Raw genomic sequence first — 262899 nt, 5'->3', positions numbered from 1 at the left:
CCATTCATCCACTGATGAACACAGTTGATTCCAAATCTTGGCTATTGTAACTAGTGCTGTAATAAACATGGAAGCACAGATACCTCTTTTGATATACCGATTTTCTTTGTTTTGGATATATACACCGCAGTGGGATTATTGGATCATGTGTTAGTTCTATTTTAAGTTTTTTGAGAAACCTCCATATTGTTTTCCATAGTGGCTGATCTACATTCCCATCAACAGTGTATAAGCGTTGCCCCTTTATCAACATTCTTACTGTCTTTTTGATAATAGCCTTTTTAACTGGGATGAGGTGATATCTCATTGTGGTTTTGATTTGTATTTCCCTAATAATTAGTGATGTTGAGTATTTTTCATATGTCTGTTGTCCATTTTTATCTCTTCTTTGAGAAATATCTATTCAGATCTTTTGCCAATTTTCAATCAGATGATTTGATTTTTATTTTATTTTATTTTTTTGCTATTCAATCATTTGAATCCCTTACATCTTCCCTTGTTGGATGGATAGCTTCCAAATATTTTTTCCATTCTGTAGATTTTCTTTTCACTTTGTTTAGTGTTTGTTTGTTTTGTTTTTGTTGTACAGAGCTTTTCAACTTGATATAGTCCTCTTTGTCAATTTTTGCTTTGGTTGCCTCTGCATTTGAGGTCTTACTAAAAAATCTGTATCAAACCAATGTCCTGAAGTATTTTACCAATGTTTTCTGGTAGTAGTTTCATAGTTTCAGATCTTACATGTAAGTCTATGATTCATTTTAATTTGATTTTCATATACAGTGAGAGATAGGGGTCTAATTTCATTATTCTGCATATGGTTATCAAGTTTTTCCAACATCATTTATTGAAGTGATCATCCTTCCCACAGTGTATGTTCTTGGCACCTTTATTGAAAATAAGTTAACTGTAAATACAAAAACTTATTTCTGGGTTCTCTATTCAGTTCCATTGGTCTATGTGTCTGTTTTTATGCCAGTATCATGCACTTTTTGTTACTATAGCTTTGTAGTATCTTTTGAAGTCAAGTAATGTGATGCTTCCATGTGTTCTTTTTGCTTTGTTCATTTTACTTAGGATAGCTTTGACTATGTGGAGTCTTTTGTAATTCTATATGAATTTTAGAATTTTTTTTTCTGTGAAGAATGTCACTGGTATTTTAACAGAGAGTGCATTTGTAGAATCATTTTGGGTAGTATGAACAATTTAACAATATTACTTTTCCAATTCATGAACATGCAATATATTTCCTTTTTTGTGTGTTTTTTTCATTTTCTTTCATTAGTATTTTATAGTTTTCATTGTAGAGATCCTTCACTTTTTTGGTTAAGTGTATTCCTAGGTGTTTGTTTATTGTAGCTGTTATAGATGGGATTGCCTTCTTGGTATCTTTTTTAGATTGTTCATTGCTGCCATATAGAAACGCTACTGATTTTTGTATGTTGATTTCATATTCTACACTTTACTGAATTTATCAATTCTAACCTTTTTTTTTTTTTGGAAGACTATTTAGGTTTTTCTAAATATGAGATCATGTCATCAGCAAACAAGAACAATCTGACTCCTTCCTTTGCAGTTTGGATGCCCTTTATTTCTTTCTCTTGTCTCATTGCCCCGGCTAGGACTTCCAGTACCATGTTGAATAAAAGCCACTGGACTGTTCTATAACTCCATATACTGACATATTTGACTTCTTTTACATTATTCAGAATATAATGGCTATATACCTAGGAATGGTTGCTTTCAAATAGTAGCTTATTTGCTCTGATTATTGAAGAATTCAATAGAAGATAAACTGAAAGAACAGAGACTGTGTTGTGCTAAGGATTTAACATTTAACAAATAAACCTTTTTCCAAGCTTTCTTTTCCTTTCTCTTTTTCTTTTTCTTTCTTTCTTTCTTTTTTTTTAGACAGTCTATCTCAGTTGCCCAGGCTGGAGTGCAGTGGCATGATCTGGACTCACTGCAACCTCCACCTTCCAGGTTCAAGCAATTCTCCTGCCTCACACTTCTGAGTAGCTGGAATGACAGGCATGCACCACCACACCCAACTACTTTTTGTATTTTTAATAGAGATGGAGTTTTACCATATTGGCTAGACTGGTCTCGAACTCCCTATCGTACGTGATCCACCCTCCTGGGCTTCCCAAAGTGCTGAGATTACAGGTGTGAGCCACCTCTCCTGGCTTTTTCCAAGCTTTCTAAACCTGGGAGCAATTTATGATTTTGCTGTGGCTTTTATCATACAAATGCATCTACAGTCTCATAAGGGAAAGATTATGACAGATTGACTCCTTACTCAAAGTTGTTACCTTTATTTATTAACTAAAGGCACTAATGGTAAAGAATTCATTATAAAGACCTGTTTAAAAAAAAAAAAAAGTAGTGAAATAAAAGAAACAAAGAGAAGTTGCTTTAGGAGATCCTGGCAGGATCTTCGCATGAGGCTGAATGTCTTGGCCTTGCTTTACAACAATTTTTCCTTTTTAACAAAATAGAAGGTGTTAATAAAGTTTTAACATTGTTTTGAGCAAAGTAAGCTAACTGAGGTTATGACATTATTTCTTGTAAGATATCCAAGGTTATGAAGCAACAAAAATTAAATAACATTCAAAGTACTTGCTGCCTGAAGTTCTCTCTTACCAAATTACAAAGAATAAAACAGTAATTGAATATCTCTGTAGTTGGAAATGAAATATAATTACACAATAAAAGGACCATTGGCCCACAGTCTCTCCCATAATAGGTAATGCTGGGCAAGGTGTCAGAACCCTGGCATTGGAAAGTGGTCAACTCAAGGATTGGCAAAAAGAATTTACAGATGATAGTATAGATTTAAAAAGAAAAGTTTTATTAGATAGAAAGAATTCTCCAGAAGAGTGCAGTGGGCACCTCACCAAGAGGACTGATTGTGCAGCAGTGAATTTTTCCTTAGGAGTATTTATGGTCCTTAAAGGAGGATCCTAAGGGTAATTTAGATCATATCAGCCACTTAGGTCACGATAAGTGATTACATTTGTAGACATTTTGGTGCCTTAATGTCAGCAAGGGTTGCACAATGAGTTTTGATTCACATGTATCCTGGAGATATATAGAAATTCTAGTTAGTTACAAATGTTTGGGAAAGAAACCTGCAACCAGATACCTGCTTTAGATAATAGGGAATACTTCCGGATTCCTCTGATGAAAGAGTTTTGCTTCTGCACAATTTGCTTGATGGTCACCAGGTGATCTTTGCTCTTCTCAGGAAGATCAGACAAACTGTTTTTGCTGAAGCAATGGTACAGACCCTCCCTAGGGGCTTACCTGTCTGTTCATGGGTACACATTTTATCATGCCTACCCTTACCAATCAACCAGCTAAGCCAGCTCCTGCCCAGGAAGGATGAGGATTCCAATCTTCAAGCAAGGGCTAAATGCAATATCAGTAACGGAATTTGATGGTGTGAAGAGGTGTGGGGGTAGGAAAAAATGAGTGAATTTTCTGTCTCTTGGTGATATGTAACTTTTATCTTATTGCATTTTAGAAAGTGTAGACTTGGCCGGGCATGGTGGCTGATGCCCATAATCCCAGCACTTTGAGACGCAGAGGTGGGCAGATCTGTTGAGCTCAGGAGTTCGAGACCAGCCTGGGCAACATGATGAAATCCCTTCTCTACTAAAAGTACAAAAATTAGTTGGGATGTGGTGGCACATGCCTGTAGTCCTAATTACTCAAGTGGCTGAGGCATTAGAATTTCTTGAACCCAGGAGGTGGAAGTTGCAGGGAGCTGACTGTGCCACTGCAGTCCAGCCTGAGCAATATAGACTAGGTCAGAGGGAGATATATCGCCAGGTATGGCATGCCCTTTGAAAGAAGCATTTTGGAGAAATGTCCTTCTCATTTCTCTACTATTTTCTGCAGTTTTTTCTCCTTTTACCTGCCATTATTTAAATATTCCATTCTTAGCCTGCTTCTAGATCTGACATAGTGACTGAGGAGAGAACTTTTTGTACATTCCAGGTTTATTATTAAAAAGTCCTGGGACCTTCCTTCTGCTCGGGTCACTCATATGCCACAACTCTGCCAAGAAAACTCTTCTCTCCAGCCTCCTGGTTAATTTCACTTTTAGGGTTTAGTTCAGTTAATATTTCCTCAAGGAAGACTGGGTCAAAACCCTATGGCTATGTCATCCTATGATTTCTTTTATGTATTACACATATATCATAATTTCTGTTACTTTTATAATCAGTCGTTTGGTATCTTTCTCCCACCTTAAGGACACAAGTTCCTTGAAACATCAATTTTATTCTGCATTGCACTCTATGACTATTGTCTAGCATAGTATCAAGTCCACTTGATATGTGCTCCACAAATGCCAAACATATGAATAAATATAGAAATATACAGAAAACCAGAAAGGGTCAAAAAATAAGAATTTAAACTAGAGTTCATATGATCTTTTCTAAGTTTTCAGCCAAACCTTTCTTCTCTTTGCAACATATATGATCCCCAAAGAAAGATATCTAAGCCTCTTCTTTAATCCTACCATGTTAATGTTTAAGAGGAAATTAAGGCTCACTGTTTTTATTTTTTTTTCTTTGAAATGAAAGCACACAGAATAGTTTTAGTAAGCGTTCAAATGCATGATGGATTTAATAATACAAGAGTAGGAGAGTTTTGTGCCATGCCATATGTGGAAGCCTGATGCCAATAAGTATGAATAGTAATTGTCCTTTCTATAGATCCTCTGGTCTGTTTACTATGGGTTATTATCACTTGTAAATCAATCAATTTTTTTTTTTTTTTGAGATGGAGTCTCCTCTGTCGCCCAGGCTGGAGTACAGTGGTGTGATCTCGGCTCACTGCAAGCTCTGCCTCCCAGGGTTCACGCTATTCTCCTGCCTCAGCCTCCCGAGTAGCTGGGACTACAGGTGCCCACCACCACGCTCGGCTAATTTTTTGTATTTTTAGTAGAGACGGGGTTTCACTGTGTTAGCCAGGATGGTCTTGATCTCCTGACCTCATGATCCGCCCTCCTCGGCCTCCCAAAGTGCTGGGATTACAGGCGTGAGCCACCTTGCCTGGCCAGATTTTTTTGTTCTTATATTCCTTGAAGATCTTTTTTGTTTACTGATCTCTGTTGATTACTCTGTACATTGAGTAATGATTACCAGGTAGGTAGCTATAAAAGGAAGTTACTAATCTGGGATCAGTTGAAGATTACAGAAACCACCGTAGCTATTTTTAACAGAAACAGGACAACATATAGGGAATTAGATGCTTACAAAACACTTGGAATAGTTGAAATAGCAAGTTTTAGACTGAGCTAAGCTTTCAGGAATACTCCCAGAACACCACCACATAAACTGACCTGCTAAGGCAACAGTTACCTCTATATAATTGGGAAGCTGGAAATCAGGAACCTGCTTTGCCACCTGCTGGCTCCCAAATATCCTGCTAGTTGTTGCCTAGAAATGAGAGCTTTGCTCAGAAATACTGATTCCGAAACCACACCATATGGGCTGCATCTCAACAGCAAATGTATGACTGTGTGCATTCTCTCTCACCACTTACTTACATTTTGAAATCTAGTCTTACACAAGAATATTGCATAAGTATATGCAATAGGCAAAACCTAAATCAAGTGTAAGTATAGGGAAGTTTGGAAATACTGTTTTACACTCTGCTGCTTCTGCAGAGCATAAATCAGGTAAGTCAATCTACCACACCCCATCCATCACACAAATAAATGAACATTTTTTAAATGTTTTGGTTAAAAGGAGAGAATAAAGTAAAGACAGAGATTGTATAGGTCTGAAAATATTCTATAGTAGTAGTATGTAAAACTGGAAGATCATTAGAATCATCTGGGAAGATTTATATTTATGGAAATTTCAAGTTTATCAAGATTTTGACATAGACAGTCTGGGGGTAAGGCTGAACTTTGTATTGAAAAACAAAATCTTAAGTTGAAATCCTATGTATGTAATGCATTTAATGTCTTATTAACTTGTAAACCAGTACATTCTGCTCAGTCTATTAATTTTCTATCCTTTTGGAAATATTTAATATCCTAAAAATAACATTTGTAGACATAAATAAATATGAGAGATTCTGTGTAAGTTAAGGTGTTTCTGAAACCAAATACATTTTCTGAATGCATTTATTTCTGCCTCTCCGGTACTTACAAGAAAGTGCTAATAATTGAAGGAAAGTAAAATAATGCTACATAAACATATAATAATGCATTTTGTATATTTATGTAATTTTAGAAATAGAGCTTAAGATAGGATTTAATTTTATAAATTATGTTATGATTTATGTTACATATATATCATTTATAACTTCTAGTCAGCAGCAATTTTTGAAGACTATTGAGTCTCGAGGAGTGCTGCTTTTATACATTGTATAATCTGTAATATATAAAAGGAAATTAAAAGTTGATAGAAAATATTATTGGGGAAAGCTTGGATTTCCCTTGAAAGTTCATGTCGTCATCATAATATCTTCAACACCCTGAGGTGAGTTTTCATGGGTCACTTCAAGATTCCTGCTGCTGCTACCAATGGAGAATGTCAGGGTATGGTTTGCTTTTCTGTCCTCATGTGCTCAAGCTGTTTTGAACTATGACAGGCAGATGTGGAACTCTATGTCATTCCTTTGTTTCCACAGAGAAACCAACGGACAGGAGGCATTTTTGAGTCTGGCACTTTTTCCTGAAGTTTTAGGAAGGCACAGTTAATATTGCAAAAACACAAAACCTGTTCAAATGCTGATATCCTCATTCCTTTCTCCTTGTTTTCAACAACAAAATCCCTATTCATTTCTAATCCAGAGTAATGTAGCCTTCTCTTTTATTTCCTGACACCTATTTAATTCCACTAATCAATTAGGTTTGTAACCTTCTAACATTGCTAAGCTGTCAATTTTCATAGCCTCATGGCAGTCCTAATAACCGGAAGAACAAGTCTCCCAATTTGTTACTCCTCTTTAGAAATATCCTATTTATGGCCCTTTAATATATTTATATATGGTACAATCATTTTATTATCATCCATAAAAAATTATGTTTTTTTACATTGGAATCATATCTATTTTATATATTGATCTGGAAGAATTGATACTTCTACGATATTGACTTCCTAGTCATGAAAATGATGTACTTTTTTACATACGTAGTCATTAATATTGCATAATGATATTTTATAATTTCCCCTGCAGGGTTTTTGTACATATTTTTTTAGATTTGTTCTTAGATAATTGAGGTTCCCTGAGACTACTGAAAATGTTGTCTTCCCTTCAATTTTCTAATAGTTTGTTATTGTTATATAGAAATACAACTGACTTTAGCAAACATATCTAGTCTGCTTGCTGCACTATTCTATTATTTGTAATAATTTGTAGAATATTTTTCAATGTAAATGATCATAAAATTTGCAATTAATGGTATTTTAATTTTCTCCTTTCCAGTTTAATATTTCTTACAATATATTGCACCGAGGACTTCAAGTTTAAATACCAGCTACCACACTGCATTGTTGTCTCATTCTTGATTTTTCGAGGAATGCTTCTGATGTTCACCTATTTATATCATCTCTAGATGTTAATTTTCTATAGAAAGTCTTTTTTAATAGTAAAACCTTTCCCCGAAATTCCTGATTCCCTAATCATTTTTCTTATGAATGTGTATGCTGGTGTGTTATATGCTCTTTATCATCTAATATTGTATGGACTCTAAGACCTAAAATAAAACAAGCAAGTCTTTGATCTACTCTACCATCTGCCTCCAGGATATGGGATGCTAGGTCTGTGCCAACCATAAATCTGGCAATATATCTTTCCTTGGATGTTGCACACAAAAACACTACATTTTAGGTAATTACAGCTCTGTTCCCTCTTTCCTGCACAGTCTTTCTTCTTTCTTCTTTCTTCAACCACTAGAAGTTAGAGAAGGACTGAAAGTAACATATTGTACCCTAAGAAATGTAGTACCTACATAAAAGTTGCTGTCATCTTGAACAAATACTTAAAAACCACTGAAGCAGCAACAAATGAATATGCATACAATATGTTAAAAAGCCTCAGGGAAGTAGGCAATAGGGGTAGAAAATATCCCAATTCATTTCGCAGCTGTTTTTAAACTGGTAGCTGATCCTGTAAACCTATTCTCTAGCTAAATATTTGAGAGCAGAACTCTTATCAGTTACCATATGACAGCATGTTGAGGGAAAGAAAAGAAAAGATCCAATCCTATTGTTTGTAACAAAATTTCAGGTCTTGATAAATATTTCTCTTTACTTGAAGAAGAGAAGCAGAAAATAATCAAATCCAGCATGAAATCTGTGGGCAGAGCTATAAAAACAGTAAAGTAGTAAAGGCCACATTATCTTGAAGACAGATAATAAGAGTATATTCTCAGAAAATTGTCAAAGCAAAAAGAAGCAAAAAACTCTCTTTGGCATATCAGTAGGTAGAAGTGGCTTCCATGACACAGGAGCAAGGATTCCTAAGAAGAGAACAGATTGAAATTTTAAAAATGAGCCAGATGAAAGGGAGGTGGGGAGGATAAAATTAAAAAATAAGCTGAGGTGATGAAAAGATATAAGAAAATTAATAATTAAATAGAAGGAATCAGATCAACTTAGGAGACAGTAATGAATAGAATGACATTGTTTGAAGAGAATTTTCAGAATGCAGAGACATTATGAATAGTGAAAATAAAAATATTAGACAAGACAGAATAGATAGCCTAAGAGGTACAGATTACCAAGAATGACATCAAAACAACTGGAATATAAAATATATGAAATAAACAAAAGCATTATTGAGGAAACCTTTCATTTGCTGAAAATAGGCTATATATGTAGATATATATCTATATTGATCTATCTTTATCTAAACTCTCTCTATATAGATAGGTAGAGATCAAAATGCCATGCCAGCTGATTTAGTTAATGAAAAAAGAAACTAAACTTTCTAATTCTAGCAGTATTATGGATCAAATATAATTCAGATCAATAAATAAAAAACATAAGGGGAAAAATCCAATAAACATTCAATCAGAGAAAAAGATACCTATCATGTCATAAGAAGTATGATTGCCCATAGTCTTTTTCATTGTAGAATTGAGATACCAAATGAACATACAGCAATGTTACAGATGTTTTGATAAAGCTGGGACTCATTTTTTTCCCATTACATGTGCCTGTAAAAAAAGATTTTTCTCTTTGAAGACCAATCAACTGGCATTCTCATTACAATGTTTTCATGTTACTTATCTGCAGGAAGAAACTGCATTAGGCAATGGAATTGGTAACACAATTTACTCTGCAATTATATTTCCCTTGCAAATTAGTAAAGCCTGATTGCATACAACAGTGTTGACAGTCTAGTTGACTTGAGTCTGCTGTCTGAGACAAGATCAAGTTTTGCTGTCAAATCATGTTTCAAAATCTTCAGGATTAAGTCTAGATTATGAACAATGACAAACACTTTAAGGCAATGATCGTCAGCTCATAGGAAAGACAAACATACACACATCCCTTTCCAAAGGGAAGGGTCTTGGGTGTCAGCAGGGAAGACGTATTCAGTTTCATAAACCATGTTCAAAATTGCCGTTGTTTTGACTTAAAACATCAAGGGAAGATACGCAGTTTTTAACAAAAAGGGAATAGGTCATAAATGAAACAGTTCATGATTTCCTTTGAACGTCTTTTTTTTTTTGTCTTGTTTGTTTTCTTTTTTTTTTTATTATTATACTTTAAGTTCTAGGGTGCATGTGCACAATGTGCAGGTTTGTTACATATGTATACATGTGACATGTTGGTGTGCTGCAACCACTAACTCATCATTTACATTAGGTATTTCTCCTAATGCTATCCACCCTCCCCATCCCACGACAGGACCCAGTGTGTGATGTTTCCCACCCTGTGTCCAAGTGTTCTCATTATTCAATTCCCACCTATGAGTGAGAACATGCAGTGTTTGGTTTTCTGTCCTTGCGATAGCTTGCTCAGAATGATGGTTTCCAGCTTCATCCATGTCCCTACAAAGGACATGAACTCACCCTTTTTTATGGCTGTATAGTATTCTATGGTGTATATGTGCCACATTTTCTGAATCCAGTCTATCATTGATGGACATTTGGGTTGGTTCCAAGTCTTTGCTATTGTGAATAATGCCACAGTAAACATATGTGTGCACGTGTCTTTATAGTAGCATAATTTATAATCCTTTGGGTACATACCCAGTAATGGGATCACTGGGTCAAATGGTATTTCTGGTTCTAGATCCTTAAGGAATCCCCTTTCTGTCTTCCACAATGGTTGAACTAGTTTACAGTCACACCAACAGTGTAAAAGTGTTCCTATTTCTCCACATCCTCTCCAGCACCTGTTGTTTCCTGACTTTTTAATGATTGCCATTCTAACTGGTGTGAAGTGGTATCTCATTGTAGTATGATTTGCATTTCTCTGATGACCAGTGATGATGAGCATTTTTTCATGTGTCCATTGGCTGCATAAATGTCTTCTTTTGAGAAGTGTCTGTTCATATCCTTCACCCACTTTTTGTGGGGTTGTTTCATTTTTTTCTTGACAATTTGTTTAAGTTCTTTTGTAGATTCTGGGTATTAGCCCTTTGTCAGATGGCTAGATTGCAAAAATTTTCTCACATTCTGTAGGTTGCCTGTTCACTCTGATGGTAGTTTCTTTTGCTGTGCAGAAGCTCTTTAGTTTATTTAGATTCCATTTGTCTATTTTGGCTTTTGTTGCCATTGCTTTTGCTATTTTAGTCATGAAGTCCTTACCCATGCCTACGTCCTGAATGGTGTTGCCTAAGTTTTCTTCTAGGGTTTTTATGGTTTTAGGTCTAACATTTAAGTCTTTAATCCATCTTGAATTGATTTTTGTACAAGGTGTAAGGAAGGGATCCAGCTTCAGCTTTCTACATATGGCTAGCCAGTTTTCCCAGCATCATTTATTAAATAGGGAATCCTTTTCCCATTTCTTGTTTTTGTCAGGTTTGTCAAAGATCAGATGGTTGTAGATGTGTGGAGTTATTTCTGAGGGCTCTGTTCTGTTCCATTGGTCTGTAACTCTGTTTTGGTACCAGTACCATGCTGTTTTGGTTACTGGAGGCTTGTAGCACAGTTTGAAGTCAGGTAGCGTGATATCTCCAGCTTTGTTCTTTTTGCTTAGGATTGTCTTGGCAATGTGGGCTCTTTTTTAGTTCCATATGAACTTTAAAGTAGTTTTTTCCAATCTGTGAAGAAAGTCATTGGTAGCTTGCTGGAGATGGCATTGAATCTGTAAATTACCTTGGGCAGTATGGCCATTTTCATGATACAGATTCTTCCTATCCATGAGCATGGAATATTCTTCCATTTTTGTCCTCTTTTACTTCGTTGAGCAGTGGTTTGTAGTTCTCCTTGAAGAGGTCCTTCATATTCCTTGTAAGTTGGATTCCTAGGTATTTTATTCTCTTTGAAGCAATTGTGAATGGGAGTTCACTCATGATTTGGCTCTCTGTTTGTCTATTATTGGTGTATAGAAATGCTTGTGATATTTGCACATTGATTTTGTATCCTGAGACTTTGCTGAAGTTGCTTATCAGCTTAAGGAGATTTTCGGCTGAGATGATGGGGTTTTCTAAATATACAATCATGTCATCTGCAAACAGGTACAATTTGACTTCCTCTTTTCCTAATTGAATACCCTTTATTTCTGTCTCCTGCCTGATTGCCCTGGCCAGAACTTCCAACACTATGGTGAATAGGAGCGGTGAGAGAGGGCATCCCTGTCTTGTACCAGTTTTCAGAGGCAGTGCTTCCAGTTTTTGCCCATTCAGTATGATATTGGCTGTGGGTTTGCCATAAATAACTCTTATTATTTTGAGATACATCCCATCAATACCTAGTTTATTGAGAGTTTTTAGCATGAAGGGCTGTTGAATTTTTATCAAAGGCCTTTTCTGCATCTATTGAAATAATCATGTAGTTTTTCTCTTTGGTTCTGTTTATATGATGGGTTATGTTTATTGATTTGCATATGTTGAACCAGTCTTGCATCCCAGGGATGAAGCCAACTTGATCGTGGTGGATAAGCTTTTTTATGTGCTGCTGGATTCAGTTTGCCAGTATTTTATTGAGGATTTTTGAACTGATGTTCATCAGAGATATTGGTCTAAAATTCTCTTTTATTGTTGTGTCTCTGCCAAACTTTAGTATCAGGAAGATGCGGGCTTCATAAAATGAGTTAGGGAGGATTCCCTCTTTTTCTGTTGATTGGAATGGTTTTAGAAGGAATGATACCAGCTCCTCTTTGTACCTCTGTTAGAATTCGGCTGTGAATCCATCTGGTCCTGGACATTTTTTGGTTGGTAGGCTATTAATTATTGCCTCAATTCAAACATCTTCTTTCTGAAGCTTCAAAAACACACCAGAATTGAGTTAAAATTGATTTCTTTTTCAGAAAGGATTGAATTATTATTATATGAAGTCTTCTCATTTAGAGACCATGAAGTTTTGACTTCATTTATTCCAAAATTTGATACTTCTTTGGCTAACATATTTATTTTCTACATTTAAGTATGTGTTATCAATTCTTTTACTCTCCTGAAGATAGCCGTGCGTTTCAAAATAATTAAAACAAAACCAAAATGAAGCAAACTCTACAATCCAGGGATTAGCATTTTTAATCATAAGTCTGTTTGGATCTAGTACTTAGATCAATTAATAAAATAATCTTTGAGTGCCCTATATTGAAATCCTATTAAGAGAAGATTTTTTTGTTTTGACTCTGAAAGATTACTGGCCAGGTTCAAAATACAGGGTACATCTTTACATAAATGATATAGCCTGGCCAGTTTCAAAACACAGGGTATATCTTTAGATAACCTAACTACTTTAGCATATAAGTAATGGTCTGAAAATCACAGTGTTACTGTTGATCATCTCTTAGGTTTCTTCTTTCTCTAATGTCCTAGAGTTCTTTGGTATTTCTACATTATTTGGCTCATTTTCAAATTTAACCTCATAGAAACGCTACCAGACAAGTTAAGAGGTCTTCCCCTGTGTATGTTAACAGCCACCTTGTAGGAAAACATTATCTCATACTTCAGGAAGCGGTCATCTAGATGCTGTCATGATTCAAGTTCAAAGCAATCAAAACAATTCTACCAAAATAAAACTTTGAGATAGAAAATAGTTTTAAACTTTTAAAAGACAGAATTGGGGAAGAGGGCCGGAACTAAATAGTTGTGTTTGAGTTCACAGACAAATAAAGCTAATTTTAACCTGAAAGTCTCATAAATCTTGCTTTGACATGAATTTTAATAAAAATGTGATTAATGAGGAACCATGTACTACTCTTTTACAAAGCTGCAAAGCCTTCATTTAAGTTATAATAGTGATATACCACTATTATACATTCATTTTCTCATTTCTAGCTTTTTGCAGTTTTTATTATATCAATTTTGGCCACTATTATATAACAACATTGTTTGATTTAAATGTCATTTAAATTTGATATAATATTACAGCAAATTAAGATATTTGCTGTTTGTAAAAAAAGAACCACTTATGAAAGACTAGTTTTACAATGTAAATCACTCCCCAGTCATATTTTTCATAGTCAAAATAAAATGAAAAAAAGTGTAGCTAATAAGCCAAAAGTGGCTATAAATTACTATGCTAAAGAAAATTCAATTACTCTAAAAGAATGCAGGAACAGAAGGAAAAAAAAAACAAAGAACAGATGGATAGGACAAAGAGAAATCAAAGAGCAAGATGGTAGAACTTAAAAAACAGGCCCCAAGCTATGCTGTCTGCAAGAAATTTACTATAAATATAAAGTCACATATGTTAAAAGTAAAAGGATGAAGAAAATGTATCATGCAAATGCTAATCATAAGGAAGCTGGAATGGTTATATTACGAGATAAAGTAGACTTCAGGACAATGAACCTTACTAGGGACAAAGAAGAACATTTTACAATGATTAAAATATCATTGATTCAATTATTTCTTAAAAGGGGCATGAGGGAATTTCTTAACAGTGATGGAAACATTCTCCATCTCGACTGCTCTTTGAATACTTGGGTGTGTACATTTGTCAAAACTATTAAACTGTACACTTTAAATGTGTACATTTATGGCATGGTAATTATATATATATATATTTTTGAATCAGAGTCTTGCTCTGTCACCCAGACTGGAGTGCAGTGGCAACTTCCGCCCCCCGGTTTCAAGTGATTCTCCTGCCGCAGCCTCCTGAGTAGCTGGGACAACAGGCTCCTGCCACCACACCTGGCTAATTTTTGTATTTTTAGTAGAGAAGGAGTTTCACCATATTGGCCAGGTTGGTCTCGAACTCCTGACCTTGTGATCTGACTCCTCAACCTCCCAAAGTGCTGGGATTACAGGCATAAGTCACTGCGCTTGGCCTGTAAATTATATCTTAATAAAGTTAAAACAAAGAAAAAATATCATTTCCAAATGAACTATAAGTGGGCTAGAGTAGTATTGTAGCATAGTTATTCAGAGCATCTTTTCTTGGCCAGACTGCCAGGGGCTAAATCCTGCCTCCTTATATTACTCACCATACATAAAATTAACTGACTAAGTTAACTTCTCTGTGCCTCAACTTAATTTTAAAATAAGCATTATTGTCACAGCTAAACAGTAGTTGTAAGGACTAAATGAGTTACTACAAATAAAGTGCTTAGAAGAATGTCACAGCAAGTACTAAATCCATGTTAGCTATTATTAAATTCTGTATCCTCTGATTAATCCTGATTAAGATTGGATGCTTGTAATGATTTGTAGCATTATTTTAATGCATCAAAAGGAGAAAAATAGAAAGAAAAGAAAGAGGAAGAAAAATAGCCCTTTGCTGGAAATCAGTTTTTAACCAAATTAACTAGAATTTATTTGGATGTCTAGATTTTTAGCTTGAGCATGACAGACCTCTTTCTGATGAATTTGCATAGCTGGCACACACCCTATGGGGGAAGTTTGTGGCCAAATACCGAGCAAAATTTAGAATTGTTTCCAAGAATTCTTGCTACCTCATTTGGAAACGCCCAGGAGGAACATCTAGGCTCCGTACTGTCATACTCTACAAAAAGGAAAGACTTCATAAGCATGTTTGAATACATTAATGAATGGGAGAATATGAAACTCATTCTAAGTATGTGAAAGCTAGTGGCCCTGCTTTATGCCTTTATAAAGGAAAAACTCAAGAAGAGAACAGAATATTGTGTTGGTCCCAAGGGAGCTTGTTTATTTAAGTAACTCTTTAGAGCATTGTGTAGCTCTCCCACTTTCCACTCTAAGATTTAGAAGCATTCATGCTAATTGCTGTCTTTTTGAGCAGTGGTCCCTAAATAATTTTTATGTTTTACCCCATCAAAAAAAGTTTGTCTACCTGATAGACGTATATTTATTTATTCATAACTTAATGCACATATTATCATACTGACATAGTGTGAACATTATAAAACATATAAAATAAATGTGGAGACAATGTGATGAACATGGCATAAGTAATATTTTTATATATTGCCTTCCTAATTGTAGATGGCTTCATAATACTGTTGGCTACAATTTCAAAGCCCAATATACACTTAGGGTAAGGATTATCTTCAGGAACAATGGACATAATTTCACATTTCAAGCTATCCTGTAATTATGAACTTTCTTAGCCTTTGTTTTCATTAAAACTATTTATATGGCCTAAATTTATACCTTAGAATTTGATTGACAAGAACTTGCACTAGGAATAGAACACCTATCAGCACTCATCTTTTATTGTTAGGCTGTACACATAGTATTAGCATTCTTTTATATCCTCAGTTGTTTTACAGACATCTCCCAGTCTTTTAGCCTCATTTTAATTAAAATTAGATAACACTGGGAGGCTGAGGTGAGTGGATCATCTGTGGTCAGGAGTTCAAGACCAGCCTGGCCAACATGGCGAAACCCCATCTCTACTAAAAATGCAAAAATTAACCAGGCATAGTGATGCATGCCTGCAATTCCAGCTACTTGGGAGGCTGAGACAGGAGAATCACTTGAACCCAGGAGGCGGAGGTTACTGGTTGTGCTACGGCACTCCAGCTTGGGAACAAAGTGAAACTGTGTTTAAAAAAATAAAAAAAAACTTGATAACATAATTTACAAATATACTTAATTCACTTTATTGCATTGCAGCGAAGTAAAGCCCAGTAAAGGGAAATGAAGAAAAGTGAGACTGCCCCTGTCCATTATTCACTCATCTGCAGGATACCTTGAAAAGTGACTGTCTGACACATGCCTAAGTAACAGACCAGAGTCAATTCACATGTAAATCTCAGTAAAGATCAAATTCTGTCTCATTTTATATAAAATTAAATATTAATGCGAATACTAACATTTTCTTCTTCTAGCACCTTAATATTTTATTCTGGCACCTTGACAGACACCTTGGAATGCATGCACATCCCCCAAAGGAACAAGCCAGTCATCAGAGAAAGCCTGCAATCCACACAAGTAAGAGAGAGCCTCAAGGATAGTGGGTAGAAATCTTCAGCCCAGATCTACATGTAATAATGTATGTATTTGTCTTGTTTTTATCTGAACTTCATTATTAACTCAACTTCTCATTTGTATCTAGTAGTAGAAAACTTTATTCAGTCACTTTTCTGCAAACTCAGTTTAATTTGTGATTACTGAGGGATTTGAACGTTTCACTAAAACAATTTAAGGATTCCCTCCTCCTTCTCTACGACATTTCATCTAATATCTGAGGACAGGGGATGACATGACAGGGTCAGGGGCCAAGGGCCAGAAGGGAATTTACAATCTTTATAGTAGTATCACATTTAGTCTTTAGTCATCTTCTTGGTGATTTGTACTCAGCCCCAGCGCATCTGATGCTGTCCCACATGTAAAAAGGTAGGTGTCAAGAAAGAGTACAAGACTTTTGGCTGGAGAACTGATTGAACTGTAATTCCACTTAGCATATTGTGGAGACTAAAAGAAAAAACTGGATTGGAAGGGGTAAATCAATATCTGTCTCTTAGAAATAAGTTTGAGATGTCTATTACACATTCAAGGCAGATATCAGATGGTAGACTTTGGAATATAGCAGTCTGGAGTTCACAAGAGAGGTTTATGGTTAAGACATACATTTACAAGAAACCAGAAGATAAGATTGATTTTTAAAGCCATGGGACCAAATTATTAATAGATCACTTAACCCTTAGTTTCCCATGAGTGAATGTGGACAGTGCAAAGAAGTGATTCAAAGGCTGAGACTTAGGAACTCTCCAGCCTTCATAAATCAGGAAGAATGGAAGGATCCAGACAAGGAAGCTCAGAAAGAGAGGCCAGTGAAGTGAGAGGAAAACAAGGATAGTGTCATATATCAGAAGCCAAAGGAAGAAGTGCTCTAAGGAGTGAGTGGTCACCCGTCACTCATGGAGGGGTGGGTGCGCGACCATGTTAATTACCCATAAGTGTAAGTGTGTTGACTCAAAGCCTTTGTCATTAAATCTGTGCTGTATAAATGCCCGCAGCACGGACTTGTCAGGGCCACGGCTGCTGTGACCCTTTACAGCATCCTCCTCGATGTCTTTAAGTGGCCCGGTCCCCTAACCCACTCTTTCACTGGATACCTGTGTCTGAGTGCAGTTTTTCATCTGTCATTTGGCTAGGGTCTGCTGGTCAGACCTGGCACCTCACAGAAAGTGGGAAGGAATTCATTCAAAAAACATACTGAGAGAAGTAGAAAATGCTGAATTCTCACTTAAGAATCATGATTATCAATAAAAATTCACACTTTATAATAAATATTGTATAATATAATAGTTCATACTATATTATAATGAGATGTAACAGAAATATAAATTAATAATAAAAGGAAGTACCTGGTTTTTAGTGTTCAAATGCAGCCCAGAGTAGGAAAAGAGATGAATTTTGCTAGGGTTGAGTTTCACTTGGTGAGGACAATGGAGAGACAAAGAGTCAAATGACTTTATGATATATGCAAGGAAGTACAGCAATCGATAATGACATATAAGCCAAGTATTGACAAGGTGAGGAAGTGAGAGAGAGGACACAGGGAAGAAATGGTAGAGTAAATTGCTTAGAAATCCCTGGTGGTTTAAAGCCTTTTGGAGTAGCACTATTGGAAGTAGTGAACTGGATAAAAAAAAAAAAAGTGATTGTTAGAGAATGAGACTCTGGGAGTGGTACGGTTATTGGTGATGTCAATACCTGGGAAATAACCAGTAGAAAAGTTGGTGAGTTTAGGTGGAGAACAGTGTAATTGAAAAGGACACCCAGGAACTGTAAGTCCTGGGAGTTGGATAGATCTTCTATATGGGTACGAGGGCTACAAAAATGATGCTGAGTTTAAGAGATAGGTGGTGAGCCAGGTAATTTAATTTTCATGAAATGAAGAGGTGTGAGGGGAAGTTCTTAGGCTAACAAGGAGGGACAGAAAAGAGGATAGTCTTAGCGCATGTGCTTCAAAGGAGGCTACACAGAGACAGAAGGAGACAAGGATCTCAATGAATTGGAGAAAACATCCATTGTTACCACTGAAAAGTGGGTGGGGGGTGGGAGGGTAGGGGAGCACAGGAGGAAGAAATTTCAAAGCGAATGTTTTTCAGTTTAAGAAGCCTGAACCTTTGACAAAAGTCGAGATTTTGAAGGTCTCAGGGCAAATGAAGAAAAGGTGGATCATTTCAGAAGAGAAGTCGTCCAAAAGTTGGAAGGGTCTGAGAGCTGCTGCACAGAGGAGGACTTGCCTCAGGCATGGAGACATTTCTTCCATTGAAATAGGGAGGAGGCGACTGGGTGCAGTGGCTCATGCCTGTAATCCCAGCACTTTGGGAGTACGTGGCAGGTGGATCACAAGTTCGGGAGATGGAGACCATCCTGGCTAAAACTGTGAAACCCCGTCTCTACTAAAAATACAAAAAATTAGCGTGGTGGCAGGTGCCTGTAGTCCCAGCTGCTCGGGCGGCTGAGGCAGGAGAATGGCTTGAACCCGGGAGGCGGAGCTTGCAGTGAGCCGAGATCGGGCCACTGCCCTCCAGCCTGGGTGACAGAGCGAGACTCTATCTAAAAACAAACAAACAAAAAAACATAGGAGGAAGGCAGAGCATGTGGACACTGAAGCAGGAAGCTGGTGGGTTTAGTGTGAAAGAAGACAAGAAGACGAGGAAATATTTGTGAGATTTTCTCTATGAAATATATATAACACATTCATCAACTGAAGACAATCCTTAAGTGAACTGAGCTTATCTAAATTGAAAAAGATTAGGCAGAAACCACTTTATGGAACTTTAAATAGGAGTATTTAAAACTAAGTTTAAATTTAGAAAAATAAAGTTATATTTCTTGTACAGCTGAGTCTTGGGAGCTGATAACGGTACCTGAGGCAGGAGAATAGGATCTGGAAGCAGGGAACCTAAGGCTGTTTCACGCTGACTTCCTATGACTAAACTGAAAGGAAAACCCTAACTTTCCATGCCTAAGTAATAAAAGGACCAGAGGCTACTCCCTTTGACCTTTTCTGCGTGGCAGATGGGAGACTGGTAACAAATCATCCTGAGTGCCCGTCTAGTCTTTGTTTGCAACTTTGTAAACTTCACTCTAGCCTCTGAATGGTTGTTGTCTGCAACCAATCAGACTGATTGCAGGCTACCACTTCAGTTACATGAAGTGAGCATGAAGTGGCCAATGGAAAACTTCTGTGGGGGGTGTTTGGACCCAAGAAGATTCTGTTTCCAGGCCCTTGAGTCGCTGCTCGAGTCCACTTCCACACTATTGAATGTACTTTCGTTTTCAATAAATCCCTGCTTTAATTCTTTTGTTGCTTCATTCCTTCTTTGTTTTGCTGGGCGTTTTATCCAATTATTTGTTCAAAATGCCAAGAACCTGGACAACCTGTAGTCATGACCCTCTACTAGTGACAGTACCCACTGTGTGTAGGAGGTCATCCATGACAAATATGTGCACCACAGCGAGTCATCTTGAGGTGACAGATGGGAGGAGGAGACTCCAAAGTCAATACGGTTCTAGATAAACCAGCGGACAGTGATGAGACTGAGTGTGAGCGAATTACTGAATGCTTTAAATTTTCTGAGTAGGTGCATGGAAGTCTATGTAAAGAAAGAAACAAGAGTCCGCAGAGCCTTGTAAATTGCCAAGATTCAATTTGCTAAATCAGTGGAGAACACTTAGGGAGGGGTGAAAATTATCTTTAGAGCCCATTCTTTAAGTTCTGAATTTCCAAAACAGATATCTACAAAAGCACAGCAAGACAGAGAGCCCTAGTTACCCTGCAGGGCTGCCAGAAAGCAGTGGCCTGGGCAAATGCTGGGAGACAGAGCTTGTTTTTGAAGAGGAGTTGGGATTTCATTATAAAACCAAAGAGAATCGGTTAGTCTCGCAGAGAGAATTTTTTCAGAGAGGTGCTAAGCATTTTTGTCTAGGGTAAGCATCATTCTTTTGCTTTGCCTTTATGAAAACAGCATTTTGTCTTTAGTTGGGACTCTTAAAGAAACCAGAGCAAAAAATCAATGGAAACAACACAGGCTTAATTAGTGGACTCAACAATATCAGAGAGCGACCACTAACCCTATACAAGCCTCAGCTTGGCTAATAACTTTCTTGAACTAAGCAGGTGATGGCAAAAGACTAGCCAATAACAAGGTGGAGGAGGTAGAGATGGCTAAAATTTTGGGTTGGGAAATAGACTACACTGTCTGTAAACTGTAAGTAGAGCCACAAGGCTTACTTTGCTGGGGACTATCCGAATTCACACATGGTGTCCAGGTATAATTATTAACGGTGTCCCCTTTCACTTTCAGAAGTGTAATAGCTTAGACAAAGGTCCAAGAGACTCTATCTATAAGAAAAACCAACTCTTCACCCCTTATGCAAGAGGTTTCCTCGGAGCTTATTCATGAAGGAGAAATTCAGCCAGCATCATGCCAATATCTCCAGGAGGGTAAGGTTGGGGGTGGGAATGGCTTAGGCCAGCATTTAGAGGAAAGAAAGCCCCTACATATAAAATGTTGACAATTCTAGCCAAGGGGATTGCAAATGTAACCCACTATTTAGGTTTAGCCCTGCAGAGGCCTTAGGAAATATTAACCATAGAACCACAGAGTGCATGCATGCATGATTGAGGGACTTACTATTTTTGTAAAATAGATTCTGTACAGAAAAGTAGTTCTCACCCTTTTAAAGATTGCAGGCAAGGATGAACACATCTAAATGAGTAGTCAATTTTCTTCCTCAGAACACAGAGTTACTAGAACAAAATAACATTTTGAAATATAAATCATTGATTTTTTATATTTGCTCCTTGGTCTTTTCCTCAATCAAATTAGTACATTAGAAAAGTTGCCAGGGGAGGTTTGCTAACAAAGAAAATCGGGAGATGGTGGTGGGGTTAGGGGTGGAAAGCTGGGGTGAGTGGTGGTTTTTCAGTTATGGAAGTCAAAGCATTTGGGTTTGGGGACCCAGGGATATAAACAATGGGCCTGAGAGAATGTCTGCTGACATAAGAGTCAGTCCTCCAGCTCAGGTTTTATAAGATCTGTAGGAAATAAAGATGACCTGAGTTGGGACAGAGGGATGAGAGGGAAGCGAGGAGGGAGATGGAGAGGAAGCAAGACAGCCTGGGAGCTAACAAGGCCCTGAGGAGCCCCAGAGTCCTTTGCCAGCTTCCCTTCCCCAGGCTGAGTACTGAAATAGGTTTACAAGGTAGAAATCCTTAAATTTGGAAGGATATGAGGGTTGAAGCATTTGTACCTCAGTTCCCAGGTGGAGTGGAAGGTGGAAATCTTTGCTGATTTTTGCAGTATAGCAGAGCATTATAATAGAATGTGCCATTTGCATTATTTAAATAGATGTCTCTGACACAGAATTTCCGAGCTAAATGTTTCTTATGTGCTCAAAAAAAGTGTGAAAATAACTAAGTGTAAAGTGAAACCAGAAGGGTCTTTTAGACAGGATGTGGTAGTAACTATGTGGAAACTCTAAAGGAAGGAGACTTTTCAGCATAGATGCCTGCATGCATAGATGGTGAAAATCAAGGACAAGATGCACCCACAGTACCTGGCTTCCTCACAACCCATCACCATCACCTGGAATGTAGGGACAACAGGAAGCATGAGGCAGTAAGAACAGAAGCACACATTTATATAGGGACCAGGCATGTAGTTTACATATTCTGTGTAGTTTACATATATTAATACACTTAATTCTCACAACCACCCTATGAGGTAAATACCACTATAGAACTCACTTTATGGATGAGAAAACAGTCGCACAGAGGTTAAGAATAAAAATTCTGAATTAATTTAGAGTAAGTGGAACTGATTGACATCAATTTTATGATATCTAGAAGGTATCATAAAATTCTTTGAGTTCTAGACTAGAGAACTCAAAGAAAAAATGTAAGCACACATACATATTTATTCATTCATAATACATATGAATGTATTACTTACCTAAATTTTCACACAGACATCTGAACCCACTAAAGATATCTATTGGGAATTATGAGGTGATATATACACCAGCTAATAAAGACTGAAAATAACAGCATAATTGGCATGAAAACACAGAAAAAGAGTAACTCAAACAGTCCAAAAGAACAGGCAAAGCTTCAAAATCCGACCTTTTCAGCATGGTCTCTCAACCTTCCCTTTTTCTTCCACTCATCAGCTAACTCCTGATTTCAGTTTTCTCTTTTCACTGGCTTTGCCCGAGACTAAAGGCTGCTTTTATCAAAACCTTAAATTATCACACAACATCCCAGTTTAGACCAAGTTTCTTGTCTTCTTTGTTTAGTTCTTCCTTTAACATCAGTGGGGCCCAAGGGAGGGTAAAAATGAGGCTCACATACCATTAAACATGTCTTACCTCCCTCGTATGTCTTATTTCCCTACTTTGACAAATACACTTTCCTAATGACAAAATCCAAAGACATGGGTAACACTGTGGTTTCATAAGGCTGAAAACTAGCAAGATATCAAAGACAAGTGAATTTAGTTGTTATTGCACATGTCTGGTTGTACTGTTGATGCATGATTAATGTATAAATCAGTAATAAAGACAAGCTTAATTTTTGATCTATTATTTATTACATAAAATGTGTTTTTCTTGCCTTCATTTTAGCAAAATGATTATAATAATTAATATTTTCACCTATTTTAAGATCTATTGGCAGCAATTATTCTAAAAGATGAAAAGATAATATGTAATCATATTCAATGTATGCAAAGCTTGAATATGATTTCATCAAAAAAGCAAATTAAAATTAATTAAAATAATTCAAAAATTAAAATTATTACATTTTCAAAAAATTATCTTATGAAATATTCAACATTAGTTATTAAAATTATAAAACAAATACAAATTTAAAATTGACTAAGATTTTTATTTAGTTTTTTAAAATTTACATAAATCTTATTGTGTATGTTAATACAATTAAAACTACTCATAATTCCCATATTCAATTTTCAGCTAGTTGAGCTGGTAGCACAATTCATGTTATGTCTAGAAGTAACATAAATGACTTAATTCTATAAAATGTCCCTCAGCCACGAGGTGCAACTGTTGTGAATGTCATTATGATTTGTGGTTAATACTGGAACCATAAACTGCAACATGAAATGAAGCAAGAAACAGTATGCTTGGTATTACAGGAAATGATCTTTTATAATGCAAGAATCTACTGCCTTCTTCTTGTGTGTGAGAAATCATTTGACAAGTTAATTTGTCTTTTATCTTAGCCAAATGTTTCCCCTGCTCAAATCTTCCAGGCACTCAAAGCATTATTTGTTTCACAGACTGGCAAGGAAACTGCCCACAAACATTTGTGGCATTTAAATACAGCTGCCTTCTCTTTCAAGGATATAGGATATTGGAAAAGATATGTAAGAAATGATTCCCTGGGTCTTGTCAGTCATGAGAGTAGATATTTAGGGTTATAAGTCACGTTATTCCATATTGGAGCACCGGACCTTAAGAAACAAAGACTCTTCTTTTTCCTAATAGGGAAATGTTCACACATAAAAACATATAGAGAGACTATTAATCATCTCTTAATTTTCACTATTATCATTATGGTCATGTGTTCTTTAATGAATGTGGGCAGAATCATAAAATGTTTTTAAAATTCAGAAAAATAAGGTGTTTGCCTCTTTTTGTTGATTTGATGTTTTGATAAATGTAGATCTCCACTCCTCCTTCAGTTGAATTCCACCAGGTTTAAGGGAGGAGACCACCCCTCATATTGTCTTATGCCCAATTTCTGCCTCCAAAAAAAAGAAGAAGTAAAAACTAAAACGCAGAAATGAAATCCACAAGCAGACAGGTTGACACCACTGCCTGGGACTGTAGTCTTGCCGATGCTCCCAGCCGAATAAACCACTTCCTTCTTTAACTTGGTGTCTGAGGGGTTTTGTTTGCGGCTTGTCCTGCTACATTTCTTGGTTCCCTGACCGGGAAGCGAGGTGTTAATGGATGGTTGAGGCAGCCCCTTAGGCGGCTTAGGCCTGTCCTGTGACACATCCCCACGGGGGACTCTGGTCAACTTGAGTGACGCAGATCCTGAGAGTGCTCCTGGGTAGGCAATTGCCCTGGTGGAACACTTCGCCAGAGCAGCGTGTGGCAGGCCCCCATGGAGGATCAACACAGTGGCTGAACACTGGGAAAGAACTGGTACTTGGAGTCTGGACATCTGAAACTTGGTGAGACTAGTCTTTGGAACTTGCCCACTCCATTTGAGTGGAAGCATGACCTGATCACCCATGGTGTGCCTGTACCAGCACTTTGGTTTTGTTGTTGACTTGACTTGAATTGCTTGATACTTTGGTTTTGGTTTTGACCTTCCTTGGATTTCTTGATACTCTGATTTTGGTTTTAATTCTGGTTTGGTGTAAACTGTAAAAGTGTGTCTGTGCCCTTTTAACCCATTCTTTGTTTTGTGGTGTGTGTGTGGTGTAAGCATGGTGTTTTGTCTCAAGGAAACATGGGTCAGGCACAAAGTAAGCCTACTCCACTAGGAACTATGTTGAAAATTTTCAAAAAGGAATTTAAGGGAGACTATGGAGTCACCATGCATGACACCAGGAAAACTTATAACTTTGTGTGACATAGACTGGCCAGCATTAGAGATGGATTGGCCATCAGAAGGAAGCCTGGACAGGTCTCTTTTCTCAAAAGTATGGCACAGGGTAACCTGTAACCCAGATCACTTCCCATATACAGATTCTTGGTTGCAGCTAGTTTTGGATCCCCCACAGTGGTTAAGAGGACAAGCAGCAGCAGTACTAGTAGTAGGAACAGTTAGTTAAGGAAGGTTCTCCCTCCACCTGCTGAGGGAAGATGGCACCAAAAGTCCTGTCCAACCCAGCACCAGAAGAATCATGGCAGGAATTAGTACCAGCAGTACCCCTTCTTTATCGAGAGGAAGGGCTCCCCACCCCTGAGCCCACAGGACCTACACCTCCAGCAGATAACCACACCTCTAAACCACCCAGAGTAGACAAAAGAGGAAGTGAAACTGCAGGAGAAACTCCTCCCTTGGCAGCTCGCTTACTGCCCCAGACTGGAATCCAAATGCCCCTGAGAGTGCAGTGATATACTGGGGTAGATGAGGACGGACACATGGTGGAAAGGAGTGTCTTTGTGTATCAACTTTTCACCTCTGCTGACCTCCTCAATTAGAAAAATAATACTCCATCTTACACTGAAAAGCCTCAAGCTTTAATTGACTTGCTCCAGACAAGTTTGGATCTTATATAGTATCAGGAGAACCCACTCTCGGTAGTTAACGTGGGTTCTTTTCTATTTCCTATGTGTCTTGGCTGGTTTGAGAAATAAAGGGAAAGAGCACAAGAGAGAGAAATTTAAAGCTGGGTGTCTAGGGGAGACATCACATGTCGGCAGGATCCATGATGTTCTCTGAGCCGTAAAACCAGCAAGTTTTTATAAGCAATTTTCAAAAGGGGAGGGAGTGCACGAATAGGGTGTGGGTCACAGAGATCACATACTTCACAAGGTAATAAAATATCACAAAGCAAATTGAGGGAGGGAGAGATCACAGGACCAGCAAATGGGGAGAAATTAAAATTGCTAATGAAGTTTCAGGCATGTATTGTCATTGATAACATCTTATCAGGAAACAGGGTTTGAGAGCAGATAACCTGTCTGACCAAAATTTATTAGGTGGGAATTTCCTTGTCCTAATAAGGTTGGGAGTGCTACAGGAGACCGGAGCTTATTTCATCGCTTTGGCTTTGACCATAAAAGACGGCACGCCTTAAGGGGGTCTTCTATAAACCTACCCTCAGGGCGCATTCTCTTTCTCAGGGATGTTCCTCGCTGAGAAAAAGAATTCAGCAATATTTCTCCTATTTGCTTTTGAAAGAGGAGAAATATGGCTCTGTTCCGTTCCACTCACTGGCCACCAGAAGCCTTATCTCTAGTGTTCCCTGAACATTGCTCTTATACTCTTCATTTTTCAAGATGCCCAGATTTCATGTTGTTCAAACACACATGCTCTACAAACAATTTGTGCAGTTGACGCAATCATCAAGATGTCCTGAGGCGACATTTATCTTCCTCAGTTTTTGAAGAAGATGATGGGATTAAGAGATTAAAGTAAAGACAGGCATAGGAAATCACAAGGGTATTGATTGAGGAAGTGATAAGTGTCCATGAAATCTTCACAGTCTATGTTCAGAGACTGCAGTAAAGATAGGTGTAAGAAATTATAAAAATTTAGGGAACTAATAAATGTCCATGAAATCTTCACAATTTATTTTCTTCTGCCGCAGCTTCAACCAGTCCCACTGTTTGGGGTCCCTGACTTCCTGCAACAATACAGACTCATAATCCTACCTGGGCTGATTGCCACCAGCTGCTCATGTATCTCTTTAATACAGATGAAAGACGAAGGGTGCTCCAGGCAGCAACTAAGTGGCTAGAAGAGCACATCCCAGCCGATTACCAAAACCCCCAAGAATACATAAGAATTCAGCTGCCAGGGACAGACCCCCAATGGGACACAAACGAGGGACCAGACATGGAGAGGCTAAGACGGTACCATGAGGCATTAATAAAAGATCTAAAGAAAGGGGCTCAAACAGCTACAAATGTAAATACAGTCTCTGAGGTCATCCAAGGAAAAGAGAAAAGTCCAGCGCAATTCTATGAAACACTGTGTGAGGCTTACCCTATGTACACTCTTTTTGATAACAGATAGCCCTGAAAATCAGCGCATGATTAACATGGCCTTAATTAGTCAAAACATGGAAGATATTAGGAGAAAACTGCAGAAACAGCTTGGGTTTTCGGGTATGAATACCTCACAGTTACTGGAAATAGCCAATGAAGCGTTTGTGAATAGAGACGCAACAAGCTGCAGAGAAAGCCCTAAGGAAGGCAAACGCCAGGCTAGGCAAAATGCCGACTTACTGGCCACCACCATTAGGGGAATTCCCCCAAAAGGAGAGGGAAAGGGGGATTCCGGGAAGAATACCCAGTCTAATTGCCCACGCTTGCAACGTAATCAATGCGCCTATTGCAAGGAAATAGGACATTGGAAAGATAAGTGTCCCCAACTGAAGGAAAAGCAAGGTGATTCAAACAAAAGACCTCAGATGAAGACCAGGGAGCTTTGTTCAATCTGGCTGAAGGGCTATTGGACTGAAGGGGACTGGGCTCAAGCCCCGCCGCAAGGAGGCGACAGTCAAGATTACAGCTGGGGGCAAGGACATTACGTTTTTGGTCAATAATGGTGCTGAACATTCAGCAGTGACCAACCCGGTTGCCCCCTTATCCAAGAAAACAATTGATATAATCGGAGCAATAGGGGTTTCCACTAAGCAGGCTTTCTGTCTACCACGGACCTGCTCAGTGGGGGGATATGAGATAGTTCACCAGTTCTTGTACATGCCTGACTGTCTCTTGCCCTTGCTGGGAAGAGACTTGCTTAGTAAGCTGAGAGCAACCATCTCCTTTACAAAACAGGGCTCTTTACAGCTAAAGTTACTGGGAACAGGAGGTATTATGGCCCTTATGGTCCCCAGAAGGAAGAATGGAGACATTTTCTAAACGAGCCAGGCCAAGAGATAAAACCACCTCTAGCTAAGTGATAGCCCTGAGTATGGGCAAAGGATAATCCTCTGGGACTGGTGGTCAACCAAGCCCCTGTACTCACAGAAGTGAAGCCTGGGGCCCCAACCAATTAGACAAAAGCAGTATCCGGTTCCCAGAGAAGATATCAAGGAATCCAAGTTCATCTCAAGTGCTTGAAAGCCTCTGGAATTATAGTCCCTTGCCAGTCTCCATGGAGCAGCCCCCTCCTGCCTGTCACTAAGCCAGGAACCAAGGACTACTGGCCAGTACAGGACTTGTGCTTGGTCAACCAAGCTACAGTGACTCTGCACCCAACAGTTCCTAACCCTTACACATTGTTAGGGCTGCTGCTGGCTGAGGACAGCTGGTTTACCTGTTTGGACTTAAAAGATGCCTTCTTTAGCATCAGACTAGCTCCTGAGAGCCAGAAGCTGTTTGCCGTTCAGTGGGAAGATCCGGAGTCAGGTGTCACTACTCAGTACACTTGGACCTGGCTTCCCTAAGGGTTCAAGAACGCCCCTACTATCTTCGGGGAGGCCCTGACTCAAGACCTGCAAAAGTTTCCTGCTAAAGAGCTAGGTTGTGTCTTGCTCCTGTATGTGGATGACCTCCTGCTGGGACACTCCACGGCAGTCGGGTGTGCAAAAGGAACGGATGCCCTGCTTTGGTACCTGGAGGACTGTGGGTATAAGGTGTCTGAGAAGAAAGCTCAGATCTGCAGACAGCAGGTACGCTACCTGGGATTCACTGTTTGGAAAGGGGAGCTCAGCCTAGGGTCAGAAAGAAAGTAGGTCATCTGCAGCCTACCGGAACCTAAAACCAAAAAGCAAGTAAGGGAATTCCTAGGAGCTGCGAGCTTTTGCAGATTATGTATTCCAAACTTTGCAGTACTAGCAAAACCTTTGTACAGGGTTACAAAAGGGGGTGACCAGGAGCCTTTTGAATGGGGGCCTCTACAGCAGCAAGCCTTTTGTAAGTTAAAGGAAAAACTTATGTTGGCCTCAGTCCTAGGACTGTAAGATTTGACAAAGCCCTTTACACTCCATGTGTCAGAAAGTGAAAAAATGGCAGTTGGAGTTTTAACCCAGACTGTGGGGCCCTGGCCAAAGCCAGTGGCCTATCTCTCATAACAACTAGATAGGGTTTCCAAAGGCTGGCCACCATGTCTAAGGGCCCTGACAGCAACAGCCCCGTTAGGACAAGAAGCAGATAAACTAACCCTTGGGCAAAAGCTGAATATAAAGGCCCCCCATGCTGTGGTAACTTTGATGAATACCAAAGGACATCATTGGCTAACAAATGCTAGAGTAACCAAGTACCAAAGCTTGCTATGTGAAAATAGTTATACAGCCCACATAACTATTGAAGTCTGTAACACCCTAAATCCCACCACCCTGCTCCCAGTATCAGAGAGTCTGGTTGAGCGTAACTGTGTAGAGGTGTTGGACTCAGTCTATTCTAGCAGACCTGACCTTCGGGACCAGCCATGGGCATCAGTAGACTTGGAGTTATACATGGACAGGAACAGCTTCATCAACCCACAAGGAGAAAGAGGTGCAGGATATGCGGTGGTGACTTTGGATGCTGTCATTGAAGCCAAACCGTTGCCACAGAGCACTTCAGCCCAGAAGGCTGAGCTCTTTGCTTTAACGTGGGCTCTAGAACTCAGTGAAGGTAAGATGGTAAACATCTACACTGACTCTCCATATGCCTTTCTAACCCTCCAAGTGCATGGAGCATTATATAAGGAAAAAGACCTGTTAAACTCTGGGGGAAAGGACATAAAATGCCAACAAGAAATTCTACAATTATTAGAGGCAGTGTGGAAACCTCAGAAGGTGGCAGTCATGCACTGCAGGGGACACCAGCGAGCCTCCACCTCAGTGGCCTTAGGAAACTCTTGAGCTGATTCAGAAGCTCGAAAAGCAGAATCTACCCCTTACCTGGCATCGGTAGCAGCCCCCTTACTCCCTCAAACACCTGACCTGAGGAAGAAAAAGACTTCTTCCATGCAGAAAGAGGACAAGTAATAAAAGGAGGATGGATCAGACTGCCAGATGGGAGGGTAGCTGTGCCGCAGTTGCTAGAAGCCACAATCATATTGACCATACGCGAAACCACTCATCTAGGACAAGAGTCACTTGAAAAATTGTTAGGCCGGTACTTCTACATCTCACACTTGCTAGCCCTTGCCAAAGCAGTAGCACAATGGTGCGTTACTTGCTGACAGCGCAATGCGAGGCAAGGCCCCACTGTTCTACCCAGCATACAAGCTTATGGAGCGACTCCTTTTGAGAATCTTCAGGTGGATTTCACAGAAATGCCAAAATGTGGAGGTAACAAGTATTTGCTGGTTCTTGTGTGTACTTACTCTAGGTGGGTAGAGGAGAGGCTTATCCAACACCAACTGAAAAGGCCAACGAGATAACTCGTGTGCTTCTCTGAGATCTTATTCCTAGGTTTGGATTGCCCTTATGAACCGGCTCAGATAATGGGCAGGCGTTTGTGGATGACTTGGTACAGAAGACAGGAAAGGCATTAGGAATCACTTGGAAGCTACATGCCGTCTACCCACCTCAGAGTTCCGGAAAGGTGGAGCGAATGAATCGGACAATCAAAAATAGTTTAAAGAAAGTATATCAGGAAACAGGATTAAAGTGGATACAGGCCCTTCCTATGGTATTGTTTAAAATTAGATGCACTCCTTCTAAGAAAACAGGACACTCCGCTTATGAAATACTGGATCATAGGCCTCCTCCTATACTACGGGAACTTCCAGGCACTCCCTCAGAGTTAGGTGAAATTGAATTACAGCGACAGCTACAGGCTTTAGGAAAAATTACACAGTCTCAACTTGGGTAAATGAGAAGTGTCCCATCAGCTTATTCTCCCCAGTTCACCGTTTCTCTCCAGGTGATCGCGTGTGGATCAAGGACTGGAACGTAGCCCCTTTGCGGCCACGGTGGAAAGGACCTCAGACCGTCATCCTGACCACCCCCACGGCGGTAAAGGTAGAAGGAATCCCAGCCTGGATCCACCACAGTCGTGTGAAACCTGCAGCAGCTGAAACCTAGGAGGCAAAACCGAGCCCGGACAACTGCAAAGTGACTCTGAGGAGGACTACAAGCCTTGCTCCGGTCACACCTGGAAGCTGACTGGTCTACGCACAGCCGAAGCATGAGGAGAATCCTCATAAGACTCATTTTCCTTATAATTTGGGCTTGAATAGTAAAAACTTCCACTGATTTTCCCCGCATGGAGGACTGCTCTCAGTGTATACATCAGGTTACTGAGGTAGGGCAACAAGTTAAAACAATCTTTCTGTTCTATAGTTACTATGAATGTCTAGGAACTTTAAAAGGAACATGTTTATATAATGACACTCAGTACAAGGTATGTAGCCCAGGAAACGACTGACCAGATGTGTGTTATGACCCCTCTGAGCCTCCCATGTCCACAGTTTTTGAAATAAGATTAAGGACTGAAGACTGGTGAGGACTCATACATGATACAAGTGAAGTATTAGCCAGAACAGAAGAAAAAGGGGTGCCCAAATGGGTAATCTTGAAATTTGATGCCTGTGCTGTCTTTAACAGCAATGAGTTAGGAAGCGAATGTGGCACTTTTAGTTAGGAAAAAGGCTACATGACCAAAAATAAGTACATTTGTCATGAATTAGGACTGCGTGGAAATGAATGTGGATACTAGTCTTGTGTCATTTGGGCCACTTGGATAAAAAATGAAAAGGATCCAGCCCACCTTCAGAAAGGAAAAAATGGCCCTTCCTGTACTTAGAGGTAGTAATAACCAATTCCCTTGATCCTCGCTGGAAAAAAGTGGAGCGTGTGACCTTAGGAATCAATGGGGCCAGACAGGATCCTCAAGTAAATATCTTGGTTTGAGGAGAAGTTTACAAACGCTCTCCTGAGCCAGTGTTTCACACTTTCTATGATGAACTAAATGTGCCAGTACCAGAAATTCCAGGAGAAACAAGAAATTTGTTTTTGCAATTAGCCGAGCATGTAGCCCAGTCTCTCAGTGTCACTTCATGTTATGTATGTGGAGGAACTGTAATGGGAGATCAATGGCCATGGGAAGCCTGGGAATTAGTACCTGTTACAGACCCAGTTTCTGATGAATTCCCTGCTCAAAAGAATCACCCTGATAATTTCTAGATCCTAAAAGCCTCAATTATTGGACAATATTGCATAGCTAGAGGAGGAAAAGAATTCACTCACCCCATAGGACGACTTAATTATCTGAGACAGAAACTGTATAATGTTACCACAAAAACAGTCACTTGGTGGAGTTCAAATCACACAGAGAGGAATCCATTTAGTAAATTCACAAAGTTGCAAACTGTGTGGACCCACCCGGAGTCCCACCGGGACTGGACAGCCCACACTGGATTATACTGGATATGTGGGCATAGAGCTTATACCAAATTACCTGACCAGTGTGCAGGTAGTTGTGTTATTGGCACTATTAAACCATCTTTCTTCCTACTGCCCATAAAAACAGATGAACTCCTGGGCTTCCTTATCTATGCTTCCCACGAAAAGAGAAGCATAGCTATAGGAAATTGGAAAGATGATGAATGGTCCCCTGAGATAATCACACAATATTATTGTCCTGCTACTTGGGCACAAGACGGCTCATGGAGATACCGGACCCCCATTTACCTGATCAACCGAATCATACAGTTCCAAGCTGTCTTAGAAATAATCACTAATAAAACCAGCAAAGCCTTGACTATTCTAGCCTGGCAAGAAACTCAGATGAGAAATGCTATCTATTAAAATAGATTGGCTCTCGACTACTTGCTAGCAACTGAAGGAGGGGTCTGTAGAAAATTTAACCTTACTGATTGCTGTCTACACACAGATGATCAAGGGCAAGTAGTTGAAGACATAGTTAGAGATATGACAAAACTGGCACATGTGCCCATGCAAGTGTGGCATGGATTTGATCCTGGGGCCATGTTTTGAAAATGGTTCCCAGCTCTAGGAGGATTTAAAACTCTTATAATAGGAGTTATAATAGTAATAGGAACCTGCTTACTGCTCCCTTGTTTGCTACCTGTACTTCTTCAAATAATAAAAAGCTTCATCGCTACCTTAGTTCACCAAAATGCTTCAGCACAGGTGTACTATATGAATCACTATCAGTCTGTCTTGCAAGAAGACACGGGTAGTGAGAAACAGAGAACTCCCACTATTGAGTGAGATTCTCAAAGGTGGGGGGAATAAGGGAGGAGACCACCCCTCATATTGTCTTATGCCCAATTTCTGCCTCCAAAGGAAGAAGAAGTAAAAACTAAAAGGCAGAAATGAAATCCACAAGCAGACAGCCCAGCACCACACCCTGGGCCTGGTAGATAAAGATCGACCCCGATCTAATCGGTTATGTTATCTACAGGTTACAGACATTGTATAGAAAAGCACTGTGAAAATCTCTGTCCTGTTCTGTTCCATTCTAATTACCGGTGCATGCAGCCTCCAGTCCCATACCCGCCGCTTGCTCAATCAATCACAACCCTCTCAAGTGGACCCCCTTAGAATTGTGAGGCCTTAAAAGGGACAGGAATTGTTCACTCGGGGAGCTCGGCTCTTAAGATAGGAGACTTATCGATGCTCCCGGCGGAATAAACCGCTTCCTTCTTTAACTCGGTGTGAGGGGTTTTGTCTGCAGCTTGTCCTTGTCTGCAGCCTGTCCTGCCACAGGTTCAGATGGGGCCAATTCTCCATTCCTTGCCACAGTGGGAAGAACAAGTCTCAGTCATGGCAAATCAATGCGTCTTCTTTCCACAGCTAGATGGTTCAGGGGCAGGAGCACGTCTCCCTGAACCAAATTATCCCAAAAATTATTTGCTGGGACTGCTGGGGGGCAACAGTCTCTTTCCCCTGTGGGATGGAATATTGAAGTTAGGAGTAAGAAGTCTGGGGTTACTGGCGACATCTTGCCTGTCACATACCTGGTCCTAATGTGACAAATTAAGCCAAGTAAAGACAAGTTGAGCAAAGGAAAAGAGTATGAACTCTGTCGACAAACCTGAGCTCCTGGAAATAGCCACAAATAAGGCCACACAGACACTGAGAGATAAGAAATATAGGAAGAGCACAACAGCATTATTGAAGCCCCTAAACTCCCTTTTTCTGAGGTTGATTACACCTCTGTACTTAGAGTTAGTTACATGAGTCAATAAATCCTCTCTTTTTGCTTAAATTCAATTGAGTATCTTCCTCTTCCAATAAAAAAAGCCCTGATGAATACTTTAAGGTGATTTATAATAGATGATTAAGTATGGATAACAGGCACTATCTAGATATGGCAAGTGGGATGGAGGAAGATGGAAAAGGAGCATATGCTTATATTTCTAGTGTTGATATAAGTGATTAAAAACTGCACCAGGGCAAACAGTGTGCTTGGCAGATGAGGGCAAACAGTGTGCTTGGCAGACCCTCTCAAGAGGCTTAGTAGTATTGAGTGAGGTATAGTGTAGTATAGTATAGAGTGAAGCAAAGGTGTGTTGGTCTAGTGTCCCTACATAATAGACTTTTAAGTTGTTATTAAATTGTTGAAAGTAAAAGTACATAGGACAGGAATGACATTGCATGACAGTAAGAATAAAGTCATCATCAGTACTTCCATCTCTGCTGCCTGCACTTCCTTACTGGTTCACACCACACTGGTTCTGTGGAGCAAATCTGAAATCTTGGATTTGCCAGACAAATTGCACTATTTCAATTATTTTGTTTTGAGAGATGGGTGTTTTTAAAAATTGCATCAACAATATTAAGGCAATTAACAATCTTTATGGAAAATAATAGAAAAATGCAGTACTTGGGAAAGTCTGTTTTATTTTTTTAAACTACTTTATTGAGGTATGATCTATATAAAAAGCTGTCCCTATTTAATGTATACTACTGGAGGAATTAGAAGATAAGTATACACTGTGAAACCAGCACCACAATATGTACCATAAATATATACATTCCCTCCAAAAGCTTTCTCCCGTCCTTTTATTTATTGTTATTGTTTTGTTTGATAAGAGCACTTAACATAAAATCTGCCCTCTTAGCACATTTTTAAGAAAAAAAAACATTTTAATTTAGCAATCTGTTAAGCATTAGCACATATGTAAGAAATAGTAAAATAGGCCAGGCGTGGTGGCTCACGCCTGTTATCTCAGCATTTTGGGAAGCCAAGGCTGGTGGATCACCTGCGGTCAGGAGTTCCATACCACCCTGGCCAACATGGCAAAACCCTGTCTCTACTAAAAATATGGAATTTAGCTGGGTGTGGTGACATGCACCTGTAGTCCCAGCTACTAGGGAGGCTGAGGCAGGAGAATCTCATAAACATGGGAGGCAGAGGTTGGGGTGAGCCAAGATCGTGCCACTTCGTTCCAGCCTGGCGACAGAGCGAGACTCAGTCTCAAAAAAAAAAAAAAAAGTAAAATGTAGGTAAGATTTCTCTGTTTTTACGTTTTGTTTTGAAATTTACTTGGCTACAAACAGCAAATTTTGAATAATGAATCATTAAATTTAAAAATCCTTATAATCATTTGCCTGAGACCATACCAACAATAAAGTTGAATCATTCCATTGCCAAAGAGCCACAGAAAAATACTAATTTAATAAATTAAAGTGTTTTCTTACAATACATTGGAAATCAAGATTTAAATCCTTTCACTGTTTTAATAGAAATTAAGAACTATCATAAGGAAAAGTTTTCATATATGACAAGTTTCATATTATGATAGCCCGTTTTTTATTTTTATTTTTTATTTATTTATCTTTTTTTGAGACAGAGTTTCACTCTTGTGCCAAGGTTGTAGTGCAATGGCGTGATCTCGGCTCATTGCAACCTTGGCCTCCTGGGTTCAAGCAATTCTCCTGCTTCAGCCTCCCAAGTAACTGGGATGACAGGCACCCACCACCACGCCTAGCTAATTTTTTGTATTTTTTGTGGTGACAGGGTTTCATCACCTTGGCCAGGCTCGTCTCGATCTCCTTACCTCAGGTGATACATCCACCTCGGCCTTTCAAAGTGCTGGGATTACAGGCGTGAGCCACCATGCCTGACCTATGATAGTCAGTTGAAAAAAAAACAAAAAAATAAACGCCATTATCCTCATCGAAAATTAAGAACTTATTATCTAACTTAGCCTTTGTAAATCTTATTTACTGGAAGTATTTTATTCAGAATATATTGTCAAAATATTCTACAAGATACTATATAATATACATAGAAAAATAATAGATTATATCAATATAAATATTACTTATATGAATATTTATTGTTACCTAGCAGGTTTGTTTTGCTGTGCATAATTCATCAAATGGAAAAGATGTTTCTTAGTTTAAAATATGTTTTATGCCTAATATCTTTGTATTTCGTAGAGATTAAGTAACTTAACTATCAGTAGCTATAGATGTGTTGTAAACATATTAAACAAACTAGAAGAATCTTTCAAGAATCTTGTAATCTAAACTGGTGATAACTTCATAGTCCTATAATATCATAGCACATGAAAATGAACAATATGAATCATTCAGTTATCTGACTAGTAGAAAATGTCAGTATATTTACAAATCAAGAAGTTTACTGAATTTAAGTATAAACTTGCAGATACTGAGTTTTTAAAAATATAAAACTTGAAATTTTGGAGACCTGTGGGCATTACCAAAAGTTGTTTAAAAATTAATATACCTCCAGAGAATATATGTGAAATAAATTTTTTAACTTCCATATACAGAATCTCATTTTCAAACTTTTAAAGTTAGATACAGAATTCACAACAGTAATAAAACATCTCCTTTGCCAGACATTGATGAGTTTTAATTGTTTAGTGTTTTGTTGTTGTTGCTGTTTTGCTTATACATACACATGTTCTTATAGAATAAGGTATTGAATCAAAACATCTTAAATATTGACAGCTGACTGGGCAGCTCACGCCTGTAATCCCAGCACTTTGGGAGGCTGAGGTGGGCAGATCACGAGGTCAAGAGACTGAGACCATCCTGGCCAACATGGTGGAACCCCCGTCTGTACTAAAAACACAAAAAATTAGCTGGGCGTGGTGGCACACACCTGTAGTCCTAGCTACTTGGGAGGCTGAGGCAGGAGAATCGCTCAAACCTGGGAGGCAGAGGTTGCAGTGAACCGAGATTGCACTTCTGCACTCTGGCCTGGCAACAGAGCAAGACTCTGTCTAAAATAAAAATAAAAATAAAAATAAATAAAAAGTTGACAGCCTTGGGTAAGGGATAATATAAGAACACTTAATTCATTGTGCTTCCCAAACTGTGATTGCTAGGTCCATTTTTCTGTTATTAAAAACTAGTTGAAGCATGTTAAAGACAACTTAATATTTCATCAATACATTTTCCAGATCCTTATTAAAATATTTGTACCATTTTACATTTCCACTTGCTTGATTGACAATAATTCATTAAAATCAGTCTCTTAATATATGGTAAGCACTGTGCTAAGCACATTACAGTCATCTCATTTAAATCTTCATTAATCACACTATGAGATAGGTGCTATTGTTATTTCCAATTTTTAGTAGGAAAATGGAGACTTGCCCTAGGCCCCACAATCTATAAAAGTTGAACGGCAATGCCAGTCAGGTTTGTCTGTCTCCCGAGTTCATCTTCTTAATCACTACACTGTTGGTTCATTTTGACTAATGCAATAGTTTAAACAACAAAACAGAAACAACTTGAATATGTTTGCACTTTTATTATTTTTTTAAACACATGTTTTTCTCCTTCGTGAACTTCTTTCTGGAATTGTCTTTTATTTATTTTAAAATTTGAATACTAATACTTTTCCTATTGTTTTATTTGTATTCATTTATACTATCTACATAATTATAAATATTTCCCCCATTTTATTTTTTCTTAATTTTTATATAAGGAATTTTTAAATAGAAAAAAACCTATAGACTTTTTTTCAGAACAGAATTTTCAAAAATCTCTGGGCCAGTTTTTTCATGTATTTGAGGAGAGTTAAGGACATACACTCAGCTAATTGCTAATCTCTGAGTATAGCTTGAGAGGCAGTAGATAAGACATATACTATACTAACATTGTAATATTAAATTTTTATTGGCACTTCTACAATTATGTGTTTTATGATAATCAGTGTTGTTGAATAAAATTGTTTTGCTTATTTGTGAAATTTACTTAGAATTAAGATATATAGCTGTCTTCCTCACTAAAACATAAGATCTAGAAGAAAATATATATATATACGTAAACTATATCTAGATGTTGTGAAATATGCAGAGATATGGTACGTATTATGCGTGACTGTTTTTTCCCCAGTACTTTTTTTAAACCAGGAAAATACATAAATACAACCAAAATAAAAACCCATCATAATTTTGTTGGCTTTCTCTGCCCCATGTTTGGAAACAATCTTGACCTAAATCCAGACAGATGGCCGAGGGTTGAATGTCACGTTTGCTTTGCTGTTGGTCTTGTTATGAACTAAGATTTTATTTTTTTCTATAATAAATGAAAGTGACAAGGTAATGCCAATACCAGGATGAGTAAATGTTTGACAAAATGAATTCCAAGGATACAATTCAAACATTTGTCAGGAGCCTGAGATAATTGCTTTTTGTTTTGTTATGCCTTTCCAATTTGCCCATAAATAAAAATATTTACAATTTAGGATTCACTCTGTCTCACAGGATAGGATATGTATGACCTTACAAATTTATAGAAAACTTATCTATGTTAATATGAAGAAAAAAGAAGATGAAATAACCATGGTCTATTTCCAACCAACAGCAAACGTTCTCACACTCTTAACTCCTGCTTTTGTTTAGGAAAAGGATAGTATGAGTCATTAGGAAAAGCAATCCCTCCCACACCTGTTTCCCCTACCCCCTCACAATTCTCTAAGTGCACATGTATGCGCACGTGTACACAAACACACGCACACGCTGAGAATTCAGCCCAATAAATCCAGGAGGGACAACTTTATAGAGATGGGTTTATTTAAGACAATGTATATAAACATTTTCTGCAAAATTCACTAAACTATAGAAAAGACAAACTCAAATGGGAGCAGTAAAGCATTTTTAATGCTTTTTGTTCTTTATTAGATTAAAAGCAAAAAAGTGATAATAAGATCCATAGGGGCCGTACACTAATGAAAGATGAAGAACTGCTTTGTAATGTGAAATTTTGCCTTCCCATTATGTGACTTTAAGTGCACTAAGTTCTTTATATGGAAAACTGGTTTTCAACGGGATATAGGGCAAGCTGTAAAGATGATCTCATATTGCTAAATGGGCCTTCAGCTGCTTTTCTAATTGACTTTTCCACGGTTTGTTGCTTAGTGTTACACATACTAATGTGTCATCCTAGACTAATCTGATTTTCAAGTCTCACCCTGCCTGTGTTTGTAGGTTTCAATCTTACAATTCCTCTGCTATTACCCTCCAAAATTGTTGAAACTGACTACTTCTGTTGTTAGAAGCATGATATAGAAAGTATGGTGCTCATAACTACTATGCCTGACACATAAGTTTCCCAGTTGATACCAGTAAAGCCAAGAGACCCTCAGTCCAGTGTGTTTCTCAACAATTATTCAGTACAGGGAGAAACACTCCTAGTTGTTTCCTAGGCAACCATTTCGTGGAAAATGTGCAGTTATATTTCATTTCATCCCATTTTCTATTTTTCTAGAGCTGGCTAAATTTTCCCCATATTTTCCAACATCCATTTCTCCTCACATTTCTCTTTATACATTATCTTTGGTATTTCTTCTTCTCTTGCCTTTCTCTTCTGTTCTTTCCTGCTATTAATTATCGAACTTTCTTTCCCTTAGGAATGAGATCAAAACAAATACTTGTCTTTAAAGTTGCCCTGTCAACTACCATCTGGTTACCGTTTTGTTCCTTTTTAGAAAATCAACAGTAGACCCTTCGTGAATGTGGAAATTCTATTCACTTTTGCTTCCAGGGCATGGTTGGGTCCCAGCTTATTAAGGTGTAGAAGTCTTCGTGCTTTGGAATCTAATTTACACATCTGCCTGCTTTCTTGGAAGGCTGAGGGAATTCGAAATGCTGTTTCTTAAACAACACCAAAAACAAACAAAGAGAAAGAGCCAGAGAAATTTTCATCTGGGTAGAGATTACTTTTGTCAGTAGATGGCCAGCAGAGTAAGTCAGATATTCAAGAAATACATCAAGTGTTCTGGGAGGGGAGTATTTGACTGCTAAGCAGCCATTTATGTGGATCCAGGCTTCTTACAGCTTCCAGGTCATGTTCTTTGATGTGGAGATCTTTTTGACAGAGTAGGTTAGTTTTTGTTAGTTGCCACTCAATCCCATTTATTGGCTAAGAGTAAAATAGAAAATAATTTCTTTTATATAACTTAAGAAAAATACCAAGGTTTAATAGCACCCATCCATTTGTTTACTACACACACACACACACATACACACACACAGCCTTTTAAGCTTCCCTGTTGCCTGCAGGATAAAGTCCAGGTGCCTTAGCCTGCTGTTCCTGTATCTCTAGAATCTACTCTGAGCCTCATTTCCAACCCTGTTTTTCTTGTCTCCCACCACTTTCTCTCTGCGCCTCAGTGCCAACCACCCCAGCCTGATTCTCTCGAAATACCCGTGTGCACTTCTGCCATCTCCGAGCTTCTTCTCATGTGAAGTACTCTCCCTTTCCCTGCCCATCTCTCTGTCCTGTTTTTCTGGACCCACGTCCATCTCCCCTCTGTGACCACACCTGTAAGTGGCCCTCACTCAGGCTCTTGCTCGGCATGGCTCACGCTCATCACGTGTTTCCATGCACCCTCTCCCCCGTCATCGTTGTGCATACCTGTACTCAGACAGGCAGCAGAAAGACAGCTACTGGTGGGTTCCCTTCTTCTCCTTTCTCTCTGGCCATCATTGCCAGAAGAACTCAGATGTGGAAACTCCAGAAGCATCTAAGAATAGGGACTCGTTGGTGTGAGGAGAAACAGAACGATTATTTCAAAGGGCAAAAATCTTAAGAAAAGGAGAACACCTTATGGTTCCCAGTTAGTCAGATGGGATGACTCATTACCCAGGATAATATGGTATAACACACATGTAACATAGTCAGACATGTGACAGTATGGGGCTGCCTATTTCTACACCTTGGAGAAGCAGTGAGGGGGAGTGAGGACAGCTTCAGGAAGGCATTCAATAGAAAATTATCAAAGTAATTGAGTAAATTAACACAGCATTACTTTCTTTAGGGGTTCTGATCATTTCTTTAATTAATACTGAGAAATGATATAACTCAGTTGTTGAATGTGCAATTGTAGATACTGTATGCACAATACAGACTGTTTAGTTTGAAAACTAAGCACAGAAAAAATAGAAAATAAAAAGTGTTTGGATGAACGGAGGCAAGATGGTGCACTTCCGGGTTCTTCATCCCCCCCCGCCTCCCCCCCCCAGCTTTTCCCGCCCGCGCAAAAATGCAGCCCACAACCCTGGAAGGTGCAGACCAACTAGGCATGCGCCAGGTGATGTCAATCCGAAGAGACCAAGATTTACCTGGTCGCACCTGTGGAACGGCCCCCGACACGCCCGTGCCCCGCCTATTGCCCTCCCACTCCTAGAAAAGCCACTCCGGAGGGACACCACGCGCGGCCTTCTCACAGCCCCACTCCTGTCGGGATGTCGGGACTGTGGGAACTCTGTCAGAGAGCCCCACCGGGGGTTCTTTTGTGCCCGCTCTGGTGGTCTTAGAAAAACAAATCAGTTGGTGCCGAAGACCCAGGAGGAGACCCCTCCTCAGGCCTCTAAGGGTTGAGGAACCTCCTCCTGCTCCCACACAGCAGACGGACCAGGACCTGAGACCTGCTTCCCTCACTCTCACGGCCTCTCTGGGGTAAGTGCCCTTGTCTCCTCTTTACCTCCCTCGGCCAGAAATCCTGTGCAGGTCCGAGGTCCATTTTGAGCCACCATGTGGCTCAGGAGACCCGTTCAGGACGGAGACGTCCGCCTGAAGGTAATCTCCACTTTGGCTCCATGAGCCTCCAGTTTGTCTCTGCTGGTTCCAAAGGACGCTTTGAAGCCAGGCAGAGATCCACTTCCATTTCTATTGTGTCCATTGTGTAAGTAAAGAGGAAACAAACGGGAAACCCCCCAGTCCAAATTTCCAAAGAGCACCCCCTTGGGGTGCCTCCTAGCCAATTTAAAAACCTTACAGCTCGAACAAGACCTTAGGAGGAAGCGGTTAATGTTCCTTTCCACTGTGGCGTGATCGACCTCAGCAATTTCTGCCAGTGGCTAGGCAAGTGGTCTGAAATTAATTACATACAAGGCTTTTGGGCCTTATGCTCTCGTCCCGACCTGCCCTATACTCCTCCTTCTCTCCCGGTTGTCTCCAACCCCTCCCTTCCTGCCCAGACTCCTCCTCCTCCCCCATCCAGACTCCTCCTTCCTCCTCCTTATCTACTAGTAATCCACTCGGTCCGTGCCTCCTTCCGGGCCCCCAACTGGCTGTCTTGAGTCCCCTATCTCTGCCCACACCCTCCTACAGTGTTAGCACCTTTGCGAGAGGTGGCTGGGGCGGAGGGGGTAGTCAGAGTACATGTCCCTTTTTCACTGGCCGATCTTTCCAAAATTGAGAAGCGTTTAGGTGATTTCTCAGCTAATCCCACCATCTACATAAAGGAATTTAGATACCTTTGTCAGGCCTATGACTTAACTTGGCATAACCTCCAGGTTATCCTAACCTCTACTCTAAACTGACTGAGTTTCTAACCCAGTATACCCAGTTAGATCCGGCCTCCCCCACAGGGGTCACCATTTTGGCGTCTTATTTCATTTCTCAATCAGCTCCTGACATTCGTAAGAAACTTCAAAGGTAGAGGATGGTCCTCAGACACCAATACAAGACCTGGTTAAATTAGCCTTTAAGGTCTATAACTCCAGAGAGGAGATGGCAAGCTCGCCTTGAACAGAAGTTACAGCTCCTAGCAGCGGCTTTACAGCCCAGTTGTAACCCCAGGCCAGAGAGTACACACTCCGCAGACTCCAAGGCTACTAAAGGAGCCTGCTATAAGTGCGGCAAAGCAGGACACTATGCCAACAGGTGTCCGCAAGGTCCCCGAGCCCCAACGCAGCCTTGCTATAAGTGCAAGGCATCAGGACATTGGGCCAGTGAATGTCCTAACCCTCATCCACCAGCAGCCCCCTGCCCTGCTTGCTAGCAGGGAGGACACTGGAAGTCTCATTGCCCCACCCTGAGAACAGGTGCCGCGTCTCCACGTGACCCCCTTTCCCAGGATCCTGGGAGCTCCTTCCAGCTCCTACATCTGGACGACGACTACAACTGAAGGTGCCGAGACTCGGGGACCCCCATCACCCTCGCCGAGCCGCGGGTAACTCTCCTGGTAGCGGGTAAGACAATCAATTATTTAATCAACAGCGAGGCTACCTATTCTGCTTTGCCGTCCTTCTCTGGACCTAGCCTTCCATCCAATAGCTCTGTAGTAGGAGTAAGCGGAAAGCCATCCACTCCACAAAAAAAAACTCCACTCCTTAATTGCTGCCTGGCCAACAACTACTCTGCGCACTCGTTCCTCATTCCCAGCTAAAAAGGGCCCCTACCGAAAGCAATCAGTGGAAATCAGTTTGGCTTTCCCCCACTCGCCTCAAACTTACTAAATTTTCTTAACTATCTCATACTCCTCAACCTTGCTGGGACCTTCCTTCTGGGTTTTGCCCCTATTCCAACAAATGCTTCCATTCCTCATTCCTATACTAATACTGTGCCTTATTTTATTTTTCATCCATGCGTCCAAATGCCAACCATGGGCCCCGACCTTAACGACGCCCCTTAACAGCAGGAAGTAGCCAGACAGACCACAGGGCCCCTTTATCCCTATTACCAATAAAAGGTTGGAATGTTTGGATGAACAGAGGCAAGATGGTGCACTTCCGGGTTCTTCATCCCCCGCCCCCAGCTTTTCCCGCGCGCGCGAAAATGCAGCCAGCGACCTGGGAAGGTGCAGACCAACTAGGCATGCGCCAGGTGATGTCAATCTGAAGAGACCAACATTTACCTGGTCGCACCTGTGGAACGCACCCCCCCCCCCCCACACGCCCGTGCCCCGCCTATTGCCCTCCCACTCCTAGAAAAGCCGCTCCGGAGGGACGCCACGCGCGGCCTTCTCACAGCCCCACTCCTGTCGGGATGTCGGGACTGTGGGAACTCCTTCCGAGAGCCCCACCGGGGGACTCTGTCAGCCTTCTTTGCCGGAGGCCGACAGACCTCTTCCCCACACCTTAGGTGACCAAAATAAACTTGCAGTTTTGCTCCTACACTTGCCTAGTCGCTGGTTCTTTTGTGCCCGCTCTGGTGGTCTTAGGAAAACAAATCAAAAAGAAATATTAATTTAGTTGCAAGTTAAAATACAAATATTATTACTGATAATCCATTTTATTGTCTCAAAATTTCTCTTAAAATGAGTCCAAAATTCAGGGACTATCAGAATTAGCTAGAATTTAGAGGACTTTTCAACAAATTCATTTTGCATATAAGAAAACTGAAGTTCCAAGAAATAAAGGAACACTTGTATTGAAAAGAACCTGTGAATGGAAGAGAACCACTCTTTCTTTTTCTTTTGGATTTTCTGTCACTCTTGGTGACACAATCATCCAGTCACCGGACCTCATTTTCTGCTAATAGGTAAAGTAATTAATAAGGTATCTCTTTGGGTCTACACATTCCCCCTCCTGGCCAACCGCCTAAACATCTATTGCTATAGGGCAGCAGATATTTTCATCAGAAGAGTGAAATCATTCATTTCGTTAATTACCAGTAGACAACAAGCACCTGGGGAGGAGACCCAAGCGCTTCTTGACTGTGGTGTCAAAGGGGAAGACTTAGGAAGATGGCGCCCACGGAGGGCAGGCTGGTGCAGGAGGTGTCTGTGAAGTTGCCTCAGAATCTTGTTGCTAAAGCAGCACTCATTCAAGGTGTAGAGCTCAGTGCAGAGGAAGTGTGTCCTGTTCTTCCTCTATATTTAGTGTCTTTTTTTAAAATCCCAACTATGACAAGAGGCACCAGGAACCAAAATTATCCCTGTGCTTAGACCAAAGATTTCAGAGGCTGTGCAGCATGGATCTACCCATGTAAGGGAAACCCCAGGGAAAAAAGGTGGTGGCGATCAGAGCTCAATTCTGCACCTGCTGAGTGCCCTTCAAACACTTTAAGAGGCCGTCTTGTCTTTAAGCACACCCTCAACGTTAATTATCATCTTAACCTTTTAACTAATCTGTGCTTCAGTTTCCTCAGCTGTAAAAGGAGAACAAGAATAAATCCTGTGTCATGGGGTTGCTGTGAAAATTAAGAGTTAATAAGGATAAAGCACTTAGAACAGTATTGCTGTGTGTTTGCTCTCATTTGGGGAGATGATGTAGGTTAGTGATTAAAAGCCTGGATTCTGGAACCAACTTGCTTTGGTTTGAAGCTTGGCTTTACCATTTACGCATGTGAGCTTGGACAGTACCTCTCTGGTCCTATTTTCTCATACGTTGGCCTATTGTGAGAATTAAATAATCTCTGAAAGCACTGAGAACAGTTTTAATACATACTAAGGGTTAGTTGTTACTATCTGTCCCTTCCCCCTGTTAACTACCCACATGTGGCCTGTCACTGAATGTACGTCTTGTTGTAGAGCGAAAGCACTCCAGAGATTTCAGAAGCTGCTCAGAATCTCTCACCCTAATAGAACCATGCCAAGACTACCTGGCCAGCATCCTCTTTGTGCACTCAACTTTCCCACATAACACACAGTGGGATTTGTGGAAAACTATCTCCCTATTTTCCTTCCTGCTCTTAGAAGTCCAGGAATAATAATCTTGTTAACCCCAATTCCTCCACTTCGGAGAAACCAATCTTTCTTCTAATTGGAAGGGAAACTATTAAGCAATAAGATGGTATTTTGAATTAAATCAAGAATAAAGCCACACATTCACATAGCATTTACTTGAGTTCAAACTGCCAGGGCTCTTCCAAGTCTAAAAGTCACAATTGAAAACAGTGCTTTAAACTTGAAAGACATCAAAGGTCTATTTTGAATTGAAGCTTGTAGAGAACTCAGGATTGTTCGTAATTTGATTTTAATGAATAGAATGTTTCTGTATTGCTATTTTACATTTTTTCAAAAACGATCCAGATGACCCTGTTACACAGAAAAAGGAACTCTTTGTTACACCTCAGAAAAAGTGATAGACTTTATGTTCTTTTTATTTATTTATTTATTTTTATCTTTTTTTAAAAATTATACTTTAAGTTCTGGGATACATGTGCAGAACATGCAGGTTTGTTACATAGGTATGCATGTGCCATAGTGGTTTGCTGCAGCCATCAACCCATCATCTAGGCTTTAAGCCTCACATGCTTTAGGTATTTGTCCTAATGCTATTCCTCCCCTTACTCCCCATATATTCTTAAGAAGTGTATTTTTTTTTTAATAGATTTAAGGGGTATGTATCATCTTGTTACATGAATATATTGCCTAGTCTGGGCTTTCAGTGTAGCCAACACCTGAATAGTGTACATTGTACCCAACAGGTAATTTCTCATCTCACTCCCATCCCCTTCCAAGTCTCCAATGTCTATGATTCCACTTTCTATGTCCGTGTGTATGCATTATTTAGTTCCCACTTATGAGTGAGAACATGCTGTACTTAAGTAAAATAGACACTTTCTGAAGGCCTCCAGTTCTATTCATGTTGCTGCAAAAGATATGATTTTATCCTTTTTAGGGCTAAGCAGTATTCCATTGTATTGTACCACATTTGTTTTATCTAGTCATCTATTGATAGACATAGGTTGATTCTTAATTTTTGCTAATATGAATAGTGCTATGATAAACTTACTGGTGCAGGTATCTTTTTAACATAATGATTTATTTTTCCTTTGGGAGAAGTGAATTTTTAAGGTATATTAGAGCACCTTCTTTTGGTATCTAAGAACATAGGGTATCCTAAAAAACCGGTAGCCACAGAATAGCAAACTGTTATAATTTTATTTTTCTTGTGTCTCTTGAAAAAATTGTGTTTGAAATACTGTAGTTTTGGTTGCTATTTTGTTTTGCAATACTCCTGACCAACACGTGTAGCAGAATTGGTAAAACAAATTGGAAACCTCAGGCATGCCTCAATTAATTTTTTTGTAGAACCAGTGGGAGCAGAGCACCACCTAGTGTCAATTTTGAATAATTCTCTCAGATAAGAAAGACTGCCTAGGGTGAAAATAATTTACCCAAAGGAACATAGTCAATATAGTTCAAATTTAGGTCAAAATCCTGGAACCAAATCCACATTTATTGACGATAGCCCCATGCTTTTTCTTCTATTGTTCTCCACAATTTTACATCACAGAAAGGCAATATGTAAAAAGCAAATCCCTTCCACTAATGGAAATTCAATTTAGGTGACAAATATGTTATAAAACAGGACTATTTGAATATCGGGTATGCCTAAAGCACTGTGAGAGCTCAATTCTAGAGTCAATTCCACAGACTCTAAGGTGAGGCAGGTTTTTTGTTTGTTTGTTTGCTTCAAATTTCTGGCTTTCTTATGTTTCCCTGAGGTCTCTGTAGCTACCCATCTGGCACTGCGGGCGCTTCTCTGCCATCAGCATTGCCAAAAATAACACAGCCTCTGAAATTTATCGCTGAGGAACAAATGAGACGATTTCACTTACCTATGTGGCTCTTCTCTAAAAATGTCCGCAGTTAGTTCATGCCAGATGCAGTTCGCATCTTAGAATGTCTGTGTGCCGTCTTCATAACCATGGTTAGCCCCAAGCTGAGTGTGAGCCGAGTCGAGGATGGGGAGCCTTTCTCCTCTGCCTCTCTTCCAGCTACTACTTCCCACCCCAAAGAACCTCAGGCTTCTCACCAACTCTGCACTCCTTCAGGGCCCTACAAGTTAATGACAAATAAAATGACAACAATACCAACAGCTTGCCATATCAGATCATTTCTGGAATGAGATAAAATATGAGTTAATGAAAGAGTAAAGCCAAATAAATAAATAAAATTGCTGTTTTGAGATATCAGTGCTCATGTTGGCTCATATGCTATTCTTCTTATACAACTTTTAAATTTCCCTAAGATTTTTGAGTAAATTCAGACAAATCTAATACACTCATGGATGAGCTGGTTTGGGGAGGAGGGGACATTTGGTGCAAGAGAGGCTGTACACATCCAAGCTCTGAGAGCCCTATCCTAAGTCACTGTTGCACTTTCTTGTGTGCAGTCTCAAAGATACTCTCTGAATCCATTTTCTTCATCTGTAAAATTGAGAAACATTAACAACTATTTTATATGATTTTTTTATGAAGATTCAAAAGGATCTCTATGTGCTAAGTAATCACCAGTCACGTGAAATTTGGCTATGATGATGATTTATTTTATTTTATTTTATTTTATTTTTGAGATAGAGTCTCGCTCTGTCGCCCAGGCTGGGTGCAGCGGAGTGATCTCGTCTCACTGCAAGCTCCGCCTCCCGGGTTCACGCCATCCCCTGCCTCAGCACCCGGAGTACCTGGGACTACAGGCGCCGCCACCACGCCTGGCTGATTTTTCTGTGTTTCTAGTAGAGACGGGGTTTCACCGTGTTAGCCAGGATGGTCTCGATCTGCTGACCTCACGACCCGTCCGCCTCAGCCTCCCCAAGTGCTGGGATTACAGGCGAGCGCCACTGCGCCCGGCCTGTGATGATGATTTCTATTGATATGTGCCCACTAAGAAATCCATTCCAGGATTTTAACAAGTAACAATACTGCCCCAGTCCTTTGTTTGAACCAATGCTTCCATTTTTCAACTGGCTGCAGATTTTTAATGTTCTGAAAGTTGCCATCAATAACTCTAAAAAAAAAAAAAAAAAAGGGACTCATTCGGATTAATCAATCCTGTTTTTAGCCACGGAGGTGTTGCCAAGGGAAAAAAAAAGAGAGCAGAAGAATAGAAGGAAATCTATTCTGGCAAATAACATAGAAAATAATCAACAGGTCTAGAACATTCAACTTAAAGTCTTTATCATACTTTATGTTCTGGCAAATAATAATAATATGAGCTTTTGCTAGTATGCCAGGCACTGCCCTTAATCAATTAGCAATATTCACTCACTTAATCCTCATAATAATTTATCATTTTACACATTGAAGAAATGGAAGCACAAGAAATAAACAAAATCATAAGAGGAAATGACAGATCTGTACTTTGAACTTGAGGGTTCAGGCTCCACAGACAGGGTAACAGATTAGCGAGCTTTGGTTACATCTTTTTTTAATTTTACTTTTTAATTAACAAATAATAATTATACATACTCATGGGGTACATAGTGATGTTTTGATACATACAATTTAGAGTGATCAGATCATGGTAATTTGCATATTCATCATCTCAAGCATTTGTCATTTCTTTGTGTTGAGAATGCTCAACATTCTCCTTCTAGCTATTTTATTTTATTTTGTTTTTGTTTTTGTTTTCTGAGACGGAGTCTTGCTCTATTGCCCAGGCTGGAGTGCAGTGGCACAATCTCGGCCCACTGCAAGCTCTGTCTCCTGGATTCAAGTGATTCTCCTGCCTTAGCCTCCTGAGTAGCTAGGACAACAGCACATACCACCACACCAAGTTAATTTTTTTTTTACACCCAGCTAATTTTTGTATTTTCAGTAGACACAGGGTTTCACCATGTTGGCCAGGCTGGTCTCGAACTCCTGACTTCGAGTGATCCACTCACCTTGCTCTCCCAAAGTACTGGGATTACAGGTGTGAGCCACTGTGCCCAGCCCCTTCTAGCTATTTTAACTTATATATTATTATTAACTATAGTCATTCTACAGTGGCATAGAACACCAGAATTTTCATTTTCCTCTTGCTCCTCTCTATCCCCCCGGTCCCTTGCCAAACATCTGCCCAAGTTGTCAAGTCACCTGAGGAAAACTAGTGGTTTATTTTCTAAGTAGGGCATCTCTCCTTATACTCACTAACGTTTTAAGAAGGTTCAAATCTTTTCTTCCCAGATCACAAAATATCTCTGGGTACATGACACAAAATAGATTCTTTTTGTTCTTTCTCCTTTATACAGAGTTAAGTTTTCAGACAGCTGCTTTCTAGCTTTATTGTCACCTTTTAGCCTGATTATCTGACAGTGTTAATTTAGACTTTATAGCTATTGACTAAAGCAAGTGCCTTGTACAAAGACAATGGCAAAATGGGCAAGGAGACTTTCTTTAATGAGTCCCAAATAAATAGCTTTGGTAAAAGTGTCTACTTGCTATGACAAACTACCATAGGTTCCTCAAAATAGCTTGATTTTTTTAAAAGTTGGTAGGCAAATTCAGTGTTGTCTTTAAACTGCTACTGACCTCTCTTTCTCCTTTGTCTGGACTCCTCAGTAAAAATAAACCATTTTTGTTGGCACATATTCTCAGTTAACAAGCCTGATACCTTGGGTAATACAAAATAGTGGATTATTTGTGTGTGCATTATAGTGAATAAGTGATTTAGAATATGTATCAGTAAGAATATATGTAACTAGTAGCAATAATGAGGGACACGGCTTTACTTTTGGTTTTCTAAATGAGAAAAACACTGTAGAAAACTATGACCCAAGAACGATGTCACTTTATTTCTTCTACATTTTCATGGAACAAATTACTCATTTAAATACTGACTCAAGATTCTATTTTTTTGAGTAACTGTCATAAAATACTAGTGAGTAGACTCATTGTTAAATGGTAATACTCATGGCCTGTCAGTCACTCATTAGCATGATGGAATTGGCATTCATGTGGTAATTACCATGAATTGTCTATTTCTACCATCCTGTTTTCTCCCAGCACCAAGCATTGGGGATATCACAGAGTTTGTGAAGTCACAAAGAAAGGCAGAAGACAGACAAATAAACAAATTGAGCTTCCTACCACCTCCACTACCACAGTATTGGCAAGAGCATCTTGAATAAATATGACAATGATGATGATGATAGCTAATATTTATTGAATAATTATTCTTTACCAGGCATTATTCAATTGTTTTACATATACTATCTCATTTACTGCCTCCACCCACTCTATAAAGTATGTACTATTATTAAAACTATTCCACAGAGGATAAAACAGACTTAGAGACATGATGTAAGTTGCCCAGGATAACGCAACTACTGAGTAGCAGAGCTAGAATTCAAACCCAGATAATCTGAATTTAAAATCCACATGCTTAACAGTTTAACTCTACTCCAGAGTGTCAGCATTGTTGACACACATGGCCGGGTAATCCTTGCTGTCAGGGCTGCCTGCAGGACAGTAAGATGCTTAGCAGTGTAATGGTATCCCTGGCCTCTGCCTACTACTTTACAGTAGCACCTTTTCTCCCTTGCTTTCCACCTCCAGTTGTGGCAGCCAAAAAGTCTCCAGACATTACCAAATGCCCTCTAGAGGTCAAAATTGCTTCCCCACACATGCTGAAAACCACTGTTCCACTCTAACTCCTCTTTATCTGATTATATAACCTCATGTCATTAAATAACGTTTAGAAATATAATTTTAATGTCTGTGAAAAATGTTACTGAATATTAAATTAGTGCTACACTTAAAATATTACTTTTGATTATTTAATAAGGAAAAAACTATATTTAAAAACTTAAAGCAATCAGGTTCTTTGAGATCTACCCCTTTGGTGTATATAAGATATAAAGGTAAGCTCTGTCAATAAAATAATAAGTCAGAGGTGATTTATATTGCAAAAACTATTAACTTCATTCTTTAAAATGTGTCACCATTTTTTACCCAGCCTACTTCTGAAGATAAAATGAAGGAGACTTGTGTCAGTAACAAATCTCTTTAGCAGCAAAAGAGTTTATTCGGTTACTGTATACAGACATGGCCTAAGTCAACAATCAAATAAAATATAACTGCATGCATATATTTCTAAAAATGAAAATAAATTAATCGCTGACATTTTTAAAACTTCAGAATTCTATTATTTTTCTAAAATGTCTAATAAATCAGAATTTACTAGCACTTTGGTTTTATTTTTGCTCCTTTTAAAATATATGTTTAGATATATATGTTTAAAGGATGTATTTTACTGTTTCTACCAGCATCATTGACTAAATGCTTAAGTGCCTACTGCTATGTTAGCTACTTTAAAAATATATAAAAATTAAGGTCTGCATTCCTGAGGAAGGTATTTAAAAACAAATCAGACATACACAAAAGCCCTAAGAATAAGAGAGTGTAAAACCACTAGTATTTAGTATAATTCATGTTAAAGTAAAACACACACACACATACACGTACCAAAGTTAAGGAAGATAGTAAAACTCATTTAATAGGCATGTTCCATATAACCATTTTGTTACAAATTTTGCATTTTCCACATGAAAAAAATCACAGTAGGCACATACTAGAAGCAAAATATGTCAGGCAAAAATATCCTAAAGATGTTTCTGTTATCAAACTTTTACAATTTTTCCAAATCGTTTTTGAGGTTTGGGAAAAAATCTGGAACATTTTTGGCTAAAAACAAACATTATCCATGTGATTTTGACTATTGTTCTTTCTCACCAAAAAAAAAAAAAGTCCATAATTTTCTACAAATTCCATGAAGTTTTAAATCAATGGTGTTTGATTTACGTTTACCAAGAAATGATTTGCTCATCACCATAAAAATTGAATTAAAAATACATCAGGAGGCCGAGACGGGCGGATCACGAGGTCAGGAGATCGAGACCATCCTGGCTAACACGGTGAAACCCCGTCTCTACTAAAATATACAAAAAATTAGCCGGGCGAGATGGCGGGCGCCTGTAGTCCCAGCTACTCGGGAGGCTGAGGCGAGAGAATGGCGTAAACCCGGGAGGCGGAGCTTGCAGTGAGCTGAGATCCGGCCACTGCACTCCAGCCTGGGCGACAGAGCGAGACTCCGTCTTAAAAAAAAAAAAAAATACATCAGGCTAAGTAAATCCAAAGCAGAACAGTGAATTTTGTTGGGCTTACAGACAATGGTATATATTTCTGTGATCATGTATTATTTTTAACCTTTTCCTTCGGTGTGATTTGGAAGTAACCTGCCTTTTAATAGCTTAGATTGGACATCATCATTGCAATCAAAGTGAGTAGCATCACAACACAATTATCTAATATACACATGCTGCTTAGGGCTGCAATGTTACCACAGTTACCACCAGATTAAACATCTCAGGAAAACAGAACCACTAAGTCTTTCAACATGCAGAAATTCAGCACTCTTGATAGATTATGAGCCTTCATTTTTCTTCATTTTGAGGCTTTTCCAATTGGTCTTGTGTTGTTTCTTCATCTTTCTCTTTTGCATCTGAAAAAAAAAATTCCATTCATATGTGGAATATATTGAAATTTATTTTATATTATATTGGAATAAAACCATTGGTTTTTCCTTTGTCCACTGTCCATATTTTGCCCTCAATTCAGATATGGCAACTATACAAAGAAGAGAGATATGAGTAGTTTGGGAATCTACCTTCTCCTGATCAACTTTCTCCTATTCTACAGAGTTATTAAGTGCCAGGCAGTTTTCTAGAGTATTCTCAGAGCCTCCATTTACAGATTACTAAAATGAAACACAACCAGGTTAAGCGACTTGTCCAAAGTCAGAGACTAGTGAGTGACAGTCACAACTTGAGCTTGGGTCAACTGACTCCGTGGTCCATGTCCTTAGCCATTTCCCTATGCAGGATTGTACTCTCCCCAGCTTCTTCACACTTTCTACTCTCTTTGCTCTTTCTTAGGAGATAACCTCACTTTCTATTTCATAGGAAAAATAAATTAAAGCTATCAGACAGGAGCTCCCTCAACTTCCTGCCATTAAATGTCTAAAACTCTCTGTGATCTGTGCTTATTCTTTCTGCCTTCCCTCTTTTTACAATGGAAGATGCACTCGTCAGCACTGGCTATGTAATTTGTTGGTGTCCAGTGCAAAATGAAAATGCAGTACCCTTGTTCAAAAATAATGAAAAATTTCAAGACAGCAACAATAGAACATTAAACCAAGTGCAAGTCTCCTCTAATCAAGCAGCCCTATGCAACCACCCTGGTTGCATAATTTTGGAGCTGGCTCCTGGTGTTACTCCTGCTATGCAGTCCAATACCTTCATGATCCCGCATCCTATCCATTTTTGCTTCATCAAGAGGTTGACTCTAATAATCATCTGCTGCTCTTCATTGTATCTGACTTTTCCTTTCTCCCGGCTCCTTTGTTCCCTCAATTCACTACCATCTTTAAACTAAAAAAGACCCTCTTTCAACTGTAAGTCTTCCACATCCTATCTTCTCTTTCATCCTTTAAGAAGTATCCCTCTTTTGTTGTCTCCATTTTTAAGTAAAACTATTTAGGTCTACTACTCCTACAAAACTGCTCCTACCAAGTCATCAATGGCATCTTTGAAATCTGATGGACTCTATTCAGTTCTTCAACTTTAATTCATTAAATATTTATTAAGCATGTATACGTACAAGGCAATGAACAAAACATAAATCCTGGCTCTCAGGGAAAATCTGATGAGAAATATGGACAATAAACAAAATAAATAAAATGTGTGGTCAATCAGAAGTAAAAAGGGCTAATGAAGACATTAAAGCAGGAGTGGAAAATAGAAATTTTCAAGAAGTCTTGGGGCCTGGAGGATGCAATTCTAGACAGAGTTAGCTGGGTATGCCTCACTGAGAAGGGGACATTTGAGTAAAGGCCTGAAAAGCTGAAGAAGAATTCTATATAGATAGCAGGGAGAAGAGCATTCCAAGCACAGAGAAAAGCAAGGCCAAAGACAATAATATGCAGGAAGGATTTGCAAATGGGACAGTGGTAGAGAAAATTAGAATGGAAAATGGAGTCACAGAGGTACCAAAAAAAACTATATCTTGTGAGTGAAAAATGGCAGATTTATGGATCAATTTTGAAAGTAGAGCTGACAGTATTCACTGATAGATGGGATGGAGAATACAAGAAAAAGAAGGGAGATAAGGATGATTCCAATATTTCTGGCAATAATTTGGTTACCTGAAAGTATGAATTGCCACTCAGAGATGGGAAAATGCAGAAAGAGCTGTTGTTGGGAGACTATCTGGAGTTCGCTTTTATATCCATTAAGTTTGAGATTCCCATTAGATATCCAAGCAGAGATGCCAATTAGGCAATTGGTATATGAGTGTGCAGTTCAGGAGAGCTCCAGGTTGGAGATACAAATTTGTAAGTCATCAAAATCACGATCATTATCCCAACGAGATCAGATTACATCACAAGTGAGAGAGTGTTGATAGAGATGATGTCCAAAGACCGAATTTTGATAACTTCCAATTTATTAAGAGTTAAGGGAGATGAGGAAAGAAAAGTTGAAGGAGGAGCAGCCAGGGAAGCAGGAAGAAAACCAGATGAGTGGAGTGTCTGGAAAGCCAAGGGAAGAGAAACGTTACAGGAAAGAGTGACAATCATCTATGACTAAGAGATCATGCAAGAGGAGGGCTAAGAATGAACCACTGATATTAGCAGAGACAATGTCATTTGTGATCTTGAAATAGCAGTGGGGTGATGTCATGAGGTGAAAATCTTATTAGGGTGAGAGAGAGAATGGGACATAGAAGATTTGGAGCCACAGAAGCAGATAACTCTGTCAAGAAGTTTTGTTACAAAACAGAAATGGAGAACTAGGACAGTAGCTGGAGGGAGAATTGGGATCAAGGGAGAATTTGTACCCTAGCAATCATAATTGGTTGCCTTCTAATTAACATGGCAGGTGTTTAATAAGTGTGTATTGAAAGAAATCCATTAGAAAAATAAGCTTGGTGGAAAATGGTACTCTATAACAGTATGAAATACAAAGAACTAAATTATTTGTATAGTAATTGAAGCTGCACTTGCCACCACAGATTCTAAGCAAGCTATACACAAAGCTTTATAGCTTTCAGAGAAGAGTTGTTAATCTGCTATCTCAAGTTTGTCTAATGAGCAGATAATAATATGAAGTCCCTTTAAGTTGTTATCTTTCTATGAAATGTACTAGGAAATCAAGATAATAATTAGATGGAAACTAACAGGATACCATTTGTTGTCAATCTAGTATCTTGCTTAGGATTATTAACTAAAATATAAAACATGATTTCAAATACCTCTTATAGTCTCATTTTTTGCTTTGTAATGTGAGTGTTTAGAAATACATTGAAAGATGATTGTAGATACAAAGAAATAATCTGCTCAAGAGGTTATGACTGCTGTCAACTTTGAATTGTGATGTTAATGAAAAGAAAACTTTTTGTATTGCGATGTTAATGAAAGGAAAATTATTTTTCATATATTATGAACTTCCTAGTTAACATTGTTATTCTTCAAGCTTCTGCACATGTCAAGTGCTTTCAATGTAATTGAATACATTTTCAATATATTCTTTCAACATAATTTCTCTGAGAGTGCAACATCAAACTTCCCTTTCAAGCCTGTTACTGTCATTTCAAATGTTAATAAGCTTTTTTGAACAGTTATTTATCTCACTTTTTTAATCATAATAAGAACTCTTGAGAAAGTAAGAAAATGTTGAGTTCTAGATTATCTGGCTTGATTCTGTTCTCTAGAAGCCTAGTTTGGAAAAACATCTCTCATATATATATGTAGTAACATGTTACTTAATATAAATATGACGTTCAGATCCTTATTATATATCTTTTAGGTAATAAACCACTTTAACTGTTTACTAAATTAGGCTTTTCATTAATATACGTTTAACATAAATCAGATTATAATAGTCTTTTTTTTTTTTTTGCATTTTCTATTTCCATCCTTGTGTTCTGCTCTTCTTTGTATCAACTGTCTTTTCTACTCCTTGTCACATTTTTAGAGTGCTTCACAGAACAATAATTCTGCAAGATGCTTCTTTAGAGATGGTCAAATAAATGAGAGGAAAAAAATGCTGTGTGTTCTATTTTTAGAAGGGTATAGACACACTATTACTTTAAAGTCTCTGTAAAAAAGGCTCTGAGAAGTCCTTGTCTAAAAAGGAAACATTCCGAGAAGTATAAAAAGCCAATTATGTTGAAACCAGCAATTCCAAACTTATTTGACCACAGCACCCTTTTTATCTGGGTGACACATTAATACCCAAAAGAATTTCCATGAAGCATTTATAGAGAAAAGTTGGTATAATGGGAAAGACGAAGGCTTTGGAACCAGAAATTCTATTATCACTTAATTTTTGTGAGCTTGGGCAAGTCACTTAACCTGTTTGGGGTTAGTTGTGGTAACATCTATATATCAAAAGAGTGGAGGCCTTCTAAGACTCCCTCTTTCTCATATTCTGTGTTTCCATTTGTACTGTAAAGGTAATCTACTTGTGTGGCTTGTGAGGTATGGGAGAATTTCCTTTGTACTATTTTCTCCTCAATCATATAAAATAAATTTTGAAAATACACACTCAAGGCCAGGCGCGGTGACTCATGCCTGTAACCCCAGTACTTTGGGAGACCAAGGCGGGCAGATCACCTGAAGTCAGGAGTTTGAGACCAGCCTGCCCAACGTGGTGAAACCCCATCTCTACTAAAAATACAAATATTAGTGGCGTGTGGTGGTGGGCGCCTGTAATCCCAGCTACTCAGAAGGCTGAGACAGGAGAATCACTTGAAACCGGGTGGCAGAGGTTACAGTGAGCTGAGATGACGCCATTGCACTCCAGCCTGGGAGACGAGAGTGAAACTCCATCTCAAAAAAAAAAAAAAAAAAAAACACTCAAATATTCAAAAATGTATATCTCTGAATCTTTTCCCCTCTGGTCCACCAGACCTATATATCAAATTGCTTCATTGACTTGTCCATTTAGATGTCTCATAGGTATCCTAAACACAAAAATTTTCACTCCTCCAACTCTCAAAATTGCCCATCCTCTAGGCTAACACTTCTCAGTGTATGGCATCAGCACCTGCCTGACTGCTCGAGGAGTTATCCTCCAATTCTCTTCCTCATCTCTGCCACATCCAATTTATCACAGCAAGTCCTAATGATTCTGCCTATAAAACACATCCCAAATCCACTGACCTTTCTCCATCCCAGGATGCCACCCTCTGTCACCTCTTGTTCATATGTCATCAAATATCATTGACATTTTTATCATGGTTATCAATTTAGAAGGGATAGATTAAGACAGATTATGAACTGGGCAAACCTCAGCATTCAGGACACTGGAAATCCTAGATTTCCTGCCACTTATGCATGTTTATTAAAAAAAATTAAAAATATAAACAAAAGAGGATAGACCTGAGGGAAATCTGCAGATCTTCCTCACCTCATAATTTGTATGTTTAAGTGAATAAATTATTGAAACCATAACATCTGAGAAAGACTCCTGCTTTCAGTTTTCATTATCAATTAGAAACCATTCATTTTAAAATTCATAATAATATCTATGCTTAGCTAATGAGAAAAAGATAAACCTTCAAACTGCTTACTTGTAACTTTGCTAATAAAATATCTATGTCATCTACCTATGTAAACCTATATCCTTTTGTGTATTTTTTCTACTCTTTAATTTTTCATTGACAAATAAAAATTATATATATTTATGTTGTTGTGCAACATGATGTTTTGATAGATGCATACATTGTAGAGTGACTAAATCCAGCTAATTAACATATTCATTACCTCACATACTTATATTGTTATTAACTATAGTCACCGTTTTGCTACAATAGATCCCCTGAACTTATTTCTCCTAATTGTAATTTTATGTATTTTGACCGTCATCTTCCTAATTTTCTTGGTAGCTACCATTCTACTCTCTGATTCTAGCTGTTTGTCTCTTTCAGATTCCATGAATAAGATCATGTGGTATTTGCCTTTCTGTGCCTGGCCTATTTCACTTTACAACATGCCTTCATCCTTTTGCGTAATCTTTAGCATCTGGTGTTATTTGTGAATTCATTTTTACCATTTTCAGTTTCTTAACTGCTGTCTTTGACTTTATTTCAAAATGATATGAAGAAAAATATAAAAACAGTAACATATTCTTTCAGATCCTAGTCTCTCTAGTGACCAAAATAAAATGGAGAACACTGCTGACTCTCCCATAGTGTATTTGCTCTCTTTTGCTTGATTAAGTAATGTCAGTTATGTTAAGGTTTTGTGTGTGTTGAAGGTGTATACAATTTAATTAGGGTTTTTACACTAACAAGTAATTGCCTTCTCTACCTCACTAGTTTAGAATGGACTCCAATAGCAACATCATGTTCCTATCGTCATATTACATTTTCAAACTCAAAAGGCCAAAAACATTACATATATGTTTATTTCTTTCTTCCCTTATCTTTTCCATCTTTTCATTCTTCTTCTTATATTTTACGTTGAAGTGTATGCTTTTTAATTCTCACCTATAGTGTCGCATATGAGAAATAGTGGCCTTTGGAAAACAATGAGGTAATCATGGAACTGCAGGATCTGGTCACAGCTCCTGGCCTACAAGGATATAACCATTTCATAGAGATTGAACCAGGAACATTTGAAACTTTACCAGGTAGTAAATAACCTCCTGAAGCAAAGAACCAAGAGCCTTCTTCTTGGGCTCCCAGGAATGGGCTAGATGTGAGCGGCTTCTGGTTCTCACTTGCTTTGTTGTCACCAAGAATAAATTCCCAAACATACACGAGAGTCCACCTGAGAGTCTAAGATGGGGCACAAAAAGGTGAGTATTTTGCTAATGACTTGGAACAAAAATGATCTTTAATCTCTCTGAGTGTAGTTTTTAACTTTGATTCAGGGTTTTGTTTTGTTTTAAATCTCCATAAGGGTTTTTAAATGAAAGGCACCTTTTAGCACTTTATTGAAAGTATCCTTGTATTCGTTTCAGGAGACTAAATGCTGGAAGCCATATAAACTGTATGTAAACAATGGAGAGAGAGACGTAAGATTTCCCTTCATGGGGTGACAGCTCTACCTTTCTCTTAATGTCAAGAATGATCGCCTTTTCTCCAAAAATTCTCTTGAAAGAATCTCATCCCTACTTGACAGTAAACTTCTTCCTAGAGTTGAGAATTAAAGGGCTTGTGGCACACTACAGTGAAGCAGAAGCTTCCAAAGTGATTTGTCAATGGATGGCAGAAGAAAAATTACTTTATTTATGAATACTTCTCAACAAAGTTGAAAGCTCATGGACAGAAAGATCATATTTGTTCACCTTTGTATTCCCAATTACTAGCTTTGTGCATGACTATAACTATACACATGCAATGAATAAATAAAACTTCAGTTTCTACATACACAGCACGAGACAAAAAGATGAAATATTTTACTTTGGAAAAGACTGAACATCCACTAAGCCTTCAACAAAAGCTGAGAGGTTTAAGTAAACAAATAAGGAAACTGAGCACTTTTAACTAGGTAAAAGAAAGACTGCCCAGAGAAAAGGACTGGTTAAGAAGGGACAAGTGCTATTAATTGTAAGAGGATTTTGAGTATTACCTTCCTTCACGGAGAGAGCCTCCAGTTTGAGGGGTAAATCTGAGGTTCCGTCTGTGGCAGCTGAACTCTGGATGTCTGGTAAGGCATTCCGGCGGCCTGCCCTTGCTGAAGATGCAAAATTGGCGACCCCAGACTCCACATCAGTCATTTTTGATGAATCTGTCCTCATAGCAACATCTACAAATAGAATGTGCATATGAAGAAGATGAGCCTATTCAGAACTAAATGTTCACCACAGTGGTTGAAAGGCATGGCTAGATCAAAAACACAACAGGCTTGAGAGTCTAATCATTGATCACAACCTTCATCAATGTCTACTGTTACGGTCCTGCAGCGTCCATTTGCACATTTGCTGAATAGAGCAGCAAGTCCTTAGTGTGAGCCAGATTGCTAAAAATAACCCCTGAGCCGAATGAGCCACTTGGATGCTTAAGGGTGCAGTAATCCCTTGCCTTTTGTTCTGCTTTTCTATGGATGGATCAGCCAAAATAGCGTTTGGAAGGAAATGAAAACTGACTTTTTTGACCACTCCTGTAGAGACTCGGCCTGCCAGTATTTGTTTGTGGTGGTTGTTCAGGCTGAAACCAAATAACTATTAATTTGTAGGGACCAAACAAAATACTCTTTTCCTACTTCTTAGAAATAAGAAATTCTACTTTATCTCAAAAGCTTTTTCCCTAGAGAGCACTGTATATTTTGATCTGTTCTGGTCTGAAACCTAATTTTTGACAAATTCATGTTAATGTTTGGAAGAGTAGGACCTATTTTAGGTTTTTCTTATCTTCAGGTCGACATGGTAATTATTAATTCTTTCCTAAGCACCCTTTGTCTCCCTAACAAGTGTCTCTCTCTAAGAAAGAATTCTCAAGAGATCATTCACTATAGAGGGAGGAAGGTAACAGCTATTGCTTACTCTAAAACTGACCTTCTTTTTATGATGTTTTCTAATAAATCTCTCCTGAGAAGTCAACTCTGTAGAGCATCTTGAATGCAGCAGCAGCAGCAAGCATTTTATTGAAAAGCTATTTAATGCTAGGCTCTCAGCTAGGCCTAAGTGTACAGACGTATGATATACTTTCCATCTTTAGGAAACTTGCACTCTCAAAAGAGAGAGAAAATATATGCATGCAAAGATAGATACCCTAACATAGAATGCACTATGATACCCCAATATAGAATGCACTGAGGGATGGAGATGCTCATTTGTGACATCTAAAAAGGGCAGAAATATGTAAACCTTGGGCTACACAGAACAAATCCAACTTTTCATGGTAGTTGGAGGGAGTAACTTCAATTCAGGAAATGCTAAAAACTAAATGACACAGTCACAAAACATGGTGCATTTGACAATAGAAACACAACATCTTTGGTTCATAGAATCCAAGAAATGCAAATTGAGCTTAGCATGGTCCTTAGGAGTCCAGGAATAGTTTGGAATTGCCCAGAAAAGAGTCATTCTATTAATTCCATAGATATTATTGTCTTTCCAGGAATCATGGGAAATTTGAGAACAGAACTGTATTTTGAGATACAATTTTGGAATCCATTAGACTTTTAACTGCTTGGTATTTGGCAACTGTGGAGAATGTATAGATAGCTTAGAGTACTGTAAAGCGCAAGAGACTATTGGTCAAAAAGAATATGCTCCATTATAGACTTGTAAGGTGATATTGTTCAATACATTTAATTTCTCTGAGTCACAGTTCCTCCCCTATATAATGGGCATAGCAATTAGCCGATGGATTCACAGGATGCTTGTGAAGCACTAATGACATAAATAATAAATAAACACTTTGTAACTATAAGGCATATGTTTGATTGTTGGTATCATTGTTCATATCTCACTAAATGTTCTTTATTCTACCACCTTCCTGTGTATCCCCTTTAATCCTGACAAGAAGTATTTTCCTCTGGGGAAGACCTCTAGCATTTTCTAAGAGGAAAACCAGCATTTTTACTCAATACTATGTGAACATTTTTATATTATATTATTTAAACCTCCCAATAACCCCATGAGGTACTGAAGTATGACCCTTGTTTCGTGGATGCGGAAACTGGGGGTCAGAGAGGTTAAGCGACTCATTTAAAGTTGCACAGCTGCTAAGCCAGCACTCAGGCTTGCAAACCCAGTTGCGGTTCACTCTGAAAGCAACACGATATGGATTATCACAAAATTATCTCTTTGAATCCCCATAATGCACATAGATAGCCATATAAAGCTACTTTATATTCTGCCTTTATTATTTTTATATGGAGAAAATGGGGGGGAAAATGTATCTGTGTGTATACATATATATATATCTAAAAGTTTGTTAAAGTATATATATAGATATATATACACACACACACACATATATATATATAAATACCTGGACGATGAAATAATCTCTCTCTCTCTGCATATATATATATATACAACTGATGCATATAATTGGTTCCCTGTCTTTTCACAGTGCTCCTCTCTAGTTTGAATGTTTGGTTATCTTGTGAGCTCTCCCATGATACATTAATTTTGGTCAGATCTCTTCTCAACAGCTTGTGAGAAGTGGCTAGTTTGGAAGTAGACCCCATTTGCTGGCCTCCACTCTGTCCTCCACCAATTCACATCACATCAGAAACCACTATGACTGCAAGTATCTCTTCCTGTGTAACTGCAAAGAAGTTAACTCTGCTGGTCTTAAAGGAACAGCTCCATGAATAACTGAATTCTTACTTGTCTGATAGTCTAAAACCTTAAAATTAAATATAATAATAGTTTTTAAAATGTTAAGATATGTGATCTTAAATATTTAAATAAATGCATATATTTTATATAAAATAAAATGGGTAAACTTCTTCAGCAAGATGGGACATTTAAAATGAATATTGAGTTGAAATTTGTATATTGAAAGAGAAATTCTTTTTTTTTAATAATTTTTTTGGCTCGGCATGGTGGCTTATGCCTGTAATCCCAGCACTTTGGAAGGCCAAGGTGAGCAGATCATGAGGCCAGAACTTTGAGATCAGCCTGGCCAACATGGTGAAACACTGTCTCTACTAAAAAATAAAAAATAAAAAAAATAGTCAGGCATGGTGGCTCACACCTGTGATCCCAGCTACTCAGGAGGCTAAGGCAGGAGAATCTTTTAAACCCAGTAGGCGGAGGCTGAAATGAGCCAAGGTTGCGCCACTGCACTCCAATCTGGGTGATGGAGCGAGACTTTGTCTCAAAAAACAATAATAACACTTTACTTAACTTTTATTTTAGGTTCAAGGGTACATATGAAAGTTTGTTACATAGGTAAACTTGCGTCATGGGGATTTGTTGTGCAGATTATTTCATCACCCAGGTATTAAGCCAAATACCCAATAGTTATCTTTCCTGCAGCTCTCCCTCCTCCCACCCTCCACCCTCAAGTGAACCCCCATGTCTGTTGCTAAAAAAGAATCTTCTAAAAAGTGGCCCTTGGAGTGGGTGATCAGCATGAAAAAGAAATTCTGGGTTTCACGTTTATTTCAAGATCATTTTGCTGCTAGCTGGCTGCTATTTTGGAAGTTTTTGCTTTTGCCTTTATATTATTATTTCAGACATAGGCTTTCTAATTAGTTCTTTGTAGATTGATGCTGGAAAATAAAATAATCACAAAACTATCTAAAAGTTCGCTAAAGTTGTATTCATTAACTACTATTTTAAGATTGAAAACAGAACTGGCCATATAGGGAGGCTAAGTAACAAAACTGTTTTACTTCGGGGCTGTACTTGGCCGTGGCAAACTCACATTTGGAACCATCTTCCTTTCAGAGTCTGCCAGTGATACTGACTGACCAAGATGTCATGCTCCACCACAGGTAGACCAAATAGCTAACCCCACCCAGCCTCACAGCGATGTGGGAAGATGGCACATTCTACAGAGAAAAGCTATTTTCCTGACCAAATGTGTCAATGGCCTAGAAATTGGTGGCAGGAACATTTGAATCCACAAGATGACTCTTAGTTGGGCTCTTTAAACTCCAAAGCAAAGAGATTTATTGTACCGCTGGAGATAATCTGAAAGCCCATCAAGAGAAAACATATGAATAAACTATGTAATTATGTTATGGAATGTTATACTACAATTTTAAAGAATGTACTAGATCCAATAACACACTGAAATAAAGCAAGTTTAAAAATTAATATTTATAGTGTGGGGGAAAAGGAGAGAATATTATGAATACAATGGAATCTCATCTTTATGCAAATAATAAAAATTCTAGTTGGGAATGGAAGGTAGAACAAGGAAAATATTAACCTTTTTTTCTCTACTTCTTTACATATTTTGACTTGTACTAATGAGCATAATGATACCCTTGTAATTTAAAAGAACTGAAACATCCACCTAGAAAAATTATGAATAAATAGACATTCTAGCACAGAAACGCTCTAAAAGTAACATTTTGAAAATTTAACCAAATAATAGCATATCCTTAAGAGAAAGCTTCTTCTTTCCCCAATAGCCATCTCTCATTTGTCTGTTGTTAGTTTTCTATACAACACCGATTGCATATGCTTGATTTTTTAAAAAGGGGTGATACACATATAGAAAAGAGACTATTGCCCTCTTCAAATGCCTTGTGACATTTAAAATATATAGCCCACACAAAGATGAGGAAATACTACAGAGAAAAATGACAGATTAACTTGAGGTTCTTTTAATTTTCTGGGCATAATTATGTTATGTTTGCTAACCAAGGCAGCTGACTCACTAGCAACTCTTCCTCTTTCTCTTCTATAGAATTAAGAAAGGACTTTAGATGAGTGCTGCTTTGTCAACTGTGGCTGCTTACAGAAGCTAGAACCATTTAGACATTTGGAGATTTCACAAAAGTCCTTGCAATCCCACAGCAAGGTAATGCAATTTACATTGCCTGAGACACACTTCTATCTCTATTGAAAATATACAATTTTCATAAACGTAATCCAGCATATAAACAGAACCAAAGACAAGAACCACATGATTATCTCAATAGATGCAGAAAAGGCTTTTGACAAAATTCAACAGCCCTTTATGCTAAAAACGCTCAATAAATTTGGTATTGATGGAACGTACCTCAAAATAATAAGAGCTATTTATGACAAACCCACAGCTAATATCATACTGAATGGGCAAAAACTGGAAAAATTCCCTTTGAAAACTGGCACAAGACAGGGATGCCCTCTCTCACCACTCCTATTCAACATAGTGTTGGAAGTTCTGGCTAGGGCAATCAGGCAAGAGAAAGAAATCAAGGGTATCCAGTTAGGAAAAGAAGAAGTCAAATTGTCCCTGTTTGCAGATGACATGATTGTATATTTAGAAAACCCCATTGTCTCAGCCCAAAATCTCCTTAAGCTGATAAGCAACTTCAGCAGAGTCTCAGGATACAAAATTAATGTGCAAAAATCACAAGCATTCTTATACACCAGTAACAGACAAGCAGAGAGCCAAATCAGGAATCAACTTCCATTCACAATTGCTTCAAAGAGAATCAAATACCTAGGAATCCAGCTCACAAGGGATGTAAAGGACCTCTTCAAGGAGAACTACAAACCACTGCTCAGTGAAATCAAAGAGGACACAAACAAAGGGAAGAACATACCATGCTCATGGATAGGAAGAATCAATATCGTGAAAATGGCCATACTGCCCAAGGTGATTTATAGATTCAATGCCATCCCCATCAAGCTACCAATGACTTTCTTCACAGAATTGGAAAAAACGGCTTTAAAGTTCATATGGAACCAAAAAAGAGCCCGCATTGCCAAGACAATCCTAAGTCAAAAGGACAAAGCTGGAGGCGTCACGCTACCTGACTTCAAACTATACTACAAGGCTACAGTAACCAAAACAGCATGGTACTGGTACCACAACAGAGATATAGACCAACGGAACAGAACAGAGTCCTCAGAAATAATACCACACATCTACAGCCATCTGATCTTTGACAAACCTGAGAGAAACAAGAAATGGGGAAAGGATTCCCTATTTAATAAATGGTGCTGGGAAAATTGGCTAGCCATAAGTAGAAAGCTGAAACTGGATCCTTTCCTTACCCCTTATACGAAGATTAATTCAAGATGGATTAGAGACTTAAATGTTAGACCTAATACCATAAAAACCTAGAAGAAAATCTAGGTAGTACCATTCAGGACATAGGCATGGGCAAGGACTTCATGTCTAAAACACCAAAAGCAACGGCAGCAAAAGCAAAAATTGACACATGGGATCTAATTAAACTAAAGAGCTTTTGCACAGCTAAAGAAACTACCATCAGAGTGAACAGGCAACCTACAGAATGGGAAAAAATTTTTGCAACCTACTCATCTGACAAAGGGCTAATATCCAGAATCTACCAAGAACTCAAACAAATATACAAGAAAAAAACAAACAACCCCATCAAAAAGTGGGGAAAGGATATGAACAGACATTTCTCAAGAAGACATCCATACAGCCAACAGACACATGAAAAAATGCTCATCATCACTGGCCATCAGAGAAATGCAAATCAAAACCACAATGAGATACCATCTCACACCAGTTAGAATGGCAATCATTAAGAAGTCAGGAAACAACAGGTGTTGGAGAGGATGTGGAGAAATAGGAACACTTTTACACTGTTGGTGGGATTGTAAACTAGTTCAACCATTATGGAAAACAGTATGGCGATTCCTCAAGGATCTAGAACTAGATGTACCATATGACCCAGCCATCCCACTACTGGGTATATACCCAAAGGATTATAAATTACTCTACTACAAAGATACATGCACACGTATGTTTATTGCGGCACTATTCACAATAGCAAAGACTTGGAATCAACCCAATGTCCATCTGTGACAGACTGGATTAAGAAAATGTGGCACATATACACCATGGAATACTATGCAGCCATCAAAAAGGATGAGTTTGCATCCTTTGTAGGGACATGGATGCAGCTGGAAACCATCATTCTTAGCAAACTATCACAAGAAGAGAAAACCAAACACCGCATGTTCTCACTCATAGGTGGGAACTGAACAATGAGATCACTTGGACTCGGGAAGGGGAACATCACACACTGGGGCCTACCATGGGGAGTGGGGAGGAGGGAGGGATTGCATTGGGGAGTTATACATGATATAAACGTCATGCACATGTACCCTAGAACTTAAAGTATAATAAAAAAAAAAAAAAAGAATATACAATTTTCAGACTGACAAAAGACTATTACACAGTATATATATATATATATATGTGTGTGTATATATATATATGTGTATATATATAATGTGTATATATATATATATATATATATACACACACACACATACACACACACACACACGCCAGCATCTTTACAGTCTCTGAAATACTGAAAGTGCAACACCAGCACAACTCAAGAGGACAAGATGTTCAAGATAAATGGAGCATTAAAGTCATATTAAAAAATCACCAGTCAGAACCCAGCGGGCCCCAAAGAGCCCGCTAAGAAGAAGAGGATGTTAGTATGTTAGAAGCATAATTATAAACAAATAGAAGTTTTTGCAAACTCTTTCCTCCCCACAACAGGTCCATTTTCTTAATTCACACACATTATTTTCTCAAGCTTCCTTACTTGAAGGCCAAGATTGCAAAATGGTAGATACCTTCTTTTCTCATCTCCGGATACATATCACTCATCCTATCTTCCACAGTGAAACCATTGCTCACTTTATACCTGAGACTTCAAATAAACTTCTTGCCCACTAAATTAGTTCCCTGGAGGTGTGAGTCAGACTTGCTGAAAAAACACAGAACAACAAAGAAGTAAAAACATGCATTTTGGAAAAAATGTCAGTGCTTTTCCTGGCCAAAGACTGAGAGAGGAGAGACTGACAAGTGGACAGACTGGATTCTGGTCTCCCCTGATAACCAAATGCCTTATCTGCCTCTCTCCAGCTCTCAGTATCCTAATACCTTATGCTAGATGTTTTCAGTTCTCTGCCTACAAATCATTAATTTCATATAATTTTCTGTTTTGAAACATACGAACCTCTTCCAAACAAGGTGAAAGAACTAGAATTACTTCTTTATGTGCCAACAAAAACATATCATTATTTATTCATCCAGTCATCTCTTAAGCTCCTACTAAATTATCAAGTGCAAAGCCTTGTTCTTGGCCCACAAGTTACAGAGAGGAACCCATAGTCTAGTGACATGAGACATAGTTTGATCTTTCCAGTTACCTTTCTTGACCTCAAATCCTATTATTTGGAAATAAAGTAAAATTACCCACTCCTAACATGTAAATGCTTTACATATCTCCTATTCACTTAAGTATCAAGATCATTTTAAGCTAAACAGAACTTACATGAAATGTAGACCCGTATAATTTTTTTAGCTTAGAAACATTCTTGTTTTTGAAATTTTTCCAAAGATGGTATTTCTGTGCCTCTAGCGTAAATCAAAGGGAACTCTATCTTTTGTCTGTTGACACGCACATTTTTTAATGCTTACATTCTTGCTTGTTAATTTCAGACAGATCATTCAATATACATTGGTAGGCACATGGAAGTTTACCACAGAGAATTTTTGACAGCTCAAACATATAAAATTCAAAATGCAAAGTCAAATTAATTTTTTCATAATTTTCCACATAAACTAATGCACAAAGCTGAATACCTTTCCAGCACAATGTTACTTCTTATACTAATAGGGCCACTTACAACACTAATACACATGAATGTTGTTAATGATATAAAAGATTAACTGCAATAAACTATGTAGCCCCCTTGAGTATGTGTCTGTGTTTGGGAGAGTCAGATTTAACTGGTCATCTAATTATTTTTAGTTTCATGCTAAAAAGACTTATTCAACATATACCCTCCATAAAGGTTTGCAGGGAGTTAGTCGGACTTCTCCCAATCACTTGCAGCTTCCCAAAAGGACTAATAAATTTCTCCCATGATTGCAGGATATTACATTTGAAATGATGATATAGTCCAAACTTCTAGATCCAGACACTTCAGTGAAGCATCAACGTAACATAGCTAATTTGTGTCAAAGTCTTTCCTAAGTTTAGACGGTACTCTTTCTTCCATTACTATGATTCCTCCTGCTGCTTTCCATAACAAAAAAACAAAAACAAACCAAGCTATCTACGGGGACAAAAATAAAAATGAGAATTCACTGTATACCAAAAAGTTTCTAAAAATTAAACAAGTTTCCTTTTTAATACATTAGCTTGAGTGGGGTGTGTGTGTCCCTGTGTGGTGTGTGTGTGTATGTATGTGTGTGTGTGTGGTGTGTGTGTGTGTGCTATGTATAGTGGATGGTATCCAGAATAAAGAGTGATATTTTCACTTCTCCTTTAGAGGAGTATAAGTCTAAGTGGTTATAACCATAGCAAAGCATCCCTCCTGCCTACATTTTAAATAGTTTGGCTTTTATTTCTAGCTTCAGAGTGTTCAGAATTGAGAGGACTTAGCATGGATTTGAAGAAATCCTTCTCATTCTTTTTTTCCCAGCTTACCTCAAACCCTACCTATACTCCTTCACTTTCATTTGTTTCACATTATTCTTTCTAACCAGTAACTCAAATATTGTTGGTTCTTATCTTATAAAGGTACTAGAGCCTGCTTAAAGAAGTTAGGATTCAATTCAGAAAGCATTTACCGACTCTGCAAAGCCCCACGCTAGACACTGGAATCTGGCACAATAAGGTCTTCCCATGCCTTAACTGGCAGTCTGTGAAAGCTGCGTGCAAGGTACCTTTACCACATGAGCAGGGCAGACAGTGCTTCATTCCAGAATAGAAAATGAAGCCAGGCTTCACAGGGAACATAGCATTTAATGGAACCCCAGAAAGTAAGTAAGCAAATTCCAGAGAAAGGCTGCCCTCAGACCACCCATTTCTCATTTAGTTGCTTTTCTGACTACTCTTGTACACAAAGCATTCTTAGATTTCAAAGGGGCACAAATATGCTCCAAGTACACAAAATCCCTAGCACTGAATTTGCCATAGTGGGAAAAAAATGTGATTTTGAAGTTCTCCTGTACAATGTGATTTTGAAGTTCTTATAGTCTACTTGTACTCTTCCCTATAAAGAGGGAATGCAGCCAGTCTGTGTTGGGGGTTTACATGCAAGGCCTAAAATGTCAGTTCCCTTTTCAATGAGATATATGGTTTTAAAATGTCAAATGACTGTTTATGACATCAGTAGGATGAACAAAGGGGAAGTTAATTCTTACCAATGTGGTCACAATAGAAATGGCTTTGTATCCCTCTACCTAGTAGAGGGACTGGAACATAGCTGCTTAATACACTCAATAAATCAATGTTGAATTAATAGCTGATACCTATTGATTATGAGCTGAAAATGAAGGTCCTTTTCATTATTAATATTCATAATAAAGACCAAAAGTAAATAAAGAATAAAATAAGACTGAAAGTTCGGTTATTCAGTATTAAAACAGATTTTGTTTTGTTAACATCAAAATAGGAGTCAGGCTGTAGAGTAATGACAAATACAATGGCTTTTAGATGTGAGCAGTAAACATGGATTGGTAGAGGCAGAGCAGTAGTTGCTGCAAAAACTCGTACGGCACCACTCTCACCTAGGACATCTGATGGTTATACTCATGGACACTTTAAATTTTGAGCTTTCATTTCAGGAAGCATTTATAATTAACAGATACTTATTTGCCTTTCAAAGGGAAAATGCAGTGTGATACCAAATAATAGAACTATTTTTACTAACACACCAAAATTTATAGATGGAAATGTATGTCATCTATCAAAGCAATTACTTCAAGTAGCCACATATTTATTCCACTTCTGAATCTGTTTTCGTGACTCCATCATTGCAACTCATTTTATACTCATACATCAAATAGTGGTAGCCTGTTCTATTTAAAATATAACATATTTTATAGTAAACTGTTATTAATTTAAAAAAAAAATCTCCCACTTGATCACCCATCTCTTTGTACGAAGAATGACTTCAGCTACTTTTCAAAACCTCTCTAGATAATTTAGATTTGCACATATTCAAAAGAAAACTATTTTAAATGACGACTTCAAAGCAGAGCTTTAAGCACTACTGAACTGCATTAACACACTCTCAAAGTGACTGCCCTGGTTTAGTGCTCTTGTTTGTTACACGGTCTATATGGAGCAATGGGAAGTTTGGTCTTCTGAAGTTGAATCCTGGACACTCTTGAAGTTGAATCCTGGACTTTCAACTTCTAGAAGACATCTAACTTCTTTGTTGATTAGTATTCTACATTTTTAAAAAGTAGGATTTATATTACCTATTTTACTACCCTTAATGCAAATGAAGTAATGCTATAAATGTGCTTAGTTAACAACTACACAAATGGAATCTATTTAGATATCAGTCATATAAATATATAGGCAATATGAAAGAGTATCATTATGAATATCAATTATTCTTTTAAGCAACAGTGTTGACGTGGCTCTAGAGACAGCCTCTGATGTTGGACTGTAGACAGAAAGAGATTAATGCAGCTGGGTGTGATGGCTCATGTCTGTAATCTCAGGGTTTTGGGAGGCTGTGGCAGGTGGATCACCTGAGGTCAGGAGTTTGAGACCAGCCTGGCCAACATGAAACCCAGTATCTACTTAAAATACAAAAATTAGCCAGGTGTGATGACGCATGCCTGTAATCCCAGTTACTCAGGAGGCTGAGGCAGGAGAATCACTTGAACCCGGGAGGAGAAGGTTGTAGTGACCCAAGATAAAGCCACTACACTCCAGCCTGGGCAACAGAGCAAGATTCTATGTCAAAAAAAAAAAAGACAGAGAGAGAGAGATTAACTCTGAGACATTTGGGACATTTCCAGAAAGTTGATATTGTTTAAAAAGGCATTCAAAAAATCATTTACAATCTGCTTCCCAACACACCCTCAAATTTGTCTACGTTTCTGCAACATCGGAACCGTACAAGTCACCAGTCACAGAAAATCATATCTCCACTACACTGTCCATAGGAAGATTTCTCCCTAAAGGTGAAATTCTCACGTACTTTCAAAAACAAACCATGTTTAAATGTTCTCTCTAGCGGTTAAAATGGAATTGAAATTCCTGATTTCTTCATGATGCCTAAAAAAGCATTCTTAATCTGAGTAATATGAAAATGAGATAATATGGCAGAGGAAAAAGGGTCACAAAAGATAATATTGAGAGAGTCCTGCTTTCTCAGTGGGGCTTGCTTTAACCACCTTGTTTAAAATTGCATCTCCTCCCTCCAGCTTTTGATTCCTCTTACTTTCTCTTAGCACTTACTAGCTTTGAACATGTATTCTCATTTACTTATGATTGCAGTTGTTGCTGATTGTGTCTCCCTTCACTAGAAGGTAAGTTCCACAAAGCAGAGCTTTTGTTTGTGTAGGTTGTTTCATTGATGTATTCATAGGACAAAAGCCACACCTGATGCTTATTCAGCAGGCACTCAATAAATAAAGTAATTGTCTTTCCACTTTTCTTTTCAACATGAAATTTTTTCTTTTTGCATATGACATTAATATATGCTTGTTGTTGGGAAAAGAACAATTTCGAAAGACATAATGAAAGAAAAAGAGATTGCCATCCTGCTATCCAGTCACAGTGCTGTTGTAATTCCGGTGCATATCCTCCCAGAATTTTTTCAGCAGCACATACACAAGAATATCACAACATATTTTACACACCATTTAGCTTGAAGCTGGATGATATTTATTTGATGTCATTTTATTATGTGTTAAAAATGCAATATTTCTCATATCAACATAATTCAAAATTTCTAAAGACAGTTTTGAAAACATAAAATTTTCTTGAATGTTAACATTACAGAGTATATACCAACAGTGTAAAATATGCATAGCCAAAAAGCAAGGAACATGGCTGAGTACTGAAATTATTCATAAATTTTTCTTTAATTGGATAAATAAAATGGGTATAAAATAGATAGGTATAATGTTTTTTTAAATGCACCCACAGTTTCAGTAGTGTCTTTTTCTTCTATTTCATCAATTTAAAGAAAAATTCTTAGGATGCCTCTTAGTCCCTATTTAAATGAATGTAATATTCACTTTTTGTTCCGACTAAAAAAGGAGAAAAATGATTAAGCTTTTCAAGCTCTGATTTGTTTTCTAATTCTCTTCGGTACTTTACAGAAGAAATCATTATAATGTTGCAACAAGCAAAAAATCCAATAAAAATTACAGTAACAAAAATTAAGAGTAGTTTTGAGTATTTTTCTGGGTCATAGAGGAAAACAAATCCCAATCAAAGGGCAAATAACTTTAGAAAGAAAAATCATCTCATGGAAATATTGTTTCATCAAATTATGCATGTTTATATTAACCTGCAATTAAGTTAATAGAAGTAACACTATTTAAATTGACACATTTAACTTTTATAAAAACTTTTTGTACAAAATTATGTTACGATAGTCCTTTAGTACTATATAAGTTAAATAGAAAAATGAGGCCACGAAAATATTTAAAATATTTAAAAACATAAATTTTCAAAACTTTAAAACCACTATGCATATAACAGTTTTAAAATACATGCACAGAGGCCGGGCGCGTTGGCTCAAGCCTGTAATCCCAGCACTTTGGGAGGCTGAGATGGGTGGATCACGAGGTCAGGAGATCGAGACCATCCTGGCCAAAACAGTGAAACCCCGTCTCTACTAAAAAAATACAAAACCTAGCTAGATGAGGTGGCGGGTGCCTGTAGTCCCAGCTACTCAGGAGGCTGAGGCAGGCGAATGGCCTGAATCCAGGAGGCGGAGCTTGCAGTGAGCTGAGATCTGGCCACTGCACTCCAGCCTGGGCGACAGAGCGAGACTCTGTCTCAAAAAAAATCATAAAAAATAAAAAATACATGCACAGAAAAACATTTTAAATGATATATACTAAAATTATAATATTCCCTTTGTGTATGGTATTATAAATGATTTCTATTTTCTTCTTTGAATTTTACTTTTTTCCAAATTTTCTATAATGAAGATTTTTATAATATGAAAAAGGCATACACATGTGTTAAGCATGCGTTGTTTTAAAGCACTTTAATGAGAATTTGTTCATGTGGATTCCATACCAGGGGTTAGTCACTACTATCTTCATTTAAAGGGTGAGGAAACTGAGGATGATAGAAATAAAATAGTTTGACTAAACCTAGCTAGCAAGTAACAGAGACAAGATTGAAACCTATTTCATCTGACAACTCATTATTTTCTCCTTCAATTACACCTCAGCAAACATTTATTGAGCACAGTCTCAATCTTCATTCAACCAATTATTGTTAAGCATCTACTATATCCTCCGCTCAGTGCAAGACTCTGGGAAAACAATGGCAAATAAAACTATACATTGTGATAGAAACAGTGGGGACACACGACGATGCTTAATATATGGTCCCCACCCTGAAAGGGTTGTGAACTCATTGTACAGATAGAATATGTGCATATTAAAGGAAAAGTAAAAATAGAAGTAAATATATGATATATTCAAATAAGTATTATAAATAAAAATACTGTAGAAATGTAAAAGATAAATGGTTATTGAGTTTTGGGGTGATTAAGGAATACTTCACAAAGGCTGTAGAACAGATACAGAGCCTTAAAATTGGGAGAAATCCACACAGGTAGAAAGGGAATGAAAGGCTTACTAAGCCAGAGAAGTTGTCTGTAAGCTAAAAGAGGGGAGTGTAAAAAGCAAGTCCCAAATAAGAGAAGAGGAAACATTTCACTGTCGTGGAGTGTTATGCCCACATGGAGTTGCAAAAATGAGTTGAAGCATAGTCATAACACAGTTGCAAAGAAAATGAATGCCATGAATAATATGTGAACATATCCTGTAAGCACCAGGGAATCATGAAAACTTCTAAATCACTTAGTAAAGGTGTGTATGAGATGCATTTTCTGGCCAGGCACAGTGGCTCATGCCTGTAATCCCAGCACTTTGGGAGGCCAAGGCAGGTGGATAATGAGGTCAGGAGATCAAGACCATCCTGGCCAACATGGTGAAACCCCATCTCTACTAAAAATACAAAAAATTAGTTGGACGTGGTGGCACGTGCCTGTAATCCCAGCTACTTGGGAGGCTGAGGCAGGAGAATTGCTTGAACCAGGGAGTTGGAGGTTGCAGTGAGTCGAAATTGTGCCATTGCACTCCAGTGTGGCCACAGAGTGAGACTCTGTCTCAAAAAAAAAAAAAAAAAAAATGCACTTTCTGAAGATAGAGACTGATGTCAAGGAGAACCATTAAAGCATATTAAAAGGTGAAGTTTTTTAATCAAATCTACCATAATAGGAGTAATAAGCTGATTCCAAAAATTTATATGAAAATACAACAGACCAAGAATAGCTTCTTATTTCAAACAGAAAGGGAAAGGTAAAGAACTTACAGTATCAGACTTGATGGCTCACAAAGTCTTACTGATTACTTCTGTTTGGTATTCCTCAAGGGTAGACCAATAGAATAAAAAGTAAAATAGACACTCTAGCAATAGACAAATACACTTATCGTCCATTGATTTCTGAAAACGGCTTTGATTATTAATGTGGTCGGTCATTGAACCATGATGATCTTGGAGGACTCACCAAAGCACCACAAAATTAGATATTGGTGGAGAAATTTTTGATCATGGAAACAACAGATCTTGTTTACAATAATTTGTGACAAAAATTCTAAGGATTATTAAATAGATGGCTTTCAGCTATAGTGTTTTTCTGGTAGATTTTATTTTTAGACAGGGTCTCCTTCTGTTTCCCAGACTGGAGTGCAGTGACATGATCACAATTCACTGCAGCCTCAATCGTCTGAGCTAAAAGCAGTGTCCTGTCTGCCTGTCGAATAGTTAGAACTACAGGTGGGCAGCACCACACTTGCCTAATTTTTAAACTCTTTGTAGAGTTGAAGGTTGGTCTTAAACTTCTGGCTTCAAGTGATCTTCCCTCCTCGGCCTCCAAAAGTATTGGGATTTCAAGCATGAGCCTCCCTACCTGATTCAACGATCAACACTTTGCTATATTTAATCTCTCTAAAGATACATACACACACACACACAAACACACAGTTTTTATTTCAGCAACTGAAAGCAAGCTGCCAATAACATGACACTGCATATCTAAATAACTTAGCATATATCTAAGTATTTAAGAATTGGTATTCTATGTATATTCATAATACCATTATATTTCCACAACATTGTTTTTTTCATGTTCCAATTCCGCTGAGATAATTCACCTTTTCCCCTGGAATTTAGCCTTTGAAATTATTTTGGGAACTATGGTTTCTTGATGCCTGAAAAGATCTATTTTTATCCTCATTCTTACAAATATACTATTTTAGGATGAAAGCACCTAACAATATTATTCTACATTATTCTATTTTTGCTGTTAAGAAGTTTGCTAATTGTGATGGTTAATTTTATATGACAACTTGACTGGGCTACAAAGCGCTCAGACACTTGGTTAACCATTTCTCGGGGTGTGTCTGTGAGGGAGTTTCCAGATAAAATTAACATCTGAATCACGGGCTGCATAAAGCACATTGTCCTTCTCAATATGGGTGGGTCACATCCCATGCATTGAAGTCCTGAATGGAATAAAAAGATAGAGAGAAGGAGAATTTGCTTTCTCCGCCTGACTGTCTTCAAGCTGTCTTCAGCCTTCAATCTTTTGCCTTAAACTCAGACTTGGACTGGAACTGACAAGAGTGGGTCTCCCGGTTATCAGACTTGAACACAAACTGGAACCATATCATTAGATCTTCTGAGTCTCCAGCTTGCCAAAGTCTTAGGACTTCTCAGCCTTCCTAATTGCATGAATCAATTTCTCTCTCTCTCTCTCCCTCTCTCTCTCTCTCTCTCTATATATATATATACATAAATAAATTATATATACACACATACATATACATATATAGTGTTTTTTATATAGAGAGAGCATTTTTGCCATTCTTACATAGAGCTTTACATATATATACGTATATATACACATAATACGTAAAAACAGCAAAACGCTCTACATAAGAATGGCAACTGCATCATAAGTGTATTAGATTCTTCAGAGAATTGCATCATAAGTGTATATAGTTCACTATTCTCTCTTCAGCTGTGCCTAATCAGCCGCATAATCCACACAGTTTTTATTTCCAATTATCATATTTTTATTTCTAGGCAATCGACTTTGTTCTTTTTCAAGTTTAGTTCATTATATTATGGTATCCTATTACTTATTTTTCAAGTCTAGTACAGTATCTTATTACTTATTTTTCAAGTCTAGTTCATTGTATTACAATATCTTATTAGTCATTTATACTTACATATTTTTCCTCATAGTAAAAATAATAAAGGAATGTTTTAATAATTGAAATAAAAACAATAGTCTTATCACACAAGAGCAGCTGTTTGCTTCCAGTCTTTTTTCTGTGGGGTTTTAAATAGTTTCCAAAATACTGTACTGTTTCCTGCTGTGTTTGCTTAACATATGACATAAGTATTTTCCCATTAAAATTCTGTAAGTTTAAAAGAAATAAAAATTTTAAAAATCCTCAATTCTTCTTTTCAAATATATTAAGGCTATAAAATTTTTCACAAATAGTAATAACAATAACATATACAATGTGTGTTCAGTAGATAGACAATATGCATGTGTACGTTATACACAATGCATTAAAACGTTATATTATCTTTTACTTAAACCACGTAGAGCTGATACAATGAAGCTTCTTTCATCAGAGAAGTCAATTGAATCTTTCTGTAGCACATTATTGCACGATTATGGCTTTAAACAAAAGTTACAAGTCACAAGTTCTTACATTTTTGGGTCACATTGTAGAAAGTATTCCAAATGAAAAATGGAGAAGAAAGTACATGACATCATGCTTCATGTTATGGCATATAAATATTAACTATTTTAACATATAACTGTATGATGAATGATACAGTTAAGACCTATACTACATCATATATAGTTATTATTATAAAAAGTTATACATTATGCCACAGTACTAAAAACAAAATATATTCTTCTCAAATAGTGCAAAAATTCTCTATGAAAAATTCTAATATCTAAACTCTTTATTCTCTGATCCTATTGTTTACTGTGTTTTTGTTGAATCTTTCTCATGGAAACTTATTTCTTTGGTTGCTGTGTGATTTGGGGTTCTGAGATTTTATATATATATGTGTGTGTGTGTGTGTGTGTGTGTGTATATATATATATTTTTTTTTTTTTGAGACGGAGTCTCGCTGTCTCCCAGGCTGGAGTGCAGTGGTCGATCTTGGCTCAATGCAAGCTCCGCCTCCTGGGTTCATGCCATTCTCCTGTCTCAGCCTCCCAAGTCGCTGGGACTATAGGCACCTGCCACCACGTCCAGCTATTTTTTTTTTTTTTTTGTATTTTTAGTAGAGATGGGGTTTCACCATGTTAGCCAGGATGGTCTCGATCTCCTGACCTCATGATCCACCTACCTCGACCTCCCAAAGTGCTGGGATTACAGGCGTGAGCCACCGAGCCTGGCCCTGAGATCATATTTTTAAAAACATTTTCCTTAAGGCCGGGTGCAGTGGCTCATGCCTGTAATCCCAGCACTTTGGGAGGCCAAGGTGGGCAGATCACCTGAGGTCAGGAGTTCAAGACCAACATGGTGAAAACTTGTCTCTACTAAAAATATAAGAATTAGCTTGGTGTGGTGCTGTGTGCCTGTATGCCAGACACCAAGGAGCATGAGGCAGGAGAATCACTTGAACTCAGGAGGTGGAGGTTGCAGTGAGCTGAGGTCACGCCACTGCACTCCAGCCTAGGCAACAGAGTGAGACTCCATCTCAAAAAAAAAAAAAAAAAAAAAAAATAGCCTTATGTTCTCAGCATGACTTTTGTTCAAATTACATAGACTACACAGTTGCAAATTTGCACACTTAATGTGAGGTTTCGTTTTTGTTCATAAGTTATTAAGAGAGCCTTTCCCCCATTTCCATCCAAGTCAAAGTCAAGACTGTCAAGTCTCCTTACTGTCTTCCTAGGAGGTTAGGGTTTTATCATATTACCCTTTTACTGAGCGTGTCACTCTTAGAAATCCAAGCCTTACTCTGGTTACCTAATATAACTAATAGTAACTCTTGTTACTATTACTCCCACAGCACCTGGTTGTTCATACTATTCCTGGTTACAACCCCAACATGCTCCTGCATGCCTGGCAATGTTCTTCTCTTTGGGTGGTAAGTATATGTGACCAGTAAACTGCTGTGGATCTCATCTGTCCAGTGTTGGGTGTTGGGTGTCTAGGCATCTGTGAATCTCCAAGGCAGGAATCTTTCCTTCACCCATAGGGTGAATAGAAAGCAATAAAATCCACGGGTGTTATGAACCATATGACATGCCCAACCATTTCAGAAGACACCTAGTCATTTAAATTAACTGTTCCTTGGTTATTTGGTTCTGAGTTATTTGGCAAGGCTACCTGAGACAGAACTGCTAACTGCTGATGGGCTTGATCTATGGCCTATGTGCCACTGTTATGCCATCTCTTTTAACTCTGCAATGCTCTTGTCCCCAAGAAGAAAATGGTTGTTAACTATACCCTGGTGTGACATGCTGTCAGGTTCAGCCTGTATTTGGCAGGTGATCTCTGAAGCTTCAGCCTGTAAATGCAATGAGAAAACATTGCCTTAACCAGTCAGTACTTTAGTCCTACTTACCAGAGCTCAGGCTAGAGCTCTCTGATCACCATGTCCAGCCTGGTGACTGTCACTGACTGCTTGGAGCAGCAATACGGACATTGCTTGTAACGGTGCACCTAGGGAACGGGCACAAAGGCAGCCCTGTGTGACATTTGTGGGAAGGAAGGTGACCACCCCATGGAGAGCTAAGCATGGTATCCTGATTGCCATTGTTGCTCATGCAAAGGTAGTGACCTTTCTGGTCTCCTCTGCTGCTGCTTCCTGAGCTGCTGTTGCTTGCGCTCTCATGACTCTGAAGGGCATTGAGGTGCAGATCCATGGTGGCCTGTGGCACAGGTGCCAATGAAAAAAGAAAAGGGTGGGGAGACGAAGGAGCATTTGGTACTCAAATGATCTCCCAATGCAAAACCCGTAGCCAGTAGGCCTGGGCTCAGCACTGCTGCCTACCAGCACACCAAACGCCCAATCTTGCAATCATGGGCTTGCTGGCCTTATCCAAGCCACAGACTAATGACTTTACAGGATATGGACCTCAACCCTAGAGAGACTGACTCGCACTCCCCAGAGGAAGAGGCAACCACTTCTGAGAAAGGCCACTAAGCTCCCTAATGTTTTCCCATCAGTACCCAGAAGGTCTGCACCACAGGTGACTGTACAGAAAGCTCCAATTTCACCTAGCTGCAAACTCAAAATATGCTCAAGGAATTTGTGCAGAGAAAGAAACAAAGAAACAAAGAAAGAAAGAAAGAGGGAAAAATTCCACAAGACAGAAAAAGTAGGGCAGTGGCAGCAGGAGATAATTTTGGTCTATTGAGTCTGGGTTATAAACCTAGCTTTCTTTCCCTGTACCACTCTGCTTACTATGTCTCTGTTGCAATAAAGATCTTAATCCTTGAGGTTATAGAGAAATACCTATGTTACCTTTATGGCACTGTGGTACCCCATGTCACCATTAATTCAAACTCAACTTAAGCCCAGGCTCTTTAAACCATATAAATCAACCATTGCTGTGGGGGAAACCCCCAACCTTGATGATATTAATTTGAAGCTCTCTAAGAGAAAAGACTTATAAATATCGTCAGGGTAAAAAGGATCTCTCACCACCACCAAATATGTCCAGTGACCACCACCACTTAAAAAAAAAAAAAAGAAAAGAAAGAAAGAAAAGAAATTTAAAAAAGCAAAGAAAAAATAATCCTGGATATGGAGGGAAACCAACAACAACAACAACAACAACAAAAACCCTAAAACAAAGATCTACAATTTGACCTAACTGGAAATTCAAAATATATTAAAAGCATTTATATAGCCAAGATAAAGGGGCACTGATTGGCTTTTGTGCCTCTACAGTATAGATTCTTAATTAACTTTAATACCTGCTGAAATGCAGCAATTGGCAAACCTTCACGGCTTTAACTGGCACTAGGGCTCAGATTACAGTTATGACTAGGGATCATACTAAATTTAAACATGGTATCCCCCATAATATTAGAGGAGTTATGGAATATTGAATAGAGGACAAAGAGATATGCCTTATCTTAACCATCATAATTACTGTCTTGCCTGAATTTCCCATCACGGTCATAGCAATCATTGCCCTAAAATATCCCATAATGGACATGGATGCTCTGACCCAATTAAAAATAAATGGAAATTAGATTAAATCTTGACACTTATAAATTGGCTTGACAAAATGGGAACTCATGACTCCTCTGCCTCCACCCCAAATTAAAATAATTATTAACATGGCTCAAAGTAATTTAAAATAGGGATTTTGAGGATTGAAATTTGTTATATGACAGCTATAGAGTGCAGGGGTGATTATCCCCACCGCTTCTCCATTTAACAACCCAATCTGGCCTATTTAGCCTGTTCTTAAACCTGGAACAAATAAATAGTGCAGCACACTAGACTGCTGCAACCTTAATGCCATGGTCCCATACAATTCAGGCCCCTATTCCCAACAAACTGAGTATTGAAACTTCTGACTCCATCCAATCAGCAACTGATAGATATTTTCCTACTACAAATTAGGCTAATATGATCCATTGGGTGCCAATGTCAACAGCTTAGCAGTCAGTTTGCTTTTACCTCCCACAAGATACAATGTATTTTTATCAGGCTACTCAAGGGCTACCTCAGCAGTCTTGCCACTGCACACAGCCTTTGCAGGCAAGATCTTAATGACATCCACCTTTCTCCAGAAGCACAGGTATATCACATTGATGGCATCCTTCTCCAGGAAGATTTGTTTGACATATTCATTGAGAACATACAAATACTCACAAAGGAACTCACACAAAAAGGGTGGATCATTATCTCTCACATAGTGCAAAGTCCTGTGACTTCTGTTAAATTCTTGAAAGTTATTTGGTAAACCAAAAGCTGCTCCATCCCTGATACTGTCAAAAAAATAGGTATTAACCCTCTCAATACCCACAAGGTTAATACAAGTCCAACATCTTTTAGTCTTTTTTGGGCTCTGGAGACAACATATTCTTTTGCAAATTTTCTTTAATCTCACTAATGCTGTTACTTACAGACTGCCCATCTTAAAGGGGAACCTCCTCAACAAAAGACTGTAGAAGCTGTCCAAAATGAAATCAACACGCACTCCAGTCAGTGCCCTCAGAGACTTCTGCAACCTCATCTCATGCCTCCTGGAGTCTCTGGGCCACCTGTGATGGTCATAAGTTGATCATGGGCTTTTGATGCCAGAAACTGCCTTTCCTGGCCTTGTACTATACACCATTACAGTGGCAATTACTGGCCACACACTGGGCTTTTCCAGAAATAGAGGGTCTCAAAGACTTTGAGGCTGTGACCCTCTGTACCCCTCTACCGTAATGCCTTGTAATGCATTTGAGCAGCCCCCCCATGAATTTGGCATGGCTATGAGACCTCTTTGCGACAGGATGGAGTCAAGCTTGGGCCTTCTGGCATATTCTATCTGTAGAAGGTGGTGGCCTCCTGTACCATCAGTCCTTTGCCAAAAACCATGGTGCTAGGGGAGGCATCCCTTTCCTAGAGTCCTTGGCTACCTGGAGAGACCCCAGGGATCAACTGAATGAACAGCAGTAGAAGGCCATACACTTTACCAGTGATGTTGCCACAATTATACATGATAGAGCTCAGTGGAGACTTGTTGCTTTTAGTTCCTTAACCAAGATGTCCCTGATAAAGAACAGAACCCAAGGGTCAGCACAATGGGCACACTCCAGGCATTCATCTTGGCAATGGAGGCCCTGGTCATTTGGCCTCATACGTATATTTTTACAGCTCTTAGGCCATTGCCTAAGAATTGCACTTCAAAGAACTCTGTGAATCTCTTGTTTCACAGATACCCAAATATAAATATATAAACCAAATTAACAGGTTTCTCTACATATCCTAAGGCCATAATACAAGGCCTCAACAGGACATTCCTCATCTCATTTGGAGTTCCAGACACTGGATTGTTACAAGGCACTCATCTTAGAATACGCAATGGAATCTTGAAGAAGGCTTTCCATTGAAATACAGACTCCCCAGAGGCCTCAGGTAGTCAGCCCCAGGCAGCTAGTTTAATTGATAAGCCTAATGGGTTTTCAAAGAACTATTTAAGTCACAAGGAGAAAAATGTCCCTCTGCTTCCTTGATGTCACCACTGCCACAAACATTATTAGCCTCAATTCACACCCCCTGGGAACACCCACTCTCTACATCAATATCACATAGGTCTCTCAATTGCCTTTACTGGTTATATATGGAGACATACCTAAAGTTCACGTTTTTGGCAACCACCTCAAGATGTGCCCCTCTCCCCTTGGTCAGGTGCCTACTTTGCTTCCTAGGAAGGCACTTCTCCTAATCCCTAAAAGTCTCAGTTATCATCAAGATTTAAACTGATGTCAAAGCATCAAGTGATCAATTGTAGCATAAAGCCAAAAATTAAGGCTTGATATCTAATAAAATAGGTCTCTAATGACCTAACTACAAGTTCTCCTCCCCACTCTACTCCCATTGATCAGGTACCCTAGACCAACCACCATCCTTACCAAGAGGACCAGGCACAGTTTCTGTTTATCCTTGAGTAGCAGGTTTTGTTCCCTGTTTGTCTGCCAAATCAAACAAGTGAATCACATCATTCCACAATAACTGGGAACACCCTACCCTCTTAATTCTCCAAAGCCTGCTTCCTACAGCCCTGGTTGTTCACTCTGCTCTTGAGTGCAACTCCTGTGTGGCCCAGCAAGGTGTTCTGTGTCCTCCTCCACCAGGCCATCAGTAGACGTGACTAATAACCTGCTGTTGATCTCATCTCTTCTGGGTCAGGTGGTGTTTAGCGCTCCCTCACCAACAGGGTAAATAGGAGGTGACTAAGACACCCTACCACTAATAGAATGTTGCTCTCTTTCATGAAAGGGAGCCTAAAGTGTAGAGAAAAGGCATCAGGTTCACACATATCCTGTGTCCATGCTGACCGTCACTGAGCTGCAATGTGCCCAGTTACATCAGTGTGCAAAGGGATCCACTGCTATTGTGTCAGGTATAACTATTGCCTCAGGTAGAGATATGTGCATCTGCATCCTCTTTGTTCCGTCTCTGGACTTTAAGGTTGATGGTCTATTTAAACCATTCTATGCCCTCCATGAGGTCCATGAAATTACTTTAGAGGCTCACTCCTCTGAGGGCCTGGGAACCCTGTCAGGTGGCAATCAGGCCCATCTGCCTGGGCACTTCTCTTGACCATTGCTTGTCTACCTTTCCAGGGTCAGAGAATATACAGAGAGAGTTTTATGATGCCTAAAGTTTCCCTGGGAAGTGAGGCATAGTCATCTCTACACTTGGATTTTCAGTAAAATTCTTATTGTTCAATCTCCCTTCTGTTCAGTCTAGTGAGCTGGAGTCCTGGCCACCTACGCAGAGACTTGAATAATGACTAGGGTCTCATTATATCCTGAATTCTTCTCCACTAGCTAGTCAATGACTCATTTCCCTTCCCAGAAACACAAAAACTTTTACATCACCATATAGTCATTCCCACTCTATGGGAATGTTCTCAGTTCTTCAGTTTCAGATAGCTCAAAAAATCTTTGCTTTCAAAAAGTCAGGCTATTGTCATACATATGCTGATTTTCAAGACCATGGCTCTTTGTTTGAATTTTAAAAAACAGAAACTTAAGTGATCATTTGTTCTAGATTAAGTGCATCATCCCTCAGTGAACAGCCTTTACAGAGTATTAAAGGAAGTATAAAGGAGTAAAGAAATCTCAGTTGATAATTAAAAATGTTATCAATCATACACAGGTAGAACAGCTACTCTTAATTGGGCCCTTAGCTGGGTAGTGGCTTTTTATTATTATATATATTGTACATGGCTTTATATACAATATTTTATTTAATCTTATCCACAGATGTCAGAGATAGAGGGAGAGAAGAGAGACGAAAGAGAGATTCCCTATAATTCAAAACAACCAACTGAAATAGAGTCTTTTAGATATTAAGAAACTTGCCCTAAGATAGGATTTAAGCTCTGTCACATAGGATTCCAAAATGGATTTTTAAAAATTTCACTATATTGCCTTTTTCTAGACTCATAGGCCCTTATAAATTTAGAAGAGATTAGACTAAAATAACTTTATAAAGTTATAAATAAGTCACCTAAAAGTCACCTAGTACAGCCATCTACAATATGCCTGAATCGTTTCAACAAGAATATTTTTCTTCTTTGAACCACATATTCACCCTAGTGTTTCAGCAAACCCAAAATATTATTTCAGTAATTGATCTGATGTGAAAACTTTAATCATTTCTGATCTTAAAAAAGATCATACAATTGAATAATGTGCATAATTTTGAAAAAAAATTTTTGTTCTCTATACCTATTATTATGTAATACATATACAATATACATATATAATATATGATATATGTAATCCATGAACACACACATTTAGATGTAATAAAATTCTTCCACAGAACAAAATAGAAACAAATACTTCTCTCATTGGTGGTATAACCCTATCTAATATAATTTAAATATTTTGTTGTTTTTAAAGTGTGTTAGTCTTGCCTCTTAGCTTATGTTTCATATCAGAACAATTGGCAGAATTCATTAAAAGTATTGAGGTCAATATAAATTTGTGTTCAATAACCCTACTTTTTTGGTTTAATTTTAGATCTTTTAATGCACTTAATCTTTGTAGCTTTTTTGTTAAAATATGAAAATAAGTTTGCATTTCATGGAAGGGTATTTTCTGGTTACAAAGGAGAGAAGGCCCCAAAGAATGCAGCAAAGGAACCCTCCACTGTATTAGATTCCCTCAGGGTAATTGACAGCTGACTGCACTCTATTTACCAGTCCTTTTAGTTATTTCTGTACAGTAAGGCAAATCAATATGAGTCTTACTGTCAAATCCAGGACTTTCCCCTTGAAAGCCTTAATTAAGATTTGTGACCTTCTCCCAGCTATGTACACCTCTACCTGAATATCCTTTTAGCTCAGTAGCTGTTCAATGATCAGGCACTCTGCTCCATCCATCTGCTCTAACAGTGACCTCCTTCAATTTTTTTTATGAGCTTTGGATATTTTCTTTTTATAGCTTTGTCAACATAATCATATTATATCCTGACACCAGGCAGTGTAAATTAATTCCCCTTTTTTCTTATGTACCATGCCACAAAGAACCAGATCTTTCACTTTAACACTTGATTAAACTGTGGAAAAGAGAAGAAAAAAAAATTGAGAAAACTTCATCTCACTTGTGTCAGCTTGGAGACTTAAAATGTGAATTTAAAGCAAATTAGCTCTTCCTAATATTTTTTACAAATCTTAACGTGGGAGATGGGGAGAAATACAGGAGAGATAAAGCAAGTTTGGATAAAATGCCTATTTACTGAAAATTAATCTTACGTCATTTAAACCAGGACACTGTTTCCCCAACTTGTCTGTTCATAAGACTCAGCTGCGAAGTTGATTAGCAATACAGATTCCAGGTACCTTCCCCAGAATTTTTGATTCAGTGTGTCTGACATCATATGCATTACAAGCACCCTAGGTAACTGTGGTCACACAGTTTGAGAATAACTGAATTGGAGTAAAGATTAGGTGACATTCTCCTCCATCTTTCTCCTCCATCTTTCTCCCTTGGGGGTGGGGGGAAGCCATATAAATCCATTGATTAAGTATCTTCAGGATCTAACAGCATATATACCCAAATGAACGGATTATTTACTGTGGTTTTAACAAAGTATAGAAATGCATACACATGACCTTGGAAGCCTACTCATCCAATTTCAGACCTTATTTAAAATTGCCTTATAGTAAATTAAAAATTTAAATCTCAAAATCAACTTTTTCAGTACCTGCCCTGTCAGGATATATGTGGATGGTCTTGGCTAGATCAGTCATCTCCTACAGTTTTTTTTACTTTTCACTCTGATAATCAACACTGAAGTTCACCACAAAATCAGTTTAATATGATGTTCACTAAACATTTTCTGTGGGTAATGTTTTTTCCCCAGAAGACTAAAATCTCCTGAGAGGCAAGAACAAACAGATTCTAATGGTGGACAGTAGATAGAAGATATTCATTGAGTGCTTTCCAAGTGAACTTAACATTAATCTGACACTGTGTAGTCCACATCAATTGCAGATTCTGTCTAAGGGGAGAGACAGTGTATGTTATCGAACTTCATAGAAGTGTTCTGTTGGCATTTTAAGCATTGTTACATTCATATCATAGGTAGCATGTCTGAACCAAGAAAAACCTTTCAAGTCACCCTGCCAGTTTGTTCATTTCACATCAGATCTTTCAAATATTACCCTTTCATATTTGTTAAGGATGCTGAAGAATTTTAGTATCAGAAAATTCCCACAAATCTATCATAATTCAAATAGCTGAAGAAAATACTAAAAAGCTGATTCAGCTTGTCATAATCTGAAAATTAGCATAATTAAAGATAATTTTAAATATCCTCACTAGCAGGGGGTGGTGGGTAGTAAAGGAAGCATGAATATATTGAAAGTCAACAGTTAGTTGACTCTAACTTCCAAGCTACGTACTCCACCCTAGAGTACTGAAGTTTCAGAAAACCTTGAAGCCTTGTGTTCTGGGGTCTGCTGGACCCTGATATTAATTATACATCACAGGGTACAGAAGATAGAATGTTCTGACATTTTCAGAAGCCCCAGTTACAGCTGCAGAAATTTTGAAAAACAATGCAGATATGCATTGGTTCTTGTCTTGTTTTTATGCACTTGCATGTAAATGCAAATCCTTTATCCTCAGCAAATCCTCTGTGGAACATGGAGAGAAAGCAGACGTGCCTACCTTCTCTTAACATGAATAGTCTTTATAATTTAAAATATTGTTAATCGCCAAGATTAAAATTCAAAAATTGTTTCCTAGTAACTTATAAATCAGGAGACTTTATGTAGTCTGAAACATAATGTTTCTTTGATGTATTTTTAATCTAAAATGAAGTAACCCAGATGAGGGATAGATCATGATGGCTGAAGAGAAACCTCTACCTATTGTACCCCTGACAGAAACAACAATTTAATTTAACAACTATCTACACCTTTTTAAGAACCAAAAATCAAGTACTAGCTCAACCACAGTGGGGTAGAGCACCAGGCAGCCTTGTGGGGTCCCTAGTTCTAGGCCTTGGCTCTTGCATGACATTTCTGGACCTGCCATGGGCCAGATGGGAGCCCACTGCCCTAAAGGGTGAATCCCAGGCCTGGAAGCATTCACCACAGGCAGACTGAAGAGCTCTTAGGCAAGTAGTGAAAATTAGCAATGGTCTGGAAGTACTCCCCATGGGGCTGTGGTGGTGGTGGCCACAGAGAGAGATTCCCCTGTCTGTGGAAAGGAGGGGAAGGTGGGAAGGACTTTGTCTCATGGTTTGAGTGCCAGCTTAGCTGCAGTAGAATAGAGCGACAGATAGATTCCTGAGGTTTTGACTCCAGTCCCTGGCTCCCATTTGACATCTCTGAATTCACTCAGTGTGCCAGGGAATTCACTGCCCTGAAGGAAGGACACAGATCTGACTGGCTTTGCTACCTGCTGTTCATAGAGCCCTAGGGTCTTGAGCAAACATAGGCTATAGACAGGGGGTGGTTACAGCGGGCCTTGGGCAAGACCCAATGAAATGCTGGCTTCAGATCTGACCCAGAGCAGTCCCAACAGTGGTGGTCACAGGGGTGCTTGTATCACCCTACTTCTAGCTCCAGGCAACTCATCACAGACAGGGAGACTCTGTTTGTTTGGGGGAAAGTAAAGCAAGAGAGCAAGAGTCTCTGCCTGGTCCAGAGTATTCTTCTGGATCTCACTGAACACCACAAACGTGGTACCTCTGCAAGCCTACAAGAACCACAGTGTTACTGGGCTTAGGGTACCCTGTAATGCGGATATGCCTTAGATCACAATACCCAAATCCTTTCAAACACCTGAAAAGGCTTACCAAGAACGACAAGTAAAAACAAGCCCAGACTGAGAAGACTACAGTAAATACCTAACTCTTCAAGGCCCCAACACCAATGAACATCCACAAGTATCAAAAACATTCAGGAAAACATGGCCTCACCAAATGAACTAAATAAAGCACCAGGGACCAATCCTGGGGCAACAGAGATATGTGATCTTTCAGACAGAGAATTCAAAATAGCTGCTTTGGGGAAAGTTAAAAAAAACAGATAAAAATTAAAAAAAAAAATCAAGATAACACAGGGAAAGAATTCAGCATTCTATCAGATAAATGTAACAAAGAGATTGAAATGATTAAGAAGAATCAAGCAGAAGTTCTGGAGGTGAAAAATAAAATTGACATATTGAAGAATGTATCAGAGTCTCTTAATAGCAGAACTGACAAAGCAGAGAAAGAATTAGTGACCTTGAAGACAGGTTATCTGAAAATACAGTCAGAGCAGACAAAAGAAAAAAGAATAAAAAGTAATAAAGCACTCATACAAGATCTAGAAAATACCCTCAAAAAGGCAAATCTAAGAGTTATTGGCCTTAAAGAGTAGGTAGAGAACGATATAGGAGTATATAATTTATTCAAAAAGATAATAACAGAAAATTTCTCAAACCTAGACAAAAATATCAATATCTAAGTACAGGAAGGTTATAGAATACCAAGATTATTTAACTGAAAGAAGACTACCTAAGGCATTTAATAATTAAGCTCCCAATGGTCAAGGATAAAGGAAGAACCCTAAAAGCAGCAAGAGAAAAGAAACAAATAACATATAATGGAGCTCCAATATGTCTGGCAGCAGAGTTTTCAGTGGAAAATTTAGGACTGGGAGAGAGTGGCATGACGTATTTAAAGTGCTAAAGGAAAAAAACCTTTTACCGCAGAATAATATATTTGGCAGAAAAAAAAAAAAAAGGTCCTTCAAGCCCGAAGGAGAAATAAGGACATTCCCAGACAAACAAAAGCTAAAGGATTTCATCAACACCAGACTTGCCTTACAAGAAATACTGAAGGGAGTTCTTCAATCAGAAAAAAATAAAATATTAATGAGCAAGAAGAAATCACCTGAAGGTACAAAACTCACTGGTACTAAAAAGCACACAGAAAAATACAGCATATTATAACACTGAAATTGTGGTGTGTAAATTACTGCTATATTAAGTAGAAAGGCTAAAAGGTGAACCAATCAAAAATAATAACTGAGACAACCTTTCAAGATATAGCGTATTAAGATATAAATAGAAACATCAAAAACTTAAAAAGCAGGGAGACGAAGTTAAAGTATAGAGTTTTTATTAGTTTTCTTTTTCCTTGTTTGTTTGTTTATGCAATTCATGTTAGGCTATCATCAGTTTAACATAATGGGTTATGAGATAGTATTTGCAATACTCATGGTAACCTGAAATCAAAAAACATACAACAAATACACAAAAAAAGTAAGAAATTAAATTATGCCACCAGAGAAAATCATCTTCACTAAAAGGAAGACAGGAAAGAAGAAAAGACCACAAAACAACTAGAAAACAGTTAAATGGCAAGAGTAGTCTTTACTTATCAATAGTAACATTTAATGTAAATGGACTAAATTCTTCAACAAAAAGACACAGAGTGGCTGAATGGATTTAAAAAAAAGAAAAGGAAAGAAAGACCCAATGATCTGTTGCCTATAAGAATCACACTTCACCTATAAAGACACAAATAGACAGAAAATAAAGGATGGAGAAAGATATTCCATGCTAATGGAAGCCAAAAAAGAGCAGGAGTAGCCATACTTATATCAAACAAAATGTAGTTCAAGACAAAAACTATAGAAAGAGACGAAGATCATTATATAATGATAAAGGGGTCTATTAAGCAAAAGGATATAACAATTGTAAGTATATATCCATCCAACACTAGAGCATCTAGATATGTAAAGCAAATATTATCAGAGCTAAAGAGAGAGATAGACTCCCAACATAATAATAGCTGGAGACTTCTTCAACACCCCACTTGCAGCATTGGACAGATCTGCCAGACAGAAAATCAACAAAGAAACATTAGACCTAATCTGCATTAAGTCAGGTGAACCTGATAAATATTTACAGAACATTTTATCCAACAGCTGCAGAAGACACATTCTTCTTCTCAACATCCTGCACATTCTTAAGAATAGACCATACGTTCGGCCACAGAACAAGTCTTAAAACATTTTAAAAACTGAAATAATATCAAGCATCTTCTCTGACTACCATGGAATAAAACTAGAAATCAGGAGGAATTTTGGAACCTATACAAACACATGAAAGTTAAACAATATGCTCCTAAATGACAGTAGATCAATGGAGAAAGTAAGAAAGAAACTGAAAAATTTCTGAAACAAATGATAATGGAAACACAACATACCAAAACCTATGGAATTCACGAAAGCAGTACTAAGAGGGAAGTTAATAGCAATAAGCACCTACATCAAAAAAGAATAAAATTTCAAGTAATCAACTTAATGATGCATATTAAAGAACTAGAAAAGCAAGAGAAAACTGAAAAAATTAGTAGAAGAAAAGAAATAATAAACATCAGAGCAGAAGGAAATGGAATTGAAATGAAAAAACGACACAAAAGATCAATAAAATGAAAATTTGGTTTTTAGAAAAACAACCGAAATTGACAAACCTTTAGCCAGACTAAGAAAAAAAGAGAGAAGACCCAAATAAATAGAATTAGAGATAAAAAAGGAGACATTACAACCAATACCACAGAAATTGAAAGGATCATTAGTGGCTTCTATAAGTAACTATATGTAATAAATTGGAAAATCTAGAAGAAATGGATAAATTTCTAGACATGCAATCTATCGTACAATCTATCAAGATTGAACCATGAGGAAATACAAAACCTGAACAGACCAATAACAAGTAACAAGACTGAAGCCATAACAAAATGTCTCCTAATAAAGTAAAGCCTGAGACCCAATGACTTCACTGCTAAATTCTACCAAACATTTGAAGAAGAACTAATACCAGTCCTACTCGAAGTATTCCAAAAAACAGAAGAAAAGAATACAATTGAATTCATGGAGACAGAGAGCAGATGGATGGTTAGCAGAGGCTGGGAAGAGGATCGTGGGGTAGTGGTAGGGTGGTGGTAGAGGATGGTTAATGGGTACAAAAAATATGGAAAGAATAAGATCCAGTATTTGATAGCACAACAGGATGACTACAGTCAATAATAATTTAATTTTATATTTTACACTAAAAGAGTGTAATCAGATTGTTTTTAACACAAAGGATAAACGTTTGAGGTGATGGATGCCCCATTTACCCTGATGTATGCCTGTATCAAAATATCTCATATTCTCCATAAATATATACACCTACTATGTACTCACAAAAATTAAAAATAAAAAGCCAATAAAAACTCATTAATTAATTAATTAATTAATTTTAAAAAGTTAGTCCAGTTACAGCAGAAATTTTCCTTGAGTGTTTCTTTTTTTTTCATAGGCAGTTGTCCAACTAAGGCCAAATAGAATGGGCATTTTGCGGCTGTGTTTATGCATGATGTAAACTCGTTTGAACTTAAGATTCTTCTCTTTCTTTTAATCCTTTTTCAAACTTGCCTCGAAATTTATCTGGGAAATATAAATTGGGTCATAATTATTTCTATTGTTCATATACACTGTAGTAATTATAAATGTCAATAGAATTTTTAGTCGCTTTAAAACTGCAGCTTTTTGGTATTACTTGTGCTTTGGTGCAATCTCCCCCTTTAATTCATGATGATCTCATTTCTTAAATTAGAGATAGTGATAGGATCCAGTTCCTAATTTTATCACTGTCTATGACTGGAGGCAAATAACTAACTCTTCAAAACACATTTTAAATAACCTGTGAAGTTGAGCAGCTGGAAGAAAATTAATAAATGTGTTTTCTGAATTAAAAAAATATAGAAATGTTTCAATAGACTAATTTTTAACATTGCAACATACATTTTGCATAAGGGATTCACATGTAGATCTGACCCTGACCAAAGCATACCTTATCCGGTTTCTTTTTCTCATTTTACAACTGAAGAGAATTGATGCAAAGCCAAATTAATCAATGCTATTAAAGGCAGTCAAGAGGGAAGCAAAACAAGTGGCAATCCATGTGTAATTTGTAGATATCTGAGAATTTTGGAGCTAAAAGGAACTTGAATCATCAGCTCATTAATAAACAAAACAACAATAAAAACAAAAAAGCAGCTCTATGTTCAAAGACGTGTATAGGAGACCAGATTGCTGGTATGACTGATCATCTGATCAACTTGAAAATCCAGTCTAAAGCTCATGTCATTGGACTTCTAGAGCAAACTTACAAGATAGTGGTGGTTTCTATAATTTTTTTCAAGAATAAACATCAGTTTCTAACATCAGATTACTAGTGGACATGGTGGTGTGATTTGTAAAGGTAAAAGGCCCAGCCTCTGTTTGGGGGAGACGTGGAAGAAAAAGGTAGATTTTCTGATATCCTTCTTTGAGGCCTAGGTTTTTATTGTGCTTAGGGGAAAGGGTGTTTTTTCTCCCAAATTTTATTTTATTGTGATAAAAATAATACTTAACATGAGATCTAGGTGATTAACAAATTTTTAAGTATAGAATACAGTACTGTTGACCAAGATCCAATGTTGTACAACAGATCTGTAAAGCTTACTCATCTTGGTTTACTGAAACTTTATGCCTATTGATTAGTAACTCCCCATTTCCTTGTTCTGCCATCTCCTGGCAACCATTATCATTCCACTCTTGGCTTCTACAAATTTGAATATTTAAAATGCTTCACGTAAGTGAGCTCATGCAGCATTTGTCTTTCTGTGACTGGCTTATTTCACTTCAAGGTTTATCCACATTGTCATACTTAATATAATTGCCTTCTTTTTAAAGGTATAAATATACCACATTTTCTTTTTCCAATCATCTATTGGTGAACAATTGGGTGTTTCCACATTTTGACAGCTGTGAATAGTGCTGTAATGAACAAGGGAGTGCTAATATCTCTTTAAAATCCTGATTTAAATTCTTTGGAATAAATACCCAGAAGTGTGATGGCTGGATCATATAATAGTCTTATTATTAGTTTAGGGGAAAGTTTCTGATTGTAAGGTCTATTAGGGAAAGACATGTACATTTCTTGCCCTTGAGTCCTACTTAGAAGTCAGTCTGTGTTCTTTTAAGGCTTTATGAAAAAACTTATTTACTACATTGGTAAAACTATCTTACTTGGGAGTAGATTGTTGGGGTAGAGGAGACTTGGTTAAATGAGAATTCTACTTTGGAACAATAATATTCTGAATGATAAAAGTTCCTTATTGATGTGATTTCAAAGTTGTACTCATTGAGTTCTGACATAATTTGGATATTTGTCCCCACCGAAATCTCATGTTGAATCCTCAATGCTAGAGGCAGGGCCTGGTGGAAGGTGTTTGGATCATGGGGGGTGAATTCCTTATGGCTTGGTTCTCTCTTCCTAATAGTGAGTTCCCTCAAGATCTGGTCATTTAGGAGTGTGGCACCTAGCCCCCCAACTCTCTCTCACTTGCTCCTCTTTTTGCCATGTGACATGACTGTTCCTCCTTTGCCTTCTACCATGATTGGAAGCTTCCTGAGGCCTCTTTAGAAGCCAAGCAGATGCCAGCACCATGCTTCCTGTATAGTCTGTAGAACCGTGAGCCAATTAAATCTCTTTTTTAAAAATAAATTATCCATTCTCAGGTATTTATATCAATGTAATAACAGCCCAATACAGGCTTTGAATTCCATAATTGCCAAATTTTAACAATCATAACGTGTACTGATTTATTTATGTGCGGAGAGAATTATTGACTCAATTCCAGGGAGGCAGGACATAATTAAGTCAACCTTGCCTGTGGGAGATGAGCAGACACCTGAAACAGGTTACAAAGCAAGAAAAGAGCCAATCAACTGAGGACCCCTGTGAATGGGCCCAACTAATGAACTCTAGTAATGATGTTGAATAACCAGTTCCAGGTTTCCCATTTCTGCACTATAATTCTCTCATGTTATCCTCAAGGCTTTGGTTAAGTTTACTATGAACCACAATCATCCAAGTGATGTCTCTGCTTTGGACAATAAAGTCAAATTGCTGAGAACAATCCCAGGAGGATGCAGACGAGAGAAAACTGTAGCAGGCTCAAGAAGCTTTGGAACACAGCAGAAGTCTCTCTTCGGAAGAGAGCAGAGAGACCAGAGCAGCAGACGAGAGGTGATGGGCAGCACCCAAGATAGATTCATAGAATCTGAGGATTGTCAGAAACACTCTGTATGGGTAATACTAAAAAATATGGTACATCCTGCAGTATAAAAGTTACAACTATGTTTATTGAGGTTTTATGGCAAAATAACCCCTCAAGTTTAAAAAACCTACAGATTTTAGATAATCTGCTGATTTAGAATATATGTAACAGACCAAAAAGCATTTTTGTGAATTAAATACTTTAAATAAATTATTCTTTATAAAAATAATCATGTACATTTAGATAATGGTAGCATTAATGTGACAGTATTTATTTAGACACAGACACATGGCTTTCTGGACTCCTCTAATAATTCGATAGAATCCTAGGAGACCAGGACCCCCATGTTGGCAAACATTGAATTGTATCATAAATCATGACCCTGCTGGCCAGCCCCCGACACAACCGTGTCCTGTAACAAGTATAATTTTACTGTCTAACTCATAAACCTTCCTCCACCTATCTTTAACTCCCCACTTCTTCCATTTAGAATTATAGACTATTTAACAAACAAACAAACAAAATAAACTTAGTGCTCTTCTAATCTATTTCTCTCAGGTGGTTCATAGATATTGAAAGGCTAGATAACTATGATTGTCTACATGCAGAAGACAATCCCAGAGGGCCTCAGCAATATATCTGGAAAATAGGATGTAGAAATTTCTCACGCTAGACTCTATCCCACAGTTCAATCAGTTGTTCAGTCCTGAGTTCAGGAGCGAATATTGGGCACTGATAGCACATCACCACTTGAGGGCCGTAGGCTGACACATTAGTGCATCCTTTCCTAAGCCATATCCAAGCCTCATTAGTTACATGGTGTATAGTCACATGGTAGAAAATCATTCTTGAGGGAACAATTAAATATCACCCCTGAAAATTCTAAATCATTTTCAATGTGACTGGGATGGAAAAGCATCATTTAATTAGCAAGTGCAATAAAGTTGTGACATTTAAAGTAAATTATGACATCCTTTTCTCTTTCCTTGGTACACTGAATGGTGATATATTGATCTTTATAGTTGCCATTTCCAAGTTTTAATTGTTTTTTCTTAGTTAGTTAATCCAAAAAATGTCAATTAGGTAATTATCCCTCTGCTGTTTGAATCATCTTCATTTACTGAGCAAAAGAAATTGACTTCAGAAGGAGAAATGCCATGACAATATAATACCAGGGGAAATATTATATCATTGGAGTGTTATAAAACAATATTGTATATGAGCAAAACTCAGTTTATTTTATAGGTGTAAAAGAAATGTTCTTTTTCTGAATTCTAAAAGTAATTTACCAAATGATCAAATACAAATTAGCTAATCCAAAGCCAATTTTATTCACTTATGAGTGTATTAATTCACTTGAAAAATATCTGTTGAGTGTCAATTATATGCCTGCCCAAACAGTTTTATAATTGTTTTAACGGACTCCAATGGATGAGAAAAAAATTATAAAAACTATTAACACAAATCCATATATAATTCCAAAATGTGGTAATTCTTAGATAAAAAAAAATTACAAGGTTTTATGTGAGTGTATCAGGACTTGGCTCATTGATAGTATGAACTGACATATAAAGGAAGAAATGTAGTTAACTGGTATTGAAGCAGGAAAAGAGTATTTCGTGCAGGAGAGACGAACACATTTTAGGAACTGAAGGAAGGTCCGTGTGGCCAGAGCAAAGGGATGAGGGAAAGACAGATGCAGGATGAAGCGGGTCAGTTAGTGGGGGCCACAGCATTTAGACATATTAAGAATCTATTCTATCCTAATAATGACAGGAGGTCATTGAAGGATTTTAAGTGATAGTATGACAATCAAAACTGAATTTTATAAAGTTCATTTTGGCTACAGCAAACGGAATAGAAGAAAAGTAGGTTCAAGAGATGAGTGAGGAGCAATTGCAGTATTTCAAGTGAGGGATGGTGGTAACTCAGACATGTTGGAGTTCAGAAAGCAATACCTCAAAGTGAAAACTTCAGAAGCAGCCTCAGAAGCAAAAGTTTTCCTTTGATCTTGGCCTGCCTTCCTGTCTGGCAGTCCCATTCTCCCCTGAGGCTTGCCATAAAAACTAAAATCCCTCTTCCCCAAGGCAGATCGCAGAAATCAGAATATCTATTTTTCCAAAGCCAGATCTAAAACCTAAAAATATGACTCTAATCTTCCCTCTCCCTTTCTGTGTAAAAACTGGCCATAAACAAATTATCCAACTCATTCAACCACAGGTCTGAAGAACCCCTCCATTTCAGAGAGGGTCCTGCCCCAAATCCAGAAGGAAAGAATGCATGCTCAGAGCAGCCCAGAAGAATCTAGACTGACAGACCTTGCTGGATTTCCCCAGTCAGACTATTAGCATGAGATCATACCAGTTTTGTCTAATCATATTTCTGTATGGGAGTCCATACTTTTTTGAACCTAAGCGTAAAAATGGAAAATTGCCCCTGTATTTTGGGGTCTTCATTCTGAAGGCTCCTGTGTATTCATGTTAAATACATTTGTATGCCTTTTCTCCAATTAATGAGCCTTTGTGAATTGATTTTTCAGCAAACCTTCTATAGAAAGTAGAGTTTATGTGTTCTATTTAACAATCCATAAAGTCCCAAGTTATTTGTGTTCCACAATTGACCTATTTTTACAGAATTATATGTGTCAAAGGAAAAAAGAAAGCAGAGCGATATAATAGAAGGTCCATGTGGTTTGGTTTAGAATCCGTTCTGAACTTTTGGCTCCTCTACCTATTATCTAAGGGACCTTGTACAAGGCACTTCAGCTCTTGAAGCCTCAGCTTCCACCTCTTTGGAGTTCACAAAAGAATACCTCTCACAACTGAGATGATGAGGTGTGACAATGTACGTGATTCTCTCAGCATGTGGAAGGCCAGTTAATATTGAAGAGCCCCAGGACAAATCAGCTAATCTCATCACCTTGGCTTAGAAATACCACCTTTCTTTTGAATCCTGTTCCTCCTACTGGATTTTCCTGCAAGTGAACACCGCTGTACATCCCCCAGAAACCCAGGAGACATGCTTTTCCCCCACCCTCCATGATCAAGTCATATAAACTCTAGTCTCTAAATAGGTCTTAAATCTGTGGATGGACTGCTTTTCTCATCCTCTTTCACTACCCAACACCACCAGCTCTCTAACTTAGATGATCCTCTTCACTGAGTTTCAGCCCCAGTTTTGCTGCCCTCTCATCCATTCTTGACACCAGCCAAGCAAATCTTACCATCTCAGTTCTTCAGTCGTTCCCTTACATCAGGAAAAGCTCACACAATGTCTTAATATGACCTGTAACACCCTTCACGAAATACACTCCGCTTACTTCCCAGGCTTCTCTCTTGTTGCTCCTCTGCTCCCCTCTGGTCCAGCACTTGAAAGAAACTACCCTCCATTCAGGACTTGTAACTCTCAGACACACTCCCTTTCACCTCCAAACACAGGCCACTGCACCTTTGTGCTTCCTCCTGGCTGGAATGCTCTTCATCCAAGGCTTCTCTTCACTTGGGCAACAACTACTGAAAACTGAAGTTTTCGCACAGATAATACCTTGTTTGGGATGCACTTTTTTTTTTCACTTGATGGTATCCCAAGTATGTAGGATTGCCTGTAGCCACAGGAGTCTAACTGGATCACCGAGAGTCACACAGGTTGGAGGCGGTTGTGTCAGAAGACACAGGCCTCCTGCCATGTGTTGCAGTGTCCCTCTTCCTCCATCATGCTGACACCAGCCTTATTTATCTGCATTGCATTTGCTGTCTTCATTAAGACTTAGATACATTATTTTCAAGTGGTTTCAAAATGTTGTACATTTATATTGTGGGTTATGGTTTTGCACCTAAAACAGACCAGTGTCACTTCCTCTCCAAAGCCTTCTTTGACTCTCCTAGTAAGTGGAAGTCATAGCTTCAGTGCTCTTGTGGCACTTGCAAACATTCCTGCAACAGTTTTCAGACTTATCTCCTTTCTCATGACGTTGTTAATGCTTTTGAAACTAGGACTATATTGGATTCATTTTACATCTCTGGTACCCAGGACTGCTCTTGGGACAGAGAAGCACTGAGTATTTGTTGAACTTAATTAAACTCTAGAGCTGAAAAAATGTCCAGATTAGGGCAAGTAAAGACATGCCACACACACACACACAAAAAGGGATGCAAGTATTAAAAAAAAGGCAGGGGGCGGGGAAGAAACTAAGATGATGGCTCTGCCTTCTGGAGATACAGAGTTTAAGATAAGGCCTGGCTCTGATTAACATAAAGACCAAGAAGGCAATAAAGAAAATGGTGCAACTATAGGAATAGATACTCCAGGTAAGTATCTATTAGGTACTCCAGGTGAGTACCAGCAATCCCTCAGTGGCCCTCCTGCCTTTTTTCACTCAGGACAGAGAACTGGAGTTGGGAAGGAAGACGCTCTTACTTTCACAAAGCTGGACACTTAAGAGCACTTTAAATGCCTGCTCTGGAAGCCTGAAGTCAGAGCTAGAAAAGCTGGTTTCACTCACGCCTGTAATCCCAGCACTTTGAGAGGCCGAGGTGGGTGGACCACGAGGTCAGGAAATCGAGACCACCCTGGCTAACACGGTGAAACCCCATCTCTACAAAAAATTAGCCGGGCGTGGTGGCGGGCACCTGTAGTCCCAGTCACTCGGGAGGCTGAGGCAGGAGAATGGCTTGAACGTGGGAGGCGGAGCTTGCAGTGAGCCAAATGAGGCCACTGCACTCCAGCCTGGGCGACAGAGCGAGACTCCATTTCAAAAAAAAGAAAGAAAGAAAGAAAGAGAGAGAGAGGGAGGGAGGGAGGAGGAAGGAAGGAAGGAAGGAAGGAAGGAAGGAAGGAAGGAAGGAAGGAAGGAAAGCTGATTTCACAAGTATTACAGGTTCCTGGCAGAATTAGAGTCATTCAATTGTGATAGAAATGAAACCAAGCTTGGGGCAAGAATTCAACTGTTAGTCCTGGTCTTCTCCTGGGGCCTTGGGCAAATCTCTGAGTTTAATTCCCTCCTTCGCAAAATAAGGGGTTTGAACTAGATGATCTCCAACAGCCTTTTCTGGTTCAGGAAATCTGCAATTTATAGGCTTGACATATGATTTACTTAAAGCAGCTACATAGCCAAGGTTGAGAAAACAGTCAATCTCAATGTATGCACTGCAGACACCCAAACTCATCCTTTTCATTCTTTACTTGATCTGCACTAGCAGAAGCACACAAGCCTGACTACATCCCCTCATCCACATATGGTAAGCAGCACAGCCAAAACCTTCTTCAACCAAAAGATAGTGATGCAGTGAGGCTGTAAAGCAGGAGTTTTCAAAGTATTATAATCAACTAGGCAGTTTTTTTAAAAAAACAAGTTCCTAGGCCTTGCTTCGGACGTGCTGCTAAATCAGGATCTCCAAGATAGAGCCCTAGAAATGTGTATTTTTTTACAAAGTTCCGCTTCAATTTTGATTTGGGGATCATTTTTAAAGGAAAAATTTGTATTTCCCAAAGATTAGCTTATGAATTACTTTCATAAGAATTATGAAAGATACTTGTTAATAGCTGGAAGTGTGGCCAACAATCTGCATTATAGTAATTCTTCCAGTGACTTTATAAATACCAATATCATCCATAACTTAGCATATACACTTACAAATGAAATCTTTACAAGGACAAAACCTCAGGATCTATAAAACAATGTAGTAAAGATAGGCAATCATGGTTATAGTATAGGTTAATGTCATCGTGAATATTTATATTGTATTTTTCATTTCCTTTAAGCTCCAAGACAATCCTGTGATATCAGAATTGTTACCCTCATTTTACTGACAAACTGAAGTGTTAGGAAGTTCAGGCAACTTACCTGGAATCACAAGATTAATAAATGTATGCAATGAAACTGAAAATTAATGCCACGCAGCTATGAAACAGCCTATATTGCTGCAAAATGTGTAATTAAACATTTAATACACCTTTTCATTAAACAATTGCTGAGGTCTTATCCAATGAAGCAAGATAGAAATATATTTCACATCCTGTTGGTCAGTTTTATTAACTACTACACAAATGTTAACGTCATATAATAATAGATTAACCAAGATAAAGTGACTGTTAACTACTAAGCAGCAATGTTTCAGTGATATCCTGGAATCATAAAATGATCTAAGGTAGTCATCATTTTAGTCAACAACCCTCAAACAAAAATATTTATAGTTGAGAAGCCCAGAATTATGCTGTCCAAGGTCTCACACAGCTAGTGAGGAGCCCACTCACCTCCAGACCTTAGTTGCATAACTTTGCTTTACTGATCTTCTTTACACTTGGGCCATGGGCTGGGTACCAATCCATGGCCTGTTAGGAAGTGGGCCACACAGCAGGAGGTGAGTGACAGGTGAGCAAGCAAAGCTTCATCTGTATTTCCAGCCACACCACATCACTCACATTACCACTTGAGCTCTGCCTCCTGTCAGACCAGTGGCGGCATTAGATTCTCATAGGAGCATGAGCCCTATTGTGAACTCTGCATGCGAGGGATCTCGGTTGTATACTCCTTATGAGAATCTAATACCTGATGATCTGTCACCGTTTTCCATCACCTGAGATGGGACCATCTAGTTGCAGGAAAACAAGCTCAGGGCTTCCACTGATACTACATACATTATGATGAATTGTACAATTTTTTCATTATATATTACAATGTAATAATAATATAAATAAAGTGTGCTTTACACTATCAACTCTGTGTTCTTAAATTCAATATGCTGGTGATTTGCTTTAGTGCCATAATAAAACTTCATTAGATATGATTTTTTTTTTCAGGGAATAAAACTTTTTTTTCACTTACTGGTTCTTCTAAATTTATTTAATAAAATATTTGTGAAAATGTGTGCTTGTCTTGAACTCTGGTAAATCAAAATAGAAAAAGTCTCCCAGATTCCTCATTCTTAAGTTGCTCAGTTTTGGTTATAGGACAATAATAGGTCTTTCATAACTATGATGAAACTGTAGGGACCTTAGTATTATGAGACCTAGCTTTGATTTTTTAAAAATTTCACCAAAAATCATCATAGAAAAGCTATATTAACTTCAACAGAATATTATTTCTTCCCTTTCCTGTGGACCTAACTTTTTCTCTTCCTTCTCATTGATGTGACAAACTCTCTAAAATATGTGGACACACATGTATTTTCACAAAAGGAAAAATGATAATAAAAAAGATATCATCAAAGAGAAATGTCCAAAGAATAAACCAAATATTTATGAGCTGTAGATAGACTTGGTGAAGGTTTTCTAATTAAGGCTTTGGTTTATTTATTTTGTTGTTTGAGGAGTGGTAAAATTTCGCATATGCATTACTCTCATTCAAATTTTACGTGACTCTTCAGACTAAATATCCATTTCCTGTCAAGTGTTTTATGGTAGGAGTCATTTCTTTCACAAAATCAATATATAATTTCCTAAATAAAGAAAAGGATACTTACAAATCTCTGATTAAAATATGTTGTTATTTCTGAGACAGGTTTAAAAAATTCTGATACACTTTCTTTCCTGCAAATTAAAAAAAAAAAAAAAAGATGAAAAGCCAGAAAAGGTGGCAATTCAGTTAATTAATCAAATTTTCATTACTTTCGACTTTTTAAAATATTTAGTTAAAACTGGTTAGCATCATGACTTGCCCGACTTTCTTGGGAAAAACCAAACCTCTAATTCAATCATAAAATTTTCTATTAAAAGTCAAAAGGACCTTATTTCAAATAACAGTTACTAGTTCCCAGGATTATCAGCTACAAAATCCAGTGGATGATTGCTGCATTGATGCTGTTAGGGATCACTGTCAAGTTGAGAAATCGTCATGTAAAAACAACTGATCATTACAGGAAACATTTGTAGCCACATAAAAATGATTGTAGGACAATATTTGACATGATACCACCTTTGGAAGTTTGTAGAAACACATCAAACTTTGAGAATATAATTGTAAAGAATCTTCTGCACCCTTCATAAGTGTTCTAAGGCATTGTACCAATATTCCCAGTACCCACATAAGGATCATGTTAAAGGAATCGAACCATATTGCTCTTGGAAATCAAAGTAAACTACCTATATATAATTCCTATTCACAGAATGGGCCTTATATTTCAGGACTTAGCATCTGGCATAAAAGAAGGGTGAAAAATAATGGGAGTATGAACCATTGGTACACACATTAGCCACTCACAGCAATAAGGCACTTTGCAAATTCCCTTCACCACACTCTTAGTGCCTTAGTTCAGCCTACCATTCACTCTTCCTGGACTGTGGCAACAACATCCTAATGATTTTCTTGTATGCATTCTTGCTTCCTGCAAATCCATTATTTACACAGGTGTCAGAATTATTTCAAAGCTAATATAGTCATGATTATTCTATAATTAACCCTTATTAGTCTGCCTATCACCTATAATATCAAGTCCAAATCCCTTCACATGGTACATGGTGCCCTCCAAGAACTAGCCCCACCCTACTTTTCCTTCCTTTTCACCCATGCTGAACCTGCACCAATCCTAAAGCTCCATAATCACACTCCACTTGTAGAATCCTGTGCTTTATTTATGTCACTCCTATGGCTGAGTTTCTTTGCCCTCAGTCTCTTCCCCATCCCCTTGCTAGTATACCTTCTTCATCTATTCTGGGTCAACTTGGGCAATCCTTTCCAGAGCCTTCTATGCCTTCCTCAGTCTAGGCAGGTTCCTTCCTACGTGCTCGAAAACACCCTGATATATATCTGTCTTTGTCCTTATCACAGGCATTACACATTTCGGTCTAGTATCTGCCTTCCTGCTGCAAACATATTTTTTTAAACCTTTTGAGGGCATGGACTGTGACTCATTTGTCTTGTCCCCAGCACAGTGTTTCACAGATGGTAGGAGGAGTGCAATAAATATCTGTTGAATGTCAAGGTGCATTAGGTGTTTTTCAGACTTGGAGCTGCCTGAATGCATATTTTATCACCTTGGAAGAATTTTAAAATTAAAAGCAGACATCATTTTAACCTTGTTCCCATACTCAGTTTCTCAAATGATATTTGCTCTTGCTCTCACTCTTTGTCTGGGACTTTTTCCTTCAATGAGTCCTATATGTCCAGACCAAATATAAGGAACTGAGAAGAGGAAGTGAGAAATAAATGAAGAAATGATGATACAGGAAGTAGTAAAAAGATAAAAATTTGTAAACTTCAAAATGTATATAATGTAATGTAAATATGTACCTCTAAAAGACATGATTAAGAAAACAAAATTTTGTAGTCTTAATATTTTCAACCATTTGGACACAGCCCTTGGCAAAGATCTAGTAGAAACTATAAATAGGAATCTGGTTTAAAGTCTGTTAGATAAAACTAAACATTGCTATTTGCATTTTTAAAATGCATGTTTAAAATATCCCTATAATTTTATAACCTTCTCATGATTAATTTTTTTTTTATTTTATGGAAATTCACTTATCCCTGTCTATTGCAATACAACCAAAATAAAAAAATGAGTGAAATAGTTATGTTTTTCCCTCTTCATTTCTTTCTAGTTTATTTTACATACAAATGTACCTATGTGGTGGACTTTGAAATATTTCATCCATATTTTTTATTACTAATGTCCATAAAAATTCAGATTTAATGAAGATCTGCTTAACACAAAAATACTAAATGTTAAGAGATGATGAGAGTCTCTACTCATCCTTTAAAATATCAATTATCAAACATTTTACTAACAAAAGTGCAGTAATTATTGGAAAGGTTTTAAGAAAGGTAGCATGCTCCTAACAAATACAAAAATAATTTTTGTGTGTACTTATCTCCTATATATGAATATTTATACTATGAATTATAAATATTACTATACTGTCTAATATAACTTATTTGCTTATATTATTATATATGTTAAATACAATAACAGACATTACAATAAAATATAAATAGATATAATTAGATGTTCTAATATGTTTTTCATGATCCTCAACATATGATGCAGAATTTGCATGATATTTCTACCACACAAGGTCTGATTCTTTCTGCATTCTCGCTCCTTAAACTACAACTAAATCAAGAGAAAACCTGGTGATATACATAGAAGCTAAGATATACCAACAGCCAAAAAAGCCAGTGGACTCATCAAGGTGTATTGATACCCTTTACAAAGGGAGCAGGTCAAAGTATGGGTGAATCAGCAGAAATTTATCACAGTAGAAACACATGCACATTCAGAATTAGCAGAGATCTTGAATATCATTTAGTCATTTTCAAACTATTATTTTTAGCTGAGGAATATTTTCTTTTTAAATGAACCCCTTAGCAGAAGGCCTACATTCAAGATAGATACAAGCAGTACTGCTCTGGGTACCTCGGGCTTCAAGGTCTCATGCTGTACTCACTACCTCTCCCTACTCTTCTCCTCATTCTCAGGGAAAACTACATGTCTACACTGCCACTTTAGAGATGAGGCTACCAGGCTGGAGATGGAACAAGAGCAGCCATTTTAAGAAAGATATAATACCGTAGCTAAAAAGATTAATCCTAGCGCTTGTCCATTCTCCTTTTTGATGGACAATCAACACTTGCTTGCAGGGACTCGTTTCTCTGCATGTTCCAAGCTGACCTCAGTTGTAAATATAAATACTTAAACAATTAACTAATAGGATTTAAGGTAATTTTTGGCACTAGGGTTTGGTAAAATAATAAACACTTATTTTTTCTTCCAAATATATATTTTCTAACTTGTGTTTTAATTACTCAAGCAGCTAGCCATGGTAACATGCAAATAATATGCATAAAGGAGAAGAATCTATTGGGTCTCAAGCACAAAATTTCAGGACGTGCCCAAAAGCTCAGAAATCAAGATGAATAACATGTAAATGCCATACATTTTAAAAATAAAAATTTCTGCAAAGATCTATGATGATCAAAATATAAAAATTTTAAATACAGCTTTAACCCTGAACTTGTATAACTCAGCCTCTTGTATCTCACCTGGTTCAGTGACTTCTCAGAAAAATGAAATGTAAATATAAAAATCATGTCAGGTTAGTTACATTATGCAAATTTCTGTCTCAAAACACCAAGGACTGTAGAGGGAGAAGGAAATGTGGTTTGGAGGACAAAGTCCAGTTAAAGGCATGTTCCGGTAAAGGCTTTTATGCTTCAGTCTGTAAGATTGGGGATCAGGTTAAGTTGCTTGGGAACAAATAAGCAACTAGACAACTGTAACACATGAGATAAGACCTAACCTATGCTTTCATCTGAACTATTTTACAATGTCAATGAGCTACTAAATCTAGTTATAGCTACTTCAATAAGTATTCTTTTTTTTTTTTTTGAGACAGAGTCTTGCTGTGTCATCAGGCGGGAGTGCAGTGGCGCGATCTTGGCTCACTGCAACCTCCGCCTCCTGGGTTCAAGCCATTCTCCTGCCTCAGCCTCCTGAGTAGCTGGGATTACAGGCGCCCACCACCACACCTAGCTAATTTTTTAATTTTTATTTTTAGTAGAGACAGGGTTTCACCATGTTGGCCAGAATGGTCTCGATCTCCTGACCTCGTGATCCACCCGCCTCGGCCTCCCAAAGTGCTGGGATTACAGGCATGAGCCACCACACCTGGCCCCTTCAATAAGTATTCTTTTAAATTTTTGTTTTGTTTTTAAAAGCAAGACATAGTTCTAAAATACTTAAAAACCTGAAAGCTAAAATGTGTCCAGTGAACATCATCTGACTATGTGAAGCAAATTAACCACTTCAACCGTAAGACCTACTTTTAAAAGTCTGCTCTTAAGAGGATGCATTTAACCTCTCAAGCATTACAATGGCGAACACAATCATCACAGAAATGGTGACATTAAAAAGGATGTGCATTCATGAGGATATTTTCTGTCCACCAATTCAAATGAACTAGCTTAGGAGAATGAATGACTCTGCCTGACACATAGTAAGTACTCAACATACATATACTAAATGAAAAAATTAATGAAATGATAAAAGTTGAGAGATGGCTGGAAACAGGTATACTAGGACCAGATTATAAAGAACATTGAAACAGAGACTTCATGCTGTGGGCCACTGAGGAAAGGTTTGATGAGGTTTAACAACCACCACCACCACCACCACTATCACCACCACCAAAAACACATGATTCCTTATAGAAAGAACAGGTGATGGGTGGATTGGTAGTGAGCAAATAGCAAATCTAGCAAAAGTTTTGGAAATAGCCTTGGCAATGGTCTATAAGGACCCACTAAAGGGTAAAGACTATAAAACTGGAAGAAGACGAGTGTGGCGAATACTGCTGACTGGTTTCCATTTGCTCCTCTGCCCCTTTCTATAGAAATAGAAAGTTTAGCTGGGTACATAGCCACAGATAGTATTACCAAGCCTTCCATGCTGCTAAGTCATGCAACTGAATTTCTTCATTAACTATGGCTAGGTGCAGAAGTGATACATTCCACTTCCAGGTTACATAGTGAAAGAGAAGGGAATGTGATCTCTCCTTCCTCTTTTGCCCTTTCTGAAAACTGGACTGCATCTGTGGTTGTGAGTCATGCTCGATGAGGTGGACAAACACAATACTTTGGAGATGACAAAGCAACTAGATAGAAGGGGCCTGCATCCCTAACCTGGTTAAGCCGCTATACCAGCCCTGTAGCACCTGCCTAGATTGCACATGAGATAGAACTAAACTTACATTGAGATTCATCCACTGTTATTTTTGGATTTTGCAATAACTGCCAAACTGATGTCTAAAACTAATATATATGGACATAAAAAGCATTTACAAAATGGAAAAATCCATGGAATGTGGAGATAAGCTACACTGAATGAGGGAGAATGATGAACTCAAACAATTCCAAGTTTTTATGCCCAGGGAACTAGGACAATAGTGGAACCACCAACAAAATAACAGGTGAGAGGAAGACAAGTGGAATTCAGATGGTGGAAAATAGCCAAGGCAGGAGCTGAAAGTATAGGCCTGGAAATCAGACAAAAGGAAAAATTTGAAAACAGAAATGTCAGCAAATTTGTATAGTTTATACAGATGAAAAATGTGAAAATTAATAGAATATAAGACTAAGATAGATCAGAGAATGCCAGAAGCTGAATGATGGGGTATTCTCACAGAAGGCAGGAGAGAGCAGCAGTAATCAGCAAAGGTTCAAAAAAAAAAAATGTTATTATCCTTTACAGGAAAGAGCTAATGATTAAAATCATGGAATAACAGAATTAGCCTTGATTCAAGCTGACAAACAAATTTAAAGGGAATCTAATGTGGGCTAAATGTCTTAAATCCATTTAAATCTCCCATGAAAAACTAAAGCGACCATTTCTTGAAATAGAAAGGCATTAATTACAGTTCTGAACAAGCCAGATCTCAATAATTCTTTTGTTTAAATTTCCAGAATTCCAAGAGAAAAAAAACTCCCAACAGGTACCTATGTCATTCTGTCCTTTGTAAATTCTCACAATAGAGGAAGAAAAGAGGTGACAGGAATGAAGGGAAAATGAAGCATACGTGCCTTGCTACTCACACATTCTTTCTAAGAGGCTTATTACTTTTGTTTTGTTTTGTATTTTAAATAGGGATGGGGTCTCACTATATTTTCCAGGCTGGTCTCAAACTCTTGGCCTTAAGCCATCCTCCCACCTTGGTCTCCCAAAGTTTTGGAATAACAGGAGTGAGCCAATGCACCCAGCCAGGGGCTGATTTCTGTAAGTAGAAATGGCAAACTGAAACAAATCCTCCTCCTCAATTTTTACTGTTTCATTGGAAGATACAGTGATTTAAATTTCACATTAAGCTTTGAAGTTAATAAAGTTGGCAACACAGAAGCCAACTGTTAGATATAAGAAGAAAGAGTTTGGGAATCTGTATCACTTGTGAGATGTGTTAATATTCCTGGAAGGTCAACAGCATTCCAGAATATTCAGGCAAAATTATACTAGGCCCTCCAACAGTCCTTCTTCCCCACCTGACCTGGTTTATCCAACCAGGAGGATATTTTTAAGGAAGAAGTCAGACCAAAGATTTCTGTTTTGTGTTCCATTGTCCACTTCATATTGACAAAACACGCCATTTTAGCTTTGTCTTAGAAGATTCTTTTCTCTCTAGTTTTAGTCTGCAAAATGTGTAGTATAGCTGCTTAAGGGACATCAGTAAAGATTTCAGTTTTCTTTACCAGCACATTTTCATAAAAATCAATCATACTAATTCACTTTGTATGAGAAATTGATATCCTTCTCTCTTCCTTTGAAGAGAAAATATGTTAGTAATCTCCTTTTTCTCTTCACATAGTGACTGCATTATCCACGGTCTTTCCAATTGTTTGGAAGATAGTTTTCATTGCTGTTTTTAGTGTTATCCTTGAATCCTATATACAGTATTCTTTTAAATTCTTAATACTGGCATGCATTTTGGGATTCTAAACCCTGTCATTTTTTTACTTAATGACCAGACAATACTTTTCCTTTATCTAAGTAGATCAGGGTGTGAAAACCTGCTCTAAAATGACCTTTCCTTTACATATGGTTGCAGAATACCTGAACAAAGGTTGCTGTACACCAAGAAATTAGCTTGAGGAGAAAGAAACTTTTTTTCTTATTTTGAGTTGGTTTAAGAGAAGAGTGTGTATATGTTAAGTGGGAGCAGGGTAGAGAGTGGGGGTTGCATTTCATGACACAGCGTTCGACATGCAAAATTGCCATTGCTTCACTCATATCTGTCTGTATATGTTTTCAGGTGAGGCCTGTGTGGTTCTAGAATTTCTGGCATTTAAATATAACCTGAAAGCCACTTAGATCAACCTGGAAAGAGCTTCTCTTTACTTTTTCACCATGTGCCACATAAAAACCACAGCACCAAAACAGCAGATTCACAGTTTTTTTTTTTTTTTTTTTTTTTTTTGGTAAACTAGTCGCTGCTTCTTAATGTTTGCTTGCAAAGCCTCAATAAAAGAAGTAACTTTTAATTTTTTCCATAACTATTAAACTTCTTAGCTTATATTACTTTCTTGCCTATATTATAATCCTCAAACACCAACAGAAAAGTTTATAAGCTTTATATATCTTTCATATGACTTACAGTTTGTTTTTTTGTTTGTTTTTGTTTGTTTGTTTGTTTGTTTTTTTTTGAGACAGAGTCTCACTCTGTTGCCCAAGCTGGAGTGGCGCCATCTTAGCTCACTGCCAGCTCCTCCTCCCAGGTTCACGCCATTCTCTTGCCTCAGCCTCCTGAGTAGTAGGGACTACAGGCGCCCACCACCACGCCCACCTAATTTTTTGTATTTTTAGTAGAGGCGGGGTTTCACCGTGTTAGCCAGGATGGTCTCGATTTCCTCGGCCTCCCAAAGTGCTGGAATTACAGGTGAGAGCCACCACGCCTGGCCAACTTACAACATTTTAATAGGTATATCTGAGGTTAAAGAGGAAATTGTTAGGCATCACAGTTAATTTTGATGTTAATCATAAAAAAATGGAAAAAAGTTAAGTCTAACCCCAGTATTGTTACATACATAGATGCATATTTCTATCTGACATCTATAAACATTTGTGCTCACAAAATAAAGCCAATGAAACTATGTTAAATATAAAAATGAGCATACCAACTCACTGGGAGGAAAGGGAGCAAACAATTGTGGAGTGCCCATGATTTTCCAGATGCTTTAAACATTCTCTCACTGAATCCTTTCAAAAACCGTCAGAAAAAAAAAATTAGTACCATTGGATGCCTAAGGAAGCTTGAGGTTATAATCGAGCCAGTGCCAAGCAAGGTCAAGTCATGAATCCAGGTCTGTCTGCCATACTGACTGAATACTAGTAGTAGTGGTTGACTAAGTTGATTCACAGGAGCAACAAAAAGAAATATACTTTTCAGACTTTGTCTGAAAGTAAAGTTGACGAATTCTACTTTAAAGGTCACTTTTGATACATCCCATATTTTTTCAAAATGGTTTCTATAAGTTGCCCTCTTAGCATTGTAGTTTAACACCAGATATTCCATCCCTGCCTTGATAAGATCAGTCACCTGCTCAAAGGAGTCTGGTCTGTTTCAAAAAGCACACACAGATGTGCCCATGAGGGCAGCTCAAGACTACTAATAAATGTGTTGTCATATTGCGTATCCACCAGAAAGTGATTTGATAGACTCCTAGAGATACAGAGGGGAAAGGTGGAAGAGAAGTACAAAAAAAAAAAAAAAAGCTAGCACATATCCCCAGTTTTAAAAAATGTTTTTGAAGTAAATATTATAATTTTGTGCCCTTTTGAGTCAGTCAAGATACTGCTATTAAATGGACATGATTTTGGTTAGTTAAATGACCCCTTACAAAGCAATAAGCCCTTTGAACTTTAGTTTCTTCTTCTGCATAGGTAACCTGTCGGAAATTAAAGGGCTTTTGCAAGGTCAACCTGCTTGAATCTGGCTGAGAGGCGGTGTCGATGGTGTGTGCACTGGGCACGGGAAGTTAGATGGTCATAAATGTTTGGTCATGGAAGGCTAAGGCTGGCAAAGACTAACATTAAAGACAGTATAATGCTATGCACATGAGCTTTGGAGACAGACTGGCCCTAGAACATAATAGCTATATGACTTGGGCAAACTCAGCTCACATTTCTTTATTTGTACTGTGCAAATAAAACTTCCACCTCACAGGAAGTTGTGAAGATTAAATGAGACAATGTCTGAAAAGTACTTAAGGTAATTCCTAACACTTAGTAAGTGTTTAATAAACAGAAGTTGCTATTATGACTATTATTTGTACCAAAGGAAAAACTGTACTTTAGAAGGCTGAATGATTAGCACAAGGTCACCGGCCATTCCTTTACTGAGGTGTCAGGTTAGGGGGTGGAGGATAAACTCAGCTTCATCTAAAACCAAATGACCTCTAAATAACCAATTATATGCATAGGACCAGAAAATATCTATGAAAATTTCAAATGCATTTTAACGATTTTTTTTATTAAAAACTGACTTTACAACCAACTTTCTTTCTTCCTTTCCCTGACATCTGTTTCCTTTCAAAACTAACTCTGTGTGAATTCCTGTGTCATTTTGATCTCATTATTTATTGGACCGAAGGTCTCTCTCCCAAGTCTACTTTGTCCTAACATTGTCATAGCTCTTTCATTCTCCTATACCCAAGAAAAAGCTCACACAGCAGAGGAATGCATTAGAAGGATCTTATTCAGAGGAATATTTCTTTGCTAACTATTTAACATGTTGCAGATTTAGATGCTTTTATCTAAATAAGATGCAGATAGTTTTGAATTTTAGATTAAGAAAATAATTTGAAATAAAATTTTGTAATAAATCCATTTTAAAGGGCCCTTTGAAGAGTGACTCCTAGGCATTATCCGTAAGAACAATCTCTCGAAAGGAAATTGGCCAAATTAAGGTTTCATATTTTGCTCAACAATAAAGAGACAAAGGTAGAAATGTTCATTTCTGGTTTTCCTACTTATGTTTACTAAGCAATGCAGCCTAACCTTATTTCTTTTTGTCATTGCTGTCATTTTGAAAATTTTTTTAACCCAGGTATATGGGTCAACAAGAGCAAAAAAAAGCTTAATTTTTCTAATTCATGATCTTTCTAGAACTGGAGTATATGGGTCAACAAGAACAAAAAAAAAGCTTAATTTTTCTAATTCATGATCTTTCTAGAACTGGAGAAGCACTGATAGAAGTTCACTGTATTAGGCTGTACAGACTATGTACTTCATGGCTGCAAGGAAGACTAATAGCTAAATGTAAACACTGTTGATGTCACTAAACTTGAATTTAAAAATATACTAATATGCTTTTTACAAAGGTTTATTTTTCCCTAAAGGGGTGTTAACTAGGCATACTAAATTCTAAACATTACAGTTATATATTATATATTTGCCTTTAGAAGATGAATTATTTAGATATGCTTCATTTTAAAGCATTACATTAAATTAAATTTAAAGTCAAGAAGGCTATAAACAAAATGAAAATAAACAACAACAAAAAAATTGATGAAAATATATTTAATGTCAGACCAGGAACAGTGGCTCATATCCGTAATCCCAGCACTTTGGGAGGCTGAGTTAGGGGGATTGCTTGAGCCCAGGAGTTCAAGACCATCCTGGGCAACATAGTGAGACTTTACCTCTAGAAAAAATAGAAAAATTAGCTGGACATGGTGGCATACACCTGTAGTCCCAGCTACTTGGGAGGATGAAGCAGAAGGATTGCCTGAGCCCAGGAGTTTGAGGTTACAGTGAGCTATGATTGCACATCACTGCACTCCAGCCTGGGTAACAGAGAAAAACCACATTCTAAAATAAATAAATAGATAAATAAATTTAATATTTACATTAAGTATCAAAATTATCTCCTTCCTTTAATCTGAGAATGACTACAAGTCTCATATTTAGGTCAATGACAGTCATAACTAGCTGAATTTATACTTCCTATAATAGTACCTTGCTCATGTCAGGATTTGTCTGGCTCAGAGAAAAATGGCAGCTGCAGTGCTGAGTCACTAAAACCAATTCTCAATGAAGCAGCTGCTGCTGAAAGCTGGGCTTCAAACATCAATCAATCTCTGATTGTTGCAGCTAGTCTCTGGATTTTGTCAGTTGTTGGTACTTTCACCACACTGCAGTATTACTGTTGTCAAATCATACTGCACTAGTTGATATAACATCATCTTGTAGAGACCTTCAATATGAGAATATCCACATCCTCATGAATATGTAAATAAGCTTTTGAAGGAAGTGGGACAAAGAACATATATTCTAAATGCTAAAATACTAATTTTCAGTAGAATGATTCCACTCACCTCCACATTTCTCTGAGGCACTGGTCTGAAAAAATCATACTTCAGCCCTAAAACAAATACAAATATGGTGTTCTGGGTCCCATTGTTTCCCCCGAAAACATATGAAAGTCCTAACCCCCACACATGTGAATGTGATCTTATTTGGAAATAAGGTCTTGACAAATGTAACCAAGTTAAGATGAGGTCACACTGGAGTAGGGTAGGCCCTTGATCCAATATGACTAGTGTCCTTATAAAAAGAGGGAAGGCAATGTAAGGACAGACACACGGAGAATGTCCTGTGAAGAGAGAGGCGGGACACATCTACCAGCTGAGGGATACCTGGAGCTACCAGAACTGAAAGAGGCAAGAAAGATCCTCCCGTCTAGGCTTCAGAGGGAGCATGGCCCTGGAAACACTTTGAGTTTAGGCTTGTGCCCTCTAGAACTATGTGCAAATAAATTTCCTTTGTTTTAAGCCACCCAGTTTGTGGTACTTTCTTGTGGCAGCCATTTTGGTACATCTACCTGGGGATGATGGTAGACTCTTAGCAACTCCTGGAGGGCACAGGTATAAACTATGTTAATCCAGGAAACATAGTAATTTAACAGACTCTTCTTTCAGGTTACATTTTCTCAGATTCATCTTTTTTAAATTAGAGCATCTCTAAATGTGTAGCCAATTCCTAAGATAAGCAAAACCAGGATCAGACTAATAGATCTTAGATTAAAGAATACTTTAAAATGGTTTGAAATGAACCAAGTATTCTAGAATAGCTTGTGCTTCCAGTGCTTTTAGATGTCATCTCATGATCTGTGGGTATTAACAGATATCAAGCTATCACCACAATTACCCATGCCCAGAAGTTTCAATACACTGAAAAGAACCAAGATGTAACAGAATCACCAGAGTCCAATTTCCATGAAGTTCTTCAAGGCAAAGGAAATGAAGATGAAATAATACAATCGGGATAAGGTAAACAACGGAAAAAGACCTAAGGAATTGAGTCACTAAACTAAACCTACCTAATTTATTGCTCAAGCCTCTCTCTTGGAAGGCAGACAAACAGCAGCTAGAATTAGACAACCCTGAGTGTTGCTAGCTCCGCTACTGACTAGCTCTGTGTCTTTGGACAAGTTATATACCCTCTCTAAACTTCAGTTTACTCATTAGTAAAGAGACAGTAATAATTTTATCAACCTCATAAAGAAAGCTTTCAGTAGTTGTAGAAATGTTATTACTAACTTCAATGTTAGCTTAAGTTGCCACTTCACTCATAGAAAAGATATTCCTCTATGCCTCAGCTTTATGTTTTTCAATCAGAAAGAGGCCATGTACTTTGGGAGGCCAAGGCAGGTGGATCACCCGAGGTCAGGTGTTCGAGACCAGCCTGTCCAACATGGGGAAATCATGTCTCTACTAAAAATACAAAAAAATAAAAATAAAAATAAAAGAATAACTGAGCATGGTGGCGCATGCCTCTAATCTCAGCTACTCAGGAGGCTGAGACAGAAGAATTGCTTGAACCTGGGAGGCGGAGGTTGCAGTAAGCCAAGATTGTGCCATTGTACTCCAGCCTGGGCAACAAGAGTGAAACTCCAAAAATAAAAAATTAAAAAAGGAGACAAGGAAAGAAGAGAGAAGGAAGGAAGGAAGGAGGGAAGGAAGGAAGGAAGGAAGGAAGGAAGGAAAGAAAGAAAGAAGGAAGATCAACTCCAAAATTGGTGAACTCTAAAAAGTACTCATAAAGTACTTTTTATGAGTACTTTATGAGTACTCATATGCCAATAAAGTTACCGCCACAATCACCTGGACTCAACTGAACAATTTTACTCTTCACTGCAAAGGGTAAAACCTTTGCAAACTTTGTTGCTAAGAACGTCTCTAAAATGTTCCAATTTCTCTCTCCTGTTAGGTAAATACAAGATACTGAAAAAGGAAGTATCCTTTTGGTAACTGAGTCTCTTGCAGTTTTGATGGTCATCATTATGAATATCTAATATTATTAAGATGGTCTTTTTAAAATTATACTTTAAACTAATAAATATATCACAATAGCCTTTTATAATGTATAAAATATGCTCATAGTGCTGAATCTATCCTCTGATAACATCATCCTATTATTTTGCTTCATTTTGCTTCTTCATCCATATATGAAGTTTCAAGTATCTAAAAAGCCAGCTATCATGTCCTAAGTCTTCACTTCTAGAGCTAAAATAGGTATCAATCATATATAATATTTTTTAAAAACTCCCCCAAACTGTTCTAGAACAGTTAAATTTTTTAAACTAAGTATAGTCATTGATATTTAAGACTGAAAAATATCATATTGTTGATGTCAGTGCATCAGTCTGTCCTGATATCATTGGGTCTACCATATGTTCTTTTCTTAGCCTTGTGTCATCAGCATAGTTGACAGAAACACCTTCTAATATTAAACAGTTTTGTCAAGAAGAGTGATATGAAGAATGTCACTAAAGATTTTCCTGCACCTTGAAATAGGTCCTTTTAAGAAAGAAAGAGAGGGTTCATAAATAGATCTTGGATCTGAAGACTTTTTAAGACGGAAATACTCCTCAAAGTGATTCAAGTACAGATTCAAATACAAGCCCCATCAAAATCCAACTTGCTTTTTTACAGAAATTGACATACTGATACTGAATTGGAATTGGAATTCAAGAAATGCAAAACAGCCAAAACCCCCTTGAAAAAGAACAAACTTGGGGGACTCACCTTTATTGATTTCAACATTTACTAACAAAGCTACAGTTACTAAGACAGTATGATACTGGCAAAAGATACATAGATCAATGGAATAGAATTGAAAATCCAGAAGTAAACCCATACGTTTATAGTGAATTGATTTTCATTAAGTGCCAAGGCAATTCAGTGCAAGAAAGCACTGTCTTTTCAAAAAGTTATGCTGAGACAATTGGATATCAGATGCAAAAGAATGAAGTTGGACCTATACCTCACACAATACACAAAAATTAACTAAAAATGAACCACAGATCTAAATGTAAGAGCAAACACTATGCAACTTTTAGAAGAAAACATAGGAGTAAGCCTTTGTGACCTTGGTTTAGGCAATCATTTCTTAGATATGACACCAAAGCACAAGTGACAAAAAAAATTGATAAATTGAACTTCATAAAAATAAAAAGCCTTTGTGCACCAAATGACAGCATCAAAAGTGAAAAGGCTACCTACAGAATTGGAAAAAAACACTTGCCAATCATATGTCTCATAAGAGACTTGGACCTTAAGTATATATAGAACTACAAGTAAATAATAAAAAGATAAGTAACCCAATTTAGAATATGGGCAGTGAACATAAATAGACATTTCTACAAAGAAGGTATGTAAATGGTCAATAAGCACATTAAATGATACAGAGCATCATTATCCCCTATTAGGGAAGTGCAAGTTAAAACCATGTTGAAATACCACTTTACACTCACTAGGATGACTACAACTAAAAAAGACAATGACAAGTGTTGAGAAGGATACAGAGAAATGGCACGCCTCATTCATTGCTGGCTGGAATGTAAAATGATGCAGTCTCTTTGGAAAATAGTTTACCATTTCCTCAAACTGTTAAACATAGGGTTACCATATGATCCAGCCGTTCCACTCCTAGATATATAACCATAACCAAGAGTAATGAAAGTATATGTCCACAAAGAACTTCTACAGGAATATTCACAGCAATGTTGCTCATAATAGCCAAAAAGTAGAAAAAACACACAGGCCCATCGTCACTGACAAATGCATAAATAAAATGTAGTATATTCTTACAATGTAATATTACTTGGCAATAAAAAGGAATGAAGGATTGATACGTGCTACAACATTGATGATCCTTGAAAACATTATGCTAAATGAGAGGAACCATATGTTGTATGATTTGATTTATATAAAATGTCCAAATATCAAATTTACAAAACAAGAAAAATTTGTGGTAACCTAAGGATGGTGAGGGAGTCCCTAGGCTTTGGGGGAAATAGGGAGTCACAACTAATGTTTATAGGGTTTATCTTTGGGGTGAAGAAAATGACTTAAATGGATTGTGGTGACGTGATAGTGTGAGAATATACTAGAAACTATTTAAATGGGTGGCTTTTATGGTAGCAAATTATGTCAATAAAGTTTTTTTAAGCTAAATAAATTGCCTCAGATGATGTTAGTGCTGAGTGTGAATCTCTGAGGGAGGATTGCAGTGTGCAGTATGCCAATCATGTTTATCCATACAATTTATTCTTGTAGCATTTCGATGAACACATTGATTACAGATCCCAAATTGAGCTTATTTTATTTTTTCAAATGTAGAAATAGGATGCCAGCTTGTTACATTTAACAAATCATGTATATTTTCTACCATTTGGTTATTCTTCTAAAACACTAAAAATGTCTAAGTATAAATATTTAATCTATAAACGTAAGTGTCTTATACATAAAAGGCTTATTAAATGAGTGAGTCTTGAGATGAATGGTAATATTGATTATAGAAATATATCAATCACTGGGTTTTCTCTCTTATTTACAATCCTGTTGCAAATATGTTTTCTTGAAGAAATCACACATTTCCATATGAGAACATTTTCCTTTGGTTGCTTAATAATAAACATGATCATTTTAGCCTAATCCTTTAGGCTATAGAATTGCAAAGGTGGGGAGAACTGCCTGCTTGTATTCTAATCAAGAATTTGTACTTAATGAAACAGAAACTTTTTAGTGTAAGTAACCATGTGCTCATTTAATTCCAAGATATCCATGCCCTGTATACTTTACAGCGATTACAATTGTAAACATATAGTAAACCTTCTCAGGCCTGAGGTCCAAGCATGAACATGATTGTATCTGTGGTTTAGTCTGTAAGAGAACAACATATCCCAAGGCTTCAGCATGATCAATTTGGAAGGGACCTTAGAGGAGAATATGTTTAACTCTTTCATCTCAGTCCTCTAGTTCCATAGCTGAAATCCTACATGCTTTGGTCTCCGAGTTGCTGAGATGAAGAGTGAAAGTGTAATTAGGTCTCTAGAGAGCCAGCCCAGTGTTCCTTCCACCATATCATCTTGTCTTTCAAAACAAAGGGCAACAGGGGCTTCTTCACTTTTGACCATATTGTCCACAACAGTGGAAGTGCATATGAGCATGAGAAACCCACCTGAATTGGTGGGGGCTTTTCTCATGTATGTCAGAATCCACCAGGCTCTGCTGTGTTCAGAAAACACCTGCAAATGATTCAGTGCTTAGCCTTCTCATTTATCCAGAAATTTGTTTGACATTTCCAACTCATTTGTAAAGGAAAACTAAAGTAGATAATTAATTTTCATACTCTTTCAGAATATTTTAATATCATGCTGCACTAGATAAATGTTTCCATTTTTATTTTTCTTTAACGCAGCTCTTTCTATTGTGTACTGTCATTCTCTGTGTCTTTTCACATGAAAGCTTCTTGTTTTTTTTCCATTTTTTTCTTTTAATTGTGTTCTCTAAATATAGCACGAGCAGGAACCTCTCAGCTAATAGATTTTCAATTACTTCATTTCTACATTTACAGATTCTCCTCTCGCTACTTCATTAAATCAGTGCTAGTGAAACACATAGGCTACTTTACCGAAAAATAGCTCAAGACTGAGAGTTTTAAATTATAGTTTTAACCTGCACTTGTACCCCTGAAATTAAGATAATAGTTAAAAATAAAAATAAATGCTCGTTAAGAAGATGCCTTTCCTTTTAAACAGTGGAACTCTCACCATGTTTCACTCTTGCCATTTCACTGTTTGAAAGGAAAATCATATTCCTTTCACAAAGAAGTCTACTCAGTGCTTTTGTGGGGAAAACAATCAAGTACCTATAGCTAGATCATATAAGAACCAAATGGTCTCACAAAATGATTTCATATTCAGTTTGATTTATCCGTAGATCGATTATGCACAATGTCTTTAAAAGCACAATTAAATTTTGCATAATCTCTGAGGGAAACAGCACAGTAAGGAATGAATCTTTCAGATGTCAACAATTTTGAAAATATCTTTCTAAAGAGTATTCACACATACATAGAACTCTCTATGTAGACATTTAAAAATACATTCAAGTTTATTTTATATGTATATAAAGCCTCATTAACTTGCTAAGTCAATTACAGACTAAATAAAATTCTAATGAGAGCTAGAGATCTTTAAACTTTGTCAGGAAAAAAATTATTTTAAAGTGTTTAGAAGCATGTAAATAACATGCAAATAGAAATGTCTCTTCATTTTAAAAGTTCATATGACTTCTATTTGGTAAAGTGTAGTTTCATTCCTTATGAAAAGTTGCTTTGATTAATAATATTAGATAATTCAAGCTTACTGTTTAATATTATTTTAAAAATGGGTGTTCCATTAGGCTATGATTCTTTTTTGTTCAACCCTATATTCCCAGCAGTATCTAGAAGAGTGCCTAGCAGATGGTAAGTATGTACTCAACAAAAATTTGTCAAATGAATGCTTAACAAATGAATAAATGCTACTGTTAACATAAGCATTTAACATTACCAAGATTCCTTCTCCTCAGTGATTCCTGGTTCAGATTTAAGGTAAGAGGATGTAGCAGCCAGTAGTGGTCCTGAGATAGGTCTGCTTTTGCCAACAAACAAGGCTTTCCTCTGGCCTTAATTCAGAAAAACCTCTGCCCAGAAAAGGTCCCCACTAATAAGGAAAAATCAAGCTTAAACTCTAAGTTTATGTTAAACTTCCATGTGATCGGTGCATCACACCATTATGAAAGCAACAATTTCGAGCTTGAAAACAGGAAAAATAAGAGTATAAATGAATGAAGGCAATTGGTTAAATGTTAAATATCAGGGAATTGGATTTATTAGCATCTCAAGGGACAGTATTTAAATTATAATCTTAAAGCACTCAGCAAACTAGCCAATAAATTTCCTACTCTGCAGTAGGGTAAGATGTAGCCAAAAGTTGTATCATTACTTTTATGAATTTGTAAATCAAATATGATTCATCACTTAGTAAAGATCATTTAATTATTATAATTATACAGTAACTAATTTAGTGATCATGTGTGCCTGATGTTGTCAAGGAATAATATACATGACTTGGCCCACACTAGTTCTGCAAATATAAGTTATGCCTAATATTTCCTATTAATTATTCCAGAACCAGCACAAAACCAACCCATTACAAAAACATTTTAGACTCCCAGAAGATTGAAAGTACATATATTCTAAATTATTTTTAATTAACAAACTAAGGTTCTAGGAAGCTTTTTCTTTGAATTTGCATAAAAGATTAGTAAATTTAATTTTAGTGTATATCCTAATCAGCATGATATAAAGAGCTTAATCCAGTGATTCAGGACAATAGCAGAAAATTAGAATTTGTGAGTTTATCTTTAAGGCTAGCGTACACACCACACATATCTGATATATGACAAAACCCTTATCTTTACTTGTGTCCCTTAATGGCTCAAGAAAGAGCTACATGATTCCTGCATCTGTGAAGCTGGACTGAAAGAATTTTTATTGGTTTTTATGAGTACATCGAGATGTGGCTGAAAGCCAGTGTTTAAATTGGATAGCTTCCATATCTTTCAAACATTAGAAACATACAGCTGAAAAAAGAGCAATAAATATCAACAGAGTTTTCTGGAAACATCAATGTAAGAAAGATTCCAAGCAATTTCTGCTAAACCATGGTGAAAAAGGAAGTAGCATTGTAGATATGCCCAAAACTGGAGACAATCCCAATACTTCTGCAATCATTCACTCATAAACTCCCCTCAGTATCAAATTCTACGTATTTCACTAAAAATGAAAGCCAAGTGAGCTCCAAAATATAATCTACATCAATCACTGACATCAATAAAAAACAACTAATAACGCTAACATAATTGTGATACTAGGTTGGGATAAATAGCTGCATTTTGGGGGTAGGTGATCACCAACATCTATGGCAAGTCAACTGAATAACCACTTTGAAAAATGCGTATATTTCCAAGCATTTTGGTGATGTTCATGTGAGCCCCTAATGAATATGTAACCACGAGTAGCAATTTTAGACTCAAGTCCTCCTGGATAAAGGGAAACACCAACAGCAACGTGTTGAAAGCTTTAATCATCATTCATTCATTTCACAAATGTTTATTGAACAACTGGAAGGTAGTCGGGGTGAAAAAGCCTTAAAGACTAAATAAGAAGTAGCTATGTGAGATGATATATATGTTAATCTATTTCACTATTTTAACTATTTTATTATCTGTATATATTTCAGAACATCATGCTACAAACCTCAAACATACACAATAAAATTTATTTTAAAAGAAGACTAAAAGAGAATATAGAACATATATAAGTAATCAGATACATAATTTACACTTTATAATTCTAAAAGGGAAAAATAAGTCATTAGATAATAATGAGAACTCAAGGAGTATTTAAATTAGATGAGGAAACAGAGACAGCCTCTTTGAGGAGGTGAACAACCTGGAGACGTATGTGGCAAATATAGCTAGTGTGCATAGAGCAAACATACGGATCATTGGTGGTCTTGCCTTTACTGGCTTTTATCTATAAGCCAGTTCTGCTTTGACTCCCTCAGTACTACGTCTATAATTTCAGAATTCCCTTGTTTCTCTCATGTTCCACTCCCTGGATGCCTGACACCCCCACCAAACTTCTTGCCCCCTCACTTCTCCCAGCTGGGTTTCTGGCTGAAGAGCTAAAGCTGCAACTCCATGGTCCTGCCACTGTGGGTCAGGGGCAGTAACAGCCAGACATGTGGCATGAATGGGGACAAATCTCAGTAGTGATACATCAGTTTGGCTAAAAAGCTTTGCTTGATGTTATGGGAACAATTTCTTAGCACAATAGGCAAATTTAACTTCTTTCAAATTCAAATACTATGCTTAAAATATACTTAAGTAAACAATTTTATTTAATTCTCCATGAACTGATTATTTTCAACTGTACAGCAATATGCTTAAAGTCGTAGTGTGCAGTTTACCTAAAATAAAAAATGACATTTACGCAATTGTTACTCTTCTCTGAAAGAGGATTTAAACTTTCAGGATATATCTACAACACACTATTCTTTTATGTAACAAACTTATCAGATCTTTTATTTAATGGAGACAAAAAGTTATCTGGTCAGATTATACTGGTACATATAATAGTTGCATAGTCAATTGTTTTTATTTATAAATATTTGTAAGTGCTAAGCCTGAAGATTTCCTAGAAAGAAAGAAAAAGAATCTCTCAAGAATATTATGTCATATCTAGACAAACAAAACTCATGATACCATAAAAGATAAATTATTATCAAGGGGAGGAAAAAATACAAAAATATAACATGGTTACCGTTGAGCTCAAATTTTACAATTTCAGGCACCTTTTTAAGTTTTTGTTTCAAAGCTCCAGATCTGGACAGAACATAAATAACTACTTCTTTCTCAGTATTTTATACATAGAAGAATAAACCTAAAATGACTTTTTTTCTTTATATAGGCTAGTATAATAGTCAGTAATAAGAGATCCTTATACAGGATATCTAATTTTTTTTAAAGTAAGTTATTTTTATTAGCATTATCAATATTAAGCTTATTCTCTCTAGAAATATATATTTTTCCCATAATTCTTATCACTATTAGTAGCTATATATGTGTATTCTTATTTATTTATGACTGTCTTCTCTACTAGGCTGTTACCTCCATGAAGGCAGTGTCTTCATCTGTCTCGGCTGCTACAACAGAATCCCATAGATTGGGCAGCTTATAAACAAAAAAAATTTATTTCTCACAGCTCTGGAGGCTGAGAAGTCCAAGATGGAGGCACCAGCAGATTCAATATCTGGTGAGGGCCTGCTTTCTGGTTCATAAATGGCTACATTCTTGCTGCATCTTCAGCAGCAAGAGAGGGAGTTCTCCTGGGTCTCTTTTAAAAAGGCACTAATCCCATTCATGAGGGCTCCACTAGCATGTTCTAGCCACCTAACAAAGGTTCCGTACTTCCTAAAACCATCACCGTGGTATTGATGTCAACGTATAAACATTTTTTAGTGGAGAGAACTCAAATATTCTGTCTATAGCAGTCAGGTGCCATTTCCATTTTTTGTTCCACATTTTTAGGCCCTCAATATGTTTTTATTGAAACAATGAATTTTTATAATGATAAACAGACTATATGGTACTTATACGTAAGAATTAAAAGTCCCTGGATCTAAACTACTTGGGAGGCTGTGGCAGCAGAATCTCTCAAACCCCGGGGGCGGAGGTTGCAACGAGCTGAGATCATGTCAATTCACTCCAGCCTGGGCAAAAGAGTGAAATTCTGTCTCAAAAACAAACAAACAAACAAAGTCCCTGAATATTAACTGAAATGCAGGAGAGAAAACAGGAAAGTCAAAAGTAATTTAAGTTTCTAACCATATTAGGAGAATGAAGCAAAAAGTGAGCTAACATGATTCATATTTTTCTCTTACAAGAAAAAAATCTGAACTATTAAGATATATTTCTCGGCCGGGCGCGGTGGCTCACGCCTGTAATCCCAGCACTTTGGGAGGCCGAGGCGGGTGGATCACAAGGTCAGGAGATCGAGACCACGGTGAAACCCTGTCTCTACTAAAAATACAAAAAATTAGCCGGGCGCGGTTGCGGGCGCCTGTAGTCCCAGCTACTCGGGAGGCTGAGGCAGGAGAATGGCGGGAACTCGGGAGGCGGAGCTTGCAGTGAGCCGAGATCGCACCACCGCACTCCAGCCTGGGCGACAGAGCAAGACTCCGTCTCAAAAAAAAAAAAAAAGATATATTTATCTTATTAACACTGAAATTGTGAAATACTATGAAGTTAAAAAATATATAAATCTAGTGTAATATATTCAGACAGATTATGAATAAATCAGTACAGAAAAAATATAACAGCTGATGACTGGAAATAAGGTTTACCTCTGTTTTTGAAAGTTGAGGATAGAATACCAAAACGGAGGTTTACATTCTTAAAATCTGCAACCACATAATAATGTTGACTGATATTTGTGGTCCTACTTAGCCTTGGTGAAGAACTCTGAACATAGCGTTCAATAAATGCCCGTTATTAAGACAAACAATATTCTAGAGGTAAATGGCAACTTGTGTGAGTTTACCTTTAGCATGTAAGATATGGAGTCACAGTTAAAGGACTGGAAGAAATGACAGGCAGGACAACTCTCATCTCCACTCAAACTCCTATTTGTTTCCATATTTTTGTGTTTAGGAAATAGAGAATTGGCAACAAGGAAAATACACTTTGCATGTATCCTGTACCATGCACGTTACACAAACATGATCTTATTCCAACAGAATGCTCTGAAGTATCTACATTTTCTTTATGAGGAAATCAGCTAACCTCCTAATAAAAATCCAAACCCTGGTCTGACTCCAAACCCTAAATTCTTCATACTTCATCTTATTGACAGAGCAGAATGTGAAGATTAGGGCTTATGAAAGACCAGAAGAGGCAATAGAAAGAATCAGTTTGGCTTCAAGCACAAAGATTATCTGGCCTTAAATAAAATAGAGGTGCATGTCTTGCTGGCCATAATTGGAGAAGGGGGAAGGCACCCAGTGAAAGAGGGAATTGTTGATTGTCAGAAAGGCCCCCTCGCCTTTTTTTTTTTTTTCGAGACGGAGTCTCTCTCTGTTGCTCAGGCTGGACTGCAATGGCGCGATCTTGGCTCACTGCAACCTCTGCCCCTCAGGTTCAAGCCGTTCTCCTGCCTCAGCCTCCCGAGTAGCTGGGACTACAGTGCGTCACCATGCCCGGCTAATTTTTGTACTTTTAGTAGAGACAGGTTTTCACCATGTTGGCCAGGCTAGTCTGGAACTCCTGACCTCAACCTCCCAAATTGCTGGGATTACAGGTGGGAGCCACTGCACCTGGCCAGGAAGCCCCTTAACTCCAATTTTTTTTTCAAATAATCCCTTCAAGTTATATTAAAGAGAATCCACTGAGTTTAATAGAGAGAATAAAGTGCATGTTCCGGAGTCAAATTCCCCCCACCCCATCCCCGCCCTACCAGGTTTGAATGATAAACCATCAGAAAACCTGCTCTAGAGGTTCTTCATAAAAATCTCTCTCACAGCTGTAGCTTGGCATCTGCAATCCTGTCAGAGCAATTTATGTCTTTCCTCTTGGCCACCAGAACATATGCAAAAGAGAAGAACAGCCCAACACACACCATTATTCCACATAAGCAAATCACAAGAGCTTGGCTGGAGATGCTAGTCACCTGGAAAAACAATCCAGGAAGCCCTTTCACCTTGCTTGGTGATGACTAATCAGATGTTCACCCACGAATGTGTTCCTTTCACTCAGCCAAGAGATCACTCTAGTCATGTATCAACCTCATTATTTTCTTTTCAGTACATTTTAAACATTTTAAATAATAGACTGAGAAAGCTCACCTATCCAGGGACCAGTTTTCTGGAACTTTCCAATTCTAGAATTCTTCCTGAGTAGCCAAACAAAACCAAACTCCAAACCTGTTAGCAGAATTAGCCCCTGCACAGGCAGCAATAAATGAGTACAACTGAAAAGGGTCCTGGACCCAAAGATCAGGACAACCCCACTGTGTTATGGATGTGTCAATTCAAAGACATTAATAACAGTAGACCACAGGCAATTTTCTGAAGAGTGAAAAAAAATCTGTTGAGAAAAGGCTACTTCAATTAAACCTTTTTGGGGGGCGGGGAAGCAGGAGAAGAGCCAAATCATACTACTAAGGAGCATTTTGTGGCTGCAATATTTTATTCTATATTTTAAAGAAAAAGAAACTGTTACCTACAACTTCTTCAAGAAACCAAGTTCTGGAGCTTGTGCATGTAATTAGCTTCAATCTTTGTGGACACAGCACCTACATCTGCCTGTATATGGGATGACTCTGAGTCATCCAGAGCAAAGTTAAACTACTGTTTAGTCAGGCCATAGGCCCCAGTTGTTCAATCAAACCTTAATCTAGGTGGTGTGGTAAAGGAATTTTGCAGATACACGTAACATCTATAATCAGTTGATTTAAGTAAAGGAGATTATCCTCAATAATCTGGGTAGGTTTTGCTCAGTCATCAAAAGAACAGATGAGTGCTTTCCCTGACGAAGAAGACATTCTACCTGTGGACTATGCAGCTTCAGTTTCCTCCAGGGAATTCCCACCTTGCAGCTTGCCCTAAAGATTTAGGACTTGACCAGCCAGCCTCCATAATCACACAAATCAATTAGTTTCAATAAATTTCTCTCTCTCTCTCCACACACACACACAAACCAACATATATGCACACAACATGTGTGTGTGTGTGTGTGTATGTATCATTCTCCATAAGTTGCACCTGAAGTTATATCAGAGCAATTTCTGTTTTTCTGGTGGAGCCATAACTGACTGATACAGATTTTTGTAGTAAGAGTAGTTCCATAGGAACAGAATTTTAAGGATAAACTATATGAATTGGTTTGGTTCTGCTATTCCTGGAATATGTTCTCTAATGTGATTAAATTTAAAGGCATTAAAGACAATTTTCAGTTGTGAAGAGGGTACTGGTAGTCTGTGGTGTGATGTGGCAATAGAGAAATACAAATATCACAACTGAACACTCATAATGAAATATTTGTAAAAGGCAAAGTTTTAGGTATTGGGGCCCGTGCCGGGGGTGGTGGAGAATGAACAGACACAAGAGACAAAGACAAACAGAGAACATGGCGGCCGCGCCTAGAGCCTCCGCCTCACTTTATTTATACTCCATAAATCCCACATCAGCAAAAATAACACAATGCAAAACAAACTTTCTGCACCCAGATATAACCTTCTGCTTAGTTCCTTGTCTCTAAGTTCTTTCTTATTTTGTCTGCCTTCTTGGTGCCTACTAGAGTTCATTAAAAGTTCAACTAGAGATACTGTCCTTGACTACTGGAGTTCATTGAAAGTGCAACTAGCTAGAGATACTGTCCTTGAGCCTTATCTATTCTTAGCATATTATTTTCAAGGGCCCCTGCATTTCCCCCTTTTTTTGTTTTGCCTCAATCCTAGAAAGGTAGCCCATACTTGTTCCTGTGTTTTCCTTTGTTTTTGGATGCGACGGAGGGAGCATCAGATCACCATGAAAAGTAAACCCAATCCGAGCGCCCAAAGCAAGATACTTCCGGAGATGGTAGACATCCATGTTTTCATCTGGGTCCATGGGTTAAGGGCAGCAAAACTTTGACCCAGCTCCTGCAAGGTAGCGGCCCCGGACAATACATGGAATTGTTGTTGAAATGCTTTAGAAATGTTTTGAGTGAGTTCTTGGATGTCCAAACTAATATTTTTATGGCCTATTAATAATCTTCGGATTTCGGTCCAATTCTGAGAAAAATTAAAAGGCACAGGTGTTACGCAAAATTGAGTGGAGTTCCAATCACATTGCAATGTTATTCGAGTACTGAGGACAGTGAGCTGCTCTCCAAGCCACGTTAAGGCTTGTTCCACGTTGTCCAATCTTTCAGCAAGTTGGGAGTCAATGTTCCGTTGTTGCAGCCACAACCGGTGAGATTGCTCGTGCCATTGCTGTATAAATTCAGCATTTTGTATGCTTTGATGTAGAGCGAGTCCTGCCACGGCTGCAGTGAAGGCGATGGCGACAAGGCCCATTACTGAGGCGACTATAAGTCCAAGGGCACGACGGGTCCGCTGGAGGCCGGTCCAAATATAAGTTTCAAGAGGTGATGCCCCTCACGGTCACGTAAGGTTGACAGGTAGCCAAATTTCCTTACGAGCCCTGAGGATATAAATATCCCCCGTAAAACTGCGCCACCAGGAATGATTGAGGCAAGACAAAAATGTACACGTATCTGTACAATTAATAATCCCCATATCATTATCCCATGTTAAATTCCCTGCTAACGATAGGTAAGGCTTTCGGACACAAGCAATAATATATCGGGAGACATTCCGATGTAATTGAATATGAAAGGGGTTATTCGGGTTAGAAAGATTAAGGGACATATTCCCCACAAAAGTACTAATGGCATCACCTGCAGCTAATAACTTCCAAAGATGACTTTGTACTTGTAAAAAGTATCTAAGATGAGGCATAGGTGGCGACAAGCCTCCTTCACGCCATACCAAAGTTTCATTACCGTCAGCAGCAATACTTTTATTTACCCGGTGCCATTTCAAAGGTATGTGACTAAATTTTGTTTGAAAATCACCGTGCACACTCCAATCAATTACTTGCAGCCCATTATATTCTAATAAAATCCGGGGCTCAGTTCCCCGACAATGTTGCCACTCCAATACCTCAATATTAGGGGAAACCTCTGGAATAGGACAAAAAGGTAAGGAACTAGGAATAGTCTCATTAATATATACAGTATGATTATAATGAAAACTTCTAGTTACAATAATAACAGTATTGGCAGCCACATGGCTATGATTATAGCGAACAGCCCAAGTTTCACGCGATTTCCAGAGACAATGAGGACTATTTCCCATGCAAATCGGAAGTCCTTCCACTCCAAATTGGTATGTGCTGTTTATTATTCCCGTTTCCCATTCTATGTTGTCCTTGTCCATATAGGGGGACGGCATCCAAGTAGTGTCATTGGTGAAAACCTTAACTTCCGCCTCCCCCCAGGCGACTCCCTGATACAAGGGTGGAAAGGGAATATAAGTCCAATATTCATACAAAGCCTCACTAAGGGAAACAAGTCCCCCACCGAGGCACATCTAACAAAAGAAGAGGTGCATGCTGAGTCCAGTTTTCTTTTCAACAGGGTTTCAATCACCTTGTAGGAAACCACTCAGGTCCGCTCCCTGTAAGGACAAGAGCATAGCCCCGTCCCTGTTTTAGAACTTGCCCCTGAGCATACTTACCTTCTTCATTAGGATACCAAACCTTTAAATTGTCGGCGGGGACTATCGCCGAGGGAGGTGAGGAAAGATGAGTTATGGCAGCGGAGTCCTGCAATTGTCTCCATTGATTCAAAAAATTTAAAGTAAACAAAACCTTTAAAATCTGATTTCTGGGGGACTCATTTCCCCCTTTTTTGTTTTAGCAGTTGAGTTTTTAAGGTTAAATTTGCGTGCTCGATGATGGCTTGACCTTGACTGTTGCCCGGGATACCGGTAAGATGTTGAATATTGTATTGCTGTAAGAAAACTTGTAACTTACGAGAAACATAGGCAGGGGCATTATCAGTTTTAAGTATTAGAGGAATGCCCATGATGGCGAAACAAGCTAAGAGATGAGTAATAACAGAATCAGCTTTTTCAGATGGCAAAGGAGTTGCCCATTGAAAATGAGAGAAAGTATCAATGGTATGATGAACATACTTTAATCGTCCAAAAGAAGGGATGTGTGTGACGTCCATTTGCCAAATCTGATTAACTTGAGTACCTCACGGATTAACCCCAGGATGGAAAGATGGAATGCTCAAAGGAGCACAAGAAGGACAAGCTTGAATAAGAGAACGAGCTTGTTTACGAGTTAAATGAAATCGTCGTTGAAGGCCAGAACTATTAGTGTGATGTAGAGCACGTTTTTGTTCTGTAGCCTGTAGGTGGCCGATTAAAAGCGAATCAATCTGAGCATTACCATGAACTAGCGGTCCAGGAAGTTGAGAATGAGAACGAAGATGAGTGATGAATAAAGGAGCTCGACGTTGGCTCAAAGTAGAAGACAACAAATAAAAGAGTTTTTGAAGAGCACAAAGAGGTAGAGTGGCTTGAGAAATATAAGAAGTAACATACACGGCGTATTGAGAATCACTAACAATGTTACAACTGGTGGAAGGGAAATCAAGTAAGACCATGAGAATAGCAAACAGTTCTCTCTGTTGCACTGAGGGATAAGGATAAACTGTAACTCGAGATTGATGAACACTCCAATATCCAGCTTTACCATTGTTACTAGCATCAGTAAAAAAGGTAGGGCCTTGAACAGGAAATAAAGATATTGGTGAGAAAGACAACACAGAATGCTGTCTAAAAAATGAAAAGATTGGAGACTTAGGATATTGGGTAGAAAATTGTCCGACAAATGAGGCACAAGCAAGTTGCCAAGAATCAGAAGTGGCAAGAAGATAAGTAATCTGACTATGAGTGAATTGAGAGATAATGAAGGAAGGATTTCTTCCCCAGAGTTGTCGACAGCGATGCCGTTCTTTGAAGATCAATTTAGCTAAACGATCAATATAAGTAGTCAAGCGTTTAGATGTTTTGTTGGATAAAAAAATCCATTTTAACGGCCGATTTGTTTGATGAATCATACCTGTAGGAGAATGTAAAGTATGAAATAAACAAAAGGAAAGGGGAACGTCGGGAAGGATATAATGTAGATGGGCCTTTTGAAGTTGTTCCTCTACAAGCTGGAGTTCCTGTAAAGCCAAAGAAGTTAAATGACGTGAGCTGTCCAAGTGACTGTCTCCTTCTAGAATAGAAAAAAGATGTTGTAACTGATACGTTGGTATTCCCAAAACAGGACACATCCAATTAATATCTCCTAAAAGTTTTTGAAAGTCATTTAATGTTTTTTAAATGATCGCGTCGAATTTGAATTTTTTGGGGTCGAATATTTTGCGCTCCCAAGGTATAACCTAAATATTGAATAGGAAAATCTATTTGAATTTTTTCTGGGGCAATATTAAGTGAGTATAAAGAGAGCTGTGTTTGTAAGGATGTAAAAGCATCTTGCTGCTCTTTTTTGGTGGGTGTGGCAAGAAGAATGTCATCCATATAATGATATAAAAGAACAGCAGGATGACATTTTCGAACAGGATTCAGAGCTCGATGGACAAATTCTTGACACAAGGTAGAGCTGTTTAACATACCTTGAGGTAAAACCTTCCACTGATACTGAGAAAGTGGCTGAGAATTATTAAAAACAGGGACAGAGAAGGCAAAACGCTCACAATCCTTTTGATCCAAAGGAATAGAAAAAAAAAAACAATCTTTTAAATCAATAACCATAAGTAACCAATCTTGAGGAATCATAGAAGGGTTAGGAAGGCCAGGTTGTAAGGATCCCATGGGTTGAATACAGGCATTAATAGCACGAAGATCTGTCAATAGTCTCCATTTACCGGTTTTTTTTTTTGTTTTTTGTTTGTTTGTTTGTTTGTTTTTAATCACAAAGACAGGGGAATTCCATGGAGAAGTATTAGGCTCTATATGATCTAAGGATAATTGTTCCTGAACTAAGTTTTCCAAGGCCTTAAGCTTTTCACGTGTTAAAGGCCACTGTTCAACCCATATAGGAATATTAGTTTTCCACGTCAAGGGAAGGGCTTGAGGCTGCTAAACAGTGGCTACATGTTTAAAGATTTTTCAAGGGGATTGTAGCCCATGCAGAACATCATATTCTTGGCGGAATTAGAGACATGAGGAATAGAAACAAAAGCTCCAAATTGTTGCAATAAATCTCGCCCCCATAAATTTAGGGCAATAGGAACAATATAAAACTGAACTTGGGCCACTTGACCATCCGGCCCTCGGCAATTTAAGGATTGAGAACTTTGATACACCTCAGAGGTGGAACCTAATCCTGTAAGAGAAACAGCAACAGGCTGTTTAGACCACTGCAAAGGCCATTGATCAGAGGCAATAATGGAAATGTCAGCTCCAGTGTCGACCAAGCCCTGAAAAATTTGTCCCTCTACTTCGAGGGGAAACAAGGGTTTTTGTTGAGTTACTAAAGTTTCCCAAAAAATATGTTTACCCGTGCTTCCAAAACCTCCAGTTCTTTCTTGCCTCTGTGAAGGAAACTGAAAATAGGGTAGTATAAGGAGTTGTGCAATTTGCTGCCCCTCTTTCAGGGATATAGGTTTATGAGCCTGAGCCATAATTTGAATTTCCCCTTTATAATCAGAATCTATAACACCCAAATGAACTTGTAAACCCTGTAAAATGCTACTACTGCGTCCTATAAGCAATCCAACAGTATGTGGAGGTAATGGCCCAAAAACACCTGTAGCCAATTTAACAACTCCCATTTCTGTGGTGAGTTCAACAGCCTGTAAAATCGCCACATCAGCAGCGGCGCTACCGGAAGTAGCAGAGAAAAGCTGAGCTAACGAAAATTGGGGGTTAACATTGGCTGACAGGCCTGCTGATGCTGGACCCCTGAGCTGACTGGAAATTGCAAATGAAGAGGGCTTGTATTGTTGTTGGGGCCCCAAGCTGAAGGGTCCCCTGCAAGTTTCCCGATCCGGAGGTGAGAGAATTACCGTTTTTGTCCACTTTAGAGTGACATTCATTAGTCCAGTGTCGCCTTTGCCACAACGACGACAGGGCTCAGTAGGAAGCTTTTTAAATTTTACTTTGGAGGAGTCAATCCTATTAGATAACTTACGGCGCTCCTTTTTAAAATGACCGGTCTTTCCACATTGGAAGCAAACTCCCTTTTTTCCCATGAATGCCTTAGATAAAGCTCCAGTAAACAACTGAGCGCTGTAGGCAGCCCCTCCCACTCCTGCACAGGTTCTAACAAAATCTTCTATTTGCAAGTTTCCAGTAGCCTTTAGAGGACGCAACAACCTCTGACATTCCTGATTAGCATTCTCAAAAGCTAGTGTGGTTACCAGGATTTGGCCTGCAGCCCCACTACCCACAGTCTTTGTTACAGCATCTTGGAGCCGAGCCACAAAGTCAGGATAAGGTTCGTTTGCGCCCTGCAAAATCTTAACAAAAGACAAGGCAGTTTTTCCTGATGGTTCTACTTTACACCAAGCCTTTAAAAAAAGTGCTTTAACTTGTGATAATGCCACATCCTCAAGTCCAGATTGAGCCGCTACGGTAGCAAACCGACCAGTGCCTGTTAATTGCTCCTCTGTAGGTCCTGGAGGATTTCTAGCGGCATTGCAGCGGGCCTGCTTTTTGGCATCTTCCAGCCACCAACTGCGTAGCTGAAGCCACTGAGAGCGGTCCAAAACAGCCTTCCCCAAAGTCTCCCAATCAAGAGGTGAAAGAGACCAAATGAAATCTACAGGCAGGCAGCCCGGGCGGCGCCTTGAGCCTAGTTAGAAGTTGACCCTACAGGCAGACAGCCCGGGCGGCGCCTTGAGCCTAGTTAAAAGTTGATGCCGGACCTAACCGATAATGTTATCTATAGATTTCAGATGTTGTATAGACAAGCAATGTGAAAGTCCCTGTCTTGTTCTTTTTCTGTTCTAATTACTAGTGCTTGCCATATATCTCTCAACTTCCTGAGCCCAGTATAAACATATCCCACCATATGTCTCCCCTCCATATATCCCTCAACTTCCTGGGCTCATCCCACCATATGTCTCCCTACCATATATCTTTCAATTCAAAGACTATCATATATCTCAACTTTAGAAGGACACCACCTGGAAAATCCCCGATAAGAAAACAGCCGTTTGTGAGAGCACGGGAACCAATAAAAAAACTGCTAAATGTATAAACTTAAAATGTTAACCAATTGTAATGCTGTAACCTAGAGAATTCCCTCGTTCCTCTGCAACTTTACAAGTCCTGTTTACATTAGGCTATAAAAGGCAAGCGCACGCATTGTTCTGGGCCCTCCTGTATGTTGTGGAACGGAGGGACCAAGTTCGAACTTGCATTAAAGATCCTTGCCGCTTGGCTTTGACTCTGGACTCTGGTGGTCTTTTTTCGGGGAACAAACGGTCTGGGCATAACAGAGGCAAAAACAAATTCTCAGAGGAGAAAGAATCTAGAAGCCCCATGACAAAAGGAGATTGAGGGCCATAATTAGCAACAGCTGCCTTCATTTCTTTAAGAAATTTAAATTGAAGAACATTATACTGCACATTTATACCCCTTGAGGAAATTGGTCATTAGGACCAAAAGGTTGCCTAATAATGGGGAACAATTGTAGGGGATCCTCATCCTCTTGAGAATCCAATACCTTAATTACAGCTTTGGCAGTAGAAGTGGGAACAGCAAATACCGTGCCTGAACGAGGCAGCATTTCCACCGGCGGTGGCGGTGGTGGTGGCGGTGGGGGAAACTGTCCTCCTCCTCTGCCTTAGGTACTGATGGGGGTGGATGAACTACGGGAAAAGTAAAAACAGGAGTAGGTGGAGGAGAAGGTTGAGGGGGAGATAACTGCAATTGTAAAATTTGTTATAACAATTGAACAACCGGCTGAAGCTCCTTTTGAATTTCTGATTCTTTTTCATGAGACACATTATCACACAAAGGACCTTCTCCTTCAGTTACAGAATTATCTAAAGGAGGGGAAATGGCTATCGGAGACTTCAAAGACTCCTCATCCCCACCTTCCCCTTTTTCAGAGTCTGTCTCTAAGAGCTCCAAAGCTTAGGTAATAGAAGCACAAAGGGCCCACAAAGGTGCTGACATTACATCGCCGCGCTAATGCGCTTGACAAAGGGTCTTAACAACCTGTTGCCACTCTCGCTTATTTAATTGTACTTCAGTTTGATATTGAAACCAAGAGCAATGTTGTTCCACATGAGCAAACAATTTCCACAAAGTTCTCTCTTTTGCATCAACCCCAATCGAAAGTAGAAGCCCTTGTAATAATCTGAAATATTCTGAGGCCAAGGAACTGGAATTCCCCATAATGAAAGCTTAAGAAGTTTCCCCTTAACAATTCCCGGGTTTTACCCGCTCCTAGGGGGTTCCCCTTCTTGTTCCCCACTACTCACCCTGTGCACCCTGCTCGCTGCGCCACTTATTGGGGCCCGTGCCGGGGGTGGTGGAGAATGAACAGATACAAGAGACAAAGACAAACAGAGAACATGGCGGCCGCGCCTAGAGCCTCCGCCTCACTTTATTTATACTCCATAAATCCCACGTCAGCAAAAATAACACAATGCAAAACAAACTTTCTGCACCCAGATATAACCTTCTGCTTAGTTCCTTGTCTCTAAGTTCTTTCTTATTTTGTCTGCCTTCTTGGCGCCTACTAGAGTTCATTAAAAGTTCAACTAGAGATACTGTCCTTGACTACTGGAGTTCATTGAAATTGCAACTAGCTAGAGATACTGTCCTTGAGCCTTATCTATTCTTAGCATATTATTTTCAATGGCCCCTGCATTAGGTGATCATATATTTTGTACCTTAGAACATTTTAGCCAGACTAAAGAGTATGATGAAATTGGCAGGTTGCTGACAACTGTGCTATGGAAAATGGAAAGAAAAAGATTAACTCAGGGCTTGAGATTTCTTGTTCAAGCTCTGCATAAATAACCTGAATACTTCTATGTCTGCCCAAAAACAAATCCTTGTCTCCTATAGCCATAGGGCTAAAATTTCAAAAGCAGACTCACACTGTGGGTTGCTGAATTACAACACAAAATGAATTTCTCCTGTTAAAGTAGGAGAATTGATTGAGAATAAGTGGGATCTTGAAAATTAGAATGGGGACATATGGGAAATCCCACTCAAACTTGTGACATCAAACCTCTAAATTCTGATGAGTTTCTTTGCCAATAGAAAAATCTTTCCACCCCGGTCTGAGGTTAACTCTGTGTTGCCTAAAGAACCAGTAATGGCTGCTCCTGAGGTAGGTGTCTTGCAAGACCCTGTTGATTCTCCTCAGAATTTATCCCTGATACCCCTCTTTGCTTCTAGATTTTTAACTAGGCTTAAGTCCCAACAGGCCCCAAAGATTAAGGTACAAAGTGTGGTCCACAAGGAAATGTGCTACACACCAAAAAAATTGCAGGAGTTTTCCAATTTATACAATCTGGGGATTATGTAAATGAATATTAAGTATGTGGGATAATTGTGGAAGAAACATAATGTTGAATCACATAAATCATGTCCTTTCAAGTGCATTCCTAGGGGGATTTTAGGGATTAGTGCCACCATCAAGGACTTGAAGGATACAGGGGTAATGACTACCACCACCTCTTGTTTAACTTGTCTGTTTGGCCTGTGTAGGGCCTTCCACCATAGTACAATTCCCGTAAAGTTGAATCAGGATGAATTTATTGATATCATCCCACTAAGCAGAGATTCTGGATTCAATATTTTAGCTCAAAGGGTTAGAAAAGGCTCTAACATGGCCGGGTGCGGTGGCTCAAGCCTGTAATCCCAGCACTTTGGGAGGCCGAGAGGGGTGGATCACAAGGTCAGGAGATCGAGACCATCCTGGCTAACCCGGTGAAACCCTGTCTCTACTAAAAAATATTAAAAAAACTAGCTGGGCGAGGTGGCGGGCGCTTGTAGTCCCAGCTACTCGGGAGGCTGAGGCAGGAGACTGGCATAAACCCGGGAGGCGGAGCTTGCAGTGAGCTGAGATCCGGCCACTGCACTCCAGCCTGGGCGACAGAGCGAGACTCCATCTCAAAAACAAAAAAGAAAGAAAAGAAAAGGCTCTAACAGTTTGGTTTGTTGGCTGAAACATGGACTACAAGGTGGTCTACCTTAAATGAAATCAAATGCCAGAACTAACTGCCTTGCTACACTGAAGAGGAAGATATCCAAAGGCTAGAAAGGGAGATCAAAATATTAGAATAAATTTATCATGTAAGACATGCTCACATACCCCAGGAGAGTCCTGAGGACACACATTCCATCATGATGGTGAGAAATAAATTTGTGAGGGGAGCCCCAGCATCCTTAAAGAGCTCTGTGATCCTTCTTCTTACAGGTCAGACACTACCATGGGAATTGCTGCCACTGAACTGGGTGGTATACCTAAATGCAATAAGGATAATTGGCTCCCAGGGTGACAGAGGCCGTGTGGCAGCCTTAATCATCAAAGACAAAGTTGATGTGGTTACACAGTGAACAGCAAAGTCAATGCAGTAAACAGAATAGTCTAACTTGTGGAGACCTGTGGAATTGGCTAGTTGATCATGGTGTTTCTAGAAAAGAAATAGGTAATCTACTAAATTCTTAATCTGTATATAAACAAGAGTTAAAAAACTATTGAACTATGGAGTGAGGCCAAGTAGAAATCACCAGAACTGTCTCCACTTAGAAAAACAGTAAATCAGAAGCAAATCTGTATTCCTAGAGGGACTGCAGAGCTTAATGCCACCATTGAGGACTTGAAGGATGCAGGGGTGATGATTCCCCTCATATCTCATTTACTCATCTACTTGGCATGTGTAGGGCCTGCCACCTCAATGAAATTCCCAGGGATCTAGTCGTATGGGGTATGTTAGACATATCCCTTCTAAAGTAAAGATTAAGTTGTTGCATTTAGCTCCTCATGCAACCAAAAATGAAACACAATGCCAAGTGGGTGGGCCTCTTTGGATTTTAGAAGCAACTTATTCTTTATTTGGGTATACTACTCTGACTGATTTATTGAGTGACCCAAAAAGCTGCTAGTTTTGGGTGATTCCCCAAATAAGAGAAGGCTCTATAACAAGTCCAAGCTGCCATGTAAGCTGCTTTGTCATTTGGAACATATGATTAATCAGATCTGATGATGGTGCTTGAAGTGCCAGTAGCAGATAGAGATGTTGATGGGAGCCTTTGCCAGGTCCCTGAAGGTGAATCACAGTGCACACTCTGAGGCTTTGTTCCAAACCCTTGCCATCTTCTGAAGACAGCTACTTTTCTTTTGAGAAACAGCTTTTTGTCTGCTACTGGGTTTGTACAGAAACTGAACACCTCACCACAGGTCATCAAGTTACTATGAAATCTAAGCTACCCATCATTAAAAGGTTGTTGTCTTACCCACCAAGCCTTTTAACATTGGGCATGTATAGCCGTACCCCAATATCAAATGGAAGTGGTATATATATGATTGGCCTGAAACAGGCTCAAGTAATTTACATAAGGAAGTGACCCAAATGCCTATGGTCCCCACTCCTGCCATTACCTTCTCTCTACCAGTCAACACCTATGGTCTCCTGAGGAGTTCCCTGCAATCAATTGACTGAGGAAATAAGATTTCAGAATGGTTTACAGATGGTATTGCATGATATGCCAATACCATCTAAATGTAAAGAGAGATTGCACTAGAGCCCCTTTCTCATATATATCTGAAGGACAGTGCTAAAGAGAAGTTTTCCTAGTGGACACAACTTTGAGCAGTGAAACTGGGTGTTCATTTTACTTGAAAGGAGAAATGGCCAGAGGTATAAGACTGTATTGACTCATGGGCTGTGGTCAACAGTTTGGAGATGGGCATCAACTTAAAAGGAACATGATTGAAAAATTGATGACAAGGATAGCTGAGATAAGGTATGTAGATAGACATCTCTAAATGGACATAGAACATAACATTCATGTCCCATGTAAATGCTCACCAAAAGATGACCTCAGCAGAGGAGAATTTTAATAATCAAGTGAGTAGAATGGCCCATTCTGTGGATACTGTGCTTCTTTCCCCAGCCACTGCTGTCTTTAACCAGTGGGCTTGTGAACGGTGGCCGTGGGGAGGGATGAAGTTTACGCATGGGCTCAGTAACATGAACTTCCACTCAACAGGGAAGTTGGAGATGGGCCAACCTGACTTCAGCCACTGTTGAGTGCCCAATCTGCCAGCAGCAGAGACCAACACTGAGCCTCCAGTATGGTATCATTCCCTGGGTGATTAACCAAGCTATCTGGTGACAGCTTGATTAGATGAGACTGCTTCTATCTTGGGAAAGTGCTGCTTTGTTATTACTGGAATTATACACTTACTGTGGATATAAATTTACTCTCCCTCATGTAAAGTTTCTGTTGTAACTACCTCCATGAATTTACATAATACTTAATCCATGCTTATGGTAATCCACACAGCATGCCTTCTGATCAAGGAGCTTACTTCACAGCAAATGAAGTACAGAAACTCTCACTCATTGATCTTACCATGTTCTCCATTATCCTGAGTTAGATGGCATAATAGAAAACCATGGAATGGCCTTTGAAGACTCAGTCATAGTGCCAAGTAGGTGGCAGTATTTTGCTGGGCTCTGGAAATATCCTCTAGGCAGCTGTACATGTTCTAAATCTCAAAATGATGTCAATGATGAGTTAATGGGTGCAGCACACCAACGTGGCACATGTATACATATGTAACAAACCTGCACGTTGTGCACATGTACCCTAGAACTTAAAGGATAATAAAAAATCTAAAAATGTATATGCTTAATATGTGGTGCTTGATCTTCTATTGCCAGGATTCGTGAATCCAACAATCAAGGGGTGGAAACGAGAGTGACATCAATAACTATTACACTTAGCAATCCACTAGAGAAGAATTGCTTCATGTCCCCACAACCTTACCCTTTGCTGGTGGAGAGGTCTTAGTTTCAAAGGGAGGTGTGCTTCCACTAGGAGACAAAAGGATTCCACTGAACTGGGAATTAAGGCTGCCGCCAGCCACTCTGAGCTCCCCAGACCTCTGAATCAACAGGCAAAGAAAGAAATTACTATGTTGGTTGGAGTGGTGAATCCTGATTACCAAGGGGAAATTGGGCTATACCACGCAATGGAGGTAAGGATGAGCATGTCTGAAACACAGGAGATCCCTTAGGGCATCTCTTATTACTACCACATTCTGTGAAGAAAACCAATAGAAAACCACAATATTTCAATTCAGGCAGGACTGCTAATGGCCCAGCCTCTTCAGGAATGAAGGTTTGGGTCACCCCGCCAGGCTAAGAACCATAACCAGCTGAGGTGCCTGCTTAAGAGCAGAGAATTATGAAATGGGTAATGGAAGAAGGGAATCATAAATACCAGCATTGACCATTTATGACATGGCCAGTTGTAGAAGCAAGGACTATAATTTTTAAGTATCCCTTATTTTGTTAGAAATGTGTATGTACATGTATTTAAGATTTTTGCTTTCTTTCCCTCTTTTAAGTCATTATGATCTAACATAAAATATATTAATAACAGCTAACTTTACATTATAGTGTTTAAGTTACAGAATGTCAAGGAGAAAGTGAATGACATTGAATCCTCTTGTAGGGAAACGGTTACCATGTTTTGGGTTGGAAAACATGCTTCAGGATAGCTGTATCACATTAGGTGGAAGAGTAACTTTGCTATCTTCTTTATTTTGAGGTTAAATATGGTTTCAGGAAATGTGCCTGAGTCTAAAGCTGACAAAGTGTGGACTGTGATGTGGTGATCATCTTCATGCGTCAACCTGACTAGGCTGTAGTCCCCAGTTAATCAATCAGACACTCATCTAGGTGTTTCTGTGAAGGAATTTTATAAATGTGACTAATATCTGCAATCAATTGACTTTAAGTGAGGAAGATTATCCTCAATATCTTAGTGGTCCAGATTCAATCATCTGAAAAGGCCTAAGAGCAGAACTGAGGTTTTCCTGAGGAAAAATAAATTCTACCTGTGGACTGAAGCTTAAACTCTTGCCCCAGAGTTTCCACCCTACCCTTCTGCCAGTGTATAGATTCCTTAAGCCCATTCCTTGCAATGAGTTTCTTAATGTATATCTCCTACTGGTTCTGTTTCTCTGTTTCTCATCTGTTTCTCTGATGGAAGCCTGACGGATACAATTTTATATAGCTAGTGACGGCATGTAAAAGTGGAACATACTAAAATGACTTCCAGTAAGAAAAATTCCATTAAAAAAAAGAAAGCTTTGTCATCCATCCTGATTCCCAAGGGTGTACTAGAAATACAGTATTTCTATGAAGAAGGCGTAAATTGAGATACAAAACTGAAACCCAGCATAATAAACTCAGGTGAGAATACAGTATTTCTACGAAGAAGGCGTAAATTGAGATACAAAACTAAAACCCAGCATAATAAACTACTTTTCTCACACAGGTGAGAATTTGAAGCTAGGTTTTATGGCAGAAACATTTATTTTATTTTAATTGCATAAATTAACTTCTATTTAATAAATGAATGCATTATTTCTCTAGACAAGATTCACCATTGTAAAGAAAATCGAATAAAAAGAAACACGGATTTTTTTCCTCATAGAAAATAGTACTTGGAAAAACAATGATAACACTTTGAAACTTCATAGTAACTTAGATTTTTTTAAAGTGGACATCAACTAGAGATTTAATTTCAAAATGTAAAGCATTAGAATGCTTGGATTTTGTTTTGAGGGTTTCGTTTTTCTTTGATTACAAATATATGGGTACACATAAAGTCTAAGATCAATAATAGAAGGTTGTTAAATGCTAAGACTCAAGCAAAAGAGTCAATGTTCAATTTTTTCTTAGTTCTTAGACGTGAAGTCCCTGGTTTGACATAGGGCATTCCCAAATAATGTAACCGGGGCTGATATTCCCCCAAATAATGATTGTCATGGAAAAAGCCAGTTAACACTCATATTATTGTAAGGAAATTAATTTCAGCAACTGCCACATAGTTCTTTCTCTTCTATTACAAGCAAGCTTCAGTCAAAAACAAAGACCTACTTCCTAATTCTTTTATTTTATACTTTCTTCTTAGATAGATAACCTCTTCCTAAGGATAAATCTAAGCAGAATAAGGAATAATAACCCCTCCATATTGCATGCTTCACTTCACCTAGGCCCCATGTGAGCAGTTTCAACTGCAGGAAGTTAAGTCTCATCTGAAGGTCACTACAGCCTTTGCAAAAAAAAAAAAAGGCAAGACTGATTGTATCAAAGTTGCTTTTTAATCTCCTCATCAGTAATAAAGTAAAGCACAATTTTGTAATTAACACACTTGAGTTTTTCAGTTTTCAAAAGGTGACAGTCACATGAGTCTGCACTAAGGAATATGGAAGTCAGCATCTTTAAAGACCTTCCTGGCTTCCAGCTCCAGTATCCTTCCAATCCATATAACCCCCAAAGCTGAGGATATCACAAGTATCCTTTAACCTGTGGCCCCACATAACAAGAGTCTCTGCTTTAATGCCCTATGTAGTTCACTACTCCCTCCAAGATTGGCCTCTGTGCTAGTCTATCCAGGTTTCCCAGGGCCTGTATTTCAGGCCCCAGCCTCAGCCCCAGTCCATGGGACCCACAGTCTGTGAACAGATCTGTTTATCTGCCTGGATATTGTCTGCTTCCAGACTCTGTGTCACCACAGCCCACCCACCTGCTGGGACACCATCTGCTGCACCTTGCTGGTCCTAGTGGACTCCGACCCCCTATCTGACAGGACCGCCTCCTGTTGACATCATTATTCTCTCCAGATAATGAGCCTACTAGCTCAGCTGGACTTTCTCCCATCAGTGGAAACAAGTTCCAATTCCAATGACCTCTTTCACACTGGAGACCATGCCCTGTCATTAAAAAACAAACTAACCCTATCCTCTACCACCAATTCTCATACTGACAATATTACACTACTCTTTGTCCTATAAAATATTCCAACTTAACAGGTTTCAAGCATAATTAAAACAGATTGTGGATTATTTAAGAAAGAGTTATGTGTGTATGATAACTCTAAAAGATAGAAGTCATGTAAACAACCTGTACTAAAGAAAAGTGACAAACAGCAGAATATTTTCACTGGCAATACAGAACTGAAAAGCAATAATCAAATTCAGCTTTCCAAACAGTCTGCCATCTAATAACACAGTTATAAAGACAAAAGTTGAAAAATAAATGACATTAACCCATTAGGAGGTAAACAAAATATGTACCTAATGCAGAAACAAGTCCCAAACCCAGTTATAGGAACTGTCAAATCCATACAACTCTAAGATATATGAATATTTTGCTTAGTTTTTAAAGCAGTCCTTTATTTCTGCAAATATGCCTTGATTTAAAACAAATGACAAAAAAAAATCAGTGTTAGCTGTATAATCATTAATCCTCCACACAGAAACAATGCTTTCACCAGTCTAATAATTTCAAGATGTATTGAAAGCAAAAGCAAGAAACACTTAAAATGATACAATTCTCAGACTCAAAGTACTGTTTGTAGACATCAGATCTGATGAGGTCACATCACATTAAAATGTTATTAAACAATTAGCTGTACAGGCAATATTCCAAGTACTTTACAAATATCAACTGCTTTAATCTTCTTAATAACCCTGGGGGAGAGGCACTAATACTAATACCATTTACAAATGGAAACATAGAGACAGAGAGATTAAGTAATTTACCAGCAGTCACACAGCTAATAATAAATGACAAAAGTAAGACTCAAATTCAGCAATCAATGGTTTGATCCCCTGCACTTTGCAGCATCGCTGAATGACTTATGAGGCTCCTGCAGCCAGAAAGGGGCAAAACAAGGTATGGAAGAGAGATTTGCATTGTCTCGTGCTCTTTCCATAAAATTTTCTGGTCAGTTCAAACGTTCACCTAGTGTTAAAAAGACGAAGAAATTCTATGTGGTGGGCTAGTCAATTGTCACAAGCAAAAGCAGCAAAAGAAATATAAAGTATTCCTGAAATCACAACTTTATGTGATATGATTAAACTATGATATACATTTATATACCGACAACAGAATTCACAAACTAACACATAGAATAATTTTAAGTGAATTGGCTCATTTTGGGTTAACCCCTTGCAGTCAGTTCACATGATATGAAAAAACAATATAACCACAACCCAAATTAAACCAAAGAAGAGCTTTCACTGATATAAAGCATTGTTTTTTATTAAGCCGCACTACAGCAACCATACCCATACAAACAGAACTGACGTATACTAAAGACTTTAAACAATAATTAGCAATGAAAATATTCATGATGTCTTCCAGCAATTTAAAGACACAACTTCTAAGACAAACAAACAATAATAATCAGTGCATGTGCAGCTTTTAAACAGTGATTTCATCTTTATGAAAGTTATAACCTCAACCTTTTAATGTTGTGTTTTTAAAAAAGCATACATTTATACTTTGATTTTTTTAATGACTATAGTTAAAATGTCTATGCTATTTACAAGGTAGGATAATAGTTTGACATTCAGTTAATAAAAAATATTATGTGTTCTCAAGCATCTGTAAATTAGAATATTATAGGCTGAACATATTTGTAGAGAATTTAAATTACCATTATTTTATTAAGAACATTAGGTGAAACTTGAAACTTAACACATGATAGATCTTTACTTGTAATGTATCACTTAATTTATAATGAGTATTTTAGCAATTACATTTTTATTTCCAGCAGGTAGTCAAGAATACTGATTTTAGTGACATTGGTGGTAGAGTGGTAATCATAGCTGCCTTCTAAGAATGCTGATTTTATTTATCTTATAAAAGTGTAAAACATTTTGGAGAAACAACAATAAATTTGAGGTGAGTAAAACTTACTAGTTAACACCAGGTTACATAGCTGGTTAATGGCAGTCCTTGAAATACCCAGCTCAAATCTCGAAATCAAACAATTGAATGGGGAAGAAATAGAAAGCTTTCTACTCCTTTGTTCTGTTTGTTACGCTGCTTCTTATGTTTAGAAAACATGTAGAGAACTAAGATAATGCATTCTTAGAGCTGCCTCATTAGAAAAATGAAAAAGCTTTGCCTTGCCTTCAAAATGGCTGGTAACAGTATAGCTTTAATTTATTCATTTTTCCTTATGCTTGCTCTCTCCCCTACCAGGTGTACCTAAACACTGCCTCTTTTTTAAAAAAATTAAAAATCTGCAATCCTTTTAATCGTGGGGAGCTATACTAGTTTAGAAGTTTAAAATAAAGATGTAATGAGGAATTTGGTGTCCTAACACCATGAATCATAGTGATACAACAGCAATATAACCTTTACCATGAAGAATACCTGAGACCAAGCCTAGGTGAAGGAAATTACAGGTCTGTATTGAACATGCAAGTTTCAAGCTATGGTTTAATTAGTGAGTCAATTTTCTGTCTCCAGTACATTGGCACACCCAAACCTTAAAGATATGTCACACTCATTCACTAGCTGGAAATCAAGACAACTGTAGGACAAAACTAAGCTGACAGTAACTAGAAAAGAGATGATGTCTGATCACCAGTGACACTTGATTTTCCAGACCAGATTTTCCTGATTTTCCTACCTAAGGGGACAAATGGGACAGAGTGAGAAGAGGGAGCAAATAGCGTTACCTGGTATGTGAGATAGCAAGCACAAGGAAACAATGATAGATTAAAACTATACTCTTGGCCGGGCGCGCTGGCTCACGCCTGAAATCCCAGCACTTTGGGAGGCCGAGGAGGGCGGATCACAAGATCAGAAGATGGAGACCATCCTGGCTAACATGGTGAAACCCCGTCTCTATTGAAAATACAAAAAAAATTAGCCGGGCGTGGTGGCGGGCGCATGTAGTCCCAACTACTTGGGAGGCTGAGGCAGGAAAATAGCGAGAACCAGGGAGGTGGAGCTTGCAGTGAGCCGAGATCGTGCCACTGCACTCCAGCCTGGGCAACAAGCAAGACTCTGTCTCAAAAAAAAAAAAAAAAAAAAAAAAAAAAAAACCCTATACTCTTACCAGCCATTGTGAAAGCAAGGCGTCAAGACTTCATTTTTCTAATGAGGTGGCTCTAAGAATGCATTATCTTAGCTCTCTGTGTTTTCTAAACATAAACACCAGAATAACAAACAATGAACTGGAAAAGCTTTCTATATCTTGCCCCATGCAATATTTTGATTTTGAGATTTGGGCTGGATATTTCAAGGACGGTCATTAACTAGCTATGTAACCCAGGGTTAAAAGATCAACTTTAGACAAAATAAATTTAACAGTTTATTTAAGCAAATAATGAATAATGAATCAGACAGCACTCAAAACGGAAAGAGGTTCACAGAGTTCTGCTCTAGCAGCCTAAGCAGTGGGCTTTTACAATCTGAACATGGAAACAAAGTAAAAAATTACTTGATTGACTATAGTTATTCATTTCCGTTATTTGTGTATGGTTCAATGGGAGGTCTCTTGTTATATAACCAATCAGCTTTCTGGGTGTCTGTGATTGGCTGAAGCTCAATTCAAAATTCATCAGTAACAGCCAGGTGGCTCAGACCTCTAATCCCAGCACTTTGGGAGGCTGAGGTGGACGGATCATCTGAGGTCAGGAGTTTGAGACCAGCCTGGCCAACATGGTGAAACCCGGTGTCTACTAAAAATAAAAAAGTAGCCGGGTGTGATGGCATGGGCCTGTAGTCCCAGCTACTCGGGAGGCGGAGGCAGGAGAATCACTTGAACCCAGGAGGTGGAGGTTACAGTGAGCTGAGATTGTGCCATTGCACTCCACCCTGGGCGACAGAGTGAGACTCCATCTCAAAAAAAAAAAAAAAATATATATATATATATATATATATACACACACACACATATACATATATATTAATCAGTGACAGGGAATGCCTCGAAGTTAACTTTTGGTGTGACTTGTATAAGCGCTCTGGAAACAGAAACAACCCTAGATGAGTGGCCTGCTGATTATTTGGCTTTAACACCAGAGAGTCACATCACCTCTCATAGCTTTGTTTTCTCCATACGCAGTCTGATCCTTCACTGTGGTTTGCCTGGGAAACCATATTTTCCTGACTTCCCATCCATTTTAGCTTTTGCCATTTTCAAAAGTTCCCAGTGTTGGTAATATATAAAGCCATAAATTAGAATGATGTTTTCTTCTAACTTTTCTGGCGATAACGTTCTGCTATCCATGGGCCCTATTTAGGAGTAGGGAAGGCCACTAGATGTGAACAGCAAATGCAGTGTTTCATTTACCAAGTGAAATATAAATTTCACAGGGAGAACAGAGCTAGAACTAGATATATCTGTATATATTTCAAAAACAATGTTTTGAAAAGAAGTGTGATATTATTTTTGTAAGTTAAAAAACACAAATCAAGACTAAATATTGGAATGGTTGTATAAATAGATGAGTGAAAATATAAAATAGACTGAAACAATGTACACGAATTCATAGGAGTTTCTGAGAGGAGACTTAACTGTTGCATTGTATTTCTTTATAAAGGAGGCTTTAAGCAGACATTATAAAATAAAATGAGTCAATTCTGGGAGGTGGGAAATTGATTTTATTCTTTGTTCTTTTCCTCATTATTTAAATGTCTCATTATTTGAATTCATATTCATATAATATGAATTACGTGAACAAAAAACAGAACACAGACTATGAAAACAAAGAGAAGGTGAAAGTAATCAAAGATAGGCCTGGAAAAGTGAGCCCAGAGTATTGAAATATTTATTTATTTAAATATTCATTATTGCAGCTGGTAAGCATGTGAGAAGTGAACCGCAGTCCGTTGAGTTAATGTTCTTACAGGCAATCACTAACTGCTTTATGTGTCTCATGTTGGCATCATCTCAATGTAGTTCACCACCTGAGTCCTTTTGAACTTTTTACTGGCTAGTTCAAATTATGGAACAGTTGATATCAACAATATGATTGAAAAATAGGAATTGATTACAACACAGATACTTAGAACTAAACCCTATCAATTTTCAAACTCATCCAACTTGCATGAGCAGACTGTCTTTGAACATGTAACAACGTGTTGTCCAAGATCTCCTTTGATATGACAAGCTGAAGTTGACAGTACAGGTCTCTTAGAATAATACAAAGTAGAAATTGAGCTAAAAAAATCTTTCCAGCAACTAAGAATAGGTAAATAATAAGGAAATGGTAACAAAGTAGAACAATTATCTTGGCAGCTTTTCTAATGTTGTATGTGTTTAGTATTTCTCCCTGTACATTTTAGAAACATTTTGTTTTTATGAATCCCAAATAAGAAGAGAGGAACTTTTTTTTTTAATTTTTTTTTTGCGAGACGGAAGTCTCGCTCTGTCGCCCGGGCTGGAGTGCAGTGGCGCGATCTCCGCTCACTGCAAGCTCCGCCTCCCGGGTTCACGCCATTCTCCTGCCTCAGCCTCCCAAGTAGCTGGGACTACAGGCGCCCGCCACCACACCAGACTAATTTTTTGTATTTTTAGTAGAGACGGGGTTTCACCATGTTAGCCAGGATGGCCTCGATTTCCTGACCTCTTGATTCACCCACCTCGATCTCCCAAAGTGCTGGGATTACAGGCGTGAGCCACTGGCCCGGCCAAAGAGAGGAACTTTTTTTTTTTTTTTTTTTTGTTGTTGTTGTTGTTGTTGTTTTGAGACGGAGTCTCGCTCTGTCGCCCAGGTGGAGTGCAGTGGCCAGATCTCAGCTCACTGCAAGCTCCGCCTCCCGGGTTTAGGCCATTCTCCTGCCTCAGCCTCCCGAGTAGCTGGGACTACAGGCGCCCGCCACCTCACCCGGCTAATTTTTTGTATTTTTTAGTGGAGACGGGGTTTCACCGTGTTAGCCAGGATGGTCTCGATCTCCTGACCTCGTGATCCGCCCGTCTCGGCCTCCCAAAGTGCTGGGATTACAGGCTTGAGCCACCGCGCCCAGCCGAGAGGAACTTTTTACCTTAGTGGGTGTCATTTTAACCCTCTGGATTGTTTAAGGGAGTCCAAGTGTTTCCCAAGATGACATTCTAGTTCCCATGTATTGAGTATCATCTATTGAGTGCCCACTATAGAGCAACCATTTTGAATTAGTTCATTTACACTCATTTTTTTCTCTTCTCACCACAGTCCTGTGACATGTACTATCTCCTTTTCTCTGATGTAGGCACTAAGGATCAGAGATGAGAGATTTGGTCAAAGCCTAAGAGTAAGTGACAAAGCTGGTAGGTCTAACTTAAAAGCAGCCTTGTAGTCCCTTACTGTATTGTCTTCAGAGGAACCCTTCCCACATCAATGATTTCAACAACAGACTCTGGAATTTTTGTCTTTGGAGATGAATTAAGTACCCATCCCCAACACCAACCCCTCATCCTCCCACTTGTGATCAACCAACTCAGTTATCAGAGGTAGCTTATTATAATTTCAGACAGCCTTTCCCTTGATTAAGCAAAAATGTTTTCTCCTCTAATTCCATCCACTCAAATCTAGTTTTGCCTTCTCAATCACACGGATTTTTTTGACATGATATTTCTGGCATAATTGAAGAAAGTTAGCACATCTTCTCTAGGACCTCCACAAAGTAAATCATCAGCCACTCCTGATATAACACCTTTTGGGTCTCCTCACGCTCCTCTAGTCAATTTTTCTCTAGTTCAGAATTTCCATGCTAGTGATTCACAGACTCTGGAGAATTGCAGTGTCTTTAGCTCTGATCCCCACAGCTCACAACAGTGCAGGGCACAGGGTAAATGGGGTAAATGCTCAAAGAACACTTACTGAATGAAGAAATGAGAAAATGAGTCTGGCACATTGCAAACATTAATTGACAATTACTTTGATCACTAAGAATTAGTGCTAATCTGTTAACGACCACCTTCATTCTTTGTATATATTCCCTTTACTCTCCTTGACAAGGGTGTCTGTGTGTTCTGCTCCTTTGTTTGTTGGTTGTTTTGTTTTGTTTTCCATTTCCCCTCCAGAATTCACTGCTTACAGTGTTTGGACAGTCTTCAAAAAGTGACAGTCTGGCTAGCATGAACAGTAACAAGATTTATTCTTTATGTTTAGGGTTATGCTTGTTTGATTTGGTTAGTCGTGCTTAAAACAAAATGGCTAGGTTTCTCTTTTGCTTTTATTACCCAAGAGAAGAAGAAAACATTTTACACGGTTCTTTTGACTACTTCCAGACCTTTTTCTGGTGGTGGCCAAAGAATATATGTACTAAATGTAGATTTATGGACAAATAAAGATACATGTTTAAAAATCAATGTTTATTTAGCAAGGGTATTAGAGTTAAGGTCTATTCTGTAGTCTTTTTATAGTTTCAGGCACTTCTAGGCATGTCTCCTGAGCCAGCAGGATGAATCTGCCAGGGATATAACTTCATGAATGCATAAAAGTTCTTATAGGAAGGACTATGATGATGGCTGTTAGCCAAACCCCAGGACCAAGACCTGCCTGGCCAAAAGCCACTTATTAACAGTCCCAGTCCTTGTGTAAGTGAGGGAGAAAACTCTTTAAGGTGAATGGATAAAAAGAGTTGAAGTACCAAACTCAATACAGGGACAACAGTCAGGGTTAGAAGGCAAGAGATGAATGCCTGAAAGCAGAACGTCGGGCAATTTGAGCCCTGAAACAAAAGGGCGACACAGGTAGGGGAGCAGATTCCCTGTCAGCTGAGAGACTGCTAGCGGGAGCACATGAAGCAGAGTGAGTGCTCTCAGGAGGATTAGCAGTGAACAGGAGTCAATGCATTGGCCAGAATCATGGATAGTGACTGGATGTGAACAGACTACGAAGTTCACGGGTACACTGGTTACTCTTTCCCATGAGCTATTTGGAGCTCAGAGTCTAGCAATAATGCTAATACAGCCTGGGACAGAAAACTGCTATTTTGTTAGTGTTAATTGATTGTTATAGTACTGGCTGGTATAACCTTGACTATTTTACCTAAATTAAAACTTTAAAAAAATTATTGGTCATTAATTATAATACATTTTCCTTTCACACTTCCTCTGAGTTCCCAGCATTGAAGGAGCAGAGGTACTCTAGAAGGAGGCAAACAATCTTTCTTGTGTCATCAACTTCAATAAAACAGGAAACATTTCTCTCCAAATTTTATCATTGTGTCACTACTCTGTGATTATCTACTGCATAACTCAAGACAGAAATTGAATTATTTCATTTTTATTAGAGATAACTTATTTTAACATGTTATCTTAATTCAGAGATTACTGAAGGTGGCTGCAAATAATTTCTACTGAAATAAAATGCCCTGGCACATGTAAGAATTATAAAACTGTCTGGTTGAAATCCTCTACTCTCTTGGATACTCTAAGCCAAATTAATTGATCTTTTTAGGTGGAACAATTCAACTTTCCATATTATCACTGGTCTTTACTAGAACTTCACCTTTATTTATTTATTTATTATTTTTTTGAGATGGAGTCTCACTCTGTAACCCAGGCTGGAGTTCAGTGACGTGATCTTCGTTCACTGCAAGCTCTGCATCCTGGGTTCATGCCATTCTCCTGCCTCAGTCTCCCAAGTAGCTGGGACTACAGGCACCTGCCACCGTGCCCAGCTAATTTTTTGTATTTTTAGTAGAGACAGGGATTCATTGTGTTAGCCAGGATGGTCTCCATCTCCTGCCCTTGTGATCCACTTGCCTCGACCTCCCAAAGTGCTGGGATTACAGGCATGAGCCACTGCGCCCGGCCTTCATCTTTATTTTTAATTAAGACATATTATGTATTCTTCACACAAAAACTTCTGTGATGCTGTGTGCCTTCAGGAGATAAAATAGCAAATTAGTACTATCCCAGAATAATTTCTGCTTTACTAAGCCGTCAAACAGTAATATATTGGAATGTTAGTCAGGACTTAACTGATTTATTAATTCCATTTCCCCTCAAAAAATCAAGAAAAAGCAATTTTCAAACATTTATTAGGTTCATGCTATTTGAGTCTCTTCTTTGTTTTATATGTACAGAAGTTTTAATATATCTACAATTAAGTCTATCAATCTCCAATTTTGATTTGTGCATTCAATGTCACGTTAGACAAGATTATGAAATTATTTGCCAATCTATTTTCCTCCAGTTATGTCTCAGTCGTTGTTCTGCTTTTATCAATCTGACAAGTATTTGTATATTGTATAAATAAAATATCAAAATTTACATGTTTTCCTAATATTAACTAATTATTGTTGTTGTGCTTTTTGAAGAGTCACTACTTTCTCCATCAACGTAAAATGTGGTTTTTCTTATGCATTACTTTTACATGTGCTTTGATCTGTTTGAGGAATTCTCAAACTGACTTGGCTTCTCTAAGTTTCTATGTTAGTACCACACAGTTTTAATAATTGTAACTTTTTAATATGCTTTAATACTGGGAAATAGCAAGTTTCATCTTTCTTTTCTTTTCAAAAATGTACCTTTTCCAGACTGTCCATGCTTCCAGATGAATTTTAATAATCATTTTGCCAAGCTCTCTCCTAAATCCTTTTTGGGATTTTAAATGAAATTGTACTAACTTTATAAATTAATTTGAGGAGGCTAACACCTGTTCAACATCTATTATTCTCATCCAAGAATATAATATAAACCTTCATTACTGCTAATTTTTCTTTCTGCATAACACACTTAACAGCCAATTGTTTATCTTGTATTTCTCTATAGATGTTATTTTCTTAAGTCTTGTACATTTCTTCAACAGTTTATTCATAGCTATATAATATTTAATTGCTATGATGAGTTTTTTAAATTTTTTTTATTTGTTGCTGTCACAGAAAAACCAACTGATTTTTACACATTTATCTTTTGTAGGGTTCCTTAACAAAGTTCATTACCCTAATGGTTCTTCAGTTAATTCTCTTGGGATTTTTAGTAAAATATATATTTTTTTTAAGCAAAAAAAGATGTAACATCTTTTATAATAATTTTCACCTTTGAGAGGCAGCATAACATGGTATTTATGATTAAAGACTCATGGGTCAAACCATATGAGTTTTAATTCAGCTCTGCTACTTATTAGCTTTATGATCTTGGCTTGTTACTTAGCATCTCTTGGCCTCAGCTTCCTAATTTGCAAAATAGAATGATAATAGTCCATATCTCCTAGGATTGTTGTGAGGATTAAATGAGTTAATATTTGTAAAGCATTTAGAACAGTTCCTAGCATATATAGGAAAAATGCAGAAAATATTAGTATTTTAAAACATTTATTGCATTGGTTAAAATTTGTTAAATGGTATTAACTGTAAGTGATGAAATTGGTGATGTAGTAAGCTACTAGGGTTTTTCTGCTTTGTTGAAATCACATTTTTGTATTTTAATGACATCTCTCTATTCCTAAATTACTATGTTACATGTATGTGTATTTTCTTAAAATAAATATAGTTGCATTTTATCAAAGGTCATTTGAAATCTATTTGGAAGTTAAAATATGGGTTTTATTCTTTGGTCTAAGATTATGAAATCACTTTAATAAGTTTCCTGATACTGAACCACTTTCACATACCTAGAATAAACACCATGTGTTGTATTATTCTATTTTATTGATATCTACATTCTTTAGCTAGTATTTCAATGAATTTTTATGATTTTCTTTTTTGTGATACTTTTATTAGTTTTGTTTTTTTCTTTTACTTTTTTAGTATTGTGCTTCTTATTAAATAAATCAGAAAAATGTTTTCTCTTTCAAAGAATTCATTGAGTATAGGGATAATTTTTTCCTTAAGAGTATATATTTCTAGTAACTGATTATAAATAGCTGATGAAAATAAGATACTATAGTCATTTAAACATAGTGCTTTACCTCCCACCAAACATTTCTATTCAAGCTGGTCAAGGACATAGGCTTATGCATCTGACAAAATTAGGCTCAAGTCCTAACTCACCACCCACTTGCTAAATGTGTGTGTTTGGCAAGGTATGCTTGAATCACAAGAAATAACCATGCCTCCTTACCTTCCTCATAGAGTTATTGTGAGAATTAAATAAGATTATGCTTATAAATCACTGTATACTCAGCCCACAATATAGACCTAATAAATTATTTTATATATTAGTTTTAATTTTCCTTAAGTACAAAATTAATTTGTATTTATAATTCTACTTATTTTGTTCTCATATGGAGATTCTAGTGGCTTATGTAGAAACATAAATGGTTTGGGTAAAATTATTTGTGTGAAATTAGTTTATAATAAAAGTAGATTTTAATTAGGACATGTTATTCTTAAATTTATTTTTAGACATGTTGACATAAATTTAAATGTTCACATCAAAGTAAAAATGCTCTGGTGAGCCATGGAAATGAACCTACTGTCAATGTTTAAACGAAATCACGGAGGGTTAATAGGAAAGTTGTATACTAGTTTTAAGAAGACTAGGCAATGAGCCTAAACCAAACATAATGTCTTCCACTCCTTCCTGCTCCCCTGGAGTTCTGTTCTAGTAGGAATCTGAGAGGGGCAGAAGAACTTTGGAGCCTCCCCTCAGGCTGCTGCTGACCTTGGGTTCTCTTGCTCTGTCACCTAAGCTGTAGTGGAGAAGCAAGGTTCTCACTCTGGGTAGGAGAATGTAGCACTAAGGGATCCAGGTGCCCTCAAACACAAGCTTTACCAAACTGATAACATTTATATATTTGTTTTTATTTATTTATTTATTTTTGTTATACTTTAGTTCTGGGATATATGTACAGAATGTGCAGGTTTGTTACATAGGTATACATGTGCCATGGTGGTTTGCTACACCCATCAACCCGCCATCTACATTAGGTATTTCTTCTAATGTCATCCCTCCCCTTGCCCCACACCCCCTGACAGGCCCCAGTGTGTGATATTCCCCTCCGTGTCTGTGTGTTGTCAGTGTTCAACCCCTACTTATGAGTGAGAACATGCGGTGTTTGGTTTTCTGTTCCTGTGTTACAAACTGATAACATTTTAATGAAATACTAATAAGACTGCAATATGAATGTGGCCTCAGTTTTCAAAGGATGCACTACTGATGTAGGCAAGTATGAGTATATACAGATATCTGTCCTAGATAGATAGATAGATGATAGATAGACAGGTAGGTAGATAGATAGATAGAAGATAGATAGGACAGATATCTGTGAGATACCAGCACACAAAAACCTGTCTCTGAAACAAGTATTAACTTGAGGTTTAGTCATCAATATTTAATTGGCCGGGCGCGGTGGCTCAAGTCTGTAATCCCAGCACTTTGGGAGGTCGAGACGGGTGGATCACGAGGTCAGGAGATCGAGACCATCCTGGCTAACACGGCGAAATCCCGTCTCTACTAAAAAATACAAAAAACTAGCTGGGCGAGGTGGTGGGCACCTGTAGCCCCAGCTACTTGGGAGGCTGAGGCAGGAGAATGGCGGGAACCCAAGAGGTGGAGATTGCAGTGAGCTGAGATCCGGCCACTGCACTCCAGCCTGGGCGACAGAGCGAGACTCCATTTAGCAAAAAAAAAAAAAAAAAAAAAAAAAGAATATTTAATTGTATGTACTAATTATAATTCTATCACTATGGTCTCTGAGGAGAGTAGTAATAAGAAAAGCAGTCAGTTTATAAGATCTGATAGGCAGTATGAATTTCTCTTCTATTTTAAAGGCTATAAATTTCAAAATATCATTCTGATGGGGGAGCCGCCTCTACGAGAACCATTTAAATAGGCACAGCTAAGAGTGGAAATATCAAACCAAGCTCAGCCTCTACTAATCACTTATCCCTGGCAGACACGAGTTGAAAATGTGTATCTCAAGGTCCCAGTATGTATTGTTTGCTATTAATTAGAAATTAACAGTATATTCTATCAACCTTATATTAAACTACATTGTTTTCTAAAATGAAGATATCCCACCTTACATTTTCTTTGCTGTCATCTGGCTTTATAGCAACAAACATATTTTTAGGAACATGTTCAATATATTATTCCATATGTTCCAAGATCAATGGAACAAAAATGTACTTACTCCTATCTTTCCTGTCCCTGGCACAGGGTTTCCTGCTTCTCCCAGAGTTCTCTTGATTGAGTGTCTTTTCAGTATAGCATGACTCCTGAAGGAAACAAAGGCAGGAAAAGATTTATTAAGATAAACATCTCTAGTTTCTTGTCTCTTGCAAAAAAGAACAAGTTGTTCCTTAGACAAAAAAGTCTAATTTAGTGACCAAATGTCACATGTTTTTAAAACAACATTCATTGTCTTCTTTATTCCTTTCCCCCAAATTGTTTTATTCAGTTTCTCTGATAGCAAGAGCAGGACAAATTTTCTTGAGTAAGCAGCTCCATATACCCAGATAAATAAGGAATGTATTTCTTTGTATTATTTTGTTCACCTTTCAAACACATCAATTGTATTCTGAGCAGTCTTTCTTGTGTTTTGCTCTAAAACTGTGTAACATGAACAGTCAGAGACATTCTTACTGAATAGTAAAATCAACAAGAAAGCAAGATTTTTTTTTTATATTTTCAAATTTCCATTGGAAATAGATTCACTAGGTGAATGACAGCCTTTCTCAAATGCGTGATTTAAAAAGCAATATATCCCTGCAACCGTTCACCTTTGAATTTAAATACCAAGGAGCAAGGACAATGTTTTCCTAATCACAAGATCTAGTGATTGGAATTGTTGGAGAGAAATGAATCCAATAAAATCCAGTCTATGCATAATGCCTCACCATCAAGAGGTAATATAACATTTTGCTATGAATAGGTAGCAAATTCACTTGAATATTTTTTTCTGATCATATTCTTTTAGGTATTTATATGTAAAAAAGTCACCATTTAAAAACTGGTTATTAGCTTGAAATAGGTGGAAAACAACCGAGTTATTTTCGTTTACATATATACTTCTGTGGAGGTGGCCACAGTTGATCACTGGGTTAAGCAGATGCCCTTTCACTCAGGCACTCTACATATTTGAGCAGACACATAGTAAATGCTTAGATGTTAAAAATGAATGAGCCGTGTCGCTTTCATTCTATGAAGATCATCTGTTTCTTTTTCTAAATGTGGGGCCAGTAATATCAACATTCCTCTGTTCGTATACTAGGGTTATTCAGAGCAGGGAAGAGTCTAGTTTCATATTATGTATTCAAGGATCAATGTTGTCTGCTGTCTTCTCTTCCCTACTCCTTTCTAATAAACCATCAAATTCTATCTATTCCAGGCTCTTAATGTTCTTCAAGTCACTCTTCCTTCCAGTTCCATTTGCATGAGCAAATCTAGTTCAACTCTTCCCAGTCATAGTTTCTTCCATGCCACCCATTCTTCCAGGGGTTATGACATCTCTCACTAGTCTCCCTGGCCTGAGTCATTCCCCTTCCAAACCATTCTCCACACACCTTTCACACTGGGACCGTAACTGAACTTCCAATTTGTATAAAACCCAAGAACTATATGTAGTGGAGATATTTCACTATGATTCTCAAATAAAGTATCTTTTCCCCCAAATGTCAACATCGTTATGTTAGCCACTCTTAGTTTTCAAATAGTTTGATTACTCTCTCCTTTGCTTCTCACATAGTTTACAAATACACCAGCAAACGAATGTTGTAAAGACATTGAAACATAAAGACAGAAGCACTGAACTCAGTTCTAGTTTCAACTCATCTATTTATCAGCTGTTGATTTTGAGTAGTCATCTCCTTTCCTGGAGGTGAATGGCAGAACTTTGCTCATCAAATGGCACAGTAATATTAATCCTATCTGTCTCTCCAGGTTGTTCTGAGATTTAAGGAAGTTCACATACAATGAAATTCCAAATATACAGTTATTACGCTCCTTGAAGATCTGCAAAAGTATAAACTTGCTTCTTTTGTTTAACACTAAATTCAGATTGGGACCTAAGAGGTATCTGTGATCACACTCTTAAGTCTTACAGCTTTCTTTTGGAAAGAAGTTTGTTTTGGCTTCCCCCACACCCCCCAAAAAAGAGCACCAAAGGAATTAAACTGTAATATACTTTGATGTCAAAGGCACCCTGAATCTAAAAGAGTGGGAAAAAGGAAAGGGAGCTCAAAACAGTGACAATTCCCAATTGGCTGAACCTGCCATTTGATTAAAATAACTCAACTGCCATATGCAGCACAGATATTAATGCCATCTTCTTCAAACTCTGCTAATATCTCCAGACTTTACTGGACACGAATAGAAAATATGTCCCTATTCTCTGTCATTGTGTTGTAGAGTTTTAAATGAAAGAAATGTAGAGTGTGTGCAATAGGATGTTTGTTTGTTCTGTTTCCAGAGAGGAAATAAAAGATATCAACCAAATATTCCTTAATATATAATCAGCACTGTGACCTCAGCTCAAGGAAGTCTTTATTTTAGACATAAAAATGACAAAAAATGCTGCTAATCCATGTTTTCCTCTCCTTCAACCCCTGAGTTCTCATGAGCATCCCATCCTGCTGGTTTCCAGGTAACTTTTATATGGGCTTTTAGGTGAGCGTTGGTTGCAAATACTTTTGGAAGATACTGATTATCCTACTTAACCTCTTTACTGTTTTAGATCACTGGATAATTAGCCAAACAGGGCACTGAGGATCATAAACTGAAAAGAAACAGATATAGCATATCTGTGCAGTATCGATTTCATCAGGCTAATGGATTGAAAATGGTAATTTTAATAGTGCTTTTTGAAAATTATTGTTAAAAATCATATAAAATTTATCATCTTAATCATTTTTAAGTATATAGTTCAGTATTCTTCATCATATTCATATTGTTATACAACCAATCTCCACAACTTCTTTGTCTTGCAAAGCTGAAACTTCATACCTATTAAGCTACCACCTCCATTTCTCTTTCCAAAACCCCTAACCATCATCTTACTGTGTTTATATAAATTTTACTATCTAGATAGTTTTATAAGTGGAATTATATAGTATTTGTCTTTTTGTGACTAGCTCATTTCACTTAGCATAATGTTCTCAAAGTTTATCTATGTGGTAACATGTGTCAGAATTTCTTTACTTTTTTAGGCTGAATAAAGCCTTAAATAAAAATACTCTAATGTATATGCCATATTTTGTTTATGTGTTCATCCATCAATGGACACTTGAGTTACTTTCACCTTTTGGATATTGTAAATAATGTTACTGTGAACATGGGTGTACCAATATCCCCTCAACACCCTGCTTTCAAATCTTCTGGATATATACACAGAAGTGGAATTGCTGGGTCCTATGGTAATAGTATTTCTTTTTAACAAAATTATTTACAATAGTTTTGATTTACAAAAAAAATTTAAAATAATACAGAAAGTTCCTCTAGTGTTCCATACCCAGTTTCCCCTATTATTAGTATCTTACATTAGTATGGTACATTTATTACAATTAATGAACTAATATTGATATGCTGTTGTCAACTAAATCCCATATTTCATATCTCTTCAGTTTTTATCTAATGCCCTTATGGTATTTTGGAGTGTCATTTAGGATACCGCATTACATTTAGTTATCATGTTTCCTCTTTGCTGTGACATTTTCTTAGACTTTCCTTGTTTTTAATGACCTTAATAGTTTGACAGATATTTTGTAGAATGTCTTTCAATTGGGATTTGCCTGGTGTTTTTCTCATGATTAGACTGTGGCTATGGGATTTTGGGAGGAAGACCACATAGGAAAAGTGCCATTTTCATCACATCATATCAAGAGTCTGTAAAATCAATACAGCATCACTACCAATGTTGACCTTGATGAGATAGTGTTTGTTAGGTTTCTCCACTGAAACGTTAGTCTGCCTCTTGCTGTTTTCCACAGTATTTTTGGGAAAGAAGTCACTGTGTGTAGCCCACAATTAAGAAGAAAGGAGTTATTTTCTACCTCCTTGAGGATAGTGTATCTACATAAATTATTTGGAATTCTTCTGCACAGGAGATTTATCTCTTCTTCTCATTTATTTATGTATTCAATTTTTTATTCATAATTATATGAACTCATGTTGGATATTACATTTTATACTTTGGATTATAATCCAATAGTACTTTACTATGCTCTGCAAATTGTTCCAGATTGGGTCATCATTAGCTCTTTCAGTTGGCTCCTGTAGTATTTTTCCTGTTAATGCATTGCATTATGTATCACCACTCAATATTTCAGCCTTGACATCTAGCATATAGCTCTATCTGGGTAATACAGCTAAGAAAAACTTATTCAAGTACAATGAAAGACATAGAGTATTATGAAGCAGGTGTAATGGACATTGTGGTGTGCCACCAGATGCCCCCTTCAGGACTGAACTATTCATTTCCCCAGCTGATTATCAGTGGCTGACGGCCCTCAACTGAAACCTTCCAATTACGAGTTTATGCAGGGCATAAAGAACCTGCACTGAGCCCTCATTTGGACTGATTCTGAGGGCACATCCCAGCTGCTGAGTTCCCCATGGAATCAGCTTTCCCCGCTACCCAGGAATGTTTCCTGTATACACAAACAACACTAGGTAACCTCAAGTAAGGGAGATATGGTGAAAATCAGTATATTGAACACAAGCAACTAGAAAGAAATTGGCTACAGAGAGGAGAGAATTTAAATTGTGAAAAATGTAGTGAGTCAGGTCAGGCTAGGTTATAAGGAATCCTGAAAGCCAGGCAAAAGGTTTAAGATTGAATTAGTAGCAATAAGTCTAACTGGGGGTGCAGTCCAATAAAGTATGATGTAGCCGTATGAATAAATAGTATCTAGCTATAAGAAACCAGAAATTGTAGCTAACATTTAGTCTGGCTATTAATGCACAGGACATACTTTGTATACACTATGTCATTAAATCTTCGTTACAACTATTAAGATCTCAATTTTGCAAATGACAAAACTGAAGCTCAAAAATATTCACTAACTTACCCAAGATCATATAGCTAAGAACCCACTAGAGAGATTCAGACTTTGCTCTGTATTACTCTTTAAGTAATGCTATTCTACTCACCAAGTCTTAAAGAATATGTAATCATAAGACATGGCAAATGTTTCATAAATGTTAAATGAAAGAACTGGATACACTCGATAGACAATAGAATCACAATTTTGTTTTTTAAAAGTATATATGTTAATCCCATACATAACAAAATGTAAATGTTTTCTGTAAGATGATATACAATTAAAATCTTGTATGATTTTAATTAACTTATTTTCTGCATTTTATATACTTTATAAATTAAATCATGTTCTTTCTAATCAGAGATAAATTAATGATATTTTATAAAAAGAAGTTTCTTTATCAGTAAACGAGGGATCACCATGAAAGTGTCTGTTATGTCAAGAAAGGATGTAGAACAATTAGCTGTCTGCAAGACTGAGGAAAAATGAATGAAGGTTATTTGGGGTCATAAGTCAAGTGTTTTAGTTTGCGACTAAAAGTTGATAAATGTGAAAGATATCAACATAATTTATGCCAGGGTTGATTGTTGATTTGGGTAGGGAGAAAAAAGAGTCAAATATACCCCAGGAATTATCCAGAAAAGGAATAATTGGCAAGAAAAGTTGGAAGGAACATGATGAGTTCAAAGTAAGGCATTCAGATATTCAGTGAGTGTAATTCAACCAAGAAGAGCTTATCCAATAGGCAGCTGGGAAACAATATTAACAGTAAATACAATCAATTGATCAAATCCAGTAAATACAATCAAAAACAGTAAATACAATCAATTGACAAAAATCAGGGAGTAACTTAAGAAGTGATACATTTTAACTCATGAATTTAGACAAGCCAACAAAAGTGTACAAATGAATTATAGAAAGAGAAGAGCAGAGTGCTAGGACTAAAACTCACAGAAGTTAAAATTTGGTGAGACAAATGTTACCCAGAGTTTAGAAAATTTACATTTTCTTTTGAATTGCATAGGTGTTATCAGGTAAAGAAAAACAACTCTCAATGTGATATAATTTTTGTTTGAAAGTTATCACCTCATATTAAGAAGGATCTTTCAGTGTGTTCGTTTATTCATTCATCCATTCATATATTAAAAAACAACATTTACTGAGTGCTTCCTTTGTATGAGAACTTGTACAAGTTGTGATAAAATGTGGTTGTTTGCATCCCTTGGCCACATAGGGCTAGCAATAAATAGCAAAAGATTAACACAAATAGGTCACACAAAAAACATTCTGCTTCATCTGTCTAGAACACACATTTCCTTTTGCTCTTCCTAGAAGGGTGTGAGCCATTTTAATGGCCAACTCAAATGCTGCCTCTTCTCTGAAGCTGTAGGAATTGTTCCAGATTGGTATTAATCATAATCTCTGCCCCCAAATCATTCTTTTCATGACTCTCTGATGCTTTCTGTTACAGCCATGTGTGATAGTCTACCCCAGAGCCTGTGAACATCTTGAATGGCAATATTTTATTCAATTATCTGTAGGATTTAGGACAACATATTTTAGGTATTCAATAAGTGATCATTGAATGGAAATTCATAAATCTTTACTCATATTAGCAAAAGGTATATAATAACTTTAAAGAATGTTTGCAAATGTGTTTTACACTCATTTTTGCTCCATAAAGTTCAAAAAGGGTGAATTTATACAGTTGTGAAAATATGAACCACTCAAGTGTATTCATTAATAAGTATTCACAACAAAATTAGCATTATTCTATTCAACTTCTCTAATTTAGTTAATATTAATTTTTCATTTCGTTGACCTCTAATCTATCATCCATCTATCTATCTATCTATCTATCTATCTATCTATCTATCTCTATCTGTCTATCTATATTTTGACATAGGATCTCATTCTATCACCAGGCTGAAGTGCAGTAGTGCAATCCTGGCTCACTGCAGTCTTGACCTTCTGGGCTCAGGAGATCCTCCCATCTCAGCTTCCTGAGTAGCTGGAATTACAGCTGCGTGCCACCGCACCTGACTAATTGTTGTATTTTTTGTAGAGATAGAGTTTGTCCATGTTGCCCAGGCTGATCTCAAACTTCTGGGCTCAAGCTAAGCACCTGCCTAGGCCTCCCAAAGTGCTGGGATTACAGGCGTGAGCCACTGAAGCTGACCAATCTAATCTGTTGTCTATTTCTTTCTTTCTCTATAATGTATGCTTGATTTCTACAACTGTGACAGTATTTAAACTAACCTTGGCAATTGCTACATTTTCACAGCTTTCTTAAAAAAAAGTTAATTAATTAATTAATTATTATTGTAAACAGAGTCTTGCCCTGTTGCCCAGACCGGAGTGCAGTGGCGCAATCTCAGCTCACTGCAGCCTCCACCTCTCGGCTTCAATTGATTCTCCTGCCTTGGCTTACCAAAGTCCTGGGATTAAAGGTATGAGCCACCAAGCCTGGCCCTATAGTTTTTTAATTTACATAAAATTGCAAATAACCTGCTTTATACATTCATGGGCAAATCTTTTTATCTACCATGTGGTAGATACAATGGAGGAAACACAGACCCAGTTTTGTGGAACGGAGGGTTAGAACTAGACTACTTGATTTAAAAACCATAAACATTTTTAATAGGCAAGGTAAAAATCAGGTTTTCTTAATTAACAAGGTAACATCGCATTGAGCAACTGCTTTTACATAGTAGTTTGGAAAAGTTGACTCAAAGTCTTAAAAATGTTGACAAACTTTAACCCAGTAATTCCACCGTGAAACTCCTTTCACCCTTTAAGTCCTCAGGGTAAATCTCTTTTTACTTTGCTACTGTTAGGAGGAAAAGGAGATAAAGGGATTTTGACATTTAAAAAACAACTGTTCTGTGTTATCAACCTTAGTAGACACTTTGCATTTTAGTTCATTTAATCATTGTAATTAATCTATCACATAGTGGACCTTTTGCAAAGCTTAAAGATAGTCAGATGCATCCCTAAGGTGACACAGGTAATAAGTCCCAGAGCTGGGATTCAAACTCAGCTCTGTTCAACTCTAAAGCCCACAATTAATCCACTACATATCATGATGCCTCACAATATTCTTGGACTTTTGACCTGGCTTGTATATACATATTTTTTCCTCTATATAATTTTTCTCTTATGATTAAGTGACTGTTCCTTGATACTTAATATTTTGCTTTATATCTCAAAGTTCTAAGAAATATGAATGTTTTTGGAGAATTGACTCAAAAGCAGTTCATAGACTTATTCATTACCTCTGAGTTTTCTTTTAAGGATTTCCTCTTCCTTTACATCTCATATCAAAGTTAATATGTCTTCACATCTGACACTGGAGAGAAACAAGGGTGCTAATATGCCCCCTGAATTTTTGTTTCATGTTCAAAGGATGTGGATGGATACAAAGAAACTTGATTAAAAAGGGTTCCTGCTATGGACTATAGGCCAAAGTATAAAATAAGCAAACCTTGTTACCCAAATGATGTTGTAATCTTCAATCTCTTGCATTCTTTCATCAAACCATTATAATTTACAAACATGTTTTGCTATGGATTTTGATTAAGTTGCCCTCATGAAATAATTTAGTACTTACAATATATTGCCATGTTTGAGAACATGGATTCTGAAGACAGACTTACTGATTATAAATCTTTATTTTGTACATTTGGCCAACTTAACCTTTCTGGAACAGCCTAGGCTTCCCTATAAGTAAAAATATCTATAATAATATCTATAATAATAGTATTTATCACATAGAGCTGTTAGGAGGTTTAAATGACACCCTGAATTCTTGTCACATAGAACAATGTCTGGCACTACTGTGTTTAATATGTTTTAGATTTATTAATACTCTTACACAGGAAAGATAAATGGATTGCTCCTGCCAATGATATATATGATAGAAACAGTAAAAAAAAAAAAAAAAAAATCACTCTTAAAAGTAGTTTTAAATATGGTGTCTTAGAAAAAAACTTATCATTGTTCTATTACTATTCTTGTAATAATACCTTAAAAGTAACTTGAATGATCTTCGACACATTTGTGTGTTTATATGCATGCGTGTAAAATATCTGGGTGCAAAACTTGAGGGAAATTTTCAAGTTTTTAAGTATTTTTAAAAAATAATGTAGATCCTACAGAGAGTACAGATCTCAAAGCCAACAAAGAGGCTTCCCCTTTGTATACAGAACAAAGCCCTGCCTCCTCACCCTTTGAATCAGTAGGCAAACAGTTACAGCCCAAGGCCAGAGGTACTGAATAAAAAAGTAGTGGGAGGGAAAGAGCTGGCCAACATTATTTCTCAAATCTGACAAGGCACATTTCTCTACTCCACACTTTAGCCTTTGATGCAACTGTGCATTACTTCAATATACTGATGATGTTATGACTTGATCTTTAAAATATGTGCCTGGATCTTAAGAAGAACCCATTGCTCAACACTGGCAGAACGCAGCCTTCCTTACAAGAGCTGATTAGTTTCAACTTTTTGTCAACTTTCCTAAAGAGTAATTTATGTGCTGTGTTAAATATTAAAAGTAAAATAAGACGTGGTCCTCGTGAATTGTTATGTTCTGATCTTTCTACATAGAAAATTCAAAGCATATCTCAAGTATCAGTGGCAAATTCTTTTATCGATATTGAATTAAATACTCTGACATTCAGGCCTACATGACCAAAGTAAGAATTTGCTTGGTGGTTTTCCTCAAACATAAATGTTTGCTCTGGCTTAATAATGCTAATTGGAAAGTTACATATTTCATGCAGCATAAAAAATTACTTTGCATTGACCCAGAAAACTCACCTTGCAAATAAGCCTGAAGAAGAAAGAAACTGAAATCAAAGTACTTGAAACGAGAACTCTAGCTGCCAGAACTACCTGCCCTGCCCCAAGTTCATGTTTAATTAAATTTACATCAATAATTCCATAAATCACTTGTATTTTCAGAGAACTTAAGTTATCTTCTCTAATTCTAAGGCCAAATACTTACTAACAACCCTCATGCCTCTGGGAGACATTTGCCCTCTGCCTGACTGTACTGCTTCTCCAGTGGGGGTGAGCCCCCACTACTGCAAAACTCCTTGGGGGATGAAGCACCATTAGAGCACTGGTTGCTCAGCAACAACCCCTAGTGACTGATCCATGGGGACTGCTAAGCAACAGGGCTGCGTCTGACCTACCTGTTCTCAGGGCACCCCTGCTCACTGTCTCTCAAGAGGGCCAGGTTAACAAGGGATCAGGGGCCCTAAGTGACTAGTTACATAATCTACACACACACTTTTCATAATGTTCCCTAATGATAGTTAAATCAAAATCAGAGCAGAGCTAGTTCCTAGCTAGAGGGTACCCTTGAATGTATCCTTCATTTAAACTCTATCCTTGAAGCTTTAGAGTAGCTGTCAGAAAAACTAAAGCATTAGAACTAAAATCTTTGGCAAAAAAAGTCTAAGTATTTACAAAAAAAAAATGAAGAAGTCTGTTCCTTTTAAATTACAACTTTGCAAGCTTCCGTAATTTCATAGAATTTTGCTATTTACTGAGTTTCTGTTAACACACAAAAAAATGGGGAAAACATAATTTAAGAGATAAATCACATGATTCTTATGGCAAAGTTATTGCTAAAATATTTGAACACATAACTCATGTTTAAATATAGAAATTTCTATGAAGGGCCTTCAATTATCTACAGCTAAACCCACATTTTATGTCTTTAGTCTTGACTTCTCCTTAGTTCCACACACCCTAACTCAAACTCACCAAATCTAAATTAGTCATACTTCTTCAATCCACATGTGACTTACTTCTTAGAAGGCAACCACCTCGTCAGTCCATCTAAAAATTTACCCACTCAGAACTTGAGTCCAGCCCTCCCCGTATTTCCTCTAATGTCCCTTACTTCTCTGTAATGGAGGAAGAGACATGTGCTCTGAAGGACATGGGCTTTCAGCCAGTACACCACTGTACAAATAAGATTCCACTTTTTCCTGTAATTTGAAACCTTCAATCAAGTCCAACCTATTCAGCATGATAGGCAAAGCACTTCTAAATCTATTTCCTATCAAACCTCCAGCTACATCTCCTGTCACTGTCCCTTAGTGTACACATTCTATTACGTTGAATTAACTCTAGTTCCCTAAACATATGCTGCACTTTAAGTCTCTTTCCTCTTCCTAGAACACTTTCCCCTTTATCTGGCAAACTAGTGGTTATCTTTCAAGATCTAACAATAACATCACCTCTACAGAGAAACCATTCCTGATTTTAGGATTACTTATAACCATCTCTGGACATGTCTATACTTGATTCATACACTATGGTGACTTTCATCACATCGAGTGTGCAGTTATTTACCTATCCAACACTAATCCTGTGCTTTCGAAGGGCTATTCCCTTCTTCTGTTCAACCTGATCTCCTCAGATCTGGCATATTCCTTAGCATCAAGGAGGTATTTATACTATAATTTATTAAGATTAGGCAACAGTACTCCTAGGCAAAATTGTAAAATAAATGAAGTTTGGGCATCTCTCCATTTTTAATCTCATTAATCCCCCCAGAAGCCATTAACCTATAATATCAGAGATAGGTAGTAAAGTAATTAACCAAAAACTAAAGAAGTCAATCTCCTGACCTCTAAGCTGGTCTTCCTCCTCCTAAACTGTGATGAGTCATTATACGGTATAAGCCAATGTCCCGCAGTGATCTAATCCATCTGGCAGTAGTAGGCTAAAATGACCAGATTGCTTGTACTCCTTTTATTATAATCATAATAACAACAAACTCAAGGGAACTACATGGTCAGGTAAGCAAATCATCAAAAGGTGGTCTAGATCCGGTCTCAGGGAAGATAACTTTTCATTCAGATGAGCAAATCTTTAAGTAGTTTATGCAGAAATCCCTGGTGCAACTAAAGTAGGGAAAGTAATATAAAACAAAAAAAAAACATTTAGAGCTAAACAAAAAGCAAAAAAAAAAGTTATTTCAATTTTTAAAACTCCTAATTCATAATTTACAAAACAGCATTTACTCAACATCTGCCTCCCTCAACATACTAATTAAAAAACTAAATAGGAACACGACAAGACACAAAAGCCCATGAATGCAGTAGCCGGGCATAATGTCAAAAGCCATTCAACATCTTACCTCATCGCCTTAGGAGCTAGACATGTATAACCACGTTCATGCCTTTTGTGGAACGTCTTGATTCTATGCATATGCTTATGCAACTATATTTTCAAATATTTTGATACTAGCAGTAAATGATTGCCTGAGTTAAACTAAGCAACACAAATTCTGATTAATGGAAAGTTGAGTTATTAGTCTATCTGTGTTGAGAAACCAAGAGAGAATTCTTAGTCTATAATGAGCTTTCCATTTCTATATACTTCTGAGTGTGTGCTTCTTTAACTAGGTACTCTTGGGAATACATTTGAGAATTCCAAGAAACACACATGACCACATAGTAAGTGAGAAGTCAGGATGTTGGATGTATATAGGAAGGCACCAGATTTCAGACAGAAGAAGGATGGGAGAAGATGACTGTACACCAAAAACTAGAGTGTTCAATAAAGGAGGGGTTTGTTCAGGTGGTAAACCCTCAGCATTGATGATAGAAATGAGCAATGGTAGAGGATGGTACAGCCAGAGTGCTCAAAGGAGCGGGAGTGAGTATAAGAGGGTGGAAAAATACTGTACAGGTGGCATATGGGTGCATGAAGGGTATGTGCCCCCTCTACTACTTTGAGATTATAAAATAGCAAATAATAAACAGTCTCCAATAGAAAGGGCCTAAGGGGAAGTAAGATACCCAGGGGAGAGTCAAGCTTCAGGGCTAGGGGAAAAGGTGGAAGTTAATAACATCGATTAATTTACTATTATTGAACAGTTGTTCCAGGTAGCATGATGGAATGGTTTTGAAGGAAGAATACAAAGGAGACATTGGGTCAGGGGGAAGGTAGCAAGGCATATAATAAAGTTTCAACACAAAGAGAAAAAATGAGCAGATGAATGATAAAATCAGACATTTGAAACATTTGAAAATTAGCTGTTTTTCAGGACCAACAAAATTATATGTTCCCAAACTGGTAGTGTGGTAATTTAGAAAAGCTGGATGCCATGATGGGGTTACAGGAAAATTTCTTTTCCTTCTAGGGCTCAGGTTGTGAGTGGCAGATGTAGATCAAGGTAGCTTGGGGGAGCAGTCAGAGAGTCTGCAGTCACTTCTGTGGAACTTCTAATGGTGGTACAGCTATGAGAAAGGTGGATTTCAAGGCAGGTGCGGGGTGAGAAGGCACAGGATGCTATTTCAAATCAATGGGGAGGGAACCCATTATAGGACAAATAGCTGTAAAACAAGGCTGGCCATTAAATAATAATAATAATAATAATAAGGTAAGATCCCCACTTTATTTCTTACTAAAATAACTGCCAAAGGATTAAAATTTAAAATAGAAACAAAAGATATAAAAAGTACTATAAGCAAATGTAGGCAAATACTTTTACAAGTGGAAAGGCCATCTTAAACTTCACAAACTATGTGAGAATAAATTGATAACTTTGATATCCTTAAAAAATTAAGTATCCTACAAAGCAGTGCACCCTAAATCATTAATGGTAAAAAGAAAACATTTAAAATTTGCAAAATAGACATACAAAAAGTTAATATATTTATAAATAAAAAGCTCTTGCAAACAGATTGAAACAATAGGCAAAGAATATAAAATAACAGTTCATAAAAATAACTAATAATATTCCACCTCACTACCAATCAAAAAGATATAAATATAACTATCTTTTCCCACTGATTTCTAAATTTCAAATTTTTGAAACTGTATTAGTATGTTAGTAAAAGTATTATTTTGAATGTAAACTGCACAGGCTTTCTGTAGATATTTTGTAAAATATATCAATGCTCTTTAAAAATCAACATCTTCTGATGCAGCAATTCTATATCTAGAAATGTATTCAAAGGAATTAATCAAATTGGTGTTTATAATGTATCAAAATTATGAACAGAGTTATCTACTATGCTACTGCTTATAAAACTGAATTTGGTAACTTTCTGTGGAGTCACCAGAAAATTAGTTAATGGAGCCATTAAAAAACTGTCATTTTTTTTGCAATGGAAATATATACTAAGATGATTTATTAAGTGGGAAACAGGGAATATGATATGATAATTTTTTGTTTTTTAAAAAAGTTATGTATATGCGAAGAATAATTTTATAGTGATTACTTCTAGTTGGTGGACAAATCAAATATAGGTAGACCTTATTTTTTTCTTAAAACTATTCTGAAATTTCCGGTTTTCATTGCAACGTATATTATCTCTAAAACATTATTTAAAAGTGTTAAAGTTTAGGACTTGGTAGTATTTTAACTGGAAAACATTACTTGCCCAGAAAGTAACATGTGGAATAATTCATTATTATGTAATGATAAAGAGTTGACAAAGGGAAGAGATTGAAAGAAAAAGATGTTGGAGGATATTTTCACGTCTGTGATTCTGGGTGAGGAATTTATAATAGTAAGCACATACTGCCCTTGAAAAAGTTGAATTCTACATTTAAATACTGCTAATAGCTAAAGTGATGAATTTTAATCATGTGGGTATATTTCAAACCTTTTATTTTGTTTTCTCATTTCTGAGTTAAATCAATGATTACCACAGGGTGTAGTGAAATTACAATGTAGTCTTTCAGCAAACTAGAAAGTGTTTCATATCCTTATGATATGATTTTTTTTTTTTTTTTTTTTTTTTGAGACGGAGTCTCGCTCTGTCCCTCAGGCTGGAGTGCAGTGGCGCGATCTCGGCTCACTGCAAGCGCCACCTCCTGGGTTCACGCCATTCTCCTGACTCAGCCTCCCAAGTAGCTGGGACTGCAGGCACCCGCCACCACACCCGGCTAATTTTTTTTTTTTTTTAGTAGAGACGGGATTTCACCGTAGTCTCGATCTCCTGACCTTGTGATCCGCCCACCTCAGCCTCCCAAAGTGCTGGGATTACAGGCGTGAGCCACCACGCCAGGCCATGATCTGAAATTTTATCTAACCAAAAACTGTTTCATTGGATACTATACATTCTTTTAAGAAATGTTATTTTCTTTAATTTGCTGTTTCTACTCATTTTTACACTGGCAATAGTAACTTTAAGAGGAAGAAATGTAGGATACAAACTGTACACCATGGTTTCATTCATGTAAAAAATATCTGTACAAATGTACAAAGACTGGAAGATACCCAATATTAAAACAATTATGAGTGAATGTGAGAATTAAAATTTACAAAAATATTGGCCAAGCGCAGTGGCTCACGCCTGTAATCCCAGCACTTTGGGAGGCCAAGGTGGGCAAATCACGAGGTCAGGAGATCCAGACCATCCTAGTTAATGCTGTGAAACCCCGTCTGTACCGAAAAAATACAAAAATATAGCCAGGAGTGGTGGCGGACGCCTGTAGTCCTAGCTACTGGGGAGGCTGAGGCAGGAGAATTTTGTGATGAACCCGAGAGGTGGAGCTTGCAGTGAGCCGAGATCGCACCACTGCACTCCAGCCTGGGTGACAGAGCGAGACTCTGTCTCAAAAAAATTAAATTAAATTAAATTAAAAAATAAAAAATAAAAATAAAAAACTTGATGTACTTAATAAAGTAAATCTTTTTAACAGTCCTTACATAAAATAATTCTAGATGTCCTTAAACATAACCTAAACTTTTTTCATCAAACTTAATTTATTTCTGATGAGTCATATTAAGACAAAAACCTACAAAAAGAAAACAAATCAACTGACAATTAAGACCAATAATAATTATTGAAAGAAAATATGAAAAGTTTTCATTAAGTTGGGATAAATTAAAATACCTTTTTAAAGAGTTGGTAAAAATAAGTATCTATGAGTAGAAACAATGCTTTGTTTCCTCCAGTACTTCATGGAATACTGAAAGGTTTATTTTTCCTTTCAAAGCATTCAAACCTGGAACCCAAAATAGGAACTTCTCAGAGTTGAAACAAACTATGATGGGTTTTACTTGAAGCTTAATATTCTTTGGCAAAAGTCCACAAGCATCTCAGGTTGCTGACCCAGATCTACCACGCCAGAAAAGTATTCCTCACTTCCCCTAAAAACTTTCTCCACCACTCCCCGAGGGAAATGAATAAAAACTGTTTCCCTCAACCCTCTATTTCCACATGGTTGAATTCGTAAGGTAAAAATAAATGAAAAACCTGAAATGACCTATTTTATTTCAGATATGTAGGACTTTGACCACAGTAGGTAATACATACTGTAGATGCAATACCCATTAACCTGTTGCCTCTTTGCAGCCATATTTACAAGCGATACTGAGGATGAGACTTGAGTGTGTGCTCAGCCAGTGGCTAAGAAGGTCCAATAAAAGTGAGTTAGCTGGCCATTTTTACTGAGCTCAAATTAGAAGGGTAGAAAGGCTGTAGATTTAAGAAATAAGCATCAATCAAACATGGCTTTTCATCTCATTTCTGCCACTTTCTATTAAATGACTTTGAATAGATACTCTCTTTGCCTACTCACCTTAAAAAATAGAGCAGTAACACCAACTTCACAGATTGGAGAATAAATAAAATTTGTGAAAATATGCTGCAAATTACTGTTTATTGATCAATCTGCCAGACTCCAAACCTAGGGATCTGGCAGATTGCTCAATAAACAGTAGTTTCCTTTCTCTCTCTCTCTCTCTTTTTTTTTTTTTTTTTTTTTTTGAGGCGGAGTCTCGCTCTGTCGCCCTGACTGGAGTGCAGTGGCCGGATCTCAGCTCACTGCAAGCTCCGCCTCCCGGGTTTACGCCATTCTCCTGCCTCAGCCTCCCGAGTAGCTGGGACTACAGGCGCCCACCACCTCGCCCGGCTAGTTTTTGTATTTTTAGTAGAGACGGGGTTTCACCGTGTTAGCCAGGATGGTCTCGATCTCCTGACCTCGTGATCCGCCCGTCTCGGCCTCCCAAAGTGCTGGGATTACAGGCTTGAGCCACCGCGCCCGGCCCTTTTCTCTTAACATATACAGTTATTTCCATAGAAAGGAAAAATAACTACTCACCCTTAAAAACATCTCAAGCTTCTATTACAGATTGGAAACATTGTATGTTCAAGGTCTCCAGTTTTGTCCTTAACCCAATCCCCTTTATTGGAAAGCAGCTCCATGAATTATCTTTTCTATACTTACAGCCTCTCCCACACTAACGACTCCTAAAGAGAGGACAAAGGCTTTACTTTAAATAATAAACAAAAATTAATCGGACACTGTGTCGGGATTCCCTGCATACCCAAATTTCTCCTCCATCTTTCACCTATAATCCTGTGATGACTACTGGACACTGACTAATCTTATCTCCTCACTTTTCATTCTCTTCTCATGCAGCACAGTCTGGCTTCAACCTTCCAATCCTAAAGCCAATACTCTTACTTTCTACTTGTCAAAACAAAAGTCCCTTCAACCCTTCTGCTATTACGCCTTCTAATGACTATGACTTGTTGATGATGCCACACATTTTGAAGCTTTGCATACCCTTGTCGCTATGACAATACCCTTTCCTGCTCCTCCTCTTGGGCTCGGACTGGAACTCATTTCCCAGGATTCAATTTTCTCCCATTTTCCTTCTGATTCCATGTGCTTCCCATAGGAGATCTCGTCATTATATTTACCCACTGCATGCCAATGTCAACACAGTCTGCATCTTCTGAGCTTGTTATACAACAGCTTATTGGATATCTTTATCCTTGATGTTATCTTTTACTCATACCCACTGTATTAGTTTGATAGAGCTGCTGTAACAAATTACCACAAACTGAGTGACTTACAACAGAAATGTATTTTCACACAGTTCAGAATGGCAGCAATCCAATCAACTGTCAGTAGGGTTGGTTTGTTTTTGTGGAATCAGAGGGAAAATCTGTTTTATGCCTCTCTCTTAGCTTCTAGTGGTTGCCAGCAAACCTTGGCATCCCTTGGTTTACAGTTGCATAACTTGAATCTCTCCCAGCATTGTCATGTTGTCTACCCTCTATGTGTCTTTCTCTTTGTGTCTCTTGCCTCCTCTTAAAAGGAAAACAGTCATATTGGGTTAAAAGCCTGCCTTGCTCAAGCATGACCTCATCCTAACTAATTGCATATGTAGTGATCCTATTTCCAAATAAGGTCACATCCTGAGAGTCTAGGAAGGACATGAATTTTGGGGAGACATTATCCAACTCAGTACACCCATGAAGTCTGCCCCATTCCTAAATCTGCATGTTTGTAAATTATGCCAGCTGTCACTTCAAGCCAAGAATCTGAGAAGCACTCTTCATTCTCATGTCTCCTTAACTTCATATCACAGCTCCTATCAAACCAAATTATTTTCATCTCCTAATATTTCTAGAATCTGAATACTTTTCCTCATCCCTAATTCTGCTGCCCTGACTCATTCAGCATCTCTTGCTTTGCCTACTACAGCAGTCCTTCCAATAGCCTTCAAATGAAACCTTCTCAGGATTACAACACTATATACATATGCACAGTTTCATAGCATGTTAGAAAGACATACACGGCACGCTAGAAAGACATATTTTAAAAATATTTTTTTCTTTTCACTACTGTGAAAAGTTCTGCTACTTCACTGCAATACACAGAATTATCATAGACACCCTTCTTCAAGGATGATGGAACTGAAAGGCAGAGTAGTTTCTGTGGAAGTCCCAGCCTTTATAAATTTTGGCTTGGTAGACTTTTTGCAAACCCTTGGAGTGTGACAAAATCCACCATACCTATAATCTGGCTTGTTATTAGATTTCAAGGCCTTTTGGGAAAAGTCAGAAAAGTAGGGCTTATTTCAGCATTTTAAGATTTGATACTATACCTGCCTCCAGAAGCTCCATGATAGAGGTATTTATTCTCATTTTAAAATATACACAAATATAATAAACTAATGTAATACACTAATGTAATTGCATGACTTGTAAGCCCTCTTTACACACACATGCACATACACATACACACCCACTGATTTTAAGATTTTATGATTTTAAGAATTTTAAGAATCGTGTTTTCTTCTTCTGAGATGTATTATCTCAATGCATAAAATTTAATCTAGATGTAAATTATTTTGTGACCATTAAATTATAATCATACTTGAGAAGGCTACCTAATTATTTCCCATCTTCCGTGGCTTTATTCCTGTAGCTATCACACTGGACCTCAGTTCCCCCTTAATTTATTCAAAAAAAAAAAAAAAATGAAAGCCTACAGTTAATCATGCTTACTCCCACAACTCCATGGGGATGAGAATACTTTCAACAGCATAACAGATGAGAGTGCTTAGAAGAAAGCAGGGACTGCAGGAAGGGAGTCCGGGAGGTACAGGAAGGCATCCAGCTCCATTCATATCGCCTGTTGATGCTTCTGTTGCTGGGTCTTCAATTACATTAAAACTGTCTTGGCTGTAGACCACATTATCTTAAAGCATCTCCATTTCCTTGGCCCTCTTTCCAATCTGAGAAATCCTATTTCTAATAGATCCAGGATTCTAGGTGAGAGTACCTCTTCCTGTTCAGGAAAGTATGCAAATTTGGATTGTTTCATTTTCATCTAAATGTCTCTGAACTCTCTCTCCAACCAAGCACCCAACTCTTGGGCAATATCACATTTTTCCAACTAGGAGTGACTGAAGGACACAAATCCTCTCTGCTCTGGGCATATGACACTGCTATTTGTCATTTGACAGCTAGAATAAAAAGTGTATCTTCAGTAAAAAGTAGAATATCCATTTGATTTCTCAAAATCAGCTGCATTTATTTTTTATTTTTTTATTTTTATTTTTGACAGAGTCTTGCTCTGTCACCAGGTTGGAGTGCAATGGTGCAATCTCGGCTCACTGCAACCTCTGCCTCCTGAGTTCAGGCGATTCTCCTGACTCAGCTTCTCGAGTAGCTGGGACTACAGGTGTGCACCACCATAGCCAACCAATTTTTTTATTTTTAGAGAGACAGAGTTTCACCATGTTGGCCAGAATGGTCTCTATCTCTTGACCTTGTGATCTGCCCACCTCAGCCTCCCAAAATGCTGGGATTACAGACTTGAGCCACCAAGCTTGACCAAAATAAGTTGTACTTCTAATAAAAATAAAAAACAATAACCACCTTTGATTTTATAGAGATGTTCAAGTGCTTAACCTAGATTCTTTCCATGTAATGTCACTACCTGGTAATGACTTTTTAAAAGTAATATAACATATGAAAATGTCTGAAACCAACAGGATTTAGAGGAATATGTACTAATGGGGGAAGTTTTAAAACAGGAAAACTAGAACCGTGGCCTAATATGTGATTTTCGTATATGTAAATCACTTATTCTTGCGCCTTAGATCCCTATATCTACTAATAGAATATGCTTAACTATTATTTAAAATAATTATATAGAATCATGATTAATAATGCTTACCAAAAGATATATAGTTTATTTTTGATGTTGAGAAAAGAATAATTTTGTTTTTTCTAACTCAATGAAAATTTTGCATTGAAGAAATGTAAAACCACTGAATTTACTGTTAAGTCATTCAGAGCTGGCTGAGTCTCAACACTTAAAACACAATTTTCAAACTGCATTCTTTCTCATTTTCAATGGACATTGATGAAAATTTAGTCTTGATTAAGCCTGATTCATGCTCATTTAGCATTAAAAAATATTAGACAAAAAAATTCATTTCTGAGAAATATTGCGACAATTTTTTCAAAAGTGTTTGCTGTACCTCAGCTCTAAATTTGAAGAGAAGCAATGTTTCCTCTCCCAAGCCTCTCTCTACATACATATAACATCATGTATGATTCAGTAAGAAACATTTATTTTTCCAGAATTTTTTGCATTTATATATATATATATATAACTCCTACAAAAATTACTTTACAGTATTCTTTAAAAGTTAGACACAAGTTTGTCATACAACCCATCGATTTCGTTGCTAAGCATCTACCCAAGAGAAATGAAAATGGGTATTCACAAACACTTGAATGCAAATGTTCTCAGCAGCGTGACTCATAATATTCCCACATTGAAACAACCCAAATGTCCATCCACTAGTAAATTGACAAAATGTGGTATATCCATACAATGGAAAACTATTCAGCAATAAGAAGAGATGAAATACTGATACATGCCACAACATAGTTGAACCCCAAAAACGTTATGCTAAGTAAGAGAAGCCATAAACAAAAGAGCATATAGTATATATTTCCATTGATATAAAATGTTCAGAAAAGGCAAATCTATAGAGACTGAAAGTAGACTAATGGTTGCCTAGGGATGGGAGTGGGAACAAAGACATAATGGATGTAAGGAATCTTACCAAGTGAGTAAACTGTTCTAAAGCCAGATATGGTAATGGTTTTACAATTTTGGAAAGTTCTAAAACCAGATATGGTAATTGTTTTACAACTTTCAGAAAATTTACAAATTTTCCAAAACTCACTGAAATATAATTTCTAAATATTCTTCACCCTTAAAGGGTGAACTTTATAATATGTAAATTTTATCTCAATAAAGTTGTAAAAAGATGCTATAATGCAAACTGCATAAGAATTTAAATAATTGTAAGCACTGTGAGGAAAATTAAATTGATCCATCATTGATCTAAACAATATGTTTACAATCGACTAAAAAGGAGGAAAAACTCTTTAACAAAACTGAAATTTGACACATTTAAAAATATTCTGCATAATGTGGTCCATTAGTCTTTGATATTTTATTGAAGAAAGTTGTGGTAAAGATAAGATTGAAAAGTCCATTACTAAAAACGTTTTCCAAAAGATTTCCTTCCAAAACTATACTTTCCTTCAAAATCGAATTCTTTTAACTTCCAAAACTCCTTTTTTAGCAAATGATCTCTTGAGATGGTGTCACTAGGGGGGCATTGACCAGCACCTGGCACACTAACAGGAAACAAGGTTTATAAACTGCTGGTTTAACCAACCTTGATCCATAACCTACCCCATTTTCTGTGAGCATTATGCTTATCAGTTCTCATTTTAATAATCCAAATGTTGACCTTTCTAAATATTAAATCCCAGGAGGATTTTTCTTTTTTGAATGTGTGGCAATGTCAGTAAGAAAGAAGGCATCTTGTGAAGAGATAAAGTGGACGGATGAATTTTGACATCTATCTGTACATGAAGAGAGATGAAATACTCTCAGTACTTCTAATCAAATACCTTTCAGTATGCAAACCATTGACAAAAGAGTTTTGCTTTTTAATTTTTTTTCTAGGTGAACGTTTAAGTGGTCATCCGCCTCAGATCTCCACTTTCCAGTCCTGCACAGACTCCGGCAAATAACACTACCACCTGCAGGGTGTTTTGTTGTTTGTTTTAGTGCCTCCCATATGCCTAGCTCACGCATGCACTTTTCTAAAGGATCTGAGTTCCCTTGGTTGCGTTCCCCGGGGGAGCTCTACCAAGACCGGTCTGACCCGGCCCTCTCAGCTCCCTCGAAGGGACTTGCTGCAAGGCAGGGTAATTTGCCTCCGGAAGGCACCTTCAGGAATTTCCCCAAGGGGCTGAGCAACACTAACATCAGCACCAGCCGGGACCCAGGCCCTCCGCTCCCTCAGCCCCGCGACCACCTGGCACTCGTGTCCCTCCCCATGGCCTGCCGGGGTCCTAGGAGCAGGGAAAATCCAATAGCTACGGGGGACCCTTGAGTTTACTCGGTTTACCCACCTCCATATTTTATCCACAGAATAGACGTAGGCCAGTGAGGTGAGGTGACTTGGCTAAAGCCACACAGCAGGACGTTGGCCGAGCGGGTTAGAACTCGGGTGTCTGCTAACCCCGTGGCCGCTCGCAACTACCTGGGGCTTGGGAAGCCCCGCCCAGGGAAAAGACTTGGCATTGCTGGCGCGAGAGGCGAAAGGCTCAGCGACTTGTGACAGGAGGTCATCAATGACTTCCAGGAGGGCAGAGTGGGCAAAAGGCAGGTGACAGACCTCCCACGTCAAGCCTGTTGACGTGAGCGTCCTTTTCACTCTCTAAGTACCCTGGCTTGTGAATTAAACGATGGGGTCGGGTTGCCTAAGCAAAAGAGGCATCTGCTTTGAACTCCCCCCATACTTGTGCCGGCAGGGCAGAAAATGGGAAAGTTGCACTTACACATCTTCCCTGGGTCAGTCTCCCCCGACTCCCCAAGAACCTCCCCTCCTTCCTCGCACAGCGACACCCACTCACGCGCCCGCTCCACCAGGTACGTACCAGCCGCGAGCGCAGCTGCCCGCCCTGCCAGTGCCCTGGCGCTCGCGCTCGCTCAGCGCTCTGCGGCCCCGAGCTGCGACTCGGGTTCTAGCTCTCTGCAGCCTCCACGGTCCCGGGGATGCAGTCGCGTCTGAGCTACTGGGCTGGGGCGCAGCCAGGCGGTGGCAGCTACTAGGGGGCGGAGGGAGCGGCCGCCGCGTCCCGCCCCCAGGCTACTAGCGCTGCTCCCCAGGCGGTGTCCGGCTCTGCGTGCAAACTCGGTCACCGCGGCACTCCCCGGGGCACGTGCCACGGTGGCTCTTTACTGCTGGCAGCCTGGGGCGAGCTCTTTTTTCTACTTGCGCGTTAACCACCAACTAATTATCGGTGATCGTCACACAACCCGCGTCCTCACCGCTCGCCACTCCCAGTTCCCTTGGGCGATGGTGAGGTTCTGCTAAGATTTCTGTGACGTGACTGCGGGAATTTCAGTTCCCTTCCTGCTTTCTGACGTCGCATCGTGTTTTCTGTCCCGCCTGTTGTACGCGCCCCGAGCAGGGTTTGTGCTCCAGGTGCCATCAAGATTGCCCTTTGATCTAATGCTGGCTGTATGGAGAAGGCAGGAAGGTACACAGGCTTCTTATTTACGCCCAGAATCTGGGTCTTCGAGTTTTTTAACAGATCGGGAAGCAATGTGCAATGGAAACAACTTTTTGTGCAATCAAAGCAGAAAATAATGTATATCAAGTTTCACTTTCAGGTTCTCACTAAGAAAAATAAAGTCGTTACTACTAAGGTCTCCTTGTGCTTTTTAAAAGCCATATTACATGGACGACAATGCTGCTGATAAAATTAATTTCTCTGCTTCTTGAGAAAGTGGTTTCTCACTGAAGTCTTAAAATCTCCTCTGGTTTCTCGAAACCCTTAATTAGTACTCAAAGTCTTCTCTAATCTCTAGTCTTTACTAACTTTTTCATTCATGCTATGCTCTGACTTGCCACCCAAAGCCTATGACATCTGCCAATGACCACTTCCAAATTCCCTTTTTAGGCAAAAGCCTAAATATGGAAACATGAAAATAGAATCAGACAAATATTTTATTCAGTGGGTGCTAATAGTAGTACAATTAAGCTCTTTAAATTATTCAGTATTCATACCTCCACAATATAGTAATAATTTTCTCTATTTTCAGATAGTAAACCGAGGTTCAGCAAGGTTAGATACTTTGAACAAGGCTAAATAGCTGAGAAGATTCCAAATCAGTTTTGAACTTAGGTCTTTCTGCTTTCAAGATTGATTGACTTCCTTAAATTATACTCTGTTAATAAAGCTTGTGATTTTTCTAAATTGTGATGTAGGCACATTTTGCTTTTTATTAGGTTAGTGCGAAAGTAATTGCAAAAAAGTACTTGCAAAAACTGCAATTACTTCTGCCCCAGCCTAGTAAAAACATAGTTACTTGTGTGGTTACACAAGCATTAATCAAAGAGATTGAGAGTTATTTATATCATTAGTGTAACTTTAAAACCTATTATTTGGCATATTTCTAAGGCCTGTTATTATTGTATTATATAATAACATATACTTTTATTATCTAGGGCAAATTATTCTGTTTATTTGTTTTAGAGATACTATGACAAAGAGTGATACTAAAATGTTTGAACTTATGATTTATGGTATCATGATTGGATTTTTATGATCTTGCAAGTGTATTTCCTATACTTGAAAAATTTGCTTTGTAAAATCTGTATTTTGGGATCAATGTGATAAAACCACTAGACCTCACTGCTAAGCTTTAACCTACATATGAAATCATCAGAACCACTGGAATGTATGGCCCAGGAAGGCCATATCCTCAACACCTAGAATAATACCTTCACAAAGTAGGTACTTCACAGGCAGTTTTGAAATGAATAAATATTAACCTTGTTTCCACACTTAAGACCAAATAATGACTTATAAGAATACTATTTATAGAATGCTTTTGTCTATTTAGATTTAAAAATTTTGATGGCCTCTCATTTCTACTAGGAAAGTAAGGAGAACATGTGGAAGGTTTGCAGTAGTTGCTTTTGGGAATGCTAGACAGAACCTGACCATAAGTGCAAAGAGGAGTTTTTGAGTCCAAGAATTGGTGGTAGCAGTAATTCCACACAATCATGTGAATTTGTGTCAAATACATGACTTTAAATGCAGAATGTTTAATGCAGCTTTGGAATTGTGCCAAGTGAAGTGATGAAAAGACAAGGAGCAAGCTTGGGTACTATTTTTAAAAGAGTGTTTTAAGGTTAACCAGACTAAGTAGGAAAATAAGTGAGGACAAAGAAGGGAGAAGAAGGAGGAGTCCAAGGAGTCCAAGTACAAATCCACATCGAATGAGAGAGATAGGAAGATAAGTTGTAGTCAGGAAGTGGGATTGCTTTCTTTGAAGGTTTAGAAGTACAAAGATAGGTAGTTTATGGAGGAGGTAAGGGTGGGGTTGGCTAACATAGAGTGAAGATCAAGATATTAGGGACAAAGGTATTGAAGAAACTATATGGACATTGAAGCCACCAATAGTAATACCAGAAAAAAAAAAAGAGTGACTCTGATAACAAACACTTCCATGAATGTAGTGGACTGATCCAGAACTGAGAGGATGACTATGCAAAGTTGGGGCAGAAGGTGCATATCCAGGGAGGAAAAGCCTAAGTAGATCAAGGACTGGTGAAAGAGACAATTAAGACTTCAGAAGCAATACTGGGGGCGCTACAAGGATCCCAACACTGCCCCGTGACCCTAGAATGTGAAATAATGAGCAGTCTACATCAAAGGGACATCTAGGGGAAATTATTCTTAGAAGAAAGCTTATTTCCACTTACTGCCAGAAAATAGAGAAAGTATTGTGTGAATAGTTTATGAGGGTGGTGATATTTTTCAATATTAAATGAGGATTCCACAAGGTCAGAGTAGTTAAGAGGTGGGAGGTAGGGCTGGCTTCATGGGTCTACTACCTGTTCAGTTGAGCAGGGATCTACTTATTGTTTGTTTTTGAGACAGGGTCTGACTCTGTCACCCAGGCTGGAATGCAGTGGCCCAATCTCGACTCACTCCAGACCCAGCCCCTAGGCTCAAGCAATCTTCCCACCTTAGCCTCCACAGTAGCTGGGACTATAGGCACACATCACCACACCTGGCTAACTTTTGTGTTTTTTTGTAGAGAGAGAGTTTTTCTATGTTGGTCAGGCTGGCCTCGAACTCCTGGGCTCAAGCGATCCACCTGCCTTGGCCTTCCGCAGTGTTTGGATTGCAGACATAAGCCACGTGCCTTGCTCAACATCTGCTTTTAAGGAGGCCTCATGCAATGTTTACTACTCTCCTATCCCTGCCTTGAAATATTATATATATATATATTTTTTTTTTTTTTTTACCAAGGGGACTTACATTTTCATCTTTCATTGAGCCCAGCAAATTATGTAACCAATACTGTGTGGAAGAAAGGAGAAATTCTTGCATGGGTGAAACAAGAATCAGTATTTACCTTCTGGGGATTAAAGTTTGGGAAAGACTAAATGTAGAAGTTTGTATTTTGAGGGGAGACCAAGAGTGGCAGGGAGAAGGATGTGGCTGCAAGGTTTCAAGTGAGATCTAGTTTTCACGTCTCTTTAGGGCCCGGCTGGCTGACACCCGGGCAGAAGAAGTGGACAGTAGTTACCATCAGCCCAGTCCATGTTTTCATTTGCTAGTGGATTAGTTTTTTTAGGGCTGCCATTAAAAATTACCACAAATTTGCTGACCTATGCCAGAAGTAATTTATTCTCTTACAGTTCTGGAAGCCAGAAGTCTGAAGTCAAAGTGTTGGCAGGGTAACACTTCCTGTGAAGACTAGTGGGAGAATCCTCTTTTGTCTCTTCTAACTTTTTTTTTTAAACAGAGTCCCACTTTGTTGCCCAGGCTGGAGTGCAATGGCACGATCTCAGCTCACTGCAACCTCTGCCTCGTGGGTTCAAGCGATTCCCCTGCCTCAGCCTCCTGAGTAGCAGAGATTACAGGCATGTGCCACCACACCCAGCTAATTTTTGTATTAGAGACAGGATTTCACCATGTTGGCCAGACTGGTCTTGGACTCCTGACCTCAGGTAATCCGCCTGCCTCAGCCTCCCAAAGTGCTGGGATTACAGGCATGGGCCACCTTAATTGAATCTTTGAAGATCTTTTTTCCAAATAAAGTCACATTCACAGGTACCAGAGGTTAGGTCATGGACATGTCTTTTTAGAGTCCACTGTAGCCAAGTCTATGGAGGCCAGAGGAATAGCAAGACTGGATGACACTGGCATGATAGCTCTTCATGTCTATTTGGCAAACATAACTACAATAATATGAACCTTATCGATGTTTCTAAAGCTTTCAAACTCTGACATTGAAAATCAGAAGATTAGAGATGCCCAGAGTCTTTACACTCCTGAGAGTAGCTATCTGTCTTGGGGACAAAAAGCACTGAGAAGTCATGTAACTGGGACAGTTACAAAGAACTGAGGAAGTTGGATTCTCCACTCCTCCTCTTGGAAAAAAAGAAAAAAAAGAAATGTTCAAAAGTTTTCAATACACTTTTATGTTAATTGCTTCTGTGCACAAATTCATAAGATCTAAGATTGGCTTAGATCTAAGATTAGATGCTCATCATAATTAAAACATGAATTCACAACTTCTAACATGGGAAATCCTGATGTCTCTCATGCCTTCTCTTATTAAATTGGAAAATATATATTTTATCAGAACCCCAGTAAGGAGTATCATTATGACATTTATATTATTCATAATAGATATTATTTATTATGATCCCAAATTACTGAGTAACTAGATAAATACAATGAATGTTAAGTTGTCTTATAAATGAATTAGGTCTTTTTAATTTAGATAAACTCTAATTTAACCATAACTCCTTCATCACTGCTCAGAGTTGGGGTGGATGGAGTCTTTAAAAGAGAAGCTTTTGAGATGTTCCTGGTGAATTGGATTTAAAAGTTAGTCTCTTTTAAAAGTTTGCTTAGGAACCAAAAATGTAAACTTAATCCTATTGTTTGTTGTTGTTGTTGAGACACAGTCTTGCTCTGTCACCCAGGCTGGAGTGCCCTGGTGTGATTGCGGCTCACTGAAATCTCTGCCTCCCAGGTTTAAGCAATTCTCTTGCCTCAGCCTCTCGAGTAGCTGGGACTACAGGTGTGCACCACCACACCCGGCTAATTTTTTTTTTTTTTTTTTTTTCGTATTTTCACTGGAGATGGGGTTTTTCTGCATTGGCCAGACTGGTCTCTAACTCCTGGCCTCAGACGATCCTCCCACCTCAGACAATCCTCCCGCCTCAGCCTCTCAAAGTGCTGGGATTACAAGCATGTGCCACTGCGCCCGGCCAACTTAACCGTATTGATACAGATTTTTTTGTTAGGTTTTTTTTTGTCTTTTTTGGTAAGGAATTTCCCTTATACTCTACAGGAGTTAGAAAAGCTATAAAAATTAACATTAGCTAATTAATCCAAAGTAAATAACAACAAAAGTTGTATTCCTTAAAGCATCTCAACAGTTGAAATATAATCTCTGGCATCAACATTTCTCAGAACCTTGAGGCTAAGATGCACCTTATGATTCTCATTAGCTGCAGCTCTATAGACAAAATTCTGAAGAAAACAAAGCTTGTCTCCTTTCTGCATCTTCCCATTCCCAACCACTTGAGATTCTTCTATGAGTCCTAAGTGGTTTTAAAGCCACACTGACCCTATCAGTAGCTTCTTGTGCAACACTATTTGGGTTCAGCTGTGGGAAGGTGAAGCAGAGTAATTTACATCAAAGAAAAGAATCTTAGGGAGATAATAATGTCAGATAATAATTTCCAGTGGTTTGAGTTGAAGCACCGCTATGATACCTAGGAGTAAACATCTTCCTTTACAAACCAGACTTCAGAACTACCAATTAATAGATATGCATAAGATAAATCTTTTTCCCAACATTGTATTGATTAAAAAAAAAAAGGAAGAGAAAAGCTAGGAAGGAAAGAAAAGGGAGGACTCCATGCTTTCCTAATTGATTCCAAACTACAGGTGACCCTTAAACAACACTGGGTTAAGAGCACTGAACCCTCGCTTGTTGAAAATCCTCATTTAACTTTTGACCCCTGGAGAACACAACTACTAATAGCTACTGTTGCCCAGAAGCCTTATTGATAACATAAACAGTTGATTAACACATATTTTGTATGTTATATACACTATATACTGTATTCTTATGATAAAGTAAGCTAGACAAAAGAAAATGTTAGTAAGAACGTCATAAGGAAGAGACAATATATATACTATGTATTAAGTGGAAGTTTGTCATTATAAAGGTCTTTGTCCTCATCACCTTCATGCTGATTAGGCTGAGTAGGAGGAAGAGGAAGAGGAGGGGTTGGTCTTGATGTCTCAGGGGTGGCAGAGTTGGAAGAAACTCTACAGATAAGTGGACCCACGCAGTTCAAATCTGTGTTGGTCAAGGGTCAGTAGTACTTGAGGAAGATCCTTTTTCTTGAGTAATAAGGAAGACATTGATATAGAATTCTAGGGTGAGAGGTTATTTTCCCAACACTTTAAAGAAGTTGCTTAACTTTGTCCCGTGTACAAACTTTTTTTCTCTAACTTCTTTTGAAGTTTTTTCTTTATTAATAATTTTAAGTCATTTTATTGTTATATCCTTGATAAAATTTTCTTGACAAACTTGAGACCCATTGACCTTCTTGGGTTGTAAATATTTCATTCATTTTTCCGTATAATTATTCCTTCTCCCCACCTCCTTTGGGGACTCTAATTCTACACGTGCTTGGGCTGCTTGAAGTTGTCCCACAGATCATTGATGTTTTCTGGGGCCCTTTTTCTCTCTATGTTTTATTTTTCATAGTTCTGTTGCTAGGCCTTATAACTCACTGATTTTGTTTTTACTCTGTCATATTTAACCTACTGTTAGTTTATACAATGCATTCATTATCTCATATATTCTATTTTTAAACTCTAGAAATTTGATGATCTGGTTTTTTTCATATCTTCTATATCTCTAATTTACAAGCTCAATCGTTCCTCAATTTTCATGAGCATATGAGATATAGTTACTATAACTTTCATAATGTCCTCATATATTAATTCTATTATCTGTGTCAATTTGGAATTTGTTACGATTGATTGCTTTTTCTCTTCATTATAGGTTATATTTCCTGCTTCCCTGCATACCTACTCATTTTTTATTAGATTCCAGACATCGTGATTTCATCATTTATGGTGGGTGATAGATATTTTTGTTTTTCTATCAGTATTCCTTAATGTTGGTCTTGGTCGTAGTTATGTTACCTGAAATGACTATCTTTCTAAGTCTGTCTATTAAGTTTTGTGAGGTAGTGTTAGAAAGAAGTCATTCATCTAGGGCTTATTTTGCCCCCCTTCTGAGGTAATGACTTTTTGAATACTCTATCTGATGTCTCTTGAATTATGAGGTTTTCCACTTTTGTTGCAGGGAACGAGACCTACTCCCAGCTCTTTGTGCGCTTTGCTTGTTGTTCCCTGTGCTCCCTCAGGTGGTTTCTTCCCAGTCTGTGATAGTTAACACTGAGTGTCAACTGAATTGGATTGAAGGATACAAAGTATTTATCCTGGGTGTGTCTACGAGGGTGTTGCCAAAAGAGATTAACAGTTGAGTCAGTGGGCTGGGAAAGGCAGACCCACCCTTAATCTGGTGGGCACAATCTAATCAGCTGCCAGCAAATATAAAGCAGACAGAAAAAAAGTGAAAAGGAGAGATAGGCCTAGCCTCCCAGCCTACATCTTTCTCCCATGCTGGATGCTTCTGGTCCTTGAACATTGGACTCTAAATTCTTCAGTTTTGGGACTCAGACTGGCTCTCCTTGATCCTCAGCTTGCAGGCAGCTTATTGTGGGACCTTGTGATCATGTAAGTTAATACTTAATAAACTCCCCTTTATACAGAGATAGATAAATAGATAGACATAGATATAGATATAGATATACATATACATATACATATATCCTACTAGTTCTGTCCCTCTAAGAGAACCCTAATACAGATTTTGGTACCAAGAGTGGTTCTAGAGGAACAGGATATTAATGATGGAGTTCTTTCATTGGTTTTGGGGTTTCTGGAGTTGGCTGCTTAATATGATTATACAAACAGAAAATTTCTAGATGGAATGGACAAAAGACTAATTTGAATTATAGAATAGAGAATCACAGCTCCTCAATCAATTTCCAGACTTGAGCCAGTATACAGATCCAGAACCCCTTGAGTAAAGGGGAGGCTGGGTGCCCTTGAGGAAGGACCCCACTACATTACTGACAATTTTTGCAGTGAATCTTTCTCCCCTCCTTCCCCAAGGAGACCTCCAGCCTTTTACTAGGGTAACTGTGCAATGGGGAAAGGGAAATGATCAGACATTTTGGGGACTACTGGACACTGGCTCTGAGCTGATGTTGATTCCAGGGGACCCAAAACATCGTTATGATCCTCCAGTCAAAGTAGCGGCTTACAGAGGTCAGTTAATTAATGGAGTTTTAGCTCAGGTCCAGCTTACAGTGGGTCCCTGGACTCATTCTGTGGTCATTTCCCCAGTGCCAGAATGTATAATTGCAACTGGCAGAACTCCCACATTGGCTCCCTGACTGGTAGGGTGAGGGCTATTAGGGTGGGAAGACCAAATGGAAGCCATTAGAGCTGCCTTTACCTAGAAAAATAGTAAACCAAAAGCAATATTGCATCCCTGGAGGTATTGCAGAGATTAGTGCCACCATCGAGGACTTGAAAGATGCAGGTGTAGTGATTCCCACCACATCCCCATTCAACTTTTCCTTTTGGCCTGTGCAGAAGATAGATGGATCTTGAAGAATGGCAGTGGATTATTGTAAGCTTGACCAAGTGGTGACTCCATATTGCAGCTGCTGTACCACATATAGTTTCATTCGTTGAGCAAATAAACACATCTCCTGGTACCTTGTATGCAGCCATTGACTTGGCAAATCCCTTTATCTCAATTCCTGTCCATAAGGTCCACCAGCAGCAATTTGCCTTCAGTTGGCAAGGCCAGCAATATATCTTTACTGTCCCAACTTAGGGGTATATCAACTCTCTGGCTTTGTGTCATCATCTTATTTGGAGAGACCTTGATTGCTTTTTGCTTCTGCAAGATATTACACTGGGCCATTACATTGATTATAATATGCTCATTGGATCCAGTGAGCAAGAAGTAGCAAATGCATTGGACTTATTGGTGAGACATTTCCATGCTAGAGGATGGGAAATAAATCTTACTAAATTCAGGGACATTCTACCTCAGTAAAATTTCTGGGGATCCAATGGTATGGGGTCTGTTGAGATATTCCTTCTAAGGTGAAGAATAAGTAGCTGCATTTGACCCCTCCTACAACCAAGAAAGAGGCACAACACCTAATAGGCCTATCTGGACTTTGGAAGCAACACATTCCTCGTTTGGGTGTATTACCACAGTCCATTTATCAAGTCACCCAAAAGGCTGCCAGTTTTGAGTGGGATCCAGAACAGGAGAAGGCTCTGTAATAGGCCCAGGCTGCTGTGCAAACTGCTCTGCCACTTGGGCCATATGACCCGACAGATCCAATGGTGCTTGAGGTGTCAGTGAGAAATAGAGAGGCTGTTTGGAGTCTTTAGCAGGCTCCCATAGGTGAATCACAGTGAAGGCCGCCAGGATTTTGGAGCAAGGCCCTGCCATCTTCTGCAGATAACTAGTCTCCTTTTGAGAGAGAGTTCTTGGCCTGTTACTGGACTTTGGTGGAAACTGAACATTTGACTATGGGTCATGAAGTCACCACGTGACTTGAACTGCCTATCATGAACTGGGTGCTTTCTGACCCATCTAGCCATAACATGGGTCATGCACAGCAGCATTCCATCATCAAATGGAAGTGGTATATACATGATGGGCTTGGGCAGGTCCTGAAGGCACAAGTAAGTTACATGAGGAAGTGGCTCAAATGCCCATGGTCTCCACTCCTGCCACCCTGCCTTCTCTCCCCCAGCCTGCACTGATGGCCTCATGGGGAGTTCCCAATGATCAGTTGACAGAGGAAGAGAAGACTAGGGCCTGGTTCACAGGTGGTTCTGCATGGTCCACCACCCATAAGTGGACAGCTGCAGCACTACAGCCCTTTTCTAGGACATCCCTGAAGGACAGCAGTGAAGGGAAATCTTCCTAGTGGGCAGAAAGTCAAGTAGTGCACCTGGGTGTGCACTTTGCATGGAAGTGGCCAGAAGTGTGTTTATATGCTGATTCATGGGCTGTAGCCAGTGGTTTGGCTAGATGTTCAGGGACTTGAAAGAAGCGTGATTGGAAAATTGCTAACAAAGAAACTTGGGGAAGAGGTATGTGGATGGACCTCTCTGAGTGGTCAAAAACTATGAAGATATTTGTATCCCATGTGAGTGCTCACCAATGGGTAACCTCAGTGGAGGAGGAGTTTAATAATCAAATGGATAGGATGACCTGTTCTATGGACACCACGCAGCCTCTTTCACCAGCTATCCCTGTCATCATCCAATACGCCCATGAACCAAGTGGCCATGGAGGCAGGGATGGAGGTTACACATCGACTCAGCAACATGGACTTCCACTCACCAAGGCTGACCTGATTATGGCCACTGCTGAGTGCTCAATTTGCCAGCAGCAGACACCAATACTGAGCCCTCGATATGGCACCATTCCTCAGGGTGGTCAGCCAGCTACCTGGTGGCAGGTTGGCTATATTGGACCTCTTCCATCATGGAAAGGGCAGAGGTTTGTCCTCACTGGAATAGACACTTACTCCAGATATGAGTTTATCTCTCCTGCACACAATGCTTCTGCCACGACTACCATCCATGGACTTCCAGAATGCCTTATCCACTGTCATGATATTCCACACAGCATTGCCTCTGACCAAGGCACTCACTTTACAGCTAGAGAAATGCAGCAGTGGGCTTATGCTCATGGAATTCATTGGTTTTACCATGTTCCCCATCATCCTGAAGCAGCTGCATTGATAGAACGGTGGAATGGTCTTTTGAAGTCACCATTACAATGCCAATTAGGTGACAATACTTTGCTGGGGAGTCCAGAAGGCCATGTACGCTCTGAATCAGTGTCCAATATATGGTATTTTTTCCTCCCATAGCCAGAGTTCACAGGTTCAGGAATGAAGGGGTGGAAGTGGAAGTGACACCACTCACCATCACCCCTAGTGATCCACTAGCAAAATTTTTGCTTCCTGTTCCCACAACACTACATTCTGCTGGCCTAGAGGTCTTAGTTGCAGAGGGAAGAATGCTGCCACCAGGAGACGCAACAACAATCCCATTAAACTGGAAGTTAAGGTTGCCACCTGGACACTTCGGGTTTCTCCTACGCTTAAGTCAACAGGCTAGGTTGACTTGTTGCAGTGTTGGCTGTGGTAATTGACTTGGGCTATAAATGAAATCAGTCATCTACTCCATAACCAAGGTAAAGAAATGTATGCATGGAATACAGGAGATCCATTAGGGAGACTCAGTATTACCATGCCCTGTTATTAAGGTCAATGGGAAACTACAACAGCCCAATCCAGGCAGGACTACAAATGGTCCAGACCCTTCAGGAATGAAGGTTTAGGTTTCTCCATCAGAAAAAAAAAAACATGACTTGCTGAGATATTTGCTGAAGGTAAAGGAAATACAGAATGGATAGTAGAAGACGGTAGTCATCAATACCAGTTATGACCATGTGACCAGCTGCAGAAATGAGGACTATAATTGTCATGAGTGCTTCCTTCTTCTTTTGTTAAAAACATGTTTGTGCATGTATACACTTGTAGTAAGAAAATGTCTTGGCTGGGCGCAGTGACTCACGCCTGTAATCCCAGCACTTTGGGAGGCTGAGGCGGGCAGATCACAAGGTCAAGAGATCGAGACCATCCTGGCCAACATGGTGAAACCCCATCTCTACTAAAAATACAAAAAGTAGCTGGGCCTGGTGGCACACGCCTGTAATCCCAGCTACTCAGGAGGCTGAGGCATAAGAATCACTTGAACCCAGGAAGTGGAGGTTGCAGTGAGCAGAGATCACACCACTGCACTCCAGCCTGGCGATAGAGCAAGACTCCAACAAAACAAACAAACAAACAAAAGTCTTCATTTTATTTCCTTTCTCCTTTATCATGTAACATAAGATTTATTGACTTCACATCAGCATTTAAGTATCGTTAACTTTATGTAATAGCATTTGGATTGGGGATTCGTGCATTTCTGGTTGTACAAAGGATAGTTGTATTATATTAGGCATAATTATGGCCTCATTGCTGTCTTTATTTGAAGATTATGTACAATCTCAGGAGATTTGTATGGGTTCAAGTTGGCAAGGGTTGGACTTGTGATGGTTAATACTGCGTGTCAACTTGATTGGATTGAAGGATACAAAGTATTAAACCTAGGTGTGTCTGTGAGGGTGTTGCCAAAACAGATTAATATTTGAGTCAGTGGCTTGGGGAGGAAGATCCATCTGGAGGACACAGTTCTGAGATAATCAGCCTATTCTCAACTCCATTCCTGACAACTTTTGTGTCCTTAACTTTTTATGTCTAAATTTTCAAATAAAACTGTAATTAATATTATCATTATTCTATAAAATTAAGTAGGGCTTTTACATTAGATTTGAATGAAATCAGTCTTAACTAGGATTGTATTGAAATCTCATCTATATTGCCTTTGAAAAGCTTTAACAATCATGAATATTATGTTTACAAATTATTCATTGTCAACAAGGGATCAGCTTTTGAGTCATGCTCTAGAATTCATGTGATAAAGTCGTTATCAAAAGCAATGCTGAGGCTACATCTCAAGGAGAGGGACAAATAAAAAATATTTATCAGTTCTGAGTGATAATCTTCTCAGCTTTTACATTAACCTAATGACTTCATGGTTCCTTATTAATGAATGTCTCCATTTCCCCACTAAATATTTCTACAATATTTATCTATAAACAGTCTATATAAATTTGTTTCAAAAAAATAAAAAGCATACAAACTTGCTGCAGCCAACTGTTTTCTGCCCCTGTCCCTGGATTGTATTGGGTCATCTGGAGCATCCAATATAAAGAAAGTTAAAAAGCACAGGTACATAAATAAATTCTCTATTTTTTCCAAAACCTATGTCCACAAATCTGTAGACACAGTTGGCCTGATATATCAGATTTAGTTTCATTCCAGTAAACAAATTGTTTCAGTAAAGGGACAATTTATGGCTTGTTGCAGGAAGTCAGGGATCCCGAACAGAGGGACTGGCTGAAGTCGTGGCAGAAGAACATAAATTGTGAAGATTTCATGGACATTTATTAGTTCCCCAAATTAATACTTTTATAATGTCTTATGCCTGTCTTTACTGCAATCTCTGAACATAAATTGTGAGGATTTCATGGACACATATCACTTCCCCAGTCAATATCCTTGTGATTTCCTATGCTTGTCTTTAATCTCTTAATCCCATCATCTTGATAAGCTGAGAAGGATGTGATAGACCCTGTGATGATTGTGTTAACTGCACAAATTGTTTGTAGAGCATGTGTGTTTGAACAATATGAAATCTGGGCACCCTGAAAAAAGAACAGGTTAACAGCAATGTTCAGGAAACAAGGGAGATAACCTTAAACTCTGGCTGCCAGTGAGCCAGGCAGAACAGAGCCATATTTCTCTTCTTTCAAAAGCAAATAGGAGACCTATCACTGAATTCTTTTTCTCAGCAGGGAACATCCCTGAGAAAGAGAATGGCCCCTGAGTGTAGGCTTCTGAAATGGCTGCTTTGGGGGCAGCTGTATTTTACAGTCAAAGTTGAAGCGATGGAATAAGCCCCAGTCTCCTGTAGCACTCCCAGGCTTATAAGGACAAGGATATTCCCACCTAATAAATTTTGGTCAGACAGGTTGTCTGCTCTCAAACCCTGTCTCCTGATAAGATGTTACCAATGACAATGCGTGCCTAAAACTTCATTAGCAATTTTAATTTTGCCCTGTCCTAAGGTCTTGTGATCTCGTCCTGCCTCCATTTGCTTTGTCATATTTTATTACCTTGTAAAGCTTATGATCTCTGTGACCCACACCCTATTTGTATACTCCCTCCCCTTTGGAAAATCACTAATAAAAACTTGCTGGTTTTACAGCTCAGGGAGCATCATAGAACCTGCTGACATGTGATGTCTCCCCCGGACACCCAGCTATAAAATTTCTCTCTCTTGTACTCTTTCCCTTTATTTCTCAGACCAGCCAATGCTTGGGGAAATAGAAAAGAACCCACATTGAATATCAGAGGTAGGGTTTTCCCCGACAATGGCTGAAAATAGTAGCTTGATACCACACACCTTAACCATCAATACTTTAGTCTGTGAATGTTTAGGAAAGCCAGTGACCTCTAACATTTGTAAATTTAATATCAAAAATGTTAATGTTACTTGACCCCAAATATTAGAGTTATGTACATTATTGTTACATGAGACCCCGAACCAGTAGAATTGGTACTACAGGAGCTTGTTAGAAATGTAAGATCTCAGACCCCATCTCAGAACTACCAAATCACAATCCGCATTTCACAAGATTACTATTTGGTTTGTAAACCCATTACAGTTTGAAAAGCACTGCTGTACTTGCATCCTTAACTCAGTAGCTAATCTCTTGAGGTTTTACTCTAGATAAACTGTGCTTCTTTTACTCTAAAAAAGGCAATGGCTTTCATCTTTGCACAATAATTTAGTGTTTAAGTTTATCTGATTTCTGTGATGACAAATGTAATTTATAGACAAAGTTTCAGGTGGGTGAGAGAAGTGATGTGGGACACAATTCAAGAAAGCAGGGATTTTTCTTTCCTGAAAACGTGTTCCTGATCTCTTGACTGTGAATTATCAGACACTGTATTTGGCTAGACAATATTTAAAATGCAACTTCTTCATGATTCTTTTAAAGATTAAAATTTTTCAGAATTTACTCAAACCCTAACTTAAGATAAAACAGTTTTCATTTTTCTGTTGGAAAGGTTGCATACAGTTGTTCAAAACCACAGTCGTAATAATGGAAATTTAGATCCAGAAAGCATGTTAGTCAGTCCATCCATCTCCTGTTGCATTTCACAGGAAGCAATTTGCAAAATATTTAGAATTTAGAATTTATTATTTATCCTCTATGTAAATGATGCCCTGTCAGCCTCCAAAATAAATTTATTATTCTAAAAGATTACATATCTAAAATACAATTCTTTAATTAGATTTATTTTTTAATGTATAAGGGGAATCAAATAGGTGTACCAACCACTTCAGCTGTGTTTCCTGAAATTAACCACTAAGTTAGAATCTTCACTTCATTAAGTTCAGGAAAAGGAAAATTCAGGTTAAAAAAAAAAAAAACAAAAAAAAAGGGAAAAGAGACTGCACAGCAAGTTAGCATTTTCAGTATCATGTGTTGAATCCCAGTTAAGGACATTAATAACCAAATAGTTCCTTTTGCTTTTTAAACTTTATATACGAATGATAAACAAACAAACAAAAAAACTAGCCAGGCATGGTGACACACACCTGTAATTCCTATAATTGAAGCTACGAGGGTGGCTGAAGTGGGAGGATTGCTTAAGTCCAGCAAGTCCAGGCTGCAGTGAGCCATGATCTACCACTGCACTCCATCCTGGGCAACAGAGTGAGATTGTATCTAAAAAAAATGAAAATAATAAATACATAAATACATACATACATACAAAAATGCAAACCATATATAGTTGATCAATTTGAACCAGATTTTTACCTGAAGGGTTACATTTATACAGTAAATGAAAGATGCTTATATTTGGCTCACTATCATAGTAATGTATTGAATTAGAATAATACTATTCTACTGAATGAAGTCTAATATACCACAATAATCTCATTGGCTAAATGAATGAAAATGATAAGAGCAAAGATGTAATTTAACTCATTTAAAAAGGACAAAACAAAATAATGGGTTATTGACTTGGATTTCAACTAACACCTTGACAATTGACTTAGACGTTCAAATCTATGGGGTGTTATGTAAAGAATGATGAATAGATATTATCCATTTTAGTAAAGGAAGAAGAGAAAATCAGTATGTCAATGCAAAAAATACTGAAAATCAATAACTTCCAGGAGCCCTTCAGTTATTCATAGGAAAGGCATATAGTTAGAAAATGTTTGTTTAATCTGGGAAAACGTGTGTGTATGTGGTGTGTGTGTGTGTGTGTGTGTGTGTGTGTATTGAGAGATAGGAATTAGATGAAGGAGAGACCTTCCTTGCTATAGAATTTTTTAATAAGGAAAAGCTGGAGCCTGCGGAATTTCCTAACTTAGAGATAACGTTAATAGGTGGGTAAACTATAACCTGTCTAGATGTCTGAAATCAGGGTTTTTGTTTTTTGTTTTTTGTTTTTTTTGGCAAAACTCGTGAAAGATACTCCATGATAGGCAAGGGGCATTTCTAAAAGAACCACACAACTGTGGAATGATTTAGCATTGGCAGACGTGCTCTACACTTTTATCTTAATCCCTTTTCTCCCAAATCTTTGCCAACAGAAGTCATTACTGTTTGTGGGCACAGAGCAGCCCTGTGGATAGCACGCTAAGCTTGCATCCCTTTCCCACCATCACCTTTATCTCCAACCATTCCCTGGCTTTGCTCCGACTCTCCCTTTTTTTCTGGGGCATGCTAGACCAAGAGAAATATCTGATCGTTCTGCCCTTATCTAAACTTGAAAAATCCACTATGGAGATAAAATTCTCATATCTTTGGTGTGTGTATTCACCAAGTTAACTAAAGAGCTAAATAATCTACACTTTGTTTTGCAAAACACTAATAAAAGGCTATCATTTCACAGTCTGCCTACATTTATACACTTCCACTGGAGGGAGAAAAAAGTAACTTCTGTAGCTTACTGAACACTTGCAGAGCTAAGTGCTTTCCTTTCAATACCTCATTTATTACCTCCTTAAAGCAATCTGTGAGGTATACAGTATAATTGTCTTTAATAAAAGAGTAAACTGAGGTATAGATAGAGTAACTTACCCAAGATCTTAAAATCTGTAAATGGTGGAACCAGGTTTCAAAATTTAGATACATCTGAGCCCTAAGCCTGTGGTCTTAACCTCTGCACTATATAGCTTCCCATAAATAAACCTCATAAAGTTTCACTGTGAAGGATTTTTATGTAAAATAGCTATTCATGAAGCTCTTCTTCCTATAAATAAGGCATCATTTCAAAATGACATGTTTGCCTGCAGCAGACTCAGAGCTTAGAAAGATAATATTTTAATCAGATACCACTCATCCTTACCGATAATTTGGCATTTCTGAATACTTTACCGTTTTCCCAAAAGTGTATGTTTAAATCCCCCTTTTGTTCTGTCCTGATTTTTACTCATTTTTTTCTGATTTCTATTAATGTCAAAACATACATTATGATTACGTACAGAGCATCAAAAGATAATATACTTCAGAATAACTAAAGACTGAAAATTCTGAACTTTATCAGAGACTATGCATAGCAAATATTTGATGATCACTTATTTGGACTTGAAGAAAATTGGTATCCCGTTATTGACTAAATTGGCTCTGTTAATAAAAACATGACTACCTTTACTGTCTTCTTTCATTGCTGACCCCTTATTCTTTGCTATTTTCTTTGTCCTGTAATAATGCAATATCAATAACTTATTTTTCTGCTTTGTGAAACATGAGCTGACCCAGAATGACCACCTCCTCTCCCACATCTGCATATTCTCTCCCAGCCCCTAGTCTAAGATCATGTCAAAACAGGGACATATTAAGCTTTTATTGGATAATGTGCTTTAACCAACTTGTTTTTACATTACACTGATACATTTATAGATACATTTTTTTTTTTTTTTACAAATTTAAGACATGGAGACGAAATCAAATCACCTTTGACAGCCACCTTCAACTTTTAGTCCCACCATCCCCATAGGTGACTATCTCTATCACAGTTTAACATATTTAATTCCCACCCTTTGCTAATGATTTTGTACACACATCACGTGGATCTAGATATATTATCTAATACTGCTTTTTACATGGCTATGTGTTTTACACATTGTAATACAACATTGTAGAATTCAGCTATTTTTCCAAACATAGGTATCACTCATTCTTTTAAATTGTTGCATAGTATTTCATTGCATAAAAATATTAAGATTTATTTAACCATTCCCCTATACAGAAGCATTTAATTTCTCTCCAGGACTTTATTATTACAAACATAGCTGCAACATCCTTTTTTATGAATCCTCATAAACATGCGTTACTCTAGGGTAGATATTGAGAAGTAAAATTTCTGGGTCATGGCATACATCTTAGTTGAAGAGGTATTCCTGTGCTGGGAAGTTATTAGGTCATAAAGGCTCAGCACTAAAGTAACAACCTCTTGACTAATCCTGTAGTCAAGAGTTACAGGAAATCTATCAGTTTGGCAGCAGTTGTATTTTTCTGATGGAAAACACACTGCAGAGGGAATCAAAAGAAACTGAGACTAACCCTTTCTGCTGCTAATTAGAAGTTGTGCAGCGTCTCCAAGTTTCTGTTTCTTTGTCTTGGAGATAGGGCTAGATTATTTCTCAGAAATTTATATATCTACATGACATACTTCTGTTCTTAAGTTATTCATTCACTAAACAAGAATATACAAGGCATATGTAAGAGTCTACAATGTGTCCGTAAGGACTTAACAAGAAATAATACCTGAAAACAAAGCAAGGTATAAACAGATATGTATACAAATACACATAGGCTACAAAATGTGTGATTTTTAAAAAACTACAAAAAATAAACACATTGCTTATTTAGTCTGTTTTGTTTGAATAAAGAAGCTGTTTGGTACACCTTCTCTGCAAACACTACATACTGGAGTGAAGTTGTTGCTCCCTCCTACCACCCCACCCAGGTGGAGGCAGAGGGAAATTTGTTATAACGGGTGTTTCATGTATTTTCTGTGGCCCTAAAGCCGTAATTTCCTGGAAATGCTGTGCCCAGTACTGAGAGAGCTCTCGGAGTTGTTTCTCATGTTCTCCAGATTCCTAGCTTCCCAAATTCTGTTTCAGACTCATCTGCTCCATTGTCTGCCTAAATATAAGCCCTTTCCACTGCTATATCATCAATTATAAGGAGTACACAAACATGCTGAATAAAGAAGGGGTCAGTAGAGGAGAAGTACAGGTAAAGGACTTTCTCAAAAAGAGACTGGCGAATTTAATACTCAGTAAAGACAGAAGAGAAAAATATAACCATTTTTTATCTAGGTTTTTCAAGATTTCACCCCTTTAGCACTTAGCCCATACATTCTCTTCATTTATTTAAGCTCTCTTTGAAGTTGTAGTAGCATCAAAGGCAAAAGGACTAGATGAGGACAAAAACATGTATCAAAATACAATGTAATTTGTAATGTGGAATTATCAGTCAGCTGAAAGGACAGATGGGAATAAATTATAGAAAATACAGTTTTATTAAAATGAGAAAAATCACATGATGATATCAAGACTACATTTAACAATCACAAAACAAATAATGAAAAACCTAACCAGGACAGAACCATAAATAAGTTTGATAATGCCATCCTTGGTTCAATAGATCACAGTTTACTTTCAATTTAGACAATGATGTCTACCCACACAAAGTGGAAACTTGAAGCATTCTCTGAGTAGGTGATTTTTAAATCAAGATTTCACAAAACACGTCAATTGTATCAACTTGTTTAATTCAGTTCTGGGAATGTGTATTAGGCACCAGGCATTCTATTAGCTGCTAGGCACATAAACATGACAAAAAGTGATCACTACCAAAAAGATGTTACCTTCCATTGGAAATACGTAAGTTCTCAAATCTCAAAATCAAATTAATTTTAGAATTTAAGCGAAAGAAAAACCTAAGAGATAGAGAAAGAGAAAAACAAATTATACATACGTTTTACAAGGACTCAGCATAATTAACATAACATGTAAGTAATAACGCTCCAAAAACATTAGGAATAACTGTTCTGGATAATTCAAGAACATATTTTTTCACATTTTAAAAAATTTTGTAACAAAATGCTTGGAGGAAGCAGGATAGTGGCATGGAAAGAACATTGGACCAGAAGTAAAGAAATTTGATTTTAATTATTCTTTTTTCTCTAATTTGCAGTGTTCACTTACACAATCAATTTCACTTCTATAGACTTAACGTTTCTTTAGCTTTAGACTGTTGAATTTAATACTTATTAAAGACCAAAAAGAAAACTATAACAATTTTTACCCTGTTTTTAAATTTCCTCTTCTTTAGCACTGAACCTGTGACCTTGTGAGACCTCTATTCCAGTGAGAGAGAAAAGAAATTAAAATTATCTCTGGTCCCTTTTAGTTTTAGCCCAACAATAAGTCAACTGTTAGAAAAGTAGCAGGTGAAAGGTGTACTAACAGGTCAAGCGAAGTTGAAAGGTGTTCAACTATCCAGTAGACCATCTGCTATTTGTATACCTTACCTCATTGTACAGGAGACTCTTGCATTGATCATAAAGATGCAGGGCAGACAAGTCTTAAAATTGGGGCTTAGCCCAGGAGGGTTCTTGGCTTTGCTAAGGAAGACATTCAAGGGTGAGCTGGTGGTGTTAAACAGCAACTTTTATTGAAGCGACAGCATCTCGCAGCAGCAGAGGTGCTGTTTCTTGGAGAGTAGGGCTATCCTATATACAGTGTGCCCAGAATAGCAACTCAGAGGCACTCCTGCAGTCATATTTATACCCATTTTTAATTATATGCAAATTAAGGGACAAATTATGCAGAAATTTCTAGAAAAAGAGTGGTAACTTTCAGGCTGTTATGTTATTGACATGGAAAGGGGCAGTAACTTACAGAAGTTGCCATGGCAATGGTAAACTGACATGGCACACTGGTGGGCTTGTCTTATGGAGAGATGTTTCTGCCCCATCCCTGTTTTAGCTAGTCCCCATTGTGTCCCAGTGTCTGAGACCCTCCATAGTTGCATCCCACCTCCTATCTCAATAACACTTTGTGAATACAGTATTTAATACATTTAATATTTTGAGGTAACAGTAAATTAATCAGACAATTCATACTTAGTTTCAATCTTCCATTTCAAGATTCATTCTTAATAAATTGAAGCCACTTTTCTAAGCATAAAAAAAGGTAAATACAATTTAATTTTTCTTTGGTTCTGTTCATTAAAACTGTATTTAAGTCTACATGATATAAAAGTTAATAATCTCTGAGATCTATTTCTTTACTTAATTTTTGCATATTTCTTATAAATTTGGAATGCAGTGGAAAGGAATCCCACTAGATAGTCAGTATATTACAGGACTCTAACTTGCTGCTATAATATTTATTTAATGAATTCATTCACACAAATCAAAACACCTGAGTGAAATTCTATTTATGGCTTACTTAATTTATGATTATAATTTCCAACAGATATTTCACTTTTTTATTGACATATTTAATCTCTGGTTTGTAGATGTAAATTTGAACTTATTCATTTGATGTTACCATGAGATAAGAAAAAAATAATCCTCATTTGGTGAAATATGTAGCAATAAGGTAAAGATACTATCCTGAGATCTTGTACATGCTTAATAATTTAACCATTTTTACATTCTCCTCTTTTCTCATATATTTTCTTTCTGATTAGACTGTACATATTTTAATTAGTTTTTTCACACTGTCAACCTTTCAATAGCCATTTACCACACTCACAATCATTAATGATGTGTAATCTCGCACAGGTAAAATTAAATCAATTCAGCTACCAGAAAAACACCAGAGAAATAAATAGATAAGACCTTCCTCATTCTTCTATGACCTCCCAAGTTAGACTCTCCCACACTGAAAAGACATTAACGATTGAATCTTCAGTTCTTCCAAGTGAAACTGTGAAAAGGGGCATAGCCCAGCATAAAAAAGGAAGTCTGACAAGCCTAACAGTTGACCTCTTTGCTCTATTCTCACTAGTCTCAGAGGTCTCTAAGGAACTGATTACCTCTCAAGTCAAGAAGCAATCATTTTAAGTCAATGAAAATGAATAAACTAATCTGGAATGGGTAATCGTTGTTAGTAATATTAATACCATAATTATAATTAATGGTGTTTATTAGAAGTGATATTTGTGCCAAGAAGATAACTGAAAAGACAGACTAGAATTACATTACAAAATGTATATGTGCATGTTCAGTGTGAGGGAATTTTCTTAAAGTAAGCAAGGGGAAGGGATGTGACAGCATTCTAAAGTAATAACAGCAAAAATTTCATGGAACAGCCCGGAAAGCAAAGAAGAATCCTAAATGAAGGGTGGCCTGCCCCTCCACACTTGTGGGTGTTTCTCGTCAGGTGGAGCGAGAGACTTGAGAAAAGAAAATAAGACACAGAGACAAAGTATAGAGAAAGAAAAGCGGGGCCCAGGGGACCGGCGCTCAGCTTACAGAGGACCCACGTCGGCACCGGTCTCTGAGTTCCCTTAGTATTTATTGATAATTATCTTTACCATCAAAAAGATAAGGGAGTAAATCAGCAGTAAGACATATAGATAAAGATCTTTGTGACCTGAATAAGTTCAAAGGAAAATGCTGTGCCTTGAGATGCATATGCAAACATCTCCATAAACCTTTTAGCAGCATTGCTCCAGCAAGTCCCACCTTATTCCTAAAGGCGATTTTCTCCTTGCTCAGTAAACAAAGCATACAATGGGTTTTACACAGAGATGTTCCATTGCCCAGGGACGGGCAGGAGACAAATGTTTTTCTCTTACTTGAGATTAAGAGAATGGTGATGACCTTTAACCAGCAAGCAGCCTTTAGGCACTTGTTTAACAAAGCACATTCTGTACAGCCCAAAATCCTTTAAACCTTAAGTCACCCACAGCACATGTCTCTTGCAAGGACAAGGTTGGGGGTAGGGTCACAGATTAACAGCATCTCAAATACAGAACTAAAATGGAGCCTCATATGTCTGCTTCTTTCTATATAGACACAGTAACAGGCTGATCTCTTTTTCTTTTCCCCACACTAAAGAGGTATTTCAGAGTCATTTGTGAATAATTGTATTTTGCAAGATGAATTTTAGGTCTCACCTTTAGTATGTACCTTACTGGCATATTACCCATGTCATTATTAGAATAAAAATTCTCAATTCTGGGAACAATTGAAATTGCTGTTAAGAATATGTAAGTCCTTCCATAGAAATGCTTGGGCATGCCTGTCTCACTGTTTGCTGCCTGCATAATGTAGAAAATATTATTAAGATTTCTGTTTAAGGCCAGAAACAAAATGTTTCTGAAACATATTTTGCAAATAAAATTTTTAAATGCTGTATTTCTTTCAAAATAATCTTCACTAAAGCTTAGTTTGTTTGACCTCAACAGTGTATTACACAATGAAATCAAAACATCAACCCACATAATCAACTATTTAAGATAAATAGAAAAAAGGAAAAGAAACACTTGAGATATGTTTTTTCTATCTTGATTGTTAGGACTATTCTATATCTTATATTAATATTTCTTCATATGACTAAGTATTAATATTCAGAAGATGATTATGAAAATAGGAAAATAAGATACAACCTGCATAGCCAAAGAAAACAAAATGCAAGAATAATGTGACCATATTCTAGTCTTTCATTCAGTAACTATTTCCTTAGTAATTACTATGTTTTAGGTCTTGGGATACATAAGAGAACAAAAAAATCAAAAATCCCTGACCTCGTGGAGCCTCTATTACAGTCTGTACTTAAACATGTTTATATGTAATATTAACCTGGCCATGAGTTCCTTTGTCGCAAGCAGTACAAAGGAAATGCGCTTTCTATCAACACCTTCCATAGCTGCAAAGAAGGTAGCTTCTGTCATAAGAACATAGGATATAAAAGATAACTGGTTACATATCTATATGTCTAGCCCCTCCAGCAGAAAATACCATTCCTAACTCAACCTCTTTGAAGGACATATTTATAATACAAACATTAGCACAAATGGCTTTTGAGAAAAATAAAATTCAGACTTTGGATTCAGAAATGTTGAATGTAACATTCTGGAATATAAACATTTTTGGCCTTTTTCCTAATCATTCTCATCTGGATGAAAGCCATGAGCCAACAACTGGATGGGTTGTTAAACAGTAACCACATCTCCTTATTGCTCTCTTACATTCTTTCACTTGCTTTTTTGGTGGCAAATAGGAGAAAATAAGGGAAGTCCACAGTGGTGTGACTAAGTTCTGCTTGGTGAAGAATAGTTATTAAATTCTGAGACATTTCAGCCCTGCTTAAGAATGACCTGGATGATTTTAGGACTTTAACTTTTTTCTATTAGGATGTAACTGTTATCATGTTAGTTCCATAAGGATGACAAAAAAATAAGCAACTACAAAGTCCTCATCTATCATCAAGAAGCAGAAATGTTTTTCAAGCAACTGCTAATGCACATCACATGTTATGTGGCTCATAGTGGCAAAAGACCATCTCTGCAGTATAAATTTGTAAGAGGACATAAACACTTTAAAAGGTTAAAATGATGTTGTATCCCACACCTACACTCACTGCTCACCGTCTATTCAGACCACACTTGCCCACAGAGATAGAAAGCTAGAAAAAAAAAAAAAACAAAAAACTTTATATTTGTAATGGATAGAAAGATGGCAATATCCTCATAGCTCAATCTTCATGGCTCAATTAGCTAATGTTGACTCAGTAGCCAGAGACATCTGGCACAATTGAAGATTTTTAATGGCCCCTGCCCACAAAGGAGATAAAGATATCATAAGGAAGAAAAAGAGAAAAAAAAATACAATAAATGCAAATGCACCTAGGTAAATCACAGAATTAAAAGAACAAAGCAGATTGAAAGGAGGCTTATGTTTGTGTAAGAAAAAATGCATTCATTTTAAACCTTGATCTTGATGGTTAAATTTTTAGGGATGTTGGTAATTGTTTTCCAACATTTACATGGCAAGTTATTTAAATTAACCTAGTCTTACTATTTTTTCATTCCAAATCTATTTAAGTCCTTTGTGAGGCTCTCTGACCAAGTAATTTGTATGAATTCTTATTTTTTTTTCAGCTTTTCTTGCTTAACAATGCCTAGTTTTAATAATAACAATAAGTCAAGTTGGAAAGGATAATCTTATATTGTAAAAGAAATGTTATAACAAAAGCAACTTCAAGATGACTGATAAAGGAAGAGGAAATTCTCTATATTGAAACCGGCATTTCCCAGGAAATCTTAGATTGCAATACCAAGAAATTGCCTGAAACATCTATTCTGTCCTCTATGTAGAAAAATGATGATGGTATTATAATGGTTAAATTCTTCCAATTCACAGTGTGATGCAGTAAATTTTTATTTCCACAAGAATACTAGAGCTATTTGAAGAGTGAGTTGATATCCCGCCTGTGCAATAACTAAAGGTCCCTGGCTCTGGTGGGACTCGAGGTATATCTCCAGCCTGTGATTGATGGAAGATCCGGGGTATTTGGCAGGCTACAGTGTGTAATATAGAATCTGCACCATCCACCTAGTGGTAGCCCAGACAAGAACTGATGATAATGACTGTTTCCCCATCCACTACGACTCACATGTTTTCTAGAGGGTGTAAAAGAAACAGATTGACCACAGGTTGTGTCAGACAAGATATTCAGTGCAATTCGGTAAAAACAAACAATGCTTACTGTTTCATTTATCCATTAACATTTCATTCTGGAGGCTCACTAAAACAGATTCAATCTTTTTTAAAAGTTGGGGGGGGAGGTGGTATACTGGGAACTAAGAAGATACAAGACAAAATAATGTAATTTCTGCTGCTTGTGGTGTATAGTGCATATAGATGTGATACAGGACAATACCAGTCCCCAAGTTTCAGCAGCCTGAAAAGCCTAGTGTTCAGGGAGGCTTTACAATCTGAGGTGGGGCAAACTCTACACAGGCAAACAATTCACTGTAATATTATGGTAAGGAAAAAGCCAGTTAATCTCACAGAAGAAGAAGAGAATGAGAAAAAGCATAACATAGGAGAAATGTATTTTAATAATTCACTTAATGAATAACATACTAATGGGCAATAAGCTTAGCAATTACCTTTACTTAATATAATAGATGAAAACAAATAACATCATTAGAAGCCAGCATCATTTTCCAGAGCTCCCAGTTTCCCATCAAAATCAACCAAGCTCCAATTTCTAGAGCTTTATTTGTTTTCTGTAATTTATAATTTAAGATAGTAGAAAATGTTTGCATGCTTAGACTCCACGTGAAACATTTCTGCTAAAGAAGAATCCTCAAGCAAATATGTTTGAATTTGAGTACATTCACATAGAACTTTCTATTTTTTTTTGAAGATAGAAAAACAAATTTTAAACGCTTTTATATATCAAACTAGCAACACAGGTCAAATATAAAAATAGTGATTAAATAATTTCAGGATAAATTCACTGAAAATAACTTTTTACTTTAAAAATTAAATTGAGTGGTATTAATTTTACTGTATAGAAAGCACTTTAAGACCTGTTTTTAATAATCTCAGAACAAGGCTAACTACAATATGTATTCATATGCAATGTTTTCTTTTATTTGCACCTAATTTCTCTCAATGAGAAGAAACCAGCTGTGTTTAATTGACGTTTGTTAAACACATTGTGTCAAGGTGCAGATAAAATTTATTTATGTGGCTGCTTGTATGAGAATAATTCAGATTTCTCCAAGCTGAAACTGAAGAGGTGGCTGCTTTATTTGCAGTAAAAATATTCTTTATTTACAACTTGATCTTGATACATGGGACCTAGAGAAAATACTAGAGGATAATTTTCATTTTGTTGTGTAGTACTTTTCATTAGGAACTGATACATCTCAAATTTTAAAATTTGAATGAATCATCAAATACATGATATTTTAAAAAATAGTACTTTGCTTTTTTATGAATTATTGATTAAAGAGCCATAAATATGAGTAATATACAAATTCCTGCTCTGGAAAAGGCTATAAGGTAGTACAGATAATTAAAATTATATGTTCTTGTAACAGAAAGGATGCAGCATAAAAATAAAAAAAATACGGTAAAAGTTTAAACAAGGGAAAAGCCCCTAAGAATTTGATGCACCAGAGATCTTTATAGAGGGATGAAGATAGGTTAGGGCATATGGGTAGAGGAGGAAAGGGAGAATATTCCATGCACAGCAAACACAAATGCAAAGATATGAAGATGGAAAAGCAGTTGTGTCAGGGCATCAGTGGAAAGGTCAGTTTTATTAGAATGCAAGAAGACTATAAGGAAGTCATTGAAAATAAACTTGGGAAAGTAGGTGGTAGGTAAATTTTGTCAACCTTGAACTCCTGTCTAGATTCTGAAGTCATGAGAAGTCTTGAAAAGGGTTTGAGCCAGGGAAGTGTACTAGTCCATTCTCAAGCTGCTGATGAACACATACCCAAGACTGGGTAATTTATAAAGGAAATAAGTTTAATAGACTCACAATTCAGCATGGCTGGGGAGGCCTTAGGAAACTTGCACTCCTGGGAGAATGGAAAGCAAACATGTTCTTCTTTACATGGTAGCAAGAAGGAGTAAAAGGAGCAAAAGAGGGAAAAGCCTCTTATGAAACCATCAGATCTTGTGAGAACTCACTATCATGAGAACAGCAGCAGGAGGGTAACTGCCCCCATGATTCATTTACCTTCCACCAGGTCCCTCCCACAACTCATGGAGATTGTGGGGACTAAAATTCAAGATGAGATTTGGGTGGGGACACAGCCACGCCATATCAGGAAGTGATATAATTAGCCCTGGCTATCAAGAGTAACATCATTAACCATGCACAATGTGAGAGAGGCTCTGTGGGCCCAGGCAAGGACTAACAGAGACCAAGATCCGGGTAGTGACTGTGGAAATGGGAAGGAAGGAAAGATGGCTTAGACAAAGGGAACCTGCACAATTAGGCAAATAATTTAATATAGGAATTTAAAAGACAAAAGAACATTTTGGCATCTAGATGACTAGATAGTGTTATAATTCATCACAATAGGTAAGTCCAGAGGAAAATTAGTTTTGCATGGGAAATTGATGAGCTCCATTTTGAACACGTAGAATTCAAAATGCTAGAAAGATACCAAGAAGGAAAGGTAAAAAAATTAAATTAAATTAAATTAAAATAAAAAATAAAAAAACAACTATATCACCTTTTTGTTTATGTAAGTGGCAAACTTCCCACCTTGAAGCAGAAACATCATACATGATGCTAACTTATTTTCCAAATCCTGTGAAAATGTTTTGGTTGAACCCAGATTTAATTTTTAGCCATGGTTCCCAGTCTCATTTTACTCACATTTAAAGTAGAATCCATCTTCCTGGACATTTCTAGCTACATTTCCTTCTAATTTAAACAGTCTTTGTTAATTTCTCATCAATCAGATTGTTCCTCGCTTTTAACACTATGCTGTAATAATTCCTGCCCACTAAGTTTTACCCCTTTATCTTACATTTTACAAAAAAAAAAACTCCTCTAACTATGTTCTTGTCTGTTTACCTCCAGTTAATGTTTTCTAAACAAATATATTTCTTCCCCATATAAAATGAGATAAAGCCATTTTATTTTCCCTCAGTGCTGGTTTCTATATTTCTTGTTTTCACTGACATTGAGAACAAATGGATACTATTTTTTCAAGATTAATTTGGACTTGATTTGACAACTCACAAATCTGACATCTTTATCACAAATGTTCATCAAATCTGAAAAGCAGTGTAACGAATTGCTATAAACTTCTAAAAAAATATAAAAACAAAATGAACCCAAATTCAAGGTCCATAAATTGCTTTTTCTTTGCATTTCTCCAACCCTGCTTACTTCATCCCAAGAAAAATGATTCCGCATACTTTTTTTTAACTTAAAAGTAATGTAGGTCAGGTTTTAATCTCATTTTATTCTCTAGAATTTCTCATTTGAAATCTGCACATAATACTATTTGGCTAAATGCCAAAATCAAGCCATGAGTGGCCCCAACATTTATGTACCCAAGGCATTTTTTATATAGCCCCACATATAATGTTATAGTGTAATTATGGTTTGTCTTGCCAGTGTATTGTAAAATCTTAAAGACAGAGGCATCATGTCTGGCACAGTCCCTGACACATGATAAGTGTTACAATGTTTAATGAATTAATACATGAAAAAAATGTATGAATGCTAGAGATAGACCTCATGGCTATTTATAAATTCTTCAGATCCACCATGTTAAAATATCATATCTATTTCCTTTATTTTCTCTCCTTCTGATAGTTTTCAATTTGTTTAATTACACACAAAGCCAAGCAAGTCACAATTAATTTAAAAATACCTGCGATAATATACATATGTCTAACAAAATCAAGATGTGCTATGTTAAATATTTCCTTTTACTTTTTTCTTTTTAAAATTAACTTTATTGAGATATAATTATACAAAATAAAATATTTTTTTTTATTTTTTTACTTTTTTGAGACGGAGTCTCACTCTGTCGCCCAGGCTGGAGTGCAGAGGCGCGATCTCGGCTCACTGCAAGCTCCGCCTCTCGGGTTCACGCCATTCTCTTGCCTCAGCCTCCCAAGTAGCTGGGAGTACAACTGCCTGCCACCACGCCTGGCTAATTTTTTGTATTTTTAGTAGAGACGGGGTTTCATCGAGTGTTAGCCAGGACGGTCTCAATCTCCTGACCTCGTGATCCGCCCACCTCAGCCTTCCAAAGTGCTGGGATTACAGGCATGAGCCACCGCGCCTGGCCAAAAATATGTATTTTAAATGTAAGGTTTAATGTGTTTTGACAAATTAAAAGAACCATGTAATCATCATGACCATCAAGTTATAGGACATTTCCATAATCTCAAAAGGTTTCTTTTACTTCTTTCTTCAGTGCCATCCCTGGTTCCAGGCAATAACTGGTCTTCTTTTATCATTATTGATTATATTTGTCTCTCCTAGAGTTTCATATAAATGAAATTGTGTAGTGTGTACTCTCGTGTGTCTGGCTTCTTGCATTTATAGTAATGCTTTTAAGATTCATCCATGTTGTTTTCTGTATCAGTAGTTTCTTTTTTTTAAATTTCAGTCGTTTTGGGAGTGCAGGTGGTTTTTGCTTACATGGATAAGTTCTTTAATGGTAAGTTCTGAGATTTTAGTGCACCTGTCACCCAAGCAGTACACACTGTACCCAATATATAGCCTTTACCCCCACAACTATTCCCTCTGAGTCCACAAAGTCCATTATAGTACTCTTATGCCTTTGCATCCTTGTAGTTTAGCTCCCACTTATAAGTGAGAGCATATAATATTTGGTTTCCCATTCCAGCATTACTTCACTTAGAATAATGGCCTCTCACTCTATCCAAGCTGGTGCAAAAGTCATTATTTCATTCCTTTTTTATGGCTGAATAGTATTTCATGGGGTATACATAGCACATTTTCTTTATCCACTCATTGATCAATGGGCACTTTAGGTTGGTTTAATATCTTTGCAATGGCAATTTGTGCTGCTTTAAACATGAGTGTGCATGTTTGTTTGTTTGTTTTTCATATAATGACTTATTTTCCTTTGGGTAGATACCCAGTAGTGGAGCTGCTGGATCTACCACATATTGCTGCATGACAGTTCTACTTTTAGTTATTTAAGGAATCCCCATACTGTTTTCCATAGTGGTTGTACTAATTTACATTCCCACCAGCAGTATAAAAGTGTTTCATTTTCACCACATCCATGCCAACATCTATTGTTTTTTGACTTTTTAATTATGGCCATTCTTGCAAGAGTAAAGTAATAGCTTATTGTGGTTTTGATTTAAATTTCCCTGATGATTAGCAATGGTGAGCATTTTTTCATATGTTTGTTGGCTGTTTGTGTATCTTCTTTTGAAAAATGTCTACTCATGTCCTTTCCCCACTTTTTGATGGGTTTTTAAAATTATTATTATTGCTGATTTGTTTGAGTTTCTTGTAGATTCTGGATACTAGTTCTTTGTCAGATGCATAGTTCGTGAATATTTTCTCCTACTCTGTGGGTTGTCTGTTACTCTACTGATTATTTATTTTGCTGTGCAGAAGCTTTTTAGTTTAATTAGGTCACACTTATTTATTTTTCACTTTGTTGCATTTACTTTTGGGATATTAATCATGAATTGCTTGCCTAAGCCAAAGTCCAGAAGAGTTTTCTGATGTTATCTTCCAGTATTGTTATGATTTTAGGTCTTAGATTTAAGTCTTTGATTGATCTTGAGTTGATTTTTGTATAAGGTGAGAGATGAGGATCTAGTTTCATTCTTCCACATGTGGAAGTTTTCTTGCCAGTTTTCCCAGCACCATTTATTGAATAGGGTGTCCTTTCCCCAGTTTATGTTTTTGTATGCTTTTTCGAAGATCAGTTAGCTGTAAGTATTTGGCTTTACTTCTGGGTTCTCTATGCTGTTCCATTGGTCTATGTGCCTATATTTATACCAGTGCCATGTTGTTTTGCTAATTATGGCCTTGTAGTATAATTTAAAGTTGGGTAATGTGATGCTTACAGATTTGTTCTTTTTGCTTAGCATTGCTGTGGCTATGTGGGCTCTTTTCTGATTACATATTAATTCTAGGATTGTTTTTCTAGTTCTGTGGAGAATGATGATGATATTTTGATGGGAATTACATTGAATCTGTAGATTGCTTTGGGTATTTGGGTATTTTCACAACATTGATTCTTCCCATCCATGAGCATGGGATGTGTTGCCATTTGTTTGTGTCATCTATGATTTCTTTCAGCATTGTAGGTGATCTTTCACCTACTAGGTTAAGTATATTCCTAGATTTTTTTATTTTTATTTTTATTTTTACAGCTGTTGTAAAAGGGATTGAGTTCTTGATTTGATTCTCAGCTTTTTGTTGTTAGTGTATAGCAGTGCTACTGATTTATGTACATTAATTTTGTAACCTGAGACTTTACTGAGTTTGTTTATCAAATATAGGAGCTTTTAGGATGAGTCTTTGGGGTTTTCTAGGTATATGATCATATCATGGGTGAACAGAGATAGTTTGACTTTCTCTTTTCCAGTTTGGATGCCCTTTATTTATTTCTCTTGTCTGATTGCTCTGGCTAAAACTTTCAGTACTATGTTGCATAGAAGTGGTGAAAGTGTGCGTCCTTGTCTTGTTCCAGTTCTCAGGGGGAGTCCTTTCAACGTTTCCCCATTTAGTATGATGTTGGCTGTGGATTTGATATGTTACTTTTATTACTTTGAGGTAAATCCTTTGTATGCCTATTTTGCTGAGGGTTTTATCACAAAGGGTTGCTGCATTTTGTCAATTGCTTTTTTCTGCATCTATTGAGATAATCACACAGTTTTATGTTTTTAATTCTGTTTAAGTGATGTATCACATATATTGACTTGCATATGTTGGATCATCCCTGCATCCCTGCGATAAAACCCATTTGATCATGATGTATTATCTTTTCTTCTTCTTTCTCTCCTCCTCCTCCTCCTCCTCCTCCTCTTCCTCTTCCTCCTCCTCCTTCTTCTCCTTCTTTTTTTGAGACAGAGTCTCACTCTGTTGTCTAGGCTGGAGGACAGTGGCACAATCTCAGCTTACTGCAACCTCTGCCCTGTGGGCTCAAGTGATACTCCCACCTCAGCCTCCTGAGTAGCTGGGAGTACACGTATGCACCACCAGCTAATTTTTGTATTTTTTGTAGAGATGGGGTCTTACCATGTTGTCCAGGGTGGTTTTAATCTTCTGGGCTTAAGTGATGAGATTACAGGCATGAGCCACTGTGCCCAGTCAATCATAATGTATTATCTTTTGGATGTGCTTTTGGATTCAGTTAGCTGGCATTTTGTTGAGATTTTGCATCTATGTTTATCAGAGATATTGGTTTGCAGTTTTCTTTTTTTTCTTGTGTCCTTTCCTAGTTTTGGTATTAGCATTATACTGGCTTCAGAATAACTTAGGGAGGATTCCCTCTTTTTTTTATCTTTTGGAATAGTTTCAGTAGAATTGATACCAACTCTTCTTTGAATATCTGGTAGAATTCAGCTGTGAATCCATCTGGTCCTGAAATTTTCTGTGTTGGCAATTTTTTCATTACTGATTTAATCTTGCTGCTTGTTATTAGTCTGTTCATGGTTTCTATTTCTTCCTGGTTTAATCTAGGATAATTACATGTTTCCAGGAATTTATCCATTTCCTCTAGATTTTCAAGTTTGTGTGTATAAAGGTGTTCATACTAGTCTTCAATGATTTTTTTTATTTCTGTAGTATCAATTGTAATATCGCCAGTTTCATTTCTAATTCAGCTTATTTGGATGTTCTCTCTTCTTTTCTTGCTTAATCTCACCATAGTTTGTCAATTTTGTTTATCTTTTCAAAGAACCAGCTTTTTGCTTCATTTATCTTTTTTATTTTTTTGATTTCAATTTCATTTAGTTCTGCTCTCATCTTTGTTTTTTTTCTTTTCTTCTGCTACGTTTGGATTTGCTTTGTTATTGTTTCTCTACTTCCTTGAGGTGTAACATTAGGTTGTCTATTTTTGTTCTTTCAGACTTTTTGATGTAGGCATTTAATGCTATGAGCTTTCCATTTGGTACTATTTTGTTGTATCTCAGAGGCTTTGATCAGTTGTATCACTTTTATCATTCATTTCCAATAATTTTCAATTTCCATCTTAATTTCATTATTAACCCAAAAATTATTCAAGTGCAGATTATTTAATTTCCATGTATTTGTATAGTTTTGAGGGTGGGTTGCTTTTAGATCTAGCAGTAATTGTTTAATAAATCTTGGAGCTCCTGTGTTAGGTGCATATAAATTTAGGATTGTAATATCTTCTTGTTGAACTAATCGTTCTGTTATTATATAATGGCCTTCTTTGTCTTTTTTATTGTATTTTTTTTAAGTCTGTTTTGTCTGATGTAAGAATAGTGACTCCTGCTTGCTTTCGGTTTCCATTTGTGTAGAATACCTTCTCCCACCCCTTTACCTTGAGTTTATGTGAGTCCTTAGGTATTAGGTGAGCCTCTTCAAGACAGTAGATATTTGGTTAGTGTTTTTTTTTTTTAACCCATTCTGCCATTCTGTATCTTTCCAAGTGAAGCATTTAGGCTATTTACCTTCAACATGAATATTAAGATGTGAAGTACTGTTTTATTCATCATATTAGTTTTTACCTAGATACTTTTTCTTCATTATGTTAATGTTTTATAGGCCCTGTGAGATTTATGCTTTAAGGAGTTTCCATTTTGATACAGATCAAGGTTCTGTTTCAGGATATGGAACTCCATTTAGCTTTTATTGTAGTGCTGGTTTGGTAGTGGAAAATTTCCTCAGCATTTGTTTGTTTGAAAAAGATTTTATCTTTCCATTTATAAAGCTTAGTTTTGCAGAATGCAAAATTCTTGGCTGACAATTATTTTGTTTAAGGAGGGTAAAGATAGGACCCCAATCCCTTCCGGCTTGTAAGGTTTCTGCTGAGAAAGCTGTTGTTAGTCTGATAGTTTTTCTTTTATAGGTTACCTGATGCTTTTGTCTCACAGCTACTAAAATTCTTTTCTTCATGTTGACTTTAGATAGTTTAATGACTGTGTACTTTGGTGATGATCTTTTTGCAAAGGAATTTCCCAGGAGTCTGAGCTTCTTGTATTTTGATATCTGTATATCTAGCAAGGCGAGGAAAGTTTTCCTCAATTATTCTTTAAAATAAGTTTTCTAAACTCTTAGACTTCTCTTCCCCCTCAGGAACATCAATTATTCTTAGGTTTGGCCAGTTTACATCATCACATACTTCTTGGAGACTTGGTTCATTTCTTTTGATTATTTTTTTCTTTATCTTTGTCTGATTGGGTTAATTCAAAAGCCTTGTCTTCAAGCTCTGAAATTATTTATTCTAGTTGTTCTTGTCTAATACTGAAACTTTTCACTACATTTTGAATTTCCCTAAGTATGTTTTTTATTTCCAGAAGTTCTGATTGGTTTTTCTTTATGATATCCATCTCTCTGGAAATTTTTTCATTCATACCCTGATATAAAAAAAATATATATATTATGGTGGTTTTCACCTTTCTCTGGTTATATCCTAGATCAGTTTAATAATCTTCTGACTTCTTTATCTGGTATTTCAAAGATTTCATCTTGGTTTGAAGCAATTGTTGGGAAGCTAGTTTGATCTTTTGGGGGTGTTATATAACCCTGTTTTGTCATATTACCAGAATTACTTTTCTGGTTCCTTTTCACTTGAATAGACTTTTCTTCAAATTGTTCTTGAATGTATTTTTTATTTGACTGTGGTTTTTATTTAATTTCTTTTTTCCCTCTTTGGAATCTGACTTTAATGTTTATAGTTTATTGTAGCCTAATTTAATTCTTGGTGCTTTTAGCAGGAAAGACTCTGTATGACTTCCTTAGTTATAGAGGGTCTTTGTGCACTGGCTTTTCCAGATGCTTGTTGTAGTAGTTATGTACACTGTGTGTGGGCAAGTTCACTGTCTCATATGGGGTTGGAATGGCAAGGATTTTTGAAACTTATCTCATTCTCCCATGGTGTAGACTTTTTTATTTACTTAATTTTTCTCCAGTGTTTTATTTACTGAGTTGATGATCCAGGCTTCAGGTCAGTAGGGGAGTTATCCCTGGGTAGGCACTGGCTGTAGATAAAGCAGGTGGGTAGATGTAATACCCAATGGTGGGCAGACATCCCAGCCTTGTTGAAGGTGGCTGGGAAGCCCTCAATTGGATGTACTGAGATTTTATCAGGTTGAAAGGTGGGAGCTCCTCAGCTGCCAGACCAGCAGGGAAGGCATCCACTTCCCAGCCTCATTTCTATCCCAGTGTTCTGGCTATTCAGGTTAGACAGGCTCCTCTTCTCATCTGTAAGAATGTTGATATTCCAAGTAAAAAGGAGCTGTGACTGTGCCTCTCATGAAAGCCTGACCTGGAGAGTGCTCTTCCTGTGGGGATGCAATCACCCTGAATTGTTCTAGGAAAGCTGTCTGTAGGTGCATCCGCACTGCATTCCGGTGGGAGAAGCCCCAGCTGTGTTTGCAGTGGTGTACTGGTGGGAATAAGGGCACCGTCTCCAAGACCCTTAACAATCAGAGAGGTTGCCTCCCTCTTGGGATAGAGGTGTACAGCAGCACTATAATTGTGTCTTTGCTGAAAGAAACTTCCCATTAGTGGAAAGATCTGGGATTCAAGAACTGTTATTCAGATTCTTTTGTCCCACAGGGTGTTCCCTTGATGTGGTGCTCTCCCCCTTCCCCTAAGAATGGGAATTCCTGAGAGCTAGACTACAGTTATTGTTATTGCTCTTCTGGGTCTAGTCACCTAGTGGAGTTACCAGACTCCAGACTGGTGCTGAGGAATATCTGCAAGGGATCCAGTGATGGGACCTGTCTTCAAGTCTCCCAGCAATGGATACCAGCATCATTTCTGACGAAAGTGGTAGGGGAGTGACGTAGACTCTGTGAGATTCCTTGGTTGATAGGCTTAGTGTGCTGGCTTTCTCAAGTGCTGGTTATAATTATTGTGAACTTGTCACATGGACCCACTCAGAACCTTTGGTTAGCCAGGGTGTTGTACGCAGTGGTGATGAGTACAGCTGAGGTCATGCTGCCTTTTTCTCCATTCTGGACACGGTATTATTCTACCTAGAGGTGCTGTAATGGACTGTTTTGGTTGGCCTCCAGCCAAGAGGTGGCACTTTCAAAAAAGCACCAGCTGTGGTAGTAGCAGTAGGATTTGAGTTTGCCCTAAGTTACCCAGGGGAAATATTCTGGTTTTGCAGGCAATGGGTGGAGCTATAAAGCTCCTTAAAGTTTATGTTCTTTGTGTTAAGCTATCAGGGTGGGTGGAGGGGCACAGCCACGTGGGGATAGGGTTAGGTGGATCTGTGCTCTGACTCTCCTTGGGTGGGGCTAGCCACAGCCCCTCTGAGGGTCAAAGAGAGGGTTTCAGGCTACTGGGATAAAGTTCCAGAGGGGAGTGTAACTGCCTTTGGTTCACAGAAGAGTTTGCAAAGGGAGTGGGGAGTATTAGGCAGCAGTAAGCCTCACCCAGCTCCCATGCAGTTGGTGAGGCCACTCTCACTCCCACAGTGCTCCACTAACAGCTTAGATCCAGGCAGTCTGCACACAGAACTCAGTCCTGCCCGAGGCCATAAGCTTTCCACAGAGATAGCAACCTCCACTTTCTGGCCACACCCATCCCTATCTCTCCACAAGGCTGGGCACCCAACTCCTGTGCTCATGTCTACAGTGTAATTCCCATTTGTGCTCCCCACCTCCAACCCCGGGTTCTGGTCAAGGGAGTTTGTTCCTACTCAAGATTATATCACAAAATTCAGCTTGAAGCTTCTTCCACCTGCAACCTCTTCCTGAGCTCATTGGTTGACTTCTTTGAGGGCCCTTGTGAGATATAGTCAGTAATGGCTTTCCTGGGTTCACACTGAAGACTGGGATTGCTTGCAAGGCACTTTCTGCTGCTGCTTCTACTTCTGTATTTCAAACCACTCCCTCAATTTGTTCCAGCTCTGGGTAAGGTTAAGGTCTTCTCCCAAGACCTGGATTTTCAGATTCCCTGGTGGGGACATGTCCTCTGGAGGCAGACTCTCCTCTATCACACTCTGGCAACTTAAGTTTTTCACCTGTCTCACGGAGTAGGCTTCAGCCTGCCACTTATTTCAAAGGCTGTGTGGATTCTTTCAGATTTTATGTTAAAGTTCTGCACTGGTTCTTGGAAAAAATTTATTATGTGAATCTCTACACACTATTCTGTCCAGAATGTATCTTTTTAAACAAGTAAACATTGTCAGTACTTTTTTGACTTTAAATTAAATTTGCTTCTTTTCATCATATTACCTTTGAAACTATTTTTTTATTATGAATGTAATGCTGTTTGTGATAAAAGACTTGGAAAATACCAAAAAGCATAAAGAAGATAAAAAGTCATTTGTTTTTTGACATACAAAAATGTACAACTTTTATAATTAATTCTGTCAGACTTTTTGATTTTTCACTTTTGTACTTGTAAAGTTATTTTTATTTGGCCACTAGATTAATGTTTTTTTACAAATATTGGTGAATTTTCTTTACATTTTGTTTTATATATTTTAATTAATAATGTTAATAATAACATATTTCAGGCATACAAAAAAAGGACATGGAATGATATAGCTATACAGAACTGCAATACAACTGTAAACAATACAACATTACTAATACAATTAAAGCCTCCTTATATAACCCTCCCAATGACATTCCTAACAACAGTAACCTCCTTCTCACTAGAGGTCATTGTAATTCTGAATTTGTCCTTATTATTTTCATATATGCTCAATTAGTGTGTTTTGTTACATATTTTATATTGTTTTGCACTTATGAAAATTTTTGCATATATCTCATTGTTTTACATGTATACATTATTTTGCCTATGTTGCTTTATAAGAGTTCTTTTGTGGGCCGGGCATGGTGGCTCAAGCCTGTAATCCCAGCACTTTGGGAGGCCAAGATGGCCAGATCACGAGGTCAGGAGATCGAGACCATCCTGGCTAACACGGTGAAAACCCGTCTCTACTAAAAATACAAAAAACTAGCCAGGCGAGGTGGCGGGCCCCTGTAGTCCCAGCTACTCGGGAGGCTGAGGCAGGAGAATGGCAGGAACCCGGGAGGTGGAGCTTGCAGTGAGCTGAGATCCGGCCACTGCACTCCAGCCTGGGCGACAGAGCGAGACTCCATCTCAAAAAAAAAAAAAAAAAAAAAAGTTCTTTTATGAATACTGCTCTACTTACAAATTCATTGAAAGTTGCTTCTTTCATTTATAGTATTTCAGATTTATCTATGTTGCTACAAATAATTGATAACTCATTTTCTATTAAATTAGCTAATATAAAAATTGAGTGAAGATAACTAATGCTGGTGTTTTATTTTGGGTTGCTCCAGAAGCGGACTCGGAGATGAAGCTTTAAGTGTAGGTAGTTTATCTGCACAATACAGGGAACCATGGCAAAGGACTGGGGAATAGAAACAAGGAACAGAAAACAGCCAATCAAGAGTGTGTTATGAAACCAGCTACCATTGTGAGTGAATAGAGCTTGATTCTGTGGATCAGCATAAAGCACACACTTCAAAGGGTATCTTTTCACCAATTCTTATCAGCCACTATTTGAGGACTGCTCCCAAGGCATGTTAATTTCCCAGCATTTCTGACTTGCAGCACACACTTGGAGAGAAATGCCTTCTGCATATCAGAAAAACTCTAGCAACAGAGGTAACAGGCATCAGCAACTGGAAGACACCTGAGTAGACTAGAATGGTATAGTCTGAGAAATATGAGCAGGACAAGGGCAGCATCTACCACAGCTGGTGGCAGCCTACTGAAATTTCTACCTCTATATATTTCTAAGGACATTGTAAATTGCCACAATTATTTTGGAAAGACATTTGACACTATATATCAAGAGCCAAGAGTTCAAGCCTGCAGTGAGCTAGGATCTTGCAATTGCACTGCAGCCTGGGTGACAAAGTGAGACCTTGGCTCTAATTTACAAAAAGAAATGTTCCTACCAAGGAGAACTCCATGAAAACAAGTATGTGTACATTCATTGCAGCATTATTTATAATGTTAAAAATAATAAATATTCTAAATATCCAACAATATAAGAATGGTTAGGAAAGTTATGTATGCTTGCTGGATGAAATTTTGCTATTAAAGTTGAGAATTATGAAGATTATATTGTTATATGAGAAAATGTCTGTGCAGGGGCATAAAGAGAAGGAAGGAAGGAAGTAAAGAAGGAAGGAAAGAAGGAGGGAGGGAGGAAAGGAAGGGAGGGAGGGAGGGAGGAAATATTTCAAAATAGTAATATGATTTTCTGGGAGTAGGCCTATATTATTATATTGTTTTTAGTTATATTATTTTTAGTATAAAAATAATGTATTTTAAAGGAACATAAGCATTAGTATAAAGATCATTCAAAAATATTTTAATAATAATATCTGTTATCTATATATAAGTTTTGACGCTATATATAAAACCTCACCTGTTATTACAAAAATCTTGTGAAATAATTGAGTTCAGTATTAATGTACTTATTTTACAGATAATAAAACTAGGCTCAGAAAGGGCCAAATGGCTAGAAAGTAATGGAACTGTGATCAGACTATATTTCTTCTGACTCCTAGCCCAGTGTTCCTCATGACAGTGATGAACACTGGTTGTGTTTGCTTGTTCAACACTCCTTTTATAATACATGGATTTCTTTTTTTATTTCTTTTCCTCGTCCCTCATCTTCAAGGGTAGTTGATAGACTCAAGCCTGTATACTAAAAGTACAAAATATAATGATTAGTACCCGGTTAGGCACGTGACCCAAGTTAGGTAAATCAAAGTCAGCTCAGAACTTAAAAAAAGAGCTTCTTCCAGTGGGGGTACTAAACTGCTAGAAGATGAAAAACCTGAAGTCACTTACAGTCATAGCTTGTCAGCTCATAAAAGATGTTGCCTAAGAGTGAAGAAGAGACAAAGGAAAACAGAGGTAAAAGTGGTAAGAGACAGATATGTGATGATGTCATTAAAGCACTCACAAATTCAGATCTGGCCATGCCTCAGGCTACCCTTGGCCTTTTCAGATTTGTGAACCAATTCATACCTTTTTCTTCAAATTAAAATTGGGTTGCTGTCATTTTCACCTAAAACCATCTTGGCTAATATGGAAGCAGTTGCTGTTCCTGGAAAATCTTGAAAAGTTGAGTTGGCCAAGTTGAGGTAGACAACAGGGCAGTTAGTGTTCTTTTACAATAGCTATAGAGTAGTCCATTCATGCTATACAGTAGAAAAGTAGATGGTTAAACTGTTAAACTGTTACCTGTCATACTCTTAGACTCATGTGTCTACTGAGACTATAACTTTAAGGAACTTCGTAGAAAAATGTCAGGATACTGGAACATCTTAGCCAATTCTCTCAAGCTTACCTGTTTAAAAGCAGAGACAGAAGAAAATACAACCTTCATTTGTGTCTGCATCTAACAATCTTGAGCCAGCTGAGATTCAAATAGCCATGAGCTTTAAAAATCAAAAAAGTCAAAATCTTTTTTTTTTTTTGAAACGGAGTCTTCAAAAAAATACTTCAAAAAACACTCCAGCCTGTCGCCCAGGCTGGAGTGCAGTGGTGCAATCTCGGCTCACTGCAAGCTCCGCCTCCTGGGTTCACACCATTCTCCTGCATCATCCTCCCGAGTAGCTGGGACTACAGGCGCCTGCCACCATGCCTGACTAATTTTTTGTATTTTTAGTAGAGACGGGGTTTCACCGTGGTCTCGATCTCCTGACCTCGTGATCCACCCACCTTGGCCTCCCAAAGTGCTGGGATTACAGGCGTGAGCCACCGTTCTCGGCCAAAAAAGGCAAAATCTTTACCCCAAGAAAAAAATTAGTGCAAAGAATACTCAGAGAGCCTGACAAGAACATTGAAAATAAGAATAGAATCTAGGGGAAGCTATGATATGATCTCCAGGAACTTTCCAAGAACTTTGAGTGGTATTTTCTGCCAGAAGAAGGTGTTAGCTATGATATTGTAGGTAAAAATGACAGTAACTCCAATTTAGTTATCTTAATTAAAAGGCAGTAAAAAAAAATTCCGTGTCCTGCTACCTAGAGGTATGAGGAGAATTAGGTATCACTTCCAATCCCAACTAATTATTCTGTGCCACTTACAAACCATTAAGCTAAAAGTTAAAATATAGGTAAGCCATTGAGGTCTAATACTAAGAAACAGAAACCGCAAACTCACACTTCTCTTGAGACTATGCTCAACATGGTCTCAGTTTCCAGTAACTAGTCTATATCATTAACTAAATACAAATTAGCTGCATGCCTCCCAAGGTTTCAAGAAATTTTTTATTCCAAAGAAACCCCAACACTGGCAGCCAATGCTTGGAAATACCCAATTCCTAAGCATTTCCTACACCACCAAAATTTCATCAATGGGAAGTAGATCCCTAACCCACAGCAGCCAGCAAAGAAGGGTTCTTCCCAATGTCAATAGCAAATATCAGGTAATTTACTTAAGAATATCAAACTGTTAAATAAAATTCTCCATGATACAGATTGGCTGACCAAGGAACTCACTACCCTTCCATGCAGAAAGAATTTGCAAACTCTGATGAGTAAAACCACTGTTTATTAATTTCCCACTTTTCTCATTTCTGTGTGAAAATTTTATTAAATTTTATATTTTATTTACTTTATTTTGTCTTTTATGTTATACTGTAGGTGCTTAAACAAATATACCACTTAGTCATAGACTGCTCAAGCATGAGAAGCTACCTTTAAGACTGATACAGACAAGCACAGAGCAAAGATCTTGCTAGAGGTACGTAGAGTAAATGTGTGGCTTTGTACTTTTTAGAGAGGAGATGGAATTCTAGGATCATCACGGCAGACGGGAGGCAGGACTAGAGTGCAGCTCCAGACAGAGCAGCTTGCAGAAGGTCGCATTGTGAATTTTAGCTCCAGATTGAGTGCAAGAACAAACCAGCAATTCCGAGAGGACCCACAGACCCTCTGAAGGAAGTGGACTGCTCCTTCAGGACCCTGGAGACACCCCAAAAACTGTGACTGCCCAACTGCAGAAGTGGGAAAAGGAGACCCTCCTCTCCTGAACACACACATCCACTTGAAAAGTTGAAGGTGTGTTTGCAGGAGAAGTTTCTGACCTTACCTGGAGCTGAGCCAATTTAGAGAGCTAAGTGAGGGTAAAACTACATAGGGAGAAGGAAATCTCTAGCTGAACTTTGCAATAATATGAACAGGCTGAGAAGCCTCCTTGCCAGAACTTGGGAGAAGGCGCATAAATCTGGTGTGCAGACTCCACCAGCAAGGGAAGAACCAAGCCCTTTTCTCTCACAGCTGGGAGGTGGGAGATTTCAAGCCCATCATGCCCTCTGTCTGGAAACAGAGTTGGGGCTGTTGTCGGGTGAACTGTGGGAGTGAGACTGGCCCTTTGGTTTGCGTGGGAGCTGGGTGAGGCCTGTGACTGCTGGCTTTCCCCCACTTCCCTGACAACCTGCATGACTCAGCAGAGGCAGCCATAATCTTCCTAGGTACACAACTCCAGTGACCTAGGAATCTCACTCCTATCCCCTGCAGCAGTCGCAGCAATACCTACCCAAGGAGAGCCTGAGCTCAGACATGCGTAGCCCTGCCCTGATGCTCCTTCCCTATCCACCCTGGTAGCAGAAGACAAAGGGTATTAATCTTGGAAGTTCTAGGACCCCACCCACCACCAGTCTCTCTCTCTATAATCCTACAGCTGATGCTTTCTGGAAAGCGCCACCACCTGGCAGCAGGCCAACCAGCACAAAAATAGAGCATTAAACCACCAAAGCTAAGAACCCTCATGGAGTCCATTGCACCCCCTGCCACCGCCACCAGAACAGGCACTGAGACACATGGCTGAGAGACCCAAGGACAGTTCACATCACAGGACTATGTGCAGATAACCCCCAGTACAAGCCTGGAGCCAGGTAGACTCACTGGGTGGCTAGACCCAGAAGAGGGACAACAATCACTGTAGTTTGGGTCACAGGAAGCCACATCCACAGGAAAAGGAGGAGAGTACTACATCAAGGGAATACCCCATGGGATAAAAGAATCTGAACAACAGCCTTCAGCACTAGACCTTCCCTCTGACAGAGTCTACCTAAATGAGAGGGAATGAGAAAACCAATCCTGGTAATATCACCAAAAAAGCTCTTCAACACCCCCCAAAATTCACAGTAGTGCACCAGCAATGTATCCAAACCAAGAAGAAATCCCTGATTTACCTGAAAAAGAATCCAGGAGATTAGTTATTAAGCTAATCAGGGAGGGACCAGAGAAAGGTAAAGCCCAATGCAAGAAAAAAAAAGAAAAGATATAAGAAGTGAAGGGAGAAATATTCAAGGAACTAGATAGCTTAAGGAAAGAAACAATAAAAAATTCAGGAAACTGTGGACACACTTTTAGAAATGTGAAATGCTCTAGAAAGTCTCAGCAATAGAATCGAACAAGTTGAATAAAGAAATTCAGAGCTTGAAGACAAAGCCTTCTAATTAACCCAATCCAACAAAGGCAAAGAAAAAAGTATAAGAAAATATGAACAAAGTCTCCAAGAAGTTGGGGATTACGTTAAACAACCAAACTTAAGGGTAACTGGCATTCTCCTGCTGAAGAAGAGAATTCCAAAAGCGTGGAAAACATATTCAAGGGAAAGACTGAGGAAGACTTCTCCAGCCTTGCTAGAGACCTAGACATCCAAATGCAAGAAGCACAAAGAACACCTGGAAAATTCATCACAGAAACATCTTTGCCTAGGCACATTGTCATCAGGTTATCCAAAGTTAAGACGAAGGAAAAAAATCTTAAGAGCTGTGAAACAAAGCACCAAGTAACCTATAAAGGAAAACCTATCAGATTAACAGCAGATTTCTCAGCAGAAACCCAACAAGCTAGAAGGGATTGGGGCCCTATCGTCAGCCTCCTCAAACAAAACAATTATCAGCCAAGAATTTTATATCCAGCAAAACTAAGCTTCATATATGAAGGAAAGATACAGTCGTTTTCAGACAAACAAATGCTGAGAGAATTTGCCACCACTACAAGAACTGCTGAAAGAGCTCTAAATCTTGAAACTAATCCTGGAAACACATCAAGACAGAACCTCTTTAAAACATAAATCACACAGGAACTATACAGCAAAAATACAAATTAAAAAGTAAAAACAAAAACCAAACAAACCAAAGTATGCAGGCAACAAAGAGCATGATGAACACAAGGGTACCTCACATTTCAATACTAACATTGAATGTAATTGGCCAAAATCTCCTCTTAAAAGATACAGAACCACAGAATGGGTAAGAACTCACCAACCAACTACCTGCTGCCTTCAGCGGACTCACCTAACACACAAGGACTCACATAAACTTAAAGTAAAGGGGTGGAAAAAGGCATTTCATGCAAATGGACACCAAAAGTGAACAGGGCTAGCTCTTCTTATATCAGACAAAACTAACTTAAAGCAACAGTAGTCAAAAGGACAAAGAGGAACAGCATATAATGGTAAAAGGCCTTGTTCAACAGGAAAATATTACAATCATAAACATATATGCACCAAACACTGGAGCTCCCAAGTTTATAAAAAATTACTGTAGACCTAAGAAATGAGATAGCAACACAACCTCAGAATGCATATTCTACTCAATAGCATGTGGAACTTTATCCAAGCTAGATCATATGATAGGCCAAAAATGAGACTCAACAAATTTTAAAAATTTAAGAAAATTAAAATTATATTAAGCATTCTCTCAGATCACAGTGGAATAAAACTGAAAATCAACACCAAAAGGAAACTTCAGAACCATACAAATAAATGGAAATTAAATAACCTGCTCCTGAATGAGCATTGGGTCAAAAACAAAATCAAAATGGAAATTAAAAAATTCTTCAAACTGAATGACAATAATGACACAACCTATCAAAATCTCTGGAATGCAGCAAAGGCCATGCTAAGAGGAAAGTACATAGCCCTAAGCACCTACATCAAAAAGACTGAAAGTGCACAAACTGACATTCTAAGGTCATACCTCAAGGAACTAGAGAAACAAGAAAAATCCAAACCCAGGCCCAGCAGAAGAAAGGAAATTACCAAGATCAGAGCAGAACTAAATGAAATAGAAACAAAAATAAAAATAAAAAGATAAATGAAACAAAAAGCTGGTTCTTTGAAAAGATAAATAAAATTAATAGACCATTAGCAAGATTAACCAAGAAAAGGGGAGAGAAAATCCAAATAACCTCACTAAAAAATGAAACAGAAGACATTACAACTGACACTACTGAAATACAAAAGATTATTCAAGGCTACTATGAACACCTTTATGAACATAAACTAGAAAACCTAGAAGAGATAAATAAATTCCTGGAAAAATGCAACCATCTTAGCTTAAATCAGGAAGAATTAGATACCCTGAACAGATCAATAACAACCAGCAAGATTAAAATGGTAATTTAAAAATTACCAACAAAAAAAGCCCAGGACCAGACATATTCACAGCAGAATTCTACCAAACATTCAAAAAAGAATTGGTACCAACACCTTTGACACTATTCCACAAGATAGAGAAAGAAAGAACCCTCCCTAATTCATTTCATGTAGCCAGCATCACCCTAATACCAACATCAGGAAAGGACATAACCGAAAAAGAAAACTACAGACTGATATCCATGATGAACTCTGATGCTAAAATCCTTAATAAAATACTAGCTAACCAACGACACATCAAAAAGACAATCCATCATGATCAAGTGGGTTTCATGCCAGGGATGCAGGGATGGCTTAACACATGCAAGTCAATTAAGTGTGATATACCACATTAACAGAATTGAAAACAAAAATCACATGATCATCTCAATAGATGCAAAAAAAGCATTCGACAAAATCCAACATCTCTTGTGACTGAAACTCTCAGCAAAATCGGCATACAAGGGACATACCTTAATGTAATAAAAGCCATCTATGACAAATCTGCAGCCAACATAATACTGAATGGGGAAAAATTGAAAGCACTCTCTCTGATAACTGGACCAAGACAAGGATGCCCACTCTCACCACTCCTCTTCAACATAGTACTGAAAGTCCTAGTCAGAGCAATCAGACAAGAGAAAGAAATAAAGGGCATCCAAATCAGTAAACAGAAAGTCAAACCGTCACTGTTTGCTGATGATATGATTGTCTACCTTGAAAACCCTAAGGATTCCTCCAGAAAGCTCCTAGAACTGATGAAAGAATTCAGCAAAGTTTCCAGATACAAGATTAACGTACACAAATTAGTAACTCTTCTGTACATGAACAGCAACCAAATGGAGAATCAAATCAAGAACTCAACCCCTTTAACAATAGCTGCCAACAAATAAAAATAAAATTCTTAGGAATATATCTAACCAAGGAGTCAAAAGACCTCTACAAGGAAAACTATAAAACACTGTTGAAAGAAATCATAGATGACACAAACAAATGGAAACACATCTCATGCTCATGGATGGGTAGAATCAATATTGTGAAAATGACCATAGTACCACAGTACCAAAAGCGATCTACAAATTCAATGCAATGACCATCAAAATACCACCATCGTTCTTCACAGAATTAGAAAAAAAATTCTAAAATTCATAGGGAACAAAAAAGAGCCCACATAGCCAAAGCAAGACTAAGCAAAAAGACCAAATCTGGAGGCATCACACTACTTGATTTCAAACTATACTATAAGGCCATAGTCACCAAAACAGCATGATACTGGTATAGAAATAGTCACATAGACCAATGGAACAGAATATAGAAGCTAGAAATAAACGCAAATACTCACAGCCAACTGATCTTTGACAAAGCAGACAAAAACATAAAGTGGGGAAAGTGGCATATATATATAAAATATATCATATATTATATATTTATATATATTTGTTGGCCATTTGTATATCTTCTTTTGAGAATTGTCTATTCATGTCCTTAGCCCACTTTTGATGGGATTTTTTTTCTTACTGATTTGTTTGAGTTCATTGTAGATTCTGGATATCAGTCCTTTGTCATATATATATGATAGAATACTACACAGCCATAAAAAGGAAATAACTAACAGCATTTGCAGTGATTGGATGAGTCTGGAGACTATTATTCTAAGTGAAGTAACTCAGAAATGGAAAAACAAACAATATATATTCTCACTGATACGTCGGAGCTAAGCTATGAGGACATAAAGGCATAAGAATGATACAATGGACTTTGGGGACTTGTGGGGAAGAGTGGGAGGGAGGTGAGGGATAAAAGACTACAAATATGGTGCAGTGTATACTGCTCGGGTGATGGGTGCACCAAAATCTCACAAATCACCACTAAAGAACTTACTCATGTAACCAAATACCACCTGTATCCCAATAACTTATGTAATAAAATATATATTAATCAATTGATTACAAAATAAAATTTAAAAAAATAGGAGGTGACTGTGTGTTTTTCTTGTGTATGAAGGAGTTTTATTATATTACATAGAAGCAATGTATGTACTAAAAGAAATGTTGAAGATGTATGAATTAAAAGAAAGTTTGTGTATTTCCTGGACAACTAAGGATGATATAATGGAGATACGTAGATTTTACTTATCAAACATCTTGACAAAGGAAACCCATTTTTTCTTATAGACTTCTCTATTTCCAATGTGTGAGGTTTGGATGGGCTGCCATAGTTCTTGGGGACTATTCTGACTATACCTTTCACTAGCAGAATCCATAATTGCTGCTTAGGAGGTGAACATATGACTCAAGGTACATGAACGAAATCAGCTTGAAGACTTGCTAAACCTATTGAGGAAAGAATATTCTTAATCCACTGGCATTACTAAGCTGGTAGAATATAAACTTGGAACTGCCAATATTTGTCTTTGTTACCACTTACAGAGCTTCTGAGAATGAAACCAGCCAAGAAATCAGAGTTGAGAAGCATAAGAGACTTGATAACATTGTGTGTATCTAAATTCAGCCATGACTAAAGCCCACAAAGACAACCTGCACTTCTCAGCAATTTGAGCCAATAAATTCACCTTTCTGCTTCAGTAAGTTTAGCATGTGTTTTTGAAATGTGGAGACCTAACACATAGGACTTCCGAATTTCTTAAAATTCACTTAGTTATTCACCTCTTGTGTTAACATTATGATGATTTCCAAAAACAGTCAGGAGCTTGGAGGGCATATTATGTCCAGTCATGGAAGTAGGGTCACTGTAAGTGCAACAGGGTAAGGGATACATTGTAAGAATCAGACCTTACCCAGTTGTGGGAGGAGCTAGGTAATTGCAAATCCAAAGGGAGAGTAGGAGAGATCAAAGAAGGAGTAGGATCCTCCCTAAGCAACGATGCAAGTCAAAAAGTCAATGATTGCAGGTAAATCTGAGGACAGCACATCCTCTAACAGAACTAAGTGATTCTGTTAGAGGTAAGCTAATGAGGGGTCTTTGAGAAGCTATCTGTGGCTTCTGTCAATTTACAGACAAGCATCTGTTGTTGAACCTGAACTGCTCTTAATTGCCAGGGCCAAGAGTTGGGAAGAAGAGCTCCTTGGTTTTGTCACTGGCTACAAAGGCTTCCAGAAAGTAAAGGCTGCTGTTTCACATGTGTGCCTTCCAAATCTTACACAAATTCTCTTTTGGTCAGCTTTAATTTACAATCTTACAGGGAAAAGGATTCTGGGAAATACGGTACTCTGCTTAACCAAGCTGACACAGAACAATCCAAAACAATCCTCTCCTGGTCATATCAAACAGACTCCAAATTTTGTTCTCCCTTAGTTGATTATAGGGAGCTCCCCATGAGACCACAGGTATCGGTTGAGTTGAAAGAAGCAATGAGGCAGAAATATGGGCCATGAACATCTATAACATTTGCTCATGCACTAACTTGTTACCTTCAAGATCTGCTTGAGCCTTTTTTTTTTTCTTGGTTAATGAAGTTTTTCTCGGTTGCCCATGCTGGAGTGCAGCCATCTCAGCTCACTGCAAGCTATGCCTCCCGGGTTCAAGCAATTCTCATGCCTTAGCCTTCTGAGTAGCTGAGACCACAGGTGCCCGCCACCACATCTGGCTATTTCTTTTGTACTTCTAGGAGAGACAGGATGTCACCATGTTGGCCAGGCTGGTCTCAAACTTCTGACTGCAAGTAATCCACACACCTTGGCCTCCCAAAATGCTGGGATTACAGGCGAGAGCCACAACACCTGGCTGAGCCTGGTCTTGTATATATTACTTTCATCTGACAATCGAGTGTTGTTATACATATCCACTGCTTTGGCTTGGTGCAAAACACTTAGTTTGTGATAGGTAGCACATGTGGTTTGGTAACTTCGTAGATAATTGTCAAGCTTTCAATTACTTGTGGCTTGCCCAATAGCAACCGCCTGAAGCTGGTTTTCAAAAGGAGGAGAGTTTTCTGCAGAGGAGACAAAGTTTTGCTCCAGAAGTATTAAAGCTCTGTGCTAGGATTCACTTGTAGGGACCTGCCAGAGGTTCTATACAGTATCCCTGTCTACCTTTGACACTTCAGGCACCCGCAGATCTCCTCATTCATATGGCCCAAGTTGTAGAGCAGCTTGTATGGGAGCATGGACCTCATACAGAGCTTTCTCTTGTTCTGGCCCTACTCAAAATTGGCAGTCTTTAGAGACACTAGGTACATAGATCAGAATAGCATGTCCAAATAAGAAGTGTGTTGTTTCCAAAAAATCAAAGAGGTTGACAAGGTGTTGTGCCCCCTTTTTGTGTTAGAAGGGGCCAGATGCAGTAACTTGTTCTTTGTATTAGTCTGTTCTCATGCTGCTAATAAAGACATACCAAAGACTGGGTAATTTATAAAGAAAGAGGTTTAATTGACTCACAGTTCAGCATGGTTGGGGAGGCCTCAGAAAACTTACAATTATGATGGAAGGGGAAGCAAACACATCCTTCTTCACATAGCAGCAGGACGAAGTGCTGAGCAAAGGCAGGAAAAGCCCCTTATAAAGCCATCAGATCTCGTGAGAGCTCATTCACTATCATGAGAAGAGAGTGGAAGAACCACCCCCATGATCTAATCACCTCCACAAAGGTGCCTACCCCAACACGTGGAGATTAAAATTTGGATTACAATTCAAGATGAGATTTGGGTGGGCACACAGAGCCAGACCATATCATCCTTCTTCTTTAAAGGTATAGGTCTAAATGCCCCAAACCACTAGACCACCATAAGTTTCACCAAGGTGGCAAACCCCTGAATTTTGTGATATTTCTGTATTATACACATCTTTTCATTTCCAAGTTAGTGTTTTTCTCTTACATGTTATAATGAGATTAGCCTTTTCACAAGTATCAAAACTAACAAAGAAGAGCTAAATGACAGTAAACAGGATTTTCAAACCAGCCATCAAGTAATGTTTTGAAAGAAAGCAGAACACTAAGATAAGAAATAGAACCAAAGGCTAACATCCTAATGGCAATTTGAAAAGAAAAAGAAGGCCTGCAGGATAGGAAACTACAAAATTAGGATATGAGATTATCCCCTCCACATCAAAGAGAGAATGCTGCATTCAGGCCTAGCTCTGTGTGGCTTTTATCTTCTATTTTTCCCTTGATTTTAGCACTTTGTACCTTATTTAAATTCAATTTAAATATTGAGTTTTCTCAATTATCCTTGCCACAATATATGAAGTTCCAATGTCTCTCTGCTGTCTATAAGATAGAAAGGAAACAACTCATAGCCAAAAAGCTCCTTCAAATATTACTTCCAACTGTTTTTATGGCCTTGGCTCCAACACCTGCAGCTTATTCTCAAGTCAGGATGGATTCCTCAAGTTTCCTAGAATATATTGTGTGTTTTCTTAATTTCCAGTCTTTGCACATCCTGGTACTTCTGCTGGAAATGAGTTTTCTCCTCTGCTTCTCGTGGATTACTCAATTAATCCTCGAGACTCAACTCAAATATCCTTTATTTTCTGATTTTCTTATTCCTCCAGACTAGTGGATCAGTCCCATCTCTAGGTTACCCCCAGCACATAGTTCATAACTAATAGGGTGCTTTTCACAGAGGTTGTTGTTTCTCTACCTGTATGTTTTTATCTTAATGACTGGAACAAAGAAGCATCATAAACATGTGATCTAGAAATAAATTGATGAATGTATTACCTTCTGCTTTGCCCAACTCCTTCAAGGTATCTCCCTATCTGTGCCCCACTTAATTTGCTGTTGGTTTTATTTAAAATCTTTAAGAGGAAATTATTTTTCCTCCAAATAGCTGTGTAGGCAATTATCTAAAGTTATTACCAGAGTTTTCCTTTGAATTGATTTGTTTAGAGGTCACTTAGAAAAGTCTAGTATTTAGTGTTCAATTCATTGATTTTTGGTGCCCCAGCCTTGCATGAATCTCTATATAAGAACAGAATTGACCTGTTCATTAAAATGTTGATCTCTTTAAAGTTTACTCTGTTCAGGTTATATACTTACCCCTGAATAATAGAGCCCTTGATTAAAGTCCTTGTTTTCCAACATACTTGCGGTGTGACCTTTGATAGACAGCCCCATGACTGCTCAATTATCTTTCCACTGTAAAATGAAGATAATAATTCCTGCCCATCTTACAACTTTATAAATGTGAGTTTTTGAAGTGAGTACCAGCACTATTCAAATGCAAGCATTATGAGTATCATGTGACTAATAAACATATCAGAACAGTTAAGTTAGAGAGACATTGCATGGACAATCTCTGTGCCCTAGAATTTATTTAACATTATATTTCTATTGACCTGCACAGTGTCTACACCAAATAGAAAGCTAATTAACACATATTTAAATATCTACATTTCAAAGCAGATCATTGAGACAATGCCTGGAAAATTCAAGAATCTTTGCTTTATAGGTGGAATTAATTACTATTTCTGTCATTATTGTAGGCTAATGTGTTATCCTCATCAGAAAGAAACAAGTAGTTCGAAGTCACAGTAATGTAGTCTAGTAGTCCTTGTGTATAGGCCAAATTCCAGCCCAGAAAAATGCCAACTCTGTAGTACAAAATTTTTAATTGACAAATTTAAGGAATCTAAGAAATGCTAATTTCTGATTGCTTTTGTGAACTATAAATTCTCAGCTATACCTGTTGACCTATAAATGCAAATGTCCACCAGAATACTGGAATATACTGATGATTAATTTTTCCCTAAACTAGGAGCACCTGTGTCACTTTGCTCCATTGGCATGATTTGTGAAGAGCTCCAAGCTCCAGCTGGCCTGACAGCTGCTTTGAAATAGCAGGGTGGTGCAGCAGTATTTGCAGTGACAGGAGTGAAAATATAGCTGCACATTAAGGGAGAGTCATCCTACTATTTAACTGTTTTCCCTTTCCTGAAATCTCACCTTTCTCTTGCTTTATATTCATAGTACAATTCTCTGTGCAGGAAACTGTAAATTAGATTCCTTAAAACTTAAACATGTTCATTTATTTCACAATTTTACTGAGTTCTTAATATATAACAAAAGGTCAGCATGAAAAATCTGGTGATATAAAGAAGGATAAAGGGTTCACTGTAAACTCAGGGAGACAGACCTGTGGATGGCGTGTGTCCTAAGAGGAGAAAGAACTGAAAGCAACTAATTTCATGAGAGAGAAGACTCAGGGAAGCCTTTTTCAGGGAAAAAAAAAAAAAAAAAGAAAGAAGAAGAAGATATTTGAGCAATCTTGAGAGATGAGTGCAACAAGGTGATGAGTTCAGCTATTTCTAGAGTGAGGAAACTGCATGCATTTAAGGGCCAGGATATCAGTCGGCTTTGTGGATCCTGAAAACTGAGAATTCGGTTGGTGCAAAAGTAATTTGCGGTTTTGGTCTTTACTTTTAATGGCAAAAACTGCAGTTACTTTTGCACCAATCTAATAGTTTACACTCATCAAAAAAATGAGTATTTAGAGGTTGGGAGCAGAATATAGGTGGTCAGGGTAGCCAGGGGATAAATGGAGAGATGGTCAGGGTCAGATTAAGAAGAGCACAGTAGACCATGCTATTACCTTGTGGGTGACACACAGCTTTGTGCAGGCTTTAAGTAGCTGTATCTGCTAAGAACAAATTAAATTCAGTAATTTGAGCAGGGAGAATTTATTATAAAGAATTACTAACTATAACAGGAGATTGGGATAAACAAAGATTAGCCAGTAAGAAAATTTTTAAAAATCCAGTGGATTTAGGAATAGTAGATATAAGGAGTAGCCACTACTCTTTACAATGAGCTAGAGCCCAAGGATAAACCTATTTCTGTCCACTCTCCACCCAACCCCACCACTAGCCCTACAGGCTGAGATCCAGACCTTGTTGGAAAGGGAATAGAAATGGCTCCCTGGATGCCAAGACGATGCCTTGATGCTGCAGTGGTGGACTTGCTGGAAATAAATACACCATCTAGGGTGCAGAGAAAATTATTTCTAGGCAGATAGTAGACTGGAGGCACTCTGTTTTAAAACTGCCTGAGATGAGTTGGGCGTGGTGGTTCACGCCTGTAATCCCAGCACTTTGGGAGGCCGAGGTGGGCAGATCATTTGAGGCCAGAGGTTTGAGACAAGCCTGGCCAACATAGCAAAACCCCATCTCTACTAAAAATACAAAAAAGTAGCTAGGCATGGTGGCACACACCTGTAATCCCAACTACTAGGGAGACTGAGGCAGGAGAATCACTGGAACCCAGGAGGTGGAGGTTGTAGTGAGCCAAGATCATGCCACTGCACTCAAGTCTGGGTGATGGGTGACAGAGCGAGGCACTGTCTCAAAACAAAACAAAACAAAACAAAACAAAAGACAACAACAAAACTGCCTGAGATGTGGAGATACTGAGGAAGCTGGGTTATGCTACCTGGCGTGAATTGTAAAGCCAGGCCCTGGAGAAGCTACCTGCACTAGAAAGAGACTCGTGCTGCAGAAGCTACTCATATTGCAGGAGCCCAAATTGGAACCAAGAAGGAAAGCCTCTTCCTTCTGCGGCATATGTCCACCACCACCTAGTAACAAAGCTTAACATCATGGCAGCTGCAAAGAGAAATATTTAATTGACCCATCTCCATTTACACAGAGCAAGAAAGAAGGGGAAATCTAGAACTAAGAAGTAGCAGTAGAGAGAGCAGAGAACCAATATGACATCAAGGATGCACAGAAGGCTCAGGAATTGGCACCATCTCTAGAACGGCCCAAAGCTAAAAACGGAGGACTGGAAGTTGTTTAAGAAGTACTAAGAGTCAAAGATTCCTTCCATCACTTTCTATAGCTGGGTGGTTACTCTCATTTAACCCAGTAGAAATATTGGGGTTTTATTATTTGAAGACAAAACAGGAGGTCTTTGAACTGAGAAATGCTAAGCACAGTGCGAAAATTGAGTGGAAAAGTGAACACAGACATACTGAATACCTAATGCTGAGATCCCTCCATTCTTTCCTCATGGCTTCCAGAATGCTGGCTCAATGTTGATGACTTTTTTGTTCCCCAAACTGAAAATGAGGAAATGACAAGGATAACGGGACATCAAAGGAAATCTCTAACAGGAACAATAGAGACAAAAACAATAATAGAAACAAAGACCTTAGTGGGAGAAGAAAGTTAAAATGTTCTCAGAGAAATAAGAGAAAATACTACATCTATGAAACCAAAACAAGATGCTAGATAAAAAGAGACGTTTAGAAAACAAAAAAGAACATGATTAAAAGCATGATGGCAGAGAGGAAAAACTCAATAGTACTGATGAAAGATAATGTCAAAGAAATCAGCTAGCAATTAGAGTACAAAGACAAAAAGATAGGAAATGAAAGAAAAGATGAGAAAATAAGATAGTCTCGAAGGTGCAATATTAGAATTATAGACCTTTCAGAAGAGAAATTAAAGATTAACCAGGCAATCATCAAGAAAATAATTAAAGAAAATTTCCCAGCCCTGAAAGTCATGAATTTCCATAAAAGGGCACACTAAGTGCTAACAAGAGAGATGGAAAATAGATCCACCTCAAGCATATAAATGAAATTTTAGGATAAGAGAGATACCCTCAAAAAGAGATAAAAGATACTATGTCATGCAAAAATAAGGAAGCAAATTAACCTCAGGCATCTCAACACCACTGCTCTCTAGAAAAGGATGAAGAAACACCTTCACGATTGTGACTAAAAAATTTTTGCCTCATGGAAATCAATGCCCACACTAGCAGTGATATGGTAAAATAAAGACATTGTCAGGTATGCAAATTCTCAAATATTGTATTTCCCATGCACTCTTTCTCAAGAAATAAAGGATATACTCCAACAAAACAAGGAAATAAACTAGAAAGAAGAAAAGACAGGACGAAGAAAACAGGACACCCAAATTAGAAGAAAATCAATGAAATTTTTTGCATGGCAGCAAAGGGAAGTTCCTGGACAGGTGCTTTGAAGCATTTCTAAAGAGCAGTTCATTCAAACAGAAAAGGGATGGAGATCTCGAGATGCATGACTCCATAAAAATAATTAGTAGATTAGCTGATAAGAATGATATTGGTGAAAATGGTATCAAAAGACTGTTGGAAAATATGAAAAATTTGCAAAAGTTTTAAATGAATTCAATCTAATGAAAAAGCAAGGCCATCACTAATGTTAAAATAATTAAAAATGCAAAAGAAAATGTGATTTTAGTAAATTTCTAAAATGCTCAGTTATAAATATTACTCGCACATTCATAATAATTTAAGCAATAAATATAGATGTAGACAACATCTTCTGATATAACTCTATTGTAGGAAACAGGGAAGGGAGGCAGAAGTGATAGAAGTTTCAGGGAGCTAGTTCATCCATATTAGACTTTCATATTAGACATATTTCATATTAGCTAGACTTCCACATTAGAAAGTCAATAGAGTCCAGGTGCAGTGGCTCACGCCTGTAATCCTAACACTTTGGGAGGCTGAGGCGGGTGGATCACCTGAGGTCAGGAGTTAGAGACCAGTCTGGCCAACATGGTAAAACCCCGTCTCTACTAAAAACACAGAAATTAGCCGGGCATAGTGGCACACACCTGTAATCCCAGCTACTCGGGAGACTGAGGAAGGAGAATGGCTTGAACACAGGAGGCAGAGGTTGCAGTGAGCTAAGGTGGTGCCACTGCATTCCAGCCTGGGTGACAGAGCAAGACTCTGTATCAAAAAATGTCTCTCTCTCTCTCTCTCTTTCTCTCTCTATATATATACACACACTATCTATATATATACACACACACACACTCTATCTATATATATACACACACATGCATATATATACACATATATATTATATATTATTTAGAAATATGGTAACATAAAAAGAAGCAACCTCTAAAGAAATCGAAAGTGATTGCCTCTAGCGAAGAGAACTGGAAAAGTGGGAGGAAATTATTGTATTTTGTTACATATCATTCTGTTCTATTTGGCTTATAAACTATGTGCAAATATTACTTTTTCAAAAATAAATTTAATTTTAAAATGGTAAGAGAAAATATTAGATAAAAATGTTATTTTTCTATTTGTACTCACTAAACTAATATAGTTAAGAATTGACTGAATATCCAGCTTCATGCTATACATTGGACATAAAATTGGAATAAGACGGGGATCCTAACTTCAAGGAGCTCACAAGGTTAAAGAATGGCAGAGGAATGTTGAGAAAAACATGAAACAAATAATTAGAGGACATTGCCAATGCCAGATATACAGTATAAATTGTAGCATGGGAAATTCAATTGTCTAAAAGAAATATAAGAGGAAAAATTTCTTGGAAATAAATGTTTTTACAGCTTAAAAGAGGTTGCTCAAGCAGGTTGCCACATTATCTTCTTAATAATAATAGTAGTATTAGATGCTTTTCTTATTGCCTCATACGTATGATACCCATCCTGAGTGTTTTATCCACATTCTTTGACTTAGTCCTCCTAATTCTATTAGACTCATTCTACAGATGAACTACATAATAGTAGTTTTAAGAATAGAAGAGCTTCCCAGGGCTGACACATGATTCAGCCTCCAAGGGGAAAAGTAAACTAGATTATCTTTTTGGCTGTGATTTGACAGTTTATTTCTTTCCATGGGTTGTGGTCAAGGAAAGTAAGAAAGTTACTACTGCGGGTTATCAGAACCCTACAATGCTTTTGAAATGGATGTGTGCTAGAACATGATGTCTTTGTTATGCCAAACATTCCTTTCAACACTGGATTCTATTTATTTTATACAGGTATATATAGTTACCAAAGGAAGTATTTCTTCTTTTTCTTTAAATAAAACTTAAAATTTCCATGTGAATGAAATACAAACACAATCAAAATATGCTCGTGTTCTCTTCTTTTGTAATTCTCAAAATGTTATAACTAATTGTACTCAATGTATTCTGAATAATGTAATTTAAATTTTAGATATTTAACTCCATTTTTCTGCCCATTTAGTCATTGTGTGCTTGCTGTATTTGTCTCTTTATAACCTAAAGAATGGAAACTGAATAATAAAATAAAATGCTTCACTCTATTTTGTATTCCTATTATTGAAGCACTTTGAATAGTATTTACATGTGATCTGTATAACTTTCAAAACACTGTATTCTAAATTGAAATGAAATGATAGCTAGAATAAATATTTGATGTCCTTTCTCCCTATCATTCTCTATGTATGCTTTCCATTTAGTGTCAGATGACCACTTTGAAAACAGTAAGATCAGATTTAATATTTGCTCAAGAGATTAATTTTTTGTAATGCTTTAGAAAGGCTTGGGAAATTAGGAGTTCAGCTGCTGACAGTCTATACACCGTTGCTTAAATTATAGAAGCTTTTAAAATCCTCACTGTAGAAGTCTCACAAAGGTTATTTTCATATTTAAAATTCTCTGGAATGTATTTTTTGACCAGAAAATGAGCTGAGGATTGTCTTTAAGCTACTGTAATTCTCAGGTGTATTTCAAATCAATTCAAGTCACGTCAAAACAGGTCTGATAAAATTAAATTACCCTTGTGTAAGGCCTGTGTGCCAAACCGGTGTATCCAATCTATGTGCCCAAAACTTATGAATAAAGCCGGTGTGTGTATATCGAGCCTATGTACCCAAAGCTTAAGTGTATAACCTGTGTATCCAAGGCCTATGTCTCCCTAGGCCTAGTGGGTGGAGTATAAGGTACATGGGCGTGCTTTGGTCAAGGATAGGCCAAGGCAGACATCCAGGCCAAGATGACTCAGTGGGTTTGGAGCACAGACGCGTAACTCCACTTGTTACAGATTCACAGCTATGTAGCCATAATATGGGAAGGCTCATCACCTGGCTCAGAGCCACTATCGTTTGTAAAAGATATAACTGTCCTGCTGATGATGTCCATATGGTTCGTGCCCAGAAAGAGAGAGTGAAGCTGCTGACCCTGTAGGGACAGCCAGCCGTGCAGCTGTGTGTGGGAGTGTCTGGAGCTACAGAGCCAGACCAGGCAGTCAAGACAGACAGACAGACAGTGTAAGAAAGCTGCTGAACAGGCCGGGCGCGGTGGCTCATGCCTGTAATCCCAGCACTTTGGGAGGCCAAGGTGGGTGGATCGTCTGAGGTCAGGAGTTCGAGACCAGCCTGGCCACTACGGTGAAACCCTGTCTCTACTAAAAATACAAAAAAATTAGCTGGGTGTGGTGGCGGGCGCCTGTAATCCCAGCTACCAGGGAGGCTGAGGCAGGACAATTGCTTGAACCCAGGAGGCGGAGGTTGCAGTGAGCTGAGATTGTGCCATTGCACTCCAGCCTGGGCAACAAGAGTGAAACTCTGTTTCAAAAAAAAGAAAAAGAAAGAAAGTAAGTTGCTGAATACAACCATACTTTATCTGCCTATGCCTCCACCCACCACCCCAAGTATTCTTTCAGCTATCTCCCACCCATCTAACCCACTCCCTTCGGACCTCATCATGGGCTGGAACCTGACACTGGGCATGACACCTTGTTTCTTCTTTTAGAACACCTTTACAAATCTGAGAGGAAAGGGATCCTGTGAAATACTAGCAATGACGCTCCTGTTCTCCAACATATGAATGGTAAATAAAATGGCCTACAGGTACACACAGATCTATTATATAAATTTGACTTTGTTACTCACTAGTCTAAAGCTGACCCGTATGGGTAAAAAGTAAATTACAAATGACTAAAGGCAGTGGTCATAATCTCTTCTTCCCCTTATCTCTGTGCTATAGCATTTGCTACTTTCTACTATATATTATATTATGTGTGAAAGTCTTATATCTTCTACTGTGATAAAGCTCTTTAAGGAAAACATCCCTTCTCTTACTCTTATGTATCTTTTTGTCCCCATAGTACCTATCTCTGATTTTGCATTAGTTAGCATTCAATTCATTAATTTCATAAGTTTTTTTTTAAAAATCTGTCTGCTCAAGGATATTTGAAAAACAGTAAAGTAAAAAAATAAATAAAATGAACCACAGTTTCTTCATCTGAATATACCAGAGATAATGTTTGAAAATATTCCCCCTCATTTATCTTTTTCTATGGCTTTTATATATAGTTAAAGCATGATGTCCACATAGTTTGTACATATAGTTAGACATTATAACATGAAAAGTCTCCATGTAATTTTAAAATCATGGTAAACAGTTAAATAGCTCCGTAATGTTTCATTTATTGAGTATTAGAATATTCTTTTGCTTTGAGGCAGAAAAGTTGTTGCAAACTAAACTGTGGCTCCAAACCGCACCTCCACCTCCCAACTTGCCCCCACCCCTATTCCATGTTTTTTGGAATGCTATAGCCATTTTGAGAATAGAAGGGTAGTGAGTGATCTGGTGATGAGCACGGCTCCAGGTATAGGTTTTAGGATGCATTGTGTCCAACCAAGAGTCCCTCATGCTATGCACACGCTGAAGAGCAAGACCCTAGGGTTCATTAGATGCTATTGGCAGTTCGTTTCACAACTTTTGTATCTCGACCACCCAAAAAAAACTTAGCTTCCCAAGAAAAGGAAGGACCGTGCAGCTTAAAACAGCTGAAGACCTGATTTGCCTCAGCTTATTTCCAGTTGACACACCCTCTATTCACACTGTTAATCAGGATGCTTTAGCATTAAAGGGAAATGAGCCTTTAAGAGAAAACCTCTGCTCCTGGGACTTGACTCATACTAGAAGCCCCTTGTCGCTATACCTGGGCACCCAGGAAGATCTCTCTAGGTTCTACCTCTTCCCTACACACTTAACCACATTAATCACTCCCCTGTCCTAAATACCAGCCATATTGCTTTGTACCATATATTCACCTCTCTGCTTGACTTTTTCTTTTTCACATGATGGAAAGCCTTTATTTATTCACTTATTTTCTTTGCAACTTTTATTTTAGGTTTAAGGGGTACAGGTGCAGGTTTGTTACATGAGTAAATTGCATGTTGCAGGGGTTTGGTGTACAGAATATTTTGTCACCCAAGTAACCAGCATAATACCTAACAGGTTTTTCAATCCTCACCCTCCTGCCACCCTCCACAAAGAAGGGAACAATACACACGAGGTCCTATTTGTGGCTGAAGGGTGGAAGGAGGGTGAGGACTGGAAAACTACCTATCAGGTATTATGCTGATTACCTTGGTGACAAGATAATCTGTACACCAAACCCCCACAACATGCAATTTACCCACAGAACAAACCTATACATGTACCCCTTGAGCCTTTGTGTTCATGTGTACTCAATGTTTAGCTCCCACTTGTAAGTGAGAATATGCAGTATTTGGTTTTCTGTTGCTGCATTAATACATGTAAGATAATGGCCTCCAGCTCCATCCATGTTGTTGCAAAGGACATGATCTCATTCTTCTTGATGGCTATGTAGTATTCCATGATGTATATATACTACATTTTTTAAATCCAGTCCACTGATGGGCATCTAGGTTGATTCCATATCATTGCTATTGTGAACAGTACTGTGATGAACATATATGCATGTCTTTTTGGTGGAATGATTTGTATTCCTTTGGGTATATACCCAGTAATGAGATTTTTGGTTAAATGTTAATTCTATTTTAAGTTCCTTGAGAAATCTCCAGACTGTTTTCAGCAGTGACTGGACAAATTTACATTCCCATGAGCAATGTATAAGTATTCTGTTTTCTCTGTAACCTTGCTAGCATCTGTTGTTTTTTGATGTTTTAATAATAGCCATTCTGACCAGCGCAAGATGGTATATCACTGTGGTTTTGATTTGCATTTTCCTAATTATTAGTGACATTGAACATTTTTCAAATGCTTTTTTGCCATGTGTATGTCTTCTTTTAAGAAGTATCTGTTCATGTCCCTCGCCTATTTTTAAATGGGGTTATTTGTTTTTTGGTTATTGATTAAGTTCTTTACAGATTCTGGATATTAGACCATTGACACATACATAGTTTGCAAATATTTTCTCCCATTCTTTAGGTTGTCTGTTCACTCTGTTGATAATTTTTCTTCTACTTGGCTTTTCTGAAGCTGGTAGTACATTCAGATAATTTTTTTTATATGGGAAAGAGTGGGAAATCTCCACCCAAGTTCTAGCATGCACACTACATATTCCACCATTCACCATTCTAACATCCACACCCAGATCTCAAAATGCCCCTCCAGGTTGGAACCCCAGGGTAGCATCGTGTGCAGGCAAGGGGGTGGGGAGTAGTTCAGACACTGGCTATTTGAGAGACAATTTTCAAATTTTCAAATGATTGTGGGGTTTATCTTACATGTTATGCTCAATTTAGTTAGATTTTTTTTTAATTTTTAAAAATCTATTAATATTTTATTTAGGGTTAAGTATATTTGTTTTCACTTTCTTTAGACATATTAAAAGAAAGTGAGAAAAATGTATATATCATACAAAAGTTTGTGTAAGTTTATTAGTTTGAATGCTTTAATATCTAGTTTAAATTTCAATGCTTAATCTATTATCGATGATTACTGCTTTGTTAAAAGTTACCTTATGATTATATACTTTCAAATTCTCTTTGTATTTTAAAGCATTTGCTTTTGTGTTTTTGATAGATATCAGTGTATTATTATACTGTTTTCAATATTGATTTAGTTATGGTATTTACAAAATATTTAATAGAGTTTTGTCATAGAGTAAGTTCTCAGTGAATTATATTGCTGTGGTTATTTTAACAGAAACAGAGAGGAAATGAGATGTTGTGTGAAATATATATTTTTATCAATAGAAAATGATATTCCATAGCAGTTTGGGATCATTTTCAGAGACCAATAACAGATATTCAACTAGAGTGGATTAACCATATATGAGTTTATTTTATTCCACATAACGAGTTGAAAGTTCACTAGTTTATCCCACATAATGAGTTGAAAGTATTACCTTCAGTTCATATACAGCAGATCGATAGCACCTTCTCTCTTTCTGCTCTGCTATCCTTAGCAGCAGCTGTCATATCCATGATCACCCCAATCTTTTACTTCTAAACAGTGATTCTAGCCAGGAGCAGTAGCTCATGCCTATAATCCCAGCACTTTAGGAGACAAAGGCGGGTGGATTACCTGAGGTCAGGAGTTCAACACCAGCCTGGCCAACATGATGAAACCCTGTCCCTACTAAAAGTATGAAAATTAACTAGGCATGGTGGCAGGCACCTGCAATCCCAGAAACTTGGGAGGCTGAGGCAGGAGAATCACTTGAATCCAGGAGGCGGAGGTTGCAGTGAGCTGAGATCACGCCACGGCACTCCAGCCTCGGCAACAACAGTGAAACTGTCTCAAAAAAAAGACAAAAAAAGTGACACTGTCAGAAAGAAGAATAAAGAAGCAACTAGGAGGAAAACGCAGCACCAGTATAAAGAAAAAATAATTTCCAGAAATCCACAGCAGATTTCTGATTACGTCCCAACAGATGGAGATCTTATATGGCCCCCACTATGCAAGAAAGGTTAGAAGTGTGGATTTTTCTTTTTAGCAGGCAATGTGGCATCCCAAGCAAAATTTGAGGTACTATTGGTTAAAAAAAAAAAAAGGAAAAAAAAAGGACAGAAAGGATAGGCAAAAATATTGTCTTTTATGCCTGCTATATTTCTTTGATGTCTTTTATTTTCATTTGTTTAATACTTATTATTGCTTTGTTTTTCTCTCTTTTATTTTTAATTTTACTGCCATATTATGTTTTAATAATATTATTATTATTATTTTTTTTTTTTTTGAGACAGAATCTCGCTCTGTCACCCAGGCTGGAGTGCAGTGGCTGGATCTCAGCTCACTGCAAGCTCCGCCTCCCGGAGTGTGGATGATCTTTGAGGGCATTATTATGCTTCATGAAATAGTCCAGTCACAAAAAGACAAATACTGTATGATTCCACTTTTACGAAGTATCAAAAGTAGAATAACTTATAGAAAGTAGAGTAGTGATTACTTTTGATACCAGGGACAGAGGGAAGGAGGAGGAGAGAGAAATGGGTATATAGTTTCAAATTTGCAAGATTACAAATTCTGGAGATCTGTTTCACAAATGTGAATATACTTGACACTACTGAACTGTATGTACACTTAGGACCTAAAATTACCATGTCAAAAAGACATCTGCACTCCCAGGTTTATCACAGCACTCATAAGTGTCCATAAATAGATGAATGGATAAAGAAAATGCAGTATATATACATAGTATAATACTATTCAGCCATAAAAATAAAATCCTGGCTGTGGCTGGGCGTAGTGGCTCACACCTGTAATCCAAGCACTTTGGGAGGTCAAGGTGGGTGGAACATGAGGTCAGGAGTTCGAGACCAGCCTGGCCAATATGGTGAAACCCTGTCTCTACTAAAAATACAAAAATTAGCTGGGTGTGGTGGCACAGGCCTGTGGTCTCAGCTACTCAGGAAGCTGAGGCAGGAGAATTGCTTGAACCCAGGAGGCAGAGGTTGCAGTGAGCCAAGATTGCACCACTGCACTCCAGCCTGAGGAACACAGCAAGACTACATCTCAAAAAATTTTTAAAAATGGGGGGGCGGAGCAAGATGGCCGAATAGGAACAGCTCCAGTCTCCAACTCCCAGTGCAAGCGACACAGAAGACCAGTGATTTCTGCATTTTCAACTGAGGTACTGGGGTCATCTCACTGGGGAGTGCCGGACAATTGGTGCTAGTCAGCTGCTGCAGCCCGACCAGCGAGAGCTGAAGCAGGGCAAGGCATCGCCTCACCTGGGAAGCACAAGGGGGAAGGGAATCCCTTTTCTTAGCCAGGGGAACTGAGACACACAACACCTGGAAAACTGGGTAATTCCCACCCCAATACTGCGCTTTAAGCAAACGGGCACACCAGGAGATTATACCCACACCTGGCCGGGAGGGTCCCACGGCCACGGAGCCTCCCTCATTGCTAACACAGCAATCTGCGATCTAACCAAAACGGCAGCAGCGAGGCTGGGGGAGGGGCGCCCGCCATTGCTGAGGCTTAAGTAGGTAAACAAAGCCGCTGGGAAGCTCGAACTGGGTGGAGCTCACAGCAGCTCAAGGAAATCTGCCTGTCTCTGTAGACTCCACCTCTGGGGACAGGGCACAGCTAAACAACAAAAGGGGAAGCAGCAGAGGCCTGTGCAGACGCGAACGACTCTGTCTGACAGCTTTGAAGAGAGCAGTGGATCTCCCAACACGGAGGTTGAGATCTGAGAACGGACAGACTGCCTGTTCAAGTGGGTCCCTGACCCCTGAGTAGCCTAACTGGGAGACATCCCCCACTAGGGGCAGTCTGACACCCCACACCTCACAGGGTGAAGTACACCCCTGAGAGGAAGCTTCCAAAGTAAGAATCAGACAGGTACACTCGCTGTTCAGCAATATTCTATCTTCTGCAACCTCTGCTGCTGATACCCAGGCAAACAGGGTCTGGAGTGGACCTCAAGCAATCTCCAACAGACCTACAGCTGAGGGTCCTGACTATTAGAAGGAAAACTATCAAACAGGAAGAACACCTATACCAAAACCCCATCAGTACGTCACCATCATCAAAGACCAGAGGCAGATAAAACCATGAAGATGGGGAAGAAGCAGGGCAGAAAAGCTGGAAATTCAAGAAATAAGAGCGCATCTTCCCCTGCAAAGGAGCGCGGCTCATCGCCAGCAACGGATCAAAGCTGGTCAGAGAATGACTTTGATGAGATGAGAGAAGAAGGCTTCAGTCCATCAAACTTCTCAGAGCTAAAGGAGGAATTACATACCCAGCTCAAAGAAACTAAAAATATTGAAAAAAGAGTGGAAGAATTGATAGCTAGAATAATTAATGCAGAGAAGGTCATAAACGAAATGACAGAGATGAAAACCATGACACGAGAAATACGTGACAAATCCACAAGCTTCAGTAACCGACTCTATCAACTGGAAGAAAGAGTATCAGCGATTGAGGATCAAATGAATGAAATGAAGCGAGAAGAGAAACCAAAAGAAAAAAGAAGAAAAAGAAATGAACAAAGCCTGCAAGAAGTATGGGATTATGTAAAAAGACCAAATCTACGTCTGATTGGGGTGCCTGAAAGTGAGGGGGAAAATGGAACCAAGTTGGAAAACACTCTTCAGGATATCATCCAGGAGAACTTCCCCAACCTAGTAGGGCAGGCCAACATTCAAATTCAGGAAATACAGAGAACACCACAAAGATACTCCTCGAGAAGAGCAACTCCAAGACACATAATTGCCAGATTCACCAAAGTTGAAATGAAGGAAAAAATCTTAAGGGCAGCCAGAGAGAAAGGTCGGGTTACCCACAAAGGGAAGCCCATCAGACTAACAGCAGACCTCTCGGCAGAAACTCTAAAAGCCAGAAGGGAGTGGGGGCAAATATTCAACGTTCGTAAAAAAAAAATTTTTTTTAATAAAAAATAAAATAAAGTCCTGTCATTTGTGACAACATAGATGAAGCTAGAAAACATTATTTTAAATAAAATAAGCCAGGCACAGAAAGACAGATACCACATAATCGCTGGCATATGTGGACTCTAAAAATGCTGATCTGGTAGAAGGAGAGAATAGAATGGTGGTTGCCAGAGGCTTGGTTGGTTGGAGGAGGTGAGAAAATGTTTGTCAAAGGATACACAGTCATAGTGAGATAAGAAAAGTGAAAAAAATTATACAGCATAGGCTATGCACACATACAGAAACTAGAGATGTGATTGCCTGAGGCTGGAAGGTGGTGGAAGAGGGAGAGTGTAGGGGGTAAAGGGAGGGTGACTGCTAATGTTTATGGAGTTTTTACTGGATGATGAAAATCTTCTATAATTTATTGTGGTGATGGTTGCAGAGCTCTGTGAACACACTAAAAACTATTGGACCATACATTTTAAATGGGTGAATTGTATAATATGTAAATTATACTTCAAAAAAGTTATTATAAATAATATAATAAAAGTAATTAAATCCCTTCCAAAATAGTGAAGGTGGTAAATTTTATGTTATGTGGTTTTGTTTGTTCATTTGTCACAATTAAGAAGTCACTTTTTCTTACCCTGGACAGTAATGTGTTTACTTTCAATGCTTCCTTGAAGGTAAAATATAATGGAAAGGAAATTTGAGTTCTGAGCCTAAGGATACAGATACATTTTAGTTCAGATTTAAATGAAGAGCAGAAAAGTTCGTAATCACAGTGCATCAACTCTCTAACCAAGAATTTGCCATGGAAGATGTTTTGAAATTAGATATGGAATTCATTGGAGAGATCTCAGGAGAGTTTATGAAAGTTCAATGTGTCAACACTGCTAGCAGTTAATGAAGAAGCCCCTAAAGATAAATGTGTGGCAGCATTCTGCCTGCTTCCTCCCGTGGAAATAAACGTGTTCAGTATTTTAGCAGAAAGATTTTGACAGAGACTTTCTTCATAAACTTGAATAGGCAGGCCTGAGGAAAATTGGCTGATATATGCTAGAAAGCAACACAGAAGGTAATGCATTATCTTAGTTCATTTGACTAGTATGACAAAGTATCATAAAGTAGGTGGCTTATAAAAAACAGAAATATATTTCTCACCATTCTGCAAGCATAGAAGTCCAAGATCAAGGCAGATTAGGTGTTTTGTAAGGACCTGCTTCCTCATTAACAGCCATTTTCTCACTTTAACTTCACATGGTGAATGGGGCTTAGGGTCTCTCACATCTCTCTTTTTCAGGACACCAATCCCAATCACAAGGGCTCGACCCTCATGACATAATTACTTCTCAAAGACCTCATCTCCTAATACCACAACTTTCTGGTGAGGATCCAATATATTAGGTGAGTGCAAAAGTTATTACAGTTTTTGCATTGTTTAAATTTGCCATTTGATATTAGAATATATTCTTAAATAAATGTGGTTACGTTGTACATCAATTTAATGTGCATTTCTCACTTTATGTTTTTTGTTTTGCTAATGACTTATTACTTGCTGTTTATGTTTATTTAGAATATAGAAATGATGTTAGACAAAAAGCAAATTCAAGTGATTTTTGGTTCGAGTTCGAAATGGGTCATAAAGCAGCAGAGACAACTCACAACATCAACAATGCATTTGGCCCAGGAACTGCTAACGAATGCGCAGTGCAGTGGCAGTTCAAGTTTTGCAGAGATGAGAGCCTTGAAGATGATGAGCATAGTGGCCAGCCATCGGAAATTGACAAGGACCAAGAGCAAGCATCAAAGCTGATCCTCTTACAACTACACAAGAAGTTGCCAAAGAACTCAATGTCGACCATTCTATGGTCATTTGACATTTGAAGCAAATCAAAAAAGTGAAAAAGCTCGATAAGTGGGTGCCTCAGTAGCAGATGGAAAATCAAGCATATCATCATTTTGAAATGTCATCTTCTTTTGTTGTTGTTGTTGTTGTTATTATTATTATTATTATTTGAGGCAGAGTCTCACTCTGTCACCCAGGCTGGAGTGCAGTGGTGCGATCTCGGCTCACCGCAACCTCCGCCTCCTGGGTTCACACCATTCTCCTGCCTCAGCCTCCCAAGTAGCTGGGACTATAGGCGCCCGCCACCACGCCCAGCTAATTTTTTGTATTTTTAGTAGAGACGGGGTTTCACCGTGTTAGCCAGGGTGGTCTCTATCTCCTGACCTCATGATCCGCCTGCCTTGACCTCCCAAAGTGCTGGGATTACAGGCATGAGCCACCACGCCCGGCCTGAAATGTCATCTTCTTATTCTATGCAACAGCAATGAACCAGTTCTCAATCGGATTGTGTCATGTGACAAAAAGTGAATTTTACACAAAAACTGGCAACGACCAGCTCAGTGGATGGACCGAGGGAAGCTCCAAAGCACTTCCCAAAGCCAAACTTGCACCAAAAAAAAAGGTAGTGGTCACTGTTTGGCACTACACTTTTCTGAATTCCAGCGAAATCATTACATATGAGAGGTATGCTCAGCAAATCGATGAGATGCACCAAAAACTGCAACACCTGCAGCCAGCATTGGTCAACAGAGAGGGCCTAATTCTTCTCCACGACAATGCCAGACTGCATGTCACACAACCAGTGCTTCAAAAGTTGAAGAAATTCTGTCACAAAGTTTTGCCTCCATCCGTCATATTCACCTGATGTCTCGCCAACTGACTACCACTTCTTCAAGCATCTCGACAACCTTTTGCAGGGAAAATGCTTCCACAACCAGTAGGATGCAGAAAATGCTTTCCAAGAGTTCATCAAATCCCAAAGCATGAATTTTTATGCTACAGGACTAAACAAACTTATTTCTCATCGGCAAAAAAAATGTGTTGATTGTAATGGTCCCTACTTTGATTAATAAAGATGTGTTTAAGCTTAGTTATAATGATTTAAAATTCACGGTCTGAAACCACAATTACATTTGCATCAAACTAATATAAATTTGGTGGGGCGGAGGGACATAAACTTTCAGTCCACATCATGCATTTACAGAGAGAGCTTGAGAAGAGGAAATAATGGCTTTCTCTAGAGGAGAATTGCCGTAGGAGTATAAGCCAGATGAGAAAAACACAAACATGTGAACTTAGATGTGTGCCAATTATCTCAATTTCATACCATCTGCAGAATAGGCCTAAGGTGAATAGACACTATTGATATGGAGGAGGCCTCTTCTAAGGAGACACATTGATGATTTATTGTGTTAAATCCCTTTATCAAGTCAGATCATCAGAATGCAACAAAATCAGCTTGTGTAACTCAGGTTTGTTACTCCAGAGGCTTGTCAAACTTATAGAGTATCAGTAAACATTTAATGTGCACCTACTATTCTAAGTGCCAGAGATATGACAATTAACAAAAATGCATGGCTTTTTTCATCTAGAAGCTTACCATCTAGTTGAGGAAATACATCGACTTGACCAATATATTGATAATTTCAATGTAATATATAGCAAGTACAGTGATGTGGTATGGATACAGTGCCAAACAAGGCAGACTAAAAGGCACTTGGTTCAGTATGGATTTTTAGGGAATGCTTCTGGGAATTGATGCCTGAACTCAGTCTCAATGGATAACTATAACATAACTGGAAATATTAAGATTATTTGGCAATAATGAATGGCACCGTAGAGGGAATCTTGGAAGGTGGGAAACTACACGATAAATGAGAAAAATGCCAGCAGTTCAGTGTAAAGTTGGAGGAAGAAAAGATTAGGGTTTTGCATCTGGGCCACAGTAGGCCTCAAGCTCTGCTAATGTGATGTCCTCTGTTTCCATCTAGGATTGGGATTAGAAATGTTTCTTTATCCAATGGCTCTGATAAAAGTATTTTGAGGACAACGTTTATTATGCTGTCACTTCATGAATGTGAGTCTTTAATAGAAAGATTCAGGAAAACATAAAATAAGAAAAAACCTTGTATCTCTTCTTTGCTCACAGAGTAAGGAGAAAGGCATCTCTCCTAGTGAAATTGTATTTTGCTGTTTATTAGTCAGTGAGGGCGATGTTTTAACCCATCATTCGTTTCTCTTGCCTTGGAATAGAAAAATATTTTTATTAATTCATTACAGCTTGCTTTTTATGGCTATATAACCTAAAACAGCCATCTTCAACCTTTAGACACCAGGGACCAGTTTCGTGGAAGAAAATTTTTCCACAGACTGAGGTGGGGGATGTGGAGGATGGTTTTGGGATGATTCAAGTGCATTACATTTATTGCGCACTTTATTTCTATTATTATTACATTGTAACATATAATGAAACAATTACACAACTCATCATAGTGTAGGATCAGTGGGAGCCCTGAGCTTGTTTTCCTGCAACTAGACAGTCTCACCTGGGGGTGATGGGAGACAATGACAGATCATCAGGCATTAGAATCTCATAAGGAGGCACAAGCTAGATCCCTCACATGCACAGTTCACAATAGTGTTCACTCTCCTATGAGACTCTAGGAGCTGCTGATCTGACAGGAGGCAGAGCTCAGGCAGTAACACTTGCTCACCCACCACCATTTACCTCCTGCTGTGCAGTCTGGTTCCAAGCAGCCCATGGACTGTTACCCCAAACCTAAAACATCTTCTCTCCCCCAAATTTGGCTCTTCCAACCTAGTAAGTGCTCACACTTGCATTGTAGCATTTTCTTCTTCCTCTAGGTGGTACAGTCCCCAAAGTGAGGCATCTTTCTATTTCATCTTATGATGAAAGGTACAGTAAAGTGGTCAGCATGTGGTGCTCAGTCTGTGTTTGAATGATCAATTTTTAAAATATCTTTGTATTTGAGCCTATTTTAATGGATACTTTAAAAATAAAATGAATAGCATACGATGCATAAATAAAATATATTTGTGTTAATGAATGTGAGCCTCATAGACTTAATTCTTCACTCCTTAGTTTCTCGGTCTAAAAGGGGTCGTGATGGTTATAACAACAAGTACATTTCCTGAATGCGTGACACCCACTAGGCACTCCTCCTTTCCCATATGCCAGAGGCCCTCTCAGCACTTTCTCATGTGCTTTACTTCCTGCTTGGAAGGCATGACTTCCAGCTCTCCCACTGCCACTCTGTCTCACCCTTCAGTTCTCAGCTCAAATGGTTCCTCTCCGGAGAGGTCCTGACAACCTACAGGTAAAGCAGGGTCCTGCTCCCTCATTTTGTTTCCTGAAATCTTCACATACTTGGATAGAGTCAGTCCCTCTCACTAATGAACTCCAATAAAACTGTGAAGGTACCACTCTAAAAAGACTTAATGTAGTGTTTAAAATTAGAGTATTACAGCCCACTGCCTGCATTTGTACAACCAGTAAGCTAAGAGTAACTTTTACATTTTTAAATGGTTGGGCAAATAAGCTCAAAAGAAGAACATTTCACAGCATGTACAAATTATATAAAATTCAAATTTCCATAAATAAAGTTTTATTGGGACACAGCCACATTTATTCATTTCTGGGGTTGCTTTTAACCCTTTTCCTCTTCAGAAAAAAAAAAGTGCAGCTCACTGCCAGCGCTCATTTAATTTTACATGAACACGCTCTTTGAGGCTGAAGCAAATATGACTAATTTTTAAGGTGAAAGTAAAATATAAAAACTGTTTTTGGAGTTGTATGTAAACAGAACTAACATCAGAATCAACTATTTTGGAAAAATCGGATTCATCAAATGATTCTTGGGCCAATATCTGTTTGAGAATGATGTTAACGTCACATCTAGTCATGCTATGTTTTCTAGGATTTGACACATTCAGTGATCAAGAATTACTATCTTTTGTAAATGGAAATGCCATTACTAAAAACAGAATGCCACAGATAGAATTATGTCTTCTGTTTCCAGAGTCAATATACATAGAGAAAGTGAAAATAATAATAAAATCCAGACATTTCATGGCAAACTTATCCAGGGACAAATGCTGCAGCTATAAGTGCCACAAGTGAGTATTCTCAGGGCAAACGGGAGAAGGGTTAAACCACACTTTAGACTGATGTCTCTGAATAATTATGAGAAAGACATAGCCCATGCAGTCTAAAATATTTTCCCTCTGGACTTTCACAGAAAACAAATCCAGCTCCTCTTTTTAGAAGGCAAAGATGACTTTTATTCTTTTAAAAATCCCTATTGTTTAGTACACAGTAAGTGCTTAGGGGAATATTTGTTTAATATTTAAACATTTCCTGAAAGCATTCAACTTATAAAAAAACAATATTTTAAAAAGTCTCTTTAATAGAAGTCAAAACATTAGCTACCCGTGGGGTTGAATAATGCCTGAAAGTGAGTACAAGGGAAGCTTCTGGGGTACTGAAAATATTCTATAACTTGATTTGAATGGTGATTAGAATGTGTTCACTATAAAAATTCCAGAAATTGTACATTTATTTATATGCTTTTCTGAACGTATATTTTTAATAAAAAGTGAACAACAACAATAAAAAAAAGAAACATAATCCATAGTGATGGAATATTTTTAAAGACACTTTAACCTCTAAAAAAATCTGAGACTCTAAGATATAATCCACTAAATAGTGATTCAGATGATCCATACATGGCCAGGGTACATGCACCATTCCCATACTATGGGTGAGAGGAGGTTATCAGCACAGAATTAGAATTGGATACCTGCTCACCCCAGCTCTTAAATGGCACATGTTTCAAATATCCCTGGAAGACCAGGTAAAAGCTTCCCATATGGCCATATTTAACCAAACTCTCTCACTTTTCCATTGCTCCATGTCTCTTCTCCCTAATTTATTCCTTGAATGCTCCCAATCTCAATACTTGTTTTAGTGTTGACTTACGTGGTGGGACCTCTTCTGCTTTCTAATACTCATCTGTCCTACTTAATGCTGAATTTTACGTAACACCTCAGTTTCAGTCAATCTGCCACCTGCTATAAGCCAGATCTGAATGAGAGATGATACAGCTAAGCAGGTCAACTTGGAAGTCTCCAGCAGAGTAATCAGAACTGGGAACACAGGCAAGGTTTATAGGATTAGTCACCTAGTAAATATTAACAAGGAAAACGAGAACATATTGATTACCCAAGAAGTCATCTTAATAGTAGGCAACAAGGGTCTTGGAAGTTGAAGGCAAGAACTCAAACAAGTGACTGAGCATTAGTGACCACAACCATAAAAGAGGAGCATGCAAGAGGCACAGGGAACTGAAAGCCAACTCTGATTTATCTTGAGGTGTCCTATGGAGTTATATTAAAGCAAAAACCAGTCCCCCAAGAGGCAGAACTGAAACCTGAAGGTGAGGATGAGTGGATTCACCTGAATGATGACAGAAACAAATGACCAAAAGAGAAGACAGCTCCATACTTACAGTACAGTCTTCCGGGAAGCCAGATACTGGTTCACTCCTCAGCTCAAGTAGTTATGTGCGTGCTCTTTCAGATTTATATTTTCTATTGCAGGACACTAAATGGTATGATAGTAGATTCTGTGGGAAATCCATTAGTTGTTAGAGCTTTTAAAGCTAACATTGATTTCAAATATGAGCTAGGAATCATTAAAAACTCAAGAAGAGGCTGGGCGTGGTAGCTCACACCTGTAATCTCAACACTTTGGGAGGCCAAGGTGGGCGGATCACGAGGTCAAGAGATGCAGACCACCCTGGTGAACATGGTGAAACCCTGTCCCTACCAACATACAAAAATTAACAGGGCATGGTGGCATGAGCCTGTAGTTCCAGTTACCCAGGAGGCTGAGGCAAGAGAATAGCTTGAACCCAGGAGGCACAGGTTGCAGTGAACCAAGATCACGCCACTGTAGTCCAGCCTGGCAACAGAGTAAGACTCCATCTCAAAAACAAACAAAAAACTCATGAAGAAATAGTTTACTAGTATTTTAATTAATAAGATCTCAAGTGAGAATTTTTGACTTATCTAAATGAACAAACCATAGAGGCATTCATGTACATGGGGTACCTGCTAATCCGTCTTATCTGTTCTTAACTTCTCAAGGATCTCTATTAATAAATGCTTTGTTCTTCAAGTTTGTGTTGTACTTAAAAATATGAGAAGACTTTGCCTTTATTCTCAAGTATTATTTAATCCTAATTTTCTCTTATTTATACTTAACCTTGTGTGAATCTGAACTAATAAAATGTTTTCTAATGAAAATGAGATTTTTGTTTTATAAATTATATATTATTTTTAAAAATTAAGTTGGTCTTTTAAAATCTTTCACTCTTTGCAAGTGACAACTGTTAATGTTTAATATTTATTGAACTTGAAGAAGTTAGAAACAGAAGAAAGATAATTTTAAAAGATTTTTTATATTTTATTGTTTGGCTTTCAAAATCTGCAATTATACCTGGAATAAATGGTTCAAATCCAGAGTTTTATCAATAAATTATAGTTCAGAAAATGGAAAATTATTTAGTATTGTGTAATAGGGTTGAGTATTTCATGAGTTAATGTCCACTTAAGTGCTTTGCTCTTTCTTCCCCTCCAAAAATATGAATTTATAAGAAACTACACTAATACCAACTGTAAGAGTAAAATAGTTTTACTGTTAGTTTACCTCTGTAAGCATACCAAGAGAGAAAAAATTGCACCCAAACTGTACCATTTACTCTTGCAAAGACCTCAGGCACAGAGGCATAGAATGAATGTCACACAAAGCCTAAATATAACTTCTCTCTATGGGTTACCCAACTCCAGTGAGGGAGTTCCCCTTTTCTCTCACCCCTGGGGCTTATATATACAGATTATAAATCTATAATAGGGGAATGGGTGAGTTGGGAGGGGTTGTAGGGGCTCCCTTCTCCCCCTTCTACTTCCCCTGGTTCCCTATCCCTGGGGCTGTTTGTTAAAAATGAGTAATACAAGGACTTGAGAAACAAAAACAAACAAACAAACAAACAAAACCCACTACTCTCTAAAGCAATATTTCTTATCTTGGTATATATGGAAAGGAGATTGGTCAAGACCCTGAAACTATCTTCTTATATTCTGATAAATATTTTGTATTTGTACCCTTATTTTGTATTATCTTTAAACATTCAAATATATGTCACTTTGTGAATCTGATTCTTCATTTTGTTGTTCTGCTAAATTTTGCCAACGATAGCTTGTTTTGCCAAGTACTTTTCAAATATTTTTGTGAACTCATGTTTCTCTAAACTTTATCAGCATGACTTCTTTGTGGCCTGAGTTTCAAGCATGTACCACCATAGAGAATTTGAATTTGCTAAAATGCCAGGAACCTGTGTATACTACTAGCCCAGGACAACTTTTACACAAATTTGTGGCATGGGTATTTTTCCAGGCCTACAGGGCATGTGACCCCAAACCAGAAGGAAGGCATACTGAGAATTCTCAAAGAATTTTTTTTTCCCATGTACTCATGGCCAAGTCCAAAAAAAGGCAAGCATTCTTATTCTCTCCCTTCTCCTGAATAAGAGAATTCACCCCTGGAATCTGTTCCTTTTAGAATTCCTGGATTTGCCTCTGAGTCTTGCTCCAGTCTCTCATCTTGCACAGGAGCCCAAGTGTTCTTGTTTGTGATTATCAGCCCATCAAAATATGAAACTTTAAATCACCAAGGATGAGCAGATGCTTTTAGTGCAAATGCTGACTTTAGCACTGACCTAGAAAGAGATTCACAATTTCTTATTGCTACAGGTCTTGGTGAAGTTCCCTCACTTTCCTTATAATTATAAATTTAAAAAATATTTTATCTATGGATAAAGAAAATGTGGTGCATATACACTATGGAATACTATGCAGCTATTTAAAAAGAACAAAATCATGTCCTTTGCAGCAACGCAGATACGGCTGGAAGCCATAATCCCAAGGAAATTAACACAAGAACAGAATACCAAATATTGCATGATCTCACTAGTAACTGGAAGCTAAACATTGAGCCCACATGGACCTAAAGATTGGGACAATAGACACTGTGAACTGCTAGACAGGGGAGGGAAGGAGAAGCCCATGGGGTGAAAAACTACCCTTTGGGTACTGTGCTCACTACAGCCTCGGTGATGAGATCTACATACCAAACCTCAACACCACGCAATGTACTTACAATACTCTTGTAACAAAGCTGCACATATACCCCCTGTATCTACAATAAAAGTTGAAATTGAATATAAATATTTATATGTAAATATTTTATCCAGCAATTTAGTTGTTCTTTCACTCCAGGATCCAGGTGGAAGAAGTATCACTCACCTGTGATTTGTACTTCTCGAGGTAGAGAGTAAAAGCAAGAGAGCTGGTGAAACCACACAATAGAAAGCTTCTGTTCAGACTGGTGTACTGTCACTTCTGCTCACATTTAACTGGTCAAAACAAGTCATGTGGCTTAGCCTGGCCTAAATGGTGTGGGAAAGTATGCTCCTCTTAAGGCAAGTACTGTATGCACATGGCAGTGGATGTAGATTAATTGTGTTACAGGGAAGGGAAGAATGAGCAATTGGGTCTGCCACAAAGAAAGATCAGAGGCGGAAGAGTAAATCGAGGGAATAAGATGATGTGTCCACATCAGGCATGTCATGGTTAAAGTGTCTGTGAGACATTCAAACAGAGATGCTGACAAAGCAATTGGATATACATACACACCTATACATATATACAAATATATAGCTAAGAAGTTTAGAAGAAAACTGTGAAATGGAGATATATATTTTAGAACTATTAACATTAAAAATGGTAGTTTAAATCTTAAGGAAGTGAATGAATCTTTCAGGGACAAGAGGGTAGACTTGCCCTCTTGGACAATTTGGACATTGACAAGTGCATTCTTCTAATTTTCCTTTAAACACATAGCTGTCTTGGTCTTTCATTTTCTAATTTTAAATGTCAAGGAATACTTTTCTACTATAAGAAAAATAACAGTCTCATTGTGATAAGTGATAACCGAGGCTTGGACTCAGTGTTCGAAGGATACCAAAGGGAGTGGTAGGTGAAGGGACACAGCATGTGTTGTTCAAAGCAGCAGCTGGTACACAGCTCAAGCTAACTATGAACAGGTGGAAGTGGCAGCCAAGATGGTCCAGAGAGTCCAGGTTTTCAAAAAAGCTGAAAACAGATTTCATATAATCTCCAAATTGTTAAATGTTAAGTCCATTTATTTCCAAGTATTGCAAGAACCAAAAAAATAATAATTACTATTATAATACACTATCTGTAGACTAGATTTGGTCTGTATAGTCATCAATTTCCAACATCTGATATAAAATGAGAAGAGGGAAAAGAGAGAAACTTAAGAACATTTATGGAATGAGCAATGAAAGAGAAGTTCACTAAGGAGAATGGGAGTCACAGATCCCAAGAATATTCTTGACTATTTCAAGAATAAACTAATCTGGTTATTTCAAGTATTGACGTTTTCCTGTTTGTTAAATATGTGCAAAATAAAATGCATTTTATATTATTTGAATTAAAAGTTTAGTCTTCTGAGGTACTGGTGTGTTAGGATACCACTACAATTTTAAATAGGTTAGGACATTGTTGGGAAAAAGGATTGTGGGGTGCCTGCATAAACTGGCCCTAAAAATATGGGAAGGTAAGTTGTGGAAAACCACAAGAGGCCTTTAAGGAGAAAAGCCTCCTAATTGCCATCATGTTCCCATGCTCAGAGTGAGACCCGCTCTCATATCTGTAAACACTGTGTTCAAGAAAAAAAGACACTCCTTTAAAACATTAAAATGTGGACAGATGTACAGACGCCTAGCTAAGCCCACTCTCACTAACTACTCTCCAGTAAGTTAGATACACTGTTTGAACACAAAGAAAATTCATTTAAACCACCATTGCTGTAGATTACACCTATGATACACTGCCTCCCTTTCACTGTTTCGCTCTGAACATCTGCTTCTTAGATCTGAGTGATAGTACTCAAAAAAGAGTGTGGAAACCAGACCTTGGGGCCTTTTGCAGCCTCCATTTTACAACTGGCCCCCTGGCTCCCATTTTTAAGAACTCTTAACCTGTCTCTTCTCATTCCTTGGTCACCACCAGATTTTGGGTACCCTATGGGTGGTGTTGAGGCTGGTCCCCAACATTTTGTCACCCAACGTGGGGCCTGAATCTGGTGAAGAAACGTTCAAGCATGTGAAATGGAGGACCGATGGACAAAGGACTCCCAAAGACAAAAAAGTTTTAAGTTCTGCAGGTAAACAGGGCGCTCGGAGAAAGCTAGGGACACAAATGGGACAAACTGAAAGTAAGTATGCCATGTATTTGAGCTTGCTATGGCAGCTCTTGAACTGTGGTGGGGTAAAAGTTGATAAGGAAAATCTTACGGATTTGTTTTATGCTGTGGAACAATTTTATGCTTGGTTCCCAAAAGTCTATGCTTATTTGCATAAACAAAGAAATGAACTGAAACTAGAACTTATCACAAAAGTTTGGAAAATTTGCAGCCTGCCTATGCAGTAGAGGAGAAAAATCCATTTTCTGAGGAAATGCTCGAGCCATTGTTTCAAACAGCATAAGCCCCAAGCCTTGATGGCTTCCATGTGGTGTTGGCCTGTGGATGCACAGAAGGGTAGAGTTGAGGTTTGGAAGCCACTTCATAGATATCAGAGGATATATGGAAACACTTGGATGTCCAGATAGAAGTCTGCTGCAGTGGCAGAGCCATCATGGAGAACCTCTTCTAGAGTCTGTAGCCACTTTGTTTTGGCCAATTTCTCCCTTTTGGAATGAGAGCATTTACCCAATGCCTGTACCCCCACTGTATCTTGGAAGTAACTAACTTGATTTTGACATTACAGGCTCAGGCAGAAAGGACTTGCCTTGTCTCAAATGAGACTTTAGAGTTGGACTTTTAAGTTAATGTTAGAATGAGCTAAGACTTTAGGGGACCGTTGGGAAGGCATGATTGTGTTTTGGAATGTGAGAAGGACATGAGATGTGGGAGATGCCGGGGGCAGAATGATATGGTTTGACTTTTGGTCCCCACCCAAATCTCATATCAAATTGTAATCTCCACACGTTGGGAGAGGGTCCTGGTTGGGGGGTGATTGAATCATGGGGGCAGACTTCCCCTTGCTGTTCTTGTGGTAGTGAATGAGTTCTCACAAGATCTGGTTGTGTAAAAGTATGTAGTGCTTCCCCCTTTGCTCTCTCTCTCCTGCTCTACTATGTGAAGACTGTGCCTGCTTCCCCTTCACCTTTGGCCATGACTGTTAAGTTTCCTGAGTCTTCCCCAGCCATGCCTCCTGTGTGGCTTGTAGAACTGTGAGTCAATTAAGCCCCTTTTCTCCATGAATTACCTAGTCTCAGGTACGGCTTTATAGCACTGTGGGAACAAACTAATACAACATATAACTCATGACAAAATACATTTCTCCATATCTAAGAAAATGCAATGCCTACTTGTTTTCTAGGAATTGGTCGTATCTAGGATTCTATGCTTGTGAGCAGGGGTAAGTTCTTAATCCTCTGGAGAAGCCAGAAAAATTCTAGAGACAATCCTAGACAACATTTTTTTGTGTAAACTCCTAGCTGCACAGCATAAAAGTTTATATTTAGCATTATTGGAAATGACTCAAAGGAAATTTTTTTTGTGCTATCTGTATAAATGTAATGCAAACAAAAATTTATCCATAGAAAAGTGTTAGAGTGTAGAGGCAATCTTCTTTTCCCTTCCTCAGTGTTACAATTCCATTTTATTAATATCTAGTGAGCATTTAGTATATACTGGATACTTAATATAAAAAAAGAATGTGATCTAATCTCTGCCACTTAGAAATTCAAACCCTATTGAGGACTTTTTTCCCACTATTCCTTATATCTCACTGGGTAGCCAATGACATCAATGCTGAATAGATTAAAGGTGCTGATTTTATGCTGAATAGTTTCACAGAAATAGCATTGAATCCATAGATTTCTCTGGGCAGTATGCCCATTTTAATAATATTGATTCTTCCAATACATGAGGATGTAATACTTTTCCATTTGTCTGTCTCATTTATAACTTCTTTCAGCAGTGTTTCATAGTTTTCCTTGTAGATAACATTTACCTCCTTTGTATTCTTAGATATTTTATTTTTATGTGGCTATTGTAAATGGAATTGCATTCTTGAGTTGGCTCTCCATTTAAAAGTTATTGCTACTGATTTTTGTACGTAAATTTTGTATCCTGAAACTTTACTGAAGTCACTTTCCAGTTCTAGGAGGCTTTTGGTGAAGTCTTTAGGGTTTTCTAGGTATAGAATTAGATCATCAGCAAAATGAGATGAAATTTGGCTTCTTCTTTTCCTATTTGGTTGCCTTTTATTTCATTCTCTTCCCTCATATCTCTGGCTAGGACTTCCAGTACTATGTTGAATAGGAGTGGTGAAAGTGGGCATCCTTGTCTTCTTCCAGTTCTTAAGGAAAATGTTTCAAGATTGTGTCCATTCAGTATGATGCTGGCTGTGGTTTCTCATAAATGGCTCTTAATATTTTGATATATGTTTCTTTGATGACTAGTTTGTTGAGTGTTCTTTTAATGAAGAGATTTTGGATTTTATCAAAAGATTTTTTCTGTGTCTATTGAGACAATCATATGGGTTTTGTTTTTAATTCTGTTTATGTGGCAAATCATATTTATTAATTTGCATATGTTCAGCCAACCCTGACTACTAGGAATAAAACCTACTTGATGTGGTGAATTAACTTTGACATGGTGCTGGATTTGTTTTACTAGTGTTTTATTAGGAATTTTTCTGCCTATATTCATTAGGGATGTTGACATGAAGTTTGCTTTTTTTTGTTTCTTTGACAGATTTCAATATCAGAGTGATGCTGGCTTTGTACAATGTGTTAGAGAAGACGCCCTATTCCTCAATGTTTTGGAATAGTTTCAGTAGGATTGGTACCAACTCTTCTTTGTATATCTGGTAGAATTAGGCTATGAATCCATCTGATCCAGGGTTCTTTATAGTTGGTAGGTTTTTAAATTACTGATTCAGTTTTAGAATTTGATATTGGTCAGTTCAGGCTTTCAATTTCTTCCTCATCAGTCTTGGGAGATTGTGTGTTTCCAGGCATTTATTCATTTCCTCTAGATTTTCTAGTTTGTATACATAGAGGTGTTTATAATAGTCTCTGAGGATCTTTTGTATTTCCATAGGATGAGTTCTAATGTTGCCTTTGGCATTTCGGATTGAGCTTATCTGAATCTTCTCTCACTTCTCTGTTAATCTAGCTAGTGGTCATCAATCGTGTTTCTTCATTCAGAGAACTCACTTTACATTTCATTGATCCCTTGTATGGATTTTTGCCTCTTGGTTTCATTCAGTTCTCCTCTGATTTTAATTATTTCTCTTCTTCTACTGGCTTTGGAGTTAGTTTATTCTTGTTTTTCTAGTTTCTCTAGATGTGATGTTAGCTCATTACTTTGAAATCCTTCTAAAGTCTTGATGTAGGGATTTAATGCTACAAACTTTCCTCTTAACATTGGTTTTGCTGCATCCCAGAGATTTTGGTATGTTGTGTCTGTTTTATTTCAAAAAAATGTTTTACTCTTGCCTTAATTTTGTTGTTTACCCAAAAGTCATTTGATATGGTTTGGCTGCGTCTGCACCCAAATCTCATCTTGAATTGTAACCCCCACAATTCCCATGTGTCATGGGAGGAAGCTGGTGAGTGGTGATTGGATTATAGGGGTGGGTCTTTCCTGCACTGTCCTCCTGATAGTGAAGGAGTCTCACGAAATCTAATGGTTTTAAAAATGGGACTTTCTCTGTGCATGCTCTCTTCCCTTGTCCACCACCATATGAGGTGTGGTGTACACCTTCCACCATGATTGTGAGGCCTCCCCAGCCATGTGAACTGTAAGTCCAATACACCTTTCTTTTGTAAATTGCCTAGTCTCAGTTATGTCTTTATCAGCAGCATAAAAACAGACTAATACAGCATTCAAGAACAAGTTATTTCATTTCCATGTAATTGGGTGTTTTGAGAGAATTTCTTGGTAGTGATTTGTATTTTTATTCCACTGTGGCCCAGAAGTATGGTTGGTATTATTTTGATTTTTTAAATTTATTAGTATTTGCTTTATGGCTGAGCACGGGGTCAATCCGAGAGTATGTTTCACTTGCAGATAAGAAGAATGTATATTCTGTGGTTGGTTGATGGGTAAAGTGTCCTGTAGATGTCTATTATGTCCAGTTAGTCAAGTGTTGAATTTAAGCCCAGACTTTCCTGTCAGTTTTCTTCCTCGATCTGTCTAATGCCATCGGTGGAATGGTAAAGTCCCCCACTATAATCGTGTGGCTAAGTCTTTTCATAGGTCTAGAAGTACTTATTTTAT

General features: G+C 38.0%; 1 protein-coding gene across 6 annotated transcripts; it reads right to left on the bottom strand.

Moving 5' to 3' along the window:
* Positions 1-53235: 53235 nt before the first annotated feature.
* On the bottom strand, positions 53236-180584 carry PKIB (cAMP-dependent protein kinase inhibitor beta). Of its 6 annotated transcripts, XM_033234436.1 has the most exons (6): positions 180161-180584; positions 157057-157141; positions 103494-103560; positions 80199-80259; positions 60649-60825; positions 53236-53514 (listed from the first exon to the last, which is right to left on the bottom strand). In XM_033234436.1, the coding sequence occupies exons 4-6, from the start codon at positions 80209-80211 to the stop codon at positions 53447-53449; spliced, it is 258 nt and encodes an 85-aa protein (XP_033090327.1). In that variant the 5' UTR covers positions 80212-80259; positions 103494-103560; positions 157057-157141; positions 180161-180584; the 3' UTR covers positions 53236-53446. The 6 variants fall into 6 exon arrangements, with proteins under 6 accessions (XP_033090327.1, XP_033090328.1, XP_033090329.1 ...); XM_033234437.1 differs by lacking the exon at positions 80199-80259 and having other exon boundaries at positions 180161-180582; XM_033234438.1 differs by lacking the exons at positions 80199-80259; positions 103494-103560.
* Between the last annotated feature and the right edge of the window lie 82315 nt (positions 180585-262899).

This window comes from Trachypithecus francoisi, unplaced genomic scaffold, assembly GCF_009764315.1.
Source record: "Trachypithecus francoisi isolate TF-2019V2 unplaced genomic scaffold, Tfra_2.0 Lachesis_group15, whole genome shotgun sequence".
In the NCBI taxonomy this organism is placed as follows: Eukaryota; Metazoa; Chordata; class Mammalia; order Primates; family Cercopithecidae; genus Trachypithecus; species Trachypithecus francoisi.
The sequence above is the reverse complement of the archived record's forward strand: the minus strand, read 5'-3'. Positions and strand labels throughout refer to the sequence as shown.

Coding starts and splice junctions, on each gene's coding strand:
- PKIB (XM_033234436.1), bottom strand. Junction 53,515..60,648: donor GGCTCTCTCCGTGAAGGAAG/GTAATACTCAAA, acceptor TTTTTTTTTCAG/ATGCAAAAGAGAAAGATGAA.